This window comes from Pongo abelii, chromosome 12 (assembly GCF_028885655.2).
Source record: "Pongo abelii isolate AG06213 chromosome 12, NHGRI_mPonAbe1-v2.0_pri, whole genome shotgun sequence".
Lineage (NCBI taxonomy): Eukaryota > Metazoa > Chordata > Mammalia > Primates > Hominidae > Pongo > Pongo abelii.
Genome location: NC_071997.2, coordinates 24,408,149 through 24,696,506, shown reverse-complemented (window position 1 = coordinate 24,696,506; position 288,358 = coordinate 24,408,149). Strand labels below are relative to the sequence as shown.

Genomic DNA, 288,358 nt, shown 5'->3' with positions numbered 1-288,358 from the left:
AAAGGGGACCAGCCTTGGGGCTTTTGTGGAAACCTCTGAGAAAGGGAGGTCCACAATTCTGGTTTCCTAGCTGGAGACAATACACCTGGTCCTGCTGGCAACCATCTTTCCCACCCAAGGGAGTCAGCCTGGATATTCTAGTCACTTGAGTCAATAAATTCTGTTTGTAAAGAAAAAAAAATCACTTTGAGCCGGGCTTTCTGTGGTTTACAGTGGAAACTCATTAGTAATATAAATGCAGATATCCCTCTTAGGCCGAATTAATGTCTCCTTTCTTGCTCTCTCTATACCACACATACCCGCTTCATTGGCATTTACTGTTTCCCCACCTGCACGGGTGACCTCAGCCCCCCTGCACAAAGGCCTGGACATCGCTGCCTCTGCAGCCGCCCCAGATCCAGGTGCCATTAATTTTACCCTCAAGTTGAGCTAAACTACTCGGTGAATTATCGTTGGTCCAATAAAACCGCTTTTGTTTTATTTATTCTTTTGTCTCCACACTCACTCCCATTCCCTTCCCCTGCATGGGCAACATGCTCCCCATAGATTCCCCCACCTCCTGCGCTGCTTTAAAAATGCTCTTTCAAAAGAGATACTGTCTTTATGTGTTTTTTAATGTCTGCAAATGGTAATGTTTGGGTTCCCATGTTGCTTCTTCCTTTTTAAACTCAGCCCTGTGTTCAGGCCCATCCATGTGGCTATGTGTGCCTTTCATCTCTCCTTGTGGCTGCATAATTCTCCATGGTGTGGACCATTCCCATTTTGACTCTCCATTCTCCCCAGGATAGACCCCTAGGGTGCCTCCCACAGCCCCCATCCCCACACTACCACGAAGAACTCTGCAGTGAACATCTTGGTGTGCATGTTCGATGAATCTGTGTCAATTTCTTTTGCACCTCTACCTGGAAATGGAATAGCAGGGGTGTAAGGGATGCATACTATTGACCAAAATCCCTTCACAATGGTGGCTCTGGTCTACACTCCACAAGCAGTGCCCTCAGCAACTTCCTCACTTCCCCACCCAACACAAAGACTTCTTTTTTTTTTTTTTTTGAGGCAGGGTCTCACTTGTTGCCCTGGCTACTCACTGCAGCCCCAAACTCCTGGGCTCATGGGATCATCTCACCTCAGACTCCTGAGTAGCTGGGATGACACGCATGTGCCACTGTGCCCAGCTCCAATACTTGTCTATTCCCAGATTAGTTTTGCCTAAAAGATTGCATTAGTTTTCTACAGCTGCAGAACAAGTTAACACAAATTGTGTGGCTTAAAACACCATCTATTTTTCATCGCCCATTTTCTGTGGGCCAGGATTCTGGGCTCGGCTTAACTGGGTCCTGTGCTCAGACTATAATCAGGTGTTGGCCAGGCTGCATTCTCATCAGAGGCTCCACTGGAGAAAGATCTGATTCCAGGCTGCCTCATGTCACTGGCAGTATTTATCTCCGAGTGGTTGTAGAACTCAAGGAGACTTGCTTCTTCAAGGTCAGCAGGAGAGATAGTCTCATACCTTTAAATCCTTTTTTAAAGGGCTCACATGATTAGATGCACCCTGGATGATGTCCTTTTTGATTAACATAAAGTCAACTGATCAGGGACTTTAATTGCATTGGCAAATTCTTTTCCCCTTTTCCATATGGCACATCATCACCTTTGTTAGAATCTATTAATTAGAAGCACATTTACCAGGAAAGGATTACAGAAGGGCTTGCCTATTGGGGTTCAGCTGAGAATTTTGCCTACCATGTACGTATAAGGTTGTATCTGGTTCAAATTGTAGTAAAGCACACACAACATAAAATTTCCCATCTTAACCATTGTTAATTGCACACTTTAGTGGTATCAAATACTTTCACATTGTTGTGCAACCATTACCACCATCCATCTCAAGAACTCTACTTTTGTGAAACTGAAACACTGTGTCCAATTAGATACTAACTTCCCATTCCGTTTTTGCCCCAGCCCTTGGCAATCATTCTATTTTCTGTTTCTATGAATTTGATTATTCTAGGTATCACATGTAAGTGGAATCCTGTCTTTTTGTGACTGGCTTATTCCACTTAGCATAATGGCCTCAAGGTTCATCCACGATGTAGCCTGTCACAGGATTCTCTCCCTTTCTAAGGCTGAATCATATTTTATTGCACGTATAGACCACATTTTGTTCATGCATTCGTCCATCAATGGACACTTGCTTCCACCTTTTGGTTCCTGTGAATGCTGCTGCTATGAACTTGGATATACAAGATCTCTTTCACATCCTGCTTTCAATCCTTTTGGGAATACGTCCAGAAGTGGAAATTCTTGGTCATATGGTAATTCTATTTGAATTTTTTTTTAGGAATGGCCATGTTGTTGTCCACAGTGGCGGCACCATTTTACATACCCACCGGCAGTTCACCAGGGTCTAATGTCTCACTCCTCACCAACACTCGGTATTTTCGGGTTTTCTTGACAGTAGCTATTCTAGTGGGTATGAAGTGCTATCTCACTGTAGTTTTCATCTGCATTTCCCTTATTCTGGGTGATGCTCAGCACCTTTTTCTGTGCTCATTGACCATCTGTATATCTTTTTTGGAGAACTATTTCCTCATATATCTTATTGTTATAATGTGTATTTCTGTACTAATGATCTTGGCCACTCCCTCATATGCTTCCTGGCTTTTGGGGTTTCCTCTCCCAAAAACTGCCTGCTTTTGTCCTTTGTCCATTTATTTTTCTTGTTAATTTTCAGGAGTTCCTTGCATATTGAGGCCACTAATCTCTTGTCAATTTTAGACTGCACATAACTTCTCTCATTTTGCCATGTGTCACTTGGAATAGATCTATTTGACTGTAACATCATGAAATCCCCTCCACTTTTTCTGCCTTATGGTTTCTGCTTTGAAATTTTGTCTAAGAAATCTTTTACTCCCTTTGGGAAGTTCCCCTGTGTGTTTTGTTTTCTAACATGTTATAATCTGGCCATTCATGGTGGTCAATGTGAAAAGCAATCCCATATAAGGTGGACGCTCAGATTATGGGTTAAATCAATTAGTCACTTTCAAGATGGCCAAGTAGGAACAGCTCCATTCTGCAGCTTCCAGTGAGATTGATACAGAAGATGGGTGATTTCTGCATTTCCAACTGAGGTTCCTGGTTCATCTCACTGGGACTGGTTGGACAGTGGGTGCAGCCCATGGAGGGTGAGCCGAAGCAGGGCAGGGCATTGCCTCACCCAGGAAGTGCAAGGGGTCAGGGGATTTCCCTTTCCTAGCCAAGGGAAGCTGTGACAGACTGTACCTGGAAAAACAGTACACTTCTGCCCAAATACTGCACTTTTCCCACGGTCTTAGCAACCAACAGACCAGAAAATTCCCTCCCGTGCCTGGCTCAGTGGGTCCCATGCCCATGGTGCTTTGCTTTCTGCTAGCGTGGCAGTCTGAGATCGACCTGCGAGGCGGCAGCCTGGTGGGAGGTGGTGGAGGGGCGTCTGCCATTGCTGAGGCTTGAGTAGGTAAACAAAGCTGCCGAGAAGCTTGAACTGTAGAGCCCACTGCAGCTCAGCAAGGCCTACTGCCTTTATAGACTCAACCTCTGTGGGAAGGGCATAGCTGAACAAAAGGCATCAGACAACTTCTGCAGACTTAAACGTCCCTGTCTGACAGCTCTGAAGAGACCAGTGGTTCTCCCAGCATGGCGTTCGAGCTCTGAGAACAGACAGACTACCTCCTCAAGTGGGTCCCTGACCCCTGTGTAGCCTGACTGGGAGACACCTCCCAGTAGGAGCCAATAGACACCTCACACAGGCAGGTGCCACTCTGGGATGATGCTTCCAGAGGAAGGATCAGGCAGCAATATTTGCCCTTCTGCAGCCTCCCCTTGTGATACCCAGGAAAACAGGGTCTGGAGTGGACCTCCAGCAAACTCCAAAAGACCTTCAGCTGAGGGTCCTGACTGTTAGAACGAAAACTAGCAAACAGAAAGGAATAGCATCAACATCAACAAAAAGGACATCCACACCAAAACCCCATCTGTAGGTCACCAACATCAAAGACCAAAGGTAGATAAAACAACAAACATGGGGAGAAACCAGAGCAGAAAAGCTGAAAATTCCAAAAATCAGAGCGCCTCTTCTCCAAAGGATCGCAGCTGCTCACCAGCTGCTCACTCAACAAAACTGGACAGAGAATGACTTTAACGAGTTGACAGAAGTAGGCTTCAGAAGGTCGGCAGTAACAAACTTCTCCGAACTAAAGAATATTCTAACCCATCACAAAGAAGCTAAAAATCTTGAAAAAAGATTAGACAAATGGCTAACTGGAATAAAAAGTGTAGAGAAGACCTTAAATGACCTGATGGAGCTGAAAACCAGGGCACGAGAACTTCATGATGCATGCACAAGCTTCAACAGCCGATTCGATCAAGTGAAAGAAAGGGTATCAGTGATTGAAGATCAACTGAATGAAATGAAGTGAGAAGAGTTTAGAGAAAAAAGAGTAAAAAGAAATGAACAAAGCCTCCAAGAAATATGGGACTATGTGAAAAGACCAAATCTACATTTGATTGGTGTACCTGAAAGTGATGGGGAGAATGGAACCAAGTTGGAAAACACTCTTCAGGATATTATCCAGGAGAACTTCCCCAATCTAGCAAGGCAGGCCAACATTCAAATTCAGGAAATACAAAGAACACCACAAAGACACTCCTTGGGAAGAACAACCCCAAGACACATAATTGTCAGATTTACCAAGGTTGAAATGAAGGAAAAAATATTAAGGGCAGCCAGAGAGAAAGGTCGGGTTACCCACAAAGGGAAGCCCATCAGACTAACAGTGGATCTCTCAGCAGAAACTCTACGAGCCAGAAGAGAATGGGGGTCAATATTCAACATTCTTAAAAGAATTTTCAAGCCAGAATTTCATATCCAGCCAAACTAAGCTTCATAAGTGAAGGAGAAATAAAATCCTTTACAGACAAGCAAATGCTGAGAGATTTTGTCACCACCAAGCCTGCCTTACAAGAGCTCCTGAAGGAAGCACTAAACATGGAAGGGAACAACCAGTACCAGCCACTGCAAAAACATGCCAAATTGTAAAGACCATTGATGCTATGAAGAAACTGCATCAATTAATGGGCAAAATAACCAGCTAACATCATAATGACAGGATCAAATTCACACATAACAATATTAACCTTAAATGTAAATGGGCTAAACGCTCCAATTAAAAGACACACAGACTGGCAAATTGGATAAAGAGTCAAGACCCATCAGTGTGCTGTATTTAGGAGACCCATCGCACATGCAGAGACACACATAGGCTCAAAATAAAGGGATGGAGGAAGATCTACCAAGCAAATGGAAAGGGAAAAAAAGCAGGGGTTGCAATCTCTGATAAAACAGACTTTAAACCAACAAAAATCAAGGGAGACAAAGAAGGCCATCACATAATGGTAAAGGGATCAATTCAACAAGAAGAGCTAACTATCCTAAATATATAGGCACCCAATACAGGAGCACCCAAATTCATAAAGCAAGTCCTTAGAGACCTACAAAGAGACTTAGACTCCCATACAATAACACCCCACTGTCAACATTAGGCAGATCAACAAGACAGAAGGTTAACAAGGATATCCAGGACTTGAACTCATCTCTGCACCAAGCGGAACTAATAGCCATCTACAGAACTCTCCACCCCAAATCAACAGAATATACATTCTTCTCAGCACCACATCCACTTATTCTAAAATTGACCACATAATTGGAAGTAAAACACACCTCAGCAAATGTAAAAGAACAGAAAGCACAACAAACTGTCTCTCAGACCACAGTGCAATCAAATTAGAACTCAGGATTAAGAAACTCACTCAAAGCCACACAACTACATGGAAACTGAACAACCTGCTCCTGCATGACTACTGGGTAAATAATAAAATGAAGGCAGAAATAAAGATGTTCTTTGAAACCAATGAGAACAAAGACATGATGTAGCAGAATCTCTGGGACACATTTAAAGCACTGTGTAGAGGGAAATTTATAGCACTAAATGCCCACAAAAGAAAGCAGGAAAGATCTAAAATTGACACCCTAACATCACAATTAAAATAACTAGAGAAGCAAGAGCAAACATATTCAAAAGCTAGCGGAAGACAATAAATAACTAAGATCAAAGCAGAACTGAAGGAGATAGAGACACAAAAACCCCTTCAAAAAATCAATGAATCCAGGAGCTGGTTTTTTGAGAAGATCAACAAAATAGACCACTAGCAAGACTAATAAAGAAAAAAAGAGAGAAGAATCAAATAGACACAATAAAAAATGATAAAGGGGATATCACCACCAATCCCACAGAAATACAAACTACCATCAGAGAATACTATAAACACCTCTATGCAAATAAACTAGAAAATCTAGAAGAAATGGATAAATTCCTGGACACATACACCCTCCCAAGACTAAACCAGGAAGAAGTTGAATCTCTGAATAGACCAATAACAGGTTGTGAAATTGAGGCAATAATTAATAGCCTACAAACCAAAAAAAGTCTAGGAGCAGACGGATTCACAGCCGAATTCTACCAGAGGTACAAAGAGGAGCTGGTACCATTCCCTCTGAAACTATTCCAAGCAATAGAAAAAGAGGGAATCCTCCCTAACTCATTTTATGAGGCCAGCATCATCCTGATACCAAAGCCTGGCAGAGACACGACAAAAAAAAAGAGAATTTTAGACCAATATCCCTGATGAACATCGATGCAAAAATCCTCAATAAAATACTGGCAAACTGAATCCAGGCAAACTGAATCAAAAAGCTTATCTTGCACGATCAAGTTGGCTTCATCCCTGGGATGCCAGGCTGGTTCAACATACACAAATCAATAAATGTAATCCATCACATAAACAGAACCAACAACAAAAACCACATGATTATCTCAATAGATGCAGAAGAGGCCTTTTGACAAAATTCAGCAGCCCTTCATCCTAAAAACTCTCAATAAACTAGGTATTTATGGAATGTATCTCAAAATAATAAGAGCTATTTATGACAAACCCACAGCCAATATCATACTAAATGGGCAAAAACTGGAAGCATTCCCTTTGAAAACCGGCACAAGAGAAGGATGCCCTCTCTCACCGCTCCTATTTAACATAGTGTTGGAAGTTCTGGCCAAGGCAATCAGGCAACAGAAAGAAATAAAGAGTATTCAATAAGGAAAAGAGGAAGTCAAATTGTCCCTGTTTGCAGATGACATGATTGTATATCTAGAAAACCCCATGGTCTCAGCCCAAAATCTCCTTAAGCTGATAAGCAACTTCAGCAAAATCTCAGGATACAAAATCAATGTGAAAAAATCACAAGCATTCCTATACACCAATAACAGACAAACAGAGTGCCAAATCATGAGTGAACTCCCATTCACAATTGCTACAAACAGAATAAAATACCTAGGAATCCAACTTACAAGGGATGTGAAGGACCTCTTCAAGGAGAACTACAAACCTCTGCTCAACGAAATAAAAGAGGACACAAACACATGGAAGAACATTCCATGCTCACGGATAGGAAGAAACAATATCGTGAAAATGGCCATAATGCCCAAGGTAATTTATAGATTCAATGCCATCCCCATCAAGCTATCAATGACTTTCTTCACAGGATTGGAAAAAACTACTTTAAAGTTCATATGGAACCAAAAAAGAGCCTGCACAGCCAAGACAATCCTAAGCAAAAAGAACAAAGCTGGAGGCATCACGATACCTGACTTCAAACTACACTACAAGGATACAGTAACCAAAACAGCACGGTACTGGTACCAAAACAGAGATATAGACCAATGGAACAGAACAGAGGCCTCAGAAATAATACCACACATCTACAACCATCTGATCTTTGACAAACCTGACAAAAACAAGAAATGGGGAAAGGATTCTCTATTTAATAAATGGTGCTGGGAAAACTGGGTAGCCATTTGTAGAAAGCTGAAACTGGATCCCTTCCTTACACCGTATACAAAAATTAACTCAAGATGGAGTAAAGACTTAAATGTAAGACCTAAAACCATAAAAACCCTAGAAGAATACCTAGGCAATATCATTCAGGACATAGGCATGGGCAAGGACTTCATGACTAAAACACCAAAAGCAACAGCAACAAAAGCCAAAATTGACAAATGGGATCTAATTAAACTAAAGAGCTTCTGCACAGCAAAATAAACTATCATCAGAGTGAACAGGCAACCTACAAAATGAGAAAAAATTTTTACAATCTACCCATCTGACAAAGTGCTGATATCCAGAATCTACAAAGAACTTAAACAAATTTACAAGAAAGAAACAAACAACCCCACCAAAAAGTGGGCAAAAGATATGAACAGACACTTCTCAAAAGAAGACATTTATGCAGCCAACAGACACATGAAAAAATGCTTATCATCACTGGTCATCAGAGAAATGCAAATCAAATCCACAATGAGATACCATCTCTTGCCAGTTAGAATGGCGATCATTCAAAAGTCAGGAAACAACAGATGCTGGAGAGGATGTGGAGAAATAGAAACGCTTTTACACTGTTGGTAGGAGTGTAAATTAGTTCACCCATTGTGGAAGACAGTGTGGTGATTTCTCAGGATCTAGAACTAGAAATACCATTTGACGCAGCCATCCCATTACTGGGTATATAACTAAAGGATTATAAATCATGCTACTATAAAGACACGTGCACACGTATGTTTACTGCGGCACTGTTCACAATAGCAAAGACTTGGAACCAACCCGAATGTCCATCAATGACAGACTAGATTAAGAAAATGTGGCACATATACACCATGGAATACTATGCAGCCATTAAAAAGAATGAGTTCATGTCCTTTTCAGGGACGTGGATGAAGCTGGAAACCATAATTCTCAGCAAACTATCACAAAGACAGAAAACCAAACACCCCATGTTCTCACCCATAGGTAGGAATTGAACAATGAGAACACATGGACCCAGGGCAGGGAACACCACACACCAGGGCCTGTCGCGGGGTGGAGGGCTGGGGAAGGGATGGCATTAGGAGAAATATCTAATGTAAATGACGAGTTGATGGGTGCATCAAACCAACATGGCACATGTATACGTATGTTAACAAGCCTGCACGTTGTGCACATGTACCCTAGAACTTAAAGTATAACGATAAAAAAAGAATCAATGTATGATTCTTTAATCCATCATCTGAGCATCCATCTTATAAGGGATGACATTGTTTTTCTCCATATAGTAAGAGTTTTTCCAACAAGAACAGCAACTCTTTCCCACTGACTTGTGATGCACCTTTTATCATAGATGAAATTATCCTCTAACCAGGGATCTCCCCTCTCCACGCTGAGTTGTCTGTTGGTTCACTGTCACCATACTGCTTAAGACAACAACAGCACCTTTAGAGTGTACCTGAGTATCTGGAAGAGCTTCCTGCCTACCCTCCTTTGGCTTAGACATCTGTGGACCTTTATCCCTCCTCGCATGATTCAGAGTGAGTTTCTAAAACTGGAATCTTTATTAGGACTACAGTGAAGTGATGGATGAATTGAGGGAGAACTGACTTCTCCATATATCAGGCCACCCCTCCCAGGAGCAGCAGATGACTTTACTTGGGGAGTATCTACACCCCTGTTCTACTCCCACTCACCAATTAGTCGGCAATGGATGGAGTTGCTCAATAAATGCTAAGGAGCAGATCTCCAGGGAGGAAGACAGAGTGGGCCTGGAATATTCTTCAGCAGCACTGCTTCCATTCCCAGCCACGCCTGGCAAGACGGAGGAAACATCCTGTCACAGAACTTATGTTTTCTGGGTGGACGAAACCAGGTGTCCTGGAGGAAGCAGGTATTGTGGGAAGTTGGGGCAAGGGGACACAGAGCAACAGAACTTCTGGCTTTCCCTAGCATGGGCCAACCCTCCTGGCCAGCATCACGAGGCGGCACTGACTGCTTCCCCCTTGTCCCGGGGGTTGGGGGGATTGATGTGTTTCATTCAGCCTGTCTACCTCATGACTTGACTGAGCTATACCTCAACATTGTGAAGTAAGTAGACAGATTATCATCCCCATTCAAGAGAAGAGGAGAAGTCATCTCCCGCTAAGGTCCAAGGAGAAGGAAGTTCACTCATCACCTGAAAAACATTTATCCAGAGCTCACAGTGCAGCAGCTTCTTGGCCCTGGGATGTGGCAGAGACCAGACAAGTGGTCAAATGGATCCAGTCAGCATAAGACACCATGGTAGACATGTTGTTCTTGTCAGCCAGCACCATTACCTGAGAAAACCAACCCTGTGCACTCCATTTCTCCTAGGCTGGTCAATCATGGTGCCCCCTCACCAAAAGGGGCAATGGTGTGGGTCCAGCCACTACATCAGGACATGCCACACCCTCTAGACACAGGGATTGGTCGAGAGGGTAGGAAGACGATCCTTGCAGGACCAGAGTCTTCCCTGGGGTTTCATGTGTATGTTGGGGGACAGAAGTTTCTTTCTACTAAGGTTGATGAGGAGGGTGGATATAAATCTAGGGTGGTTGGCAATCATGTTTTTATAGAAAAGAGCCTTCAGGAAGAACAAAACCAAGCAGAGACAAGCAGTATGGACACATGAGAGAGAACCGGAGGCCTGACAATGTTGCTTTAGCACTTAGGTTCAGCCATGCCTAGAGTGAACACATTCATACTTTCTCATTATGTGAGCCAACCCATGATCTTTTGGCTTACGCACACTTGAGTTGGAATAAGTGGAAACAAAGAGTCCCACTGGACAGAGCCCCTACCAACAAATCCAACTCTCTGCCCACTCTACTGAACTTTCCCCTCAGGTTCCACCAGACTCTTTCAGGTTGGGGCTTATTTTGATCATAATTCCCCTGTTCTCAAATTGTCTTTGAATCCAGATTCTGTCAGTAAGTACCCTTTATTCCTTATTGGTTTATGACATCTGCTAGAGGGCCAAGCCTGCCTTCTGTGTCACTCCCCAAATTGATGATGAAGATACCGATGTGGAGGACAGAACACTGTAGCATGCAGCACCCTCCTCCCTCAGGTTGTCAGCCCTTGAATCTCTCACGCTGTCCCTGGTCTTCACAGAATCCCAGATCCCCAGTATTAGAAAGGATCTCGGGTTCCCCACTCACTCTATCCCAGCCTCTTGGCTCAAGTTTTCATCTATAGAGGTGGTGCCAGCCTTGGCCAGAGGAAAGTGGCATGTGTGGTGAGTGTCAGTTGGCAGCTTCCCAGCATCAATGTTCCTATTCTCCTGCCACTAGCACCCATATTTGACCTCTCCATTCTAGGCTGTCGTTTGCTGCTATGCTTAGCAAGATGTTATGGAAGGTTCTGGTATAACGGAAGGGATCTACAACATAGAGTACCACCAATGGTTACCTCTGGAGGTGGCTGTGCTCAGAGCACCTGGGCCTGGGAGGGAAAGGGGTGTCTCAGAAAGAGGCATGTCTCCTCCATTAATTAGGGTTCCTCAGAGATTGGCATTTGAAATCTCCAGACTGAGTAAGGAATATTCACCTTCACCCCACGGGGGCAGACACCATCCAATCAGTCGAGGGCCTTGATAGAATAAAAGGCAATGGAAAAGTGAATTTCCTCATAACCCCAACTAATGGAGGAGACATGCCGCCCTCTGAGACACCTCTTTTCCTCCCAGGCCCAGGTGTTCTGAGCACAGCCACCTTCAGAGGTAACCATTGGTGGTGTCTATGTTGTAGATCCCTATTATTCCAGAATCTTCCATAAAGTCTTGTTCAACATTGCAGCAAACCACAGCATAGAATGGAGAAACAGAACCAAGAATATAGGTAGGGGGATGGACAGATGAGCTTTATTATGGGAATTGGCTCCCATGATTATGGAAGTTGAAAAGCCCCACCATATGCCTTCTGCAAGCTAGAGAACCAGGGAAGCTGGTGGCGTAGCTCAGTCCAAGTTTGAAGGCCTGAGAACCTGTGGGTGGGGGGGTGCTGCTGGTCCAAGTTATAGAACCCAAAGCCTGCATCTAATGTCCAAGGGTAGGAGAAGATGGCTGTCCCAGCTGCAGGAGAGAGAGAGACAGAGATAGAGAGAGAGAAGGAAAGAAAGAGAGAGCCTGCATGCAAATTCTCTTTTCTTCTGCCTTTTTTCTATCAAGGCCCTCAACCGATTGGATGGTGTCTGCCCCCATTGGGTGAAGGTGAATATTCCTTACTCTGTCCAGTGATTCAAATGCCAATCTCTTCCAGAAACACCCTCACAGATATACCCAGAAATAATGCCTTACCAGCTCTCTGGGTATCTGGGTATCCCAGTCAAGCTGACACCTAAAATTAAACATCACATCTCCTTTTGTCTGCCCCGCTGGTGGTCCCCAGACAGACGGGCAAGAGCCCCTCTGCCCATTCTAATGCCAGCTCAAGTCCTTTTCTCCAGGTGATATTCAGGAGAAAGGCCTGTCAGTGCCTTCAGGGAACACCTGCCCCCAGCCACAGGGAGGGCCTTTGTCCCTCTGGGCGCAGGCAGTCAGTTATGTGCGTCAGGATATTCTGGGTAATGCGTTCTGGCATGAGTCCAGGATGGGGCTCACCAAGTCCAGTCCAGGTTGGGCAGGGCCCAGCTCAAATCAGTTTATGTTTCTCTCAGGGTCGGGTCAGTCACAATCAGTGTGTATGGCAGCTGGCCTACAGGTCTTGCTGCACTGCAGCTCTGCCTCTCCTGCAAACTGCTTGAGGGAGAAAGAGCACACTGAGTCCTCGGTCCCAGACCCAATCTGGGGTCTGAGAGGGATGCTTCTTTTCAAATGTCCAAATTGCAGCAAACCACCACCACCATCACAACAAAATACGTTTCTTCCAAAGAAGAAGCACATCTGACAGCTGAACTCTGAGAGGCCGCGCCTCGTCTCTACAGTCAATCCATGCAAACTTCTAGTCTAAAGTCTCTGCCTTGGGGCTACTTCTCAGCATGAGAACTCCTTAAGAAGTGGGGACGTGTTCACAACGGCAAAACCCAGCTGCCTGTACAGATGGTGTTCCCAGAACTAAGGGGCGTCAGCCCTCGGTAAATTCAAGTCTGCACTCTTAGGAGAAAACTTACAACTTCGAAGTGAAAGTCTATATTTTTCGTTTTTCAGCGTCAGAGTCTCAGGATCTCAATGTGGACAGGCACCCTGATACAAAAGAAGGGTAAGATGGGATACAAAATGGATTCTGCAGGTACCAGGAAGACGTTGCAAATCCCAGGGAAGGTGAGTGGATGCACACACAGCCTGGATAGACATGAAATGGCACAAAGGGAGAGAAAGGCTACATCCTGGAGGGGCAGGGTGTGGGAGTCACATCAGAGCTGGTGTGTCAGAGACGAGGGAGGATGTGAACACGTTCCGTGCTCTCTTGGGCCCCGCCAGGCTCATGTGTGGCTTTGCTCCGGCACACGTGTGTCACATGCTCTGGAACTGTGGAATCCTCTGGCATGTCAGGCGGGCTCATTCCATGCGGGCAGGAACAGAGAGCACAGTCATTCGCACGTTCATCTGTTCTATACTGCTTGCCTCCCACTGGCTGGTCTCCTGCTGGGTGCTGGGAACACAGTCACAACATGAATGAACCCATAAGGTCTTTGTTCACGCGGAGCTTAGGGCCGAGACAGGAGTCAGGTCTTAATCAAATAACCACACGAATGAACACACTGGCCACAGGCCCAGCTGAAACCTCAGCACGTCGCGGCTGCGGGAGGTCCCCGACTGTGGTCTAGGCTTCACATTAACAAAGGAAATGACACTGGGAGGCCTGACTTGTTTTTCATGACTGCAACTGTCTCTTGATGATCTTCTCTCCTTTCTAATCGTCCCCAGCTCAGAATTTTGCTAGAGCCGAACCCCAGCTCGGAGGAGCGTGAGCCCTGGGATAACCTCTTTAATCAGAATCTGGCCTGAGTCCCTGCTGGAAGCTCAGGCACCCGGGGTCTCGCGGCTGCCTGCACTACTCACCTCGCACCGCGGGCCAGGGCCGACTGGATGGAAAACGTAGCGGGCCATCCCCAGAGCACGGGTCACGTGGCCACGTTGCGTGCCGCAGAGCACGGGGCGCAGGGCGGGGCTTCTGGACCAGCGCGCATCCCAATTGGCTCTCGGGGCTGCCTTTTAGCCGGACGCGCCGAGGTGGGCAATCGGCTCCTTCCCTTGGGAAGTCCACGCCTTGTGGCGGCTTACGGAGCTGCTGCTTTGGCGGGAGTTGGCGGCTGGTGTGAGGTGAGAGGCGCGGTGGTCGCTCCCCGGCGAGGCCAGGTCAGAAGCGGACCGGGATCATCCAGGGGCTTTCCTGCTTCAAGAGCCTGGTCTGAGCGGCCTGTTCGCTACCTGGCAGGAGTTGAAGGGGAGGGAGCGCCGGCCATGCGGGGCCTGTGGCGGGAGTGAGTCCTTGTGGGGCGTGGTGGTGTGGAGGGCCCCGCTTTGCCCCTTCCTCGGCATCCCGTTCCCCTACATCCAGAGGGGGCATCCAGGACCTGATGTGGGGCAGGTGCCCTTCGCACATCTTGGGGTGGCTCGGGGAGCGCCTGCCACGGGTCTGACGAGGGAGCTGAGGCCTGAGGGGCCCTGGGCGGGGGCTGGGGGGCGCCGAGGCCATGTTTGAGCAGAGCCGGGAAGGTGAAGTTCTCTTGCGGCTCTCTGTAGGGCACAAGCATTCCAAACGGGGGCAGGTTTAGAGTTTTGCCCTTGATCAAGGGCTGAACGCTCAGATGTGCACAGGCTCAGGCGTCAGCGATAATCAAGGTGGAGGCAAACGGGAGGGCTCCTGCTGTCGGGCTAAAGGGACAGTGGCGGCCAGCCGGGCCCTGTGGGGTGTGTGCTCAGAGATGCCAGAGCTCAGCTTTTTCCATTACAACCGCGACTGGAAACCTTGATTTTCAAAAAATGTATATATAACAAGCCCTCTGCTGTTAAACGTTGGTTTTACATCATAAGGTTTTAGCACGTTGTGTAGTCAAAGACGTGTGTGTGTGTGTGTGTGTGTGTATGTATATATGTATTATATATGTATATATGTGTGTATATATGTAAATATGTATTATATATGTATATATGTGTATGTATGTATATATGTATTATATATGTATGTGTGTATATGTATATGTGTGTGTATATGTATATATGTGTGTATATATGTATATATGTGTGTATATATGTATATATGTGTGTATATATGTATATATGTATTATATATGTATATATGTATTATATATGTATATACGTGTGTGTGTGTATATATGTGTCTGAGTTGAATTTGCCCTCGGGGTGCCAGTTTGCATCCTCTGCTGTAGGAGTCCTGAGCTGTGGTGTTAATTGGCAGATGGGAATAACCCCTTGCCCTGGCTTTGACTCTGCTTCCGTAGAGCTAGCACAGACCTAATGGGGTTGGATTTGGGGGTTGGGGGTGGTCTGCAGCTAGGGGACAGATACCCTCCTTGCAAAGCGGGCCTGGGTTTGTAGCCTTCCTGTACCATGTGTCTGTGAACAGGGCTATGCAAACATTTTCAAGATAACAGAGTGCCTTTGGGATGAGCCTCCCGTGGCCCCCCAGACCCTGGGCACTGCAGGGATCCTGATCCCATTACTGCTTGGCTTCATGGCTGGAAACCGAGCTGACTGAGGAAAGGAGGAACGCGCCTGGAGAATTCTTGGGAGGAAGTTATCGTGGGTCAGCTGGCTCTTCCTGGTTCCCTCTTGCACACCGGGCAGACTGCTGGACATACAGAGATGAGCCCCTGCCCTCAGGACACTCTGACCACGTAGGGAGATGAAACCATAGCCCTGGAGGAGGGCTTTGTATGGCTTCTTGCCCCGCAGGCTTGGCCTGGGGATCCCACGGAGGAGAGGGAGGGCTTAGAGGGTGTTCCAGAAGCATCGTGGACTTAGAACCCTGGGCAGAATTGGGTGGGTGGCTGGGAAGGGAGAGGCTCCTAGATGGGCCTGATCAAAGTGTGGTGGGGATGGGGAAACATGATTAGACCAGCCCACTCATCAGGGTCGTGCTGAGAAATAGGGAAGAGGGGCTTTTAGGCCCCAATTTTTGAGCCAGGAGTCGTTCAGTGCTGTTTGAAGGAACATAGATATTTATTAGTTCAGGGAAATATTGTGGTGGGCAGGAGGGGCTGAGGAGATACAAGTGGCGTCTTCTGTGGAGAACGTTAATGTGAGAGGGGAGTGATTGTGGAAAAGTCTATCTTGTCCCCAACTAGATGCTCATTCCTGGTGAGTAGGCCTCTGTGTTCTGACCCTGAGTTGTCCCTCTTCTATTAGCCAGTCCACATTCCCGTAATGTTTGGGTCCCGTAATGTTTGGGTGGTTACAGGGTTGTCTCCTGGTGGGGAGGGGAAGGGCAGCTGAGTAGGACCTGGTGGCCTCATGGCGATAGTCTTCTTCCTCCTTGGCAGTCTCGTGCCTCCTTCCTTCCAATCCAGCCCTTATTCTTTCCCTCTGCATAGAAAGGATCAGCATCTCCGGTACAGCCCCCATCTGTGCTAGGAGATGGCCGGGTGGGTGTGGATGCTAAGACAACCGATCCCCCTCATGTTGGCCTGAGAAGGGCCCTCATCTGGATACTGTGAGACCTTTTGAGGACAGCTGGCTCCTTTGTGGGACCAGTTGGGTGTGGGGTAGGGCCTTGATCTGAGCCAGCCCCTAGTTTCCAGCCTAGGTTCTCCTCACCACTGATGGCCTAAGTGATGTCTGTCTGTCCTGTGATGGGGGGTTGCAGTTACCGCAGGAGGCCCTGGATTATGGCTCAGATTCTTATGGCTCCATCTTTGCACCTTTCCCTGGCTCAGGTTTCTGTGGGGGAAGGAGAGTGCCAGAGGTGACTGGTTCTTCTAGGCTCTCATGGCCACCATGTTGGAAGGCAGATGCCAAACTCAGCCAAGGAGCAGCCCCAGTGGCCGAGAGGTAGTGTGGCTCCTCCCATTCCTCAAATCCCCTGTGCCCTGCCTCCCCTTCTGCTGTGCCCCTCACTCCTAGAGCCTCCATTGCTCCATCCTTCCCTCTCTCCTGCCAAGGACTTGAGTCCTCTCATCTCTCCTCATCGCCCTTTCCAGACTAGCCTGTGGTCCTCAGGCTTTGGGATGAAGCTGGAGGCTGTCACTCCATTCCTGGGGAAGTATCGCCCCTTTGTGGGTCGCTGTTGCCAGACCTGCACCCCCAAGAGCTGGGTGAGTGATGGTAGGGCTAGGCCCCAAGCAGGAAGCTTGGTTCTGGGAGCCGAAGCTCTGGGAAGCTGCTTCCTTTATGTCCCTGCAAGCTTGGCTCTTCCCTGCCCCATGCCTCTGCTTCTGTCTTTCAGGGGAATGGATGCACTGGTATTGGTTATATGGTTGGGCGGTGGCTTGTTCCCAGGCCTGGGAGAGTTGGGTGGGAGAAGTACGGAGGGGCCTAAGTGGTGGTAGGGTGTGCCCAGAGGGCTGGGTTCTCATCATGCCTGTGTCAGTTTTGTTGTTCAGTTTTGTGGAAATCACCCACTCAGACTTCCCCAGCACTCAGCGCATGCTTGAAGACCTCTTTTTTGGTTTGTGTCATGTGATGGTGGTGAGGGGGCCCAGATTTCTCATGGAGACCCGGGCTGCGTCTTCGCTGCTGTTGAGAAGATAACTTCCTGGAGACTTTCATATGCCAGTCTGAAAGAGGGTGATTCTGTACAGGATACAGCACTTCAGTTTTGAGCATGGGCCCCTTTTTCCTGAGCCAGCCTAGGATCTGGGGTCAAACACCTTTTGCGAAATACTGTGCTGTAATCTTTTCTCCTGGAAGACTTAGCAGGCCACCAGGCAGAGCCAGAGGGGCAGTACAGGGGCGTCTCTTTCCCAGGTTGCAAAGGCCCCCCAGGACATGCTGTCTCTCCCCATCTCTTGCAGGAGTCCCTCTTCCACAGAAGCATAACGGATCTAGGCTTCTGCAATGTGATCCTGGTGAAGGAGGAGAATACGAGGTAGTCAGAGCTATGGACTGGAGCAGGCTTGGGGACAGGGACCCTTGGGTGCAGGGCTCCTGGGGCCCTGCTTTTTGGTGCCATTTTCTTCCTCTGATAGAGAAAGAAGGGCCCCGTCCTCTGTTCCATACACAAGCCTGCAGGGAGGGGCAGACTTGGAGCTCTCTTGCAGTTCCTTCTGTGAGCATGTATGGATTGCCCACCGTGTTTCAGGCTGTGAACCTGTACCTGACTCAACAGGGTGAGGGGTGGGAATGGGGCACAGATGGACAGGTAGTGCTTCCTGCTCAGGTGTTCCTAGTACATGGGTCTGGGGTGTGGTCCCTTTCTGATTGAATAGCCTTCTGTGAGTCCTAGTGGAGGTGGGCCCTCTCTGAAGGATCTTCCCTCCTGCTCTGGGAGCTGTGCCCAGGTTTCGGGGCTGGCTGGTTCGGAGGCTCTGCTATTTCCTGTGGTCCTTGGAGCAGCACATCCCCCCCTGCCAGGATGCCCCACAGAAGATCATGGAAAGCACCAGGTGAGGAGGCAGGGAGTGAGATCTGGCTGGCATTTCTGGGATCCTGAATGGGATGACAATGACACTAGGTAGGGGTGTTTGAGAGGGGTGGCTGGGGCAAGGCTTCTAGAGTATGAGCTTTGCCTGGGACGCTTCCTTAAGGAGGAGGGTGAAGACTGGAGGCCATGCCCTGCTGCAGCCTCATACCACTCCTTCCAACCCCCTCACAGGGTACAGAACCTCCTCTCAGGGAGGGTCCCAGGAGGCACTGGGGAAGGCCAGGTGCCCGACCTTGTGAAGAAGGAGGTACAGCGCATCCTGGGTCACACCCAGGCCCCACCCCGTCCCTTCCTGGTCAGGTAACTGTGCTGAGGGGCACTCACCTCTGGGCTGGGGACTCTGTCCTTCTGGAGAGTGAGTTTTGGCCGGGCTTGGGGAAGTGCTGGACTCTCCTCCTGAGTTGCTGGATAGTGTTTACCAGAGTGAGCCGTAGCCTGCCTTCACCACTGCCTCCCATCCCTACATTTTCCCAGCACAGGTCTGAGCTTCTGTTAGATGCAGCACACTGTTCCAGGGAAATGGAGGGGTAAACAGAGATATGTGTGGCTGCAAGGAGGAAGGAACAGGGCTGAGACAGAATACCAGGAAGGGGACAAAGAGACTGTAAGCCAGAGCCAAGAGGAAGAAAAGGAGCCAGCCTTGAGGGTACAAGAATGAGGGGAACAGTCTTGCTAGAGGGAATAGCCTGAGCTTTGGCCCTGGGCAGGAAAGGACTAGGTTTGCCCAAGAAGCTGACGTGATTGGAAGCCAGCAAGTGAGGGGTCGAGAGCTATGGGAGGTGAAATTGAGAGGCAGAAGGGATCAAGTCATGTAAGGCTGTGCAAGTTTGGACTGGATCTGCAAGTGCAGTGAAAACCAGTTGCAAGGTTTTAAGTGGGAAGTGACGACATCACGAATTGGGGTCAAGAGTGGAGACCAGAAGGGCATCTGGAAGGCTGTTTTGTTAATCCAGGTGAGAGATGATGGTGGACAGTAGAGGTTGAAAAGTGGATTGAGAGGTCGCGGTGATATTAACAGGACTCACTGAGGGATTGGACGGTGGGAACAGGGGCAGTGAGGGAAGTAGGAGAAGTTACAGGACAGCCCCATTTCTAGCTTACTTTCTGATGGTATGGACAGAGAACAGGCTTTGGGAGAAATGAGTTGGCCCAAAAAGGTAGTTTGGACAGAGAGAGTTTTGGTACCTGATGTGCTTGTGGAGACACTGAGGAGGCAGCTGCATGTAGGAGCCTGGAGCTCAGAAGAGAGGTTGGGGCCAGAGACACTGCGAAGCTTTAGCATACAGATGGTGTTTAAAGCCAAGGAGATGAATGAGTCCCTGAGTGCAGGTGGGCTTGGGGCAGCATGTGTCAAGCTCAGCTGTCTTGAATGTGCTGAGTGGTCAACTGAGCAAGGACAGAAAGTAGAGGTTGTTGGTGACCTTGACCAGCCCTCTGCTGTGACAATCCCTTGACTTTGTCAAGATTTGTAGTCCCTTGATCTGCCTACCTTGACATCAGCCATCAGCCTCCCTTTCTGTGTTTCCCTCCCTCCAAGCCTAGCAGAGATTGCAGGCTCAGGGTGCTAATAATGCTCTTTTGAGGGAGTCATGGGCATGACCCCCCGCTGTCTACCTTCTCTTTGCACCTGAGCAGCCCAGCCTTGCCAGAGAAACACACACCAGTGGACTGGTTTCCTTGCTAAGTGCAAATGTCACAGGGACACATGGCACTCTCCAGGGCTCCCACCCAGCCTGCTCCTTCTTAGACTTTTCCACTGTCAACTGATTCCCCATCTCATGCTTCACAGAAAGAGAAAAGCCATCACATGCGGACTTGCTGCTTATCCGCCACGTTTCCCTGCTACTACAGCTGTGTGTCTGTCCTCAGTTAAAGCTGGTCCCACGCTGGTGCGGTGGCTCACATCTGTAATCCCAGCACTTCGGGAGGCTGAGCGGGTGGATCTGTAATCCCAGCACTTTGGGAGGCTGAGCGGGTGGATCTGTAATCCCAGCACTTTGGGAGGCTGAGTGGGGTGGATCACCCAAGAGCCGAAGACCAGCCTGGGCGACATAGACCAGCCTGGGCAAACTTGTCTCTGCAAAAAATTAGCCGGGTACAGTGTTGTGTGCCTGTGGTCCTAGGTACTTGAGAGGCCGAGGTGGGAGGATCGCTTGAGCCCAGGAGGCAGAGGTTGTAGTGAGTCAAGTTTGTGCCATTGCACTTCAGCCTGGGCAACAGACCAAGACCCTGTCCTAAAAAATAAATAGAGCTGGTCCTCCCGTTGGGCTGGAGGGACAACCCCACCCACCTGCCCACCAGGGATTTTTGCCCCTGCAGTTATCCCCTTTCCTTCTTCTATCACTAATCCTTCCTTTTTATTTCACCTTTTCTGGTAGATTGTGAAGACCAGGCTGGGTTCTGCCTGGAGAGAGGCTTGGTCCTCCAGTCTCCTTTAGGGTAAATTGAGGCAGATGCTCTGATTCTGATGTGAGGCAGCTGCACCATGAGGTCGTGGGAGAGTAGCAGCGTCTGGTGGGCATGAACTCTGGTGTCAGAACTTCCAGTCCCAGCACCGCTACTTCTTAGCGTTCACTACCAGGAAGCAGTTCTGTAGCTTCCCTGAGTCTCACTTTCCTCTTCTGTAAAATGAGGATAGTGGTGGGGCCTGCCCTGAGGAGCACTGGGCGGCCCTCCAAGTGCCACGGGCCGAGCGTCACTCCTTGCCGCACCTCAGGCCTGGTGTCCCTCCCCAGGCTGTTCAGCTGGGCGCTGCTGCGGTTCCTGAACTGCCTCTTCCTGAATGTGCAGCTCCACAAGGGTCAGATGAAGATGGTCCAGAAGGCCGCCCAGGCAGTAAGGCCCGCCCTCCATTGGGATGGGGATGGTGGGAGCAGAAGAGCAGAGGCTGGGCCAAGCCCTTAAGTCGGGAGCAGTCCCCATCTGGTCCTGCTTCCTGGCCTCTCTGCTCCCAGCCATACAGCAGTCCAGTCCCCATCAGCTGGTGGGAAAAATCCCCTGCTCTTTGCCGACCTTCCCTTTATGTCTCACGGCCCTGCTCCCGCGGGGCTTCCTCTAACGTCTTTCTATCATGGTCTCAACAAACCATTATGTCAGTGTGTCAGTGCAATTAGCTTAAAAGTTGTCTAAAGGCTCCTTTGCTTTTGGGAAATGTGCTCAGAGGAAGAACTCTGCAGCTGAACCGTCCCTCCCTCTGGGGCTGCCCTGGGTCTTTGGCTGCCTGTGTCCTCAGGGTGGGGCAGGCTGGCACTTCCCTCTGGCTCTCCCCGGAGCAGGGCTCGCCGCTTGTCCTCCTCTCTACTCACAAAACCCTCCTGGACGGGATCCTGCTGCCCTTTTTGCTCCTCTCCCAGGGCCTGGGTGTGCTCCGTGTGGCCTGGGACTCCCGCGCCTGCTCCCCTGCCCTCAGGTAAAAACCTTTTGCCTCTAGACATACATGGGAGAAGTCGCAGGCTGGGGCGGGGTGTGTATTGGGGTGTGTTGGCAGCAGCTCCCTGCTAAAGGCCCTCTTAGGGGCCTCTCTGCTCCGAGCCATACAGCAGTCTAGCCTGTGGGGCTTAGATGGAGGTGTCAGCCACAGGGCCTAGGGCCATGGCTTCACCTCAGGGTATTCAAGTAGGACACAGGCTGGCCGTGGGGGAGCTGAGACTCTCACTAGCCCCTTACTCATTTGCATCTCCAGAGCCCCTTTCCTTATCAGGCTCTGCCTTATGTCCACAGAGCTCTGCTGAGGAAGCTTGGGGGGCTTTTCCTGCCCCCAGAGGCCAACCTCTCCCTGGACAGCTCTGAGGGGCTCCTTGCAAGGGCTGTGGTCCAGGCGGTGAGTGCCCCCAGTGGTTACGTATGGGCCAGGCTAAGGGGATGGGGTCTGTTTCTGCTCTGGCCTTAACAGCCCCTCTGACCCCTCCTATTCCAGGTCATAGAGCAGCTGCTGGTTAGTGGGCAGCCCCTGCTCATCTTCCTGGAGGAACCTCCTGGGGCTCTGGGGCCACGGCTGTCAGCCCTGGGCCAGGCTTGGGTGGGGTTTGTGGTGCAGGCAGTCCAGGTGGGCATCGTCCCAGATGCTCTGCTGGTACCAGTGGCCGTCACCTATGACCTGGTTCCGGATGCACCGTGTGACACAGACCATGTGAGAATGTGAGACCCTCCAGCCCCTTGGGCCCCTAGGTGGACACCAGCTCCAGACAGGAGGCACAGTATTGTGTCCTGTGGCTGAGCCCCACTTAGGGCTGTGGGGGCACAAAGGAATCGTCCTTACAATAATCTGGCAGCACCTGCCAAGGCCATTACCGTCATCTCATTTCATCCTCTGAAGACTTTGATAGGGAGGGATTTTCCTGTGTCATGGATAAGAAAAGAGGAGCTTGGGACAAGGTCACACACCAGTTTGGGCCTGAGATAAAACTGAGCAGGGTGGGACCAGAGGATACCTCTGGAGACCAGGATGGGTGGGCAGCCCTGATGTCCGCCTGAGAGCGAGTATACTTATCCTCTCCGCCTTGTAGGCCTCAGCCCCCCTGGGGCTGTGGACAGGAGCTCTGGCTGTCCTACGTAGTCTGTGGAGCCACTGGGGCTGCAGCCGCCGGATCTGCTCCCGGGTGCACCTAGCTCAGCCCTTTTCCCTGCAGGTATGGAGCCAGCTGGGGAAGGCTGGGAGTACCTGGGGTGTCTGTCCTAGGCTCCCTGGCAGCCTGGCCCTCAAAGCCACTGCAGGGATAGCTTTGCCTACTTCCAGTGGGCTGTGTGCAAGTTTCCTGGTGGGCCCGAGCAGGCCACCTAAGAGGCTTGTCCTGCGCAGGAATACATCGTCAGTGCCAGAAGCTGCTGGGGCGGCAGGCAGACCCTGGAGCAGCTACTGCAGCCCATCGTGCTGGGCCAATGGTAGGGGCATGGGAGCGTGGGGTCTCAGGGGCAAGGCAAGCAGCCCTTCAGCACCAGCTTATGTATCCCCCATATACACACACTAACAGCCCTCCCTCACCAAATATCCTGGGGTCATCTAGAATAGTTCCAGGCACTCGCCTTGCCAACAGTCTGAGTGTGGGATATGGCACAGAGGCCTGGATGCGACTGGGGGTTATAGAAGCCATCCTCTGTCCTGGTGCTGGGAGGGGGAAACACCCTCACCTTTTAGAAAGCTCTAGGCATTCCCACAGCTGTTTATGTGTTTGGACCCTTCATCCTGTCATCTGTGTCTCTATCTCAGTACTGCTGTCCCAGACACTGAGAAGGAGCAGGAGTGGACCCCCATAACTGGGCCTCTCCTGGCCCTCAAGGAAGAGGACCAGCTCCTGGTCAGGAGACTGAGCTGTCATGTCCTGAGTGGTGAGGGTGAACCAGATCCTTTGCGGGTGGGTCACTGAACCGTCCCCTCTCTCGGGGTCAGCCAGTCACCAGGGTTCTCCATTCCAAGTGAGTGTCTGCACTTGAGGCCCTCTGTGGTACCTCGGGGACATCTGAAGAAGAATGGAACCCTCCTCCTACAGGAGGAGCAGGCAGCCAGGGCCGTCATGAGGGAGCAGCTAAGTGCATGCACAAAGATGGTGGCCTGAGGCCAGGAGGCTGCAGCTGCTTCCCCAAGGCCACAGCCAGCCCTGCCTTCTGAGCGGAGTCTCCTTAGCTTTGTAGGGGGATGGTGTTAACTGAATGGAATGATACGTGTAAGGGGCTTGGCACAGCGCCTCCGCAGAGGGCCCTTATAGGGAGATCCATGTGTATCTTCTTCAGTGCCCCTCTCGTAGAGGCTGTGGGTTGATGTGTGGGCCCTACGATGAGATCCAGGGAAAGGTCCCCAGCTCCTGGCCTGGCTCTCAGCCTGTGTGTGATAAACACCACTGCTCCGGGTATACGTTCCTCATCCCTGGGGTGGAGTTGGGATGTGTGGCTAGGAAGACTTGCCAGATAATGGAGGGACCAGGCTGCTGGGCCTCAACCTGACCAGCATCTCCACCCCCCGCCCCACTCCAGCCAGTGTGGGGAGCTCTGCGGTGATGAGCACGGCCATCATGGCGACGCTGCTGCTAGTCAAGCACCAGAAGGTAGGGGGTGCAATGTGGTGGGGACCTGGGCGGTGGGGGGTGGGGATGTGTGGCCCTGCTGCTCAGCCCTGCTCTGCCCACCCAGGGTGTGTTCCTGTCGCAGCTCCTGGGGGAGTTCTCCTGGCTGACGGAGGAGATACTGTTGCGTGGCTTTGATGTAGGCTTCTCTGGGCAGCTGCGGAGCCTGCTGCAGCACTCACTGAGCCTGCTGCGGGCGCACGTGGCCCTGCTGCGCATCCGCCAGGGCGACTTGCTGGTGGTGCCGCGGCCGGGCCCAGGCCTCACGCACCTGGCACAGCTGAGTGCTGAGCTGCTGCCCGTCTTCCTGAGCGAGGCTATGGGCGGTGAGTCTTGAGGTGCACGGGGTAGGTGGGATGTGTGTGCAGTGGTGAAGGGAACCGCTCCTTCCTCATAATGGACCCTCCTTCCCCAGCCTGTGCAGTGCGGGGGCTGCTGGCAGGCAGAGTGCCGCCCCAGGGGCCCTGGGAGCTGCAGGGCATATTGCTGCTGAGCCAGAATGAGCTGTACCGCCAGATCCTGCTGCTGATGCACCTGCTGCCGCAAGACCTGCTGCTGCTAAAGGTCAGGCCTCCCCTACGGCCCACTTGGTCCTAGGCCTTCCCCTCTTGGTGGTAGGAATGGCCCATCCCTGCCCGTGCCCTAGCTCTGAAACCTCCTGAGTGCTAGGTCTGGCCTTGCCCGGCCTTTTGCTAGGCCCCTGCCCATGTGCCTGGCTCTCCTGAGGCCACATGGGTGCCTTTTTCTCCCAGCCCTGCCAGTCTTCCTACTGCTACTGTCAGGAGGTGCTGGACCGGCTCATCCAGTGCGGGCTCCTGGTTGCTGAGGAGGTAAGCAGGGCAGTTGGAGACAAGATCCTTGCCTGGAGCCTGGCCTTCTCCAGCCTCCCACCCTGAGTGCCAGCTGCCCCAGGCTCCTCCTCTGCCCTGTGTGTGCTGTGGGGGTGGGCAGCCCCTGGCCTTGCAGCAGGGAAGCCTAGCTCACACCTCTGCTCCCTGTGCCTTGGGATATGGCCACCTATGCCCCCATTCTGTGTGTGTCTCTCTGGATAGCACTGGACATGTGTGCCTCTGAGGTTCTCTGCACACCTCCTGCTCCCCACATTTCTCGGCCACAGGGCTACTGCCCTTGAGGGTGGGAATTCACTTTCTCTCACTCTGCAAGTTGGCCCAGCAGGTGCTGGGGCATGGCTCTGGCCATCCTCTTGGGTCTCTAGGTCTGCTTTTAGTAGTTTCACCTGCATGTACCTGGTCTGGGGGTGTAGGGTTGATCTCTGGCCAGCTTGTCAGAGAACAATGGCTCCACGGCCCCTAGACCCCAGGCTCCCGGCCAGCCTGTGACACAGGGCGACAGCGATTGAGCAGAAAGCTGCTGTGGAAACCGAGTGGGGACTTTACTGATAGTGACAGTGATGACTTCGAAGAGGCTGAGGGCCGGTACTTCAGGGTGTGTTTCAAAAAGCTGCCCCTGGAGGGAGGTGGGAGGGAGGCGGTGGGGAGCTGCACTCACCCCGGCCTGTCCCCTCCAGCTCAGCCAGCAGTCACACTGCCCAGATTTCTTTCTTTTCCTCTGCCGCCTGCTCAGCCCGCTGCTCAAGGCCTTTGCACAGGCTGCCGCCTTCCTCCGCCGGGGCCAGCTGCCCGATACTGGTGAGGCCCTTGTTCCCTTGCAGTCCTCAAGGCAGGCTCTGTCTGTGCTGGGCGCCAGGTCTAGGTCTTCTCTCTTCTGCAGAGTCGGGCTACACAGAGCAGCTGTTCCAGTTCCTGCAGGCCACCGCCCAGGAAGAAGGGATCTTCGGTGAGTCCCAACCAGTCAGCCCAGGCTCCTGGAGGCAGCGGTGTTTGCTGGTGGCTGCTGCCCCCTGCCGGACAGTGACAACCCAACTCTAGGAAGGAGGGCTGCAGAGTACAGAGGGTCTTCTGTCCCATCTGAGCTCTATCCCTCCCTGGGCTTCTTTAAACAAGAGGAGAGAAGCCTGTGCCCAGTGGCTCCCTGTCCTCCCTACCTAGAGCCTTCAATTCTCTCTTCTTTCCAGAGTGTGCAGACCCAAAGCTCGCCATCAGTGCTATCTGGACCTTCAGAGACCTAGGGGTGAGAGGAGCCAGTGTCACCATCTTCTGTCCCCCTGCTCCCACCCCAATAGAGTGGCCCAGGGAAACCCAGCTACTCCACAGGGCTGGCCTGATGGTGCCTCATTAAGACCCTGGGATTTACTTGGTGTCTTCTAGCAATAGATGTGGTGATGGGTTGGAGAAGGTGGGATGGTTTCCTGCCTCTTGGTCTCCCAAATCACTGGCTCATCCTTCTAGGTGGGGTATTGGGGCTGCTTTGACGCAGCATTTGCACTCAAACACTGGGTCTAAGGGGCCAAAGGTCTCAAGGCAGGTTTCTGGGGGACAGGCCTGGCCCCTGGGCCATGTGGACACAGTCCCTGTGGTGAGCGCACTTACGGCCCATCTTCCATGGCCCAGGTTCTGCAGCAGACACCGAGCCCTGCAGGCCCCAGGCTCCACCTGTCCCCTACTTTTGCCAGCCGGGACAATCAGGAAAAACTAGAACAGTTCATCCGGCAGTTCATTTGTAGCTAGAACTGTGAGGAGGAGCCTGTGCCGAGACTTCTCAGCCCCAGAACACAGCTGTGTCCTAGAGCCAGAAGATGGAGAGGAGGCTGCAAACCCTTAGCTGGTCTACAAATATAATCATTGAGGCTTGATTGTCCCTTGCCATCTCTTGCTTTTTCCTTCCTTTAATGTGATAAACAAGGGGACCAGACGAGTTGTCTTTTCCCCAGCCCAGCAGCATCTTTTTGGCGTATGTGTGTGTATTTGCTCTTTTCTTCCCCAGTCCCAAAAAATGCCCCAACTTGTCCCATGAAACAAAGCCCAAAAGAAGACAAACAGCAGAAGTCAAGCTGCTGCTTTGACCCGACGAATTTATTGAAGAGAGCTCTGTCCTCCCTTCTACCGAGAAGAGGCGGCTTGCAGGGCTGGCACCTGCCCACACCTGTCACTGGGCCTTTCCCTGGGCTAGGCTGAGTGGGAGCAGATGCCCCCGTCCTATGTGCAGGGCCTGTGCCGGAGCCATCACACCACCTTGTTGATGATGACACCTAGTTCTTCAATCTCACACTGGACTTCATCCCCCTTCTGCAACAGAGCAGGCCATGAGAGTGTCAGCCCTTCTGTCAGATACACGTACACAAGCCTGTACTTCTCAAGTCTGAGCCAAGCCTGCCAGGCCTTTGGGGCCCTTGCTCTCTTTGCTTTTCGCTAACCTACCTTGAGAAAGACAGGAGGTTTCCTGAATACACCGACACCTGGGGGAGTCCCAGTCAGGATGACATCCCCTGGGTAAAAGGTGACAAACCTGGAGCAAAGCAAAAGGACCCGGTGAGACCAGGGGCTGGCTGAGGTGGCCACAGCCAAAGGTGGAGGGCTCAGGTCAGCCTCCACATGTGTGGCAGGTGGAGCGGGGCTGGCAGGACAGCCCCTGTCACTCACTGGGAGACCCAGGCTATCAGGTCCTCTGTCTTGAATACCATCTGGTTGGTGTTGCTGCTCTGGACCACTTCCCCATTCACTCGGCAGCAGATCTTTAAGTTGTGTGGATCTGAAATGCAAAGATGGTACCTTGGAGTTATCCCTTTTCCCCCTCCAACCCCCTAATATTTTACAAACACAACTGTAGGGGGACTTTGTGACTTGGCAGGTGAAAGGGCTTTAAAGTGCCCACATTGACTCAGTGCTCTATGTTAGAACTTTCTGTATAGACATTGGCCTTCTCAGGCCTCCCCGCATCCCCACCAAGAGCACCAGGCAGTAGTTACAGGGATGGGTTGAGAGGATGTTCCAGACTCAGAAGGGGAAGAGAAAAATGGCTACGGTTTTTGCCTTGAAAGAAAAAGGGCATCTGTGTACAGCATAGGATGACACCTGTAGATAGAAAAATGACTCCTGGGCAGGGCCAAGCGTGGTGGCTCACACCTGTAATCATAGCACTTTGGGAGGGCAAAGCAGGTGAGAACTGATTAAGCTCAGGAGTTCAAAACCAGCCTGGGTAACGTAGTGAGTGCTTGTCTCTATGAAAAATAATAAAAACATTAGTCAGGCATGGTGGTGTGTGCCTGTAGTCCCAGCTATTCAGGAGGCTGAGGCGGGAGGACTGCTTGAACGCAGGAGGTTGAGGCTTCAGTGAGCTGGGATTGGGCCACTGCATTCTAGCCTGGGTGACACAGTAAGACCATGCCAAGAAAAAAAAAAAAAAAAAGACTCAGCATCTATAAAGCAGTGAGGCAATGGTTCTAGCCGGGACAGAGAAGCCTCGTGTACCGGATGCTGGCAGGGGATGGATTACTGTAAGAACATCCTGGCTAACCAGCACTTTTAACTTGGTGGTGGTCTTAGTGTTCTACCACCGTTAAGTAGAGCAGCTGAAACACAATTTAACTTTGCCGAGGACTCTGCATGGGGTGCTGTGAGGCACTGGGGTCTTTGGTATCCTGGCATGGCTGGCCCATATGAACACTGCCCACCTCCACCACAGTTGTGGGTGGCTGTGTGTTAAGAGGCTGTGCTCTGCCCTCTGGCGCACTGCCCCCATCCTGGTGCGGTATCCTGACTGTGTGTGGTCAATGCTGTTGTGTTTCCACAGTGGCTGGGTGAGTCACACTGGCTTTCATCTGTAGTGCGGAAAATGCCTGGGCCTTGCGATAGCTATGCTCCATGATGTTCAACTTAGATCGTTTCAGATGGTGCCAGCCACAGGAAGCCCGATCCACCCATCAGCTCAGTGCTCTTTGTAATTTATTTCATGCACGTAGTTGCATATCCTCTGCAGTTGTGTTCCCTCTAGGGGGCTTGGGAAAGAAGCCCATGGGAGAACTGGTGGCTGAGGATAAGAGACTTGCCCTGTATGGAGTCAGCAGTGAAAGGGCAGCCAGGGAGGGCAGGTGCCACATGTACCTGAACCCATGCTCCTCCCTGGAGGGCTGTTCATCTGTGCAATGGTAGGTACAAGGGGGCAGGGACCAGGGACCTACCTGCTACACTGTCCTTGGTCACCAAGGCAGGGCCCAGAGGGCAGAAGGTGTCGAAGGTTTTTCCCAGCAGCCATTGTTTCCCATTGCGTCTTGTTAGCCAGTCACGAGCACTCACGTCATGAGCCACAGTGAAGCCGGCCACGTGGGCCATGGCATCTGTGGCCTATGGGAGCAGGGGATTTGGCCATACAGGAGGTTAGATCACGAGTGACACCAACACCTATGGCAAGGGATCTCTAAGCTGTTATCCCATGTTAGTAGCCAGAGCCAGCTAAAGGTGGGTGAAGGGAAAGGCAGTGTCAGGGAGCAAGGAGGCTGACTGCTTCCTAGTGTCAGGGACAGCTGGCACCGTGTGTTGCTGAGCGAAGTCAGAACTAGGAGAGGCTGGAGCTGGGGCCTCTGCTGCACTGTGGCCTGGGAGCCCACCCTTTCCACCTCACCTTGATGTGCTTGCCTTTCTTTCCAATGACCACGACCAGCTCCACTTCCCAGTCTACCTCCTGTAGGGTGGGAGAGGAATAGTGAGCCACGGTGGCTTCGGGGCCCATTATCTATGCTCAGAGGCTGTATGCCGTGGATCTCTGTCAGTATGGCTTGGCTGCCATCCCATGTTTGCCATCACCACGAACCAGAGCCCAGTGAACAACAAGGGAGGTGTGACTTGTAGACCCATACATTTTGGGCAGTGGCAGACAGCATCATGGGATGCAGGCACAGGTCCCCACACCACTGTGACTGCAGAAGAGCAACACGTGTCCAGGGCACTGAGTTTAAAAGTCACTCTGGATACTTTTAACAAAGGATAAATATGAAGTAATATCCCCTAGCAATATGTAACCTTACTGTGTGTGAGGCACTATTCTAAGTGTTTTAATCTGTTAACTCACTTTAGTAAGAGAAAGATTGACATCCCACAAAGGACTTGAGTGAGCAATTCACAAAAAGGTAATGGACATGGCCACAAAACATGAAAAAATGCTCAGCCTCTCCCATAATCCATAAAATACACTATAAAATAGATATAATTTGGCCTTTAAAATTGGTGGCTCTTTCTAATAATAACCAGAGTTGGTGTAAGTACACCCGACATCCAGATGTTGGTCTGTAATACCACTCCCCACTAAAGAGCACCGGGTTCCTTGGTCCAAGACAGACAGTACATGATAAGCCTGGAACGTCTTGGCCAGAAAGCAAATATATGCTAAAAGCTTGGGGATGGAACAAACCTGAAGGTCCCTCATTGGCCAAATTGAGGTCACCCAAAGAATGTAAACGATGGATTACAACCAATTGAATAAAAACAAAGAATTCACAGTGATATTGGAGACACAGGAATAAAGAGGGAGGCAGCTTTTTTTCTTTTTTTTTTGAGACAGAGTCTCGCTCTGTTGCCCAGGCTGGAGTGCAGTGGCGCGATCTCGGCTCACTGCAAGCTCCGCCTCCTGGGTTCACGTCATTCTCTCGCCTCAGCCTCCTGAGTAGCTGGGACTATAGGCACCTGCCACCACGCCTGGCTAATTTTTTGTATTTTTAGTAGAGACGGGGTTTCACCGTGTTAGCCAGGATGGTCTCGATCTCCTGACCTCGTGATCTGCCCGCCTCGGCCTCCCAAAGTGCTGGGATTTCAGATGTGAGCCAACGTGCCCGGCCAGGCTTTTTTCATAGAAGAATGCCAGCTAATAAAAACTGCATGATTTAGAAAAATCATTGTTCTTGGCTGGGTGCGGTGGCTCATGCCCGTAATCCCAGCACTTTGGGAGGCTGAGGCAGGTGGATCACCTGAGGTGAGGAGTTCAAGACCAGCCTGGCCAACATGGTGAAACCCCGTCTCTACTAGAAATACAAAAAATTAGCCAGGTGTGGTGGTGCATCCCTGTAATCCCAGCTACTAGGGAGGCTGAGGCAGGAGAATTGCTTGAACCTGGGAGGCAGTGGTTGCAGTGAGCTAAGATGGTGCCACTACATTCCAGCCTGGGTGATAGAGTGAGACTCCATCACAAAAGAAAAGAAAAGAAAAATCATTGCTTTTCATCCCCCAGTGCAATAATGGATTCAGTAAGGATGACTACAGGATCCTTGGATAAGAATCTATGGGGCAATAAGATAGTTACGTGATCTCAAACTACCACACAGATTGCTTATTAATTATAAAAGTGGAAATGCATCTTCACAATGGAGGGACCTAGTGAACATCAGCTAAACCAAGTGATCAAATTCTGGGACCACTGACATAAGCCTCCCAGTCGGATGCAATGGGAAATGTATAACATCTTTGTAGATCTCTTGATAAAAATACTTACCCTGACACTAATCATGAATAAACAACCAGACAAACCCAGGATGTGAAACATGCTATGAGACAACTGGATTTTTCAAGGAAAGGGCAGGGGGGATTGTTTGAGATCAGGAGTTGGCAAACTATGGCCAGCTCACCATCTGCTATAATCAACTTTGACTGGAAACCCATCATTCATTTCTGTATCGTCCCTGGTGGTTTTCACACTATAACAGCAGAGTTGAATTGTTGCAAAACAGACCATATGACACTCAAAGCATAATATTTACTAATTGGCCCTTGATATGGTTTAGCTCTGTGTCCCCACCCAAATCTCAACTTGTAGCTCCCATAATTCTAACGTCCTATGGGAGGGACCCGGTGGGAGATGACTGAATCATGGGGGCAGGTCTTTCCCGTGCTGTTCTCATGATAGTGAATGGGTCTCACGAGATCTGATAGTTTTAAAAATGGGAGTTTCTCTGCACAAGCTCTTTTCTGCCTGCTGCTATCCACGTAAGATGTGACTTGCTCCTCCTTGCCTTCTGCCATGATTGTGAGGCTTCCCTAGCCACGTGGAACTGTAAGTCCAATTAAACCTCTTTTTTTTTGTAAATTGCCCAGTCTCGGATATGTCTTTATCAGCAGCATGAAAACAGACTAATACAGCCCTTTAAGAAAAAGTCTATGGAACCCTGTTTTAGGTTAAAACTACTAAAGAGATGTAACTGAATACAGTGTGTGGCCTTGGTTGATCACAGTGCAACAAAGTAACCAAATTAAAAGTCATCTTTGGGGCAATTGGATTTCATATTAAATATCATTCAAGTTGATTTTCTTGGTTGTGATAATGGTATGGTCACGCAAGCCGTTGTCCTTATAAAATGTCTATTAAGTTTTTATGAGAATATTTGCAATGTGTTTTAAAATGTCTCCTTCACTCCACCCCCTGCCAAAAAAAAAAATATGTGTTTGCCATGTGAAGGGCAGGGAGAGGAGAAGGGAGAGAAAGCAAATACGGCAAAATGTCTACAGGGAAACCAGGTGAAAAGTATATGAGCGTTCACTGTATTATTTCAGCTTTTCTATAATTCCCAAGACATTTCTAAAATAAAAATTTGAGAGGAAAAGTAACCAGTGTTAGGGTATATACACTAACGATGGATGTGTAAGTTGCTTTTACAATTTGTTTAAAGGACAATTGGGAGATTTTCTCAAGAGTTTTGAAACACTGCCTATAGTTTGATAATATTCAAATCCTAAGAGTTTATTCAAAGGAAATAATAAGGCCAGGTGTGGTGACTCAACACCTGTAATCCCAGCACTTTGGGAGGCTGAGGCAGGCAGATCACAAAGCCAAGAGATCGAGACCATCCTGGCCAACACGGTAAAACCCCATCTCTACTAAAAATACAAAAATTAGCTGGGTGTGGTGGCGGGCACCTGTGGTCCCAGCTACTCGGGAGGCCAAGGCAGGAGAATCACTTGAACCCAGGAGGCAGAGGTTGCAGTGAACCAAGACTGTACCACTGTACTCCAGCCTGGCAACAGAGAAAGACTCTGTCTCAAAAAAAAAAAAAAAAAGGAAATAATAATATATTAGTGGACATGCAGTCTTTTCTACATAAGGATGTTCATTGCGACATTTATTTATAGAAACCAAAAACTGGAAACAAGTATCCAGCAGTAAGGTACTCAGGAATATAAACTACCCTGTACATCACAAAACTCCATGGTAACGTAAATATGTCAGGGAGAATACTTAATGGCATGAAAAAATGCTCCTGATGGAGTCTTAAGTAAAAGGTAAGTATATGTACAGTATAAACATATACAGGAGTGGAGAAACACTGGGAAGGTAGACAGAAAAACATTAATATTCCCAGCCATGGGCAGTGGGATTATGGGTGACGTAATCTTTAAATGTTTATCTCTATTTTATCTACAGTGAAGGTGTATTGCTTTTGTAATCAGGAAAATGTACATTAACTTTTTTTTTCCAAGGCCAGTGTTATTACTGTCTGTATAGTCCCGTAGAGTTTCTGTTGGATGCACTATTGAGCGAGAGGTGGCTCCAGTAGGCTCAATACTGAGCTCAGAACGCCCTTGTGATGGGCCCAGTGACTAGGGAGGGCAGTGGGGAGACACTGACCTGGCTCTGTGGTGGGAGGACCACCTCATCATAGGGCCCCACGATGGAGCTGGCAAACTTGCTGAAGATGATGGGCTCCTTGGGCACGGGCACGTTCTGTTCTTTGCAGTGGTCCACATAATTCATGCCCACACACACCACCTTATCTGGCCGTGTGACTGGAGCCAGGAAGGTTACCTCCGACCGTGGTAGGACTGGCAACTGGACAGCCAAGGCTCTGTAGAGACCAGAGCAGGTCAGAGCAGGTCTGGCTGGGAACAGGTGGGCAATCCCGGGCAGGCTGGGCAGATCCTGCAGCAGCTACAGGTTTTGCTTTTTGAAATCTATTTTCTAGCTCTATCAACCATCAGAGTCAGTGTGAAAATCACTGACTACTGTCCTTTGCTATCAGAGCAGGGCTTTTATTTATCCAGTGTTGATTTCCTCTCCCCCTTAGGTAACTCATGTCCATGTAAAAGATACAAACTGGAATACATGGAAAGGTCTCCCTTTCCCCTTCTGGTTACCCCATTCCCCTGGCTCTTCGCAGCTACGCTGTGGATATTCTTCTCCCACCCTTTTGTATGCAAATGCTAGCACACTATTTACATCTTTTAAAAAAACAACTGATTTTGGAGATCTCTCCTTAACAATATGTAACAATACATAGAGAGTGTCCTCTTTATTTCTTGTGGCTGCATATTACTGCTCTATAGAGATATACCCAAGTCCCTAATGAGGGACATGGAGGTTTCCAATCTTTGCAGAATATGGCAATATGGGAACATACTGTTAATACTGTGGGCTGTGAAACATTTGTATTTTTTTTCCATTTTAATAGATGAAAATGACATCTTAAAGTATTTTTAATTTATTGTTCATCAGCCCTTAGACCAGATTCTATAGGGGTCCAGGCTTCAGGGCACTCTCACCTAATCTAGTCCAAACCCAGGAACCAACTGTCTTATAGAAAACCTCCTTGCAGTCCTCTCTCCTTGTAGGAGCTGGGAGTCTATATCACTCCCCCAGCTGCATAAGATGCCTTTTAGGACCCCTGGGCCCAGACCCATCAGTCAGGCCAGGATTTCATTCCCAGAGGAGGCAGTGTGATGAAATATAGAGTCCTGGTTCCAGCACCAAATGTATGGACTTGAAATTGTTAATCACCTCCCCGAGGTCTCAGTTTTCTCCTCTGAAAACTGAAGATGTTACTATATAAGATTTCTAAGGATCTTTTAAGAGAATGGGAGAAAAGGAAAGGTGGGGTTACTCTGCTCCCTTGCAAAAGAGCTACCTGCTGGTGCTGTTTCCCAGAGCGGGGAGGGTGCGGGGGGGACCAGGGCAGCTGCGTCAGGGCGATGCTGCCCACTTACTTACCTTCTTGCCACTGAGAGGGTGGCCTCTCCCTGCTCTAGGAACTGTGTCATCGTCTTCGGGAGTGTGGGGTCAAAGGCATTGAGGTTGATAACCCCTCCACCATTCCCTGTCTCCAGGCCCAAGTGAGGCCCCACCAGGTGGGGTGCCTGGAACTGCACTAGTCTCATGTCTCTGGAGGGTTGAAAGGGCCACTTCTGAGCCTGCAGCAGAGCTGTGAGTAACCTTCTTCTACCAGACACCAGCATCAGAGCCTGCAGAGAAAAATGCAGCATCCAGGAGATGGAGGATCCCAGAGCCATCATCAGCATCCCTGGAATTCCTAGGGCTATAGCCCAAGGCCCTTTGCCCCATCAACCGCTCCCTGCATACCACATGGGAAGTGGTCCAGGCTTGTATTTTACCTGCTATACTTCATAAGGTGAAACTTTTCTAGAGGAGCAACTACTACATGCTACGTAGTAAGTCCCAGGGATTCCAGGGTTCCTTCAACCAGTGCTTTCTGAAAGTTCCCACTGTGCTTGGCTCTGCTGTAGGTATTGGGGAAACAATGCAAGTCAAACTCAGCCCTGCCATTCTCCCTGCATAGGTCACAGATGTTAACAAGTGATTTAAGATTCAGCTATCAGGACTAGTGCTGTGAAGATGGTCAGGGGCTCTACTCTTGTCTAGTTTCTTGAGGAAGTGATATGAGCTGAGCTGGGCTAAATGAGCAGGACCAGGAATTAGCTGGGTGGCAGCCCAGCATGGGCAAGTGAAGCTGGTGAATTATGAATGCTAGCACAGCAGCCATAAGCAATTTTTTAAATGCTATTTTGGTCCTGTTAACCTCCTATTTAAAATGGTTTCCCCTGCTCACATGATCAAGCTAGAACCTCTACCAGGCTGTCCCAGTCTTCTAGGAGCAGCGCCCCCACCTGCCTCTCCAGATAATAATTATTTCGTTTCTCCTGATAGAGAACAAGTTGCCTGAGGGAAGAGGCTGCAGACAAACAGCAAGGTCTGGGCCTGACAGCCATCACTTGGTCATCTCCTCCCTGGATCCAGGGCACATGTCTGTCTCTTTCACTGCCCAGCACTGTGCCTGGTGCACAGAAGGCTCTCAGTGTCTTTCTGCTGAATGAACAAATAAGTGACAGAAGCAGGGGCTTGACATTTCACTACTTGGGAAAGCTTAGTGCTTGTTAACTTCAGGAGACATGGCTGTGCCTTTCGTCCTCAAATCACCTAGAAAATATCCACAAGGGCCAGGCGCAGTGGCTCACACCTGAAATCCCTAGCACTTTGGGAGGTCGAGGTTGGTGGATCACTTGAGGTCAGGAGTTCAAGACCAGCCCGGCCAGCATGGTGAAACCCTGTCTCCCCTAAAAATGCAAAAAAATTAGCCAGGACTGGTGGCGGGCACCTGTAATCCCAGCTACTAGGGAAGCTGAGACACGAGAATCACTTGAACACAGGAGGCAGAGGTTGTAGTGAGCCAAGAACATGCCACGGCACTCCACTCCAGCCCGGGCAACAGAGCGACTCCAAAAAAAAAAAAAAAAAAAAAAAAGAAATTATCCACAGAGCTCAGGTCCTGTTTTGAGTCCAAGGCTCTACTTAAGGACAAACACTATTCTCTTGTTTTGTTCTGAATCCAAGTCTGGCCACTATTCCTTACCACATGGTGCCTTCCCTGAATGGTTCCTTGCTCTTACAACAAAGGCTGTTTGTATTGTACAGCCTTCTATGCCCAAAAATGTGGAGGCAGCTGAGCCCCAGACTCTTGGTCCTCACCTGGAGATTCAATCTGCCTTGTTCAGTTAAAGACTCATTACACTTAGGTCACCACTGTTGTGGCTCGCCAGTTTGACTAGAAAAACGAGGGTTTTGACTTCTCTGCCCTGCTGTCTTACACAAGCACCAACTGTGCCACTGTCAAAAAGCTGTTTGAGCCAAAGTGCACACACTCAGACACTCCACATTCTAACATAACAGTAACTGCTGCTGCTGAATGCCAACTATTAAGTGCTCTACCTACAATGTCCAATTCTTTTTTTTTTTTTTTTTTTTGAGATGGAGTCTCGCTGTGTCGCCCAGGCTGGAGTGCAGTGGCACGATCTTGGCTCACTGCAAGCTCTTTTTCCCGGGTTCACGCCATTCTCCTGCCTCAGCCTCCCCAGCAGCTGGGACTACAGGCGCATGCCGCCATGCCTGGCTAATTTTTGTATTTTTAGTAGAGACGGTGTTTCACTGTGTTAGCCAGGATGGTCTCGATCTCCTGACCTTGTGATCTGCCCGCCTCGGCCTCCCAAATTGTTGGTATTACAGGCGTGAGCCACCGCGCCCGGCCTGATTTAATTCTTGATACTTGTGGAAGGTAGGTACTGTTAGTCCCATTTTACAGATGAAACAGTTAAGGCTTAAAGCGGTTAAGGGATTTGCCCAAGGTTACACAGTCCTAAAGCTAGGAGGGGAAGGAGCTGGGATGTGAATCCAAGTCCAAGTGACATTGAAGTCCTTGGTTCAGAAGCTTGTAATGCAAGCAAGAAAATCTAGCTTCAGCCCCCATTTTCCTACCAAGGACATTTTAACAGAATGTTGTGGTGAGAAGTGGGGACCTTCCATAGGAAATCCTCCAAAGGCCCTAAAGATTGTAGTGAGAAGTAGGGACCTCCCACAGGAGATCTTCCGGAGGCCGTAACTGCTAACAGCCATGCGTGGGGAAACTACAGGCGCCCTCTGGCTGTTGCCTCAGGGACGAGGCTGGTTACCAGCTCTCCAAGAGAACCCCAGGCCCCACTGACTGTTCCCTTCCCACCTGACACACACATGCAGGTTCATTCCAACCTTACAGCAATCCCCTCAGGTAGAGCGCCCTCACTTTACAGAAGAAGACACTGAGACTCAAAGGGATGACGTCAGGTGCCCAAGGTACTAGTCAGAAAGTGGCCCTGGGGCTTCTGCAACTACCACTATGTCACACAGCCCGAGCTCAATCCAACTCTGCAAGAGTCCATAAGCAAAGGGGCGGCGACGTGAGGTGGAAACAGTAGCCTGAAACGTGGGTGTTCACGTCGGATCTCATCCCACCGTCCACTCGCCTGGAAACCCCCAGTTTCCCCATATGCCCAGCTTCGTCCCCTGCAATTAGTGAGGGCTCACATGGGTCCGCCCCATCCGTGTGGTCGGAAATGGCCGGGGACCTGGTTCTAGTTCTGCCCTCTGCGGGAGACCTGCGCCAGGGACACCCTTCTGGCCTAACCCAGCCAGGCCTGGTCTACCTGGCGGCGGCGGCGGCGGCAGCCGGTCCTCCTGAGCTGAGTTAGGGCTCGCGGGGCGGGAGGTCAAGGGCAGCAGGCGCCTGAGCACTGGCACCAGTGACCGCAGCCAGCCGGGGAACTACAGCAGCGGCGAACCCACTGCCGCTTGGTGCGCACTCCAGCCAGAAGCGGGCGCGACCCTGTGACGTCACAGGCAATGGCCACTAGCAGGGCGCCAATCCCGGAGGGGCGGGCCCATCGTGGGGCGGGCGGCTCCGGGGGGTCTTCAGGCTCCGGGCACAGCCATGCGCCCGCCGCGTTCTCTGGAGACGCTCGCTCTCGGAGGGACCCTGCAATTGCCCGAGCCCGAGAGTGGGCGCTGCCTGAAAGTTTGTCCCTGGGCGCTTCGCTAGCCTCATCCGGTCTCGGCCCTGTTCTGGGCCTGGCGCCGTTCCCATTGTTGGGGAAAGTGGTCTAGGAGACCAAGGCAGCGTGCTGGGTGGCAGAGAATGATTTGTGGCTTCTGATTCTGACATATGTCGTTGAGGAGGGGAGGGATGACTGCCCCTGTTTTACTTATGGAGAACCTGGGGCCAGAGCTGTTTTCCCAGGATGACACAGGCGGTGAGTAGTGGAGCTGGCATTCCTGACCCCAAAGCGCAGTGTTTCCCAGCCACTCCCAGCAGCCAGGCCTTCACCTGCACTGCCGGGCGCAGGTGGGGAAGTGGGGAAATGGGGCTCCATCCCCTGCAGAGGGCAGGCGTGCAGGGAGCAGCGGCTGAACTCCACAGACAGCTACAGCTGAGCTCTTCAGCTGCCGGCTTTGAAGAGTGTGAGGGGCTCTGGGCAAGAGGCCCCCACATTACTCTAGGACCAGATCATCAGGAGCTTTACTTGTCCCACGAAGGAGTCTGGACCTTGTTTAAGTGCACAGGAGACCGCTGGAAGGTCCTCAGTGGCGTGCCATGGCCCGACTTCTATTTGAGAAGTTTTTCTCTGGCCACCCGTCTAAGGAAAGGTGTCTGGGTGGGTGGTGCGGGTGAGAACAATGGTGGTGTGGTGCTTGGCGGAGGTGAGTGTCCAGAGATGTTCAGGAGGAAGAACTGACAGCTCTGGATGACAGAAGGTGGAAGTGAGAAGGAAGGAGGTACAAGGCCGACTCCTGGGTCTCTAACCGGGTAGGTGCAGGGCCGTTGATGGAGACAGGGCTTCTGGAGGAGCAGCGGGTCTGGGGAGATGATAGTGAGTTCCAATTTGCATGGGACATCCAAAGGGCATTGAACGGTGGGCAGTTGGAGACATAGGTCTGGAGCTTGGGACTTCAGCCTAGCTTGCAGAAGGTCACCACAGATATAGAAATGGAACCTATGGCCGGGTGCGGTGGCTCACGCCTGTAATCCCAGCACTTTGGGAGGCCGAGGCGGGCGGATCACGAGGTCAGGAGAGCGAGACCATCCTGGCCAACATTATGAAACGCCGTCTCCACTAAAAATGCAAAAAATTAGCCGGGCATGTTGGCGGGCGCCTGTAGTTCCAGCTATTCCGGAGGCTGAGGCAGGAGAATGGCCTGAACCCGGGAGGCGGAGCTTGCAGTGAGCCCAGATCGCACCACTGGGGGACAGAGCGAGACTCCGTCTCAAAAAAAGAAAAAAGAAATGGAGCCTATGGGGGTGGCTGTGATCAGGGGGATATGCTGAGGAGAACCTGGCACAAGTGTTTCTTTAAGCCATAGCTCCCAAAGACTTTCTGAAAAGCTAAGTTACAGCCTGAAAGAAAAGATCTTCAGAGGCTATATTTGATAAAAGACTTGTATCCAGAATATAGAAAGAGCACTTAAAATCAATAGATAAAATCAAACAATTCAATTTTTTAAATGGACAAAATATTTGAACAGACACTTCACCAAAGAAGATATACAGATAGAAAATTAAGACATGAAAAGATGCTCAACATCATTAATCATTAAGGATATGCAAATTACAAGCACAATGGGACACCGTCTCACACCTACTAGAATGGACAAAGAAGACTGATTATACCAAGTATTCGCAAGAATGTGGAGGACCTGGGATTCTTGTACACTGCTTATGGGATTATAAAATAGTATCACTACAATTGAAAATCATTTGGCAGTGTATGAAGAGAGTTAAACATACTCCTACCATATGACCTAGCCATTTCAATCCTAACTATTGACAGTATCGAATTGTACCTTAGCCCTTTGCTCCTAGAAATAGTGAAGGTTAAGGAATCCCTCCACTCCTTTGTTCCAGAAAACACCCTACTGGAAAGAACCAGTGACTTTCCATATAGCTTGGATAAGAATCCTGAATGTCCCCTCATGACCAGACCATACACAGACCCTCTAAATTCCCATTCTTGGCATCATAAATGATTAGCTGGACTGCTTGTCCCCACAGATCAATAAGAACAAAATGCCTGTAACCAAACTTTGGTTCAGATTCTCTCCTTCTCCAAGCCCCTGAGCTTTGGCCCACCCGCAGCTTGTGCCAACCCACCACCCTCCTGAGGGTCCCTGCTGAGAACAGGCTGTCTGCAGGGTAAGACCTGCTCGATCGTGACACTCTTGCTCAGCCCACTTTCCCATAACAGTTCTTTCTAGCCACGTTTACGCCTCCCTATACAAGGTCAGCCCTTTGCCTAACCTCTGAGACACTTGAGGATCACATCCTCAGACTGTCTCCCTATTGTAATAGTCCCCCCCCACACCCCCACAACAATCCTTTTGAATAAATTCTCTTTTTATGGAATCCAGGTTTATATTTTTGTTTGATAGTAATTACATGAGAAATAATAAAAATATGCTCTTGCAAAGATGTATTCAGAAATGTTCACAGCAGGCTTTTTGTAAAATCCCCAAACTGGAAACCACCCAATTTTCCATTAACAGGTGAATGTGTAAACACTCTGTGTTTAGCCACACTAAGGAATACTACTTAGCAGTAAAAAGGGACAAATTGTTGATACAACATGGATATATATCAAGATAATGATTTGGAGTGAAAAAGGGTAGATTAAAAATGAGTGCATGTTGGATGATTTCATTTATATAGAGTATCCTTGGGGGATATCTTCAAAGACCCTTAGCGGATGCCTGAAACTGCAGATAGTACCAAACCCTACATCTGCCACGTCTTTTCCTATACGTAGATGCCAGTGAACAAATTTAATCTAGATGAAGTTAATCTGGTGCTACATGGTTGCTGTCAATCAGAATACGTTTCTGTTGACATCTTCCACTCACAAATCTAATGCTTTTTCTACCCTAAGTGCTTCTCACTTAGCCGTAAGTTTTGCATTTTGAGGTGTGACAGCAAAACTGGCACAAATTTCTTTTTCCTTCTTCACAATTTCATGGATAGAGGATTCATTCTTTCTGTAGATCTTAGCAACCTCATTATGTGATTTTTTTTCCTGGTAGCTTGAGAGGGGCACATGTTAGCAAGAAGGAGCACAGCATCCCTGCCAGGTTATCTGTCCTACGTGTACCCTGGGCTAGACACACCCTCCTCTGGCTTGCTGTGGTCTGGCCTCACCCTGCGATGCAGGGGCTCCATCCACAGCCCTCTGTCCAGGAGCACCCAGGCTCTGCTTACATTATTTCAGGGATAGGGAGCTCACTGCTGTGTGGGCGGCTGGGCCCAGTATTTTATGGGGAGGGGGAGAATGGAAGGCAACACTGTCTTCAGGTGTCATCACTGTCCTGGGCGCATGGAGCAGCCCAGGTAACAATGTGCTCTCGGTGTTCCCTAATGCTGGGTAGTCCTTCCTGTCAAAATGTGCTTCCTGTGACAACCTGAAGCCTGTGACTCCTATCTGGTAGAAATGTCTTCAGCTTGCCCCTGGAGCTGTGCAGAGCACATCTTGTCTTGCGTTTTCTAAAATGTTTGAATAAAACCAGCACGTCATTCCTCTGCCGCCTCTACCCTAGTTCCCTCAGCTTTCTTAGACCTCACATCATTCTGATAATCTCCTTGGGGTAGATTCAATCACTGTTGGTCATCATCAGCTGTGCCTCCTCCTGCTGGAGGATGGGGTGTTCACATCTAGCTGAACTAAGGCCTGGCCATCAGACTTGTTTTGGCCGATGCTATGTGGGTAGGAGCATCATAGACCACTTACAAGGCTTCTGTAAAAGCCGGCCTGTGTTTGCCATGTCTCTTTTTCCCTCTGCTACTAGATAGAATGCTCTAAATGAAAACCACCCTGTCAGCTTGTGTCCCAGAGTAAAAACGACATGGATCGAGCCACAGCCAATTCACATTGGATGTGGAATATGAGGGAGATGACACTGAGATTTGGGAGTCTTTTGTTATTGCAGCAAAACTCAGCCCATCCTGACTGATATGACTCATTTGCCAAAGTCTCTTAGAAAGCGGGATATCTCACCTTAAGAGGATGTGAATTGTCTGGAGTAGGATAGCATGCCCAATTCCTTGTCCAGAGATTATGGAAACATCTATGAATTCAGCATCTCTTACAGAAGCACATCATAATTACCTTGAGTGCAACCCATTCCTTATGTACATGAACAGCTGGCAGAAAATGACTTCCTCATTCTTCACCTAAGCAAAAGAGCATCTACACCTGAAGAGACCACTTGCCCTTCACTGACATTAAATTTCATCCTACTGACTCTGACCTGTCTCCCTAGGCTGTTGGGCTTATTTTTTGAACATTGTATTATGAAATTTTCAAACATACAAAAAAGTTGGAAATAAAGCACAATGAAAACCTGTATACTCACTACCTAGACCTTACAATTTACGTTTTCCTATAGTTGCTTTATCACGTGTCTATCTATCCTTCCACCTATCTATCAATCCATCTTGTCTTTTGATGACTTTCAAAGTAAGTGATAGACATCAGTACACTTTCCCTGCCCCCCTCAAACATTTCAACGTGCATACATTGGCTAAAGTTCAATATTTGTTTATGTTTTTTAGGTGTTAGAGCTCTAACACCTAAAGTTAGACAGTTAGAGCTCTAACTGTCCTGTTCCATCCAAAGGGGGAAAACCAAGAAGCACTTGTGAAGTTAACATTTCAGAGACAGAGGATCACTAAAAGGCTGAGACCTAATCATAGGACTGTGATCACTCTTCTGTCCTTTGCCACCTTACTACGACATTACTATAGGGCCTACTAACTGCAGTTCCTCTTACCCAGTACATCATGTCTGATGTCAAGAAAAAAAATTACAAGTCATACTAAAAGGCAAAACACAAAGTTTGAAGAAAAAGAGCCAGCATCAGACCCAGACTCAGATATGGCAGGAGTGTTAGACTTATCAGACTGGGAATTTAAAACAACTATAACTAATATGCTAAGGGCTCTAATGAATAAAGTAGACAGCATGCAAGAACCCGTTAAGCAGAGAGATGGAAATCCTAAGAAAGAATAAAAAGAAAGGCTAGAGATCAGAAACACTGTTATAGTGATGAAAAATGCCTTTGATAGGCCCATGAGTATAATGGACATGGCTGAAAAAAGAATCTCTAACCTTGAGGATATATCAATAGAAACTTCCAGGACAGAAAAGCAAAGAGCAAAGAGATTGAAAAAGTGAAACAGACTATTCAAGAACTGTGCGACAACTACAAAAAAAAAATAACATACACATAATGGGAATGCAAGAAAGAGAAGAGAAACAAAGAGAAGAGAAAGAAACAGAAAAAATATTTAAAATAATAATAGCTTGAGCAACATAGGGAGACCCCATCTCTACAAGAAAATTAAAAAATTAGGGGGGTGTGGTGCACACCTCTGGTCCCATCTACTCAGTGGGGTGAGGTGAAAGGATCATGTAAGCCCAAGAGGTCAAATCTGCAGTGAGCCATGATTGCACCACTGCACTCCAGCTTGGGTGACAGAGTGAGACCCTGTCTCAAAAAATAAATAGATGTGGTGGCACACACCTGTAGTCCCAGGTACTTGGGAGGCTGAGACAGGAGGATCGCTTGAGTCTGTACAGGAGTTCTGGGCTGCAGTGCACTATGCCGGTTGGGTGTCTGCACTAAGTTTGGCGTTAGTATGGTGACCTCCGGGGAATGGTGGACCACCAGGTTGCCTAAGGAGGGGAGAATTGGCCCAGGTCAGAAACGGAGCAGGTCAAAATTCCCTTGCTGACCACACCTGTGAAAGGCCACTGCACTCTAGCCTGAGCAACACAGTGAGACTCCACCTTTTAAATAAATAAACAAAAAAAGAATAATGACAGAGATTTTCGCCAAATTAATATCAGACACCAAACCATAGATCCAGGAAGCTCTGTGAACACCAACCAGAATAAATGCCAAAAAACTCCACCCAGGTATAGCATATTCAAACTAGAAATCAAAGATAAATAAAACACTACTGGAGGCCAAGGCAGGTTGACCAGAGGTCAAGGTGGGTGTATCACTTGAGGTCAGGAGTTGGAGCCAGCCTGGCCAACATGGCAAAACCTCATCACTACCAAAACCACAAAAATTAGCTGGTCGTAATTGTGGGCACCTGTAATCCCAGCTACTTGGGAGGCTGAGACAGGAGAATCACTTGAACCCAGGAGGTGAAGGTTGCAAGGTTGCAGTGAGCTGACATTGCACCACTGTACTGCAGCCTGGTGACAAAGCAAGACTCTGTTCCAAACAAACAAAGAAACAAACAAACAAAAACTATTGAAAGAAGACGGAGGAAAAAGCCACTTTACCTATAGGGATCAAAGATAAGGATAACATCTGCCTTCTCCTCAGAAACCATGCAAACAAGAAGAGTATGAAGTGAAATGTTTAACATCTTGAGAGAAAAAAATAAACAACCTGGAATTCTGTACCCTGTAAAATTATTCCTCAAAACTGAAGAAGAAATACAGACTTTCTCAGACAAACAAAACTTGAGGGAATTTATTGTTAGTACATGTGCCTTGTAAGAAATACTGAAAGAAGTTCTTCCAAGGGAAAGAAAAACATACAAGTCAGAAACTTGGATCTATATAAAGAAAGAGAGCACTGAAGAAGGAATGAGTGAAGATAAAATAGTAACTTATTTTTTTATTCCAAATTGATCTAACAGATAACAGTTTGTTCAAAATAATAATAGCAAGAATATATTCAATTATGTATTCATATATGTGTATATATATCCACAGAAACATATATACTTAAGTATGCTTATGTATAAGTGAAATGAATGACAGTAGTGATATAAGAGATAGGAGGCAGGAATTGGGATTATTTTGTTATTATAAGGTACTTGGTACAACCCATGAAGTAGTATATGGTATTTAAAAATGGATTTGCATTAGTTGTAGACGTATATTGCAAATCTAAGGAAAACACTAAAAGAAGTGAAAAAAATAAGAAGAAAAGTATTTTTTTAAAAAAGAAGTTGCCTTCTTCCACTTGGGAGGCTATAACAAAATAATTTAGACTGCATAATTTATAAATATGAGAAATTTATTTTTCATAGTTCTGGAGGCTGGGAAGTCCAAGATCAAGGCAAGAGCAGATTTGGTGTCTGATAAGGGCTCACTCTCTGCTTCCAAGATGGTACCTTCTTGCTGTGTCCTTGTGTGGTGGAAAAGGTGAATAGCCCCCCTCACCTATTTTATTACAGCACTAATCCATTAATGAGGGTTCCACCCTTATGACTTAATCACCTCCTAAGGGCCTCACTTCTTATATTGGTGATTAAATTTCAACATATGAATTTTGGGGGAACATATTGAGACCATAGCAGAAATATGTTGACAGTGTATTTATTTTTGGTCATATAAAATGTGGAATTAAAATCACAAAAGGCAAAAAAAGAGTGGAAGACAAAAATATAGGAAGAAATAACAAGGCAACAAATAGAAAAACAGTAACAGATATGGTAGATATTTCTCTATGTCAATAATCATTTTGAATGCCAGTGGTCTAAATACACCAACTAAGACAGAGATTTTGCAAAGCAAAAAAACTATCAACAGGGTAAACACACAACCTATAGAATGAAAGCAAATATTTACAACCTATGCATCTAACAAAAGTCTAATATCTAGAATCTATAAGGAACTTAAATCAACAAGGAAAAAACAAACAACCCCACTAAAAATGGGCAAGGGACATGAACAGACACTTCTCAAAAGACATCTGCACAGCCAACAAACATATGAAAAAGTACTCAATATCAAAACCACAATGAGATACCATCTCACACCAGTCAGAATGGCTATTATAAAAAGTCAAAAAATAACAGATGCTGGAGAGGTTGTGAAGAAAAGAGAATGCTTATACACCGCTGGTCAGAACATAAATTAGTTCACCCACTGTGAAAAGTAGTCTGGAGATTTATCAAATAACTTAGAACAAAACTACCATTCAACCCAGCAATTCCATTCCTGAGTGTATACCCAAAGGGATAGAAACCATTCTACCATAAAGACACATGCAGGCATATGTTCATTGCAGCACTATTCACAATAGCAAAGACATGGAATCAACCTAGATGCCCATCAATGATAGACTACATATACACTATGGAATACCACAGAGCCATAAAAAGGAATGCAATCAATGTCCTTTGCAGCAACATGGATAGAGCTGGAGGCCATCATCCTAAGTGAATTAACACAGGAACAGAAAACGAAATAATGAATGTTCTCACTTATAAGTGGGAGCCAAACACTGAGTATACATGGACACATAGAAGGGAACATCAGACATCCAGGGCCTACTTAAGGGTGGAGGTTGGGAGGAGGGTGAGGATTGAAAAACTACCTATTGAGTACTCTGCTTATTACTTGTGGAACAAAATGGCCAGTACACCAAACTCCCATGACATACAGTTTACTGATGTAATAATAAACGTTCACATGTGAAAACGTCCCTGTCTGACAGCTTTGAAGAGAGTAGTGCTTCTCCCAGCACGGAGTTTGAGATCTGAGAATGAACAGACTGCCTCCTCATGTGGGTCCCTGACCCCCAAGTAGCCTAACTGGGAGGCACCTCCCAGTAGGGGCCAACTGACACCTCATACGGCCGGGTGCCCCTCTGAGATAAAGCTTCCAGAGGAAGGACCAGGCAGCAACATTTGCCAATCTGCAATATTTGCTGTTCTGCAGCCTCCGCTGGTGATACCCAGGCAAACAGGGTCTGGAGTGGACCTCCAGCAAACTCCAACAGACCTGCAGCTGAGGGTCCTGACTGTTAGTAGGAAAACTAACAAACAGAAAGGACATCCACACCAAAACCCCATCTGTACATCACCATCATCAAAGACCAAAGGTAGATAAAACCACAAAGATGGGGAGAAACCAGAGCAGAAAGCTGAAAATTCTAAAAATCGGAGTGCCTCTTCTCCTCCAAAGGAACGCAGCTCCCTGCCAGCAATGGAACAAAGCTGGATGGAGAATGAATTTGAGGAGTTGAAAGAAGAAGGCTTCAGATGATCGATAATAACAAACTTCTCCACTGGGTGTGGTGGCTCATGCCAGTAATACCAGCACTTTGGGAGGCCAAGGCGGGTGGATCACAAGGTCAGGAGATTGAGACAATCCTGGCTAAGATGGTGAAACCCTGTCTCTACTAAAAATACAAAAAATTAGCTGAGCGTGGTGGTGGGTGCCTGTAGTCCCAGCTACTCAGGAGGCTGAGGCAGGAGAATGGCCAGAACCCAGGAGGTGGAGCTTGTGGTGAGCTGAGATCATGCCACTGCACTCCAGCCTGGGAGACAGAGTGAGACTCCTTCTCAAAAAACAAACAAACAAACAAACAAACAAAACTTCTCTGAGCTAAAGGAGGATGTTCGAACCCATCACAAAGAAGCTAAAAACCTTGAAAAAAGATTAGACAAATGGCTAACTAGAATAAGCAGTGTAGAGAAGATCTTAAATGACCTTATGAAGCTGAAAACCATGGCATGAGAACTACGTGATGCATGCACAAGCTTCAGTAGCCGATTTGATCAAGTGGAAGAAAGGGTATCAGTGATTGAAGATCAAATGAATGAAATGAAGCAAGAAGTTTAGAGAAAAAGAGTAAAAAGAAATGAACAAAGCCTCCAAGAAATATGGAGCTATGTGAAAAGACCAAATCTACATGTGATTGGTGTACCTGAAAGTGACGGGGAGAATGGAACCAAGTTGGAAAACACTCTTCAGGATATTATCCAGGAGAACCTCCCCAGCCTAGCAAGGCAGGCCAAAATTCAAATTCAGGAATACAGAGAACACCGCAAAGATACTTTTGAGAAGAGCAACTCCAAGACACATAATTGTCTTGGAGATTCATCAAAAGTTGAAATGAAGGAAAAAATGTTAAGGGCAGCCAGAGAGAAAGGTCAGGTTACCCACAAAGGGAAGCCCATCAGACTAACAGCAGATCTCTCTGCAGAAACTCTACAAGCCAGAAGACAGTGGAGGCCAATATTCAACATTCTTAAAGAAAAGAATTTTCAACCCAGAATTTCATATCCAGCCAAACTAACCTTCATAAGTGAGGGAGAAATAAAATCTCTTACAGACAAGAAAATGCTGAGAGATTTTGTCATCACCCGACCTGCCTTATGAGAGCTCCTGAAGGAAGCACTAAACATGGAAAGGAAAATCCGGTACCAGCCACTGCAAAACCATGCCAAATTGTGAAGACCATCGATGCTAGGAAGAAACTGCATCAATTAACGAGCAAAATAACCACCTAACATTATAACAATGACAGGATCAAATTCACACATAACAATATTAACCTTAAATATCATATTTAAGGTTAAACAATATTTAACCTTAAATAGCCAAATAGATGGCTATTAGGTCAGCTTGGTTTATAGAAATTAACCTGTTTGCAGATGACATGATTTTATATTTAGAAAACCCCATCATCTCAGCCCAAAATCTCCTTAAGCTGATAAGCAACTTCAGCAAAGTCTCAGGATACAAAATCAATGTGCAAAAATCACAAGCATTCCTATACACCAATAACAGACAAACAGAGAGCCAAATCATGAGTGAGCTCCCATTCACAGTTGCTTCAAAGAGAATAAAATACCTAGGAATCCAGCTTACAAGGGATGTGAAGGACCTGTTCAAGGAGAACTACAAACCACTGCTAATGAAATTAAAAAGGACACAAACACATGGAAGAACATTCCATGCTCAAGGATAGGAAGAATCAATATCATGAAAATGGCCATACTACCCAAGGTAATTTATTGATTCAATGCCATCCCCATCAAGCTACCAATGACTTTCTTCACAGGATTGGAAAAAAACTACTTTAAAGTTCATTTGGAACCAAAAAAGAGCCCGCATTGCCAAGACAATCCTAGGCCAAAAGAACAAAGCTGGAGGTGTCACGATACCTGACTTCAAACTATACTACAAGGCTACAGTAAACAAAACACCATAGTACTGGTACCAAAACAGAGATATAGACCAATGGAACAGAACAGAGGCCTCAGAAATAATATCACACATCTACAACCATCTGATCTTTGACAAACCTGACAAAAACAAGCAATGGGGAAAGGATTCCCTATTTAATAAATGGTGCTGGGAAAACTGGCTAGCCATATGTAGAAAGCTGAAACTGGATCCCTTCCTTACACCTTATACAAAAATTAATTCAAGATGGATTAAAGATTTAAATGTCAGACCTAAAACCATAAAAACCCTAGAAGAAAACCCAGGCAATACCATTCAGGACATAGGCATGGACAAGGACTTCATGACTAAAACATCAAAAGCAATGGTAACAAAAGTCAAAGTTGACAAATGGGATCTAATTAAACTAAAGAGCTTCTGCACAGCAAAAGAAACTACCATCAGAGTGAACAGGCAACCTACAGAATGGGAGAAAATTTTTACAATCTACCCATCTGACAAAGGGCTAATATCCAGAATCTACAAAGAATTTAAACAATTTCACAAGAAAAAAATCAAACAACCTCACCAAAAAGTCGGCAAAAGATATGAACAGACACATCTCAAAAGAAGACATTTATGCAGCCAACAAACACATGAAAAAATGCTCATCATCACTGGCCATCAGAGAAATGCAAATCAAAACCACAATGAGATATCATCTCACACCAGTTAGAATGGCGATCATTAAAAAAGTCAGGAAACAACAGGTGCTGGAGAGGATGTGGAGAAATAGGAACACTTTTACACTGTTGGTGGGAATGTAAACTAGTTCAACCATTGTGGAAGACAGTGTGGCAATTCCTCAAGGATCTAGAACTAGAAATACCATTTGACCCAGTGATCCCATTACTGGGTATATACCCAAAGGATTATAAATCATGCTGCTATAAAGACACATGAACCCGTATGCTTATTGTGGCACTATTCACAATAGCAAAGACTTGGAACCAACCTAAATGTCCATTAATGATAGACTGGATTAAGAAAATGTGGCAAATATACACCATGGAATACTATGCAGCCATAAAAAAGTATGAGTTCATGTCCTTTGTAGGGACATGGATGAAGCTGGAAACCATCATTCTGAGTAAACTATCGCAAGGACAGAAAACCAAACACCACATGTTCTCACTCATAGGTGGGAATTGAACAATGAGAACACTTGGACACAGGATGGGGAACATTACACACCAGGGCCTGTCAATGGGGTGAGGGGAGGGGGGAGGGATAGCATTAGGAGATATACCTAATGTAAATGACAAGTTAATGGGTGCAGCACATCCACATGGCACATGTATACATATGTAACAATCCTGCACGTCGTGCACAGGTACCCTAGAACTTAAAGTATAATAAAAAATCATATGAGAAAGAAAAAACCTTCGCATGTACTCCTTGAACCTAAAATAAAAGGTGGGAAGAAAGAAATAAAATAAAAGAGATTGTCAGTGTAGATTAAAAAGTCCGACTCAACTATATGTAGTCTACAAGAAACACATTCTAAATATAAAGATGCACCTACACAAATTGAAGGGATGCAGAAAGATATACCATACTAACACTTATCAAAAACACCCCCAACATATCTCCATTAATTTCATGCAGAGCAGACTTAAAGAGCAATAAAAGTTACCATAGATAAAGAAGGACATTACATAAGAAAAAGGAGTCAGTTCTCCAAAGACATGACAATCCTGAATGTGTGTATGCACCTAACAACAGAGCATAGAAATATGTTTAATTTACACTTGTCTTCTTATGAGCCATGTTGTGTAACTTTTCACATGTTTAAGATCAACTTCCAATTATTTTCCTATGAAATCTCTATGCATATCTTTTTAATTTTTTCAATATATTGTTGGTCTATTTCCCCTAAATTTGTAAGTACTATTTGTATATTAGAGATAGTACCCCTTTGTCTATGATATAAGTTGCAAACCTATTTTCCCACTCTTTCATTTGTTTTTTGACTGTGGTGGTAGTCTTTTCTTGCCATGCAAAAAATTTTGTTTTGTTTGTCTTTGATGTAGTTGAATTGACCAGTCTTTTAAAATTGTGTCATTATTAGATGAGCGACTTTCTTTCCAGCTCACCTGAGAATGTGTTTTCCTGTTGAGCTATGGAATGAGCATTGGGTATTTTGTGTTCCTCTGAGAAAGAGAAGAGGTATGTCTGGCAGCCAGGAGTTGACCTGGTCCTATCTGCTGGGCGTTGGCGATGCTGTGAGCTGCCTGCCACCCACAGATGGATGTTGATGTTCTCTTGTGAGCATAAACAATTCCATAGAATGTCTGCTTCAGACCATATCATTTTGTGCCAATACTTAACACAAAAACAAGACCTCCTCATAATCATGTCAGAACATGAGCAAAGCATGAGCATTGTTCATATCACATAAATGACCAATGTCTCTGTATTCTAGCTAAGATGAGTAACTCCTGTTTCTTCACCAACTACAGCTTTAACGTTCGTTACCAATTATAGCCTTAACCCATTAAGGCTTTAATACAGGTTTACATCTTTCTACATAAGATTTATTAAGATACCCTACTACGCTAGAATTACCCCCACTTCCTGACAACACCCAATTCAGAACAAAGCCCCATTTCCTTAAACCCTTCTCCCAGATTATTGCCTAATACAACCCCAAATCCTCTAAGTCCTTTCTGACGTCCTCTTAGTGAGACACCACACCGTTCCCTGTAGTTTGTATTCTCCCTCACTTAACCAGTAATAACTCACTTCTTCAACTACAGGTGTGTTCCTGGTGGCCTTTGATTGGAGCCCATTAACATCTCCACTTTTCCTGGTAGCCCAAGGGAATGGGGAGGCAGTAGAGGGAAAGGGCAGCTGAGGGCTCTGAGCATTGGTTAGAATGCTTGGGCAACAGATCGCTCTTCCGGTTTCAGTACCATGAGGACTCCCCTGGGCATTGGTTTGCTTTCCTCATTCCATGTGTAGCCTTGACTTCTCTTAGAGGAAGTGCACCCTGATGTCCCTCCACCTTGTTTCTCCTGTTTCTCCCCAGCATCTGTTTCCACCAGTCACCAGCAAGCGGAGGATCGTATAAGGACACCCTTCAGTGTCAGTGTGCTTCACTATGCTTTTGGGTGTGTTAGTAAAAATTCTCTGGATTTGGAGGTGGATGTGGAGGGTGGGGCTGGAGGATGGAACAGGAACTTAGGAGCAAAATGCTGTCCCTCTCTATTTTGCTCCAGAATGTTCATTTCCTTTCTCTCTTTGAGTCACCAGTTTCTTTACTGTATTAGGCTATGCCCCTTTCCTTGTTTTATTGCTATCAGTCATTTCTTATTGGCCTTTATAATTTTGTTAGTACCAGGATGGAAAACTCTACAATATTGTTTTTTTTCCAATACCAAAGGCATCTCCTCTCCTCATCCCTGCTCTTTCCCTCCAGTTAAAAAAGATAAATAAACACTCTCTGTTGACAAATGTCTTTTCTCTTTTCTGTAGACTCTGTGAGTTCTCCTTTCAGTTTATTCTTTTGGAAACAAAAGTCCTTGTCTCTCCTTCAGGTGTGAGTCGGAGCCAGATTCCTGACTAAATGGAGGGAAGGTTAAGAAAAAATACAATGAGAAATTCATTATAAGAAATTATTTTGTTGTCATCTAGTCATGTAAGTTTTGTCTTTAGTGGTAGTAACATGTGCTCATTTGTCGTAGTTCATTGCTCATGCCACTTGGTCATTGTCTCATGCTTATGGGCACCTCTCTTTAGTGACACCCACCTATTGCGGGGGAGTCCCATTTGTAAATAATTTTGTTGATGTGCTGAATACAAGTTGATTTCCTAGAGTCTTGTCTGTTTTGGGCTGCTATAAGAGAATACCATAGACTGAGTAATTTATAAAGAACAGAAATTTGTTTTTTTCACAGTTCTGGAGGCTGGGAAGTCCAAAATCCAGGGGCCATTAGATTCATTGTCAGGTGAGTGTCTGGTCTCTGTTTCCAAGATATTGCCTTGAAGGCTGTGTCTTCCAGAGAGAAGGAGTGCTGTGTCCTCACATGGCAGGCTTCCTCCATCATGCCTTTTTCTAAGCATATCTAATCCCATTCATGAAGGCAGAGCCCTCATAGCCTAATCACCTCCAAAAGGCCCCACCTCTTAATACCATCACATTTGTAATATTTGATTTCTGGAGGGGATACATTCAAACCATAGCAGATGCTCATGAAACTAGAAACAGTGGCTAATGCCAGAGAAAGAAGCTGAGCATCTGGGAAGTCTTACTTGTAGATTTTACATTATATGTTCCATTCCTACATGTAATACATGAGTTAATTGAAATGGAAGAAAATGAACAAAGATGCCGAATTGTGTCATGAAACAATGGACAGCAGTCATAACATAATGGGTGAAAACAAAGCTCAAGTACATGAGGATGATTATATCTTTAACGGTACCTCGAAGCTGTAAGAGATCATCAAGTCTTGACTTCTATGTTAAAAAAGAAAGAAAACTGATGACCCATATTTAAACTGAGGCACATGACATTTCTGCTCTACTCAGCACTCTTCACTCATCTAACAAAAATTCATTATGGCTTCTTATGTTCCAGGCACTGGGCTAGGTGTTTAAGGAAGACAAAGGGAGGAAATAAAAATTTTTATAAAACGGTCTTTGTCCTCAAGCAGCTCACAGGGCAGAGAGACCCTGACAGAATAGAGACTTCATGAAGAGTGGGGATGGGAAGGGCATTCTCTCCACACGCATCCCCGTCCCGCCTCGGAGATTTCCTCCTCAGAACGCTACCTCTTACTGCTTTCCTGTCTCACTCTTTCCAGCTCTCAGTTTAGAAGGTATTTCCTCAGAGCACCCTTGCTGACCTCTCAAGTCTGGTGAAAGGCCCTTCTCACTGGTGCCTGGATGCCCTGTGTACTCCTGTCATGCACACAACACAGCATAGTAAAATGCCTGGTGTATGTGTTTGTCTTTTCAATACTCTGAGCTCTGCTCATTGGCAAATCTCAGGACATAGCACAAGATGTGGCCCCTAAATGTTAACTGAATGAATGAATGGAATCACTGGTATCTCTTTAGCTTGAAGTATAGAAAGCCCTTGTAGGACAAAGAAGACTGGGAGAAATGTGAAGTCTGGCGTGGACTCTGTCAGAAGGCAGAACTGAACCAATGCATGAACTTAGAAGAGAGAGACTTCGGTTTCACATCAGGAATGATGTCATAGTCAGAACTCACCACACACATAATAGGTTAGATGAGGGAGGAGGGAGTCTTTCATTGCAGGAGTTTTAAAGGTGAATACAAGAAATGGGAGGCACTTGGCCTGGTGTGGTGGCTCAGGCCTGTTAATCCCAGCACTTTGGGAGGCCGAGGTGGGTGGATCACAAGTTCAGGAGTCGAGACCAGCCTGGTCAAGATGGTGAAACCCCGTCTCTACTAAAACACAAAAATTAGCCGAGTGCGGTGGCAGGCACCTGTAATCCCAGCTACTTGGGAGGCTGAGGCAGAAGAATCAGTTGAACCGGGGAGGCAGAGGTTGCAGCGAGCCAAGTTTGAGCCACTGCACTCTAGCCTGGGCGACAGAGCAAGACTCCGTCTAAAAAAAAAAAAAAAATAAGAAATGGGAGGCACTGAGTTTCTGGCTCAGTTTGCTGATGCCAGAAATACAGAGATGACTGATCAGTAAAATCCACTAGAAAGTGCGTGACAGGTTTCTTTTTCCTTATATTTTTCTTTTTTAAATACAAAAGTAATACCAGCCCACTGAAAATTTGAAAAGTATATGGCATTAAAAAGAGAAAAATAACATCTGATAATCCAACAAGATGAACTCTCTAAAATTTCTTTTCTCTTTTTAAATGAATATAGTTAAGCTTGAAATTTAATTTTAAATTTATCTTGATGTTTTACTCAACAACGTAGAAGCATCTTTTATGTCATTATTTTAAGTCACAACCACTTTTAGTGATGAAGATTAAAAGAACCATTTGCTTTTTCCTTACTGTTCCCTGTTTTTAGATTTTTGGCTAGTGTCTAATTTTTCCCTGTTATAAATAATGCTGAGATGAACAGAATATGTAGATTTCTAATAATTTGCAAATGAAGAGCATATGAAAAACATGAGCAAAAATTTTGCAGTTATAATTACTCAACACAAGTTTTAAATAAATTACTTTTATTTTGAGCGTTCATTCTTAAATACGTTATAGGAAGTAAGTAAGAAGCATTCCTTACTCCTTAGAATTTTGTTTATAAATTAGTGATGAATTGGAAAGGGTAGCTTGCCCCTGGAATTCTCTGATAAGCACAGGTGATGAGGAAAATGGAGAAATCCGAGAATTCCTTTCTTTCCTTAAAAGTAGTCAGCTTTAAGCGCAGTGCAGGCGTGCCCTCTAGCAGCCAAATAAAAAATAAAGAAATACAGGAAACCTTCAGCCATGTAACAATCGCACGTCCCCTCTAGTGGCTAACGTGTGTAAATGCAGCTTTTCTAATCACAATAGCGAATGTTACTTGATTTATATTTGTCTCAGGAGGTGAAGAACTGGGAGGAATCTTAGAGATCACGTATTTCAACTTCCTCACGGAGTGGCATGCAGGCAGCAGCCTTGGGAACCCCGATTGCCCCTTCTCACACGTGCCCATCACACGACTTGGGCGACTGGGTGGTGAAGTCAGGCTGTGGCCCCAGCGGCGCCACGAGGCCGAGAACCGGCGCTCAGCCTCATCCCCGTTGCTGCAGAGTGCCAAGCGCCAGGTCCTGCGCTCTGGGCGCGGGTCAGGAGCAGCTGGCAAGGGCAGCGCAGCCTGTGGGGCCCTTGGGCGCGGCCGGCCGCAGCTCAGGGAAGCCACTTCAGCCCACGGGCGCTGCAGCTGCAGCCGCCACCAGCACATGGAGCAGGGATCGCCAAGGATTGGGAATCCCCGACCAGGGCTGCGCCTCCAGCCGCGCGGACCCCGGGGCCAGCCCGGCCGCGGCAAGTCAGGCAGTCTGCGGCAGGAGCGCCGGGCATGGGTTTCCGCCTGGGGTGCAGGAGACGCGCACACTCCGGCCGGATGGGCGGCGCACTCAGGGTCCAGGAGGCCGTCACAGGGGAGCCCCGCCAGCCCCCGCCGGAGCCCGAGCTGCAGCTGCCACCTGCAAGTGGTGCGCTGGCTGCAGCTGTGGCAACCCCGGATCCCGTCCTCCCGCCTCGCGCCCATCAGCGCGGACCCCGGGGGCGACGCAGTGGCGAAGCCGGGCTGTGGGCCCAGCGGCGGCACCAGGCGGAGAAGCACCACTGAACCCCATCCCTGGGCTGCAGAGGGCCCAGCGCGGGGGGCTACGAGCGTCGGGAGCCGGTGGAAGAGAAGAGCGCGCGGGCGACAGTCAAACAGGTCCTGGGGCAGGGCGCGCCTCGCGATCCACGGGGCCCCGCCAGCCCGCGGCACCTCCGCAGCAACCGCCGCCTGCACTGGGCGCCGCGAGAGAGCCGCTAGGGCGGTTTCTCCACCTCGGGCCTGTTGGGCGGGGCCGGCTAAGGTGCGCGTGCTCGCTGGTCCTAACGGTTCTGTTGGGCGTTTCTGCTGAGAGGCGGGAGGCGCTGAGAGTCTGTGCGAAGGTCCGTGGACAGACTGCTTTGCTTGTTGTTGCGCTTCGGAGGCGGCGATCCCCGAAGGCGAGCTGAAATACGGCTGGAGCGTTCCCAGGCTACAATTTGCAGCTGACGATTATGGAAGACGACAAGCCGAAGAGGTGGCCCACTCTCAGGGAGCGCTTGTGCTCGGATGGCTTCTCATTTCCCCAATACCACATTAAATTGTCTCATCTGAAGAGGATCCACAGAGCTGTCTTCTATGGTAATCTGGAGAAACTGGAGTACCTTCTGCTCACGTATCATGACGCCAATAAGAGAGACAAGAAGGAAAGGTAATGGGGGCCGGGAGCCGGGGCTGCGGGAAGAGGCCTGTGGATGTGGAGAAGTACCCCTTTCCAGGCTGAGGGCTGCGGGGCGGATGGTCCGGGGCTCGGGGTATGGACGGGGGCTAGGGGGTGCCTGGCTGGGGTGGGAGTGAGTGGAGCGGGGCCTGGGGAGTGGGGGTATATGGGGTGGCGGGGTGTGGAGTGAGTTGGGGGATGGGAGTGGGGAGTAGGGGGTGCATGGGGTGGGGGTGTGAATGGGCTGAGGTGGATGGAATGAAGGCTTGGGGGGTAGGGGCGTGGACGGTGTGGGGTGGGGAGATGGGGTGAGGGTTCAATGGGATAGAGGACTGGAGGTGGGGATGAGGTGTGGGGGTGAATGGGATGGGGGAAAGGGGTGCAGAGGTGAGGGGGGCGAGTCCTGTCACCAAAGGGGCTGGACTTTCTTTCCTGGCAGGCTCAGCCGCACCTGGGATGTGGAAACCTTGGCGGGGGCGAGCACCCAGGCCATTTTCACAAGCAGCAAAACAAAAACAAAACTTCAGCTGGTTTCCACTCACTCACCATGCTGCTTCTTTATAAATCATTTTAAAGTGATTTCAATAATAAAATTCAGCATGTACAGCGTTTTATTTTTAATGTACACATTTTAAAGCATAATGTTACATACATTATGGAAAGGTGCATAATGAGAGAAATCATTTCCACAGTATATCAACTTCCTGACTAAAAATTCTTTGGATAAAAATACAATATTTATTTGATATCAATGGACACCTATGTCAATGTGGTTTTCACTGAGGGGCCTTAGAGGGAAACTTTCAAGTGGGAAGATGGTCTGTGTTCTTGAATAGAAAGACACATTTTTCTAAAGTTCTGAGCTCTTTCTGTGTTTATAAATTTTACGTAATCCAAATGAAGTTATCAAAGTGTTAACATTTTTGAATTACTCATGCTGTCTTTTACTATTGTGATGACATTAAGAAAACTTTTGAAATGGAGTCAAAAAAGACTTGCCTTTCTAGATATGAAAATGTGCTGTTAATTTCCACAAGTTATTTACTAACAGCTGAAACAACAAATCAGTGAATGGAACAGGTTAGAAAATCCAGGAACACACCAATATGTGTAAGAATTTATTAGGTTGCTGCAAAAGCAATTGCGGTTTTTGCCGCAATTACAAGTAATGGCGAAAACCGCAATTGCTTTTGCACCAATCTAATAGAATTAGATAATGGTGACATTCCAGATTTGTAGGAAAAGATGAATTACTCATAAATGAAGTGCCTGCTAACTATTTGGAGAAATCTGGCTAGATTTTTATGTCACAGAAATAAGTTCGTTATGGAATGTAGATTAAAAATTTTAAATGCACAAAATAAGAAAGATAACAGAAAAAAACACAAATGCCTAGTTATATTGATACATGTTTATATTCCTACAAATATCACAAGCACACATTCTGAAGGTCGATTTAGCAAAATAAAAAAAATCCAGTTTATAAGAAAAAATTAACAAAAGACAATGTGTATATACATATTAGATAAAAAAGTGATTTTCATTTTACAGAGAATTCTTCAAATAAACAAGAACTCTCATTTAAAATAGAGCAAAGCATTTTTTTTTCAGATATTCAAGCAACCTATGCACATGGGAAAAAATATTTACTGTTCCTGGGAGGAGAAGGTATTTAAGTTAAAAAAGGAATGAAATACTGTTTTCTGTCCACAAGTTTGTGAGGGTAAAGGGTAGCAGTACATATACTACTGTTTAAAGTTTATATTTCTGATGACTTTTCAAATAGACAATTTTTTGGTAAGTATCACACTTTAAAAATGTATGTGCCCTTCACCCATCAATTCCATTATACTAAAATATCTCTAGGAAATAGAGATACATGCAATTTGTTTTTTTCAGCACTGCTTAAAATAGCAATGTATTTGGAAAACCCCTTATAATGGATTTTATAAATTTTATAAATTTATCAATAAATTTCAGTGCATCCATAGGATGGGACAATATGGGACCTTTGCAGATGTCAGTAGATACAGATGTATGTTGAGGTGTGAAGATGTACTCTGAAAAAAAGTTGGTTTGATTATACATACACACAAACAGTCTATGGTGTTTGTAAGCCAAATATGTGTACAAAATATAAAATTTCTTCTTTTCTGCCAGATGTATTGTGATATTTTTTCTTATCTGTGATGTATAAATGATCAGTATGTTTAAAACTTCTAGTAAATATTTTTTATTAATGAAATTATCCTTGGGAAAAGAAGAAATGTAAATCTTGCAAAGAAAAAAATAATTCTCAGTTTCTATTTTATTTTATTATTTATTTCTTTGTTTGTTTGTTTATTTTTGAGATGGAGTCTTGCCCTGTCGCCCAGCCTGGAGTGCAGTGGCATGATCTCGGGTCACTGCAATCTGCCTCTCAGGTTCAAGTGATTCTCCCACCTCAGCCTCCTGAGTAGCTGGGATTACAGGTGTGCACCACCATGCCCAGCTAATTTTTGTATATTTTAGTAAAGACAGGGTTTCACCATGTTGGCCAGGCTGGTCTCAAACTCCTGACCTCAGGTGATCCCCCCGCCTCGGCCTCCCAAAGTTCTGGGATTACAGGTGTGAGCCACTGTGCCTGGCCTTATTTTTATTTTTTTGTTTATTGGTATCTTCTGTGAACTTTTAGCCTCTTCAGAGGCAGAGGGAATATTTTTATTTGTGCTTGATTATTTTATTATGCATAGATTTTAGTATATAAAGAGGTTTTTATTATAGTTTTATTACATATAAGCAAACAATTTTATATTAATTATTTTAGTTTATCAGTGTCCTCATGAAAATGAAAACGAGCAAATATAAGTGATTATCACTATTCCAAAAGCACTGCTTTAATTTATAGTTTTTTCATAATAAACTCCCCAACTGTATGTATGCATTCTTTCAATCCAGTTATTCATCAAGCATAACCTGAATACCTATTATGTAGCAGACACATTCCACCATCTCTCAGGACTCTTCCACCCTTAACAACTTCAGGTTTACCTGCCCAGCCTGAGCAAGCTGAGATTTAAAATGGAAGCATTAGGATTGAATCCCAATTGGATCCTTTATTCCTTTTTTTTTTTTTTTAAACAAAAGCAATTCTGAAGTTAGAAAATAGTGAAAGATAACCTTTAACTGCCATTTCAAAAACTTATGACAGTCTCAAATACTACTATTAATTATTGCAAATACCTAATTTACATAACATTCTGTAAGTATTGAAAAAAATGAGCCATACCTATTCATTTGAATCCTGAGTTTTCTTTGGATTATTTTTTTTTTGAAAATTGAAGTAAGAATTACTTTGTTTTAAAAATTTGTTTTTTTTATTTTTGCCTTCTTTTTCCACAGTACTTTATTTAGGTGCCAATTATATGAGTAGAACTGCCTGTTCTATGTACCGTATCCCACTTAATGTAAGGCATCATGGATTGGGTGATGCCACATTACTTTATATATCAGTAAGATAATGTTTAAAATGTTGCCAGTTATAATTGTAATAAATAATGAATTGTAAACAGTATTCCAATGTCAGGAGATGTTAATATATAAGAGAACAGTAGCTTATATAAGAGAATAGTGAGAAAATGAGCATCTGAGAATGACTGAAATACAATGATACATCTAATCTTTAATAGATACCTCAATGTAGATATGATTGTATCATTTTACTTAATTAAAATGTCTTTGTAAGTAGTAATATCTAAAAATTATTGAGCTGTTATTTGTGTTAGAAAGTGTTCTAAATGCTGTGCATAGATTCTTATGTAACCATCACAGCAGTGTTCTGTGGGATAGCTGCTATTCTCTTATATATTTTATTGATAAGGAAATTGAAGCAAAGAAAGGCTAAATAACAGCTAAGTGACAGAGCTTACAGTAAATTCTAAGCCCCAATTAAACTGAATCCAAAAGCCAAGCCTTTTCTATTAAATAGCCTGCTCTTTCATTAATGTGGTGAGTAATAAGCGCTAACAAATGTTGTACTTTCTTCACAAGAAAATTACATATTTGTTTTGAAGACAGAGAAATAACATGCTAATTAATGCTTACAGTTACATGTTTTAAAAGTCCTGTCACTCTCACAGGACTGCCCTACATTTGGCCTGTGCCACTGGCCAACCGGAAATGGTATTTCTCCTGGTGTCCAGAGGATGTGAGCTTAACCTCTACGACCGTGAAGGCAGGACACCTCTGATCAAGGTATATAGTAGCTGACTCTTTGAGCATGAGATGGATTTGGTTTAAGTACATAGGATAAAATGAATTTATCTCATTGGAATGCTACTGTATAACTAGTAGTAAATCCTACAGAATGTTTATTTTGATTTTTCAGTATTTGCATGTTTCTCGGTCTAATACTGACAGGCTGTACAACTGAGGCAGGAGGCTTGTGCAACTATTCTGCTGCAAAATGGCGCCGATCCAAATATTATGGATTTGTTTGGAAGGACTGCTCTACACTATGCTGTGTATAATGAAGATACATCCATGATAGAAAAACTTCTTTTACATGGTACAAATATTGAAGAATGCGGCAAGGTATAGGTCAACCAATGTTATTTTCAAACTATCTGAAATGCATTTATTTTAACATTGACACATGTAAGGGTCAATTTTTCATATTTGGAAGCTCAAACATTCCTTGAATGAAAATATTTTAAATGCCTTAACTGTCTAAGATTTTACTTTAAATATTGGAACTTTTAAAGAAGCATTATACGGAACAGCTTTTTTTCATGCACTTACGGTAAATAATTATAAAAACAAATGAATTACAATAAATTTATAATTCATGACAACTGAATTTGGGAAAGGTAATAGTTAAGTGTTTTTCCACTAAATTACTTTTTTTCTAATCAGTGTGAAGTGACACAGGAAAGTAAAATTGGCCCTTATAAATAGGCTTTATTTTAAATTTCAAAGAAAATTAAAGAATTTCACGATAAATGTACATCTTATTGCTGTTGACAAGTATTGTATGTGAAGGTGATTTCATTTGAGAGTGATTCCTCTGTGGAAAGGCTTAAGAGGGAAAAATGAAGAAAAGGAGAGCAATTAGAAGTGCACAAGCTAATTTGGAAATTAGGTAATGAGGGAAAATACTGTGGAGAGGGTTTTTGTGTGTTTTGTTATTTTCAATTTATATGTTTAGACAAGGATCGCTTCAGTTTTGGGGATGATTATTCTTACTTTGGGAAAGAGTTTGTGAGTTGTAAAATTGCCTAGGGATCAATTTTGGGAGGACTCTGAGGAAACCAGGTTGGCAGTGAATAGTGGTGGTGAAGCAGCACACAGTTCAGCAGAGAGAAGAACACATAATTAATGGACATTATTGAATTCTGGCAGAAACAGCCACTTAGACAAGCATCTAAACTCTACTCTCAAGTCCAGAATGTCTTGATGGGCAGGTGGGAGATAAGGAGCTTACAAATAGTAAAATCAAGTTGGATTTTGAGTTTACTAGTCTCTTCTCTACCCCTACCCAGGAAAAGTAAATGAAGTTTTCAGTGAATGGCTCTATCTTTTGCTCTTTCCTCTTTTTGGCCAAATCCCAAATGATAAAGGGAATTTGCCATGTGGGTGAGAGATGAGACTGAAGTGATTATCAACAGTGCTGGTTCACAGTTAGAATTGTGCATGACAGTAACCTGGGGAAATTAAAAGCAAATCTCTAAGTCTAGGCTATCACCTGAAGATTTTAATATAGTAAATCTAATGTTTACTGTTACATATTACTGGACACGTATGTTTTAAAATATTTCCTTGAAGCTGGGCATGGTGGTGCCTCTAGCCAGAGGAACAGATTAAGACACTGCCTCTAACAGCAACAACAACAACGATAAAAAATTTCTTGAGACACTGATACGCTGCTGGTTAAGAATGACTGAATAGATAAGTGTAATATAAATTCCCATATCTCAAACACATAAAAAATCTCTAGAAGAGTTGGATGATAGGCGCTGCTTCCTTTAAATTTCTCCTTTCCAATAATATTAGCCTGACTTTTATCTGTCTCTACCTCTGTGGGTGGGAAGTGAAAAGGACTATTATTTGTGGTATCTATCAGCATAAGAATAACACCTTTTCTTTACCACCATCACTTATTCGCTGCCATTCATAGGGTCATTAGAAATTTGCTATTGTGGACTCTTTTAATAAGTAGAGACTGATTCTTTCAGGACTCGGAGTCTCTTTGTTATCATTCTGGTGATTAGTTCAATACATCATTATTAAAAGCAGGGTTCTCTCAATTACAATAGTAAAAAATTCTAAACCTTTTTTTAAAGCTGAAGCTCTATTAGGGACTGCCTCAGTATGTCAGTTAAGTACATAGAACTCTGGCATAATCAGGATAGCAGTTTTCAACACTGAACACCGTGAAGTCAGTAAGAATACAGAGAATACATATAGGTCATTATTAGAGCTTTAATTGATAAGCCATTGTATTTTTATTTCTGATTTATATTTTACCCAAAATAAAAAAATTAGGTTACAATATAGAAACTAGAATAATTTAATATTATTTTAATAATTTAGTTGCAGCAGTCCTATGAACTAATTATCCATTTGGTGAGCAATCTGGGAAAATTAAACATAAATTATGAATGAATGAATGTTGTAAAAGTGCTCAAAGTGGGTATTATGACTCTTAGTAACAATTTTTATTGCATTCTTGGGCCTATTTTGGAAAAAAAATCTGAAACTAAAGATAGGAAGTATTTTACATGAAAATACTTGCTTTATATACAATCGCTTGGAGACATATCCATAGCAAATATAAAAATACAAGGTCTATAGTCCAAATGTGTCCCATAGATGTGTTTAGTTTGCCTCTACAAATTGTCTCAACATGGAAGGTTTAGGAGACTCATGCACAGATCTGGATTCCAGGCTTCTCTTCAAGAATCCAATCTGGTGTCCCTTGAGCCTATCTCACATTTAGGATGCTGTGCAGAGTTTGCCCCTTTCTATGAGGCATGTGGTCTCCATTTTGCTACTGTTCCTACCTAGGTACTTCACTTCCTCGGGTCATCTCCCTTGCCTCTGTAGGGATGACTTTACAAGCCCTGTTTTATAATATATTTTAGTAAATATTTCAAGGTTTTCAAGACATTTTATATTTATTTAAATATAGAGTCTATATTTTATATAAATCCTTTGGTAATCGGGTTGAACTTTTGAATTTGGATGGTGGTGTTTTATAAACTATTTTTCTTTATACATACCATAAATAATCATCTTCCCATTAGAATGCATGTAAGCTTTTTAAGGTGAATCATGGTATAGTTGCATAGGTTATGCATATTGCAGACAACATTATATTTTTCTCTTCACCATTGCCTCCTAAAAATGCAAGTAATTGGCCGGACGCAGTGGCTCACGCCTGTAATCCTAGCACTTTGGGAAGCAGAGGCAGGTGGATCACGAGGTCAGAAGATTGAGACCATCCTGGCTAACACGGTGAAACCCCCTCTCTACAACAAATACAAAAAATTAGCTGGGTGTGGTATCACATGCCTGTAGTCCCAGCTACTCGGGAGGCTGAGACAGGAGAATTGATTGTGCTTGAATCCGGGAGGCAGAGGTTGCAGTGAGCTGAGATGGCACCACTGCACTCCAGCCTGGGCGACAGAGCGAGACTCCATCTCAAATAAATAAATAAATAAATAAATAAATAAATAAATGATGCAAATAATTTAGTGGCTTTCATTATGCTATAAATAATTCGTATAGGTCATTATTAGAGCTTTAATTGATAAGCCATTGTATTTTTATTTCTGATTTATATTTTACCTAAAATAAAAAAAGTTAAGTAAGAATTAATATGGAAACTAGAATACAAATAAATTTTTAAAGGAGTTATGTACCAGGGTCCTAAGATTATAATTACATAAATATTTGCATCAGGGTCCTAAGATTGTAATTGAGAATAACATTTCATACAGAGCTTTCTGACAGCTAAGATAAAAATATTACTGAGAAAACCCATGGACTATTTAATAGTAAGCAGTGAAAGTTCACTTGAAGCCTATCTCTATTAATTCAGAGCCCGGCTCTCCGAATTAAAAAGAGATAGGCTTCAAATGAACTGTCAATCGTGTCAGAATCTCAGATGACACGATTTCCTCAGGAGTTCCTGAGCACCTGACATTGTCATCTGAGATTCTGGCAGCATCGATAGAAGAGAATGAGGCAAGTGTGTCTCACCCAGAGGAAACCTCCACCTTTACTGGTAAGCTCTCACAACTGTATCCCTGAAACTCTCATTTCTCAAATGTTAACATTCTCCAAAATAAGTATTTACAAATAGGAATTAGGTGAAGTTCAAAAGATTTTTCAAATACTAGACCCATAATGCACAGTTTTGTAACATTTTTCAAACACGGGTGATCATGGAGTCTTTCTTTTGGGGTATAATGTTCAACTTCTGGTAAAGTAAATATCCTCTGGAATATATTAATAGTTTAAGAAACACTGCTCTGTAGATAATAATTTAGATCATTAATAAAAATACCTGAAACATTTATTACTGTGTCTTAGAGTTTGAGGACATAGAGAAAAAAATACAGCTGCTGCCCTCAAGAAGCTCTTGGTTCAGGTGGGAAACAATTAAATCCTTGAAACATGCCATGCTAAATGCTGTGACAGAAGCAACGATTCTTGGAACTGGGAAATGTTTGAGTTTTGGAGATGACCAGAGTTCCTGTGGTGAGGCAGAGGAGGTTGTTTCCAGGGGAAGGAGCAGAACATAGAAAAGTACCGAGGAGTGAAAAGAAAGGGACTACCTCTTATGTCCTTTCAATTGTATATATTGAAGCTCACAGGATCTTACATAAGGTTTTCATTTCAGTTGATAAATATGTAATTTTGTGATTATAAATTGTTGCTGTTATTTTACAGTGTGAATATCAGCCACTGTTATTTGCTGTGAGTCGAAGAAAAGTGAAAATGGTGGAATTTTTGTTAAAGAATAAAGCAAATATAAATGCAATTGATTATCTTAGCAGGTACAGACCTTAGTTCTTATTGTGTTGTTTTTAAACCTGAGTGTCATTTTAGAGTGATAGCGGTCTCTCAAGTCACAAATATTACATTAATAAGAAGACTAACTTTTAATTATTGGGATATAGTGAGAAATATCAACACAGATCATCACTTAGGTAGAAAAACAATTATTTGGACTGAGTAACATAAAGAACAGTGTATAGCAGGATTCGTCTCTCTATATAGACATTATACACATAAAAGGCTTCTATATATAGAAAGCTCTGTATATTGATAGATGTTTGTTATTTGTCATATGATGTGGTGTTATTTATAATGTAATAATGTGATGCTTTTGAATGTATGATCTTACGTTAGCTAAAGGGGTTTCATGTTAGTTTTTCATTTCTACTGTGTTTTGATGATGTTTTTAATTGATATGGGGAGGGGGAGAAAAGACAGCTTTAAATGGATAAAACTTTACTTTGATGAAGACAAGCTTTAGGTTCACACAGGACTGGGTTTAATCCCTAGCTTTTCCACTTGCTAGATGTGTGACCTTGGTAACATTACTTATCACCAAGTGTTTTCTTCTGTGAAAAGGAGGGTAATAATATATCCTTCAAGGGTGGTTGTGTGTAAGTAACATTATATATATATAATGTTAGAATGTCCAGCTAACAGAGCAAGGTGCTCATGTTTTGGAAACAATGGCTGAGCATATACGTATGTGCATATATTATATATACACACATATGTATGTAAGAATATAATGTAAGTAATATAATATATATTATATATAATATATATTTTATAGATAATATATACTATATTATATATAATATATATATTATAGATAATATATACTATATTATATATAATATATATTTTATAGATAATATATACTATATTATATATAATATATATTTTATAGATAATATATACTATATTATATATAATATATATTTTATAGATAATATATACTATATAATATATATTTATAGATAATATATACCATATAATATATATTTTATAGATAATATATAATATACAATGTATATTATACATTTTATAGATTATATATAATATACAATATATATATTTTATATATGTATGATGTTACTTATACACAACCACCCTTGAAGGATATATTATTATCCTCCATATATATATAGTGTTTAATTAAATGCCTAGCACATGCTTATCAGCATCATTAACTGAAGCTGTGACTACTACTGTTAGCATTCCTATTAATATTATTGTTTTAAGCCTGCAGATAGCTCTTATCTGACCCTTTAGCTGATTTTGCATTATAATGTATAGTATCAGACTAGGGAAGAAATGAATAATTTTTCACTTAAATTTGCCTACTGTAGATAGGTGGCCTGAGCATAGTTTCTTGCCCATCAAAGGACTTTAAGTTAGCAACTTTATGTCATACCGCAGTGGGACAAGAGGCTTCCTTTTTGTTCCTTGCTTTTAATCTTTGTGGTAACTTGCAAAGATAAACCCTTGAGCACCCAAGATGCTAGTTTCTTAGTACATGTAATTGGGTTAATTCTACATGGACAGGCAACATATTAAGTTGATAAAGTATATAAACTTAGCTTTTAAAATGTCATTAAAGTTTTTAATTACCTCTCTGTTATTTTAGATCAGCCCTCATACTTGCTGTTACTCTTGGAGAAAAAGATATAGTCATTCTTCTTCTGCAGCACAATATTGATGTGTTTTCTCGAGATGCGTATGGAAAGCTTGCAGAAGATTATGCCCTTGAGGCTAAGAATAAAGTGTAAGTCTTTACATAAAAAGGCTAGTGAACACTAAATTGAAGTTTAAAATAATTGTAACAATTGCATCTTATATATCAGGTGAGATTTCATAGTTTGGTTCAAGTAGTTTTCAAGTGACAAATTTTCAAGTTTTTAAGTTTTCTAGAGTTGTGCAACTTCATCAGCCAGAAATCAAGCAAAAGGCTAGACAAGTAGCAGTAGATGCAGGATTCTTGATACTGAAACTTTTAGGACTTTTCTCCTTAGGGATTCCAATGTTGTACATTTTATTTCAAGTATAACCCCTATGCATAGGATAAAGTAGTTTCACATCTTTGATTTTTCTAATTAGTTATTTGGGTCTCAAAATGTCCAGTTCATCAAAAAATCTTGTGCTGTGTACTGGGGACCATCTACTATAGCCTGATCATGGAATTTTTCAAGAACCTAAGGGGTTCCCTAAGTCCAAGGAAGACAATCAGTATCTACAAGTCAGAAGGAGAAGGGGAAAGGACATTCTAATCATTGCTTTGTTTTCATTGATTCTGTTGCTGCTTTCTTGCCATAGAAAGTACTCTTGCAGTCTGGTAATGATTAACCTTTGCCACCAGGATGCCCTTTCTGTTTGAGATCCCTCAATCTTCATGTTGATCCATAAAAAGGCTTCAAAGTTACAACTATTTTTTTAGTTCACTTGCACATACTTACATGCTCAGCCATTGTTTCCAAAACAGCAGAACCTTGCTCTGTTAGCTGGATATTCTAACTTTATCAACATACATACAGAGCAAATTGACACTTTCACCCACACTCAAAACCTGATGTAAAGCCCACATTTTAACCTGGGCTTCTAGACCTTCGTGGTGAGTTATTTTTTGAGTCCCTTTTTTTTCCTCTTTAAAGCAAATATTAGTTGGGATAGTTCTAAACTGTCAGAGATATTCAAATAATGTTGTAGAAAGAGATCACAGTTTTTTTCTTTATTGCTACCAGATCTGTACCCTGAGACTTTTTAAATAAACAGTGTAAGAGCTTTTCTCAGGTAGTGGAAGCTTCTATGCCACCCTTCCTTAGAGTAGTAGGCATCAACTTGTGGTTGGCCCCTCAAGTGATCTGTTTTCTATAATAATGAAGATCTCTCAAGCTGCTTGCATCACTATCTCAAGTTTATAAAATATTTTTGGATTCTACTTCACAGGAAGCCATTCATCGGAATTATCTAAGTCTCAAGTTGGTCAGTTAGATTGAACAGAGCTAACCCTCATCCATGACTTATCAGCAGTTATATGTAAAAGTAAGGCTTTGTGCTTGCTTTGGCAGCACAAATACTAAAATTGGAACAATACAGAGAAAATTAGCATGGTGAAGCATTTCATATTTTGCAGTCACGGGAAGGTCATTTGGCTGTTTGCTGGCTAGCTAAGTCATAGTTTGAATCAAAATAAAATGGGTGGCCCCTTATATTAGAATTGTGATTTTTCACTATAAAAACATTTGTGTAAGGTGATCTATAAACTGAGAATGGAGATAAGTAACACATGGGGTGTTGTGTAAATATTTTGTTAGTATGTATCTTGGAAATGAGAAAATGTCAACTTGCATCTACTTCATGGAACTTAAAAAAAATGAAAGTAGGGTTTTGTCTTCCATGTCAGTTGGAGATAACATCACTGATGGAGATTAACCATCATTCTAGCAAACATCTGCCAGTTCAGTTAGAGTCTGTAGAGAAGTAATAGTGGTAGCCCAAGCCAGATCATGACATCTGTTATTTTTCTGCCCTTGGAATTGATGAGCTCAATAATAGTGAACAATCATGTTACCTATTTTAATGAAATAATGTATTCATAAATTAATTTATTTACAAATTATGAAATAGTTGAGATGCCCTGAATTATAAGCCACAAATAATAGAACAATAAGCAAAATTAGGACTTAACATTTTTCTTAAACTGAAGCATTTGAATATTAGAACCTATGAAAAAATACACATTGGGTTTGATTTGGGATTTCAAAATAGTTTCAGCAATAAAGTTCAAGAACAAACTCCACTGCTTTACTATTTCTCTGTGAATGTTAAAAATGCTACTTCATTAAACCTATATAACAACCTAGTGAAAGAAGATAGTAAAATCTAGAGGAAGACATTGTGCCTAAGAGAAGCAACTTGTTTAAGAGCAAATACCTGTTGGCTATAGAGCCAGGACCTTCCAGTAAGAGCCAGGAAGGTGACTTTCCATTATGTCAAGCTGATGTGAGATAGTTTGCTGAGCTATACTGCCTTCACTTCATGAGTACTTCACGTGTTTTTATTATTTAATTAGAAAGGTACTAAGAAGTTTGTAGAGCTTACAGAAGAGAAGAGTATAGGATAATTAACATCCTGATATTGTTCAAGATACTCTAATAATTTAGTATATTTGGTAAATGTTTTTGATAATAGTATTAAAATATTAATTTCATTTTTTATGCATAGCATTTTTGAACTAATTTATGAATACAAAAGAAAGAAATATGAAGAGCTTTCTAGAAATAGCAATCCAGGTAAGATTTCTGATAGTGAATTACTCTTGATGGTACTACCATAGATAAAAAAGAATAAAGATGTTTTGATTACGAAAAAGCAGTTTAAAAAAATCACTGTTTAAATTGCACACATTTAAAGAATACTTAGTAGTCTAGATTTTATAATTATTTAAAAAGTTAATTGTAGGTAATTTATAATCTCAGTATTGTTTAAAAAAATTATTATTTAATTATGGTTCCTAATATTCTAGATGATCTTTTTGTGTAAATAAGAAAACAAATTTTTAAGTTATTATGTTGTAGGTTTTTTTATAGTTACATAATAATGAATTAGACTTTTTATATAATTAGAACTTCTATTTAATTTGTAAAATAAATTCTTTGCAATTACTAAATGAATCAATAATTACAGTTGGCCCTTGAACAACATGGGATTTAGTGCTGCCAATCCCCATGCTGTTGAAAATACATATTTGGTATGTTATATATATTATATATTATATTCTGAGTACAAGAAAGTAAGCTAGAGAAAGGAAGCTTTTGCAGTAGTTAAAGCTGTAGTTTTCTTGTAGTTCGATGCTTGAACTACTATCAATCTAGTGTAAGGTGTTCACCCATCCATGGTAAAATAAAATAAATTTACTCCATTTACTCATTTTAAAATGTTGGTCTTTTTCTTGCCCCTATGCCTTCTTCATTTGTTTTACTTAATTTTTTATTTATTAAAAAATGATAATAGTTGATAGGGACTTTTTTTCCTTTGATAACCATCAGTGAAGAGGCCATGTTGATCTAGGAAATATAAACATATTTATTTGGTGGCAGTAGAAATATAAAGCAGAAGCAGAAAAGAGGTACAGTTAATATGATTTAGTGAACATTGAATGTAAAACATTAGTGGGGAGAGAGAAATCATGGATCATTCATAGGTTTCCAGGTTGTGTACTGGCCTTTATACTGCACACAAGAAACGAGTAGGACGTGTTCACTGAATGGAGAAGTACAGCTGGTCAACAGGGAAGAATAACTTTCCTTCCCTCCAAATCTGAGGTTGGAGATGCAGATGTAGAATGATGTTATTATAATTATTAGGCAAAGTCATCGATCTCAATGAGCTGTCCATGATGCAGATGTAGAATGAGAAGCTATCCTGTGACAAAACCCTGGGAATGTCAACATTCCCTCCCCACCCCTAGGAAAAAAAGAGTTGGTAAAGGAGAATGAGCAGTGGCTAGAGAAAAGTAGGAGAGGAGTCAGAGGAAGTGATGTTGCAAAAATAAAAAAAGTGAGAATTTTAAGGAGGGAGTATCAATTCTAACAAGTAAGATTACTCAAAAGCCAATTCGATTTAACTTTTAAAAGCTCTTTGGTGGTACCCTTTTCAAAAGAACCATTTTTGAGGTGTAATGTGGGCTATTGATGTGATTGGTACGTCTGTTGTCCAAATATGGAGGAACAAATCTACCAAGATCCTGCGTAACTCTTTTGTAACTGCAGAAGCTATGTTCACAGGGTCAGGGAAAATGGTCTTGACTTCTGAGTACATGTGCCCACACTTTTACAGAATTGTCAAAACCTAAGGGTAATGTGTGAGAAAAACGGTGGTCTTCTTATCTGCTCCTTATGGAAATACTTAGTTTGTACTGAAATCCCTGATAAATTCTTCTGGATGCATTCTGAAACAAAAGTCTGGCAGTAGTAACTGGAACCAGCTTGTCCAAAGCACATACATCCCAACTCCCTCCAACAGGGAATCATAACACAGCCGCATTTCGAGAGTTTCAAGTTTCAATCAGAAGTAGTCTACAGACATGTGCATGTGTCTTTATAGCAGCATGATTTATAATCCTTTGGGTATATACCCAGTAATGGGATGGCTGGGTCAAATGGTATTTCTAGTTCTAGATCCCTGAGGAATCGCCACACTGACTTCCACAATGGTTGAACTAGTTTATAGTCTCACCAACAGTGTAAAAGTGTTGCTATTTCTCCACATCCTCTCCAGCACCTGTTGTCTCCTGACTTTTTAATGATCGCCATTCTAACTGGTGTGAGATGGTATCTCATTGTGGTTTTGATTTGCATTTCTCTGATGGCCAGTGATGATGAGCATTTTTTCATGTGTTTTTTGGCTGCATAAATGTCTTCTTTTGAGAAGTGTCTGTTCATATCCTTCGCCCACTTTTTGATGGGGTTGTTCATTTTTTTCTTGTAAATTTGTTTGAGTTCATTGTAGATTCTGGATATTAGCCCTTTGTCAGATGAGTAGGTTGCAAAAATTTTCTCCCATTCTGTAGGTTGCCTAGTCACTCTGATGGTAGTTTCTTTTTGCTGTGCAGAAGCTCTTTAGTTTAATTAGATCCCATTTGTGAATTTTGGCTTTTGTTGCCATTGCTTTTGGTGTTTTAGACATGAAGTCCTTGTCCATGCCTATGTCCTGAATGGTATTGCCTAGGTTTTCTTCTAGAGTTTTTATGGTTTTAGGTCTAACATGTAACTCTTTAATCCATCTTGAATTAATTTTTGTATAAGGTGTAAGGAAGGGATCCAGTTTCAGCTTTCTACATATGGCTAGCCAGTTTTCCCAGCACCATTTATTAAACAGGGAATCTTTCCCCATTTCTTGTTTTTGTCAGGTTTGTCAAAGATTGATAGTTGTAGACATGAAGCATTATTTCTGATGGCTCTGTTCTGTTCCATTGGTCTATATCTCTGTTTTGGTACCAGTACCATGCTGTTTTGGTTACCGTAGCCTTGTAGTATAGTTTGAAGTCAGGTAGCGTGATGCCTCCAGCTTTATTCTTTTGGCTTAGGATTGACTTGGCAATGCGGGCTCTTTTTTGGTTCAATATGAACTTCAAAGTAGTTTTTTCCAATTCTGTGAAGAAAGTCATTGGTAGCTTGATGGGGATGGCATTGAATCTATAAATTACCTTGGGCAGTATGGCCATTTTCACGATATTGATTCTTCCTGCCCATGAACATGGAATGTTCTTCCATTTGTTTGTATCCTCTTTTATTTCATTGAGCAGTGGTTTGTAGCTATTCACAATAGCAAAGACATGGAACCAACCCAAATGTCCAACAATGATAGACTGGATTAAGAAAATGTGGCACATATACACCATGGAATACTATGCAGCCATAAAAAATGATGAGTTCATGTCCTTTGCAGGGACATGGATGAAGCTGGAAACCATCATTCTCAGCAAACTATGACAAGGACAAAAAACCAAACACCGCATGTTCTCACTCATAGGTGGGAACTGAACAATGAGAACACATGGACACAGGAAGGGGAATATCACACACCGGGGACTGTTTTGGGGTGGGGGAGGGGGGAGGGATAACATTAGGAGATCTACCTAATGCTAAATGACGAGTTAATGGGTGCAGCACACCAACATGTCACATGTATACATATGTAGCAAACCTGCACATTGTGCACATGTACCCTAAAACTTAAAGTATATATATACAAAAAAAGAAGTAGCCTATAGATGAGCAGTTTGGAGAAGCTGACATCTTTTATATAATGTCATGGAGAAAAATATAAGGTGATATGCTAAGTACACCAAGTCTCTGTGTTCTGGGACACTTTGTTTTAGTGCAGTTCCCTTTTCATGACCTCTTGTAATATCTCTGCTTTTACTGTTTTCTTTTGAATTTCATCCCTAAAGAAAATATTATTAGATCACATTTCTAACATAGATATTTTTGACAACTATATATGATTTTCTTTTAAGAGAATTAGCTACCTATTCTAAAGTATATCTGGTATTCTATTAATCTTTAATGTTAAACTTCTTTGTATCTTTAGCACAATGACAGTGTAAGTGATGCTGGACCTTTAAGATTTTAAGTTTCTTTTAAATTTTCAAACTTTAAATGTCTTTTAAATTTTCAGATTAATTTAAGACACTTAAGGTGTCTTTTAAATTTTCAAACTTGACATAGTTTTAATGTAAAACACTTTTCTGGTGTTATATTTCTTCAAATATTGGTAATCTGTTACTTAGCTGGAATATTTGGTCAGTTGGATTACCACACTTTTAACCATCTATATATAACTTTCTTGATTTTTTTTTTTTTTGAGATTGAGTCTTTTGCTGTTTCCCAGGCTGGAGTGCAATAGTGTGATCATAGCTCACTGCAGCCTCAAACTTCTGGGTTCAAGTGGTCCTCCTACCTCAGCCTCCTAAATCGCTGAGACTGCTACAAGCATATGGCACCACAACAAACTAACTTTTTTATTTTTTATTTTTTTAGAGACAAGGGTCTCTCTCTGTTGCCCAGGCTAGTCTCAAACTTTTGGCTTCAAGTGATCCTCCTGCCTCAGCCTCCCAAAGTGCTGGAATTATAGTCATGAGCCATCGTGCTGGTCCATAACTTCCTTTATTCCCCAAAATGAGTTTAAAGTCCTATTGGCCCTTAATAATAAAAACCCACTGTTTGGGAGGAGAAGTGGATAACTCATCCTACATTTTAAATGCAGTTTTTGACTTTTTGACCTGTTCTGTGAAGAACTGCCTTTAACAGACGATTTTTAGTTTTAATAGATATTTTTAGTTTTATAAGAACTTAAGAAAAAAGATTAGAAACAAATTAAATGAGCTCTATGATCGATAGTACAGTATTGTATCCAATGGCTACGTATATTTCTATAATTATCACAATGACCTGAATGATGCAAATTATTTTACGTATGTTTTTATTAATAGATTTTTTTTTTTTGAGACTGAGTCTCGCTCTGTTGCCCAGGGTGGAGTGCAGTGGCGTGATCTCGGCTCACTGCAACCTCTGCCTCCTGGGTTCAAGCGCTTCTCCTGCCTCAGCCTCCCAAGTAGCTGGGACTACAGGCATGCACCACCATGCCCAGCTAATTTTTATATTTTTAGTAGAGACGGGGTTTCACCATGTTAGCCAGGATGGTCTCCATCTCCTGACCTTGTGATCTGCCCGCCTCAGCTTCCCAAAGTGTTTGGATTACAGGCGTGAGCCACCGCCCCCAGCCTACTAATACATTTTAGAGACAGGGTCTCACTCTGTTTCCCAGGTTGGAGTGCAATGGTTGTTCACAGGCACAATCTCCACTGCAGCCTCAAACTTTTGATCTCAAGCAATCTTCCTGCCTCAGCCGTTGGAGTAGTTGGGACTACAGGTGCGTGTCATTGCACCTGGCCTGATCCCCAGTTATTGTAAAAGAAACCTTGGTGAGTTGAAGACAATTGGCTGTGATCTTTTTGTTTCTTTTCTAGAAGCTTTCATACTATGGGATATATTTTTAATCATCCATATTCTCAATTTTTTATTCTGGTTAAAATAGGATTGCTGCTTGTTTTTCATTATTTTTTGGCATAATTATTTGTATTCCTTTATGGATTTATTCATGCGGAAATACAGGAATCTCAAAGGCAACTGTTAAGGAAAACAGATTAGGGAAAGGTATTCTATAAACAGCCTTCTGATTGTTGTCACAGGTCACGTCACCATAAAGAAAACTAATTCATATAATGCCATTATGTCAGAGTTTCCCAAGACCACCTCTGTGTTTGGTGATTCACTTGGAAGGACTCAGCAAACAGTCCTACTCTGGGCTTTGATTTGTTACAGTGAAAGAATACAAAGTAAAATTGGCTCAGGGCAAAGGGGCATGTGGCAAGTCTTGGGGAAGCCGGGCACAAGCTTCCGGGAGCCGTCTCCTGTGGCATCACCAGGATGTGCTGAATTCCTGCAGCTTCGAGTTTTGACAGCACGTGGGCACTATTGTCTACCAGTTTGAGTCTGACTAGAGACTTACACAGTATCCAAGGTTTTTACGGAAGCTGGTTACATAGGCATTCTCTCTCACACATACGCACAAATTCCACACTTCCAGAAGAAAAGCAGCTGTTCAGAGTCAACCACATTGTTTATGCAAACAATTTAGGTACAGTGAGCTACTTTTCTCAGGAAATGGTGACAAACCTTTAAAATGCAAATTTCCAAACACCAGCGAAGGGCCAGTTTTGCATGTAAGCCTTTCTAAGAATGACTGTCTTATGACTGTTATATGGACTATTTTCTTCACAGCAGTTACAGCCCCAACTGAACTTTAGATGTCTTAAAAATTCTATTTGATAGTGAATAACATGGTAATATAACATAGCATGGTGCTTATTTCATTTGCGTCAGTTGCAACTTAATATGAAATATTAAGTTTCTGTGCTGTTAGATTTTGGAATTTTGGTGAATATTTAACAGGTTTCTATACAGAAGTTACTATGGCAATATTAGGCAATTATAATCTGTTCTTATTCGATTAACCTTTCAGTAAAATGGTTAGATAAATTAAGTAACGATTTCTCATTTAAAATTAAAATAAAAAATTTGTTTCATTTTAATTATATAGATGGTTCAGTTTTGTTTTATATTTTATTAAATTTCTCTTTATAATTATGAAATTTAAAAAATCAATCATTTATCAGTTATTTTCTTGCCTGTTAATACAGCTAAATTATTTGCTTTATGTACTTTTATATACTATAATTCTGGAGAGAATATTCATATTGTGTTTCAAATTGAGTACATCTTGCTATAATATATGGTAATATATTATAGCAATATGTTAGTAATAGAAGATTCAGTGAAAATCTTTTAAAAAAATTAATAACTTTATTTTAAGAGCAGTTTTATATTCTCAGCAATATTGAAAAGAACCTAAAGAGATTTTTCATATATGCCATCACCCCTCACGTGCATAGCTCCCCCCATTATCAATATCTCCCACCTGAGTGGTACATTTGTTACAACTGAGAAGCTTACATTGATGCATCATAATAATCACCCAAAGTCCATAGTTTATATTTAAATTCCCTCTTGGTATTGTACCTTCTATAAAGTTGGACAAATGTATAATAAATGTACCCGCCATTAGAATACTTTCGCTGCCCTGAAATTTGTCTCTCTTTTTTTATTCCTCCCTCCCAACTAACCCCTGTCAACTACTAATATTTTTGCTGTCTCCACAGTTTTGATATGTCCAGCATAGTCATATATTAAGGATAATATAGTGGATATCTTTTTCAATATTACAAAACATAAATTTCCAAGATAATTGAATGTATTCAATTAAGCTATCCATTGTGCTTTTTTGCTTTTAGTTTATTAATGTAGGATTTAATGGCATATGTTTACATGTTGAAAAAGCATAATTTATATAGACATTTGCCACATAATGGGGAGGGTTGAGGAAAATGACTTCATGCTGTGTACTACACAGCACTAACTGGATCATCCTTCTCTGTGAGATGGGTCCAGACAGATTAGCAGTGGAAAGGGACAATCTCAAGAGGTTGTACTTTATAAAACTGGAGTCAGAAAGTCTTCCCTATTTACCTTGCAGTTGGAAATAAGACCAGCTAGTGAATACTATAGTCATACAATATGTTTCTTATTCACCTTCTTTCTTTGAGGGATCAGTTTGAAAACAGTCTATATTATTATAACATGACTCATAACTAGGTTCTCCATCATGAAAAATGCCAAGAGAGTCATACTATTTTTGTTTACATAAAGTGACAAAGATTTGTTGTTGTTGTTGTTTTTCCCACTAGGTAGTGAGACAACTGTTGGCACATCTTGGTAGCTCCAGTGAGTTTATGGTTCCTTTATATATATTTTATATATTAGAAAGTGCTCCCTGGCAACTTGCCATACCATTCCCAGTGTTTCTTTATAAGCTTCTCTCTGACAAGGAAACAAGACTCAGATTGGATAAGCTTTTAAGGGAATGATATTTTCTCTGTGTGTGTTTTTTTGAAGGAGCTAAAAATGAAAGCTGAATTTAAGCATTGTTTGTGCCTTACATAGGGTGAATGAATAGCTAGAACTAAGCAAACTTACCAGAATCTTCCCTAGGAGAGGATTAGTGAGAGTAAGGACACTGATCTCTCTTAGGCTCTTCTGCACTGGCAGCTGAAAAGTCTTTGCAGGGATCCTTGACCCTGGTCTGTATCCTGTGTTTTGCCATAGAATAGAGTACAGTTTTCATAGACCTAGATTTTTTGAATTAGAGTGCTTTATCCTAAATAGTTTAAACTGAAGAGGTGGAGAAACTGTTGTGTTTCAACAAAATAAGTACAGTAATTTCCTCTTATACATGGGGGATACATTTCAAGACCCTTAGTGAATGCCTGAAAACATGAATGGTGCTGAACTCTATGTGTACAATAATTTTTAAAAATACATATATATCTATAATAAAACAATGCATAAATTAGGCACAATAAGAGATTAATAATATCTAATGGTAAAGTAGATCAATTGTAACAATATACTGTAATAAAAGTTACGTGAATGTGAGCTCACAAAATATCATGTACTATAGTCACCCTACTTTCTGCACTGATGTGAGATGATAAAATGGCTATGTGATAAGTGAGGCAAATGCAATAGGCATTGCCATGTAGTCTTAGGCTACTATTGACCTTCTATTTGACTATATGTCAGAAAGAATATCATCTGCCTCACGTGATCTTGGATCCGTGAGCCATGATGATATTGTTGGTTGGATGTTAGGTACAGATTATGTCAATGACTAATAAGCAGCTATCACATATAATGTGTATGCACTTGACAAAGGGACGATTCACATCTTGGGCAGACTGGGATGTAATGGCTCAAATTTTGTCATACTACTCAGAATCTTATGCAATTTAAACCTTATGATGTATATACATCTGGAATTTTATTTATGGACCATGGTTGACCATGGGTAACTGAATCTGCAGTCAATAAAACCGCCAATGTCATATTATGAAATATATATTTGGTCTTCAACCCCATTTTCTGTCATACAATTCCTAAAATCCTCAGAATTTCCAACATGATATCATTTGTATGCTAATGATTGACTTATGGCAGGCAGCCTCCAGATGGCTTCAGGGTGGGGCTCATCATCAGAGTGATCAGGGTGTGATTAGAGGGTTGGGACTTCCAGCCCCACCCCTCACCTCCTGGGATGTGAGAGGGGCTGAATGTTCAATTAATCAGTCATGCCTGTGTAATGAAGCTTTCATAAAATCCCAAAAGGATTGGATTTGGAGAGCATCCAGGTAGCCGTATTCAGCTACCTGGATGCTCTCCAATACATGGAGGCATACGGAGAATAAATGGATGTTCCCAGAGGGTGAGTGCCCTGGGAGGACATGGAAGCATGTTACTTTCCCCCCATATCTTGCACTATGCATCTCTTTATCTGTATCCTTTAATATTCTTTATAAGAAACTGGTAAATGTGTTTCCACGAGTTCTCTGAGCCACTCTAGTAAATTAATCAAACCAAAGGGGGGGTCCTGGGAAACCCAATTTGAAGTCCAACTGGAAGTTGATTAGAAGTTCTGGAGGCCCAGACTTGTAACTGCTGTGGGGGACTAGCCTTGTGGTACTGAGCCCTCAACCTGTGGGATCTGACACAATCCCCAAGTAGATAGTGTCAGAATTAGAGGGCACCCATCAGAATTGATTGTTTCATTGTTGCTGGGGAAAAATACATCTTTGGTCACAGAAACCTTCTGTGTTGATTATTGTTGTTGCGGTGTGAGAGAAGAAGAACATCATGTTGAATATGTGTTTTCTACACATACAGCAGATAAGGGGGACTGCTGTTCTAGCTGCTCCTGGTTCATTTGTCCAGAAATCATGTTCTTTGACAATGCCTGCTCATTATATTGATTCTACTGATGATGCCATTTTCTGTCAGTCTGATATGATTCTGTTAGAATTATGACTATTTTATACTGCAATTCACTTGTAAGGTAACAAATTTTGATAATATATTCTTCTTTGCATTTGATAAGTATATGCTAAGCACATAAGAAAGGAAATAAGAGTTCTTAATTCATTAGTTGCCTACAAATAGTATAAATAATAATTTTAGTATAGCCTCCAAGTGTGTTTTTAAAGAACTGCTTTGTAACAAATCATGAGAGTCTCTGTAATAAAGCATCAAAGTCTTTTTTTTTTTACATTTTCTTTTTCTTTTTTTTATTATTATTATACTTTAGGTTTTATGGTACATGTGCGCAATGTGCAGGTAAGTTACATATGTAATCATTTTTGATAAAGCGTCAAAGTCTTATACTTTTTTTCCTGCAAGGTCTAAGGCATGTACCAAAGTTCATGATTTTTTTTTTCTGTTGAGATGAAGTCTCACTCTGTCACCCAGGCTGGAGTGGAATGGCACAATCTCGGCTCACTGCAACCTCTGCCTCCTGGGTTCAAGCGATTCTCCTGTCTCAGCCTCCCGAGTAGCTGGGATTACATACGTGTGCCACCACACTTGGCTCATTTTTTTTTTCTACTTTTGTTGAGATGGGGTTTCACCATGTTTGGCCAGGCTGGTCTCAAACTTTTGACCTTATGTGATCCACCTGCCTTGGCCTCCCAAAATGCTGAGATCACAGGTATGAGCCACTGTGCCCAGCCTGCATTATTTTTTTTAATAAAGAGTCTTGCTATGTTGCCCAGGCTGTTCTCAAACTCCTGGGCTTCTCAAGTGATACTTCTGCCTCAGCCTTCTGAGTAGCTGAGATTATAGGAACAAGCCACTGTACATATATATAGATATACACACACCAAGTATATGCCCAGTAATGGGATAACTGGCTGAAATGGTATTTCTGGTTCTAGATCCTTGAGGAACCACCACACTGTCTTCCACAATGGTTGAACTAATTAACACTCTCACCAACAGTGTAAAAGCATTCCTATTTCTCCACATCTGCTCCAGCATCTGTTGTTTCCTGACCTTTAACGATTGCCATTCTAAATGGCATGAGATGATATCTCATTGTGGTTTTGATTTGCATTTCTCTAATGATCAGTGATGATGACCTTTTTTTCAGATGTTTGTTGGCTGCATAAATGTATTCTTTTGAGAAGTGTCTGTTCATATCCTTTGCCCACTTTTTGATGAGATTATTTGTTCTTTTCTTGTAAATTTGTTTAAGTTCCTTGTAGATTCTAGATATTAGGCCTTTGTCAGATGGACAGATTGCAAACATTTCCTCCCATTCTGTAGGTTGCCTTTTCACTCTGATCATAGTATTGGAAGTTCTGGCCAGGGTAATCAGGCAAGAGAAAGAAATAAATGGTATTCAAATAGGAAGAAGGGAAGTCAAATTGTCTCTGTTTGCAGATGACATGATTGTATATTTAGAAAACCAAATTGTCTCAGCCCCAAATCTCCTTCAGCTGATAAGCAGCTTCCTCATAGTCTCAGGATACAAAGTCAATGTGCAAAATTCACAAGTATTCCTATACACCAGTAATAGAGCGCTAAATCATGAGTGAACTCCCATACACAACTACTACAAAGAGAATAAAATAGCAAGGAATACAACTCACAAGGGATTTGAAGGACCTCTTTAAGGAGAACTATAAACCACCACTCAAGGAAATAAGAGGACACAAACAAATGGAAAAACATTCCATGCTCATGGTTAGGAAGAATCAATATCTTGAAAATGGCCATACTGCCCAAAGTAATTTGTAGGTTCAATGCTATACCCATCAAGCAACCATTGACTTTCTTCACAGAATTAGAAAAAACTACTTTGAATTTCATATGGAACCAAAAAAGCCCATATAGCCAAGACAATCCTAAGCAAAAAGAACAAAACTGGAGGCATCATGCTACCTGACTTCAAACTATACTACAAGGCTACAGTAATGAAAACAGCATGGTACTGGTACCAAAAGAGATATATAGACCAATGGAACAGAACAGAGCCCACAGAAATAATGCCATACATCTACACCATCTGATCTTTGACAAACCTGACAAAAGCAATGGGGAAAGGATTCCCTATTTAATAAATGGTGTTGGGAAAACTGGCTAGCCTTATGCAGGAAACTGAAACTGGACCCCTTCCTTACACTTTATACAAAAATTAACTCAAGATGCATTAAAGACTTAAAAGTAAGTTCTAAATGTATAAAAACCCTGGATGAAAACCTAGGCAGTACCATTCAGGACATAGGCATGGGCAAATACTTCATGACTAAAACACCAAAAGCAATGGCAACAAAAGCCAAAATTGACAAATGGGATCTAATTAAACTAAAGAACATGTGTGCAGTTTTATTTGGGAGTGTGTGGGGTACCTCTGAGTTTTAAAAATGCTTTCCTGACTCTTTGGTAGACATAGCCTTTTAAGACAGTCATTCTGAGCTGTTACGGTCTTAGGGTTTTCTATACTACTAAAACTTATTGATGACATGTAACCAAGAACTTGAATTAAATTTTTTTTTTAAAAAAGAAAAAGAAATCACCCAAATGCACATTAAAAACCTCTTACAACATATGTGCACGTTCATAGATAACATGTAGAACTTGATTGTGTGTATTAAAACCTTGTAGAAAAGTTCAGACAGTGCACACAATGACTGCAACTTGGTCTTTGTAAAATCAGTGATATATATTTCAGATCTATCCACGTTGACCCAGTGAGGTATTTGATATATTGTATGATCTAATGATATGCCATGTGATGACTGCGGCATATTTAATTATGCTCTCTTCATGCTGATACCATATGCGCATAAATATGATGACATACCAGCATGGATATGCTTATGTGGTTGCTTTTATTGATTTGTACTATATTAGAAATGAAACAGAAGTATTGGAAATCCTAGCAAGCATAGCTGTATCTCTCCCATGGCTGTGTTGATTGCAACTGTTTCCCCCTTAAAGCATGTCTTTTTGACATGTCATGACCCTGAGAAAATCCAGTGTGTGCTTTTCAGAGAATGACAGTAAGGAGAGGAAATGGCCAATGGTCAAAGAGTTACTTGTCCCCTCGGCTCCCCCTCATGAATGTTAAACTCTAAACTACTCAGGTCACAATTTAGAACCCCTTTGTTGATCCCTATAGAGTGTTCCCGGATGTCAAATGACAAATAGGCCCTTGAAGAAAAAACACCCTGTAAAGCCATATTGCTCTGGTTTTTGTGTGTGAATGTGTGTGTTTGTGTGTGTGTGTGTATTTTTTTCTCTTCTGAAAACTGTAAATAGAACAATTTTCATTACAAATGAAAATATTTCTGTTCCATATTTATTTCCTGTCTCATGGCACTCTGCTCTTCTTGGATCTAGTAAGAATCTCAGCGTGTCTTATTTATACCTGCAAAAAATTACATCATTCTTCATTTTTCATGTCAATTACTGACATGTTTTCAAGTCTTCACAAGTTATTTCTGAAGATGTTGGTGCATTGAGGAGAGGCAGTGTCATTGTAGTTAAAGAAGTTTTTAAATAGGTTATGTTCAATAACATTTCAGAGCCTGTTTCTCTGGAAGGCATAGACATAGTGGTTTTATGCATAGTTAAACATAAAATAGCTCCACAACGTCTTGTGTACATGAAAGTGTTCATATCCTGGAAGATTCTAATTTACTACTCAGTACTGTCTCCTGGAGAGGAAAATAGGTAAGATAGGCTTCTGAGCCTATGATAATAACTCATAATATGAGGTGAAAGCATAGAGACAAAATGAGAGATGATAGATACTCAAACCGATGTGAGTGAAGAACAGCTGTGAAACAGAGTGTCTATGGGAGAGAGAAGGCCATGGGGCTGCTTTTGTGAAGAAGGAATTTGTACACATTAGTCAAGTGTCTGATACATTTAACATTTTAATAAAGCAAAACCTTATCTTCACATGTGTCAGAATGGGATTGTACAGATGTCACAATACAGTAGTGGTGAGAATAATGAAGAAATGAATGTGGAGGGCAAAGAATGAAGTCCACCAATGTGGATATTAGATTTATGAACGAAAAAGAGTGTATGTCAAATTGGGCAGAACAAAGAAGGCAGCTAGCTAGGTAATTTGGAGGTTTCTGATGAGGAGACTTGTGGGAAGTCACTTAATGGAAAGCAGAAGTTAGAAGGATGAGGGTGACCCACAGGGTTTCATTTCTCCTCCCTAGAAGTTTTGCACATCAATGATATGTGCTTCGTTCACATCAGTTAGCATATTGAGATGCAGCTTAATCTAGAAAAAGTGTTTTTTTTTTTCTTTAGGAAAGCTGTTTGCTGAGGTAGTTATTTCATAAAAGGACCTGAGAGACCCCTATGGTATATTATATCAAACTAGCTTTAGAAACAAAGTAATAAAAGAATGTATATCTTGAGTACTAAAAAAAAACTACCAATATTCTTGGCAATCATGACATATATATATACACATATATGTACATATTTGGTTGGTTATTAATAAGAAAAGAAGTCTCTTGTGATTTAGAGATTTTGTTTACCTTATTTACACGGGAATCTGATTATGCATGATTTCTTTGACATGTATGTTCTTGCAAACTGGAAAAAGAGATGGCAAAAGAGCTGAACTGCTGAATCCGGGAAATGTAGGAATATTAGGAGCCTTCATGAGTACAAAGAAAATGATTTTTAAAATTATGACTCTAAGTATAACTGAACTCACTTCAGATGCATTTAGAATATTTGCATAAAAGATGATTTGATTTTTGCTGCTCCAGAAACTACTGGAAGAAGGAAAGAGTACTAGAATTCAGATAAACCACAGTGACTCCTTACTTCTCTTTGTTACTATTGAGAATCAGAGACATAGATTTTGTTGATATTAGTTATTCAAATGAAATAAACATGAATGTGCATACACTGGCTTTGTTTTTCAAGGAGCTAACTTTTGGATACAATAGCAATTTAATGAAAATACTTTAGAGAATAACATGATCCTTCAAACCAGATTATTTTAGAAACAAAAATAATGTTGAATTCATTAACTGATTCATAAAATGGTTATTTTCAATGAATATTGGAGTCATTTCCAAATGTGAAAGCTTATTAATATCTAATGCTTGTAGCAGTTTTATTTTGTAGAAGTATGTCAATATTGATAAATGATGATACTTTTTATTGAGGTTTATATATTATACCTTATGGCAGTGAGTGGATGAAAAAACTTTCAGAAGGCTAAACTAGAGAACACAAGAAACTTGGGCAGTTATTACACCACTTGGGTCCGAGAAATAATGAATACTGTCTACTAGGATTCACCAAACATATATCCAAGCTGATCAATTTAGGACACTTCCACTGAGGAGATGTGAAGTGCGCATTCAGCTGAAGTGTCATTGTAATTGTGTACCTTCTCAGTTATCAGGCAAGTTAAAGAGCATGATGAATGGTTGTAGTATAATGGTGTATTTCCTTCTCATCTCTTGCACTAAAGACATGTGAGAGCATGTGTCACCTGCTTTGACATTGATTCCCAGGTGCATGAGTTGCTCCTCTGTTTTTAGACCACATTTGTTTTTAGCCCTCCGCATAGCCACATTGGTACTGACACTGTTTCATTTTAGTTTTAGACATATGACAAATCATATCACTTTTGAAATTGTAAGTGTATATTTCATGAAGCCTGTATTGGTGTTCTCTTCAGTGTATTTCTGTCATGTTCCAGTCCCAAGACACAAAGTATAAAACATAAAAACCTAAACTAATATGGGCAGGAGGATACAGCTTGAAGGTAACAGTGCATGAATGTATGGATAATTTTATCATATTTACATATGATTGATTATGTATCCCTTTTGCTTTTCAGTGTCTTCTCAGGAACAACCAGCCTTGAAGGTAATTACACATTCATTTCTGTTTTGAACTATTAACTATATAGTCTGTGAAATATACTTTATGTATTGATTATTTTGTTTGAAATCCCATTCAGGCTACAAGTGGCGAGGAAGATTCTGTTTCAAATATAGCCACAGAAATAAAGGATGGAGAAAAATCTGGGACAGGTAATTTTGCAATACACATTTAATGTCATGCTCACTCAGGATAGAAGATAACTTCTCTTCCCTGAATAAATCGCAGGGGGCTCATTGAATCTGCACATTCTGATTCAGCAGCCCTGAGATTCTGCATTTGTAATAAGTTCTCGGGTGACGCTGACGCTACCGGTCCTTGGCCATGATCTGAGTAGTAAGATTATATTCTTCCCCACAGTGAAATTGGCAAGAACGATTGGACAGCAGTGCAAGATATAACAGGCTAAGGGACAGCATATTCTTGCTTTAATTCTACAGCATGTTTCCATCATAAAGGGAAGGAGAAAGAGATTAAGTAATAAAAATTATAGGCATCAGATCATATTGTTAAAACCACATGGAAGAAGTGATTGGAATAACACATAAACAATGTAGAAAGAGAACTAAGGAGACATCTGATGTGGTAATTATTTTACTCAAGGAAGAGGGATTGAGGCAAGAAGGAGGGAAAAGAAGATGTTATTTATGTAATTTTGGGGTTTCTGCTGCAGAAACCTGATGGGACTCACTTCAGATGCATTTGGAATATTTACATAAAAGATTAGATTTTGGCTGCTCCAGGAACTACTGGAAGCAGGATAGAGTGCTAGAATCGTGAGGACCCACAGTGACTCATTACCCCTCTTTGTTACTATTGGGCATCAGAGATATATGTTTTGTTGGTATTAGCTATTCAAATAGGATAATCATGAATATGCATACATTGGCTTTGTTTTCCAAGGAACTAACTTTGGGATAAAATAGCAATTTAATGAAAATACTTTAGAGAATAACATGATCCTTCAAACCAGACTATTTTAGAAACAAAAATAATGTTGAATTCATTAATTGTCTCCTAAAGTGGTTATTTTCAGTGAATATCAGAGCAATTTCCAAATGGAAAAGCTTATTCATATCTAATGTTTTTAGTAACTTTATTTTGTACAAGTATGCAAAATTTGATGGTTTATTATACTTTTTGTTGAGGTTTATATATTATACCTTCTTGCCATTAGTGGATGAAGAAACTTTCTGAAGGCTAAACTAGAGGATATAAGAAATGTAGGCACATTATGACACCACAGAGGTGTGAGAAATAACGAATATTATATACTAGGATTCACCAAACATATATTTAAGCTGATCAATTTGGGACACTTCCGCAGGGTACTTGGGAAGTGTACATTCAACTAAAGTGCCATTGTCATTGTGTACCTGCTCAATTGTCAGGCAAGTTTAAGAGCATGATAAATATTTGTAGTATAAAGGTATAAATCCCTCTGATGCCTTAATGAAAAACATGCAGGAGCATTAATCACCTGCTTCGACATTGATTCCCAAGTGTGTGAGTTGCTGCTCTGATTTTAGATCACATTTGTCCTCATCACTTGGCATATCCACATTGATATAGGCACAGTTTTATTGTAGTAATAGACATATGAAGAATAATATCACGTATGAAATTGGACGTGTTTGTTTCGTGAAGACTATACTTCTGTTTTCTACAGTGTAATTCTGTCATGTTCCGGTCCCAATACACAAAGTAGAAAACAGCAAAGCCTACGCTAATTCAGGCAGGAGGATACAGCTTGATGCTAACACTGCATGAATGTATGGATAACTTTATCATATTTACATATGAGTGATTATGTATCCCTTTTGGTTTTCAGTGTCTTCTCAGAAACAACTGGCCTTGAAGGTATTACAGTCTCATTCATATTTTGAATTATTAACTGTATAGTCTATGAAATATACTGTATGTATTGATTATTTTGTTTGAAATCCCATTCAGGATACAAGTGACAAGAAAGATTCTGTTTCAAACATAGCCACAGAAATAAAAGATGAACAAAAATCTGGGACAGGTAATTTTGCAATACACATTTAATATCATGTACATTCAAGATAGAGGAGAACTTCCCTTCCCCGAATAAATCAGCAGGGGGCTCATTGAAGCTGTGCATTCTGATTCAGCGGGCCTGCAATTCTGCATTTTTAATAAGTTCTGGAGTGATGGTGATTCTGCTGATTTTTGGCCATGATCCGAGTAGTAAGATTATAGACTTCCCTACATTGAAATTGGGAAGAAGAACCATTGGAGAGCAGTTCAAGACATAACAGGCTGAGGGGACAGCATAATTTTGCTTTAATTCTACAGCACGTTTCCATCAAGAGGGGAAGGAGAACAAGATGAAGTACTAGAAATTGTAGGCACCAGATCACATTGCTAAAACCAGAGGGAAGAAGTGATCGTAATAAGCCATAAACACTATAGAACGAGAAGTAACGAGACCACTGATGTAGTAATTATTTTCCTCAGGGAAGAGGGATTGTGAGGCAGGAAGAAGGGAAAAGAAGTTATTTATTGAATTTCAGGGTTTCTGCTGAGGAAACCTGAGGGAACTCACTTCAGATGTGTTTAGAATGTTTGCATAAAGGAAGATTTGATTTTGGCTGCTCCAGGAACTACTGGAAGCAGGATACAGTGCTAGAATTGTGATAAACCACAGTCACCTGTTACCCCTCTTTGTTATTATTGGGCATCAGAGATATATGTTTTGCTGTTATCAGTTAGTCAGATGAGATAAATGTAAATATGCATACATTGGCTTTGTCGTTCAGAGAGCTAACTTTTGGATAAAATAGCAATTTAATGAAAATACTTTGGAGAATAACATGATCCTTCAAACAGACTATTTTAGAAACAAAAATAATGTTGAATTCATTAATTGATTCATAAAATGGTTATTTTCAATGAATATTGGAGTCATTTCCAAATGTGAAAGCTTATTAATGTCTAATGCTCGTAGCAGTTTTATTTTGTAGAAGTCCGTCAATATTGATAAATGATGATACTTTTTATTGAGGTTTATATATTATACCTTATGGCCGTGAGTGGATGAAAAAACTTTCAGAAGGCTAAACTAGAGAACACAAGAAACTTGGGCAGTTATTACACCACTTGGGTCCGAGAAATAATGAATACTGTCTACTAGGATTCACCAAACATATATCCAAGCTGATCAATTTAGGACACTTCCACTGAGGAGATGTGAAGTGCACATTCAGCTGAAGTGTCATTGTAATTGTGTACCTTCTCAGTTATCAGGCAAGTTAAAGAGCATGATGAATGGTTGTAGCATAATGGTGTATTTCCTTCTCATCTCTTGCACTAAAGACATGTGAGAGCATGTGTCACCTGCTTTGACATTGATTCCCAGGTGCATGAGTTGCTCCTCTGTTTTTAGACCACATTTGTTTTTAGCCCTCCGCATAGCCACATTGGTACTGACACTGTTTCATTTTAGTTTTAGACATATGACAAATCATATCACTTTTGAAATTGTAAGTGTATATTTCATGAAGCCTGTATTGGTGTTCTCTTCAGTGTATTTCTGTCATGTTCCAGTCCCAAGACACAAAGTATAAAACATAAAAACCTAAACTAATATGGGCAGGAGGATACAGCTTGATGGTAACAGTGCATGAATGTATGGATAATTTTATCATATTTACATATGATTGATTATGTATCCCTTTTGCTTTTCAGTGTCTTCTCAGGAACAACCAGCCTTGAAGGTAATTACACATTCATTTCTGTTTTGAACTATTAACTATATAGTCTGTGAAATATACTTTATATATTGATTATTTTGTTTGAAATCCCATTCAGGCTACAAGTGACGAGGAAGATTCTGTTTCAAATATAGCCACAGAAATAAAGGATGGAGAAAAATCTGGGACAGGTAATTTTGCAAAACACATTTAATGTCATGCTCACTCAGGATAGAAGATAACTTCTCTTCCCTGAATAAATCGCAGGGGGCTCATTGAATCTGCACATTCTGATTCAGCAGCCCTGAGATTCTGCATTTGTAATAAGTTCTCAGGTGACGCTGACGCTACCGGTCCTTGGCCATGATCTGAGTAGTAAGATTATATTCTTCCTCACAGTGAAATTGGCAAGAACGATTGGAGAGCAGTGCAAGATATAACAGGCTAAGGGACAGCATATTCTTGCTTTAATTCTACAGCATGTTTCCATCATAAAGGGAAGGAGAAAAAGATTAAGTAATAAAAATTATAGGCATCAGAACATATTGTAAAAACCACATGGAAGAAGTGATTGGAATAACCCATAAACAATGTAGAAAGAGAACTAAGGAGACCTCTGATGTGGTAATTATTTTACTCAAGGAAGAGGGATTGAGGCAAGAAGGAGGGAAAAGAAGATGTTATTTATGTAATTTTGGGGTTTCTGCTGCAGAAACCTGATGGGACTCACTTCAGATGCATTTGGAATATTTGCATAAAAGATTAGATTTTGGCTGCTCCAGGAACTACTGGAAGCAGGATAGAGTGCTAGAATCGTGAGGACCCACAGTGACTCATTACCCCTCTTTGTTACTATTGGGCATCAGAGATATATGTTTTGCTGGTATTAGCTATTCGAATAGGATAATCATGAATATGCATACATTGGTTTTGTTTTTCAAGGAACTAACTTTTGGATAAAATAGCATTTTAATGAAAATACTTTAGAGAATAACATGATCCTTCAAACCAGACTATTTTAGAAACAAAAATAATGTGGAATTAATTAATTGTCTCCTAAAGTGGTTATTTTCAATGAATATCAGAGCAATTTCCAAATGGAAAAGCTTATTCATATCTAATGTTTTTAGTAACTTTATTTTGTATAAGTGTGTGAAATTTGGTGGTTTATTATACTTTTTTGATGAGGTTTATATATTATAACTTCTTGCCATGAGTGGATGAAGAAACTTTCTGAAGGCTAAACTAGAGGATACAAGAAATGTAGGCACATTATGACACCACAGAGGTGTGAGAAATAACGAATATTATATACTAGGATTCACCAAACATATATTTAAGCTGAGCAATTCGGGACACTTCCACAGAGCACTTGGGAAGTGTGCATTCAACTAAAGTGCCATTGTCATTTTGTAAATCAGCAGGCGGCTCATTGAAGCTGCACATTCTGATTCAGCGGGCCTGAGAGTCTGCATTTGTAGCAAGTTCTCAAAAGATGATGATTCTGCTGATTTTTGGCCATGATCTGAGTAGTAAGATTATAGACTTCCCTACATTGAAATTGGGAAGAAGAACCATTGGAGAGCAGTTCAAGACATAACAGGCTGAGGGGACAGCATAATTTTGCTTTAATTCTACAGCACGTTTCCATCAAGAGGGGAAGGAGAACAAGATGAAGTACTAGAAATTGTAGGCACCAGATCACGTTGCTAAAACCAGAGGGAAGAAGTGATCGTAATAATCCATAAACACTATAGAACGAGAAGTAACGAGACCACTGATGTAGTAATTATTTTCCTCAGGGAAGAGGGATTGTGAGGCAGGAAGAAGGGAAAAGAAGTTATTTATTGAATTTTAGGGTTTCTGCTGAGGAAACCTGAGGGAACTCACTTCAGATGCGTTTAGAATGTTTGCATAAAGGAAGATTTGATTTTGGCTGCTCCAGGAACTACTGGAAGCAGGATAGAGTGCTAGAATTGTGATAAACCAGTCACCTGTTACCCCTCTTTGTTATTATTGGGCATCAGAGATATATGTTTTGCCATTATCAGTTAGTCAAATGAGATAAATGTAAATATGCATACATTGGCTTTGTCGTTCAGAGAGCTAACTTTTGGATAAAATAGCAATTTAGTGAAAATACTTTAGAGAATAACATGATCTTTCAAACAGACTATTTTGGAAACAAAAATAGTGTTAAATTCTTTAATTGACTCCTAAAATATTTATTTTTAATGAATATTGGAGTGATTTCCAAATGCACAACCTTATTCATATCTAATGCTTTTAGTGACTTTATTTTGTGTAAGTATATCAAATTTGTTAATTTTTTACACATTTTGATTAGGTTTGTATATTATACCTTGTTCCCATGTGTGAGTGACAAAACTTTCTGAAGGTTAATCCAGAATATACAAAAGTATAGGCTCATTATTATACCACATGGGTATGAAGAATAATGAATACCATAGAATAGGATTCACCAAACATATATGCAAGGTGACCAGTTTGGCACACTTCCACTGAGGAGCTTTGAAGTGTACGTTCATCTAAAGTGTAATGGTCATTGTGTACCTGCTCAATTGTCAGGCAAGTCAAAGAGCATGATGAATATTTGTGGTATAATGGTTTAAATCCTTCTGATGTCTTGTATGAAAGACAAGGGTGATCCTGGCTCACTTCAACTTTCACTTTCTGAGTTCAAGTGATTCTCCCGTCTCAGTCTCCTGAGTAGCTGAGTTTACAGGTGTGCACCACCAACCTCGTAATTTTTGTATTTTTACTAGAGACCAGCTTTCACCATGTTGGCCAGGTTGGTCTCGAACTCCTGACCTCAAGTGATCCACCCACCTCAGCCTCACAAAGTGCTGGGATTACAGGCGTGACCCACCGGGCCCTGCCTACATGATCTTCTTGTAATTTTTTTAATTTTTTAAAAATAAAGATAGAGTGTTTCTGTGTTGCCCAAGCTGGTCTGAAATGCCTGGGCTTCTCAAGTGATACTTCTGCCTCAGCCTTTTGAGTAGCTGAGATTATAGGAACAAGTCACTGTGCTCTTTTGTTTTTAATATTTTATAGGTTCCTATTGTTGATTTAAAATGCGTTTTACTTTTTGTTTAATAGTGCTCCCTGCTGCTGAACAGTGTTTAAACAGGTATGATTTCACAGATTTTTTAAAGTGATAGTTAACTTAGTGAATAGAAAGAATAGAAACTAATATCTGTTTAGTGTTCTACTCTGTGCTAGACACCATATTACATGCTTAATATTGATCATGTCATGTCATCTCCACACAGCTTTACAAACTATTTGTGCTATTATTGCATTTTTACTAATTAAGCAACTCTGCTTTAAAGAGGTTGAAATATTGGCTCATGGTTCCACAGTTAACAGGTAGCCAACCCATGATTTGACCATCATCCTGCCTGGCTCTCAAATCACTTCATTTACCCCTCAGCATAAATGGATACAGACCTATGCAGCAATGTGATCACGGTACTGGTTTAACTCAGATCAATTCAGAAAGTCACATTTTGTTATGCGTTGACTCTCTTTAGAGTGTTCCTTAGAAGTCTGGCTACTCCAAAAGTTTGCCCAAATATTTTGGAAATGGCAGTGGTAACCATATTACATTTTTTTAACCATCAAAATTTTAAAGGCAGATATCAGTTACCTGTGGCCACAGGACCCTAAGTTTTTCATATGCAAGACGAGGCCAGTCCTAGAAAAATATTATCTTACTGTGCTTGGCGAATATCTAAATATAGTCCGTGTTATGTTAACTATATTTAGCATATATTAAAAGGATATTTCTAATTCATTTGTCTACTTACTGCCTACCCAGTTAGGTTTTCTCTTTTAGTGAGTACCCTGCCTAGTTTGCTGAAGCTTTTTCTTATTTTCTGGATTCTTTTATTTTCCTTCTATGACATTTTAATAATATTTTCTTGATTTCTTTTTACTTCTCTTCTGCTTTCCTTATGATCTTCTACTATAGTTTTCAAGAATGGCAGCTAAATAGTTCCCATTTTCCTATAGACAAAATCAGAGGTGCATAGAATTTCAGAATGTTAAGAAATCCTAGAGACTAAACAAAATATCCTCTAGTACTTGAATCCTTGCTTAACATCCTGATCAAGTGGTTGTTCAGGTGGAGAACCTGAAACTCAAAGAGAGAAAATTATTCGGATACAATAAATCAGAGAAATGAGAATTGTGCTCAGGTTTCTTAGTACAAAACCCAGTCTTCTTTTACATCATTCTGTCATTGAGTGATTTTAGTTTTAGAAAGAGGGAGTGGCTCTAGTGAACACAGTGGAAGAGGATGAGAATGGAATGAGCTGTTGAACCCAATGAAAGTGGATAAGAATGGAATTTGCAGGGGACAGCCAAATTTGAAGAGATGCAAACTCTTAGTTGGACAGAAATGAGGGTTTTAGGAAAAAATCTGGATTTTTGGTTTAATGCAAGTTTGATAAAGATAAGGGAATTGAAAACACAGGTTGTTGGGAGCTATCAAGAAAGGCATATTAGAATACCACGTTCAAGGAGTGTTGAGGAGGTTGCTGCCTTTTTGTTCGTTTAACTGGAGGAACTGACAAATTTCAAGGTTTTATTGAAAAATGTTAAAAGAATTTGAGCCACTGGAAAGAGTCTCCGGAGAAGATAGGAATGTGGTATCATCTTCTTCCATCCCACCTTACAGAGGGCTTAGAATCTCTCAAGAACTAGGGAGCTGCAGATTGCTTAAGTACGTAGATCTGTGACCCAGGGTGGATGTCTCTTTTTTTCTGACTCTTTTCTCAATTCTCTCATGTACATGTAGGGTAGGGGAAATGTAGGATTGGCTGACAAACCAGCAATGAAGCTTCATTTGGGTAGTTGGTAACATGCGTATGCTTGGGGTGGATGACTGAGACTAACTTACTTTCCAGAAGCAGAGGAATAGAGAGCTCCTACTCTCAATTATGTTAGCCCATTTTTGAGGACTCTGGGCTTTCCTAGGCTGAAGATGTAGACTGGAGATTGCCACGGATCCCTGCAGAAGAGGGATGCAGAAGTGGGAGCCCATAGGAAGGAAGATATTTAGATAGTGATGAATGAAATGGAGCTATAAGTACTTAGGAGGGAGACTTTTCCAGCAGTCTCTCTCTTGGGTATCTGAGTGTCTATGAAGGTTCTTAAGCTTGCTGGTTTTTGTGGATCTGAATGAGGCAGGATGTATATAATGACAATAATTGGATTTTAAAATTTTTAATGTTTTAATCTTCTGTGAAGAGTATTCCCAATAACAACATAACAACATATACATTTGTACTTTGACTTTTGTACACTCAGCTTTCAAACATTTGCAGTGTTTCAGGGGGCTCCCTTTAGTGTTCTAGGGTGAAGAGAATCAGTGGGCCCTCTTTAAGTAGCTTACATGCTGAAGATCCAAGACTCCCATTTTCCAGTGACAGAGATTAGTCTTTGAATCAGGAATAGATAATGGAGAAGAGACAGTGCCTTTTCTACCTTGTTTTAGGTTATCAGTTTTACTGCAGTTCAGTAACAAAAGTTGTGTCAGATATCAACTGGATTTTCAGTTTAGCCTTAAGGGCAGATAATTTATAAGGACAATTTATTGTCTGGCTATGCCGTTATAATGCCTGTCACTATTTGTTATGGGTTTAAGGGTGAGTCTGCATTGGATATTTCATAGGTTGGGAGAGGTGGAGGCAGAAATAGGTAACTGAAATGTTTTCTAAAACGGAAGCCATATCTAAATTATACCAATAAATATTATTTAATATGCAGAGAACTGAGTTTCCTCAGACTTTGTTTTACCATTTTTTTTTGGAGGGGGCATGCATGTATAGACTGACGATTTTTATTTTCTTTTAAGAAATGAACGTGTTCATTTTTGTTGTATCTTTTTGCTCTGTAGGAGTCTCTACAGACCGGATACTGTTGCACAGCCTGTGACAGAGGATGATGAGTTTGATTTGGAATCTGAGGTAGAGTACTCTCTTGTGAAATTAATTTTCTCACTGTGAATCTCATTTTTTATATTATTTTCTTCTAAAACTTAGCAGTTGTCTACCTATGATTGTTTTATGTTAGTATTAAAACTTTTATTAGAGATAACCATTTTAAAGAGATGGGAGGGGTTAATTTTAATTTTTTTTACTTTGGCAAATAAGAAATAGTTGATAAATACTTTGAGAGGTGTGACGTGAAAAAAAATTGATGGAAAATGCACAGTGACAGAAAAATGTTGTGTGGGAATACTTTCCCACAATAGAGGAGATGCAAGTTTTGGTCTAGGCTTATTTGAGTAAGTGTTTTTACTTTGAGTTATATATCATATGAGTATGACTAATAATACCTGTGTTTAAATGAATCTTTGTTACATCAGATGACTTATTATGGGAATCATGGAATCACCCTGTTACACATAGCATATAGTTTCTTTTTATTTCTTGTACACCTATTTTAACATCATACAGTATTTTTGCAGAGAGCTACTTCTTTATTTTTATTCTTGGTTCTATAATTAGACTAAAATAGTATTACAAATTGCGGAAATTTAACTAGCCTTGGTATCATGTGCCTGTAGTCCCACCTATTCAAGAGGTCAAGCCAGGAGAATTTCTTGAGCCCAGGAGTTTAAGACCAAGCTTGGCAATATAGCAAGAACTTATCTCTAATTTTAAAAAGTTGTTGAAGATTAGAAATTTAAACTCTGTTGTCAAATCTGTATTAGAGAGGGTTTACACTGTGTTTTCCAGGTCCTTTTTATTAAGAGTATACTTTAAACTCTTTATCTAATTGAAGAATATGCATTTTGTTTAAAATAACAACCTGTTTGATAAGCAGAGAGTCTTCATTTTCCTAAGGTCAGACTTTAATTTCACAAGGTTTGTGCACTGTAATTAAAAAAAATGTCTACTCAGGGTCTTTGTATCACATTCTAAATTTTAAATATCAGAGGCTTTTGTGTTAAGTTATTGAAAAATAATTGTAAAACTCCTGCATTACTATGAGCCACTGCAAGCTAGAAAACCTATTTGTATGTATCCTGGAGTACCCAGAATAATGTGTTGCATGTAAGAAACATTTTATTAGTGTTTAATGTGAATCAACAGACAGGCAAATAGGCTTTTTTTTACAATGGAAAGTTACAGGTAACATAATATGCCTAAGATATCTAATAATTAAGTCTATTAAACATCTTGAATGTTTTGAATTTATCTTTTCTTCTAATGTTGAGAATGTATAAGTTGAGGTGAGTTATGTTGAGAAAATATGTCATATAGAAGAAAATAAAGTTTAGAAAAGATGGAAAGGAAATAGGAAAGGTAGATACAGCATGTTTTCTAATATCTTCCAACTGGAAGCTTGGATTAGGATTTTAGATTAAATTTTCTTAAATTTTTAAAGGCCCAACCATGTTCTACTAAATACATATTTTTCAGGACATACATTACTCTTTCGAATTCTGAATAAAAATTCTTTCTCCCGGTTGTAAGTTGCTGGAATTTTATTTATTTTTTTTTCTCTCTCTCTCTGTGTCTCTGTCTCTCTCTCTCTGTCTGTAGTAAGAATGTTTCAGCTTTCAGGTGAATGATCATGGTTAACTCTTGGGATGTGTTATTTTATAATAAATAAATTAAAGTCTTTATTACATAAGTATTTACACAAAACAAATTGTCGAGTAAATGCTAACCAGTGTTATTAGGCATATATTATGAATGCAAGCTTTTGTTTTCAGCTCATTTTTGATTGACTGGTCATGTCTCTCTTTTTGTTTGTTTCTCCCTCCTTCCCCTTTGTTTAAAAATGATTTACCTCAGTCTAAACTTTTTCCTTGCAGACCGCATGTCTTTAGTGTCTATTCTCTCATTTCACCTCTGTTTCTGTTGTCAGGATACTTAGTTACAGCTTTCTATTTAGTAGCTATGTGTGGCCTTCATTCATGAATCATTGCTCCATAAGGTGGATGGTTGCTTTGTTCTGTCTTCTTTGGAAGGAGCTGAAGTTATACAATAATTTGTTTTTAGCTTTTGACACACAGAATAGAAGCAACTTATACTGTTTCCGATGCTAGCCCATTTAAATATAGTACTACTAAAAGCTACATTCTCACATTTTTTCCCACAGAAAGTAATTCACACAAATATACATATATATCATGCATAAATATTTTGAAAAATAAAGTGATTAATTGACTTTTTATTATTAGTTTTGTTCAGTAATACTCTAAATTACATATGAGTAAATTTTTGTCCCAGTTCGTTGTGGTTAATAAAAGAAACTAATGGATATCATAGTATTTGTATAATAATCAACTGGGGTTGAAAGGAGTAACATTTTGAGAATATATGTGTATCAGCAATCATAATCATCATCCCATGTGAATACGTAGATAAGTAAATGGCAGACTTGTGGTTTGAATCTAGATGAGAGTGTCTTCAACGTCTATATTTTTTTTCTGTTAGATCATGTAGTAATGGTGGCTATTATCATTATTTAAATTGCTCCATGTTATTCTTAAACCTATTGTGTTTTTCTTCTAGATTATTTCAAAACCATACATCCGAAAGAGAAGGATTATTTCTGTAGAATCTACAGCAGATGGTAAGCTATTTGAAGCCTGCCTATTGTATTATTTACTTATTCTTCATTTATTTGTCTTTTTTTTTTTTTTTGTGAGATCCAGTCTTACTAGTCTGCAGCCCAGGGTGTGGTGCAGTGGCACAATCTTGGCTCACTGCAACTTCCACCTCCTGGGTTCAAGTGATTCTCCTGCCTCAGCCTCCCAAGTAGCTGGGATTACAGGTGTGCAGCACCACATCTGGCTAATTTTTGTATTTTTAGTAGATATGGAGTTTCACGATGTTGTCCAGGCTGATCTCAAACTCTTGATTTCAAGCGATCAACCCACTTAGGCCTCCCAACTGATTGATTACAGGTGTGAGCCACCGTGCCAGGCCTTCTGGATAAGGATAGAATCTTGCCGTGTTGTCCAGGCTGGTCTCAAACTCCTGGACTTCTCAAGTAATACTTCTGCCTCATCCTCCTGAGTAGCTAAGATTGTAGGAACAAGCCACTGTGCTCTTTTATGTTTTTAATATCCTATAGTTTTCTATCATTGATTTAAAATGCATTTTACTTTTTGTTTAACAGTGCGTCCTCCTATTAAAGAGTGTTTTGTCAGGTATGATTTTACAGATTTTTTAAATTGATATGTTTAATGAAGTGAATAGAGAGAAGAGAAACTAGTATCTGTTTAGTGTTCTACTCTGTGCTAGACACCATATTACAAGCTTAACATTTATCATGTCATGTCATCTTCACACAGCTGAGAAACTATTTGTCCTATTGTTGCGTTTTTACTAATTAGGCAACTCTGCTTTAAAGAGGTTGAAATATTGGCTCATGATTCCACAGTGAACAGGTAGCCAACCCAAGATTGGACCATCATCCTGCCTGGCTCTCAAATCACTTCTTTTGCCCCTAAGCATAAATGGATAGAGATCTATGCAGCAATGGGATCATGGTACTGATTTAAACCAGATTAATTCAGAAAGTCACATTTTGTTATGCATTGCCTCTCTTTAGAGTGTTCCTTAGAAGTCTGGCTACTCCAAAAGTTTGTCCAAATATTTTGGAAATGGCAGTGGTAACCATATTACTTTTTGTTTTAACCATCAAAGTTTTAAAGGCAGTTATCAGTTATCTGTGGCCACAGGACCCTAAGTTTTTCATAAGCAAGACCAAGCCAATGCCAGAAAAATATTATCTTACTGTGCTTGGCGAATGTCTAAATATAGTCCATGTTATGTTAAGTATATTTAGCATATATTAAAAGGATATTTCTAATTCATTTGTCTACTTACTGCCTACCCAGTTAGGTTTTCTCTTTAAGTGAGTACCCTGCCTAGTTTGCTGAAGCTTTTTCTTATTTTCTGGATTCTTTTATTTTCCTTCTACGACATTTTAATAATATTTTCTTGATTTCTTTTTACTTCTCTTCTGCTTTTCTTATGATCTTCTACTATAGTTTTCAAGAACAGCAGCTAAATATTTCCCATTTTCCTATAGACAAAATCAGAGGTGCATAGAATTTCAGAATGTTAAGAAATCCTAGAGACTAAACAAAATATCCTCTAGTACTTGAATCCTTGCTTAACATCCTGATCAAGTGGTTGTTCAGGTGGAGAACCTGAAACTCAAAGAGAGAAAATTATTTGGATACAGTAAATCCGAGAAATGACAATTGCACTCACGTTTGTTAATTCAAAACCCAGTCTTCTTTTACATCATTCTGTCATTGAGTGATTTTAGTTTTAGAAAGAGGGAGTGGCTCTAGTGAACACAGTGGAAGAGGATGAGAATGGAATGAGCTGTTGAACCCAATGAAAGTGGATAGGAATGGAATTTGCAGGGGACAGCCAAATTTGAAGAGAAACTCTTAGTTGGATAGAAATGAGTGTTTTAGGAAAAAATCTGAATTTTTGGCTTCATTACAAGTTTGATAAAGATAAGGAAATTGAAAACACAGGATGTTGGGAGCTATCAAGAAAGGCATATTAGAATATGGCATTCAAGAGGTTCTGAAGAGGTTGCTGCCTTTTTGTTCGTTTAACTGGAGGAACTGACAAACTTCAAGGTTTTATTGAAAAATGTTAAAAGAATTTGAGCCACTGGAAAGAGTCTCCGGAGCAGATAGGAATGTGGTATCATCTTCTTCCATCCCAGCTTACAGAGGGCTTAGAATCCCTCAAGAACTAGGGAGCTGGAGATTGCTTAAGTACATAGATCTGTGACCCAGGGTGGATGTCTCTTTTTTTCTGACTCTTTTCTCAATTCTCTCATGTACATGTAGGGTAGGGCAAATGTAAGACTTGCCGGCAAACCAGCAATGAAGCTTCATTTGGGTAGTTGGTAACATGCGTATGCTTGGGGTGGATGACTGAGACTAACTTACTTTCCAGAAGCAGAGGTATAGAGAGCTCCTACTCTCAATTATGTTAGCCCATCTTTTGAGGACTCTGGGCTTTCCTAGGCTGAAGATGTAGACTGGAGATTGCCACGGATCCCTGCAGAAGAGGGATGCAGAAGTGGGAGCCCATAGGAAGGAAGATATTTAGATAGTGATGAATGAAATGGAGCTATAAGTACTTAGGAGGGAGACTTTTCCAGCAGTCTCTCTCTTGGGTATCTGAGTGTCTATGAAGGTTCTTAAGCTTGCTGGTTTTTGTGGATCTGAATGAGGCAGGATGTATATAATGACAATAATTGGATTTTAAAATTTTTAATGTTTTAATCTTCTGTGAAGAATATTCCCAATAACAACATAACAACATATACATTTGTACTTTGACTTGTACACTCAGCTTTCAAACATTTGCAGTGTTTCAGGGGGCTCCCTGTAGTGTTCTAGGGTGAAGAGAATCAGTGGGCCCTCTTTAAGTAGCTTACATGCTGAAGATCCAAGACTCCCATTTTCCAGTGACAGAGATTAGTCTTTGAATCAGGAATAGATAATGGGGAAGAGACAGTGCCTTTTCTACCTTGTTTTAGGTTATCAGGTTTACTGCAGTTCAGTAACAAAAGTTGTGTCAGATATCAACTGGATTTTCAGTTTAGCCTTAAGGGCAGATAATTTATAAGGACAAATTATTGTCTGGCCCTGCCATTATAATGCCTGTCCCTATTTGTTACGGGTTTAAGGGTGAGCCTGCATTGGATATTTCATAGGTTGGGAGAGGTGGAGGCAGAAATAGGTAACTGAAAGGTTTTCTAAAACGGAAGCCATATCTTAATTATACCAAGAAATATTATTTAATATGCAGAGAACTGAGTTTCCTCAGACTTTGTTTTACCATTTTTTTTGGAGGGGGCATGCATGTATAGACTGACGATTTTTATTTTCTTTTAAGAAATGAACGTGTTCATTTTTGTTGTATCTTTTTGCTCTGTAGGAGGCTCTACAGACCGGATACTGTTGCACAGCCTGTGACAGAGGATGATGAGTTTGATTTGGAATCTGAGGTGGAGTACTCTCTTGTGAAATTAATTTTCTCACTGTGAATCTCATTTTTTATATTATTTTCTTCTAAAACTTAGCAGTTGTCTACCTATGATTGTTTTATGTTAGTATTAAAACTTTTATTAGAGATAACCATTTTAAAGAGATGGGAGGGGTTAATTTTAATTTTTTTTACTTTGGCAAATAAGAAATAGTTGATAAATACTTTGAGAGGTGTGACCTGAAAAAAAAATTGCTGGAAAATGCACAGTGACAGAAAAGTGTTGTTTGGGAATGCTTTCCCACAATAGAGGAGATGCAAGTTTTGGTCTAGGCTTATTTGAGTAAGTGTTTTTACTTTGAGTTATATATCATATGAGTATGACTAATAATACCTGTGTTTAAATGAATCTTTGTTATATCAGATGACTTATTATGGGAATCATGGAATCACCCTGTTACACATAGCATATAGTTTCTTTTTATTTCTTGTACACCTATTTTAACATCATACAGTATTTTTGCAGAGTGCTATTTCTTTATTTTTATTCTTGGTTCTATAATTAGGCTAAAATTGTGTTAGAAATTGTGGAAATTTAACTAGCCTTGGTATCATGTGCCTGTAGTCCCACCTATTCAAGAGATCAAGCCAGGAGAATTTCTTGAGCCCAGGAGTTTAAGACCAAGCTTGGCAATATAGCAAGAGCTTATCTCTAATTTTAAAAAGTTGTTGAAGATTAGAAATTTAAATTCTGTTGTCAAATCTGTATTAGAGAGGGTTTACACTGTGTTTTCCAGGTCCTTTTTATTAAGAGTACACTTTAAACTCTTTATCCAATTGAAGAATATGCGTTTTGTTTAAAATAACAACCTGTTTGATAAGCAGAGACTCTTCATTTTCCTAAGGTCAGATGTTAATTTCACAAGGTGTGTGCAGTGTAATTAAAAAAAATGCCTACTCAGGGTCTTTGTATCACATTCTAAATTTTAAATATCAGAGGCTTTTGTGTTAAGTTATTGAAAAATAATTGTAAAACTCCTGCATTACTATGAGCCACTGCAAGCTAGAAAACCTATTTGTATGTATCCTGGAGTACCCAGAATAATGTGTTGCATGTAAGAAACATTTTATTAGTGTTTAATGTGAATCAACAGACAGGCAAATAGGCTTTTTTTACAATGGAAAGTTACAGGTAACATAATATGCCTAAGATATCTAATAATTAAATCTATTAAATGTCTTGAATGTTTTGAATTTATCTTTCTTCTAATGTTGAGAATGTATAAGTTGAGGTGAGTTATGTTGAGAAAATATGTCATATAGAAGAAAATAAAGTTTAGAAAAGATGGAAAGGAAATAGGAAAGGTAGATACAGCGTGTTTTCTAATATCTTCCAACTGGAAGCTTGGATTAGGATTTTAGATTAAATTTTCTTAAATTTTTTTTCTTTTTATTATTATTATTATTATTATTATTATACTGTAGGCTCTATGGTACATGTGCGCAATGCGCTGCACCCACCAACTGTGCATCTAGCATTAGGTATATCTCCCAATGCTATCCCTCCCCCCTCCCCCCACCCCACAACAGTCCCCGAAGTGTGATGTTCCCCTTCCTGTGTGCATGTGTTCTCATTGTTCAATTCCCACCCATGAGTGAGAATATGCGGTGTTTGGTTTTTTGTTCTTGTGATAGTTTACTGAGAATGAGAATTTCCAATTTCATCCATGTCCCTACAAAGGACATGAACTCATCATTTTTTATGGCTGCATAGTATTCCATGGTGTATATGTGCCACATTTTCTTAATCCAGTCTATCACTGTTGGACATTTGGGTTGGTTCCAAGTCTTTGTCATTGTGAATAATGCTGCAATAAACATACGTGTGCATGTGTCTTTATAGCAGCATGATTTATAGTCCTTTGGGTATATACCCAGTAATGGGATGGCTGGGTGAAATGGAATTTCTAGTTCTAGATCCCTGAGGAATCGCCACACTGACTTCCACAAGGGTTGAACTAGTTTACAGTCCCACCAACAGTGTAAAAGTGTTCCTATTTCTCCACATCCTCTCCAGCACCTGTTGTTTCCTGACTTTTTAATGATTGCCATTCTAACTGGTGTGAGATGGTATCTCATTGTGGTTTTGATTTGCATTTCTCTGATGGCCAGTGATGGTGAGCATTTTTTCATGTGTTTTTTGGCTGCATAAATGTCTTCTTTTGAGAAGTGTCTGTTCATGTCTTTCGCCCACTTTTTGATGGGGTTGTTTTTTTCTTGTAAATTTGTTGGAGTTCATTGTAGATTCTGGATATTAGCCCTTTGTCAGATGAGTAGGTTGCAAAAATTTTCTCCCATTTTGTAGGTTGCCTGTTCACTCTGATGGTAGTTTCCTTTGCTGTGCAGAAGCTCTTTAGTTTAATTAGATCCCATTTGTCAATTCTGGCTTTTGTTGCCATTGCTTTTGGTGTTTTAGACATGAAGTCCTTGCCCATGCCTATGTGCTGAATGGTAATGCCTAAGTTTTCTTCTAGGGTTTTTATGGTTTTAGGTCTAACATTTAAGTCTTTAATCCATCTTGAATTGATTTTTGTATAAGGTGTAAGGAAGGGATCCAGTTTCAGCTTTCTGCATATGGCTAGCCAGTTTTCCCAGCACCGTTTATTAAATAGGGAATCCTTTCCCCATTTCTTGTTTTTGTCAGGTTTGTCAAAGATCAGATAGTTGTAGATATGTGGCATTATTTCTGACGGCTCTGTTCTGTTCCATTGATCTATATCTCTGTTTTGGTACCACTACCATGCTGTCTTGGTTACTGTAGCCTTGTAGTATAGTTTGAAGTCAGGTAGTTTGATGCCTCCAGCTTTGTTCTTTTGGCTTAGGATTGACTTGGCGATGCGGGCTCTTTTTTGGTTCCATATGAACTTTAAAGTAGTTTTTTCCAATTCTGTGAAAAAAGTCATTGGTAACTTGATGGGGATGGCATTGAATCTGTAAATTACCTTGGGAAGGATGGCCATTTTCATGATATTGATTCTTCTTACCCATGAGCATGGAATGTTCTTCCATTTGTTTGTGTCCTCTTTTATTTCCTTGAGCAGTGGTTGGTAGTTCTCTTTGAAGAGGTCCTTCACATCCCTTGTAAGTTGGATTCCTAGGTATTTTATTCTCTTTGAAGCAATTGTGAATGGGAGTTCACTCATGATTTGGCTCTCTGTTTGTCTGTTATTGATGTATAAGAATGCTTGTAATTTTTGTACATTGATTTTGTATCCTGAGACTTTGCTGAAGTTGCTTATCAGCTTAAGGAGATTTTGGGCTGAGACAATGGGGTTTTCTAGATATACTATCATGTCATCTGCAAACAGGGACAATTTGACTTCCTCTTTTCCTAATTGAATACCCTTGATTTCCTTCTCTTGCCTAATTGCCCTGGCCAGAACTTCCAACACTACGTTGAATAGGAGTGGTGAGAGAGGACATCCCTGTCTTGTGCCAGTTTTCAAAGGGAATGCTTCCAGTTTTTGCCCATTCAGTATGATATTGGCTGTGGGTTTGTCATAAATAGCTCTTATTATTTTGAGATACGTCCCATCAATACCTAATTTATTGAGAGTTTTTAGCATGAAGGGTTGTTGAATTTTGTCAAAGGCCTTTTCTGCATCTATTGAGATAATCATGTGGTTTTTATCTTTGGTTCTGTTTATATGCTGGATTAAATTTATTGATTTGCATATATTGAACCAGCCTTGCATCCCAGGGATGAAGCCCACTTGATCATGGTGGATAAGCTTTTTGATGTGCTGCTGGATTCTGTTTGCCAGTATTTTATTGAGGATTTTTGCATCAATGTTCATCAAGGTTATTGGTCTAAAATTCTCTTTTTTTGTTGTGTCTCTGCCTGGCTTTGGTATCAGGATGATGCTGGCCTCATAAAATGAGTTAGGGAGGATTCCCTCTTTTTCTATTGATTGGAATAGTTTCAGAAGGAATGGTACCAGCTCCTCCTTGTACCTCTGGTAGAATTCGGCTGTGAACCCATCTGGTCCTGGACTTTTTTTGGTTGGTAAGCTATTGATTATTGCCACAATTTCAGCTCCTGTTATTGGTCTAGTCAGAGATTCAACTTCTTCCTGGTTTAGTCTTGGGAGGGTGTATGTGTCCAGGAATTTATCCATTTCTTCTAGATTTTCTAGTTTATTTGCATAGAGGTGTTTGTAATATTCTCTGATGGTAGTTTGTATTTCTGTGGGATCGGTGGTGATATCCCCTTTATCATTTTTTATTGCATCTATTTGATTCTTCTCTCTTTTTTTCTTTATTAATCTTGCTAGTGGTCTATCAATTTTGTTGATCCTTTCAAAAAACCAGCTCCTGGATTCATTTATTTTTTGAAGGGTTTTTTGTGTCTCTATTTCCTTCAGTTCTGCTCTGATTTTAGTTATTTCTTGCCTTCTGCTAGCTTTTGAATGTGTTTGCTCTTGCTTTTCTAGTTCTTTTAATTGTGATGTTAGGGTGTCAATTTTGGATCTTTCCTGCTTTCTCTTGTGGGCATTTAGTGCTATAAATTTCCCTCTACACACTGCTTTGAATGCATCACAGAGATTCTGATATGTTGTGTCTTTGTTCTCATTGGTTTCAAAGAACATCTTTATTTCTGCCTTCATTTCGTTATGTACCCAGTAGTCATTCAGGAGCAGGTTGTTCAGTTTCCACGTAGTTGAGCGGTTTTGAGTGAGATTCTTAATCCTGAGTTCTAGCTTGATTGCACTGTGATGTGAGAGATAGTTTGTTATAATTTCTGTTCTTTTACATTTATTGAGGAGAGCTTTACTTCCAAGTATATGGTCAATTTTGGAATAGGTGTGGCGTGGTGCTGAAAAAAATGTATATTCTGTTGATTTGGGGTAGAGAGTTCTGTAGATGTCTATTAGGTCCGCTTGGTGCAGAGCTGAGTTCAATTCCTGGGTATCCTTGTTGACTTTCTGTCTCGTTGATCTGTCTAATGTTGACAGTGGGGTGTTAAAGTCTCCCATTATTAATGTGTGGGAGTCTAAGTCTCTTTGTAGGTCACTCAGGACTTGCTTTATGAATCTGGGTGCTCCTGTATTGGGTGCATATGTATTTAGGATAGTTAGCTCTTCTTGTTGAATTAATCCCTTTACTATTATGTAATGGCCTTCTTTGTCTCTTTTGATCTTTGTTGGTTTAAAGTCTGTTTTATCAGAGACTAGGATTGCAACCCCTGCCTTTTTTTGTTTTCCATTTGCTTGGTAGATCTTCCTCCATCCTTTTATTCTGAGCCTATGTGTGTCTCTGCATGTGAGATGGGTTTCCTGAATACAGCACACTGATGGGTCTTGAGTCTTTATCCAATTTGCCAGTCTGTGTCTTTTAATTGGAGCATTTAGTCCATTTACATTTAAAGTTAATATTGTTATGTGTGAATCTGATCCTGTCATTATGATGTTAGCTGGTTATTTTGCTTGTTAGTTGATGCAGTCTCTTCCTAGTCTCGATGGTCTTTACATTTCGGTATGATTTTGCAGTGGCTGGTACCGGTTGTGCCTTTCCATGTTTAGCGCTTCCTTCAGGAGCTCTTTTAGGGCAGTCCTGGTGGTGACAAAATCCCCCAGCATTTGCTTGTCTGTAAAGTATTTTATTTCTCCTTCACTTATGAAGCTTAGTTTGGCAGGATATGAAATTCTGGGTTGAAAATTCTTTTCTTTAAGAATGTTGAATATTGGCCCCCACTCTCTTCTGGCTTGTAAGGTTTCTGCCGAGAGATCCGCTGTTAGTCTGATGGGCTTCCCTTTGATGGTAACCCAACCTTTCTCTCTGGCTGCCCTTAACATTTTTTCCTTCATTTCAACTTTGGTGAATCTGACAATTATGTGTCTTGGAGTTGCTCTTCTCGAGGAGTGTCTTTGTGGCCTTCTCTGTATTTCCTGAATCTGAATGTTGGCCTGCCTTGCTAGATTGGGGAAGTTCTCCTGGATAATATCCTGCAGAGTGTTTTCCAACTTGTTTCCATTCTCCCCTTCACTTTCAGGTAGACCAATCAGACGTAGATTTGGTCTTTTCACATAGTCCCACATTTCTTGGAGGCTTTGCTCGTTTCTTTTTATTCTTTTTTCTCTAAACTTCCCTTCTCACTTCATTTCATTCATTTCATCTTCCAGGGCTGAAACCCTTTCTTCCATTTGATCGCATCGGCTCCTGAGGCTTCTGCATTCTTCACGTAGTTCTCGAGCCTTGGTTTTCAGCTCCATCAGCTCCTTTAAGCACTTCTCTGTATTGGTTATTCTAGTTATACATTCTTCTAATTTTTTTCAAAGTTTTCAACTTCTTTGCCTTTGGTTTGAATATCCTCCCGTAGCTCAGAGTAATTTGGTCGTCTGAAGCCTTCTTCTCTCAGCTCGTCAAAGTCATTCTCCGTCCAGCTTTGTTCCGTTGCTGGTGAGGAACTGCGTTCCTTTGGAGGAGGAGAGGTACTCTGCTTTTTAGAGTTTCTAGTTTTTCTGCTCTGTTTTTTCCCCATTTTGTGGTTTTATCTACTTTTGGTCTTTGATGATGGTGATGTACAGATGGGTTTTTGGTGTGGATGTCCTTTCTGTTAGTTTTCCTTCTAACAGACAGGACCCTCAGCTGCAGGTCTGTTGGAGTACCTGGCCGGCTGTGTGAGGTGTCAGTCTGCCCCTGCTGGGGGGTGCCTCCCAGTTAGGCTGCTCGGGGGTCAGGGGTCAGGGACCCACTTGAGGAGGCAGTCAGCCCGTTCTCAGTTCTCCAGCTGCGTGCTGGGAGAACCACTGCTCTCCTCAAAGCTGTCAGACAGGGACATTTACGTCTGCAGAGGTTACTGCTGTCTTTTTGTTTGTCTGTGCCCTGCCCCCAGAGGTGGAGCCTACAGAGGCAGGCAGGCCTCCTTGAGCTGTGGTGGGCTCCACCCAGTTCAAGCTTCCAGGCTGCTTTGTTTACCTAAGCAAGCCTGGGCAATGGCGGGCGCCCCTCCCCCAGCCTCGCTACCGACTTGCGGTTTGATCTCAGACTGCTGTGCTAGCAATCAGCGAGACTCCGTGGGCGTAGGACCTTCTGAGCCAGGTGCGGGCTATATTCTCCTGGGGCACCGTTTCCTAAGCCCGTCGGAAAAGCACAGTATTCGGGTGGGAGTGGCCCGATTTTCCAGGTGCCGTCTGTCACCCCTGGAAAGGGAACTCCCTGACCCCTTGCGCTTCCCGAGTGAGGCAATGCCTCGCCCCTGCTTCGGCTGGCACACGGTGCACTCTCCCACTGACCTGCGCCCACTGTCTGGCACTCCCTAGTGAGATGAACACGGTACCTCAGATGGAAATGCAGAAATCACCCGTCTTCTGCGTCGCTCGCGCTGGGAGCTGTAGACCGGAGCTGTTCCTATTCGGCCATCTTGGCTCCTCCCCTCCAAATTTTCTTAAATTTTTAAAGCCCCAACCATGTTCTACTAAATACATATTTTTCAGGACATACATTACTCTTTCGAATTCTGAATAAAAATTCTTTCTCCCGGTGTTAAGTTGCTGGAATTTTATTGTTTTTTTCTCTCTCTCTCTCTCTCTCTGTCTCTGTCTCTCTCTCTGTCTGTAGTAAGAATGTTTCAGCTTTCAGGTGAATGATCATGGTTAACTCTTGGGATGTGTTATTTTATAGTAAATAAATTAAAATCTTTATTACATAAGTATTTACACAAAACAAATTGTCGAGTAAATGCTAACCAGTATTATTAGGCATATATTATGAACGCAAGCTTTTCTTTTCAGCTCATTTTTGATTGACTGGTCATGTCTCTCTTTTTGTTTATTTCTCCCTCCTTCCCCTTTGTTTAAAAATGATTTACCTCAGTCTAACTTTTTCCTTGCAGACCGCATGTCTTTAGTGTCTATTCTCTCATTTCACCTCTGTTTCTGTTGTCAGGATACTTAGTTACAGCTTTCTATTTAGTAGCTATGTGTGGCCTTCATTCATGAATCATTGCTCCATAAGGTGGATGGTTGCTTTGTTCTGTCTTCTTTGGAAGGAGCTGAAGTTATACAATAATTTGTTTTTAGCTTTTGACACACAGAATAGAAGCAACTTATACTGTTTCCGATGCTAGCCCATTTAAATATAGTACTACTAAAAACTACATTCTCACATTTTTTCCCACAGAAAGTAATTCACACAAATATATATATACATCATGCATAAATATTTTGAAAAATAAAGTGATTAATTGACTTTTTATTATTAGTTTTGTTCAGTAATACTCTAAATTACATATGAGTAAATTTTTGTCCCAGTTCATTGTGGTTAATAAAAGAAACTAATGGATATCATAGTATTTGTATAATAATCAACTGGGGTTGAAAGGAGTAACATTTTGAGAATAAATGTGTATCAGCAATCATAATCATCATCCCATGTGAATACGTAGATAAGTAAATGGCAGACTTGAGGTTTGAATCTAGATGTGAGTGACTTCAACGTCTATATTTTTTTTCTGTTAGATCATGTAGTAATGGTGGCTGTTATCATTATTTAAATTGCTCCATGTTATTCTTAAACCTATTGTGTTTTTCTTCTAGATTATTTCAAAACCATACATCCGAAAGAGAAGGATTATTTCTGTACAATCTACAGCAGATGGTAAGCTATTTGAAGTCTGCCTATTGTATTATTTACTTACCCTTCATTTATTTGTCTTTTTTTTTTTTTTTTGTGAGATCCAGTCTTACTAGTCTGCAGCCCAGGGTGTGGTGCAGTGGCACAATCTTGGCTCACTGCAACTTCCACCTCCTGGGTTCAAGTGATTCTCCTGCCTCAGCCTCCCAAGTAGCTGGGATTACAGGTGCGCAGCACCACATCTGGCTAATTTTTGTATTTTTAGTAGATATGGAGTTTCACGATGTTGTCCAGGCTGATCTCAAACTCTTGACTTCAAGTGATCAACCCACCTAGGCCTCCCAACTGATTGATTACAGGTGTGAGCCACCGTGCCAGGCCTTCTGGATAAGGATAGAGTCTTGCCGTGTTGTCCAGGCTGGTCTCAAACTCCTGGACTTCTCAAGTAATACTTCTGCCTCAGCCTTCTGAGTAGCTAAGATTGTAGGAACAAGCCACTGTGCTCTTTTATGTTTTTAATATCCTATAGTTTTCTATCATTGATTTAAAATGCATTTTACTTTTTGTTTGACAGTGCGTCCTCCTATTAAAGAGTGTTTTGTCAGGTATGATTTTACAGATTTTTTAAATTGATATGTTTAATGAAGTGAATAGAGAGAAGAGAAACTAGTATCTGTGTAGTGTTCTACTCTGTGCTAGACACCATATTACAAGCTTAACATTTATCATGTCATGTCATCTTCACACAGCTGAGAAACTATTTGTCCTATTATTGCGTTTTTACTAATTAGGCAACTCTGCTTTAAAGAGGTTGAAATATTGGCTCATGATTCCACAGTGAACAGGTAGCCAACCCAAGATTGGACCATCATCATGCCTGGCTCTCAAATCACTTCTTTTGCCCCTAAGCATAAATGGATAGAGATCTATGCAGCAATGGGATCATGGTACTGATTTAAACCAGATTAATTCAGAAAGTCACATTTTGTTATGCATTGCCTCTCTTTAGAGTGTTCCTTAGAAGTCTGGCTACTCCAAAAGTTTGTCCAAATATTTTGGAAATGGCAGTGGTAACCATATTACTTTTTGTTTTAACCATCAAAGTTTTAAAGGCAGTTATCAGTTATCTGTGGCCACAGGACCCTATGTTTTTCATAAGCAAGACCAAGCCAATGCCAGAAAAATATTATCTTACTGTGCTTGGCGAATGTCTAAATATAGTCCATGTTATGTTAAGTATATTTAGCATATATTAAAAGGATATTTCTAATTCATTTGTCTACTTACTGCCTACCCAGTTAGGTTTTCTCTTTAAGTGAGTACCCTGCCTAGTTTGCTGAAGCTTTTTCTTATTTTCTGGATTCTTTTATTTTCCTTCTATGACATTTTAATAATATTTTCTTGATTTCTTTTTACTTCTCTTCTGCTTTTCTTATGATCTTCTACTATAGTTTTCAAGAACGGCAGCTAAATATTTCCCATTTTCCTATAGACAAAATCAGAGGTGCATAGAATTTCAGAATGTTAAGAAATCCTAGAGACTAAACAAAATATCCTCTAGCACTTGAATCCTTGCTTAACATCCTGATCAAGTGGTTGTTCAGGTGGAGAACCTGAAACTCAAAGAGAGAAAATTATTTGGATACAGTAAATCCGAGAAATGACAATTGCACTCACGTTTGTTAATTCAAAACCGAGTCTTCTTTTACATCATTCTGTCATTGAGTGATTTTAGTTTTAGAAAGAGGGAGTGGCTCTAGTGAACACAGTGGAAGAGGATGAGAATGGAATGAGCTGTTGAACCCAGTGAAAGTGGATAGGAATGGAATTTGCAGGGGACAGCCAAATTTGAAGAGAAACTCTTAGTTGGATAGAAATGAGTGTTTTAGGAAAAAATCTGAATTTTTGGCTTCATTACAAGTTTGATAAAGATAAGGAAATTGAAAACACAGGATGTTGGGAGCTATCAAGAAAGGCATATTAGAATATGGCATTCAAGAGGTTCTGAAGAGGTTGCTGCCTTTTTGTTCGTTTAACTGGAGGAACTGACAAACTTCAAGGTTTTATTGAAAAATGTTAAAAGAATTTGAGCCACTGGAAAGAGTCTCCGGAGCAGATAGGAATGTGGTATCATCTTCTTCCATCCCAGCTTACAGAGGGCTTAGAATCCCTCAAGAACTAGGGAGCTGGAGATTGCTTAAGTACATAGATCTGTGACCCAGGGTGGATGTCTCTTTTTTTCTGACTCTTTTCTCAATTCTCTCATGTACATGTAGGGTAGGGGAAATGTAGGATTGGCTGACAAACCAGCAATGAAGCTTCATTTGGGTAGTTGGTAACATGCGTATGCTTGGGGTGGATGACTGAGACTAACTTACTTTCCAGAAGCAGAGGTATAGAGAGCTCCTACTCTCAATTATGTTAGCCCATCTTTTGAGGACTCTGGGCTTTCCTAGGCTGAAGATGTAGATTGGAGATTGCCACAGATCCCTGCAGAAGAGGGATGCAGAAGTGGGAGCCCATAGGAAGGAAGATAATTAGATAGTGATGAATGAAATGGAGCTATAAGTACTTAGGAGGGAGACTTTTCCAGCAGTCTCTCTCTTGAGTATCTCAGTGTCTATGAAGGTTCTTAAGCTTGCTGGTTTTTGTGGATCTGAATGAGGCAGGATGTATATAATGACAATAATTGGATTTTAAAATTTTTAATGTTTTAATCTTCTGTGAAGAATATTCCCAATAACAACATAACAACATATACATTTGTACTTTGACTTGTACACTCAGCTTTCAAACATTTGCAGTGTTTCAGGGGGCTCCCTGTAGTGTTCTAGGGTGAAGAGAATCAGTGGGCCCTCTTTAAGTAGCTTACATGCTGAAGATCCAAGACTCCCATTTTCCAGTGACAGAGATTAGTCTTTGAATCAGGAATAGATAATGGAGAAGAGACAGTGCCTTTTCTACCTTGTTTTAGGTTATCAGGTTTACTCCAGTTCAGTAACAAAAGTTGTGTCAGATATCAACTGGATTTTCAGTTTAGCCTTTAAGGTAGATAATTTATAAGGATAAATTATTGTCTGGCCCTGCTGTTATAAAGGCTGTCACTATTTGTTACGGGTTTAAGGGTGAGTCTGCATTGGATATTTCATAGGTTGGGAGAGGTGGAGGCAGAAATAGGTAACTGAAATGTTTTCTAAAACAGAAGCCATATCTAAATTATACCAAGAAATATTATTTAATATGCAGAGAACTGAGTTTCCTCAGACTTTGTTTTACCATTTTTTTTGGAGGGGGCATGCATGTATAGACTGACGGTTTTTAGTTTCTTTTAAGAAATGAACGTGCTCATTTTTGTTGTATCTTTTTGCTCTGTAGGAGTCTCTACAGACCGGGTACTGTTGCACAGCCTGTGACAGAGGATCATGCATTTGATTTGGAATCTGAGGTAGAGTACTCTCTTGTGAAATTAATTTTCTCACTGTGAATCTCATTTTTGATATTATTTTCTTCTAAAACTTAGCAGTTGTCTACCTATCATTGTTTTATGTTAGTATTAAAACTTTTATTAGAGATAACCATTTTAAAGAGATGGGAGGGGTTAATTTCAATTTTTTTTATTTGTATAATAATCAGCTGGGGTTGAAAGGAGTAACATTTTGAGAATATGTGTATCGCCAATCATAATCATCATGCCATGTGAATATGTAGACAAGTAAATGGCAGACTTCAGATGTGAATCTACATATGAGTGACTTCAAAGTCTATCCTTTTTGTGTTAGAGCATATAGTAATGGTGGCAATTATCATTATTTTAACTTGCATGTTATTCTTAAACCTATTGTGTCTTTCTTCTAGAATCCTTCAGAACCATACTTTATGAACAGAAGAACGATTTCTCAACAATCTGCAGAAAATTGTAAGCTATTTGAAACCTGACTATTTTATTATCTACTGACTCTTTTTTTTTTTCTTTTTCTTTCTTATTTTTTGTAGATAGAGTATTACTCACTGTTGCGCAGGCTGGAGTGCAGTGACATGATCTTTGCTCACTGCAACTTCCACCCCCTTGGTTCAAGTGATTCTCCTGCCTCAGCCTCCCGTGTAGCTGGGATTACAGGTGTGCACCACCACACCTGGCTATTTTTGTATTTTTGGTAGAGATGGAGTTTCACCATGTTGGCCAGGCTGGTCTTGAACACCTGACCTCATATGATCTGCCTGCATCAGCCCCCCAAAGTGCTGGGATTAAAGTTGTGAGCCCCCACACCCGGTTCTTATTTATGGATTCTTAATTACATGCATTTCATCTACTCTTGACTTTGTTTTTACTGTAGTAGATGCTGCATGTGGCATTGAAAAAACAGAAAATGGAACCTTGTTTGAAGACCAAAATGTTGATAAGGTAAATGAAGATGTGGTTAAAAGCCAACATAGAATAATCAGAGTCCAGTCCTGTTCACCAACTCACTCTTATCTGTTAATGATCTCTAGTTTTACAATGGTAAATTGTTTTATTTGGAAAGTATTTTTCCCATGCTTTATTCACTTGCCATCTCCCTGTCTTTATAATGATGACAAGGATCCTATAAAGGAATGGAAGTTCTCAAGGTAATAATAGAAAAGAAGTGTAACCGCAGGAGAAATATATGCATGAGACTAGGATTCCTAAAAGGTCGTGGGAGTAAATGATTCTTAGGTTTGCCATTAGGGAAGGAAAGAAGTAGAAAGCAACCTGGAAGAACAGCTCCACAAATACAAAGGTGAGGAGGGGAAAGTAGTAAGAATACAGAGTTGAATAAGAGTGTCAAGGTGACAAAGATTAGTATAAAACACCTCAGAAATGGTGTATTTAAATGACAGTAGAATGTCTCCATATCATATTATAGAATTATTTTAAATATAGATTAAGAAAAGAAAGCCAAGTAATTAAAAAAAATGCTCAGATTCTTCTGAGTGACTTATGGGTGATTTTAATAAAGGATTGGAAGAAAATTTATGGGTGACTATATTTAACATTCTGTTTTACATTTAAAAATAGCAAGGAGAGAATAACTTGAATATTTCTAGTTTAAATAAAACATACATATTTAAGGTAATATGTATCTCTGTTACCCTCATTAGATTATATAGATGGATCAAATCATCACACAAACACTGAAAATATATGCATCTATTTATTAATTAAAAAATTCTAAATGGAAAGAAAATTTAATCCTCACTTTTTAAAATTTCAGTAAAGTGATGTCTTATATTTTATCTAGTGAATGCTATGTTCATAGATAATGCAAAGTAAAATCTGTTTTAGGCTATATCAGATTTTGAATGAATCATTAATTTTTGACTCTTGTTAAAAGTTTTTTAAAGTAATATTTGGTATACTCCTAAGTTGCTTAACTAATTTATTTCACTTTTACATAGTCTTGGCAGCTGTTTTAGCCTTTATTTGATAATGAGAGAAAATAAATAAATAATAAAAAATAAAAATTAATAAAATTAATTAATACATAAATGAATAAAAATTAAAATTTCTGGGTAATTTTTTTTTGAGACAGAGTCTTGCTCTGTCACCCAGGCTGGAGGGCAGTGGGTGATCTCAGCTCACTACAAGCTCCACCTCCCGGGTTCACGCCATTCTCCTGCCTCAGTCTCGCGAGTAGCTGGGACTATAGGCGCCCGCCATCACGCCCGGCTAATTTTTTATGTATTTTTAGTAGAGACGGGGTTTCACTGTGTTAGCCAGGATGGTCTCGATCTCCTGACCTTGTGATCTGCCCGCCTCGGCCTCCCAAAGTGCTGGGATTACAGGTGTGAGCCCCCACGCCTAGCCATTTCTGGTTAATTTTAAAGGAGGTTTCTAATTGATATTCATTGAATGAGAAAAAATATATTTTTAACCTGGAACCCTCTTAAAGAAATAAATTATTACTTATTTCTGGAGCTAGTCTGACTTACCTTGTGCTGATAACATCTGTACTTAAGAACATACGTGTGATGAATGTAATCAACACTCATGATTGTTTTCTAAACAAAGTACCTATTTTTATAGAATCGTAAGGAAAGAAATATTGCCAACAGAGTACACAGAATTATCTCTGGAATATTACTTTTTACTTTTAAAACTATCTCCTACAGTTGGGACATTTTGTATTATTCTCTGGAAGCATTATTAACTTTAGTATTTATAGTTGTTATACCTTGCACATAAATTTATTCAGCTCTAAAACTCAGGAATCCTTTTGACTTGAGTTTTAAAATAAATTTCTTCTCTCTTCATGTGAGTATTGGGTCCTGATTGACAGGCATAGTGTATTTGAAGACATGTAAATCTTCAGCTTGCATAGTCATATGATTATTTTACTTGATCCTTTCTCTGATTTTTAACTATTATCTTTATGGCATAAGTAGACAATTAGAGCTATTAGTATATCATCTATAGGAGAATCAGAAAACCATATGAACTTTAAAATAGGTTTTATATTTCTCTCTTATATTTTAGTAATACTTAAAATGCCTTATAATTCTATAATAGAATAAATATTTCTACAAGTTAAAAACTTTTAAGATGATTTTTTAAAAATGAGCTTTCTTAGGATACCTTGAATTACTGGTTTAGATAACTGTTTTCATTAAGTTCAAAAATGCAGATGACCATAATATTCCAGAAGTAAATATCTGCATACATTAAGAAAATATATTTTATATCTTTTGATCCAGTATAGAAATATATGATTGAAATTTTGAATCCCATGTTTTGTTTTCTTTTTATTTTCAAAACTCCAGGGTTCTTCATAGGTTTAAATTATTGAATCTTACCAGTTTAGCATATTTTACAAATGTTGACCTTCTCAACAACATGTGGTTTTTTTGAGTAAGGTCATCTGTTTCTACTCCAAATGTATTTACCCAGATCAGTCTTCTAAGTCCCCTTTGTGCCTCAAATTTGATAGGTCTCAAACTGCCTTCCAGATTCTTTCCTGATTCTTTGTAATCTACTCTGTCATCTGGCTTCCCAATTTTAGTAAATAACACCAAGAAAGTAGCAATGAAACATTGAAGCAGAAAAACTGCACTCCAGGTTTCCCTCACATTGCCAATCCAGTGACTCACCAAATTTTGTATTTTCTACCTTTAACCATTTCTCATGTCTTATTACTGTAATACACTGTCTGCCCTATACTTTTGGAATGTTCGTTTTTGTTTCTCTCTTCTCCCCATGTTTATCTATATATGTCTTTCAGGGTGACCTTTCTTAAACATGTTTACTTTGATCTAACTCATCTTCTTATGGCTGGAGCCTCATTACGTGAAAGAAACATTTACATTCTAGCATAACACTTATTTTGCGGTTTGGCCTGTCTCTCCCATTTTATCTCTCCACTCCACTTTCTCTGTCTGTGTCCAAGTTTTACCACGTTATTGTGGTATTTCTTATTGGCTATGCTGTTTCATGCTTTATTTTTTTGCACATGCTGCCCTCACTAGAAACACTTCACACTCTTACTCTTCACTTGTCTATTTTAAAAATAGAACCCTAAATTTGCAGTGTCTCAGAAGCTTCCCAAGTAGAAATAAGTGTTATTGCCTTTGTGCTGTCACTGTATTTTATTGACTTGAATTGTAGGAATAATGAATTGTGTCTTTCTGCTTTTGTTTTTATAAATTTCTTTTTTCACTTGATAAATAAATAAAATTAGTATTTTATTCATATTATCAGATTTTCCAATATAGACCTTATGAATTTATAGACACAGAAAATGTTTCTTGAATTACTGACTGATTGAGTAGTAAATATAACATTAACATTTTCTGAAGATTTCTTTTTTTTTTTTAAATAGGAAGGAAAAGCACTACCAGCAACTGGACAAAAAGCAAATGGTATTGGTATTATAAAAAGTGCTCCATGAGAGCAATAAAATAATGATAACGTTATTTTTTGTGTACAAAAAAACAAAGGTGGTGAGGTAGTGAATACAGCTGAATAATTTTCTATGCTTTAATAATATAATTTTTGAAAGTAAATATAACTAATTTAAATATAATTTAAAATAATTTGAAATTAAATTAATTGTTAAATTACATTACATTATAAGCCTAATTTTAATTAAATTATAAATATAATTTATTAATTTTTAATAGTAAATATAATTTAATTTAAACATACTTTTTCTTAAAACTTTGGTGAACGCTTAAACTTGTAGATCAAAATATAATATTGATTGTTGAGAAATGGACATTAGTAGATTTACAAAAAAAAATGTGAGGTGGGATGGTGTAAATTAAGAAAGCAGCTGGCTAGGTAATTTGGAGGTTTCTGATGAGGAAACTTGAGGGAACTCACTTTATGTAGACTCAGTGTATTCCCACTCAAAGAGAAGATTAAATTATTGCTGCTTTGGAGCTTAGTGGAAACAGAGGGTAGAAGAACGACAGGAAACCACAGGAACTCATTTCTTCTCTCTATAGGGGTTACACATCAATGATATGCACTTCATTCATGTTTGTTAGTGAACTGGGATGCACTTGGATATCAAAACATTGGCGGTTTTCTTTAAAAACAATGCTGTTTTTGATGAAATAGCCATTGTATAAAAGTACCTCAGAGGCTGGTATGCTATAGCATATCAAACCGACTTTAGAAAAAAACAAAGGAGAAATTTATTTCTTGAGTACTAAAAGTGTAACTGTCAATAATCATGGCAAATATTTCGATATGTAAAAGTTGATTAAGCCGGCCGCGGTGGCTCACGGCTGTAATCCCAGCACTTTGGGAGGCGGAGGCGGAGGCGGGAGGATTGGGAGGTCAGGAGATGGAGACCATCCTGGCTAACATGGTGAAACCCCATCTTTACTAAAAATACAAAAAATTAGCCAGGCGTGGTGGCATGTGCCTGTAGTCCCAGCTACTAGGGAGCCTGAGGCAGGAGAATCACCTGAACCCGGGCGGCGGAGGTTGCTGTGAGCTGAGATTGTGCCACTGCACTCCAGCCTAGGCAGCAGAGCAAGACTCCATGTCAAAAAAAAAAAAAAAAAAAAAAAGAAAGTTGATTATTATGAAAAAAAAGTCAATGGTGATTCAGAGATTTTTGGTTACATTTTGTAAATGAAAATCTGAGTACTCATTAGTTATTTGATGTGTAATGCATACATTTTTTGCATAAGTGAATGAAAAGATGGCAAGAGAAATAAGTTGAGAATCCAGAAGTTGAAAATGTCAGAAGTCTTCATGACTGTGGATAACATGAGTATTTTTAGAAATGATTTTTCTCCAAGTAGATATCTAAACTAATGATTGAGAGCACTTCCTGCCAGCAGAAGCGAATGATACATTTTCTTTTCTTTTCTTTTCTTTTTTTTTTGAGACGGAGTCTCGCTCTGTCACCCAGGCTTGAGTGCAGTGGCGGGATCTCGGCTCACTGCGAACTCCGCCTCCCGCGTTCACGCCATTCTCCTGCCTCAGCCTCCCGAGTAGCTGGGACTACAGGCGCCCGCCACCACACCCGGCTAATTTTTTGCATTTTTAGTAGAGACAGGGTTTTACCGTGTTAGCCAGGATGGTCTCGATCTCCTGACTTCATGATCTGCTCGCCTCGGCCTCCCAAAGTGCTGGGATTACAGGCATGAGCCGCTGCGCCCCGCCGCTAATGATACATTTTCATGCACTCTCATTGCAACTTCATAGTTTCTAACATTTATTCTTCTGGGATCCGCTTTGGTTCTCTCATTTGATGTCACTGTTTTTGGCTTCATCCAGCAGATTCACATTGGTAGAAATACTTTTCTGTGTTACTTGTAGTCATGTGAAACCTAATCTCACCCTTGCAATCTGGACTGCATGTTTTATAGAATCTATATTGTGATTTTTCATGTGTATATTCCTGTCATGTTTGTGTGTTAACCAAAACAAGAGCAAAGCAACCCAAAGCCTAATGGGTAACAATTTCAAGGGCAAGGATGAAGATTTCAGCTGGATACAAACACTGCATGATTGATGGTAGGCTGTGTCATATTTACCTGTAGTCAATTATGTGCTCCTTTTGCTTTGTAGTGTCTCCTGAGCAACCGCCTTTATTCAAGGTAAACATATTTTCTTTAATTATCAACAAAATGCTCTGTGATATATACATGATATGTTAATCATTATGTTGTCAAACCCATTCAGCATACGGTGAAAGACAGAGATCACATTTCAACTAGATTCTTAGGAAGTATGGATTCACTAACTCCCAGCAAAGGTAAATTTGCCACTACAAATTTCATTCTAGAAAATGTAGATGAAAATATTGACAATGCTCATAGTTTTTTGATTCCCACTTTTTATCCAAATGAGATGGAAGGATTTGATGTAAATATGCTGATGTTCTTGTTAATATCTTTGTTTATAAAATGATATTTAAGACATAACGCGGACATTTTACACCATGAGCTCTAGCCCAAATGCTTTTCCCTTAAATTGTCATCATCTAAAGATCCCAGTTTTGAATTCCTGTGCATGTTAGGGATTTGAGGAGGTGTATTTTGACACTAAATATTTTCAGTGCTTCAAAATTGATTGCAATACTCCTCTCTTCTTCATCTAGAGGAAAGCTAGACCTGCTGACATTACAATTGTTTTAGAACTTCAACTCCTTGATGTCAGTGTTGTTGCATTGAGAATCTTAATCACATCTTCTGATTACCAGATTGAGTTTTGGCATGTGTATGTGTGTGTGTGTATCTCTGATTAAAAATGAATAAAATGATTAATCATTCTTTTGTAACTCTTTGGTAGATACAGTGTTTTAAAACAATGATTCTGAGCTATTTTGGTCTTAGAATATTTTTTTCTACTACAATTTATTGCCTACAGGTAACCAACAGCCTGAATTAACGTTTTTTACTTTTAAGTCACTGCAATGCACATTAAAAACACTTTACAAGACACTTGCACTTTCATAGGTAATATGTAGAATCTGTTTCCAAGTATCAAGTCTTCTATACGATTTCACACAGTGTACATAATAGCTGCAACTCGGCTTTTCTAATCAGTGATATATATTTCAGATCTATCCAGGTTGACACAATTTGGTCATCTCTGATTTGTTGTATGGTCTTGTGGTATGCCATTTTATGACTGCACCACGATTAATTAAAGTCTCTTCATGCTGATACAAAATGAAGATAAATATGATGACATACTAACATAGATTTGCTTATGTGGTTGCCTTTATTGATTTGTACTATATAAGAAATTAAATAGAAGTATTTCAGATACCCCAAGTATAGCTGTATACACTGCGATAGCTGTATTGACTACATTCATTACCCCTTAGAGCCATGTTTTTCCATCATGTTATGACTCTGAAAAACTCCAGTGTATGCTTTCCAGAGAATGACATTGGAAAGAAGAAATGGCCAAAGTATCATTTGGTATCTTGGCTTCCTTACATAGATGTTGAACTCCAGGAATGATCAAATCACAGTTTAGAACCCCTTTGTTGGGCCCTATAATGGGTTTCCAGATGTCAAATGATAAATAGTCTCCAGATGAAGAAATGCTCTATAACACCTCACCGCTGTGTTTTCCTGTATTTTGTCCTTTTCTGAAAACTTTAAATACATGAATTTTTGGTAGAAATGAAAATCTTTCTGTTTTATATATTTGTTTCTGTCTCATGGCACTCTGATCTGTTTGAATCTGGTAAGGATCTAGCCTTGTCTTATTTATACCAGCAAGCAGTGTTGTCACTTAATGCTCTTCATTTTTCACTCAAATGACTGATGTTTTCCCAAGACTTCACAAGAGATTTCTGAAGCTGTTGCTGCATTGAGCAGAGACTATGTGATTGTAATTGCAGAAGTTTTTAAGTTAAATATGTTTAATAAAATTTTAGATCCTGTTTCTCTGGAACACATAACACATAATGGTATAATGTGTATTTAACCATAAATTAGCTTCACAAAAATTTGTGTATATAAAAGTGTTTATATCCAAAGAAATTCTTATTTACTGCTCAGTAATCTCTTGTGTAGAAGAAAATATGTAACATAGTTTGCTGAGTCTTTGATAATAACCCCCAGTGTAAAATAAAGCCGTAAAGATAAAATGAGAGTTGATACTCAATGAAACTGATGTGAGTGAATAGAAACTGTGGAACAGTTTGTCTGTGGGAGAGAGGAGGACGTGGGGCTGCTATTGTGAAGAACGAATTTGTACAAGTTAGTCCATTTTCTGTAGCTTTTATATTCTAATAAAGGAAAACCATATCTTCATATTTATAAAATGAGATTTTACTGGTTTGATCACAGGGGTGGTGAGAATAATGAAGAACAAAATGTGGAAGGCAAAGAATGAAGACCAGATAGTGAGATTAGATTTATCAACAAAAAAGAGTGCAAGTGGGGTGGGATGGTGCAAATAAAGATAGCAGCTGGCTAGGTGTTTGGGGGTTTCTGATGAGGAAACCTGAGAACACTCACTTTATGTGGACCTGGTATATTCACACTCGAACAGAATATTGGATTATTGTTGCTTCAGAGCTTAATGGAAGCAGAGGTGGAAGAATGAGAGTAAACCACAGGGACTCAATTCTTCTCTCTGTAGGGGTCACACATCGACAATAGGATAGGTGCTTCATGTTAGCAAAATGCGATGCACTGTACGTCAAACTGACTGTGGAAGCAAAACAATCAAGAAATATATTTCTTAAGTATTATTTATTTATTTATTTTTTAATTTTATTATTATCATACTTTAAGTTTTATGGTACATGTGCGCAATGTGCAGCTTTGTTAAAATGTAGCTGTCAATAATCATGGCAAATATTTTTATATATAAAAGGTGATTAACACAAAAAAAGCCTCTGATGTTTCAAATATTTTGGTTAGATTTGTTTTATGGGACTCTACACATTAGGTATTTGGAGTGTAATGTATACATTTTTTGCATAAGTGAATGAAGAGATGGAAGGCGGGCTAAAGTTGAGAATCCAGGAGATGGAAAAACACCAGAAGCCTGCATGACTGTGGACAACTTGAGTATTTTTGTTAACTATGCTTCTGTGTGTAGATATCTGAACTAATGAACTGAGAATACATCCTGCAAGCAGAAGTGAATGATACATTTTAATGAAATTGATAGTTTTTAAGTTAGAGGACAAAATGAAGAACAGGAGAACTATTGTAGTATTATAGTATAAATGGTTCTTGGGTGATTTCTTCAGGGTACGCCATAGCGTTCTACCATGGGCTTTGACATTTATCCTTCTGGGGTCCTATTTGGTCCTTTCATTTGACATCACATTTTTTGGCTTCAGTTAAGAGGATCACGTTGGTAGAAGTACTTTTCTGTGTTCATTGCAGTCATGTGAAACCTAATCTCTCTCTTGAAATCTGGACTACATGTTTTATGAAACCTGTATTGTGATTTCCATGTGTATATTCCTGTCATGTCTGTATGCTAACCAAAACAAGAGCAAAAGCAACCCAGAGCCTAATAGGTAACAGTTTCAGGACCAAGCATGAAGATTTCAGCTGGATACAAACACTACATAGTGGATGGTGGGCTGTGTCATATTTACATGTACTTAATTATGTGTCCCTTTTGCTTTGTAGAATCTTCTGAGCGACCTCCTTTATCCACGGTAAACAAATATATTTTCATTTTTAATTAACAAAATGCTTTGTGATATATACATGATATGTTAATCATTATGTTGTAAAACCCATTCAGCTTACTGTGAAAGAGGCAGATCCCAGTTCAAAAGTAGCTGTGAGAAGGAAGGATTCACCACCTCCAGAAAAAGGTAAATTTGCCAATACAAATTTCATCTGGAAAGAAGGACATGAATATGTTGGAAATGTTCATAGTCTTCTGATTTGTATTTCTTTTACCCCAATAAGATAGAAGGATTTGATCTAAATGATGCTGATGCTGTTAGTGTCTATGCTTATAAAATGATATTTAGAAGAACAAGGAAAAGAAATTTAAAAAATATGAGCTCTAGCTCAGATGCTTTTCCTTTTATGTTGTGATAAAGATCCCAAGGTGGAATTTGTATGCATGTTAGGGGTTCAAGGAGGTGAATTTTGAAACTATAAATATTTTTCAGTGCTTCAATTTCTGGTTGCAATACTGTCCTTTACCTAGAGAAAAGCAATACCAGCTGACATTACAATTGTGTTAGAACTTCAACTTCTTTATGTCGGTGTTGTCACATTGAGAACCTTCGAATCTTCACCCAATCATATGCTCTGATTACCAGCTTGAATTTCTGCATATGTATGTGCGTGTGTGCTTTTGTTTGTGAATTTGGGTGTGTGTGATACCTCTGATTCTGGAAAATGAATAAAGTCATTAATCATTTTTTGGTGACTCTTTGGTAGATACAGGGTTTTAAAGCAATGATTCTGAGCTGTTTTAGCCTTAGAATCTTTTATGCTACTACAATTCATTGCCTACAGGTAACCAACAACCTGAATTAATGTTGGTTTGTTTGTTTTGTATTATGCCTTAAGTTCTGGGATACATGTGAAGAACATGCAGGTTTTTTACATAGGCATACATGTGCCATGGTGGTTTACTGTACCCATCAACCCATCAGCTACATTAGGTATTTCTACTAATACTATCCCTCCCCTAGGACCCCACTACCCTGACAGGCCCTGGTGTGTGATGTTCCCCTCCCTGTGTCCACGTGTTCTCATTGTTCAACTCCCACTTATGAGTGAGAACATGTAGCATTTGGTTTTCTTTTCCTGTGTTAGTTTGCTGAGAATGATGGTTTCAGGCTTCATCCATGTCTTTGCAAAGGACATGAACTCATCCTTTTTTATGGCTGCATAGTATTCCATGATGTGTATATGCCACATTTTCTTTATTCAGTCTATCACTGATGGGCATTTGGGTTGGTTCCAAGTCTTTGCTATTGTGAATAGTGCTGCAATAGACATACATGTGCATGTGTCTTTATAGTAGAATGATTTTTAATCTTTGGGGTATGTACTCAGTAATGGGATTGCTGGGTCAAATGGTATTTCTGTTTCTAGATCCTTGAAGAATCACCGCACTGTCTTCCACAGTGGTTGAAATAATTGACACTCCCACCAACAATATAAAAGCATTCCTGTTTCTCCACATCCTCTCCAGCATCTGTTGTTTCCTGACTTTTTAATGTTGACCATTCTAACTGGTGTGAGATGGTATCTCATTGTGGTTTTGATTTGCATTTCTCTAATGATCAGTGATGATGAGCCTTTTTTTCATATGTTTACTGGCTGAATAAATGCCTTCTTTTGAGCATATCCTTCACCCACTTCTTGATGAGGTTGTTTGTTCTTTTCTTGTAAATTTGTTTAAGTTCCTTTTAGATTCTGGATATTAGCCTTCTGTCAGATGGAGAGATTGCAAACATTTTCTCCTGTTCTGTAGGTTGACTGTTCACTCTGATCATAGTATTGGAAGTTCTGGCCGGGGCAATCAGACAAGAGGAAAAAATAAAGGGTATTGAAATAGGAAGAAAGGAAGTCAAATTGTCTCTGCAGATGACATTATTGTATATTTAGGAAACCATATCGTCTCAGCCCCAAATCTCCTTCAGCTGATGAGCAACATCAGCAAAGTCTCAGGATACAAAATCAGTGTGCAAAAATCACAAGCATTCCTATACACTGATAAAAGACAAACAGCCAAATCATGAGTGAACGCCCATTCACAATCGCTACAAAGAGAATAAAATACCTAGGAATACAACTCACAAGGGAAGGGAAAGACCTCTTCAAGGAGAACTACAAACCACTGCTCAAGGATATAAGAGAGGACACAAACAAATGGAAAAACATTCTATGCTCATGGATAGGAAGAATCAATATGATGAAAATGGCCATACTGCCCAAAGTAATTTATAGGTTCAATGCTATAGACTACCATTGACTTTCTTCACAGAATTAGAAAAAACTACTTTAAATTTCATATGGAACCAAAAAAGAGCCCATATGGCTGAGACAATTGTAAGCAAAAAGAACAGAGCTGGAGGCATCATGCTACCTGACTTCAAACTATACTACAAGGCTATAGTAATGAAAACAGCATGGTACAGGTACCAAAACAGGGATATAGACCAATGGAACAGAACAGAGGCCTCACAAGTAACACCATACATGTACAACCATATGATCTTTGAAAAATCTGACAAAAAACAATCAGTGGGGGTAAGATTACCTATTTAATAAATGGTGTTGGGAAAACTGGCTAGCCTTATGCAGAAAACTGAAACTGGACCCCTTCCTTACACCTTATACAAAAATTAACTCAAGATAAATTAAAGACTTAAACATTTAAGTAAGACCTAAAACCATAATAACCCTAGAATAAAACCTAGGCAATACCATTCAGGACATTGGCATGGGCAAAGACTTCATGACTAAAACACCAAAAGCAATGGCAACAAAAGCCAAAATTGACAAATGGGATCTAATTCAACTAAGGAACTTGTGCAGTTTTATTTGGGAGTGTGCATGAGGTACCTCTGAGTTTCAAAAATGAAGAAAGTAAGTAGTCATGCTTTCCTGACTCTTTGGTAGACACAGCTCTTTAAGACAGTCATTCTGAGCTGTTACGGTTTTGGGTTTTCTATAATACTAAAGCTTACTGCCGACATGTAACCAAGAGCTTGAATTAATTAAAAAAAAAAAAAGAAATCACCCAAATGCACATTAAAAACCTCTTACAACATATGTGCACATTCATAGACAACATGTAGAACTTGATTTTGTGTATTAAAAACTTGTAGAAAAGTTCAGGCAGTGCACTTAATGAATGCAACTTGGTCTTTATAAAATCAGTGATATATATTTCAGATCTATCCACATTGACCCAGTGAGGTATTTCTTGATTTATTGTATGATCTCATGATATGCCATGTGATGACTACAGCATATTATGCTCTCTTCATGCTGATACCATATGGACTTAAATATGATGACATACCAACACGGATATGCTTATGTGGTTGCTTTTATTGATTTGTACTATATTAGAAATGAAACAGAAGTATTGGAAATCCTAGCAAGCATAGCTGTATCTCTCCCATGGCTGTGTTGATTGCAACTGTTTCCCTCTTAAAGCATGTCTTTTTGACATGTCCTGACTCTGAGAAAATCCAGTGTGTGCTTTTCAGAGAATAACAGTAAGGAGTGGAAATGGCCGATGGTCAAAGTGTTACTTGTCCTCTTCGCTGCCCTTCATGAATGTTAAACTCTAAAATACTCAGATCACAATTTAGAACCTCTTTGTTGATCCCTATAGAGTGTTCCCAGATGTCAAATAACAAATAGGCCTTTGATGAAGAAACACCCTGTAAAGCCATATTGCTCTGGTTTTCGTGTGTGAATGTGTGTGTGTGTGTGTGTGTGTGCGTATGTGTGTGTATTTTTTTCTCTTCTGAAAACTGTAAATAGAGGAATTTTCATTACAAATGAAAATGTTTCTGTTCCATATTTATTTCCTGTCTAATGTACTTTGCTCTTCTTGGATCTAGTAAGGATCTCAGCTTGTCTTTTTTATACCTGCAAAAAATTATGTCAGTGCTTCATTTTTCATGTCAATTACTGACATATTTTCAAGTCTTCACAAGTTATTTCTGAAGATTTTGGTGCATCAAGGAGAGACTTTCATTGTAGTTAAAGAAGTTTTTAAATAGGTTATGTTCAATAACATTTCAGAGCTTGTTTCTCTGGAAAGCATAGACATAGTGGTGTTATGGGTAGTTAAACATAAAATAGCTCCACAAAGCGTTGTGTACATAAAAGTGTTCATATCCTGGAAAATTCTAGTTTATTGCTCAGTACTGTCTGCTGGAGAGGAAAATAGGTAAGATAGGCTGCTGAGCCTATGATAATAACTCCTAATACGAGGTGAAAGCATAGAGACAAAATGAGAGATGATAGATACTCAAACCAATGTGACAGAAGAACAGCTGTGAAAGAGTGTCTATGGGAGAGAGGAGGCCATGGGGCTGCTTTTGTGAAGAAGGAATTTGTACACATTAGTCAAGTGTCTGACACATTTAATATTTTAATAAAGCAAAGCCTTATCTTCACATGTGTCGAAATGGGATTGTACAGATGTCACAATACAGTGGTGGTGAAAATAATGAAGAAATGAATGTGGAGGTCAAAGAATCAAGTCCACCAATATGGATATTAGATTTATGAATGAAAAAGAGTGTATGTCAAATTGGGCAGATGTGAAAAAAGAAAGCAGCTAGCTAGGTAATTTAGAGGTTTCTGATGAGAAGACTTGTGGGAAGTCACTTAATGGAAAGCAGAAGCAGAAGTTAGAAGGATGAGGGTGACCCACAGGGTCTCATTTCTTCTCCCTAGAAGTTTTGCACATCAATGATAAATGCTTCGTTCACATCAGTTTTTTTTTTTTTGGAAAGCTGTGTTTGCTGAGGTAGTTATTTCATAAAAGAACCTGAGAGACCCCCATAGTATATCATGTGAAACTAGATTTAGGAAAAAGGAATCAAAGAATGCATTTTTAGAGTACTAAACAGATAACTGCCAATAATCATGACAATCATGACATATGTATATATATGCATTATGTCATATTGGTTGGTTATTTATACGAAAAGAAGTCTCTAGTGATTTAGAAACTTTTTTTAGTTTATTTTCATAGGAATCTGATTACACATTATTTCATTGATGGGTATGTTTTTGCAAAAGTGGACGAAGAGACAGTGAAAAGGCCGAACTGCTGAATCCAGGAAATATAAAAACATCAGGAGTCTTCATGAGTATAAACAAAATGATTTTTTAAATTATAACTCTTAGATTAAGTGAACTCACTTCAGATGCATTTAGAATATTTGCATAAAGGATGATTTGATTTTTGGCTGCTCCAGGAACTACTGGAAGCAGGAAAGAGTGACAGAATTGGGATAAACCACAGTGACTCATTACCCGACTTTGTTACTATTGGGCACCAGAGGTATATGTTTTGTTGATATTAGTTATTCAAATGAGATAAACATGAATATGCATACATTGGCTTTGTTTTTCAAGGAGCTATTGGATAAAATAGCAACTTAATAAAAATTCTCTAGAGAATAACATGATACTTTAACCAGACTATTTTAGAAGTGAAAATAATGTTGAAATCATTACTTGACTCCCAAATGGTTATTTTCAAGGAATATTGGAGTGATTTCCAGATGCAAAAGCTTATTCATATCTAATGCTTGTAGCAACTTTATTTTGTATGTCAAATTTCATAATTTATTATACTTTTGGATGAAGTTTATATATTATACCTTGTTGCCATGAGTGGATGAAGAAAGTTTTGGAAGGCTAAACTAGAAGATACAAGAGATGTAGGCACATTATTACATCATATGGGTGTGAGAAATAATGAATATTACATACTAGAATTCACCAAACATACATCCAAGCTGATTAAGTTAAGACACTTCCACTGAAGAGATGTGAAGTGTACATTCACCTAAAGTGTCATTATAATTGTGTACCTTCTCAATGATCGATCAAGTTAAAGAGCATGATGAATGTTTGCAGTAAAATGTTGCACATCATTCTGATATCTTGCATGAAGGACATGTGAGTGCATATATCACCTGGTTTGACGTCGATTCCAAGGTGTATGAGTTAGACTCTGATTTTAGATCACATTTGTCCTCATCACTCAGCATATCCAGATTGATATTGACATGGTTTTATTTTAGTTTTAGACATACGGAGAAAGTCATATCACATTTGAAATTGTCAGTGTATATTCCTTGAAGACTGTATTCCTGTTTTCTTCAGTGTATTTCCTTCATGTTTAGTGCCAAGAAACAAAGTGTAAAATATCAAAGCCTACAGTAATACAGGCAGGAGTATAAAACTTGATACTAACATGCTATCCATGCATTAATGTATGGATAACATTATCGTATTTACATATGATTGATTATGTATCCCTTTTGCTTTTCAGTGTCTTCTCAGAAACAACCAGCTGAGAAGGTAATTAAAGTCTCATTTATGTGTTGAACTATTAACTGTATAGTCTATGAAACCTACTTTACATATTGATTATTTTGTTTCAAATCCCATTCAGGCTACAAGTGACGAGAAAGATTCTGTTTCAAATATAGCCACAGAAATAAAGGAGGGACCAATATCTGGGACAGGTAATTTTGCAAAACACATCTAACGTCATGTTCAATCAAGATAGAAGAGAACTTGCCTTCCCCAAATAAATCAGTGTGGAGTTCGTCTAAGCTGCACGTTCTGATTCAGTACACCTGAGATTCTTCATTTGTAGTGAGTTCTCAGGTGACCCTGATGCTGCTGGTCCTTGGCCATGATCTGATTAGTAAGATTATAGACTTCCCTACATTGAAATTGGGAAGAAGAACAATTGGAGAGCAGTTCAACACATACCAGGCTAAGGGAGCAGCATAATTTTGCTTTAATTTACAGCACGTTTCCATCAAGAGAGGAAAGAGAACGAGATGAAGTAATAGATATTATAGGCATCATATCGTATTGTTATAAACAGAGGGAAAAGTGATCCTAATAACTCCATAAACGATGTAGAATGAGAACTAAGAAGACCACTGGTGTAGCAATTATTTTCCTCAAGGAAGAGGGATTGTGAGGCAGGAAGGAGGAAAAAGAAGAAGATATTTATGTAATTTTGGGGTTTCTGCTGAGGAAAGCTGAGCAAACTCATTTCAGATGCGTTTGGAATATTTGCATAAAAGAAGATTTGATTTTGGCTGCTCCAAGAACTACTGGAAGCAGGAAACAATGCTAGAATCAGGATAAACCACAGTGACTCATTACTCCTCTTTGTTACTATTAGTCATCAGAGATATATATTTTGTTGACTTTAGTTATAAAAATGAGATAAACTTGCATATGAATACATTGGCTTCCTTGTTCAAGGAGCTAACTCTTGGATAAAATAGCTATTTAATGAAACTTCTTTAGAGACTAGCATGATACTCCCAACAAGGCTGTTTAATTAGCTCCTAAAGTGGTCATTTTCCATGAATATTGGAGTGATTTCTGAATGTAAAACTTATTAATATCTAATGCTTGTAGCAGTTTTACTTTGTAGAAGTATGTTAACATTGGTAATTGATAATATTTTTATTGAGGCTAATATATTATCGTTTGTTGCCATGAGTGGATGAAGAAACTTTCAGAAGGCTAAACTAGTGGATACAAGAAACTTAGGCAAATTCTTACACCACATGGGTGTGAGAAATCATGAATATTATGTACTAGATTTCAGGAAACATGTATCCAAGGTGATCAATTTAGGACACTTCCACTGAAGAGACGTGAAGTGTACATTTACCTGAAGTGTCATTGTAATTGTGTACCTTCTAGTTATTGGGCAAGTTAAGGGGCATGATGAACGTTTGTAGTGTAATGGTGTAAATCCTTCTGATTTCTTGCAAGAAAGAGATGTGGGATCATGAACCACCTGCTTTGACATTGATCCTCAGGTGTGTGGGTTACTCCTCTGATTTGTCCTCATCACTCGGCATATCCACATTGATGTGGACACGGTTTTATTTTAGTTTTAGATGTATCACGAATCATACCATATTTGAAATTGTAAGGGTATATTTTGTGAAGCCTGTATTCCTTTTTTTTTCAGTGTATTTCTGTCGTGTTCCAGTCTCCAGACAAAAAGTAGAAAACATTAAAGCCTATGCTAGTACAGGCAGGAAGATACAGCTTAATGCTAACACTGCATGAATGTATGGATAAATTTATCATATGTACATATGAGTGATTATGTATCCCTTTTGCTTTTCAGTGTCTTCTCAGAAACAACCAGCTGAGAAGGTAATTAAAGTCTCATTTATATGTTGAACTATTAACTGTATAGTCTATGAAACTTACTTTACGTATTGATTATTTTGTTTCAAATCCCATTCAGGCTACAAGTGACGAGAAAGATTCTGTTTCAAATATAGCCACAGAAATAAAGGAGGGACCAATATCTGGGACAGGTAATTTTGCAAAACACATCTAACATCATGTTCAATCAAGATAGAAGAGAACTTGCCTTCCCCAAATAAATCAGTGTGGAGTTCATCTAAGCTGCACGTTCTGATTCAGTACACCTGAGATTCTTCATTCGTAGTGAGTTCTCAGGTGACCCTGATGCTGCTGGTCCTTGGCCATGATCTGATTAGTAAGATTATAGACTTCCCTACATTGAAATTGGGAAGAAGAACAATTGGAGAGCAGTTCAACACATACCAGGCTAAGGGAGCAGCATAATTTTGCTTTAATTTACAGCACGTTTCCATCAAGAGGGGAAAGAGAACGAGATGAAGTAATAGATATTATAGGCATCATATCGTATTGTTATAAACAGAGGGAAAAGTGATCCTAATAACTCCATAAACGATGTAGAATGAGAACTAAGAAGACCACTGATGTAGCAATTATTTTCCTCAAGGAAGAGGGATTGTAAGACACGAAGGAGGAAAAAGAAGAAGATATTTATGTAATTTTGGGGTTTCTGCTGAGGAAACCTGAGCGAACTCATTTCAGATGCGTTTGGAATATTTGCGTAAAAGAAGATTTGATTTTGGCTGCTCGAAGAACTACTGGAAGCAGGAAACAATGCTAGAATCAGGATAAACCACAGTGACTCATTACTCCTCTATGTTACTATTAGGCATCAGAGATAGATGTTTTGTTGACTTTAGTTATAAAAATGAGATAAACTTGCATATGAATACATTGGCTTTCTTGTTCAAGGAGCTAACTCTTGGATAAAATAGCTATTTAATGAAACTTCTTTAGAGACTAACATGATATTCCCAACAAGGCTATTTTAGAAACAAAAATGATGTTGAATTCTAATTAACTCCTAAAGTGGTCATTTTCCATGAATATTGGAGTGATTTCTGAATGTAAAACTTATTAATATCTAATGCTTGTAGCAGTTTTACTTTGTAGAAGTATGTTAACATTGGTAATTGATAATATTTTTATTGAGGCTAATATATTATCATTTGTTGCCATGAGTGGATGAAGAAACTTTCAGAAGGCTAAACTAGTGGATACAAGAAACTTAGGCAAATTCTTACACCACATGGGTGTGAGAAATCATGAATATTATATACTAGATTTCAGGAAACATGTATCCAAGGTGATCAATTTAGGACACTTCCACTGAAGAGACGTGAAGTGTACATTTAACTGAAGTGTCGTTGTAATTGTGTACCTTCTAGTTATTGGGCAAGTTAAGGGGCATGATGAACGTTTGTAGTGTAATGGTGTAAATCCTTCCGATTTCTTGCAAGAAAGAGATGTGGGATCATGTACCACCTGCTTTGACAGTGATCCTCAGGTGTGTGACTTACTCCTCTGATTTGTCCTCATCACCTGGCATATCCACATTGATATTGACACGGTTTTATTTTAGTTTTAGACGTATCATGAATCATACCATGTTTGAAATTGTAAGGGTATATTTGTGAAGACTGTATTCCTTTTTTCAGTGTATTTCTGTTATGTTCCAGTCTCCAGACAAAAAGTAGAAAACATCAAAGCCTACACTAGTGCAGGCAGGAAGATATAGTGTGATGGTAATGCTGCATAAATGTATAGATAAATTTATCATATGTACATATGAGTGATTATGTATCCTTTTGCTTTTCAGTGTCTTCTCAGAAACAACCAGCTGAGAAGGTAATTAAAGTCTCATTTTTATGTTGAACTATTAACTGTATAGTCTGTGAAACGTACTTTACGTATTGATTATTTTGTTTCAAATCCCATTCAGGCTACAAGTGACGAGAAAGATTCTGTTTCAAATATAGCCACAGAAATAAAGGAGGGACAGATATCTGGGACAGGTAATTTTGCAAAACACATCTAACGTCATGTTCAATCAAGATAGAAGAGAACTTGCCTTCCCCAAATAAGTCAGTGTGGAGTTCATCTAAGCTGCACGTTCTGATTCAGTACACCTGAGATTCTTCATTTGTAGTGAGTTCTCAGGTGACCCTGATGCTGCTGGTCCTTGGCCATGATCTGATTAGTAAGATTATAGACTTCCCTACATTGAAATTGGGAAGAAGAACAATTGGAGAGCAGTTCAACACATACCAGGCTAAGGGAGCAGCATAATTTTGCTTTAATTTTACAGCACATTTCCATCAAGAGGGGAAAGAGAACGAGATGAAGTAATAGATATTATAGGCATCATATCGTATTGTTATAAACAGAGGGAAAAGTGATCCTAATAACTCCATAAACGATGTAGAATGAGAACTAAGAAGACCACTGATGTAGCAATTATTTTCCTCAAGGAAGAGGGATTGTGAGGCAGGAAGGAGGAAAAAGAAGAAGACATTTATGTAATTTTGGGGTTTCTGCTGAGGAAACCTGAGCAAACTCATTTCAGATGCGTTTGGAATATTTGCATAAAAGGAGATTTGATTTTGGCTGCTCCAAGAACTACTGGAAGCAGGAAACAATGCTAGAATCAGGATAAACCACAGTGACTCATTACTCCTCTATGTTACTATTAGGCATCAGAGATATATGTTTTGTTGACTTTAGTTATAAAAATGAGATAAACTTGCATATGAATACATTGGCTTCCTTGTTCAAGGAGCTAACTCTTGGATAAAATAGCTATTTAATGAAACTTCTTTAGAGACTAACATGATACTCCCAACAAGGCTTTTTTAGAAACAAAAATGATGTTGAATTCTAATTAACTCCTAAAGTGGTCATTTTCCATGAATATTGGAGTGATTTCTGAATGTAAAACTTATTAATATCTAATGCTTGTAGCAGTCTTACTTTGTAGAAGTATGTTAACATTGGTAATTGATGATTTTTTTTTGAGGCTAATATATTATCGTTTGTTGCCATGAGTGGATGAAGAAACTTTCAGAAGGCTAAACTAGTGGATACAAGAAACTTAGGCAAATTCTTACACCACATGGGTGTGAGAAATCATGAATATTATGTACTAGATTTCAGGAAAGATGTATCCAAGGTGATCAATTTAGGACACTTCCACTGAAGAGACGTGAAGTGTACATTTACCTGAAGTGTCATTGTAATTGTGTACCTTCTAGTTATTGGGCAAGTTAAGGGGCATGATGAACGTTTGTAGTGTAATGGTGTAAATCCTTCTGATTTCTTGCAAGAAAGAGATGTGGGATCATGAACCACTTGCTTTGAGATTGATTCTCAGGTGTGTGGGTTACTGCTGTGATTTGTCCTCATCAGTTGGCATATCCACATTGATGTGGACACGGTTTTATTTTAGTTTTAGACGTATCATGAATCATACCATGTTTGAAATTGTAAGGGTATATTTGTGAAGACTGTATTCCTTTTTTCAGTGTATTTCTGTTATGTTCCAGTCTCCAGACAAAAAGTAGAAAACATCAAAGCCTACACTAGTGCAGGCAGGAAGATATAGTGTGATGGTAATGCTGCATAAATGTATAGATAAATTTATCATATGTACATATGAGTGATTATGTATCCTTTTGCTTTTCAGTGTCTTCTCAGAAACAACCAGCTGAGAAGGTAATTAAAGTCTCATTTTTATGTTGAACTATTAACTGTATAGTCTGTGAAACGTACTTTACGTATTGATTATTTTGTTTCAAATCCCATTCAGGCTACAAGTGACGAGAAAGATTCTGTTTCAAATATAGCCACAGAAATAAAGGAGGGACAGATATCTGGGACAGGTAATTTTGCAAAACACATCTAACGTCATGTTCAATCAAGATAGGAGAGAACTTGCCTTCCCCAAATAAATCAGTGTGGAGTTCGTCTAAGCTGCACGTTCTGATTCAGTACACCTGAGATTCTTCATTTGTAGTGAGTTCTCAGGTGACCCTGATGCTGCTGGTCCTTGGCCATGATCTGAGTAGTAAGATTATAGACTTCCCTACATTGAAATTGGGAAGAAGAACAATTGGAGAGCAGTTCAACACATACCAGGCTAAGGGAGCAGCATAATTTTGCTTTAATTTTACAGCACATTTCCATCAAGAGGGGAAAGAGAACGAGATGAAGTAATAGATATTATAGGCATCATATCGTATTGTTATAAACAGAGGGAAAAGTGATCCTAATAACTCCATAAACGATGTAGAATGAGAACTAAGAAGACCACTGATGTAGCAATTATTTTCCTCAAGGAAGAGGGATTGTGAGGCAGGAAGGAGGAAAAAGAAGAAGACATTTATGTAATTTTGGGGTTTCTGCTGAGGAAACCTGAGCGAACTCATTTCAGATGCATTTGGAATATTTGCATAAAAGAAGATTTGATTTTGGCTGCTCCAAGAACTACTGGAAGCAGGAAACAATGCTAGAATCAGGATAAACTACAGTGACTCATTACTCCTCTTTGTTACTATTAGGCATCAGAGATATATGTTTTGTTGACTTTAGTTATAAAAATGAGATAAACCTGCATATGAATACATTGGCTTCCTTGTTCAAGGAGCCAACTCTTGGATAAAATAGCTATTTAATGAAACTTCTTTAGAGACTAACATGATACTCCCAACAAGGCTATTTTAGAAACAAAAATGATGTTGAATTCTAATTAACTCCTAAAGTGGTCATTTTCCATGAATATTGGAGTGATTTCTGAATGTAAAACTTATTAATATCTAATGCTTGTAGCAGTCTTACTTCGTAGAAATATGTTAACATTGGTAATTGATGATTTTTTTTTGAGGCTAATATATTATCGTTTGTTGCCATGAGTGGATGAAGAAACTTTCAGAAGGCTAAACTAGTGGATACAAGAAACTTAGGCAAATTCTTACACCACATGGGTGTGAGAAATCATGAATATTATGTACTAGATTTCAGGAAAGATGTATCCAAGGTGATCAATTTAGGACACTTCCACTGAAGAGACGTGAAGTGTACATTTACCTGAAGTGTCATTGTAATTGTGTACCTTCTAGTTATTGGGCAAGTTAAGGGGCATGATGAACGTTTGTAGTGTAATGGTGTAAATCCTTCTGATTTCTTGCAAGAAAGAGATGTGGGATCATGTACCACCTGCTTTGACAGTGATCCTCAGGTGTGTGACTTACTCCTCTGATTTGTCCTCATCACCTGGCATATCCACATTGATATTGACACGGTTTTATTTTAGTTTTAGACGTATCATGAATCATACCATGTTTGAAATTGTAAGGGTATATTCGTGAAGACTGTATTCCTTTTTTCAGTGTATTTCTGTTATGTTCCAGTCTCCAGACAAAAAGTAGAAAGCATCAAAGCCTACACTAGTGCAGGCAGGAAGATACAGTGTGATGGTAATGCTGCATAAATGTATAGATAAATTTATGATATGTACATATGAGTGATTATGTATCCTTTTGCTTTTCAGTGTCTTCTCAGAAACAACCAGCTGAGAAGGTAATTAAAGTCTCATTTATATGTTGAACTATTAACTGTATAGTCTATGAAACCTGCTTTATGTATTGATTATTTTGTTTCAAATCCCATTCAGGCTACAAGTGATGAGAAAGATTCTGTTTCAAATATAGCCACAGAAATAAAGGAGGGACAACAATCTGGGACAGGTAATTTTGCAAAACACATTTAATGTCATGTTCGGTGAAGATAGAAAAGAACTTCTCTTCCCCGAATAAATCAGTGGGGGGCTCATTGAAGCTGTGCATTCTGATTCAGCAGGCCTGAGATTCTTCATTTTTAATAAGTTCTTGGGTGACACTGATGCTGCTGGCCTTCGACATGATCTTTGCAGTAAGGTTATAGACTTATGCACATTGAAATTGGGAAGAAGAAACGTTGGGGGCCATTAAAGACATAAGGAGCCAGGAGACAGCATAATTTTGCTTTAATTCTACAGCATGTTTTCACCAAGGGTGGAAGGAGAAAGAGAAGAAGTAAAGATTTTACAGAGGTCACATTGTATTGCTAAAAACAGATGGAGAAATTATGGTAATAACCCATAAGCACTGTAGGATGAGATCTAAGGGGACCACTGATGTAGCAATGACTTCCTCAAGGAAGAGGATTGTCAGGCAGGAAGGAGGGAAAATAAGAAGTTATTTATGTAATTTTTGGGTTTCTTCTGAGGAAACCTGAATTCAGTTGCATACTCATACATTTTTGTAAAAGAAGCTTTGATTTTGGCTGCTTTAAGAAGCAGTGGAAGCAGGAAGGGGTACTGGAACTGATATAAACCATAGTGACCCATTACTCCTCCTTGTTACTGTTGGGCATAAGAGATATATGTTTTGTTGATATTAGTTATTCAAATGAGAGAAACATGAATATGCATATATTGGCTTTGCTTTTCAATTAGCTAACTTTTGGATAAAATTAGCAATTTAATGAAAATGCTTTAGAGAATAACATGATATTTTATATGAGACTATTTTAGAAAGAAAAATAATGATGAATTCATTTATTGACTTTTAAAATTCTTATTTTCAATGAATATTGGAGTGATTTCCAAATGTAAAAGGTTATTCATAGCTAATGCTTGTAGCAACTTTATTTTGTATAAGTATGTCAAATTTGATCATTTATTATAGTTTTTGATAAGGTTTATGTATTATACTTTGTTGCCATGAGTGGATGAAGACCCTTTCTGTAGCCTAAACTAGAGGACACAACAAATGTAGGCACATTATTACACCACATGGGTTTGAGAAATAAAGAATATTATATACAGGATTATCCCAACCCATATCCAAGCTGATGAAGCTGGGACACTTCCACTGCGGACTTGTGAAGTGTACATTGTACTAAAGTGTCATTGTCATTGTGTACCTGCTCAATTACCAGGCAAGTTAAAGAGCATGATGAATACTTGCAGTATAATGGCATAAATCCTTCTGATGTCTTGCATGAAAAACATGCAGTAGCATTTAGTACCTTCTTTGACATTGATTCCTAGGTGTATGAGTTGCTCCTCTGATTTTAGATCACATTTCTTTTCATCATTCGGCATATCCAGATTGATATTGACACTTTTTATTTCAGTAATACACACATGATGCATAATACCTCTTTGTTATTTCTGATTGTATATTTTCTGGAAGCCTGTATTCCTGTTTTCTTCAGTGTATTTCCTCATGTTCCTGTCCCAAAGACACAAACTGTAAAACATCAAATCCTATACTAGTGCAGGCAGGAGGATACAGCTTGATGCTAACACTGCATGAATGTATGGATAACTTTATCATATTTACATATGATGGATTATATATTTCTTTTACTTTTCAGTGTCTCATCAGAAACAATCAGCCTGGAAGGTAGTTACTCCTTCATTTATATTTTGATTTATTTATTGCATAGCCTATGAAATATATTTTAAGTATTGACTATTTTGTTTCTCTTTTCATTCAGGTTATATTTAAAAAGAAAGTTTCTCTTTTGAATATTGCCACAAGAATAATGGGTGGTTGGAAATCTGGAACAGGTAATTTAGCAATACACATTTCACGTCATTTGCACTCAAGACAGAAGAGAACATCCAACCCCTGTATAGATCAGTGGGGTGACATTGAAAATGCACTTTCTGATTCAGCAGGCCTGAGATTGTACATTTCTAGTAAGTTCTCAGGTGGTGCTGATGCTGCTGGTCCTTGGCCATGATCTTAGTAACAAGCTTATAGACTTCTCTACATTGAATTTGGATAGAAGAACCATTGGAAAACAGTTCAAGACATGAGAGGATCGGGGGAGAGCATAATTTTGCTCTTATTTCAGAGCATGTTTCTATGGAGAGGGGAAGGAGAAAGAGAAGTAGCAGAAATTATAGATGTCAGATGGTACTGCTAAAACCAGAGGGAGGAAGTTGTCATAATAACCCATAAACACTGGAGAATGAGAAACAAAGTGACCACTGATGTAGTAATTATTTTCATCAAGAAATAGGGATTGCAAGGCAAGAAAGAGGGGAAGGAAGAAGTTATTTAGGTAATTTTGGGGTTTCTGCTGAGGAAACCTGAGTGAACTCACTTCAGATGCATTTAGGATGTTTGCATAGCAGAAGATTTGATTTCTGACTGCTCCGATGACTACTGGAAACAGGAAGGAGTGCTAGAATTGGAATAAACCACAGTGCCTCATTATTCCTGTTTATTAGTATCAGACATCAGACATATATTTTTTATTAGTTATTCAAATGAGTTAAAATTTAATATGAATTTATGAGCTTTTTTCCAAAGTGCTGTCTTTTTCATTAAAATAGCTATTTATTGAAAATTCTTTATAATAAAATGATATTCCAGAGCAGACTAATTTTGCAGACAAAAATAATGTTAAATGCATTAATTGAATCCTAAAATGGTTATTTTCAATGAATATTGGACTGATATCCAAATGTAAAAGCTTATTAATATCTAATGCCAGGAGCCATTGCATTTTGTATAAATATGTATAATTGATTGTACTTTTTGATGGGGTTTATATATTATACCTTCTTGCCATTAGTGGATGAAGAAATTTTCTGAAGGCTAAACTAGAGGATATAAGAAATGTAGGCAGATTATTACACCACATGGGTATGATAAATAATGAATACTATCTGCTAGGATTCACCAAACATATATCCAAGCTGATCAATTTAGGACACTTCCACTGAAGACAGGTGAAGTGTACATTCAACTGAAGTGTCATTGTAATTGTGTACCTTCTCAGTTATCAGGCAAGTTAAAGAGCATGATGAATGTTTGTAGTATACTAGTGTAAATCCTTTTGATACCTTGCATGAAAGACATGCAGGATCATGTAGCACCTGCTTTGACATTGATTCTCAGGTGTATGAGTTGCTCCTCTGATTTTAGATCACGTTTGTCCTCATCGTGCAGCATATTCACATTGATACTAACACTGTTTCATTTTAGTTTTAGATATATGAAAAATCATACCATGACTGAAATTGTAAGGGTTTATTGTGTGAAACCTGTATTTCTTTTTTTCAGTGTATTTCTGTCATGTTCCGGTCCCCAGACACAAACATCAAGGCCTATACTAACACAGGCAGGAGGATACAGCTTGATGCTAACACTTCATGAATGTATTGATAGCTTTATCATATTTATAAATGAGTGATTATGTATCCCTTTTGCTTTTCAGTGTCTTCTCAGAAACAACCAGCCTCAAAGGTAATTAAACTCTCATTTATATTTTGTATTAGTAACTGTATAGTCCATGAAACATACTTTATTTATTGATAATTTGCTTCAAATTACTTTCAGGCTACAAGTGACAAGACAGATTCTGTTTTGAATATAGCTACAGAAATAAAGGATGGACTACAATGTGGGACAGGTAATTTTGCAAAACACATTTAATGTCATGTTCAGTCAAGATAGAAAAGAAATTCTCTTCCCCAAATAAATCAGCGGGGGGCTTGTCAAAGCTGCACATTCTGATTCAGCAGGCCTGAGAGTCTCCATTTGTAATAAGTTCTCGGGTGACGCTGATGCTGCTGGTCTTGGACATAATCTTCGCGGTAAGATTACAGACTTCCCCACATTGAAATTGGGAAGAAGAAACATTGGAGAGCAGATCAAGACATAAGGAGCTCAAGGGACAGCATAATTTTGCTTTAATTCTACAGCATGTTTTCACCAAGGGTGGAAGGAGAATGAGTTGAAGTATAGATTTTACAGACATCACATCGTATTGCTAAAAACAGACAGAAAAGTGATTGTAATAACCAGTAAAAATTGTAGAATGAGAACTAACGAGACCACTGATGTAGCAATTATTTTCCTCAAGGAACAGGGATTGTGAGGCAGGAAGGAGGGAAAGGATGTTATTTATTTAATTTTGGGGTTTCTGCTGAGGAAACCTGAGTGAACTCACTTCAGATGCATTTAGCATATTTACACAAAAAAGATTTGATTTTGGCAGCTCCAGGAACTACTGGATGAAGCAAAGAAAGCTAGAATTGGGAAGAACCACATTGACTAATTACTTCTCTTTGTTACTATTAGGTGTAAGACAAATATCTTTTGTTGATTTTTGTTATAAAAATTAGATAAACTGGAATATCATCAATACATTGGCTTCATTCATCAAAGAGCTATCTCATGGATAAAATAGCTATTTAATGAATACTATTTAGAGAATAGCATGATCCTCCTAACAAGACAATTTTAAAAACAAATATAATGTTGAGTTCATCAACTGACTCTTAAAATGGTCATTTTCAATGAATATTGGAGTGATTTCCAAGTATAAAAGCTTATTAAAATCCAATGCTTTTAGCAGCTTTATTTAGTACAAGTATGTCAAAATTGATAATTGATGATTCTTTTTATTGAGGTTTATATATTACACTTTGTTTCCATGAGTGGATGAAGAAATTTCCGGGAACGCTAAACTAGAGAATACAGGAAAGTTAGGCAAATTGTTGCACCATATGGATATGAGAAATGATGAATATTATTTACTCAGATTCAGGAAACATACATCCAAGCTGCTCAATTAAGGACACTTCACTTAAGAGACGTGAAGTGTACATTCAACTGAAGTGTCACTGTAATTGTGTACCTTCTCAGTTACTGGGCAAGTTAATGAGCACAATGAATGTTTGCAGCATAATGGTGTAAATCATTCAGATATCTTGCATAAAAGACATGTGGGTTCATGTGCCACCCGCTTTGACATCTTCCCAGGTGATTGAGTTTCTCCTCTGATTTTTGATCACATTTGTTGTGATCACCTGGCATACCCTTTTTGATATGGACACTGTTTTATTTTACTTTTAGATATATGAAAAATCATATTATGTTTGAAATAGTCAGTGAATATATCATGACACATCTATTTCTGTTTTCTTTAGTATACTTCTGTCATGCTGCTGGCTTAAGACATAAAGTAGAAAACATCAAAGCCTACACTAATACAGGCAGGCGTATACAGCTTGATTCTAACACTGCATGAATGTATGGAAAACTTTATCATATTTACATATGAGTGATTATCCATTTTGCTTTTCAGTGTCTTCTCAGAAACAACCAGCTTTGAAGGTAATTAAACTGTGATTTATATTGTGAAGTAGTAAATGTAAAGTCTATGAAACATACTTCATTGATTGATTTATTTATTATTTTGTTTCAAATTCCATTCAGGCTACAACTGATGAGAAAGATTCTGTTTCAAACATAGCCACAGAAATACAGGATGGAGAAAAATCTGGGACAGGTAATTTTGCAAAACACATTTAATGTCATGTTCAATCCATTTAGAAAAGAACTTCCCTTCTCCAAATAAATCAGCGAGGTGGGGGAGGGGGGGCTCACCGAAGCTGTACATTCTGATTCAGCAGGCCTGAGATTCTTCATTTGTAATAAATTCGTGGGTGACGCAAATGCTGCTGGTCTGGAACATGATCTTCGGAGTAAGATTATACACTTCCCCACATTGAAATTGGGAAGAAGAAGTATGGAGAGCAGTTCAAGACATAAGGGGCTCTGGGGAACAGCATAGTTTTGCTTTAATTCTACAGCATGGTTTCACTAAGGGCGGAAGGAGAAAGAGAGGAAGTATAGATTTTACAGACGTCACATCGTGCTGCTAAGAAAAGACAGAAAACTGATATTAATAACCCGTAGACACTGTAGAACAAGAACTAAGGAGACCCATGATGCAGCAATTATTTTCTCAAGGAAGATGGATTGTGAGGCAGGAAGGAGGGAAAAGAAGTTATTTGTATAATTTTGGGGTTTCTGCTGAGGAAACCTGAGTGAACTCACTTCAGATGCATTTGAAATATTTGCCTAAAAAATATTTGATTTTGGCATCTCCAGGAACTACTGGAAGCAAGAAACAATGCTAGAATCGGGATAAAGCACACTGACTCATTACTCCTTTTTGTTACTATTAGGCATCAGAGATACATATTTTGTTGATTTAATTATAAAAATGAGATCAACATGACTATGAATACATTGGCTTCCTTGTTCAATGAGCCACCTCTTGGATAAAAAAGCTATTTCATGAAAGTTCTTTAGAGAATAACATGATACTCCCAAGAAGCCTATTTTAGAAACAAACATTATGTAGAATTCTTATTAACTCCTAAAATGGTCATTTTCCATGAATATTGGAGTGATATCTGAATGAAAAACTTATTAATATCTAATGCTTGTAGCAGTTTTACTTTGTAGAAGTGTGTCCAAATTGATAATTGATGATATATTGAGGCTAATATATTATCCTTTGGTGCCATGACTGGATGAAGAAACTTTCAGAAGGCTAAACTAGTGGATACAAGACACTTAAGCAAATTATTACACCATATGGGTATGAGAGATAATGAATACTATCTCCTAGGTATCAGCAAACAGATATCCAAGGTGATCAAATTAGGACACTTCCACTGAAGAGATGTGAAGTGTACATTCAACTGAAGTGTCATTGTAATTGTGTATCTTCTCAGTTATTGGGCAAATTAAAGAGCATGATGAATGTTTGTAGTATAATGGTGTAAATCCTTCTGATTTCTTTCATGAAAGACATGTGGGATCATGCAGCACCTGCTTTGACATGATTCTCATGTGTATGAGTTGCTCCTGTGATTTTAGATCAATTTGTCCTCATCACTCGCCATATCCACATTGATATTGACACGGTTTTATTTCAGTTGTTGACATATGACAAATCATACCATGTTTGAAATTGGAAGAATATATTTCATGCAGCCTGTATTCCCTTTGGTCAGTGTATTTCTGTCATGTTCCAGTCCCAAGACACAAAGTAGAAGACACCAGAGCCTACACTAGTACAGGCAGAAGGATACAGCTTGATGCAAACACTGCGTGAATGTATAGATAACTTTATCATATTTATATATGAGTGATTATGTATCGCTTTTGCTTTTCAGTGTCTTCTCAGAAACAACCAGCCTTGAAGGTAATTAAACTGTCATTTATATTGTGAACTAGTGAATGTATAGTCTATGAAACATACTTCATTGATTGATTTATTTATTATTTTGTTTCAAATTCCATTCAGGCTACAACTGATGAGAAAGATTCTGTTTCAAACATAGCCACAGAAATACAGGATGGAGAAAAATCTGGGACAGGTAATTTTGCAAAACACATTTAATGTCATGTTCAATCCATTTAGAAAAGAACTTCCCTTCTCCGAATAAATCAGCGAGTTGGGGGAGGGGGCGCTCACCGTAGCTGTACATTCTGATTCAGCAGGCCTGAGATTCTTCATTTGTAATAAATTCATGGGTGACGCTAATGCTGCTGGTCTGGAACATGATCTTGGCAGTAAGATTATACACTTCCCCACATTGAAATTGGGAAGAAGTATGGAGAGCAGTTCAAGACATAAGGGGCTCTGGGGAACAGTATAGTTTTGCTTTAATTCTACAGCATGGTTTCACTAAGGGCGGAAGGAGAAAGAGAGGAAGTATAGATTTTACAGACGTCACATCGTGCTGCTAAGAAAAGACAGAAAACTGATAGTAATAACCCGTAGACACTATAGAACAAGAACTAAGGAGACCCATGATGCAGCAATTATTTTCTCAAGGAAGATGGATTGTGAGGCAGGAAGGAGGGAAAAGAAGTTATTTGTATAATTTTGGGGTTTCTGCTGAGGAAACCTGAGTGAACTCACTTCAGATGCATTTGAAATATTTGCCTAAAAAATATTTGATTTTGGCATCTCCAGGAACTACTGGAAGCAAGAAACAATGCTAGAATCGGGATAAAGCACACTGACTCATTACTCCTTTTTGTTACTATTAGGCATCAGAGATACATATTTTGTTGATTTAATTATAAAAATGAGATCAACATGACTATGAATACATTGGCTTCCTTGTTCAATGAGCCACCTCTTGGATAAAAAAGCTATTTCATGCAAGTTCTTTAGAGAATAACATGATACTCCCAAGAAGCCTATTTTAGAAACAAAAATTATGTAGAATTCTTATTAACTCCTAAAATCGTCATTTTCCATGAATATTGGAGTGATATCTGAATGAAAATCTTATTAATATCTAATGCTTGTAGCAGTTTTACTTTGTAGAAGTATGTCCAAATTGATAATTGATGATATTTTTATTGAGGCTAATATATTATCCTTTGGTGCCATGACTGGATGAAGAAACTTTCAGAAGGCTAAACTAGTGGATACAAGACACTTAAGCAAATTATTACACCATATGGGTGTGAGAGATAATGAATACTATCTCCTAGGTATCAGCAAACAGATATCCAAGGTGATCAAATTAGGACACTTCCACTGAAGAGATGTGAAGTGTACATTCAACTGAAGTGTCATTGTAATTGTGTATCTTCTCAGTTATTGGGCAAATTAAAGAGCATGATGAATGTTTGTAGTATAATGGTGTAAATCCTTCTGATTTCTTTCATGAAAGACATGTGGGATCATGCAGCACCTGCTTTGACATTGATTCTCACGTGTATGAGTTGCTCCTGTGATTTTAGATCAATTTGTCCTCATCACTCGCCATATCCACATTGATATTGACACGGTTTTATTTCAGTTGTTGACATATGACAAATCATACCATGTTTGAAATTGGAAGAATATATTTCATGCAGCCTGTATTCCCTTTGGTCAGCGTATTTCTGTCATGTTCCAGTCCCAAGACACAAAGTAGAAGACACCAGAGCCTACACTAGTACAGGCAGAAGGATACAGCTTGATGCTAACACTGCGTGAATGTACAGATAACTTTATCATATTTATATATGAGTGATTATGTATCGCTTTTGCTTTTCAGTGTCTTCTCAGAAACAACCAGCCTTGAAGGTAATTAAACTGTCGTTTATATTGTGAACTAGTGAATGTATAGTCTATGAAACATACTTCATTGATTTATTTATTTATTATTTTGTTTCAAATTCCATTCAGGCTACAACTGATGAGAAAGACTCTGTTTCAAACATAGCCACAGAAATACAGGATGGAGAAAAATCTGGGACAGGTAATTTTGCAAAACACATTTAATGTCATGTTCAATCCATTTAGAAAAGAACTTCCCTTCTCCGAATAAATCAGCGAGTTGGGGGAGGGGGCGCTCACCGTAGCTGTACATTCTGATTCAGCAGGCCTGAGATTCTTCATTTGTAATAAATTCGTGGGTGACACTAATGCTGCTTGTCTGGAACATGATCTTGGCAGTAAGATTATACACTTCCCCACATTGAAATTGGGAAGAAGAAGTATGGAGAGCAGTTCAAGACATAAGGGGCTCTGGGGAACAGCATAGTTTTGCTTTAATTCTACAGCATGGTTTCACTAAGGGCAGAAGGAGAAAGAGAGGAAGTATAGATTTTACAGACGTCACATCGTGCTGCTAAGAAAAGACAGAAAACTGATAGTAATAACTCATAGACACTATAGAACAAGAACTAAGGAGACCTTGATGTGGCAATTATGTTCCCAAGAAAGACGGATTGTGAGGCAGGAAGGAGTGAAAAGAAGTTATTTATATAATTTTGGGCTTTCTGCTGAGGAAACCTGAGTGAACTCACTTCAGATGCATTTGGAATATTTGCCTAAAAAATATTTGATTTTAGCATCTCCAGGAACTACAGGAAGCAGGAAACAATGCAAGAATTGGGACAACGCACACTGACTCATTACTCCTTTTTGTTACTATTAGGCATCAGAGATACAAGTTTTGTTGATTTTAGTTATAGAAATGAGATCAACTTGAATATGAATACATTGGCTTCCTTGATCAAATAGCTACCTCTTCGATAAAAAAGCTATTTCATGAAAGTTCTTTAGAGAATAACATGATACTCCCAAGAAGCCTATTTTAGAAACAAAAATTATGTAGAATTCTTATTAAATCCTGAAATGGTCATTTTCCATGAATATTGGAGTGATATCTGATGAAAAACTTATTAATATCTAATACTTGTAGCAGTTTTACTTTGTAGAAGTATGTCCAAATTGATAATTGATGATATTTTTATTGAGGCTAATATATTATCCTTTGGTGCCATGACTGGATGAAGAAACTTTCAGAAGTCTAAACTAGTGGATATAAGACACTTAAGCAAATTATTACACCATATGGGTGTGAGAGATAATGAATACTATCTCCTAGGTATCAGCAAACAGATATCCAAGGTGATCAAATTAGGACACTTCCACTGAAGAGATGTGAAGTGTACATTCAACTGAAGTGTCATTGTAATTGTGTATCTTCTCAGTTATTGGGCAAATTAAAGAGCATGATGAATGTTTGTAGTATAATGGTGTAAATCCTTCTGATTTCTTTCATGAAAGACATGTGGGATCATGCAGCACCTGCTTTGACATTGATTCTCACGTGTATGAGTTGCTCCTGTGATTTTAGATCAATTTGTCCTCATCACTCGCCATATCCACATTGATATTGACACGGTTTTATTTCAGTTGTTGACATATGACAAATCATACCATGTTTGAAATTGTAAGGATATATTTCATGCAGCCTGTATTCCCTTTGGTCAGCGTATTTCTGTCATGTTCCAGTCCCAAGACACAAAGTAGAAGACACCAGAGCCTACACTAGTACAGGCAGAAGGATACAGCTTGATGCAAACACTGCGTGAATGTATAGATAACTTTATCATATTTATATATGAGTGATTATGTATCGCTTTTGCTTTTCAGTGTCTTCTCAGAAACAACCAGCCTTGAAGGTAATTAAACTGTCATTTATATTGTGAACTAGTGAATGTATAGTCTATGAAACATACTTCATTGATTTATTTATTTATTATTTTGTTTCAAATTCCATTCAGGCTACAACTGATGAGAAAGATTCTGTTTCAAACATAGCCACAGAAATACAGGATGGAGAAAAATGTGGGACAGGTAATTTTGCAAAACACATTTAATGTCATGTTCAATCCATTTAGAAAAGAACTTCCCTTCTCCGAATAAATCAGCGAGGTGGGGGAGGGGGCGCTCGCCGTAGCTGTACATTCTGATTCAGCAGGCCTGAGATTCTTCATTTGTAATAAATTCGTGGGTGACGCTAATGCTGCTGGTCTGGAACATGATCTTGGCAGTAAGATTATACACTTCCCCACATTGAAATTGGGAAGAAGAAGTATGGAGAGCAGTTCAAGACATGAGGGGCTCTGGGGAACAGCATAGTTTTGCTTTAATTCTACAGCATGATTTCACTAAGGGTGGAAGGAGAAAGAGAGGAAGTATAGATTTTACAGACGTCACATCGTGCTGCTAAGAAAAGACAGAAAACTGATAGTAATAACTCATAGACACTATAGAACAAGAACTAAGGAGACCTTGATGTGGCAATTATGTTCCCAAGGAAGACGGATTGTGAGGCAGGAAGGAGTGGAAAAAGTTATTTATATAATTTTGGGCTTTCTGCTGAGGAAACCTGAGTGAACTCACTTCAGATGCATTTGGAATATTTGCCTAAAAAATATTTGATTTTGGCATCTCCAGGAACTACAGGAAGCAGGAAACAATGCAAGAATTAGGACAAAGCACACTGACTCATTACTCCTTTTTGTTACTATTAGGCATCAGAGATACAAGTTTTGTTGATTTTAGTTATAGAAATGAGATCAACTTGAATATGAATACATTGGCTTCCTTGATCAAATAGCTACCTCTTGGATAAAAAAGCTATTTCATGAAAGTTCTTTAGAGAATAACATGATACTCCCAAGAAGCCTATTTTAGAAAGAAAAATTATGTAGAATTCTTATTAACTCCTAAAATGGTCATTTTCCATGAATATTGGAGTGATATCTGAATGAAAAAGTTATTAATATCTAATGCTTGTAGCAGTTTTACTTTGTAGAAGTATGTCCAAATTGATAATTGATGATATTTTTATTGAGGCTAATATATTATCCTTTGGTGCCATGACTGGATGAAGAAACTTTCAGAAGTCTAAACTAGTGGATACAGGACACTTAAGCAAATTATTACACCATATGGGTGTGAGAGATAATGAATACTATCTCCTTGGTATCAGCAAACAGATATCCAAGGTGATCAAATTAGGACACTTCCACTGAAGAGATGTGAAGTGTACATTCAACTGAAGTGTCATTGTAATTGTGTATCTTCTCAGTTATTGGGCATATTAAAGAGCATCATGAATGTTTGTATTGTAGTGGTGTAAATCTTTTTGATTTCTTTCATGAAAGACCTGTGGGATCATGCAGCACCTGCTTTGACATTGATTTTCACATGTACGAGTTGCTCCTGTGATTTTAGATCACTTTGTCCTCATCACTCACCATATCCACATTGATATTGACACGGTTTCATTTTAGTTTTCGACATATGACAAATCATACCATGTTTGAAATTGTAAGGATATATTTCATGCAGCCTGTATTCCCTTTGGTCAGCATATTCCTGTCCTGTTCCAGTCCCAAGACACAAAGTAGAAGACACCAGAGCCTACACTAGTACAGGCAGAAGGATACAGCTTGATGCTAACACTGCGTGAATGTACAGAAAACTTTATCACATTTATATATGAGTGATTATGTATCGCTTTTGCTTTTCAGTGTCTTCTCAGAAACAACCAGCCTTGAAGGTAATTAAACTGTCATTTATATTGTGAACTAGTGAATGTATAGTCTATGAAACATACTTCATTGATTTATTTATTTATTATTTTGTTTCAAATTCCGTTCAGGCTACAACTGATGAGAAAGATTCTGTTTCAAACATAGCCACAGAAATACATGATGGAGAAAAATGTGGGACAGGTAATTTTGCAAAACACATTTAATGTCATGTTCAATCCATTTAGAAAAGAACTTCTCTTCTCTGAATAAATCAGTTGGGTGGGGGGTGGGGGGTGCTCGCCGAAGCTGCACATTCTGATTCAGCAGGCCTGGGATTCTTCATTTGTAATAAATTCGTGGGTGACGCTAATGCTGCTGGTCTGGAACATGATCTTCGCAGTAAGATTATACACTTCCCCACATTGAAATTGGGAAGAAGAAGTATGGAGAGCAGTTCAAGACATAAGGGGCTCTGGGGAACAGCATAGCTTTGCTTTAATTCTACAGCATGGTTTCACTAAGGGCGGAAAGAGAAAGAGAGGAAGTATGGATTTTACAGACGTCACATCGTGCTGCTAAGAAAAGACAGAAAACTGATAGTAATAACTCATAGACACTATAGAACGAGAACTAAGGAGACCTTGATGTGGCAATTATTTTCCCAAGGAAGATGGATTGTGAGGCAGGAAGGAGGGGAAAGAAGTTATTTATATAATTTTGGGCTTTCTGCTGAGGAAACCTGAGTGAACTCACTTCAGATGCCTAAATTTTGGAATTTAGAAATTTTAAATATTGGAATATTTGCCTAAAAAATATTTGATTTTGGCAGCTCCAGGAACTACAGGAAGCAGGAAACAATGCAAGAATTGGGACAAAGCACACTGACTCATTACTCCTTTTTGTTACTATTAGGCATCAGAGATACAAGTTTTGTTGATTTTAGTTATAGAAATGAGATCAACTTGGACACGAATACATTGGTTTCCTTCTTCAAGTAGCTACCTCTTGGATAAAAAAGCTATTTCATGAAAGTTCTTTAGAGAATAACATGATACTCCCAAGAAGCCTATTTTAGAAACAAAAATTATGTAGAATTCTTATTAACTCCTAAAATCGTCATTTTCCATGAATATTGGAGTGATATCTGAATGAAAAACTTATTAATATCTAATACTTGTAGCAGTTTTACTATGTAGAAATATGTCCAAATTGATAATTGATGATATTTTTATTGAGGCTAATATATTTTCCTTTGGTGCCATGACTGGATGAAGAAACTTTCAGAAGGCTAATCTATAGGATACTAGAAACTGATGCAAATTATTACACCCCAGGGGTGTGAGAGATAATGAATATTATCTCCTATGTATCAGCAAACAGGTATCCAAGGTGATGAATTTAGGACTCTCCCACTGAAGAGATGTGAAGTGTACGTTCAAATGAAGTGTCATCGTAATTGTGTGCCTTCTCAGTTATTGGGCAAGTTAAAGAGCATGATGGATGTTTGTAGTGTAATGGTGTAAATCCTTTTGATTTCTTGAATGAAAGACACGTGGGATCATATAGCACCTGTTTGACAGTGATTCACACGTGTATGAGTTGCTCCTCTGATTTTAGATCACTTTGTCCTCATCACTCGCCATATCCACATTGATATTGACACGGTTTTATTTTAGTTTTTGACATATGACAAATCATACCATGTTTGAAATTGTAAGGATATATTTCATGGAGCCAGTATTCCCTTTTGTCAGTGTATTTCTATCATGTTCCAGTCCCAAGACACAAAGTAGAAGACATCAGAGCCTACACTAGTACAGACAGAAGGATACAGCTTGATGCTAACACTGCATGAATGTATGGATAATTTTCATATTTTTATATGAGTGACTATGTATCGCTTTTGCTTTTCAGTGTCTTCTCAGAATCAACAAGCCTTGAAGGTAATTAAACTGTCATTTATATTGTGAACTAGTGAATGTATAGTCTGTGAAATATACTTCATTGATTTATTTATTTATTATTTTGTTTCAAATTCCATTCAGGCTACAACTGATGAGAAAGATTCTGTTTCAAACATAGCCACAGAAATGAAGGATGGAGAAAAATGTGGGACAGGTAATTTTGCAAAACACATTTAATGTCATGCTAAATCCATTTAGAAAAGAACTTATCTTCTCCAAATAAATCAGTTGGGTGGGGGGGGGGGGCGCTCACTGAAGCGGCACATGATGATTCCGCAGGCCTGAGATTCTTCATTTGTAATAAATTCGTGGGTGACACTAATGCTGCTGGTCTGGAACATGATCTTCGCGGTAAGATTATACACTTCCCCCCATTGAAATTGAGAAGAAGAAGTATGGAGAGCAGTTCAAGACATAAGGGGCTCTGGGGAACAGCATAGTTTTGCTTTAATTCTACACCATGGTTTCACTAAGGGCGGAAGGAGAAACAGAGGAAGTATAGATTTTACAGACGTCACATTGTACTGCTGGAAACAGACAGAAAACTTATTGTAATAACCCATAGACATAGTGGGGGAACTAAGGAGACCCCTGGTGTAACAATTATATTCCCAAGGAAGACGGATTCTGAGGCAGGAAGGCGGGAAAATAGGAAGTCATTTACATAATTTTGGGGTTTCTCCTGAGGATACCTGAGTGAACTCACTTCAGATGCATTTGGAATATTTTCATAAAAAAATTTGATTTTGGCTGCTCCAGGAACTACTGGAAGCAGGAAACAATAGTATAATTGGAATACACCACACTGACTCATTACTTCTCTTTGTTGTGAGGAGGCATCAGAGATACATGTTTTGTTGATTTTAGTTATAAAAATAAGATAATCTTGAATAGTAATATATTTGCTTCCTTGTTCAAGGAGCTACCTCTTGGATAAAATAGCTATTTAATGAAACTTTTTTAGAGAATAACATGATACTCCCAACAAGGTTATTTTAGACACAAAAATTATGTTGAATTCTAATTAACTTCTAAACTGGTCATTTTCAAGGAATATTGCAGTGATTTCTGAATGAAAAACTGATTAATATCTAATGTTTGTAGCAGTTTTACTTTGTAGAAGTATGTCAAAGTTGATAGTTGATGATATTTTTATTGAGGCTAATATAGTATCCTTTCGTGCCATGACTGGATGAAGAAACATTTGGAAGGCTAAACTGGTGGATACAAGAAACTTAGGCAAATTATTACACCACATGGGTGTGAGAGATAATGAATATTGTCTACTAGGTATCAGCAGATATCCAAGGTGATCAATTTAGGACACTCCCACTGAAGAGATGTGAAGTGTACGTTCAACTGAAGTGTCATCGTAATTGTGTGCCTTCTCAGTTATTGGGCAAGTTAAAGAGCATGATGAATGTTTGTAGTATAATGGTGTAAATCCTTTTGATTTCTTGAATGAAAGACACGTGGTATCATATAGCACCTGCTTTGACATTGATTCTCACGTGTATGAGTTGCTTCTTTGATTTCAGATCACATTTGTCCTCATCACTTGGCATATCCATATCGATATTCACATGTTTTTATTTTAGTTTTTGACATATGACAAATCATACCATCTTTGAATTTGCAAGGGTATATTTCATGGAGCCTGTATTGCCTTTTCTCAGTGTATTTCTGTCACGTTCTAGTCCCCAGACACAAAGTAGAAGCTATCAAAGCCTACACTAATACAGGCAGGAGGACAGAAGTTGATGCTAACACTGCATGAATGTATGGATAAATTTATCATATTTACATATGAGTGATTATATATCGCTTTTGCTTTTCAGTGCCTTCTCAGAAACCACCAGCCTTGAAGGTAATGAAACTCTCATTTATATTGTGAACTAGTAAATGTATAGTCTATGAAAAATGCTTTCTTTACTTATTACTTCATTTCAAATTCCATTCAGGCTACGAGTGACGAGAAAGATTCTGCTTTGAATACAGCCAGAGACAAAAAGGATAAAAAAAAATCTAGGACAGGTAATTTTGAAAAGAGATTTAATATCATGTTCAGTCCAGATAGATAAGAAATTCTCTTCCCTGAATAAATCATCAGGGGGCTTGTCGAAGCTGTGCATTGTGATTCAGCAAGGCTAAGATTCTTCATTTTGAATAATTTCTTGGGTGATGCTGATGCTGCTGGTAGGGAACATGATCTTCACTGTAAGATTATACACTTCCCCAAATTGAAATTGAGGAGAAGCAATCTGGAGGCAGTTCAAGACATAAGGGGCTCTGGGGAACAACATCATTTTGCCTTAATTCTACAGCTTGTTTTCAGTAAGGGTGGAAGGAGAAAGAGAGGCAGTATAGATTTTGCATACATCACATCGTACTGCTAAAAACAGACAGAAAACTTGTAATAACCTGTAGACACTGTAGGAGAAGTAAGGAGACCGCTGGTGTAGCAATTATTTTCCCAAGGAAGACGGATTGTGAGGCAGGAAGGCGGGAAATGAGGAAGTCATTTATATAATTTTGGGGTTTCTGCTGAGGAAACCTGAGTGAACTCACTTCAGATGCATTTGGAATATTTTCATAAAAAATACTTCATTTTCACAGCTCCAGGAACTGCTGGAAGCAGGAAACAGTGCTAGAATTGGCATAAAAACACACTGACTCCTTACTCCTCTTTGTGACTATTAGGCATTAGAGATACATGTTTTGTTGATTTTAGTTAAAGAAATGAGGCAAACTTGAATATGAATACATTTGCTTCCTTGTTCAAGGAGCTACCTCTTGGATACGATAGCTATTTCATGCAACTTCTTTGGAGAATAACATGATACTCCCAACAAGGCTATTTTAGAAACAAAAGTTAGGTTGAAGTTTAATTAACACCTAAAATGGTCATTTTCAATGAATATTGGAGTGATTTCTGAATGAAAATCTTATTAATATCTAATGCTTGGGGTAGTTTTACTTTGTAGAAGTATGTCCAAATTGATAATTGATGATATTTTTATTGAGGCTAATATAGTATCCTTTCGTGCCATGACTGGATGAAGAAACTTTTGGAAGGGTAAACTAGTGGATACAAGAAACTTAGGCAAATTATTACACCACATGGGTGTGAGAGATAATGAATATTGTCTACTAGGTATCAGCAAACAGATATCCAAGGTGATCAATTTAGGACACTCCCACTGAAGAGATGTGAATTGTACGTTCAACTGAAGTGTCATCGTAATTGTGTGCCTTCTCAGTTATTGGGCAAGTTAAAGAGCATGATGAATGTTTGTAGTATAATGGTGTAAATCCTTTTGATTTCTTGAATGAAAGACACGTGGTATCATATAGCACCTGCTTTGACATTGATTCTCACGTGTATGAGTTGCTTCTCTGATTTTAGATCACATTTGTCCTCATCACTCGGCATATCCACATCGATATTCACATGTTTTTATTTTAGTTTTTGACATATGACAAATCATACCATCTTTGAATTTGCAAGGGTATATTTCATGGAGCCTGTATTCCCTTTTCTCAGTGTATTTCTGTCACGTTCTAGTCCCCAGACACAAAGTAGCAGCTATCAAAGCCTACACTAGTACAGGCAGGAGGACAGAAGTTGATGCTAACACTGCATGAATGTATGGATAAATTTATCGTATTTACATATGAGTGATTATGTATCCCTTTTGCTTTTCAGTGCCTTCTCAGAAACCACCAGCCTTGAAGGTAATGAAACTCTCAGTTATATTGTGAACTAGTAAATGTATAGTCTATGAAAAATGCTTTCTTTACTTATTACTTCATTTCAAATTCCATTCAGGCTACGAGTGATGAGAAAGATTCTGCTTTGAATACAGCCAGAGACAAAAAGGATGGAAAAAAATCTAGGAAAGGTAATTTTGAAAAGAGATTTAATGTCATGTTCAGTCCAGATAGATAAGAAATTCTCTTCCCTGAATAAATCATCAGGGGGCTTGTCGAAGCTGCGCATTGTGATTCAGCAGGGCTAAGATTCTTCATTTTGAATAATTTCTTGGGTGATGCTGATGCTGCTGGTACGGAACATGATCTTCACTGTAAGATTATACACTTCCCCACATTGAAATTGAGGAGAAGCAATCTGGAGGCAGTTCAAGACATAAGGGGCTCTGGGGAACAACATCATTTTGCCTTAATTCTACAGCTTGTTTTCAGTAAGGGTGGAAGGAGAAAGAGAGGCAGTATAGATTTTGCATACGTCACATCGTACTGCTAAAAACAGACAGAAAACTTGTAATAACCTGTAGACACTGTAGGAGAAGTAAGGAGACCCCTGGTGTAGCAATTATTTTCCCAAGGAAGACGGATTGTGAGGCAGGAAGGCGGGAAATGAGGAAGTCATTTATATAATTTTGGGGTTTCTGCTGAGGAAACCTGAGTGAACTCACTTCAGATGCATTTGGAATATTTTCATAAAAAATACTTCATTTTCACAGCTCCAGGAACTGCTGGAAGCAGGAAACAGTGCTAGAATTGGCATAAAAACACACTGACTCATTACTCCTCTTTGTGACTATTAGGCATTAGAGATACATGTTTTGTTGATTTTAGTTAAAGAAATGAGGCAAACTTGAATATGAATACATTTGCTTCCTTGTTCAAGGAGCTACCTCTTGGATACGATAGCTATTTCATGCAACTTCTTTGGAGAATAACATGATACTCCCAACAAGGCTATTTTAGAAACAAAAGTTAGGTTGAAGTTTAATTAACACCTAAAATGGTCATTTTCAATGAATATTGGAGTGATTTCTGAATGAAAATCTTATTAATACTAATGCTTGGGGCAGTTTTACTTTGTAGAAGTATGTCCAAATTGATAATTGATGATATTTTTATTGAGGCTAATATAGTATCCTTTCGTGCCATGACTGGATGAAGAAACTTTTGGAAGGGTAAACTAGTGGATACAAGAAACTTAGGCAAATTATTACACCACATGGGTGTGAGAGATAATGAATATTGTCTACTAGGTATCAGCAAACAGATATCCAAGGTGATCAATTTAGGACACTCCCACTGAAGAGATGTGAATTGTACGTTCAACTGAAGTGTCATTGTAATTGTGTATCTTCTCAGTTTTTGGGCAAGTTAAAGAGCATGATGAATGTTTGTAGTATAATGGTGTAAATCCTTTTGATTTCTTGAATGAAAGACACGTGGTATCATATAGCACCTGCTTTGACATTGATTCTCACGTGTATGAGTTGCTTCTCTGATTTTAGATCACATTTGTCCTCATCACTCGGCATATCCACATCGATATTCACATGTTTTTATTTTAGTTTTTGACATATGACAAATCATACCATCTTTGAATTTGCAAGGGTATATTTCATGGAGCCTGTATTCCCTTTTCTCAGTGTATTTCTGTCACGTTCTAGTCCCCAGACACAAAGTAGCAGCTATCAAAGCCTACACTAGTACAGGCAGGAGGACAGAAGTTGATGCTAACACTGCATGAATGTATGGATAAATTTATCGTATTTACATATGAGTGATTATGTATCCCTTTTGCTTTTCAGTGCCTTCTCAGAAACCACCAGCCTTGAAGGTAATGAAACTCTCATTTATATTGTGAACTAGTAAATGTATAGTCTATGAAAAATGCTTTCTTTACTTATTACTTCATTTCAAATTCCATTCAGGCTACGAGTGATGAGAAAGATTCTGCTTTGAATACAGCCAGAGACAAAAAGGATGGAAAAAAATCTAGGAAAGGTAATTTTGAAAAGAGATTTAATGTCATGTTCAGTCCAGATAGATAAGAAATTCTCTTCCCTGAATAAATCATCAGGGGGCTTGTCGAAGCTGCGCATTGTGATTCAGCAGGGCTAAGATTCTTCATTTTGAATAATTTCTTGGGTGATGCTGATGCTGCTGGTACGGAACATGATCTTCACTGTAAGATTATACACTTCCCCACATTGAAATTGAGGAGAAGCAATCTGGAGGCAGTTCAAGACATAAGGGGCTCTGGGGAACAACATCATTTTGCCTTAATTCTACAGCTTGTTTTCAATAAGGGTGGAAGGAGAAAGAGAGGCAGTATAGATTTTGCATACGTCACATCGTACTGCTAAAAACAGACAGAAAACTTGTAATAACCTGTAGACACTGTAGGAGAAGTAAGGAGACCCCTGGTGTAGCAATTATTTTCCCAAGGAAGACGGATTGTGAGGCAGGAAGGCGGGAAATGAGGAAGTCATTTATATAATTTTGGGGTTTCTGCTGAGGAAACCTGAGTGAACTCACTTCAGATGCATTTGGAATATTTTCATAAAAAATACTTCATTTTCACAGCTCCAGGAACTGCTGGAAGCAGGAAACAGTGCTAGAATTGGCATAAAAACACACTGACTCATTACTCCTCTTTGTGACTATTAGGCATTAGAGATACATGTTTTGTTGATTTTAGTTAAAGAAATGAGGCAAACTTGAATATGAATACATTTGCTTCCTTGTTCAAGGAGCTACCTCTTGGATACGATAGCTATTTCATGCAACTTCTTTGGAGAATAACATGATACTCCCAACAAGGCTATTTTAGAAACAAAAGTTAGGTTGAAGTTTAATTAACACCTAAAATGGTCATTTTCAATGAATATTGGAGTGATTTCTGAATGAAAATCTTATTAATACTAATGCTTGGGGCAGTTTTACTTTGTAGAAGTATGTCCAAATTGATAATTGATGATATTTTTATTGAGGCTAATATAGTATCCTTTCGTGCCATGACTGGATGAAGAAACTTTTGGAAGGGTAAACTAGTGGATACAAGAAACTTAGGCAAATTATTACACCACATGGGTGTGAGAGATAATGAATATTGTCTACTAGGTATCAGCAAACAGATATCCAAGGTGATCAATTTAGGACACTCCCACTGAAGAGATGTGAATTGTACGTTCAACTGAAGTGTCATTGTAATTGTGTATCTTCTCAGTTTTTGGGCAAGTTAAAGAGCATGATGAATGTTTGTAGTATAATGGTGTAAATCCTTTTGATTTCTTGAATGAAAGACACGTGGTATCATATAGCACCTGCTTTGACATTGATTCTCACGTGTATGAGTTGCTTCTCTGATTTTAGATCACATTTGTCCTCATCACTCGGCATATCCACATCGATATTCACATGTTTTTATTTTAGTTTTTGACATATGACAAATCATACCATCTTTGAATTTGCAAGGGTATATTTCATGGAGCCTGTATTCCCTTTTCTCAGTGTATTTCTGTCACGTTCTAGTCCCCAGACACAAAGTAGCAGCTATCAAAGCCTACACTAGTACAGGCAGGAGGACAGAAGTTGATGCTAACACTGCATGAATGTATGGATAAATTTATCGTATTTACATATGAGTGATTATGTATCCCTTTTGCTTTTCAGTGCCTTCTCAGAAACCACCAGCCTTGAAGGTAATGAAACTCTCATTTATATTGTGAACTAGTAAATGTATAGTCTATGAAAAATGCTTTCTTTACTTATTACTTCATTTCAAATTCCATTCAGGCTACGAGTGATGAGAAAGATTCTGCTTTGAATACAGCCAGAGACAAAAAGGATGGAAAAAAATCTAGGAAAGGTAATTTTGAAAAGAGATTTAATGTCATGTTCAGTCCAGATAGATAAGAAATTCTCTTCCCTGAATAAATCATCAGGGGGCTTGTCGAAGCTGCGCATTGTGATTCAGCAGGGCTAAGATTCTTCATTTTGAATAATTTCTTGGGTGATGCTGATGCTGCTGGTACGGAACATGATCTTCACTGTAAGATTATACACTTCCCCACATTGAAATTGAGGAGAAGCAATCTGGAGGCAGTTCAAGACATAAGGGGCTCTGGGGAACAACATCATTTTGCCTTAATTCTACAGCTTGTTTTCAATAAGGGTGGAAGGAGAAAGAGAGGCAGTATAGATTTTGCATACGTCACATCGTACTGCTAAAAACAGACAGAAAACTTGTAATAACCTGTAGACACTGTAGGAGAAGTAAGGAGACCCCTGGTGTAGCAATTATTTTCCCAAGGAAGACGGATTGTGAGGCAGGAAGGCGGGAAATGAGGAAGTCATTTATATAATTTTGGGGTTTCTGCTGAGGAAACCTGAGTGAACTCACTTCAGATGCATTTGGAATATTTTCATAAAAAATACTTCATTTTCACAGCTCCAGGAACTGCTGGAAGCAGGAAACAGTGCTAGAATTGGCATAAAAACACACTGACTCATTACTCCTCTTTGTGACTATTAGGCATTAGAGATACATGTTTTGTTGATTTTAGTTAAAGAAATGAGGCAAACTTGAATATGAATACATTTGCTTCCTTGTTCAAGGAGCTACCTCTTGGATACGATAGCTATTTCATGCAACTTCTTTGGAGAATAACATGATACTCCCAACAAGGCTATTTTAGAAACAAAAGTTAGGTTGAAGTTTAATTAACACCTAAAATGGTCATTTTCAATGAATATTGGAGTGATTTCTGAATGAAAATCTTATTAATACTAATGCTTGGGGCAGTTTTACTTTGTAGAAGTATGTCCAAATTGATAATTGATGATATTTTTATTGAGGCTAATATAGTATCCTTTCGTGCCATGACTGGATGAAGAAACTTTTGGAAGGGTAAACTAGTGGATACAAGAAACTTAGGCAAATTATTACACCACATGGGTGTGAGAGATAATGAATATTGTCTACTAGGTATCAGCAAACAGATATCCAAGGTGATCAATTTAGGACACTCCCACTGAAGAGATGTGAATTGTACGTTCAACTGAAGTGTCATCGTAATTGTGTGCCTTCTCAGTTATTGGGCAAGATAAAGAGCATGATGAATGTTTGTAGTATAATGGTGTAAATCCTTTTGATTTCTTGAATGAAAGACACGTGGTATCATGTAGCACCTGCTTTGACATTGATTCTCACGTGTATGAGTTGCTTCTCTGATTTTAGATCACATTTGTCCTCATCACTCGGCATATCCACATCGATATTCACATGTTTTTATTTTAGTTTTTGACATATGACAAATCATACCATCTTTGAATTTGCAAGGGTATATTTCATGGAGCCTGTATTCCCTTTTCTCAGTGTATTTCTGTCACGTTCTAGTCCCCAGACACAAAGTAGCAGCTATCAAAGCCTACACTAGTACAGGCAGGAGGACAGAAGTTTATGTTAACACTGCATGAATGTATGGATAAATTTATCGTATTTACATATGAGTGATTATGTATCCCTTTTGCTTTTCAGTGCCTTCTCAGAAACCACCAGCCTTGAAGGTAATGAAACTCTCATTTATATTGTGAACTAGTAAATGTATAGTCTATGAAAAATGCTTTCTTTACTTATTACTTCATTTCAAATTCCATTCAGGCTACGAGTGATGAGAAAGATTCTGCTTTGAATACAGCCAGAGACAAAAAGGATGGAAAAAAATCTAGGACAGGTAATTTTGAAAAGAGATTTAATGTCATGTTCAGTCCAGATAGATAAGAAATTCTCTTCCCTGAATAAATCATCAGGGGGCTTGTCGAAGCTGCACATTGTGATTCAGCAGGGCTAAGATTCTTCATTTTGAATAATTTCTTGGGTGATACTGATGCTGCTGGTACGGAACATGATCTTCACTGTAAGATTATACACTTCCCCACATTGAAATTGAGGAGAAGCAATCTGGAGGCAGTTCAAGACATAAGGGGCTCTGGGGAACAACATCACTTTGCCTTAATTCTACAGCTTGTTTTCAGTAAGGGTGGAAGGAAAAAGAGAGGCAGTATAGATTTTGCATATGTCATATCATACTGCTAAAAACAGACAGAAAACTTGTAATAACCTGTAGACACTGTAGGAGAAGTAAGGAGACCCCTGGTGTAGCAATTATTTTCCCAAGGAAGACGGATTGTGAGGCAGGAAGGCGGGAAATGAGGAAGTCATTTATATAATTTTGGGGTTTCTGCTGAGGAAACCTGAGTGAACTCACTTCAGATGCATTTGGAATATTTTCATAAAAAATACTTCATTTTCACAGCTCCAGGAACTGCTGGAAGCAGGAAACCGTGCTAGAATTGGCATAAAAACACACTGACTCATTACTCCTCTTTGTGACTATTAGGCATTAGAGATACATGTTTTGTTGATTTTAGTTAAAGAAATGAGGCAAACTTGAATATGAATACATTTGCTTCCTTGTTCAAGGAGCTACCTCTTGGATACGATAGCTATTTCATGCAACTTCTTTGGAGAATAACATGATACTCCCAACAAGGCTATTTTAGAAACAAAAGTTAGGTTGAAGTTTAATTAACACCTAAAATGGTCATTTTCAATGAATATTGGAGTGATTTCTGAATGAAAATCTTATTAATACTAATGCTTGGGGCAGTTTTACTTTGTAGAAGTATGTCCAAATTGATAATTGATGATATTTTTATTGAGGCTAATATAGTACCCTTTCGTACCATGACTGGATGAAGAAACTTTCGGAAGGGTAAACTAGTGGATACAAGAAACTTAGGCAAATTATTACACCACATGGGTGTGAGAGATAATGAATATTGTCTACCTGGTATCAGCAAACAGATATCCAAGGTGATCAATTTAGGACACTCCCACTGAAGAGATGTGAATTGTACGTTCAACTGAAGTGTCATCATAATTGTGTGCCTTCTCAGTTATTGGGCAAGATAAAGAGCATGATGAATGTTTGTAGTATAATGGTGTAAATCCTTTTGATTTCTTGAATGAAAGACACGTGGTATCATATAGCACCTGCTTTGACATTGATTCTCACGTGTATGAGTTGCTTCTCTGATTTTAGATCACATTTGTCCTCATCACTCGGCATATCCACATCGATATTCACATGTTTTTATTTTAGTTTTTGACATATGACAAATCATACCATCTTTGAATTTGCAAGGGTATATTTCATGGAGCCTGTATTCCCTTTTCTCAGTGTATTTCTGTCACGTTCTAGTCCCCAGACACAAAGTAGCAGCTATCAAAGCCTACACTAGTACAGGCAGGAGGACAGAAGTTGATGCTAACACTGCATGAATGTATGGATAAATTTATCATATTTACATATGAGTGATTATGTATCCCTTTTGCTTTTCAGTGCCTTCTCAGAAACCACCAGCCTTGAAGGTAATGAAACTCTCATTTATACTGTGAACTAGTAAATGTATAGTCTATGAAAAATGCTTTCTTTACTTATTACTTCATTTCAAATTCCATTCAGGCTACGAGTGATGAGAAAGATTCTTCTTTGAATACAGCCAGAGACAAAAAGGATGGAAAAAAATCTAGGACAGGTAATTTTGAAAAGAGATTTAATGTCATGTTCAGTCCAGATAGATAAGAAATTCTCTTCCCTGAATAAATCATCAGGGGGCTTGTCGAAGCCGCGCATTGTGATTCAGCAGGGCTAAGATTCTTCATTTTGAATAATTTCTTGGGTGATGCTGATGCTGCTGGTACGGAACATGATCTTCACTGTAAGATTATACACTTCCCCACATTGAAATTGAGGAGAAGCAATCTGGAGGCAGTTCAAGACATAAGGGGCTCTGGGGAACAACATCATTTTGCCTTAATTCTACAGCTTGTTTTCAGTAAGGGTGGAAGGAGAAAGAGAGGCAGTATAGATTTTGCATACATCACATCGTACTGCTAAAAACAGACAGAAAACTTGTAATAACCTGTAGACACTGTAGGAGAAGTAAGGAGACCGCTGGTGTAGCAATTATTTTCCCAAGGAAGAGGGATTGTGAGGCAGGAAGGCGGGAAATGAGGAAGTCATTTATATAATTTTGGGGTTTCTGCTGAGGAAACCTGAGTGAACTCACTTCAGATGCATTTGGAATATTTTCATAAAAAATACTTCATTTTCACAGCTCCAGGAACTGCTGGAAGCAGGAAACCGTGCTAGAATTGGCATAAAAACACACTGACTCCTTACTCCTCTTTGTAACTATTAGGCATTAGAGATACATGTTTTGTTGATTTTAGTTAAAGAAATGAGGCAAACTTTAATATGAATACATTTGCTTCCTTGTTCAAGGAGCTACCTCTCGGATACGATAGCTATTTCATGCAACTTCTTTGGAGAATAACATGATACTCCCAACAAGGCTATTTTAGAAACAAAAGTTAGGTTGAAGTTTAATTAACACCTAAAATGGTCATTTTCAATGAATATTGGAGTGATTTCTGAATGAAAATCTTATTAATACTAATGCTTGGGGCAGTTTTACTTTGTAGAAGTATGTCCAAATTGATAATTGATGATATTTTTATTGAGGCTAATATAGTATCCTTTCGTGCCATGACTGGATGAAGAAACTTTTGGAAGGGTAAACTAGTGGATACAAGAAACTTAGGCAAATTATTACACCACATGGGTGTGAGAGATAATGAATATTGTCTACCTGGTATCAGCAAACAGATATCCAAGGTGATCAATTTAGGACACTCCCACTGAAGAGATGTGAATTGTACGTTCAACTGAAGTGTCATCGTAATTGTGTGCCTTCTCAGTTATTGGGCAAGATAAAGAGCATGATGAATGTTTGTAGTATAATGGTGTAAATCCTTTTGATTTCTTGAATGAAAGACACGTGGTATCATATAGCACCTGCTTTGACATTGATTCTCACGTGTATGAGTTGCTTCTCTGATTTTAGATCACATTTGTCCTCATCACTCGGCATATCCACATCGATATTCACATGTTTTTATTTTAGTTTTTGACATATGACAAATCATACCATCTTTGAATTTGCAAGGGTATATTTCATGGAGCCTGTATTCCCTTTTCTCAGTGTATTTCTGTCACGTTCTAGTCCCCAGACACAAAGTAGCAGCTATCAAAGCCTACACTAGTACAGGCAGGAGGACAGAGGTTGATGCTAACACTGCATGAATGTATGGATAAATTTATCATATTTACATATGAGTGATTATGTATCCCTTTTGCTTTTCAGTGCCTTCTCAGAAACCACCAGCCTTGAAGGTAATGAAACTCTCATTTATATTGTGAACTAGTAAATGTATAGTCTATGAAAAATGCTTTCTTTACTTATTACTTCATTTCAAATTCCATTCAGGCTACGAGTGACAAGAAAGATTCTGCTTTGAATACATCCAGAGACAAAAAGGATGGAAAAAAATCTAGGACAGGTAATTTTGAAAAGAGATTTAATGTCATGTTCAGTCCAGATAGATAAGAAATTCTCTTCCCTGAATAAATCATCAGGGGGCTTGTCGAAGCTGCGCATTGTGATTCAGCAGGGCTAAGATTCTTCATTTGGAATAATTTCTTGGGTGATGCTGATGCTGCTGGTACGGAACATGATCTTCACTGTAAGATTATACACTTCCCCACATTGAAATTGAGAAGAAGCAATCTGGAGGCAGTTCAAGACATAAGGGGCTCTGGGGAACAACATCATTTTGCCTTAATTCTACAGCTTGTTTTCAGTAAGGGTGGAAGGAGAAAGAGAGGCAGTATAGATTTTGCATACGTCACATCGTACTGCTAAAAACAGACAGAAAACTTGTAATAACCTGTAGACACTGTAGGAGAAGTAAGGAGACTCCTGGTGTAGCAATTATTTTCCCAAGGAAGACGGATTGTGAGGCAGGAAGGCAGGAAATGAGGAAGTCATTTATATAATTTTGGGGTTTCTGCTGAGGAAACCTGAGTGAACTCACTTCAGATGCATTTGGAATATTTTCATAAAAAATACTTCATTTTCACAGCTCCAGGAACTGCTGGAAGCAGGAAACAGTGCTAGAATTGGCATAAAAACACACTGACTCATTACTCCTCTTTGTGACTATTAGGCATTAGAGATACATGTTTTGTTGATTTTAGTTAAAGAAATGAGGCAAACTTGAATATGAATACATTTGCTTCCTTGTTCAAGGAGCTACCTCTTGGATACAATAGCTATTTCATGCAACTTCTTTGGAGAATAACATGATACTCCCAACAAGGCTATTTTAGAAACAAAGTTAGGTTGAAGTTTAATTAACACCTAAAATGGTCATTTTCAATGAATATCGGAGTGATTTCTGAATGAAAATCTTATTAGTATCTAATGCTTGGGGCAGTTTTACTGTGTAGAAGTATGTCCAAATTGATAATTGATGATATTTTTATTGAGGCTAATATAGTATCCTTTCGTGCCATGACTGGATGAAGAAACTTTCGGAAGGCTAAACTAGTGGATACAAGAAACTTAGGCAAATTATTACACCACATGGGTGTGAGAGATAATGAATATTGTCTACTAGGTATCAGCAAACAGATATCCAAGGTGATCAATTTAGGACACTCCCACTGAAGAGATGTGAAGTGTACGTTCAACTGAAGTGTCATCGTAATTGTGTGCCTTCTCAGTTATTGGGCAAGTTAAAGAGCATGATGAATGTTTGTAGTATAATGGTGTAAATCCTTTTGATTTCTTGAATGAAAGACACGTGGTATCATATAGCACCTGCTTTGACATTGATTCTCACGTGTATGAGTTGCTTCTCTGATTTTAGATCACATTTGTCCTCATCACTTGGCATATCCACATCGCTATTGAGGTGTTTTTATTTTAGTTTTTGACATATGACAAATCATACCATGTTTGAATTTACAAGGGTATATTTCATGGAGCCTGTATTCCCTTTTCTGAGTGTATTTCTGTCACGTTCTAGTCCCCAGACACAAAGTAGAAGCTATGAAAGGCTACAGTAATACAGGCAGGAGGACAGAAGTTGATGCTAACACTGCATGAATATATGGATAACATTATCATATTTACATATGAGTGACTATGTATCGCTTTTGCTTTTCAGTGTCTTCTCAGAAACAACCAGCCTTGAAGGTAACTAAACAGTCATTTATATTGTGAAGTAGAAAATTTATAGTCTATGAAACATACTTCATTGATTTATTTATTATTTTGTTTCAAATTCCATTCAGGCTACAACTGATGAGAAAGATTCTGTTTCAAATATAGCCACAGAAATAAAGGATGGAGAAAAATCTGGGACAGGTAATTTTGCAAAACACATTTAATGTCATGTTCAATCCATTTAGAAAAGAACTTCTCTTCTCCGAATAAATCAGCAGGGTGGGTGGGGGGGGGGTTGGGGTCTCACCGAAGCTCCACATTCTGATTCAGCAGGCCTGAGATTCTTCATTTGTAATAAATTCTTGGGTGACGCTAATGCTGCTGGTCTGGAACATGATCTTCGCAGTAAGATTATACACTTCCCCACATTGAAATTGAGAAGAAGAAATATGGAGAGCAGTTGAAGACATAAGGGGCTCTGGGGAACAGTATCATTTTTCCTTAATTCTACAGCTTGTTTTCACTAAAGGTGGAAGGAGAAAGAGACGAAGTGTAGATTTTACAGACATCACATCCTACTGCTAGAAACAGACAGAAAACTTGTCATAATAACCCGTAGACACAGTGGGGGAACTAAGGAGACCCCTGGTTTAGCAATTATTTCCCCAAGGAAGATGGATTATGAGGCAGGAAGGCAGGAAAAGAGGAAGTCATTTATACAATTTTGGGGTTTCTGCTGAGGAAACCTGAGTGAACTCAGTTCAGATGCATTTGGAATATTTTCATAAAAAAATTTGATATTGTTTCCCGCTCCAGGAACTACTGGAAGCAGGAAACAGTAGTCTAATTGGAATACACCACACTGACTCATTACTTCTCTTTGTTATGAGGATACATCGGAGATACATGTTTTGTTGATTTTAGTTATAAAAATAAGATAATCTTGAATAGGAATACATTTGCTTCCTTGTTCAAGGAGCTACCTCTTGGATAAAATAGCTATGTAATGAAACTTTTTTAGAGAATAACATGATACTCCCAACAAGACTATTTTAGACACAAAAATTATGTTGAATTCTAATTAAGTTCTAAAATGGTCATTTTCAAGGAATATTGCAGTGATTTCTGAATGAAAAACTGATTAATATCTAATGCTTGTAGCAGTTTTATTTTATAGAAGTATGTCAAAGTTGATAGTTGATGATATTTTTATTGAGGCTAGTATATTATCTTTTGGTGCCATGAGTGGATGAAGAAATATTCAGAAGGCTAAACTAGTGGGTACAAGAAACCTAGGCAAATTATTACACCATATGGGTGTGAGAGATAATGAATATTATCTCCTAGGTATCAGCAAACAGATATCCAAGGTGATCAATTTAGGACACTTCCACTGAAGAGATGTGAAGTGTACATTCAACTGAAGTTTCATCATATTTGTGTGCCTTCTCAGTTATTGGGCAAGTTAAAGAGCATGATGAATGTTTGTAGTATAATGGTTTAAATCCTTTTGATTTCTTGCATGAAAGACATGTGGCATCATTTAGCACCTGCTTTGACATTGATCCTCAGATGTATGAGTTGCTCCTCTGATTTTAGATCACATTTGTCCTCATCACTCAGCATATGCACACTGATATTGAAACGGTTTTATTTTAGTTTTTGACATATGACAAATCATACCATGTTTGAAATTGTAAGGGTATATTTCATGGAGCGTGTATTCCTTTTTCTCAGTGTATTTCTGTCATGTTCTAGTCCCCAGTCACAAAGTAGAAGCCATCAAAGCCTACACTAATATAGGCTGGAGGACAGAGGTTGATGCTAACACTGCATGAATGTATGGAAAACTTTGTCATATTTACATATGAGTGATTATGTATCCGTTTTGCTTTTCAGTGTCTTCTCAGAAACCACCAGCCTTGAAGGTAATGAAACTCTCATTTATATTGTGAGGTAGTAAATGTGTAGTCGATGAAACATACTTTGCTTATTTATTATTTCATTTCAAATTCCATTCAGGCTGCAAGTGACAAGAAAGGCTCTGTTTTGAATATAGCCAGAGAAAAAGAGGATGGAGAAAAAACTAGGACAGGTAACTGTGAAAACAGATTTAATGTCGTGTTTAGTTGAGGTAGATAAGAAGTCTCTTCCCCAAATAAATCAGCGGGGGGCTTGGTGAAGCTGCACATTCTGATTCAGCAGTCCTGAAATTCTTCCTTTCTAGTAAGTTCTTGGGTGTGCGGATGCTGCTGGTCTGGAACATGATCTTCGCTCTAAGATTATACACTTCCCCACATTGAAATTGAGAAGAAGAAATATGGAGAGCAGTTGAAGACATAAAGGGCTCTAGGGAACAGTATCATTTTGCTTTAATTCTACAGCTTGTTTTCAGTAAAGGTGGAAGGAGAAAGAGAGGAAGTATAGATTTCAGAGATGTCGTATGTTACTGCTAAAAACAGACAGAAAACTGATTGTAATAACCCATAGACACTGTAGAAGGAGAACCAAGGAGATCCCTGATGTAGCAATTATTTTCCCAAGGAAGACGGATTGTGAGGCAGGAAGGCGGGAAATGAGGAAATCATTTATATAATTTTGGGGTTACTCCTGAGGAAACCTGAGTGAACTCACTTCAGATGCATTTGGAATATTTTCATAAAAAATACTTCATTTTCACAGCTCCAGGAACTGCTGGAAGCAGGAAACAGTGCTAGAATTGGCATAAAAACACACTGACTTATTACTCCTCTTTGCGACTATTAGGCATCCGAGATACATATTTTGTTGATTTTAGTTAGAGAAATGAGGCAAACTTGAATATGAATACATTTGCTTCCTTGTTCAAGGAGCTACCTCTTGGATACAAAAGCTATTTCATGAAACTTCTGTAGAGAATAAAATGATACTCCCAACAAGGCTATTTTAGAAACAAAAATTATGTTGAATTTTAATTAACACCTAAAATGGTCATTTTCAACGAATATTGGCGTGATTTCTCAATGAAAAACTTATTAATATCTAATGCTTGGGGCAGTTTTACTTAGTAGAAGTATGTCCAAATTGATAATTGATGATATTTTTATTGAGGCTAATATAGTATCCTTTCGTGCCATGACTGGATGAAGAAACTTTCGGAAGGCTAAACTAGTGGATACAAGAAACTTAGGCAAATTATTACACCACATGGGTGTGAGAGATAATGAATATTGTCTACTAGGTATCAGCAAACAGATATCCAAGGTGATCAATTTAGGACACTCCCACTGAAGAGATGTGAATTGTACGTTCAACTGAAGTGTCATCGTAATTGTGTGCCTTCTCAGTTATTGGGCAAGTTAAAGAGCATGATGAATGTTTGTAGTATAATGGTGTAAATCCTTTTGATTTCTTGAATGAAAGACACGTGGTATCATATAGCACCTGCTTTGACATTGATTCTCACGTGTATGAGTTGCTTCTCTGATTTTAGATCATATTTGTCCTCATCACTCGGCATATCCACATCGCTATTGAGGTGTTTTTATTTTAGTTTTTGACATATGACAAATCATACCATATTTGAATTTACAAGGGTATATTTCATGGAGCCTGTATTCCCTTTTCTGAGTGTATTTCTGTCACGTTCTAGTCCCCAGACACAAAGTAGAAGCTATGAAAGGCTACAGTAATACAGGCAGGAGGACAGAAGTTGATGCTAACACTGCATGAATATATGGATAACATTATCATATTTACATATGAGTGACTATGTATCGCTTTTGCTTTTCAGTGTCTTCTCAGAAACAACCAGCCTTGAAGGTAACTAAACAGTCATTTATATTGTGAAGTAGAAAATTTATAGTCTATGAAACATACTTCATTGATTTATTTATTATTTTGTTTCAAATTCCATTCAGGCTACAACTGATGAGAAAGATTCTGTTTCAAATATAGCCACAGAAATAAAGGATGGAGAAAAATCTGGGACAGGTAATTTTGCAAAACACATTTAATGTCATGTTCAATCCATTTAGAAAAGAACTTCTCTTCTCCGAATAAATCAGCAGGGTGGGTGGGGGGGGGGGGGTTGGGGTCTCACCGAAGCTCCACATTCTGATTCAGCAGGCCTGAGATTCTTCATTTGTAATAAATTCTTGGGTGACGCTAATGCTGCTGGTCTGGAACATGATCTTCGCAGTAAGATTATACACTTCCCCACATTGAAATTGAGAAGAAGAAATATGGAGAGCAGTTGAAGACATAAGGGGCTCTGGGGAACAGTATCATTTTTCCTTAATTCTACAGCTTGTTTTCACTAAAGGTGGAAGGAGAAAGAGACGAAGTGTAGATTTTACAGACATCACATCATACTGCTAGAAACAGACAGAAAACTTGTCATAATAACCCGTAGACACAGTGGGGGAACTAAGGAGACCCCTGGTTTAGCAATTATTTCCCCAAGGAAGACGGATTATGAGGCAGGAAGGCAGGAAAAGAGGAAGTCATTTATACAATTTTGGGGTTTCTGCTGAGGAAACCTGAGTGAACTCACTTCAGATGCATTTGGAATATTTTCATAAAAAAATTTGATATTGTTTCCCGCTCCAGGAACTACTGGAAGCAGGAAACAGTAGTCTAATTGGAATACACCACACTGACTCATTACTTCTCTTTGTTATGAGGATACATCGGAGATACATGTTTTGTTGATTTTAGTTATAAAAATAAGATAATCTTGAATAGGAATACATTTGCTTCCTTGTTCAAGGAGCTACCTCTTGGATAAAATAGCTATGTAATGAAACTTTTTTAGAGAATAACATGATACTCCCAACAAGACTATTTTAGACACAAAAATTATGTTGAATTCTAATTAAGTTCTAAAATGGTCATTTTCAAGGAATATTGCAGTGATTTCTGAATGAAAAACTGATTAATATCTAATGCTTGTAGCAGTTTTATTTTATAGAAGTATGTCAAAGTTGATAGTTGATGATATTTTTATTGAGGCTAGTATATTATCTTTTGGTGCCATGAGTGGATGAAGAAATATTCAGAAGGCTAAACTAGTGGGTACAAGAAACCTAGGCAAATTATTACACCATATGGGTGTGAGAGATAATGAATATTATCTCCTAGGTATCAGCAAACAGATATCCAAGGTGATCAATTTAGGACACTTCCACTGAAGAGATGTGAAGTGTACATTCAACTGAAGTTTCATCATATTTGTGTGCCTTCTCAGTTATTGGGCAAGTTAAAGAGCATGATGAATGTTTGTAGTATAATGGTTTAAATCCTTTTGATTTCTTGCATGAAAGACATGTGGCATCATTTAGCACCTGCTTTGACATTGATCCTCAGATGTATGAGTTGCTCCTCTGATTTTAGATCACATTTGTCCTCATCACTCAGCATATGCACACTGATATTGAAACGGTTTTATTTTAGTTTTTGACATATGACAAATCATACCATGTTTGAAATTGTAAGGGTATATTTCATGGAGCGTGTATTCCTTTTTCTCAGTGTATTTCTGTCATGTTCTAGTCCCCAGTCACAAAGTAGAAGCCATCAAAGCCTACACTAATATAGGCTGGAGGACAGAGGTTGATGCTAACACTGCATGAATGTATGGAAAACTTTGTCATATTTACATATGAGTGATTATGTATCCGTTTTGCTTTTCAGTGTCTTCTCAGAAACCACCAGCCTTGAAGGTAATGAAACTCTCATTTATATTGTGAGGTAGTAAATGTGTAGTCGATGAAACATACTTTGCTTATTTATTATTTCATTTCAAATTCCATTCAGGCTGCAAGTGACAAGAAAGGCTCTGTTTTGAATATAGCCAGAGAAAAAGAGGATGGAGAAAAAACTAGGACAGGTAACTGTGAAAACAGATTTAATGTCGTGTTTAGTTGAGGTAGATAAGAAGTCTCTTCCCCAAATAAATCAGCGGGGGGCTTGGTGAAGCTGCACATTCTGATTCAGCAGTCCTGAAATTCTTCCTTTCTAGTAAGTTCTTGGGTGTGCGGATGCTGCTGGTCTGGAACATGATCTTCGCTCTAAGATTATACACTTCCCCACATTGAAATTGAGAAGAAGAAATATGGAGAGCAGTTGAAGACATAAAGGGCTCTAGGGAACAGTATCATTTTGCTTTAATTCTACAGCTTGTTTTCAGTAAAGGTGGAAGGAGAAAGAGAGGAAGTATAGATTTCAGAGATGTCGTATGTTACTGCTAAAAACAGACAGAAAACTGATTGTAATAACCCATAGACACTGTAGAAGGAGAACCAAGGAGATCCCTGATGTAGCAATTATTTTCCCAAGGAAGACGGATTGTGAGGCAGGAAGGCGGGAAATGAGGAAATCATTTATATAATTTTGGGGTTACTCCTGAGGAAACCTGAGTGAACTCACTTCAGATGCATTTGGAATATTTTCATAAAAAATACTTCATTTTCACAGCTCCAGGAACTGCTGGAAGCAGGAAACAGTGCTAGAATTGGCATAAAAACACACTGACTTATTACTCCTCTTTGCGACTATTAGGCATCCGAGATACATATTTTGTTGATTTTAGTTAGAGAAATGAGGCAAACTTGAATATGAATACATTTGCTTCCTTGTTCAAGGAGCTACCTCTTGGATACAAAAGCTATTTCATGAAACTTCTGTAGAGAATAAAATGATACTCCCAACAAGGCTATTTTAGAAACAAAAATTATGTTGAATTTTAATTAACACCTAAAATGGTCATTTTCAACGAATATTGGCGTGATTTCTCAATGAAAAACTTATTAATATCTAATGCTTGGGGCAGTTTTACTTAGTAGAAGCATGTCCAAATTGATAATTCATGATATTTTTATTGAGGCCAGTATATTATCCTTTTGTGCCATGACTGGATGAAGAAACTTTGGGAGGCTAAACTAGTGGATACAAGAAACTTAGGCAAATTATTACACCACATGGGTGTGAGAGATAATGAATATTATCTACTAGGTATCAGCAAACAGATATCCAAAGTGATCAATTTAGGACACTCCCACTGAAGAGATGTGAAGTGTACGTTCAACTGAAGTGTCATCATAATTGTGTGCCTTGTCAGTTATTGGGCAAGTTAAAGAGCATGATGAATGTTTGTAGTATAATAGTGTAAATCCTTTTGATTTCTTGCATGAAAGACATCTGGAATCATGTAGCACCTGCTTTGACATTGATTCTCACGTGTATGAGTTGCTTCTCTGAGTTTAGATCACATTTGTCCTCATCAATCGGCATATCCACATTGATGTTGAGATGATTTTATTGTAGTTTTTGACATATGACAAATCATGCCATGTTTGAAATTACAAGGGTATATTTCATGGAGCCTGTATTCCCTTTTCTGAGTGTATTTCTGTCACGTTCTAGTCCCCAGACACAAAGTAGAAGCTATCAAAGCCTACACTAATACAGGCAGGAGGACAGAAGTTGATGCTAACACTGCATGAATGTATGGATAACTTTATCATATTTACATATGAGTGATTATATATCCCTTTTGCTTTTCAGTGTCTTCTCAGAAACCACCTGCGTTGAAGGTAATGAAACTCTCATGTATAGTGTGAACTAGTAAATGTATAGTCTATGAAACACACTTTATTTACTTATTATTTCATTTCAAATTCCATTCAGGCTAGAAGTGATGAGAAGGATTCTGTTTTGAATGTAGCCAGAGAAAAAAATGATGGAGAAAAATCTAGGACAGGTAAGTGTGAAAAGAGATTTAATGTCATGTTCAGTCTAGATAGATAAGAAGTTTTCTTCCCTGAATAAATCATCAGGGGGCTTGTCGAAGCTGCGCATTCTGATTCAGCAGGCCTAAGATTCTTCATTTTGAATAAGTTCTTGGGTGATGCTGATGCTGCTGGTATGGAACATGATCTTCACTTTAAGATTATACACTTCCCTACATTGAAATTGAGAAGAAGCAATCTGGAGGCAGTTCAAGACATAAGGGGCTGTGGGGAACCACATAATTTTGCCTTAATTCTACAGCTCGATTTCAGTAAGGGTGGAAGGAGAAAGAGAGGAAGTATAGATTTGCATACATCACATCGTACTGCTAAAAACAGACAGAAAGCTTGTTCTGATAACCTGTAGACACTGTAGCAGAACTAAGGAGACCCCTGGTGTAGCAATTATTTTCCCAAGGAAGACGGATTGTGTGGCCGGAAGGCAGGAAATGAGGAAGTCATTTATATAATTTTTGGTTTCTGCTGAGGAAACCTGAGTGAACTCACTTCAGATGCATTTGGAATATTTTCATAAAATAATTTGATTTTGGCTGCTCCAGGAACTACTGGAAGCAGGAAAAAATCATGTAATTGGAATACACCGCACTAACTCATTACTCCTCTCTGTGACTAGGAGGCATCAGAGACACCTATTTTGTTGATTTTAGTTATAAAATTGAGATAATCTTGAATATGAATACATTTGCTTCCTTGTTGAAGTAGCTACCTCTTGGATAAAATAGCTATTTGATGAAACTTCTTTAGAGAATAACATGACACTCCCGACAAGACTGTTTTAGACAGAAAAATTATGTTGAATTCCAATTAACTCCCAAAATGGTCATTTTCAAGGAATATTGCAGTGATTTCTGAATGAAAAACTGATTAATATCTAATGCTTGTAGCAGTTTTAATTTGTACAAGTATGTCAAAATTGATAATTGATGACTTTTTTTGAGGCTAATGTATTATCCTTTCGTGCCATGACTGGATGAAGAAACTTTCGGAAGGCTAAACTAGTGGATACAAGTAACTTAGGCAAATTATTACACCCCATGGGTGTGAGAGATAATGAATATTCTCTACTAGATATCAGCAAACAGATATCCAAGGTGATCAATTTAGGACACTCCCACTGAAGTGATGTGAAGTGTACGTTCAACTGAAGTGTCATCGTAATTGTGTGCCTTCTCAGTTATTGGGCAAGTTAAAGAGCATGATGAATGTTTGTAGTATAATAGTGGAAATCCTTTTGATTTCTTGCATGAAAGACATGTGGGATCATATAGCACCTGCTTTGACATTGATTCTCACGTGTATGAGTTGCTCCTCTGATTTTAGATCACTTTGTCCTCATCACTCGGTATATCCACATTGATATTGACACGGTTTTATTTTAGTTTTTGACATATGACAAATCATACCATGTTTGAAAGTGTAAGGATATATTTCATGGAGCCAGTATTTCCTTTTGTCAGTGTATTTCTATCATGTTCCAGTCCCAAGACAAAAAGTAGAAGACATCAGAGCCTACACTAGTACAGACAGAAGGATACAGCTTGATGCTAACACTGCGTGAATGTATGGACAATTTTCATATTTATATATGAGTGACTATGTATCGCTTTTGCTTTTCAGTGTCTTCTCAGAAACAACCAGCCTTGAAGGTAATTAAACTGTCATTTATATTGTGAAGTAGAAAATTTATAGTCTATGAAACACACTTCATGGATTTATTTATTTATTATTTTGTTTCAAATTCCATTCAGGCTACAACTGATGAGAAAGATTCTGTTTCAAATATAGCCACAGAAATAAAGGATGGAGAAAAATGTGGGACAGGTAATTTTGCAAAACACATTTAATGTCATGTTCAATCCATTTAGAAAAGAACTTCTCTTCTCCGAATAAATCAGCAGGGTGGTTGGGGGGGGGGGGTGGGCTCTCCGAAGCTCACATTCTGATTCAGCAGGCCTGAGATTCTTCATTTGTAATGAATTCTTGGGTGATGCTAATGCTGCTGGTCTGGAACATGATCTTCACAGTAAGATTATACACTTCCCCACATTGAAATTGAGAAGAAGAAATATGGAGAGCTGTTGAAGACATAAGGGGCTCTGGGGAACAGTATCATTTTGCTTTAATTCTACAGCTTGTTTTCACTGAAGGTGGAAGGAGAAAGAGACGAAGTATATATTTTACAGACGTCACATCTTACTGCTAGAAACAGACAGAAAACTTGTCATAATAACCCGTAGACACAGTGGGGGAACTAAGGAGACCCCTTGGTGTAGCAATTATTTTCCCAAGGAAGACAGATTATGAGGCAGGAAGGCGGGAAAACAGGAAGTCATTTATACAATTTTGGGGTTTCTGCTGAGGAAACCTGAATGAACTCACTTCAGATGCATTTGGAATATTTTCATAAAAATATTTGATTTTGGCTGCTCCAGGAACTACTGGAAGGAGGAAACAATAGTATAATTGGAATACACCACACTGACTCATTACTTCTCTTTGTTATGAGGAGGCATCAGAAATACATGTTTTGTTGATTTTAGTTATAAAAATAAGATAATCTTGAATAGGAATACATTTGCTTCCTTGTTCAAGGAGCTACCTCTTGGATAAAATAGCTATGTAATGAAACTTTTTTAGAGAATAACATGATACTCCCAACAAGACTATTTTAGAAACAAAAATTATGTTGAATTCTAATTAAGTTCTAAAATGGTCATTTTCAAGGAATATTGCAGTGATTTCTGAATGAAAAACTGATTAATATCTAATGCTTGTAGCAGTTTTACTTTGTAGAAGTATGTCAAAGTTGATAAGTTGATGATATTTTTATTGAGGCTATTATATTATCCTTTGGTGCCCTGAGTAGATGAAGAAATTTTCAGAAGGCTAGACTAGTGGGTACAAGAAACTTAGGCAAATTCTTACATCACATGGGTGTGAGAGATAATGAATATTATCTCCTAGGTATCAGCAAACAGATATCCAAGGTAATCAAATTAGGACACTTCCACTGAAGAGATGTGAAGTGTACATTCAACTGAAGTGTCATCGTATTTGTGTGCCTTCTCAGTTATTGCACAAGTTAAAGAGCATGATGAATATTTGTAGTATAATGATTTAAATCCTTTTGATTTCTTGCAAGAAATACATGTGGCATCATTTAGCACCTGCTTTCACATTGATTCTCAGTTGTATGAGTTGCTCCTCTGATTTTAGATCACATTTGTCCTCATCACTCGGCAGATGCACACTGATATTGACACGATTTTATTTTAGTTTTAGCCATATGACAAATCACACCATGTTTGAAATTGTAAGGGTATATTTCATGGAGTGTGTATTCCCTTTTCTCAGTGTATTTCTGTCATGTTCTGTTCCCCAGTCACAAAGTAGAAGCCATCAAAGCCTACGCTAATATAGGCCGGAGGACAGAAGTTGATGCTAACACTGCATGAATGTATGGATAACTTTGTCATATGTACATATGAGTGATTATGTATCCCTTTTGCTTTTCAGTGTCTTCTCAGAAACCACCAGCCTTGAAGGTAATGAAACTCTCATTTATATTGTGAGCTAGTAAATATATAGTCGATGAAACATACTTTACTTATTTATTATTTCATTTCAAATTCCATTCAGGCTACAAGTGACAAGAAAGACTCTGTTTTGAATATAGCCAGAGAAAAAAAGGATGGAGAAAAAACTAGGACAGGTAACTGTGAAAACAGATTTAATGTCATGTTCAGTCGAGGTAGAAAAGAAGTCTCTTCCCCAAATAAATCAGTGGGGGCTTGGCAAAGCTGCACATTCTGATTCAGCAGGCCTGAAATTCTTCATTTCTAGTAAGTTCTTGGGTGTGCTGATACTGCTGGTCTGGAACATGATCTTTGCTCTAAGATTATATGCTTCCCCTCATTGAAATTGAGAAGAAGAAATATGGAGAGCAGTTGAAGACATAAGGGGCTCTGGGGAACAGTGTCATTTTGATTTAATTGTACAGCTTGTTTTCAGGAAAGGTGGAAGGAGAAAGAGAGGAAGTATAGATTTTACAGATGTCATATCTTACTGCTAAAAACAGACAGAAAACTGATTGTAATAACCCATAGACACTGTAGAAGGAGAACCAAGGAGACCCCTGATGTAGCAATTATTTTCCCAAGGAAGACGGATTGTGAGGCAGGAAGGTGGGAAATGAGGAAGTCATTTATATAATTTTGGGGTTACTCCTGAGGAAACCTGAGTGAACTCACTTCAGACGCATTTGGAATATTTTCATAAAAAATACTTCATTTTCACAGCTCCAGGAACTGCTGGAAGCAGGAAACAGTGCTAGAATTGGCATAAAAACACACTGACCCATTACTCCTCTTTGCGACTGTTAGGCATCAGAGATACATGTTTTGTTGATTTTAGTTATAGAAATGAGACAAACTTGAATATGAATACATTTGCTTCCTTGTTCAAGGAGCTACCTCTTGGATACAATAGCTATTTCATGAAACTTCCTTGGAGAATAACATGATACTCCCAACAAGGCTATTTTAGAAACAAAAATTTTGTTGAATTTTAATTAACACCTAAAATGGTCATTTTCAATGAATATTGGAGTGATTTCTGAATGAAAAACTTATTAATATCTAACGCTTGGGGCAGTTTTACTTTGTAGAAGCATGTCAAAATTGATAATTCATGATATTTTTATTGAGGCCAATATATTGTCCTTTCATGCCATGACTGGATGAAGAAACTTTCGGAAGGCTAAACTAGTGGATACAAGAAACTTAGGCAAATTATTACACCACATGGGTGTGAGAGATAATGAATATTATCTACTAGGTATCAGCAAACAGATATCCAAGGTGATCAATTTAGGACACTCCCACTGAAGAGATGTGAAGTGTACATTCAACTGAAGTGTCATCGTAATTGTGTGCCTTCTCAGTTATTGGGCAAGTTAAAGAGCATGATGAATGTTTGTAGTATAGTAGTGTAAATCCTTTTAATTTCTTGCATGAAAGACATGTGGAATCATGTTGCACCTGCTTTGACGTTGCTTCTCACATGTATGAGTTGCTTCTCTGATTTTAGATCACATTTGTCCTCATCACTCGGCATATCCACATTGATATTGAGATGTTTTTATTGTAGTTTTTGACATATGACAAATCATACCATGTTTGAAATTACAAAGGTATATTTCATGGAGCCTGTATTCCCTTTTCTCAGTGTATTTTGGTCATGTTCTAGTCCCCAGACACAAAGTAGAAGCTATGAAAGCCTACACTAGTACAGGCAGGAGGACAGAAGTTGATGCTAACACTGCATGAATATATGGATAACTTTTTCATATTTACATATGAGTGATTATATATCCCTTTTGCTTTTCAGTGTCTTCTCAGAAATCACCAGCCTTGAAGGTAATGAAATTCTCATTTATATTGTGAACTAGTAAATATATAGTCTATGAAACATACTTTATTTACTTATTATTTCATTTCAAATTCCATTCAGGCTACAAGTGACAAGAAGGATTCTGTTTTGAATGTAGCCAGAGAAAAAAATGATGGAGAAAAAACTAGGACAGGTAAGTGTGAAAACAGATTTAATGTCATGTTCAGTCGAGGTAGATAAGAAGTTCTCTTCCCCAAATAAGTCAGCGGGGGGCTCGGCGAAGCTGCACATTCTGATTCAGCAGGCCTGAAATTCTTCATTTCAATAAGTTCTTGGGTGTGCTGATGCTGCTGGTTTGGAACATGATCTTTGCTGTAAGATTATACACTTCCCCACATTGAAATTGAGAAGAAGAAATATGGAGAGCAGTTGAAGACATAAGGGGCTCTGGGGAACAGTATCATTTTGCTTTAATTCTACAGCTTGTTTTCAGTAAAGGTGGAAGGAGAAAGAGAGAAAGTATAGATTTTACCGATGTCGCATAGTACTGTTACAAACAGACAGAAAACTGATTGTGATAACCCATAGACACTGTAGAAGGAGAACTAAGGAGACCCCTGATGTAGCAATTATTTTCTGAATGAAGACCGATTGTGATGCAGGAAGGCGGGAAAAGAGGAAGTCATTTATATAATTTTGGGGTTTCTGCTGAGGAAACCTGAGTGAACTCACTTCAGATGCATTTGCAATATTTGAATAAGGAATATTTGATTTTGGCAGCTCCAGGAACTGCTGGTAGCAGGAAATAATGCTAAAATTGGCATAAAAGCACAAAGACTCATTACTCCTCTTTGTTACTATTAGGCATCAGAGATACATGTTTTGCTGATTTTAGTTATAGAAATGAGATCAACTTGACTATGAATACATTGGCTTCCTTGTTGAAGGAGCTACCTCTTGGATACAAAAGCTATTTCATGAAACTTCTGTAGAGAATAAAATGATACTCCCAACAAGGCTATTTTAGAAACAAAAATTATGTTGAATTTTAATTAACACCTAAAATGGTCATTTTCCACGAATATTGGAGTGATTTCTCAATGAAAAACTTATTAATATCTAATGTTTGGGGCAGTTTTACTTAGTAGAAGCATGTCAAAATTGATAATTCATGATATTTTTATTGAGGCCAATATATTATCCTTTCGTGCCGTGACTGGATGAAGAAACTTTCGGAAGGCTAAACTAGTGGATACAAGAAACTTAGGCAAATTATTACACCACATGGGTGTGAGAGATAATGAATATTATCTACTAGGTATCAGCAAACAGATATCCAAGGTGATCAATTTAGGACACTCCCACTGAGGTGATGTGAAGTGTATGTTCAACTGAAGTGTCATGGTAATTGTGTGCCTTCTCAGTTATTGGGCAAGTTAAAGAGCATGATGAATGTTTTTAGTATAATAGTGTAAATCCTTTTGATTTCTTGCATGAAAGACATGTGGAATCATGTAGCACCTGCTTTGACATTGATTCTCAGGTGTATGAGTTGCTCCTCTGATTTTACATCACTGTGTCCTCATCACTCGGCATATCCACATTGATATTGACACGGCTTTATTTTAGTTTTTGATATATTACAAATCATACCATGTTTGAAATTTTAAGGGTATATTTCATGGAGCCTGTATTCCCTTTTTTCAGTGTATTTCTGTCATGTTCTAGTCCCCAGACACAAAGTAGAAGTCACCAAGCCTACAGTTATACAGGCACGGGGACCGAGTTTGATGCTAACACTGTGTGAATGTATGGATAACTTTATCATATTTACATATGAGTGATTATGTATCCCTTTTGCTTTTCAGTGTCTTCTCAGAAACCACCAGCCTTGAAGGTAATGAAAGTCTCATTTATATTGTGAACTCGTAAATGAATAGTCTATGAAACATAGTTTATTTATTTATTATTTCATTTCAAATTCCATTCAGGCTGCAGGTGACGACAAAGATTGTGTTTCGAATATAGCCAGAGAAATAAAGGATAGAGAGAAATCTGGGACAGGTAATTTTGCAAGACACATTTAATGTCATGTTCAGTCCAGATAGATAGTAAGTTCTCTTCCCCAAATTAATCAGCTGGGAGTCGTCGAAGCTGCACATTCTGATTCAGCAGGCCTGAGATTCTTCATTTGTGACAAATAATTGGGTGACGCTGATGTTGCTCGTCTGGAACATGATCTTCACTGTAAGATTATACACTTCCCCAAATTGCAATTGGGAAGAAGAAATATGAAGAGCAGTTGAAGATGTAAGGGACTCAGAGGAATAGCATAATTTTGCTTTAATTCTATAGCATGTTTTCACTAAGGGTGGAAGGAGAAAGAGATGAAGTATAGATTTTGGAGATGTCACATCATACTGCTGAAAAAGACAGAAAACTGATCCTAATAACCCATAGACACCGTAGAGTGAGAACTAAGGAGACCCCAGATGTAGCAGTTATATTCCCAAGGAAGATAGACTGTGAGGCAGGAAGGAGGGAAAAGATGAAGTTATTTACATAATTTGGGGGTTTCCTCTGAGGAAACCTGAGTGAACTCCCTTCAGATGCATTTGCAATATTTGCATAAAAAAATTTGACTTTGGCAGCTCCAGGAACTACTGGAAGCAGGAAACAAGGCTAGAATTGGAATAAACCACATTGACTCATTACTCCTCTTTGTTACTATTAGGCATCTCAGATACATGTTTTGTTGATTTTATTTAGAAAAAAGAGATAAACTTGAATATGAATACATTGGCTTCCTTGTTGAAGGAGCTAACTCTTGGATAAAAAGCTCTTTATAGAAACTTCTTTAGAGAATAACATGATACTCCCAAGAAGACTATTTTAGAAGCAAAGATTATGTTGAATTCTAATTGACTCCTAAAGTGATCATTTTCAATGAATATGGGAATGATTTCTGAGTGTAAACCTTATTAATATCTAATGCTTGTAGCAGTCTTACTTTGTAGAAGTATGTCACAATTGATAATTTTTGATGTTTTTATGGAGGCTAATATGTTATCCTTTGGTGCCATGAGTGTATGAGGAAACTTTTGGAAGGCTAAACTAGTGGATAGAAGAAACTTAAGCAAATTATTACACCACAGAGGTGTGAGAAATAATGAATATTATCTGCTAGGTATCAGCAAACAGATATCCAAGCTGATAAATTTAGGTCTCTTCCACTGAAGAGACGTGCAGTGTACGTTCAACTGAAGTGTCATTTTAATCGTTTACCTTTTCAGTTATCGGGCAAGTTAAAGAGCATGATGAATGTTTGTAGTATAATGGTATCTATCCTTCTGATTTATTGCGTGAAAGACATGCGGGATCATCTACCACTTGCTTTGACATTGATTCTCCGGTGTATGAATTGATCATCTGATTTTAGGTCACATTTGTCCCCATCACTCGGCATATCCATATTGGTATTGACACTGTTTTATTTTAGTTCTAGACATATGACAAATCACACTATGTTTGAAATTGTAAGGGTATTTTCCATGAAGCCTGTATTCCTTTTCTTCAGTGTGTTTCTGTCTTGTTCCAGTCCCCAGACACAAAGTAGAAAACATCAAAGCCTGCACTAATACAGGCAGGAGGATACAGCTTGATGCGAACACTTCATGAATGTATGAATAACATTATCATATGTACACGAGTGATTAAGTATCCCTTTTGCTTTTCAGTGTCTTCTCAGAAACAAACAGCATTGAAGGTAATTAAACACTTATTTATATTTTGAACTATTAACTGTATAGTCTATGAAATATACTTTATTCATTGATTGTTTTGTTTCAAATTCCATTCAGGCTACAAGTGACAAGGAAGATTCTCTTTCGAATATAGCCACAGAAACAAAGGATGCACAAATATCTGGGACAGGTAATTTTGCAAAACACATTTAATATGATGTTCAATCAAGATGGAAGAGAACTTCTCTTCACCAAATAAATCAGCGGGGGGTTCATCAAAGCTTCATGTTCTGAATCAGTATTCCTGAGATTATTCATTTGTAATAAGTTCTCGGGTGTTCCTGATGCTGCTGGTCCTTGGCCATGATGTAAGTACTAAGATTATAGATGTCTGCACTTTGAAATTGGGAAAAAGAACCATCTGAGAGCAGTTCAACACATAACAGGCTCAGGGGACAGCATCACTTTGCTTTAATTCTACAGCATGTTTCCATCAAGAGGGGAAAGAGAAAGAGATGAAGTAATAGATATTAGAGACATCAGATCGTATTGTGATAAACAGAGGGAAAATGATCCTAATACCACAAAAACACTGTAGAATGAGAACTAACAAGACCACTGATGTAGCAATTATTTTCCTCAAGGAAGAGGGATTGTGAGTCAGGAAGGAAGGGAAAGAAGAAGTTATTTATGTAATTTGGGATTTCTGCTGAGGAAACCTCAGTGAACTCACTTCAATACATTTGGAACATTTGCATAAAAGAAGATTTGATTTTGGCTGCTCCAGGAACTACTGGAAGCAGGAAACTAGGCTAGAATTAGGATAAGTCACAGTGACTCATTATTCCTCTTTAGGAGTAATTTACTATTAGGCATCAGAGATACATGTTTTGTTGATTTTAGTTATAAAAATGAGATAAATGAATATGAATACATTGGCTTCATAGTTCAAGGAGCTAAGTCTTGGATAAAATAGCTATTGAATGAAACTTCTTTAGAGGATAGCATGATACTCCAAACAAGACTATTTTAGAAACAAAAATTATGTTGAATTCTAATTAACTCCTAAAGTGGTCCTTTCAATGAATATTTGATTGATTTCTGAATGTAAAACTTATTAATATCTAATGCTTGTAGCAGTTTTACTTTGTAGAAGTATGTCAACATTGGCAATTGATGATTTTTTTTTGAGGCTAATATATTATCCTTTGGTGCCGTGAGTGGATGAAGAAACTTTCAGAAGGCTAAACGAGTGGATAGAAGAAATGTAGGCAAATTATTACACCACATGGGTGTGAGAAATAATGAATATTATCTACTAGGTCAGCAAATAGTAATGAATATTATTGAGAATAATAATATATTTCTCATAATAATAATTTCCGATAATAATAATGAGAAATAATGAATATTATCTACTAGATCAGCAAACATAATCCAAGCTGATCAATTTAGGACATTTCCACTGAAGAGATGTGAAGTGCACATTCAACTGAGGTGTCATTGTAATTGTGTGCCTTCTCAGTTATTGGGCAAGTTAAAGAGCACGATGAATGTTTGTAGTATAATGGTGTAAATCCTTTTGATTTCTTGCATGAAATACATGTGGCATCATGTAGCACCTGCTTTGACATTGATTCTCAAGCATATGAGTTGCTCCTCTGATTTTAGATCACATTTGTCCTCATCACTCGGCATATCCCCATTGATATTGAGATGGTTTTATTTTAGTTTTAGACATATGACAAATCATGCCATGTTTGAAATTGTAAGTATATTTTGTGAAGCCTGTATTCACCTTTTTCAGTGTATTTCTGTCATATTCCAGTCCCCAGTCACAAAGTAGAAAACATCAAAGCCTATACTAATACAGGCAGGAAGATATACTTTGATGCCAACAGTGCATGAATGTATGGATAACTTTATCATATTTACATATGAGTGATTATGTATCCCTTTTGCTTTTCAGTGTCTTCTCAGAAACAACCAGCCTTGCAGGTAATTAAACTCTCATTTATATTGTGGACTATTAACTGTGTGGTCTATGAAACGTAGTTTATGTATTGATTATTTTATTTCAAATTCCATTCAGGCTACAAGTGATAAGAAAGATTCTGTTTCGAATATAGCCACAGAAATAAAGGATGGACAACAATCTGGAACAGGTAATTTCACAAAACACATTTAATGTCATGTTCAGTCCAGATAGAAAGGTACTTCTCTTCCCCGAATAAATCGGTGTGGGGCTCATCAAAACTGCACATTCTGATTCAGCAGGCCTGAGATTCTTCATTTTTAATAAGTTCTTGGGTGACGCTGATGCTGCTGGTCTTGGACATGATCTTCACAGTAAGATTATAGCCTTCCCCACATGGAAATTGGGAAGAAGAAATATGGAGAGCAGTTCAAGACATAAGGGGCTCAGCGGAACTGCATAATTTTGCTTTAATTCTACAGCATGTTTTCAATAAGGGTGGAAGGAGAAAGACATGAAGTATAGATTTTACAGACGTCACATCATACTGCTAGAAAAAGACGGAATAGTGATCCTAATAACTCGTAGACATTGTAGAATGAGAACTAAGGAGACCACTGATATAGCAATGATTTTTCCCAAGGAAGAGGGATTGTGAGGCAGGAAGGAGGGAAAAGAAGAAGTTATTTATGTAATTTTGGGGTTTCTGCTGAGGAAACCTGAGTGAACTCACTTCAGAGGCATTTAGCATATTTGCATAAAGAAGATTTGATTTTGGCAGCTGCTGGAACTACTGGGTGCAGGAGAGAATGCTAGAATTGGGATAAACTTCACTTACTAATTACTCTTCTTTGTTACTGTTAGGTATCAGACTGACACGTTTTGTTGATTGTAGTTATAGAAATTAGGTAAACTTGAATATGAATACATTGGCTTCATTGACCAAAGAGCTGAGTCTTGGATAAAATAGGTATTTAATGAATATTCTTTAGAGAATAGCATGATACTCCTAACAAAACTACTTTAGAAGCAAAAATAATGTTGAATTCATCAACTAACTCCTAAAATGGTAATTTTCAATGAATATTGGAGTGATTTCCAAATGTGAAAGCTTATTAATATCCAATACTTGTAGCAGTTTTATTTAGTAGAATTATGTCAAAATTGATCATTGATGATGCTTTTTATTGAGGTTATGTATTATACTTTGCTGCCATGAGTGGATGAAGAAATGTTCAAAAGGCTAAACTAGAGAACACAAGAAGCTTAGGCAAATTATTACAGCACATGGGTGTGAGAAATAATGAATTATTTACTTGGATTCAGGAAACATATATCCACATTGATCAATTTAGGTCCCTTCCACTTAAGAGACGTGAAGTGTACGTTCAACTGAAGTGTCATTGTAATTGTGTACCTTCTCAGTTACTGGGCAAGTTAAAGAGCATGTTGAATGTTTGCAGTATAATGGTCTAAATCATTCGGATATCTTGCATGAAAGTCATGCGTGTGCATGTACCACCTGCTTTGACATTGATTCCCGGGTGATTGGTTGCTTCTGTGATTTTAGACCACATTTGTCCTCATCACTCGGCATATCCTTATTGAAACTGACACTGTTTTATTTTAGTTTTAGTCATGTGACAAATCATATTACATTTGAAATGCTTAGTGTGTAGTTCTTGAAACCTGTATTCCTGTTTTCTTCAGTGTGTTTCTGTCATGTTTGCATCCCAAAACACAAAGTATAAAACATCAAAGCCTACACTAATAACTGCAGGCAGATGCAGCTTGATGCCAACACTGCATGAATGTTTGAATAACTTTATCGTATGTACATATGAGTGACTATGTATGTGTTTTGCTTTTCAGTGTCTTCTCAGAAAAAACCGGCCTGGAAGGTAATTAAACTCTCATATATATTTTGAACTATTAACTGTATAGTCTATGAATATATACTTTATGTATTGATTATTTTGTTTCAAATCCCTTTCAGGCTACAAGTGACAAGAAAGATTCTGTTTCGAATATAGCCACAGAAATAAAGGATGGACAAATATCTGGGACAGGTATTTTGGAATACACATTTAATGTAATGTTCAATCAAATAGAAGAGAAATTCACTTCCCCAAATAAATCAGCAGGGGGTTCATTGAAGCTTTACGTTTGGATTCAGCATTCCTGAGATTCTTCATCTGAAATAAGTTCCCGGGTGACCCTGATGCTGCTGGTCCTTGGCCATGATCTGAGTAGTAAGATTACAGACTTCTCTACATTGAAATTGGGAAGAAGAACCATTGGAGAGCAGTTCAACACATACCAGCCTCAGGGGACAGCATCATTTTGCTTTAATTCTACAGCATGTTTCCATCAAGAGGGGAAGGAGAAAGAGATGAAGTAATAGATATTATAGGCGTCAGATCATATTGTTATAAACAGAGGGAAAAGTGTTCCCAATGCCTCAAAAACAGCATAGAATGAGAATGAACAAGATCACTGAAGTAGCAATTATTTTCCTCAAGGAAGAGGGATTGTGAGGCAGGAAGGAGAGAAAAGAAGAAGTTATTTATGTAATTTTGGGGTTTTTGTTGAAGAAACCTGAGTGAACTCACTTCAGATAAATTTGGAATACTTGCATAAAAGAACACTTAATTTTGGCTTCTCCAAGAACTACTGGAAGCAGGAAACAATGCTAGAATTGGGATAAAGCACACTGACTCGTTACTCCTCTTTGCTACTATTAGGCATCAGAGATACGTGTTTTGTTGATTTTAGTTATAAAAATGAGATCAACTTGAATATGAATACATTGGCTTCGTTGTTCAAGGAGCTAACTCTTGGGTAAAATAGCTATTGAAGGAAACTTCTTTAGAGAATAGCATGATACTCCCAACAAGACTATTTTAGAAACAAAAAGTATGTGGAATTCTAATTAACTCCTAAAGTGGTCATTTTCAATGAATATTGGAGTGATTTCTGAATGTAAAACTTATTAATATCTAATGCTTGTAGCAGTTTTACTTTGTAGAAGTATGTCAAAATTGATAATTGATGATACTTTTATTGAGGCTAATATATTATCCTTTGGTGCCATGAGTGGATGAAGAAACTTTCAGAAGCCTAAACAAGTGGGTACAAGAAAATTAGGCAAATTATTACACCACATGGGTGTGAGGAATAATGAATATTATCTACTCGGTTTCAGCAAACAGATATCCAAGGTGATCAATTTAGGACACTTCCACTGAAGAGATGTGAAGTGTACATTCAACTGAAGTGTCATTGTAATTGTGTACCTTCTCTGTTATCGGGCAATTTAAAGAGCATGATGAACGTTTGTAGTATAATGGTGTAAATCCTTTTGATTTCTTGCATGAAAGACATGTGGGATCAAGTACCACCTGCTTTGACATTGATTCTCAGGTGTATGAGTTGATCCTCTGATTTTAGATCACACTTGTCCTCATCACTCAGCATATCCACATTGATATTGACAGGGTTTTATTTTAGTTTTTGACATATAACAAATTATACCATGTTTGAAATTGTAAGTATATTTTTCATGAAGCCTGTATTACTTTTTTTCAGTGTATTTCTGTCATGTTGCAATCCCCAGACACAAAGTAGGAAACATCAAATCCTACACTAGTACAGGCAGGAGTATACAGCTTGATGGTAACACTGCATGAATGTATGGATAACTTTATCATATTTACATATGATGGATTATATATTTCTTTTACTTTTCAGTGTCTCATCAGAAACAATCAGCCTGGAAGGTAGTTATTCTTTCATTTATATTTTGAATTAATTATTGCATAGCCTATGAAATATATATTATGTATTGACTATTTTGTTTCTCTTTCCATTCAGGTTATATTTAAAAAGAAAGTTTCTCTTTTGAATATTGCCACAAGAATAATGGGTGGTTGGAAATCTGGAACAGGTAATTTGGCAATACACGTTTAATGTCATGTGCACTCAAGACAGAAGAGAACATCCAACCCCTGAATAGATCAGTGGGGTGTCATTGAAAATGCACTTTCTGATTCAGCAGGCCTGAGATTCTGCATTTCTAGTAAGTTCTCAGGTGGTGCTGATGCTGCTGGTCCTTGGCCATGATCTTAGTAACAAGCTTATAGACTTCCCTACATTGAATTTGGATAGAAGAACCATTGGAAAACAGTTCAAGACATACGAGGATCGGGGGACAGCATAATTTTGCTCTTATTTCAGAGCATGTTTCTATGGAGAGGGGAAGGAGAAAGAGAAGAAGTAACAGAAATTATAGATGTCAGATAGTACTGCTAAAACCAGAGGGAGGAAGTTGTCATAATAACCCATAAACACTGGAGAATGAGGAGCAAGGTGACCACTGATGTAGTAATTATTTTTATCAAGAAATAGGGATTGCAAGGCAAGAAAGAGGGGAAGGAAGAAGTTATTTAAGTAATTTTGGGGTTTCTGCTGAGGAAACCTGAGTGAACTCACTTCAGGTGCATTTAGAATGTTTGCATACCAGAAGATCTGATTTCTGGCTGCTCCAATGACTACTGGAATCAGGAAGGAGTGCTAGAATTGGGATAAACCACAGTGCCTCATTATTCCTGTTTATTAGTATCAGACATCAGACATATATTTTTTATTAGTTATTCAAATGAGTTGAAATTTAATATGAATATATTAGTTTTTTTCCAAAATGCTGGCTGTTTTGTTAAAATAGCTATTTAATGAAAATTCTTTATAGTAAAGTGATATTCCAGAGCAGACTAATTTTACAGACAAAAATAATGTTGAATGCATTAATTGAATCCTAAAATGGTTATTTTCAATAAATATTGGACTGATTTCCAAATGTATAAGTTTATTAATATCTAATGCCTGGAGCCATTCCATTTTGTATAAATATGTATAATTTATTATACTTTTTGATGGGGTTTATATATTATACCTTCTTGCCATTAGTGGATGAAGAAACTTTCTGAAGGCTAAATTAGAGGATATAAGAAACGTAGGCAGATTATTACACCACATGGGCATGATAAATAATGAATATTAACTACTAGGATTCACCAAACATATATCCAAGCAGATCAATTCAGGACACTTACACTGAAGAGATGTGAAGTGTATGTTCAACTGTAGTGTCATTGTAATTGTGTACCTTCTCAGTTATCAGACAAGTTAAAGAGCATGATGAATATTTGCATTATAATGGTATAAATCCTTCTGATGTCTTGCATGAAAGTCATGCAGTTGCAGTTAGCACCAGCTTTTACACTTATTTCTAGGGTTATGACTTGCTTCTCTGATTTTAGATCACATTTCTCCTTGTTAATCAGCATATCCACATTGATATTAACACTTTTTTTAAGCAATAGATGTGGTGCATCATCTCACTTTTTAACTTGTAACTATATGTTTTTTGAAGCCTGTATTCCTATTTTCTTCATTGCATTTCTATCATGTTACTGTCCCAAAGAAACAAACTAGAAAAACATGAAACCCTACGCTAATACAGGCAAGAATATTCCGTTTGATGCTAACACTCCATGAATGTATGGTTGGCCTTACCATATTTACATATGATTGATTATATATTTCTCTTGCTTGTTAGAGTATCCTGAGAATCTGCCCACATTGAAGGTAATTACTCTTACACTTATATTTTTAATTATTAACTGCATATCCCATACCAATATACATCGTGTGCTAATCACTTTGCTTTAAAACCCATTCAGGCTACAATTGAAAATAAAGATTCTGTTCTGAATACAGCCACCAAAATGAAGGATGTACAAACATCCACACCAGGTAAACTTTGCATTGTAGATTTAACTCTGGAAAGAAGTACATTAATCTATTTGTAATGCTCATAGTCTTTCTATTCTCAATTATTTCACTTTTTATATTTTATTTCAGGATTTCATCTAAATAATGCAGCTGTTATCATTTTTATTTATGTTTTCAAAAATGAGATTTACATGCATAAGGAAAATATATTTTTAAAACATAAGGTTTTTTTTTGTTTTTATTTTATTTTTTTGAGACAGAGCTTTGCTCTTGTTGCCCAGGCTGGAGTGCAATGGCTCAATGGTAGCTCACCGCAACTTCCACCTTCCTGGTTCAAGCAATTCTCCTGCCTCAGCCTCCCGAGTAGCTGGGATTACAGTCATGCACCACCATGCCTGGCTAATTTTGTATTTTTAGTAGAGACAGTGTTTCTCCATGTTGGTCAGGCTGGTCTTGAGCTCTCGACCTCAGGTGATCCTCCCGCCTTGCCCTCCCAAAGTGCTGGGATTACAGGTGTGAACCACCATGCCTGGCCTAAAAATATAAGGTTTTATTCAGATGTTTCTGCTTTTACCTTTTGATACTCTGAAGTTTCCAATTTGGAATTTCAATAGTTTTTAGCGATTTAAAGAGATCAATTTTGATACTGTAAAATATTTGTTTTGCTTTAAAAGTCAATTCAAATTATGGCTTTTAGCTAATGAAATGTTTTATTTTGTAACATATTTGTTTTGTTTTAACTGTTATTGGTTCTGGTCAATTTTGTTGTACTTATTATATTAAGCCCATTGGATGTACTGATTAGCACACTGTGTGTCTGTGTGTGTGTTACTTTATTCTTTTGTTTTTAATTTTAATGAGTAAATTGTGGGTGTTTATGTTTATGGAGTAAATGAGATATTTTGATACAGGCATACAATGTGTAATAATGACATCATGGTTAATGGGTTATCCATCACCTCAAGCATTAACCATTTCTTTGTGCTGTCTTTTAATTTGTACTTCCTCAGTAATGCTAAAATGTACAACAAGTTATTGCTGACTGTAGTCATGTTTTTATGCTATAAAATGCTAAATTTTATTCATTGTTTCTAACTATAGTTTGTACTTATTAAGCATCCTCATTTCCTACCACCCCCACACCCTTCCTAGACTGTGGTAATTGTGATTTTTCTCTTCATCTCCATCAGCTCTATTTTTTAAATTTCTCATACCAACAAAGGACTGACAATATGTGAAGCCTTCCTTTCTTTGCCTGGATTATTTTACTTGACATAATGTCCTCTTGTTCCATCCATGTCATTGCGAATGAGAGGATCTTATTCTTTCATATGGCTGAGCAGTATATGTATCACATTTTTAGAACCCATTTGTGTTGATGTACATTTAGGTTGATTCCAAATTATGGCTATTGTGAAAAGTGCTGAAATAAACATGCCAGGGCAGATTTCTCTTTTATAATATTGATTTTCTTGCTTTTGAGTAGTTACCTAGCAATGGGATTGCTGGATCATGTGGGTAGTTGTATTTTTAATTTTTTGAGGACTCTATACTGTTCTCCATAGTGACTGTACTAATTCACAATGCCACCAATGGTGTACGAGGGTTCCGCTTTCTCCACATCCTCATCAGCATTTCTTAATGCCTGCCATTTGGATAAAAGCCATTTTAACTGAGGTGAGAAGATACCTCATTGTAGCTTTGATTTGCATTTCTGTGATGATCAGTGACGTCGAGCACCTTTCCGTATACCTGTTTGCCATCTGATAGCAGTTTGAAACATAACAGTGTCATTTTGCTACTATCTCTGAGCATGTTTCTAGCCAGAGGGAAAGGAACACAAATTTAGGAAATAGAAATTATACATGTAAGGTACTACTGCTAAATTAAGAGGCTTTCCTCTTTATTTGTGCTGGGAATAATTTATGAGAGGTATATAGAAGTGTTGATATTAGTTAATCAAATGAAATTTATTTGAACTAAGAAACTTTGACTGATTTTACTAAGAAACCTACTTTTTAAATAAGATCACAGTTCCATGAAAATGCCTTAGAGATTAGCATGGTATATCAAATCAAACTAATTTTAGAAACAAAATGTTATAGCATTCATTCTTTGAATAACAAAACCAAAATAATCAGTGAACATTGCACTGATTTTGAAGTATAAAATGTTATTAATAAGTCTGTGGAAATTTAATTTTTTCATTGACAATTATTTACACATTGAAAGCTTATTATACACTTTTTTTTTTTTTTTGAGATGGAGTCTTGCTGTGTCTCCCAGCCTGGAGTGCAATGGCACAATCTCGGCTCACTGCAACCTCCGCCTCCCGGGTTAAAGCGATTCTCTTGCCTCAGCCTCCTGAGTAGCTGGGATTACAGGCACATGACACCATGCCCGGCTAATTTTTGTATTTTGAGTAGAGATTGGGTTTCACCATGTTAATCAGGCTGGTCTCGACCTCCTGACCATGTGATCCACCCGCTTCAGCCTCCCAAAGTGCTGTGATTACAGGCATGAGCCACCACACCCAGCCTATATACTATTGTTGATGTGGTTTATATATCTTCTTGCATGAGTGGATTCAGAAACTTCTTGACAGGGCCAAACTGCAGGATACAAGCAATGTAGACATAGCAGTAGCCTACCTAGGAATGAAAAAAATGAATAGTTTTATTAATTTTTATTCTACAACTGTCTATCTAAGCTGATTAATTTTAAACAGTTTCTCTGATGAGAAATAAATTATATATTTATTGGAAGTGTCCTCACAACTTTGTACTTCCTAAATAACAGGAAAAATAGTTGTACATGATAAATGCTTGTAGTATAATGGCATAATTGAATCTGATGTATTGCATTAAAGATAGGCCATAGCATCCTCCTGTCAGCTTTGACACTTACTCTCTCAGGATCATGATTTGCTATTCTTTATAAGGATCATTTTTTCTCATTATCAGTCAACATGTTTACATTGGACTAGATACACTCTTGTATTTTAGTTATAGTTAGTTGAGACATAATCTCACTTTTGAAACCTTAACTACATATGTTACAAAACCTGTATTAAATAAAACCATTTATCTGAGGAAAGATAGCCAGAATCAAGAAAGACTTCACATAGCTGTCTGAGTCTTAAATTATGAAAGAAATTTGTCGCAATAGTTGAGGAAAATATTTTAGATATAAAGAAGAGACTGCACATCGATGAAAGTGTAAACAGTAGTGGTCATTTTGGAAATGATTAATAATGGACAGCAGGCTCAATGTGCTGTTATAAAGGTACTATTGTGAAGTAAAGAACAGTGTGCTGTTACTTTTTCTGTTTCTATTGGATTTTTACATTTTGTTTTATTTCTGATGGTTTTGTTCATTGATGTTGGGTGAATGAATTTGTGAGTGAATCTTTGACCATGTTCGCATGGCTTGAACCTGGTGACATCTAGTGCCTCCCCAAGTGGTTTGCTGAAGTTTTGGAGGATTAAAAGCATTTCTTAAAGAAGTAAATATTATACTAAAGATTAAGCTTCATTTAAACACTTTTATTTTCTGGTATTAGAAAGACTATGGCTTTTTTTTTTTTTTTTTTTGAGACAGAGTCTCGCTCTGCCTCCCAGGCTGGAGGTGCAGTGGTGCGATCTCGGCTCACTGCAACCTCCACCTCCCGGGTTCACGCCATTCTCCTGCCTCAGCCTCCTGACTAGCTGGGACTACAGGCACCCGCCACCACGCCCAGCTAATTTTTTGTATTTTTTAGTAGAGACGGGGTTTCACCTTGTTAGCAGGATGGTCTCGATCTCCTGACCTCGTGATCCACCCGCCTCAGCCTCCCAAAGCACTGGGATTACAGGCGTGAGCCACCGTGCCTGGCTGACCATGGCTTTTATCTAACTGTTCTGTGTAGCTCATTTTAACTAAATATATAATTTTTTTTAGCAGAACAAGACTTTGAAATGGCATCAGAGGGAGAGCAAAAGAGGCTTGAAGAATATGAAAATAACCAGCCACAGGTATGTAAAAATTTAAAATCAAATTTCTGGTTTAATCTTGTTTTCCTTGCTTTGGTAATACAGCATATTTGAAATGAATTTACCTTTGGATTAGCCTTTTAGTATCAGTTGATTATAATTTAATATTTCATTTTAAAAACATTTAACTAGTTATAAAACTTAAAATAGTGTTGGAATCTATAGCAACTTATATCTAATCTTTACTCTTGGAATTGAGTTAAAAAGTTCCTGATATTGTTTGCACTTCTATTTTTGTAACTTCCTATTATAATAAAGAAGGTAACATCAAATATTGAATTACAATTTTAAGCAATAGAAATTATGAACAATTTAACATTGATGACCACCTTATTGGATTCAGATTAAAGGAGTAATTATTGCTAGTGGTTCAAATTTTGCAGTTTTTTTATTGCCAGTCACTAATACCAAGGTTAAGAATTTATTTTCCCTTTTGTTCTCTGACTTCAGTTTCTATGTTCAGGGAGAGAATGGGTCATAAAATCAACCCAACTGGCCATCAAGAGAATTATACCTTCCAGAACTGCACCTTTGGTATTAGCATGCAAACAATAACTGCCTAATGTATTTCAATATAGAAAATCTATAAATATTGTTAAATTTATTAAATCCACTGTCATTAGTAGACCTTAGAACTTAAGCCTATAATCTATATAAATATATAACACTGTCAATCATACTACAATATGTAATTTGCATTAAAATATAAGAATTTGCTTTTCTTACTGACTGGTGTTGATTTTAGCTCCTAATAATTTAAAATTTGCCTTATCATTAGTTAGTAATATTTGGAAAAAGCACTCAAGTGTACACTGCACATATAGTGATAAAATCTTTTAAAGTGACAGTTCCTTTATAGTACCACAAGTCCTCCTAATTCATTTTTGGGAAATTTAACACATAATGAATTAGTCAAGTTTAGTCCAAACAAACAGTGACAAATTAAAGTTTCATGGTTTATGTTTTCACTGATATTAGGCTAATGCAAATTATTTTTCACTTCTTGGTTACAATCCAGTGATTTGAGCATAGGTAAATATAGATTAAGAAGTTTGATATTAAACTTTAATTATTTTTTAATTTTTATCATTTTACACTTGATTATTTAAAGATAAAGTTATTTTTAAAACATGTACTCTGACAGAAAAGACATCTGAGAAACAAAACTAGCAAATTTATCTTCCACTTTTGCATGTGCAAAAATTGTCTCAACAACTAGTAGTGAAAAAGTGTTGTGATAGAAAGGACCTCTTTATATATGCAGGACTTACTTGTGCACAAAAGTATGAGAGAATGTGGATCAAACAAGACAAATTAGGGTAAAAAAACTTTAAAATTCATCACAAATAAAGCAGAGTTTTGGTGAAATTTGTGAAAATTACAAAACTGCTTGCATTGAGGAACAGCAACTACATAATAACTCTACAGGAAGAACAAACTTAAGTAAATACCCTCTAATTTGACAAATGATTCACCTGATTAGGAAAGTGATGCATCTGGCATGTCTGTCTCTGCAGTAGTCTAGATATTTCCTGAACAAAAATAACCCAGTCTCAAAAATGCCTTTCTATCTCATTCATACTCTGGGTCCCCAGAATATGCTTGCCAGTCACCTTCGGAGCTTTATTTAAATAGAAATAAAGTAGACTGTGAAAATGACAACAAACCAGATACTGAACATGTTTTTAACTCAGACAAGGAAAATTTTTATAATGATACAGAAAGTACAAAAGCAAGAATCCCAGGAGTAGTTATGGTTGAAATAAAAGAAGACAAACAGGTTGTTAGGCAAATGACAAAAAACCAAAACACCACGAATTGGAAATTAAACATTGGACACATGCCTCAATTTAGTGATTCAAAAAGCCTTTTAGATATGTGGCTTACCTGCTCCAAAGAAATGAAGCATGTGATTTAAAAAAACAAAGATTATGGTGTTTCTGTTGTTACAAACACAACAGTACAAAACCAGTACAGAATGTGTTCCAGAAGCTGTTATATGACAACTGTAGTGCAAATAAGTATGAAAGCATAAAACTTGAATTAGAAAATGTGCATTATTCTCCACCACATGGTGACAGAACATCAGCAGTATGTCTAGAAGTGGAATTAAGTGATCTATGCTAAGATTTAAGAATGAGGTAAGCATATTACAAGTAAAGTAGAGTTCCTGGCTTTGGAGAAATTTCAACTTCAAAAAGACTGAGGGTCACTTGCTGCTACTCTGGTTTTTCTCTTCACCAGTTATTTGATCCATTTGAATTTTTTACTTATGAAAATCTCTTGTGTAAAATGGGGTTATCTAAATGCATAATTGTATGTATAAATAGACTGTTTTTGCAATTAAAATAATTCAAGCTCAGGAAGACATTCTCTTAATCTTTGTTCCTTAATTAACCCAAGTCTCTCTGTCAGTTTTCTAAATGGCATAGGAACTGGGAAACTAATTTATCCATAGACCATGTGGTCCTCTGAACTAGAGTCAACATAAAGGAAATTGCTTAAAAAAAAAGTACAGAGCAAGTACCTGTGTTTGTGCTCATATAAATAGATGGGCAATTCCCACTTCTGTACATTTAGTATATGCTATAAATATTTCGGGGACATTTTGAAACAGTGTTATTTATTTTGTAGGTGAAAAACCAAATACATTCTAGGGATGACCTTGATGACATAATTCAGTCATCTCAAATAGTCTCAGAGGATGATGACTCACTTTGCTGTAATTGTAAGAAAGTCATATTACTCATTGATCAACATGAAAAGAAGTGTAAAGGTAGGACCAATGCATAAATATAAGACTTTTTAAAAATCCTATAGCAATGTATGCACACATTGCTTAGCACTGTACCATAGAGTAGTGATATGTTACAAGAATGTTCATCTCAGAAATATGTCTTATGTTAAAATAGAATGAAAAAAACTGTATCTTGTACCTTCTCAGCCAAAGAGCTATGATCATTTCACTGTACTTTTCTCAGTTTGAATGGCACACCCGATGTGTTTGTTTACTCTGCTTCTCTTCTATGCCATTACCCATTTACCCATGGTCAGGTTACCATTTCCTCCCACCTGAAATACTGTGATAACCTTCTAACTGTCTTTCCTACTATTCCATCTTCCAAAACCACGGCCTGTTCTGCAATCATAATTATATAGTTGTAAAAAATCACACCTGATCATGTTGCTTGCTTGCTGAAAACCGAGCTGCCATTTATTGCTGTAAGGTATGGATCTCAGTTCTCGAGCTTTATACTGCATCATTGCATACCCTTCTCTGTGCTACAGCCAGTGCCTTAGGTGTTTGCTCCTACAATCAGTAGCTTTAGTGTGGTATAATTGATATGCGACAAAGTGCACACACATAAAATGTACCATTTGATAAGTTTTAACAGATGTATACACATGTGAAACTATTACCATCATCGAGATAGTCAACATACATCCATCACCCACTAATGTCTCCTCATGGCCCTTTATATTCCTGTTTTTAAAAGCTGCTAAATGGTTTTCCAAAATATTTGTACTATTTTCTATTCTCATCAGCAGTAAATGACCATTCCAGTTGCTATGTTGTCACACTATGGCTGTACTTATTTTTTTTTAATTTTAGTCATTCTGATGGGTGTATTATGTATATTATTATGGGTTTAATGTACACGATCCTAATGACTAAAATGTTGAGCATCTTTCCATGTGTTTATTTGCCATCTGTATATCTTCTTTGTTGAACTGTCTTTTCAAATCTTTTGCCATTTAAAAAAGTAGGTTGATGTTTTCTTACTTGTTGAGTTTTAATAATTCTGTATGTATTTGGATACTATTACTTTTTAGCTACTTTTTTACAAGGGTATTTTTGCCAGTTTTTGGTTGACTTTTACTTGCTTTGTGGTATCTTTTGAAGAGCAGAAGATTTTAATCATAATGAAGTCCAATTTAATTGTTGAATTACAGATCTTGCATTTTGTGTCATATGTAAAAAATGTTTGCCTAGCACAATGTCACAAAGATTTTTCCTATGTTTGTTCTAGAAATTTTATAGATTTGGAGCTTCCATTTAAATCTCTGCTCCATTTTGAGTTTCCTTTTGTTTATGGAGTGAGGTGAGGTATGGATTCAAGTTCACTTTTTGGATATGGATAGCCAATTGTTCCAACACCACATGTTGAAAAGGCTATCCTTTCTCCACTGCATTGCCATCCTGCCTTTGTCAGTCGTAAGCTGGTTGCATATGTGTTATCTATTTCTGGACTGTCTATTGAATTTTATTAATTTGCAGATGCTACTCAAATTGTGGGAAACCCAGTGTTTGAGTCAAAAGCAATTTAATACTTCAGTAAACGCACTGTAAAGTCAATAAGTCAAACCACCTTAAGTTGGGGATTGTCTGTATTTGACTTTCTTTACACAGGTTGAGCATTGTTAATTTAAATATCCCAAATCTGAAATGCTCTGAAACCCCAGACTTTTTGATCGCCAACATAGACACCACAGCGGAAAAATTCTACATCCGACCTCATGTATACAAACATTGTTTCATGCCCCAAATTATTAAAAGTATTGTTTAAAATTACCTTCAGTCTTTGTGTATAAGGTAAATATGAAAAATAAATGTATTTTGTGTTTAGACTTGGGTCCTATCCCCAAGATATCTCATCACGTAGATGCAAATATTCCAAAATCCAAAATCTGAAAAACTTCTAGTCTGAAGCATTTTGAATAAGGGATACTCAGCCCGTACCTATGGCACACTGTTTTGGTTACTATTGATTTATAGTAATTCTTGAAATGAATCCTCCAATTTTGTTCTTTGTTCTGTTTTGACTATGCTAGATCCTTTGCATTTTCACACGAACTTTAGAATCAGCTTATCAATAAAATAAAGACTGTTTGCTTGTTGGAAATTAAGTTGGGATTGTGTCATATTTATAGATTAATTTGGGGAGAATTGACATCTTACCGATAGTGAATCTACTCCTCAATAAAGTGTATGTCTGCTTTTATAGAGGTAATATTTAATTTTCTCAGTAGTATTTTGCAGTTTTTAGTTTATAGGTCTTTTCATATTTTATCAGATTTATCTGTATTTCATTTTTGATGAAGTTGTAAATGATAGTTTAATTAGTGTAGATGTATTTGACTTTCTTTATACAGGTCGAGAATTGCTAATCCAAATATACATTTTTATAAAACTATAGAAAATCATAGTTTTAAAATTTTCCTTTGATTGTTTATTGCTAGCATATAGAAATACAGTTAATTTTTCTATATTGAATTTGTATCATTCAATCTTGTTAAACTCACTTATTAGTTCTGGCACATTGTTGGTAGATTTCATCAGATTTTCTTCATAGACCAAAGGTTGTTAAACCTTTCTTTCTCGAACTACCCTCTTACTAAGGATAGTGAATATTTTAGACTTGTGGCAAAAGGGTCTCTTCTGCAGCTGATAAACTCTGCCATTTTAGTATGAGAGCAGCCATAGATCATCCATAAATTAATGAACACAGCTGTGTTCCAATAAAAGCTTATCAGACAAGAAGCTGGCCCACAGGTTGGGGTTTACCCATGCCTATTGTATGGTCATGGTTGTGTATAAAGACAATTTTATTTCTTTTTTTAAACTTGGATGCCTCTTATTTCTTTTTCTTGCCTGACTGCATTAACTAGAATCTTCAGAACAATGCTACAAACAAGTAGGGAAAGCAGACATTCCCATGTTCTTCCTCATCTTATGGGAAATGCATTCAGTTTTTCACTATGATGCACGTTAGCTGTAGATTCATCATAGACATTGTTTATCATGCTGAAGAACTTCCCTTGGATTCTTATGTTGCTGAGAGTGTTTCTTCTTTGAAACATCAGGAGTAAATTTTATCAGATGCCTGTATCTGTTGGGATGATCCTATGGGTCTTCTCTTTTAGTGTGTTTTATGGTAAATAATGATGATGTTTCAATGTTAAGCCAACCATCCATTTCTGGAATAAACCCCATTTGTTTATGATGTATTACCTTTCTATTACACTGTTGGATACAATTTACTAAAGTCTCATTTAGAATTTATTATAAAGACTTTTATTTTTTAGACCAGTTTTATGTTCCTGTCAAAATTGAGAGGGAGGTTCAGATATTTTTTTGTGTACCCCCAAACCAATACATGTTTAGCCTCCTTCATTACCAGTATCCTTCACCATAGTCGTAGTTGCTGTGGTAGATGAGCCTAAATTGACACATCACAATCACCCAAAGCCCATAATTTGCATTGGGGTTCACTCTTGGTACTGTACATGTATGGATTTGGACAAATGTACAATGATGTGTATCCATGTTATATAAATTATTTTGACTTCCCTAAAAATCCTCTGTGCTCTGCCTATGTATCTTTTCCTGCTGTCTCTTACCCTTTGGCACCCTTTTACTTTATCCATAGTTTTGCCTTTTCCTGATCATATAGTTGGAATCATACAGCAAGTAGCCTTTTCAGATTAGCTTATGTCACTTGGTAATATGCATTTAAGTTTCCTTCACATATTTTCATGAATTGATTGCTCATTTCTTTATGTGTAGAGTGATATTCCACTGTATGGCTGTGTAACCACAGTTTATTCACTCCACTGTGGGAGGATGTCTTCATTGCATCACAAATTGGTTGAATTTTTACATTCGTGCTCATGAGGGCATTTTCTTGTTGGTAATATTTTCTGGTTTTGGTTCAGGGTAAAGCTAACATTACAGACTGAGTTGAGATATACTCCTTGTTTCTGTTTCTTTTGGGAGAGTTTATGTATAATTGTATTATTTTCTTCCAGGAATGTTTTGTAGAATTCACCAGCATAGCCAGCTGGGTCTGGAGTTTTCTTTTAGGAAGGTTTTTAACTATAACTTAACTTTCTTTTATAGATATAGGGCAATTGACATTATCTATTGCTTCTTGATTGAGATTTGCTAATTTTCATTTTTAAAGGAATTTGTTAATTTTATCTAAGTTGTCATGTTTACTTACATAGAAATTATAATATCTTGTTATATTTTTAGTATCTGCAGAATCTATAATGATGTCACATTGTTTATTTCTGAAATTCATAATTTGTATTGTTTCTTTTATTCTGAGCAGCCTGGCTAAATGGAGCTTTATCACATTTATCGATCTCCTCAAGTTGTTTTGTGTTGTTGATTTTTTTCTATTGTTTCTTCTGGAACCAACAGTATAACAAAATACCATAGACTGGTTCAAACAACGGAAGTTGATTTCTCGCAGTTGTGGGTTCAGCAAAGTCCAAGATCCAGATGCTGTCGTGTTTGGTGTATGGTTAGGGAACACGTCCTAGTTCATGAATGAATTCTTTTTCTCTGCTCCCTCACTTGGCAGAAGGGGTGAAGGAGATCTGGGGTCTGTTGTGTAAGAGCACTAAGCACTAATCCCATTCATGAGGGCTTGGCTCTCATGACCAACTACCTGTAAAAATGCCGCCTCCTAATACAGTCACATCTGTGATTGGCTTTCAGCATATAAATTTTGGGGAAGACAAACATTCAGACCACAGCAGATGTTTATTATTTCCTTTCCTCTGCTTGCTCTGCGTTTAATTCACTCTTCTTTTTTCTAGTTGCTTAAGGTAGAAGTCAAAGGCAACGATCTAAGATTCTTCTAATGTAGACATTCAGCAGTGCTAAAAATTTGTATTCAAGTACAGCTGTAGCTGCATTCCACAAATTCTGGTTGACAAATTTTTATTCAGTTCAGAATATTTTCTATTTTCTATTTCTATTTTCATCACCTGTTTGACCCAGGGTTATTTAGATGTGTGTTAGTTAGTTTCCAAATATTTGAGTATTTCCCAGAGTTATTTTTGTTATTGGTCTCTAATCTGATTGATTTGTGGTCAGGGCACATACTTTGTATGACTTAAATCCTTCTGACTCAATCCTTTAATTGAGAGTTGTTGTATGGCCTAAAATATGGTCTGGTCTGTTTTGGTAAGTGGTCCGTGGGTATTTGAAAAGCATAGTGTTGCTCACGTCTATTCTCGCTGATTTTCTGCCTTCTTGTTCTATCACTTATTGAGTAAAGGGTATTGAAACCTCCGATTACTTGGAAATTGTCTGTTTCTTTTTGTAGTTCTATCCACTTTGGTCTCATATATTGTAAGGCTGGTTTGTTATTAGGGGCATAAAGACTTAGGATTGTTATGTTTTGTTGATTAACTGAACCTTTTACTATTGTGACATGACCTTTGTTATTTATTGCTGGAATTTTTTTTTTTTTGCTATGAAATCTACTTTGGTATTAATACAGCCACTCCTGCTCAGCTGCCTTTGGGAACTGTTAGCATGTATCTTTTTCCATCCTTAAAACCAATTTGTGACTTTACATTTAAAGTGCATTTCTTATAGGCAGCCTGTAGTTGGGTCTTGCTTTCTTGCTGAGCCTGACAGTCTGTATTATAGTTGAGGTTCTTAGACAAGTGTCATTTATAATGTGATTGTTGATATAGTTATGTTTGTCTGGTAGCTGTTTGATTGCTATGAGTCCCAACTGTTCTTTGTTCCCCTTCTTTTCCTGCTTTCTTTTAGATTAGTCAACTGTTTTTTATGATTCAATTTTATATATATTTTTGGGTTTATTAGTGATAACTCTTTTGCTATCTTACTGTTTAGGATTTTTAGTATATAACTTTAACTTATCACAGTTCACCTTCAGTAATATTATACATCATAGATGGTATAAAAAATGACAATGATACATTTTCATTTTTTTCTGTCCCAGACACTTCCTTCCTGAATCTGTGGGATTATGGTTTGTATTAAGGTTAGAATATTTTTGGCCATTTTTTCTTTATTTTTTTTTCTGTCTCTTCTTTTTTATTTGGGGAGTTATCTATTAGCTGCCTGAAAGTTTCTTGCAGTTTATCGTGTCAAATTTAGGAATTTTTCCCTTGTTATCTCTAATTTGTGTTTATTTCCATGCACTATAGTTTTTACTTCTGACAATGTAATTTGCGTCTCTACAAGTATGGTTTGTTTTTTTTTTTAGAAAAACCTTCCCTGCCTCCACTTATTGTCTTGAGTTTTATTTGGAGTACAGAGATTTACTTATAATCTTTCCATTCTTGCTTTTAGATTTGGGGTAATTCCTCACTCCTGAGGCAAGACCTTTCTGAATATTCATTGTCCTGTGAAGTATGTGGTATTTTGGCCTGGCTCATGGGAATGGACCCTCTTCCAGTCATTGTGTGAACCCCAGATATAGTTTCTGCTAATTTTCTTTAACTGTTTTTTTTTAAATTTTATTTTCCATTGTTCTTAGGAAGTTTCCTAGCACACAAGCACTTTTCATTACTCCACTAAATACCCAAGAGGGGATCTCTGCACATCTCCAGGATTTGTTTCCTGTGCTGCTTTTTTCTCTCCAGTTTTCTGTCCTGTGATCTCTATCTGCTTTGGTTTTAGTAGCCTCTCAGCTTCATCACCCCAGCTCTATGTCAGATTTTCTCCCTTTGTCGTGGCCTCAAACCTCTGTCAAAACTCTGTCAAAAGAGCTGGGACATCTGTAAGGTCTGCTATGTTTGTTTTCTGTCTTTCAGTGATCACCTACCGTCTTCATTGCCTGAAGTCCACTGTGTTGAAAATCATTGTTTAATGTATTTGTCTGTTTTGTTTTTTATTCATTCAGATAAGATGAAAAATCAGTATCTGTTACTCCATCAGAGCTAGTGACAGATTGCAGCAGAGCTTCAGCACAGCACATGCTGCAAACTGGCCAGAGTGCTTTGCTTTCCTCTTTGCTTAACTGCCTCTTTCTCATCCTTCATTTCTCAGTGTAGCATCTCTTCCTCAGGGAAATCTTCCCTGGGTGAAGTATAGATCAAATTATCTTATGCAATCACGTGACTATGGTTTTTTTTTTGTTTTTTTTTTTACAGGACCTATCTGAGTTTATAACTGTCACCTTTTTATCTTGGTTCTTCACTATACTTTAAGCTAAAACAATAGCAGAGGTGTTGTCTTATCTGCAGAGCTTACTATAATATCTTCAACCTTATAGGCACTCGATATGTACATATTTGTTCAATGTATGAATGAATACATGTTAAAAATGCACAGTCCTTTATAACCAAAAATCTACTCATGTATTTTCTCTCTACTTTGTTTTTTCCCGGTTACAGATTGTGTTCACCTATTGAAAATTAAAAATACATTTTGTTTATGTAAAAGATCAATAGAACTTAAAGATAATCACTGTGAGCAACTTAGAGTAAAAATTCAAAAAATGAAAAATAAGGCTAGTGTACTACGAAAGAGACTATCTGAAAAAGAAGAAATAAAATCACAGTTAGAGCATGAAACACTTGAATTGGAAAAAGAACTCTGCAGTTTGAGGTATGACCTAGTTTTAAATAAATGTTTGAACTATTTGTTTTATATTAAAGACGTATAAGGAGAAGTTTTGTAATTGCGAACTTTCCTTCTAGGATTTAACAGGGAAGAAAGCTTCTTAATCTTATGGAGTGTGAAATTATTGGATATAATATCACAAGTTCTTAATTGTGACTACTTCTCTAATAATTAAATGCATATTCTTTTAAATCATAGTTTTAATGGCTATATAGAATTTTACCCTTTGGAAATCTCATTATTTAATTGATGAATTGAATTTTAGGTTTTAAAAAGTTTTTGTAATAATGCTACAAGGAACATCTTTTATATACACATAGTTTTCTACATTTCTAATTATTTACTTTGGATAAATTCTTCTGGTTAAAGTAGAGAAACTGTTTTATATCTGTTTTAGATCTTTGATCAATATTTCTAAATTGTCCTGAAGAATGTTCATATTAATTTATAATTCAACCAACAGAGTACAAAACAGATATTTTTCTCTACCCAGAATAATTATTTTAAAAATTATCAGTCGGGTACAGTGGCTCACGCCTCTAATCCCAGCACTTTGGTAGGCCGAGGTGGGCAGATCATGAGGTCAGGAGTTCGAGACCAGTCTGCCCAATGTAGTGAAATGCTATCTCTACTAAAAATACAAAAAATTAGCCAGGTGTGGTGGTTGCACCTGTAATCCCAGCTACTCAGGAGGCCGAGGCAGGAGAACCACGTGAACCTGGGAGGCAGAGGTTGCAGTGAGCCGAGATTGCACCATTGCACTCCAGCCCAGCCACAGTACGAGACTCCCTCTCAAAAAAAAAAAAAAAAAAAAAATTATCCAGTTTTATTCTTAATATGCAGGGAATAAAAAGTAAAATGGAAAGTGATTACTGATTAGCTCATTCAACATCTCTCTCTCTGCTATGTAGATAAAATTAATTCAGTTTTATGCTGAAGACATGTATTATTCTTTATTGTTTAATTAAATATTAGATCTTGTGTTGTTCCAAAACCGATTTTAAAATTGGTTATAAAATACATACTAATCAACAGGATAGACTGAAAGTGTTACCCAAAAAACAGTCTTAAGAAGTGCAGGGTAACATATTACATTCTTAACGTAGTCTTGGATTACAGTAATCTGCTGATATATGTTTCATAAAGACATCCAAAATGCTATCTTACAATGTAAATTATGTTTAGGGATACTTGCAATTAATGTTTCATGAAGATGAAAATGTATTTCTGGTGAATGTATCAACTTGTTTATAAGAAGTAACTTTATGTTAATTAACTCTAAATGATTCATCCTAATTGAGGAGTAATTACTGTGTGAAGAAAAGATAATTTTTATCTTGTAACTTTACTGAATAATTTTCAACATCCTTTTTCATAATATTTGCTAGAATTACTAGTAACAGAAACTTATGCAGGATGTTCTTTTATCAATACATTTCAACTTATACTTGCCCTTTGGATGAGATTGAGGTGAGAAATTAAAAACATGAGAACTAGAAAGAAAAATAGTATTTAAGAACATAGAAACTTTATTAGGATAATAAACTAACGTATGAATGTTTTATTTTCTAATATCAACAAAGAGAGTCATACTCTATAAGATATTTGAAGAGATTTATTCTGAGCCAAATATGAGTGACTGTGACCCCCAACACAGCCATCAGGAGGTCCTGAGAACCTGTGCCCAAGGTGGTCGGGGCGCAGCTTGGTTTTATACATTTTAGAGAGGCATGAGACAGCAATCAAATACATTTAAGAAATACATTGGTTTGGTTCAGAAAGGCAGGCCAACTCAAAGTTGGGGCTTCCAGGCTATAGGTAAATTTAAACATTTTCTGCTTGACAATTGGTTGAGTTTATTTGAAGACCTGGGATTAATGGAAAGAAATGTTCAGGTTAAGATAAATGATTGTGGGGACCAAGTTTTATTGTGCAGAGGAATCTCTCAGCAGACTTCAGAGAGAGCAGGTTGTAAAATGTTTCTTATGGGACCCAAAAGGGTGCCTGGCTCTTAGCTGATTATCCCCTGGATCTGCATAGAAAGGAAGGAAAACAAAGGGGAAAGGGGGTTCTCTATAGTATGTGGATTTTTCCCACAAGAGACTTTGCAGGGCAATTTCAAGGCATGGCAAGGATATATATTTTGGATTAAATATTTTCTTCCTTGTCTCATAATGTTATGCCAGAGTCAGATTGAAAAGCAAGTCACAATATACAGGGTCAAATAAAACCCATCTGATGAGAATCCATGGTTTGTAGGGCATGACTCCCTGGACCCCTTAGGTAGGAATTTGGGCAAGATCAAAAATTAGAGCTTAGTCCTCACTGATAAGATAAATTCTAAGATAAGTATATTTACAGATTTGCCATACAGCAAGAAAAAAAGAAAAGAAGAAATGTTGAAGAGTTGCACCAAAAAGTTAGGGAAAAGTTAAGAATAACAGAAGAGCAATATAGGATAGAAGCTGATGTGACAAAACAAATTAAACTGGCTCTCAAATCAGCGGAGGTGGAATTGAAGGCAGGAGGAAATCATTCAAATCAGGTAAATTAATGTTTGGTAAAACTTCATATTTCTACTCTTATTAATATGACTTATAATATCTCTTTCATTTAACATATATTATTTAGGCCTGAACAATCCCCAAATTTTATTTCATCTTAAAAATGAATCATGGCATTTATAGCTATAATTATTTATAATAAATCTTGAAATATTTTATTTTAGTTCAAAGGCCTTTTGAAAACAATGCTATTCTATAATATATACTTAATGATATTGCAAGTATTTTGTTCCTAGTGACATAGTTCAGCATATTTTCCCCTATTTCATGTTAATTATGTTTCAAATGTTATGGAAAAGAAATGAAAGTTACCACAATAGCAAATAATCTCATGATTTTCTCAGAAGAGCTTTATAAATTTAATTTTCTTGACTTTTGGTGTCTTGAAATAAAAGATTATTTTTGTATGTATATATCTACCTCGCAGAAGTTACTGATTTGGTGGAAGAGCACTAGGAGTAGAGTCAGAAAAGCTGGGAAAAATCCTGCAGCTTGCTTATATTTTTAACCTTTTGCTATAGAATTAAAACTAAATGAGTTCATTGATTTGTGCGTGTAAAAGTGCTTAGTACAATGCCTAGACTTATCATTTATCAATAAATGTCATTCTTAAAACTGACCATAACAATATTAGAAAAATAGAATATCTATACAATATTTTAGAAAAGGGAAACTTAAAGAATTTGGAAAATGTCATTCATCTGTCCAAATATCTGCCAAGCTAAGGCTCTCGCTATAGGGGGAGGTGGAGTTTAGATGTTAGAGTGTAAACCCAATTTTTTTAATGTGGTCATAGTTATTAATTCTTTATGCCTTGCAATTTGTTGTAATTCAGTAAAAGCCGTTTTTAATTCTGAAATTTAAAAAAATTATCTAGTGGTTTCTTTTTTGCTCTCATGGATTCAGTGTCTTCAAATAAACTTGAACTTTGGGGAATTTATGCTGTATGAGGTTTGAGGTTTTGACTCAACTTCTTTTTTCCCAGTTAGATATCCAGTTATGGCAACCTCTCATTGTATAAATGTACAGGTTATTATTTAATTTCAGAAGCAATCACAATATGTTATCCTATTGGATACTAGTTATAAGTTTTCTTTGTTTTACTTAGATTTCTGAAACTGATGAAAAAGAAGAAGACCTGCTGCATGAAAACCGCTTGATGCAAGATGAAATTGCCAGGCTCAGGCTGGAAATAGACACAATAAAAAACCAAAACCTGGAAAAGAAACACTTAAAATACTTTGAAAATGTGAAAAGAAAGCATGAAGACCTTCAAAAGGCTCTAAAACGGAATGGGGAAACATTAGCAAAAACGATAACCTGTTATAGTGGACAGCTTGCTGCTCTGACGGATGAAAACACAACGCTCCGTTCCAAACTGGAGAAGCAAAGAGAGAGCAGGCAAAGACTGGAAACAGAAATGCAATCATACCGCTGTAGACTGAATGCTGCTCTATGTGATCATGAGCAAAGTCACTCATCAGAAAGAGACCAAGAGCTTGCATTCCAGGGCACAGTAGATAAATGGTGTCATTTACAGGAAAATTTGAATTCTCGTGTTCTGATTCTTTCTCAGCAACTTTCTAAAGCTGGGAGTAAGTCCAGAGTCCTAGAAACTGAGCTCCATTACACAAGAGAGGCTCTGAAAGAAAAGGCTTTGGTTTTTGAACACGTGCAAAGTGAGCTAAAGCAAAAACAGAGTCAAATGAAGGACATTGAAAAAATGTACAAAAGTGGATACAATACCATGGAAAACTGCATAGAAAAGCAGGAAAGATTTTGTCAACTAAAGAAACAAAATATGTTGCTTCAACAGCAACTGGATGATGCTCGCAACAAAGCTGACAATCAAGAAAAAGCAATACTGAATATTCAAGCCAGATGTGATGCTAGAGTACAAAACCTTCAAGCTGAGTGCAGAAAGCGCCGTCTTTTACTAGAAGAAGAGAATAAAAGGTTGGTCAATGAATTGAATCACTCGAAAGAAAAAGAACGCCAATATGAAAAAGAGAAAGCAGAAAGAGAAGTAAGTATCAAGAAAAATTAGTATTTTTCAAACTTCCTGAAGTAAGATTTAAAGTAATATTTGGTTACAGCTGAATGTCGGATCTAGTTGAAAATAAAAAAGGATACATATGATAAATATATCTGCTATATTAGCTTAGAAACATTCCTTGTTTCCAGCAAGTCAAAGTTAGAACTGAGAGATGCTTTCCTCTGATTAAAGTCAATGTGTCACTTATAAAATTTTGTTATGTTAATATAGACGAATATTAATAATGTAGTCTTATACTGCTGAAATAATAATTTGAATGTATTTATGTTGCAACATCTTAAGACCATGATAAATCAGATATATGGAAATGCTCATCACTAAAATGGTATTTTGAAATTGATTCAATTAAGTGGGGTACTTTGACAGTGAATTTCAGGTTTCCTAGATGAACTGAAGTGTATTCCCTATTTCATAATTATTCTTCTTCAGTAGCTTTAAATATGTCTTAGTTGGTAAAATTTTGTTTCTCTTCATGTCAATTTGACTTAAATCTGAAACTATTTCAATCTCAAATTATGTATAGATATGATCATTCTATTCTTTAAAGGCATCTAATTTTACTTATAATATGGGGAAAATGCAGTAAATTTTAGCCAAATCATGTGTGATTTAATCTTCCCACTGGCATTTATAATTTACTTTCAGTTTTTAAATAAAAAATTTGCCCATAATTTTTATTTCAAGTCTCAATTACTATCGTTTGGGTATAACTTTGTCCAGGACAAAGAGAGGCATAGCTATCTGTGATTTATTAGTTTGACACTGGATCCCCATTTTCAGACTAAGGAGGATTTCAGACTAACAAGGAGTGGCAGGATTCACGTAGAGTAGGAATGGAGTGAGTAGGGAGGAGAGATACAGCAGCTGAGTCAGGGCGGGAGGTGGAGGGCAGGTTACTTAGAGCATCTAAGGCCACTGGAATTTTACTTTTCTTCTGAGATAGACATCTATTGGAAGGATTTAAGCAGATGATTTAATGTGAGGAACTCTGAGGTTGATTTGAGTTTCTAATAAAAAAAAGAGGGAAATCATTCCACAATGTATAATTTACTACCATCAGTCTCACCCACATACTCATTTCTTTTTGAGACTTCAGAAGGTTTTTAAGCATTGCAGATTCATCAAGGGAGGCTGAATATGTTGTGTGAATAACAATACCAGTTTGGCAGGAAGATAACACCTTCTGTATCCTTAACGAGATTCAGTAATACACAGGAATGTGTACCCATGAGGAAAAGAAGGTGAATTGGTCTGTGTGGTGATATTTTTCAAAGTGTATGCTTTAGAGTTAAATATTATTAATGGTTTAATAATAAGGTGATTTGTAAAATCAGTAACAAAAATAACATCTTATCAGGTAGCTGTGAGACAGCTTCAACAAAAACGAGACGATGTCTTAAACAAACAATCAGCAACAAAAGCTTTGCTGGATGCTTCATCACGTCACTGCATCTATTTAGAAAATGAGATGCAGGATTCAAGGAAGAAATTAGACCAGATGAGAAATCAAGTATGTATGAAACTTTGCACACCAACAACTGTTAATGTGTAGCTACTTAACTAATAAAGTGTTTTTGGGTACTAATTTTAGTGGATGGCTTTCTTTTGTATTTTTATTATAATTAATTGTATTAAAATTTTATAGTAGATGGCTTTCTTTTGTATTTTCCTTATTATTAATTTTATTAAGATTTTGTTATAACACACCTATATCTTAATCTCTGGCTTTCATTCTGCCATTTTTTATACGTATATTTTTTTCTTAAATATTTAACCTTAGGAAAGTTGAGAATTATGCATCATTTCTCACAGAAGTTGAGAGAGTTTTTTTTCCTGTTAAACAGTCTATTTTTAATGATTTCGCTATTGGCATGGTGAGGCAAGCCAGATTAATTCAGAGGATAATGTCTAATGGAATGTTTCAGAAAATTATCTTATTTTTAGTCTCTACTTTTCTGAATGTATAAAGAACCTGTGTATACTTATTTCATAGATTTCAGGTTAACTTGTTCAGAAAGGCCATTTTACTGAATAAATTTTTATTTCAATGAAAATCCTTACTCTCTTTGTATTGGGCTCAGAGAGCACACTCTCTCTCTATATGAATATGGACAGTTAGCATTTGCCAACATGTATCTATTTTCTCTTATTTGTAGAAAAAGCTAAACTAAAAAGGGGGTTATAGAAGGTCAGCAAAGGATGGGTTTGAGATGTTTGGGTTGGTTAAGTGGGCATTTAGACAACAGGGCTTCTCCTTTGGCATGTTTAATGGACATCTTTGCAGTTTAAGATGACACTTTTCAATTACTTCTCTCCTAATGATGACCTGAGTCCTGCTATTCAATGGGAGAGTCAATAAGATCCTGTAGGATCTTATTTGGAACTGACTTTGTCGATTTTAATTTTGTTCCTGCTTGTTTTTAAATGTTCTTGTTGTTTCCCTAGAAAGGAAAGATGGCGCTTAGTTTTAAATATTTTAAAATGTGCAAGTTGCTTTGCTATAGTAAAACTAAATGCATACATACAAAAAATAAAATCATAGTTGATGTGGTAGTGTTTGGAATTCAAAATATAAATGCTTAGCATGAGGTAATCCTTTATCTTTCCACATTTTACCAGTTTGTAAGTTTGAGTATTTAACTGATAAAATGTAATTCAAAAGCAAGAAGAATGTTGTGTTTTAGTCCTAGAGCAGGGGTCTAGGACTTTTCTGTAAAGGGCCAGATAGTATTATTTAAGGCTTTGTGAGCCATAAGATCCTTGTTGCAATAACTCAGCCCTGCAGTTATAGCACAAAAGTAGTCATGAACAATATGCAGATTGAAGGGGTGTAGCAGCGTCCCACTAAAATTAATTACAAAAAACAGGTAATGGGATGATTTCTCCTAGATTATGACCTTTTTTAAATAAAAAAATTGTGATAGTCTAAAATATTTTATATATATTTTGTTGATTCATTCATCTACTGATGGACATTTAGGTCATTTCCAAGTGTAATTTTTTTTAATTCTTTGTTTTAGTTTCAAGAAATACAGGATCAACTTACAGCTACCATAAGATGTACTAAGGAGATGGAAGGCGACGCACAAAAGTAAAATTTGAAGCAGCACACAAAATAACTTGAGTATTTATAAAGCAAAAGAGCACTTTAGTATGAAAATTGTATCAGTTATGATAATAAGCATGTCTTTGTGAAGCCAAAAATTTTCATTTGTAAGCTATATTGAAATACAACATTTTTCTACATTATTCCTAAATTTTGCATATTATCAGCAAAACACAGGTAGAAAAATGACACAGTAGCCCAATCATCTACTTTTGTGATTGCTAAGAATTTGTGTAATTATACCTTCAGAAGTTTGTTTAGAATTTACATGATTTAAAAAAATTACGTGTGAGAGTAATTATTTTAAAATGCACATTTTAGGCTTGAAGTAGAAAATGCCATGATGAGAAAAATGATTAAAACACAGGATGACCAAATTGAGCAGCTTGCAAAAATCCTGCAGCGTTCAAGTTTGGTAAGCTGATCTCTTAATTTCTGTCATACTGAAAAGGAATTTTATTTTTCCAGTAGGACGGGTTAAATATCCCTTGTCCAAAATGCTTGGGACCAAAAGTAGATTTTTTTCAGATTTTGGAATATTTGTATATACCTAATGAAATGTCTTGGGGATGGTACCTGAGTCAAAACATGAAATTCATTTATGTTTCATATACAGCTTATGCACATAGCCTGAACGTAATTCTCTACAATGTTTTACAGTAATTATTTGCAGGTAACAAAGTTTTTACTGTTTTCACCAGAGCCTGTCACATGAGGTCAGGTGTGGAACATTGCAGTTGTGGTGTCATGTCCGTGCTCAAAAAGTTTCAGATTGTAGAGCATTTTGGATTTCAGATTTTTAGATTAGGGATGATCAATCTACAGTACAGATGCTCCTTGACTTACAGTGGGTTTACATGATAATGTCTCTTGTTTGACTGAAACATTATAAGTAATATTTGATTTATTTCAGATGCTGCAGGTGTTCAAGAGCTAGATGAAGGTATGTTGCCAAAATTTATGAATTAAATTCAAATCGTTGATTTCTGAAATAAACTCTAAGTAGTGAACGGTATTCCTCTCAATTGCTTGGTTAATAAATGCTACATTAAATATTTTTTCTTACACACATCTAGTGAAAGACGTGGAAACATAAACATTCGTCGTGAAGGGTATACTTATGCTTTGTTAATTCATCATGTTCCATAGCTTTAAAAAAATCGCAAGAAGTCTGTGTATCCCTTTTTTTCTGGCCCTACACTTTTCTTCTGCCACCCCTATAAAAGTGTCAGCCTGCACACTGAAACTGTTCTCAGAAAACAAAGGCATCATCAGCTTGTCAAGGTTAAGGCAGTGATTTAAGGCTAACAGCCCCCACACTCATGTGACAAGAATTAGTTAAGCAATTACACGTCACAAGCAGTCACTTGACCAGTGACATTTTAAATCTCTAGTCATTGACTTTGTCATTGGTTTACCTTTGCCCCGGGGAAAAGTTGAAAATTCCTTAGCATGGAATCAAAACTCTCACATCAGTGTGGTTCTTGTCAAGTTATTCAGTCTTATCTTTTGCCACTTACCATACTCAGCACCTTTGTTCTAGCATCCAGCCAAACTAGACTACATGGAGCTCCACAGTGATCATCTTCACCTCCAGCTCTTTGCATTTACTTCTTCCCTCTATCCTACATATGTTTTCCTTCCCCTTCAGATATCAACCTATGAATTGCCTCTACCAAAAAGCCTACAATATTGACACAAACCTGGGCTAGTATCCCTTCTATGTCTTCCAATAAGTGCTGTCTTATGCCTGTCATTGTATGTATGACTCTGTATGGGAATTGCCTGTTTGTTTTTTCAGATCATAGCATACAGTTCTTGAGGGGTGGACCGTATCATCTTTATCTTGTAATTCCAGTGCTTGTCCTAGTACCTTAGCACATGGCTGCTGAATACGTGAATGAAGAGTGAGAAACCAGAAGCTCTGATACTTAACTGCCATGACAATGAATTCAGTGTGCAACTATGGCAAATTATATTTAATAGTAATTGCATATTGTACATATTTTTCATTCATATTAACACTGATAAAGTTTTCAACATATACTGACTTTCTCTTAGTTAACTGTGAAATCATTTAGATAAAGAATATAATTCTTTTTCATTCTAACTTCTGAATTTAAATCTGAATCCTCTATAGCAGGGGTCCCCAATCCCCAGGCCACAGACAGGTCCATGACCTGTTAGGAACCAGGCTGCACAGCAGGAGGTGAGTGGCAGGCAAGCGAGTGAAGCTTCATCTGTATTTCCAGCCACTCCCCGTTGCTCACATTATCACCTGAGCTCTGCCTCCTGTCAGATCAGCAAAGGCATTAGATTCTCACAGGAGTGAAAATCCTATTGTGAATTGCACGTTCAAGGGATCTAGGTTGCATGCTCCTTATGAGACTCTAATGACTGATGATATGTCGTTGTCTCCTATCTCTTCACGACGGGACCATCTAGTTACAGAAAAACAAGCTCAGGACTGCCATTGATTCTACATTATGATGAGTTGTGTAATTATTTCATTATGTATTACAGTGTAGTAATAATAGGAATAAAGTGCACAATAGATGTAATGCGCTTGAATCATCATCCTGAAACCATCCCCCAAACCACCATCTGTGGAAAAGTTATCTTTCACAAAACTGGTGCCTGGTGCCAAAAAGGCTGGGGACTGCTGCTCTATAGCTTCTGCACTAGAAGCTACTAATGAGTAAAATCTAAATCAATAACTAGCTTTAAAAGCATAACAAGAATATGTGCTGGCTGGCTGCAGTGGCTCATGCCTGTATTCTCAGCACTTTGGGAGGCCAGTGCGGGTGGATCACTTGAGGTCAGGAGTTCAAGACCAGCCTGGCCAGTATGGGGAAATCCTGTCTCTACTAAAAATACAAAAATTAGCTGGGTGTGGTGGTGCATGCCTGTAGTCTCAGCTACCCAGGAGGCTGAGGTGGGAGAATCACTTGAACCCGGGAGGCAGAGGTTTCAGTGAGCCAAGATCGTGCCACTGCACTCCAGCCTGAGTGACAGAGTGACTCCATCTCAAATGCAAAACAAAACAGAAAGAATATGTGCTGACAAAAAAAATCTAAAAAATAATAAAATTGTATTACTAGGCTGTTAACATGATATTTTGTTTCCCATTAAATGTGTGACATGCAAAAATATTTATTCAATGAAAATATTTTTGTATCTTTTATGTCTGATGAAAATTTATATCATGTTTTAAATGATGTTTCTTGGCCTCTTTAACTTTTTATTTTTTTATTATTATTTTTTTTGAGACGCAGTCTGGCTCTGTCGCCCAGGCTGGAGTGCAGTGGTGAGATATTGGCTCACTGCAAGCTCTGCCTTCTGGGTTCATGCAGTTCTCCTGCCTCAGCCCCTCAAGTAGCTGGGACTACAGGCGCCTGGCTAGTTTTTTTTTTTTTTTTTTTTTTTGTATTTTTAGTAGAGATGGGGTTTCTCCCTGTTAGCCAGGATGGTCTCCATCTCCTGACCTTGTGATCTGCCCGCCTCGGCCACCCAAAGTGCTGGGATTACAGGCGTGAGCCACTGTGCCGAGCCTGAAAATCTTATTACCTAAATAACTTCCCACTCCACTCACACCCACGATCTTTCTATAATCCACATTCTCTCCTGAGACAAGAGCTTGGGAAGTTCCGTGTTGCTGAGGGAACTTTATATTGTTCAGGAATTCTTTAATAAGGCTTTACACAGTTGGGGAAACCAGGGAAAAGCAGGTTTGTCACTGCTTTGCTGAGGGGCACTGACTCACATGCCTTGGAAGAATTTAGTAAACCTCCAATAGATGGCCTAAGATACTAACAGGGGCCGTCTCTTTGAGCTACACAGTTATTTATAAATGAAAGTATAATCTAGAACTTACATGTCAAAGTCTTCCACTACAAAGATGGCAAATATTTGGCTAAAACTGCAATGTTTGTCCCAGTTGACAAAACTCTAATCAAGTCCCTGCCCTTCTCATTCTGTTTTTCCCTTTTAAACTTTTTTTTATATTTTAATATTTCATTTGACAAATGCATATTTCCTCTTTATACCATGCTTCCACTTGTCACTCTGATACATACCTTCAATGACCAGACACAGGATTGTGGAGTTTGTTGTGGACACTCATCCCGTGAATAGGGAGACTCAGATAACCTGAACAGAAGGTTCTAGAAAAGAAAGGAAACTTTCTTTTCCTTCCATACAGAGCTTCCCCCCATTATTTCAGTGTACACAAACCAACATCAGTTCTTTAACACAAAAATAAAAATACTCAAGATCAAGCAATTGTGAGGGGAATCATCTTTCCAGAAGTCAATTCTTCTAGCGGCTACCTTCAGCATATACTACATGAATGAAAAGAAGTTGGTCAAATGAGTAAAACTTTCCCACCTCATTCCATTTCTATCTACCCATTGACAACACCTTCAGTCTTCTCACAAATATTGAGTAGAAACACTACCAACTCTTCACCTTTATCTGGCTCATTCCCAGAGCCAGGGGAAGATGTGACTTATTTGGTGGATGGGAAATCTTATCCATTGGTCCCATCAAATCCGTTGGTCCACGTTTGCCTATTAGTAAGGCAAACTTACTCAGTGATCAATGAGTACATCTAGTCTCTCTTTCTCCTCTGGATTCTGAACAGGAGGAGTGGAAGGCAGGTGCAGACCCTCCCTACACTGGGTGGGTAACTGACTGTTCTTCAGATGAACTTTTTTTTGTTCAGGTTCTAAAGTCAAGGCTGGGGGATATATTAGAAGTCTTTTTTGGTCAACATTAAGCCATAGTTTCTAAATCAGCTTTGTGAGGAATAATGAGGAATAATGTATTTGGATATTGATCTGACCTCTTGTTTTTATTTCTAAGTTGGTTTGGCACTGGAAAGGGAGAGGTTTGTTATCAGTCCACACCCCTAATGCCCTGACATCCATGAATCTGTTTTAGTGGAATCCAGATCTCTAAAAAGAGATATAAAATATTTGTTCCTATCCAACTGTGATTACTATATTTCCAACTATGTTGCTGTCTGTAAGTAGAGTCTGCATACATGTTTCTGGTTCATATATGCCTAGGGTTCCAGAGCATTACATTTCCATCAAAATGTAAATCCCAAGAATGCCAGAGAGGGTCAGGCAGAGGATAGAACAGACAGCAATTTTCAGATACTGCAGTAGGAAGGTGGATCCACCTCTTGGCTGGTACTTGTAACCATGAAGTGTGGGAAAGTAATGACCAGATTGAGTAAATGACCAGAAATTCAAAACTAAGCCATAAAAAATTTGTCTATTTCTGCTTTTGCTGACTGCTATCAGGGTTACATCAAAAACAGTATTGCTGAGACCAGTGTTGTGGAGCTTTAACTCTATGTTTTCTTCTAGTAATTTTACAGTTCAGGCCTTCTATTTAAATCTTCATTTGGAATTGATATTAGTATGTGGTGTAAGTCAAGGGACTAACTTTGTTTTTCCTGTGGATATTCAGTTTTCTCAACACCATTTGTAGAACAGACTATCCTTTAGCCATCGTATGTCCTTGGCACCTTTGTCAAAAATAAGTTGACTGTGTGTGGGTTTATTTCTGGGTTTTCCATTTTGTTTAGCCAATTTGTCCATTTGTATGCCACTACCATGCTATTTGGATTGCAATTGTTTTACAATATGTAATAAAATTAGGTAGCATGCTGTCTCTAGCTTTGTTCGTTTTGCTCAAGATTATTTTGTCTATTTTAGGTCTGTTCAATACAAATGTCAAGATTTTTTTTCCATTTCTGTAAAAGAATGGCATTGGAATTTTGATAGTGATTGCATCAAATATGTTGCTTTTGGTATGTTGTTCATTTTCACAATATTAATTCATCCCATCCACAAGCATGAATTTTTGTTTTCATTTACTTGTGTTTTAAGATTTTTGTTCATTGGTGTTTTATAGTTTTTCATATACAGGACTTTTAATTTTTTGCTTACATTTACACCTAAGTATTTAATTTGTGTTGCTATCATACTTGGGATTTTTTTTTTAAATTTCTTCAGGTAGTCTGTTATTTGTATACAGAAACACTTCTGATCTTTGTTAGATTATTTTGTATCCTGAAACCTTATTGAATTCATGCATCAGTTCTAACAGTTTTTGGTGGAATATTTAGGGTTTTCTGTATACAGGATCATGTTGTCTGCAATTAGAGATAATTTCACTTATTTTTTTTCTGAGTAGGATGCTTTTCTTTTCTTTTTTTATCTAATTATTCTGCCCAGGAATTCCACTGTTATGAAGAAAAGAAGTGGTGAGAGTGGTCATCATTGTCTTGTCCCTGAATATGGAGGAAAAGCTTTCAACTTTTTACTGTTGAGAATAATGTTAGCTAAGAGCTTGTCATACATGGTTCTTTTTTTGTGTTGAGATACATTTTCTCTACACTTAATTTGTTGAGAGCTTCCATTATGAAAGAGTTTTAAATTTTGTCATGTGCTTTTTCTGCATTTATTGAGAGAATCATATGATTTTTGTCTTTGACTTTGTTCATGCATTTTATCACATGTATTCATATGCATATGTTGAAACCAACTTGCATCCAAAGGATAAATCCCACTTGATCATGGTGAATGATTCCATTCATATATTCTTAAATTTGGTTGCTAATATTTTGTTGAAGATTTTTGCATCAGGGCTCGTTACTGACATTGGCCTAGTATTTTCATCTCTTGTAGTGTCCTTGTCTGTCTTTGGTATCAGAATGATGGTAGCCTCATAAAATGAGTTTGGAAGTATTTCCTCTTTCACTTTTTTGAAAGAGTTTAAGAGTAATTAGTATTAGTTTTTAAAGGTTTGTCAGAATTTAGCAGTGAAGCCTTCCGGTCCTATGCTTTTCTTTCATGGGAGGCTTTTAATTTCTGCTTCAGGCTGGGCTTGGTAATCCTAGCAGTTTGGGAGGCTGAGGCGGGTGGATTGCCTGAGGTCTGGAGTTCGAGACCAGCCTGGCCAACATAGTGAAACCCCGTCTCTACTAAAAATACAAAAATACTAAATCTACAAAAAATACAAAAAATCAGATGGGTGTGGTGGTGGGCACCTGTAATCCCAGCCACTTGGGAGGCTGAGGTAGGAGAATTGCTTGAACCTGGGAGGCGGAGGCTGCAGTTAGCCGAGATTGTGCCATTGCACTCCACCCTGGGCAACAAAAGCGAAACTCTGCTTCAAAAAAAAAAAATTCTGCTTCAATTTCCTTATTATTTATTAGTCCATTCAGATTTTCTGTTTCTTCTTGATTCAGTCTTAGTAAGTTGTATATTTGTGGAAATGTTTCTATTTCTTTTATGTTATCCAAGTTGTTGGCATACAAATATTCATTATATGAACAATTGTAATCCTTTGTATTTTAGAGTTAAAAGTTGTAATTTCTCCTATTTCATTTCTAATCTTATTTGTTGGAATAGTCCTTTTTCTAGTTAGTCTAGATACGGATTGGTTGATTTTGTTTATCGCCTTAAAAAAAGTTCAGTATTAATTCTTTCCATTGGGTTTCTCATATCTATTTTATTTATTTCCACTTTAATCTTTGCTATTTTCTTATTTCTGCTAATTCTTGGCTTTGTTTGTCATCTAGTTCATTGAGGTATAATGATTGATTTAGGTACATTCTGCAAGTTTTGGTGTGTTGTGTTTTCATTTTTGTGTGTCTTAAAATATGTTTTTTAATTTTTTTCTGTAACTCATGAGCCTTTTATGAATATGTTAAATTTTGCCATTTTATGTATTTTTCAAGATTTCTTCTGTGACTGATTTCTAGCTTTATGCCCTTGGGATGCAAAAATTTTCTTTCTATAATTCAATTCTCTAATATTTGTTAAGATCTGTTTTGTGGCCTAACATATGATATATACTGGAGAATGTTCCACCCACATTTCAGAAGAACATGTACACTTCTGCTGTTGGATAGGATGTTCTGGGTATATCTGTGAGATCCAGTTGCTCCAAAGTGTAATTCAAATCTAATGTTTCTTAGTTTATTATCTTTCTAAATGATCTTTCTATGGTTGAAATTGGGGTATTGAGGTCTCCTACTATTATAGTATTGCAGTATATTTTTCTCATCAGATTATTTAATAATTGCTTTATGAATTTAGGCCTTGTGACCTTGAGTGCATATATATTTACAAGTATTATGTCTTCATGATGAATTAACTCCTTTATCAGTGTTATGCAGTGAACCCTATCTCTTTTATAGGTTTTGACTTAGTTTATTTCTTTTAATAATAAGTATAGCTCCCCGTGCTCTATTTTAGTTTCCATTTGCATGGAATATCTTTTTTCATCTTTTCAATTTCAGCCTGTATATGTCTTGACTAGTAAAGTGAGTCTCTTGTAGGCAGCACATGATTGAATCTTGTTTTTTATTCTATCCATTGAGGTGCTCTATGTCCTTTTATTTGACAATGTAATGCACTTACTATCAAGGTAATTATTTATAGGGAAGAACTTGCTACTGCTACTTTGTAATTTTTTTTCTGATTGTTTTATAAGTTCTTTGTTCCCATTTTCTCTCTTGCTGAACTCTTTTATAGCTTGATGGCTTTCTGTGGTGGCATGCTTTAAAATTTTGGATAAATTGCAAAATAAACTTTTTTATTTTGTGCAGTTATGATAGGTTTTGTTTTGTGGTTATCATGAAACTTACATAAAATATCATATTCTTATAACAAACTACTCTAACAACTTCTGATAACAACTTCTCTTTAATTGCATCCAAAAGTCTACATTTTCATTCTCTCTCCCATATAATTGTACAATTGTATGTCAAAATTTACACTTTTATTTCATATTTATATACCTTAACAATTTATTGTATCTACAGTTATTTTCAACAGCTTTGTCTGCTAATCCTACTAGTAGGGATAAAATTGCTTTACAAACCACCCTTAGAATATTAAAGCATTTTGAGCATAACTGTGTATTACAGATAGCATTGAAGCTTTTTACTTTTATATGTTTTTTTCTTACTATTTAGGCTTTTATTTCAATGTAAGGCTCTTCCTTTAGTAATTCTCATCAATCAAGGATATTGATTATAAACTTTTTAAGGTTTTTTCTTTGTATAGAAAGGTTTTTATATGTCCCTCTCCCTCATTTCTACAGGACAGCTTTGCTAGGCACAGCATTTTTTTTTTTCAAGATGGAGTCTTGCTCTGCCACCCAGGTTGGAGTGCAGTGGTGTGATCTCACCTCCCAGGTTCAAGCTTGCTCACTGCAATCTCCGCCTGCCAGGTTCAAGCAATTCGCCTGCCTCAGCCTCCCAAGTAGTTGGGATTACAGGCCCATGCCACCATGCCCATCTAATTTTTGTATTTTTAGTAGAGATGGGGTTTCATCATGTTGGCCAGGCTGGTCTTGAACTCCTGACCTCCTGATCCACCTGCCTCAGCCTCCCAAAGTGCTGGGATTACAGGTATGAGCCACTTCACCTGGCCAGGCACAGTATTGTTGATTGGCATTTTTGTTTGTTTGCTTGCTTGTTTGCTTTAGCATTTTGAATACATCATCCCTCTCTCTTGTGGACTGTAGGGTTTTCTGCAGAGAAATCCACTGAAAGCCATATTGAAGCTCCCTTGAATGTGATGTATTTCTTGTTTTTTTTGCTGTTTTCAGTACTCTTTGTTTTTCATTTTTAATAACTTCATTGTGATGTGTGTTGATAAACTCCTCTTGGATTGAAATGGATTCATGACCTCTGCAGTTTTCATGCCTCAATGTTGTCATCATTCTTCATGTTTGGGAAATTTTTAGTCATTATTTCATTAAATATGCTTTCTAGGCCTTTTTCTTTTTCTTCTCCTTCAGAAACTGATATTATATGAAAGTTGGGTTGTTTGATTGAGTCCCATAATTGCCATATGCATTTATTATTCTTTTTTTTTGTTGTTGTTTTTCCCCTGATGGAATCATTTCAAATGTTTTTTCTTTAAGCTCACTGATTTTTTTTTCTGCTAATAAAATCAGCTGCTGAAGCATTGTATTAAATTTTTAGTTTGTTGTATTCTCTATATCTAGAATTTCTATTTGTTTTTTGTTATCATATCTATTTCTACTTCAGAACTATCATTCTGTTAATGAATTGTTTCCCAAATTTATTTTAGTATGTTATCCATATTTTCTTGTACAGGCGTACTTCAGGGATATTGCAGGTGTGGTTCCAGGCAACCACAATGTAACAAGAACTTGAATTTTTGGTTTTACACTGCATATAAAAGTTGTTTATACTATACCATAGTCTATGAAGTGTGCAATAGCCTTGTGTCTACAATTACATACTTTAAAAACTACTTTATTGCTAAAAATGTAAATGATCATCTGAGCCTTCAGTTAATTTTAATTTTTGCTGATAAAGAGTCTTTCCTCTGTGTTGATGGCTGCTGAATGATTAAGGTGGTGGTTGCTGCAGATCGAGGTGGCTGTGGCAATTTCTTAAAATAAGACAACAGTAAAGTTTGCTGCATCAATTGATTCCTTGGATGAAAGATTTATATGTAGTGTGCCATGCTGTTTGATAGCATTTTACCTCACAGTAAAACACCTTTCAAAATGAGAGTCGATCCTATCTAATGCTGCCACTGCTTTATCAACTCAGTTTGTATAATAAGATAGTTTTTTTTGTTTGTTTGTCATTTCAACAGTGTTTACGGTATCTTCAAAAGGAATAGATTCCATCTCAGATGGATGGCTATAAGAAACAACTTTTAGTACATTCGAGTTTGATCATGAAACTGCAGAAATTCAGTCACAGGCTCAGGCTCCCATTTTACTTTTAGTTCTCTCACTAGTTCCACCACACTCACAGTTACTTTCTCCACTGAAGTCTTGAAACCCTCTAAGCTATCTATGAGGGCTGAAATCAACTTCTTCCAAACTTCATATTTTGACCTCCTCCAAGGAATCACAAATATCTTTAATTTCATCTAGAATAGTGATTTATTTCTTAAAAAATCCAGATGATTTTTAATTTGCCTTGTGCAGATACACAGAAGAATCGTTGTCTATGGCAGCTATAGGCTTACAAAATGTATTCTTAAATAACAAAATGTCCTTGATCCATGGGCTTCAGAATGAATGTTGTGTTAGCAGGCATGAAAACAACATTAATCTATTTGTACAACTCCATCAGAGCTCTTGGGTTATGAGTGCATTGTCAATGAGCAGTAATATTTTAAAAGATATATATATATATATATATATATATATACACACACATATATATACACATACACACACACACACATACATGTATACACACGCACACACAAACACACACGTGTTTTCTGGACAATAGGTCTCAACAGTGTGCTTAAGATATTTGGTAAACCATACTGTAAACAGATGTGTTTTCATCCAGGCTTTGTTGTTTCATTTATAGAGAATAGGTAGCATAGGTTTAGAAGAACTTAAAAATGTAGCAGAATGGTAAATGAGTATTGCCTTTAATGTTTTAATGTAACCAGCTGCATTAGCCAGTACATAGAGAGTCAGCCTGTCCTCTGAAGATTAGAAGCCAGGCATTGACTTCTCCTCTATAGCTGTGAAAGTTTTAGGTATCCTCTTCTTCCAATGTAATGCTGTTTTGTCTACATTGAAAATCTGTTATTTAGCATAACCGCCCTCATCAATGATCTTAGCTAGATCTTCTGGATAATTTGCTGCAGCTTCTCTATCAGCACTGGCTGCTTCACCTTGAACTTTTATGTTATGAAGATTCTTTTCTTAAACCTCATGAATCAACCTCTGCTAGCTTTAAACTTGTCTCCTGCAGCCTCCTCACCTGTCTCAGACTTCATAGAATTAAAGAATGTCAGGGCTTAGCTCTGGATTCCACTTTGGCTTAATGAAATGTTGCGGCTCATTTGATTTTCTATCCAGACCACTAAAACTTTCTTCACATCAGCAATAATACCATTGTACTTATCATTTGTGCATTCACTGGAGTAGCCTGTTTAATTTCCTTTAAGAACTTTTTTTTTTTTTTGCCTTCACAGCTTAGTTTACTGTTTAATGTAAGTTGCCTAGCTTTCAGCCTATCTGAGCTTTCAACATGCTTTCTCACTCTATTAATCATTTCTAGCTTTGTATTTAAATACTGGCATCATGGGGGCTAATGTGGCATACAAAGTATAATTCATCTGGCAGATGGAACCATAGTTTGACACTACCAGTCTTATGTCGGGTTCAACCCAGTAATAAATCCAAGCCTACCCATTCTTCCCAGAAGGAGCTTGATTATGCATCAAATTCCATAACCTCTATAGTTAGTGCCCAAGGAACTGTTTTCTTAACAACTTTGCTCTGTGAGTCGACAGGATTTTGTATTTTTGAATGTATTTAGACCATAGAAGACAAAGAAGGAAGCATACAATGGGCCCACATTCAGAAGCTATCTCCTCAGGATCAGAGGCTGCATCCAGAGTGTGCACATGTGTGTTTGTCACAGATCCTCTACCAAGCTTAATGGAGAGAGAGTGGGAGATGAATGTCCATACTAATCTTCATCATGTAGCTAGAAAGAACTGAAACACTCATCCAGCCTTCTAGCTTTTTAGCTACATCTGGATTGTCTGGCTCCTACCTTAACCAGTTTCTGGTTACTGACAAGGCGTGGCACATCCTAAGTTCCAGGGAGCCACCAAAAAGAGTCAACACTATAGCACACAAGGATTTGAGAGGTACCTGAAGATCTCTGGCTGGAAAGTTTGGTGAGATCCTTTTCCTACATGAGGCCAGTCTTATCAAATGCACAGGAGCCAACAGAGAGAGTCGAGGAAAAATGAAGAAACAGGGAAATATATTCAAAGTAAGAAAACAAGATAAATCTCCAGCACCCGAGTGAAGTGAAGATATGTAATTTATCTGACAGAGATTTCCAAATAATGGTCACAACAATAATCACTGAGGTCAAGATAGCTTTGCAAGAACAAGCTGAGAACTTCAAGAAAAGGAAAAATGTTATACAATAATGTCAAACAAATCATAGATCTAAAGTGTACTGTAACTGAACTGAAAAAATTTAATAGAGGTGTCCATTAATAGAATCTATCAGTGAACTTTAAGACTGGTCACTGGAAATTATCTAATCTGAGGATCAGAAAAAAAGATAATGCAAATGGAGTGAAGACAACTTTAGAGAGTTATGGGACACCATCAAGCAGGAGCACTTACGCATTATTGGCACGCCTGAAGAAGAAGTAAGGAAGAAAGGAACAGAAAAATGTTTAAAGGAATAATGACAGAGAATTTATCAAGCATGGGGAAGAAAACAGAAAGCCTGATCCAGAAAGCCCAAAGGAAACCAAATAAGGTGAATCCAGGGACTCACAACAAGATACACTATAATCAAATCGTCCAAAGTTAAAGACAAAAAGAGAGTGATATTGTTTGCAAATTTGTACCCTCCAAATATTGTGTCGAGATTTGATCCCCAACGTTGGAGGTGGGACCTAGTGGGAGGTGTTTGGGTCATGGTGGTTGATCTCTTCTGAATAGCTTTTTGCCCTCTTTTCACTAATGAGTGAGTTCTCACTGCATTACATGAAAGATGGTTGTTTAAAACAGTGTGGCACCTCTCCCCTCTCTTCCTACCTCTCTAGCCATGTGTGACATACCTGTTGTCTCTTCACCTTTAGCCACAAGTAAAAGCCTTCTCGGTCCCTGACCAGATGCTGCACAGGTGCCACTGCCATGCTTCTTCTACAGCCTGCAAAACTGTGAGCCAAACAAACCTCTGTTCCTTATAAATTACCTAGTCTCAGCTATGTTTTTATAGCAACACAAAAATTTGTGTTTTTCCGTGTTGCTCTTTTCTGTGTTATTCTGTGTTTCTAACACAGAAATTGGTACCAAGGAGTGGGGTTTTGTTATAAAAATACCTGATAATGCAGAATTTGCTTTGGAACTGGGTGATAGGCAAAGAAGACAGGAAGATGAGGAAACTTGTGGAACTTATTAGACCTTGGTTAAGTGGTCGACCAAAATGATAATAGAAATATGAACAGTGAAGGCCATGCTGTTGAGGTACATAGAATACAACTTTCAAGAAGTGGCTGCACCATTTTGCATTCCCACAAGCAATGAATGAAGTTTCCTCTTGCTCCACATCCTTGCCAGCATTCGATGTTGTCAGTGGTTCTAGATTTTGGTTATTCTAATCCGTGTGCAGTGGCATCTCATGGTTGCATTTCTCTGAGGAAATATTATGTGTAGCCTCATTACATATGCTTATTTTCCATTTGTATAATTTACTTGGTGAGGTACTTGTTAAGGTCTTTAGCTCATGTCTTTTACTGCTCAGCTTTAAGAATACTAATATGTTTTGAATAATAGTTCTTAATCGGATATGTTTTGGCAAATTGTTTTTTCCATCTGTGGTTTCTCTTTTCTTTCAGTGTCTTTAATGGTGTAAAAATGTTACATTTTCATCAAGTCCAGCTTACCAGTTCTTTCTTCTATTGACTTCAACTTTGGCATTTTTTCTAAAGGTCATCATTAAACTCAAGATAATCTATATTTCCTTCTATATTATCTTCTATACATTTTATAGTTTTTTGTATATTTATGTTGCTGAGCCATTTTGAGTTAATTTCGGTGGGGGTGTAAGGTCTGTGATTTATTTTTTTTGCATGTGGATATCCAGGTATTCCAGCAGCCCTTCCTGAGAAAACTGTTTCATCATCATAATGCCTTTACCATTTTGTCAAAAATTAATCGAATGTATTAATGTGTTTCTATTTGTGAACTCTCTATCTGATTTTATCCATTTGTTCTTTCACTAATACTACACTGTCTCCATTACTGTAGCTTTACAGTAAGTCTTGAAATTGAGTAGCGTCTGTCCTCCAAGTTTGTTCTTCTCCTTCAATATGGTATTAGCTATTCAAGGTCTTTTGCCTCTCCATATAAACATTTTCATTTAGATTGGAATTGCATTGAATCTATACATTGGAAAGAACTGACATCTTAATAGCATTGAATCTACTTATGAATATGGTACATATCTCTTGTTGTGTCATTCTTCTTTTCTTTCTTTCATCAGATATGGACATTTCTGGAATTACAGGGCCCCCTCTACATTGAGCACAAGACAGTGACGAATCCACATTCTTCAGCCAGAAAGTCACCTCTGAGAGCCAAATGTCTGACTATAGACAGGAGAGTCAAAGAATGATAACAACATCTCAGGAAAATTGAGAAAATAATCAGCAACTGTATGTGGATAACCCTTTCAAATTTCTCCAGGGCACCTGTCATTTCAGCCAATACTTGCCAGCTTGTGCCAAGGACGCTGGAGCTCCCTGGGATGAGTTTCCCAGGGGAGGAGCTGTTGGCCGTCTTTACTGCTTGGGCGACACAGCCATTCCAGCCTGTGGGCTTTGGACAGTGCAAACTGATGGGGTAGAAGGGATCCCTAGCATAGCACAGCTGCTCTACTCTACCAACATGTGCTCAGATTCTCTCTCTCTTTTTTTTTTTTTTGAGAAGGAGTCTTGCTCTGTCACCCAGGCTGGAGTGCAATGGCGTGATCTTGGCTTACTGCACCCTTCACATTCCAGGTTCAAGCAATTCTTCTGCCTCAGCCACCCAAGTAGCTGGGACTACAGGTGCCCATCAGCACTCACAGTGAATTTTTTTATTTTTAGTAGAGATGGGGTTTCACCATGTTGGCCAGGCTGGTCTGGAACCCCTGACCTCAAGTGATCCTCCCTGCTGGGCCTCCCGAAGTATTGGGATTACAGGCATGAGCCACCGTGACCGGCCCCAGACAGATTCTTTAAGGGGATTCCCAATCTGTTCATCCCAACCAGGGCCTCCAGCTACCCCACCGGTGTCTGGGGCTGACAGAAATTTGAATTCTCCCTGGGAGGGAGTTCCAGAGTTCCCACCCAGTGGGAGTCCTTCCAACTGGGGCCTGGGGGAGAGGGTGGGGCCAGCTTTGGAGAGTCCAAAACGACTGGGGGTGGAAGGGATTCCCCAGCACATCACAACTGCTCTACCAAATAGTGGCCAGGCAGGTTCTTTCAGCAGATCCCTGATTCTTTCCTCCTCACTGGGTGGGACCTCCCACCTGCGGCCTCCACCACCCCACCGGTGTTCTCAAGCTGACAGAGATTTACATTCACCCTGGGAAGGAGTTGTCGAGGTCCTGCCCAGTAAGGAGGAATGGATCAGGAACCTGGTAAAAGAATCTGCCTTCTAAGATTTTGTAGAGTAGCTGTGCTGTGCTGATAGATCCCTTCTGCCCCTGGTAGGTATGGATTCTCCAAAGCCCACGGGCTGTAACGACTAAGTTGCACAAACAGCAAAGATGGCTCCTTGCTCCTGCGCATGGGAACTCATTCCAGGAATTCAAATCTCTGTCAGCCTGAGAACACCGGTGTGGGTGGCTGGAGGCCCCAGCTGAAAGGACCCTCATTGGGCTGGACCTCCAGGCCTCCATGCCAGGGAGAACTCAAATCTCTGTCAGCCCCAGAACACTGGCGGGGGTGGCTGGAGGCCCCAGTTGGGAGGCCCCTCACTGGGCCAGACCCCCAGACCTCCATGCCAGGGAGAATTCAAATCTCTGTCAGCCCCAGAACACTAGCGGGGGTGGCTGGAAGCCCTGATTGGGAGGTCCCTCACTGGGTCAGACCCTGACACCTCCATGCCAGAGAGAATTCAAGTCTCTGTCAGCCCCAGAACACTGGCGGGGGTGGCTGGAGGCCCCGGTTGGGAGGTCCCTCACTGGAAGGGACCCCAAGAACTGCATCCCAAAGATAATTCAAATATCTGTCAGCCCCAGAACACGGGCGAGGGTGGCTGGAAGCCTTGGTAGGGAGGTCCTTCACTGAGCAGGACCTCGAGACCTCCATATCAGGGGGAATTCAAATCTCTGTCAGCCCCAGAACACTGGCGGGGGTGGCTGGAGGCCCCGGTTGGGAGGTCCCTCACTGAATGGAACCTCAAGACCTCCCTCCCAAAGAGAATTCAAATCTCTGTCAGCCTGAGAACACCAGCGGGGGTGGCTGGAGGTCCCTGTTGGGAGGTCCCTCACTGGGCGGGACCTCGAGGCCTCCATACCAGGGAGAATTCTAATCTCTGTCAGCCCCAGAACACTGGTGGGGGTGGCTGGAGGCCCCGGTTGGGAGGTCCCTCACTGGGCGGGACCTCCAGACCTCCATGCCAGGGAGAATTCAAATCTCTGCCAGCCCGAGAATACTGGTGGGGGTGGCTGGAGGCCCTGGTTGGGAGGTCCCGCCCAGTGAGAAGGAATGGATCACAGACCTTCTTAAAGACCCAGTGCGGCCACATTTTGGTAGAACACCTTGCTATGCCAACCCCGCCAGTGTTCTCAGGATGACAGATTTGGATTCTCCCTGGCATGGAGGTCTTGAGGTCCTGCCAAGAGAAGGACCTCCCAACCGAGGCCTCCATCCACCCCTGCCAGTGTTCTGGAGCTGACAGAGATTTGAGTTCTCCCTGGCATGGAGGCCTCATGGTCTGGCCCAGTGAGGGACCTCCCAACCGTGGCCTCCAGCCACCCCCACTGGTGTTCTGAGGCTGACAGAGATCTGAATTCTCCCTGGCACGTAGTTCTCAAGGTCCTGCCCAATGAGGGTCCTTTTAGCTGGGGTCTCCAGCCAATCCCACCGGTGTTCTCAGGCTGACAGAGATTTGAGTTCTCCCTGGCATGGAGGTCTCAGGATGTTGCCCAGTGAGGGACCTCCCAACTGGGGCCTCCAGTCACCCCCGCCAGTGTTCTGGGGCTGACAGAGATCTGAATTCTCCCTGGCATGTAGCTCTCAAGGCCCTGCCCAATGAGGGTCCTTTTAGCTGGGGTCTCCAGCAAACCCCACCGGTGTTCTCAGGCTGGCAGAGATTTGAGTTCTCCCTGGCATGGAGGTCTCAGGATCTTGCCCAGTGAGAGACCTCCCAACTGGGTCCTCCAGCCACCCCCGCCAGTGTTCTGGGGCTGACAGAGATCTGAATTCTCCCTGGCACGTAGTTCTCAAGGTCCTGCCCAATGAGGGTCCTTTTAGCTGGGGTCTCCAACCAACCCTACCGGTCTTCTCAGGCTGGCAGAGATTTGAGTTCTCCCTGGCATGGAGGTCTCAGGATCTTGCCCAGTGAGGGACCTCCCAACTGGGGCCTCCAGCCATCCCCGCCAGTGTTCTGGGGCTGACAGAGATTTGAATTCTCTCTGGCATGGAGGTCTCGGGGTCTGGCCCAGTGAGGGGCCTCCCAACTGGGGCCTCCAGCCATCCCCACCAGTGTTCTGGGGCTGACAGAGATTTGAATTCTCTCTGGCATGGAGGTCTCCAGGTCCCACCCAGTGAGGGACCTCCCAACTGGGGCCTGCAACCACCCCTGCTAGTGTTCTTTGGCTGACAGAGATTTGAATTCTCACTGGCATGGAGGTCTTTAGGTCCTACCAAGTGAGTGACTTCCCAGTTGGGCCTCCAGCCACGCCCACTGGTGTTCTCGGGCTGACAGAGATTTGAATTCTCCCTGGTTTGGAGGTCTCAGGGTCTGGCCCAGTGAAGGACCTTGGCCTCCAGCCTCCCCTGCCAGTGTTTTGGGGCTGACAGCGATTTGAATTCTCCCTGGCATGGAGGTCTTGAGGTCCTGCCCAGTGAGGGACCTCTCAACCGTTGCCTCTAGCCACGAACCCCTGGTGTTCTCAGGCTGACAGAGATTTGAGTTCTCCCTTGCATGGAGGTCTTTAGGTCCTGCCCAGTGAGGGATCTCCCAACTGGGGCCTCCAACCACCCCCGCCAGTGTTCTGGGGCTGAGAGAGATTTGAATTCTCCCAGGCATGGAGTTCTTGAGGTCTCACCCAGTTAGAGTTCTCCTAACTGGGACCTCTGGCCACCCCCACCTGTGTTCTCATGCCGACAGAGGTTTGAATTCTTCGTGGCATGGAGGTCTCGGGGTCTGGCCCAGTGAGGGACCTCCCAACTGGGGCCTGCAACCACCCCTGCCAGTGTTCTGGGGCTGACAGAGATTTGAGTTCTCCCTGGCATGGAGGTCTTTAGGTCCTGCCCAGTGAGGGATCTCCTAACTAGGGCCTTCAGCCACCCCCGCCAGTGTTCTGGGGCTGACAGAGATTTGAATTCTCCCAGGTATGCAGTTCTTGGTTCTTGAAGCCCCGCCCAGTAAGGGTTCTCCTAACTGGGGCCCCCAGCCACCCCCACCTGTGTTCTCAGGCTGACAGAGATTTGAATTCTCCCTGGCACATAGTTCTTGAGGTCCTGCCAAATGAGGGTCCTTTTAGCTGGGGTCTCCAGCCAATCCCACTGGTGTTCTAGGGCTGACTGAGGTTTGAGTTCTCCCTGGCATGGCAGTCTTGGGGTCTGCCCAGTGAGGGACCTCCCAACCAGGGCCTCCAGCCACCCCTGTCAGTGTTCTGGGGCTGACAGAGATTTGAATTCTCCCTGGCATGGAGGTCTCGGGGTCTGACCCAGTGAAGGACCTCCCAACTGGGGCTTCTAGCTACCCCTGCCAGTGTTCTGGGGCTGACAGAGATTTGAATTCTCCCTGGCATGGAGGTCTTGATGTGCTGCCAAAGGAGTGACCTCCCAATTGGGCCTCCAGCCATGCCCACTGGTGTTCTCGGGCTGACAGAGATTTGAATTCTCCCTGGTGTGGAGGTCTCAGGGTCTGGCCCACTTAAGGACCTCGGCCTCCAGCCACCCCTGCCAGTGTTTTGGGGCTGACAGAGATTTGAATTCTCCCTGGCATGGAGGTCTTGAGGTCCTGCCCAGTGAGGGACCTCTCAACCGTGGCCTCCAGCCGCCGCCACCAGTGTTCTCGGGCTGACAGAGATCTGAATTCTCCCTGGCACATAGTTCTCAAGGTCCTGCACAATGAGGGTCCTTTTAGCTGGGCTCTCCAGCCAATCCCACCTGTATTCTTAGGCTGACAGAGATTTGAGTTCTCCCTGGCATGGAGGTCTCGGGGTCTTGCCCAGTGAGGAACCTCCCAACCGGGGCCTCCAGCCACCCTCGCTGGTGTTCTCGGGCTGACAGAGATTTGAATTCTCCCAGGCATGGAGTTTTTGAGGTCCCACCCAGTTAGGGTTCTCCTAACTGAGACCTCTGACCACCCCCACCTATGTTCTCATGCTGACATAGGTTTGAATTCTTCTAGGCATGGAGGTCTCCAGTTCCTGCCCAGTGAGGGTCCTTTCAACTCAGGCCTCCAGCCAACTCCCCCCACCCCCGCCAATGTTCTGGGGCTGACAGAGATTTCAATTCTCCCTGGCATGGAAGTATCAGGGTCCCGCCCAGTGAGGGACCTCCCAACGGGGACCTGCAGCCACTCCCGCCAGTGTTCTGGGACTGACAGAGATTTGAATTCTCCCTAGCGTGGAGGTCTTGAGGTCCTGCCAGTGAGGGACCTCCCAACTGGCCCTCCAGCCAACCCCACTGGTGTTCCCAGGCTGAGAGAGATTTGAATTCTCCCTGGCATGTAATTCACAAGGCAGCCTGACAGAGATTTGAATTCTTCCTGGCATGTAATTCACAAGGTCTCACACAATGAGGGTCCTTTTAGCTGCAGTGTCCAGCCACCCCCACTGGTGTTTTCAGGCTGACAGAGATTTGAGTTCTCCCTGGCATGGAGGTCTTGGGGTATCGCCCAGTGAGGGACCTCCCAACCGGGGCCTCCGGCCACCACCGCCTTTGTTCTGGGACTGACAGAGATTTGAATTCTCCCTAGCATGGAGGTCTCGGGGTCTGGCCCAGTGAGCGACCTCCCAACTGGGGTCTCTGGCCACCCCCGCCAGCGTTCTGGGGCTGACAGAGATTTGAATTCTCCCTGGCATGGAGGTCTTGGGGTCCCGCCCAGTGAGGGACCTCCCAACTAGGGCCTGCAACCACCCCGCTAGTGTTCTGGGGCTGACAGAGATTTGAATTCTCTCTGGCATGGAGGACTTGGGGTCTGGCCCAGTGAGGGACCTCCCATCTGGGGCCTCCAGCCACCCCCACCAGTGTCCTGGGGCTTTCAGAGATTTGAATTCTCCCTGGCATGGAGTTCTTGAGGTCCCACCCAGTGAGGTTATCCTAACTGGGCCCTCTGGCCACCCCTACCTGTGTACTCATGCTGACAGAGATTTGAATTATCCCTGGCATGGAGGTCTCCAGTTCCTGCCCAGTGAAGGTCTTTTCAACTCGGGCCCCCAGCCACAACCCCGCCCCCTCCCCCAGTGTCCTCAGGCTGCCAGAGATTTCAATTATCCCTGGCATGGAGGTCTCAAGGTCCTGCCCGGTGAGGGATCACCCCCCTGGGACCTCCAGTCACTCCTGCTGGTGTTCTTGGGCCCAAAGATATCTGAATTCTTGGGATGAGATGGCCAAAGATGAGCTGCCATCTTTGCTGCTTGTGCAACGTAGCCACTCCAGCCTGAGGGCTTTGTAGAATCCATACCTACCAGTGGCAGAAGGGTCTCCCAGCACAACACAGCTACTCTACAAAATCTTGGTCAGGCAGATTCTTTTAACAGGTTCCTGACCCATTCCTTCTTAATTGGCAGGACCTTGACAACTCTATCCAAGGTAGAATGTAAATCTCTGTCAGCTCTAGAACTAAGGGGTGGAAGCCCCACTTGGGAGGTCTCACCCAATGAGGAACGGATTAGGGATCTACTTAAAGAATCTTGCCATGATTTGGTAGAGCAGTTGTGCTGTTCTGGGGATCCCCTCCACCCTAGTCACTTTGGACTCTCCAAAGCCCACAGACTGGAATAGCTGAGTCACCCGAACAGCAAAGATGGCGGCCCCCTTCTCCCCCAGGGAACTCATCCCAGGGAGAATTCAAATCTCCGTCAGCCTGAGAGCACCTGCAGGAGCAGCTGCAGGCCCCAGATGGGAGGTCCCACCCAGTGAGGAGGAATGGATTGGGGACCCACTTAAAGAGGCAGTCTGGCCACATTTTGGTAGAGCAGCTGTGCTGTGTGGGGGATCCCTTCTGCCCTCAGTTGGTTTGGGTTCTCAAAAGCCCAACAGGCTGGAATGGCTAAGTTACCCAAACAACAAAGATGGTGGCCTGCCCTGTCCCCTAGGAACTCAGTCTCCGGTAGGTAAAACCCTGTTGCTGGTGGCTGGCTGGAGTTGTTTCCTTGATTATGTGAGTAATGCGAGTACCTGCTTGTTTCAGTTGAAGGTGCTGTATCGACTTGCCCCTTTCATTCCTCTCCATGAGAGCCATGCCCCCCAAGCTGCTTCTAGTCAGTCATCTTGGCCACACACCCCCATAATCATATTTTTTAAGTAAATCATTCTTTAAAACTCTAACAATAATATTTAAACATTTAAAGAGTGTGGAGTTTTAGAAATGCCTAATTATGTCTTAAGTTTGAGACACGTAGCAGTTATGCACATTGTCAATTCCAGATTTTGCATCTTAAAAGGAAAGGACTTAGATCTTATTCAGTCTTTGTGTGTCTAAACTATCTTCGCCTGTAAAATGAGCATAATGAAGTACTTTATAGAGTTGTAAATGTTATATGTAAAAATATAGCAGTGATGGGGCAGTGGGCTGGCCAAGGTGGCCGAGTTGAAGCAGCTAGTGTGTTTGGCTCTCACAGAGAGGAACACAAGGGGAGAGTCAATACTGCACCTTCAACTGAAACATCCAGGTACTCACATTGGGACTCACCAAGGAAACAACTTGACCCAGGGAGAATGAAGAAAAGAAAGGCAAAATGACAGCCCACCTGAGAGTACCACAGAGCCAGGGGAACCTCCCTCACCCAGGGAAGCAGTGAGTGAATGTGTGACCCTGGAAACCCATGCTTTTTCCATGGACCTTTGCAATCCTTGGGTCGGGAGATCTCATGAACCCACTTTACCAGGGCTTTCAGTCTGATGGAGCTACATGGAATCTTGGCACAGCAGCCACTCAGGCACACATGGAGACCTGGGAGCCTTAGGTACCTGGGCTTTCCTGCAAAAGTAGCTGCAACTCTGGCAAAGTGGGAGGTTAGACCCTCATACATATCCCTAGGGAAGAGGCTGAATTCAGGGAGCTGAGCAGCAACAGCCTGCAGGCCCCACTTCCACAGCACCTCACAGGATAAGAGCCACTGGCTTGGAATTCCAGCCAGCCACCAGCAACAGTGTGGAGCCTCCCTGAGACGGAGCTCCTGAGAGAAGGGGCAGGCCACCATCTTTGCTGTTTGGGCAACTTAGTTGCTCCAGCCTTTGGGATTTGGAGAGTCTCAGCGGACCAGGGGCAGAGGGATCCACCAGCACAGCACAGTGCTACTCTACCAAAATATGGCCAGACTACTGCTTTAAGAAGGTCCCCAATCCCATTCCTCCTCATTGGGCAGGACCTCCCAGCCAGGACCTCTAGCTACCCACTCTGGTATTCTCAGGCTGACAGAGATTTGGATTCTCCCTGAGATGGAGTGCCCCGAGGGAGGGGTGGGCCGCCATATTTGATGTTTTGGCAACTTAGCCATTCCAGCCTTTGGGCTTTAAGGAGTCCCAGCTGACTTAGCGCGGCTATAGCCCCCCAGCACAGCACAGCTGCTGTACAAAAGCATAGCCAGACTCCTTCTTTAAGCAGGTCCCTGATTCATTCCTCCTCACTGTTTGCGAATTTCCAACTGGGACCTCCAACCACCCCCACTGGTGTTCTCCTGCTGACAGTGATTTCAATTTTTTCTGGGCTGCAGCTCCCTGATGGAGAGGCAGGCCACCATCTTTGCTGTTTTTGCAACTTAGCCACTTCAACCTTCAGTCTTTGGAGTGTCCAAGGAGACCAGGGGCTGATGTGGACCCTCAGCATAGCACAGCTGCTCTATAAAAATGTGGCCAGACTGCTTTTTAAGTACTTTCCCAATGTCATTCCTCCTCACTGTGCAAAACCTCCTAACTGGGGTCTCCAGCCACCTCCTACAGGTGTGTTTGGGCCAGCAACAAGTTCATTGATACCTCCCTAGGGCAAAACTTCCAAAGGGAGTGGTAGGCTGCCATCTTTGCTGTTTCACAGCCTTCACTGATGACAACTCCAGGTACTGGAAAATCTGAGGCTACTAGAGACGGGAGTGGGCCCTGGGCATACTGCAGCAGCCCTATGGAAAAGTGGCCAGACTGTTACCTGGGTTCCCATTCCTATATCTTCTCACTAGGCAAGTCTTGCAGGCCTGGACCTCTACCTAACCCCCCTACCAGAGCTGTTGAGCCAGTAGCAACTCAGCCACTCTCCCTGGACTGAGCCTTCAGGGGCAACTGAAAGCCTCTCTGCCACTGCTTCTGCAGTGGAACTGTCCTTGCTACCCTCAGACTGACGAAGGAGCTAACACCCTTATCTACACCTTCAACAAGATTTAATTGACCCAAGCCCATCTCCCATGGGTTCTACACACTCCCCACTGCTCATAACAGACAGGGAACCCCTGGATTGGCCCCCACAGCACGAATTTGCCATCCTGATTGCTGATTGCAATAAACAGTTGCTGACCTGTATTCTCCGGGAGTGGAACCCTGAGGAGACAACAAAAGACCCTTGGCTACAACTGCTACTAATGTCCCTTCCTCTTCTGCCTCAAAGTTAGGGAAGAAATATAAACACTGAGATTGCCCCAGAGCTGCAGTGGGCAGCCTAGGAGTGCCAAGCCATGATCTACAGCCAGCACTCAAGGAGGAGAGAAGCACATTTTCAGATCATTGAGAGGGAACATGGCTGCAACTGTGAGGAAATATAGGGGAGCCACATGACCAAGCAAGAGTCTACCAACTGACCAGTAAGCCCAAGTGCCACCTACTGGATCACATCCCAAAGCTTCAGCACCAAAAATACCTTACTAATACACTCCCCTCTGAAACCAGAAATGAGAAGTCAGCTTCAAATAAAGACCCTGCACAAAGCCTCAGCCTGGTGAAAACATCTGAAAATAAGTCTACTGACTGTACTCAATCTATGCAGCAATTAAAGGAAAACCCATAGGTGGAAATGAGAAGAAACCAATGCAAGACCACCAGTAACTCAAATGGCCTCTGTGTCATATGTCCTTCAAACAACCACACCAGTTCTCCAACAAGAGTTCTTAACCTGGATGAACTGTCTGGAATTACATAAATATAATTCAGAATATGGATAGGAAAAAAATCATCATGACTCAGGAGAATGGCTAAACCCAATCCAAGGAAAATAAGAATAACAATAAAGTGTTACAGGAGCTGAAGGACAAAGTAGCTGGTATAATAAAAAAGAACCTAACCGATCTGAAAGCGCCGAATAACACAATACAAGAATTTCACAATGCAATCACAAGTATTAACAGCAGAAAAAACCAATCTGAGGAATGAATCTCAGAACTTGAAGACTGGTTCTCTAAAATAAGATGGACAAGAATAAAAAAGAATGAACAAAACCTTCAAGGAGTATGGGATTATATAAAGAGGCCAATTCTACAAATCACTGGCATCTCTGAAGAGGAGGTGGAGAAATCAAACAACTTGGAAAACATCTTTCAGGATATCATCTATGAAAGCTTCCCTAACCTTGCTAGAAAGGCCAACAGTCAAATTCAGGAAATACAAAGAACTCCTACAAGATTCTACACAAAACCATCCTCAAGACACATAAACATCAGGTTTTCCAAGGTTAAAATGAGGGAAAGAATGTTAAAGGCAGCCAGAGAGAAAGGGCAGTCCATATACAAAGGGAACCCCATTAGGCTAACAGCAGATCTCTCAGCTGAAATCCTACAAGCCAGAAGGGATTTGGGGACTATATTTAACATTATGAAAGAAAATCTCCAACCAAGTATTTCATATCCAGCTAAACTAAGCTTCCTAAGTGAAGGAGAAATGAGATCATTTACAGACAAGCAAATTCTGAGGTAATTCATTACCACCACATCTGCCTTACAAGAGATTTTAGAAAGGAGGATTAAATATAGAAAGGAAAGACCACTACTCACTAATACAAAAATGCACTTAAACACACAGACCAGTGACACTATAAAACAACCACACAAACAAGCCAACATAATAACCAGCCAACAGCACAATGACAAGGTCAAATCTACACAAATCAATACTAACCTTGAATGTAAATGGGCAAATGCCCCACTTAAAAGGCAAAGAGTGGCAAGCTAGATTAAAAAAAAAAGTGAGACCCAATGGTATGTCATCTTCAAGAGACCCATCTCACACATAATGACACTCATCGTCTCAAAATAAAAGGATAGAGGAAAATCTACCAGACAAATAGAAAACAGAAAAAAAGCAGAGGTTGCAATCCTAATTCCAGACAAAACATTTCAAATGAACAAGAATTTTTCAAAAAGACAAGGGGGCAGGGGCAAGATAGCCAACTAGAAGCAGCTGCAGTTCGAGGTGCCCACTGAGAAGAACTAAAACAGTGTGCAAATCCTGCACCAGCAACTGACATATCCAGGTTCTATTATCAAGACTGACTAGGTGGTTGGCATGACCCATAGAGAACAAGGAAAGATGGGCTGGTGGATTGGCCCACGTGGGAGCCACACGGGGCAAGGGGAGCCCTCACCCTCTGCCAGCCAAGGGAGGCAGTGAGTGAGCATGCTACCCAGCCTGGGAAACTGCTTTTTCCATGGATCTTTGCAATCCACAGAGCAGAAGATCCCACTCATGAGACCACACCACCAGGGCCTTGGGTGCCAAGCAGAGAGCCATGCAGATTCTCAACAGCCACTCAGCTGGAGTCTGCCTAAAACTACCGAGTTCCGAAGTTGGGGAGGGGTGGTCATCATCACTGTGGCTGCCTGCTGCCTAAACCCTCCGAGTTCCTTGGGGGAGGCGGAGAAGTCATCACTGTGGTTGCTGGCTGCCTAAGACAACTGAGCTTCCCAAGAGAGGGGCAGTCATCATCACTGCAGCTGCCTGCTGCCTGAGGAACCTGAGCTCCCCAAGAAGGGACAGCAGCCATCACTGTGGCTGCTAGCTGCCTAAGACACTGAACTCCTGGGGAGGGAGGGCGGCAGCCATTTCTACAGATCCAGGCTGCTGTTTTTCCTTTGCTGATGCCAGGGAGACTGGACGGCTTGGTCCCAAGAGGTATTCCCCACAGCGCAGCATACTGGCTGTGGCAGATCATGGCCAGACTGCCTCTTTAGGCTGACCCTGACCCATCCCTCCTCACTGGGTGGGGCCTCCCTGCAGGAACTCCAGCAACTCAAGCCAGGGAATGAGGGAGAGAACTCTGATCTCTCTAGGTCTGAGTCCCTAGCAGGAGGGGTGACTGGCTGTTGTCTCCACAAACTGGAAGACTTATTCTTTCCCCCTGCTCACTCTGAGGAATCCAGGCAGCCCAGGTGAGTGGGATTTCCCCCAGCACAGCATACCCCCTTCACAAAGGGACAACCAAAGTGCTTCATTAAGCAAGTCCTGGATCCTGTGCCCCCCAAATGGGTGAGACACCCCAGTGGGTCACCAGACACCTTATACAAGAGCATTTCTACTGGCATCAGGTGGGTGACCCTCAAGGACAGAAATCCCAGAGGAAGGAGTGGGATCCCATCTTTGCTGTTCTCCAGCACTCTCTGGTGACATCTTCAGCTGTGGGACGGACCCAGATAAATAGGTCTTGAAGTGAATCCCAGCAAACTGCAGCAGCCCTACAGAAGAGGTACCTGACTGTCGAAAGAAAAACAGAAAGTGACAACAACATCAACCAAAAAGTCCCCACGAAAACCTCATCTAAAGGTCAGCAGCCTCAAAGATCAAAACGAGACAAACTCGTGAAGATGAGAAAGGAATGAAAAACCCCTCACAACTCAAAAGGCCAGAGTGGCTTGTTTACTCCAAATGATCACAACACCTCTACAGCAAGGGCACAGTGCTGGGTGGAGGTTGAGATGGATGAATTGACAGAAGTAGGCTTCAGAAGGTGGGTAATAGCAAACTTCACTGAGCTAAAGGAGCACGTTCTAACCCAACACATTGGAACGAATCCCAGAACTTAAAGATTGGTTCTCTAAAATAAGACAGAGAAAAATAAGAAAGAATAAAATGGAAAGAATAAAACGTCCAATAAGTATGGGGTTATATACAGAGGCCAATCCTACAAATCACTGGCATCCCTGAAAGGGAGGTGGAGAAATCAATGCATTGGGTTAGAACATGCTCCTTTAGCTCTGTGAAATTTGTCTGAACCCGACTTCTGTCAGCAAAGAAGCTAAGAACCATGTTCAAAGGTTACAGAAGATGCTAACTAGAATAACCAGTTTAGAGAGGAACATAAATGACCGGAGCCAGCTGTAAAGCACATAAGGGGAACTTTGTGATGCAAACACAAGTATCTACAGCTGAATTGATCAAGCAGAAAAAAGAATATCAGAGTTTGAAGACTATCTTGCCAAAATAAGGCAGGCAGACAAGATTAAAGAAAAAAGAATGAAAAGGAATGAATAAAACCTCAAAGAACTGTGGAACTATGTAAAAGACCAAACCTATGACTGATTGGACTACCTGAAAGAGACAAGGAGAATGGAGTCACGTTGGGAAAACACACTTCAAGATATCATCCAGGAGGACTTCCCCAACCTAGCAAGACAGGCCAACATTTAAATTCAGGAAATCCAGAGAACCCCAGTAAGATACTCCACAAGAAGATCAACCCTCAAGACACATAGTCATCAGATTCTCCAAGATCAAAATGAAGGAAAAAATGTTAAAGACAGCCAGAGACAAAGGGCAGGTCTTCTACAAGGGGCAGCCCGTGAGAGTAACAGTGGGCCTCTCAGCAGAAACTCTACAAACCAGAAGACAGTTGGGTCCAATAGTCAACATTCTTAGAGAAAAGGATTTCTAGCCTAGAATTTCATATCTGGGCAAACTAACCTTCATAAGTGAAGGAGAAATCCTTTTCAGACAAGCAAATGCTGAGGGAATTTATCACCACCAGGCCTGCCTTGCAAGACCTCCTGAAGGAAGCCCTAAAGATAGAAAGGAAAAACTGGTACCAGCCACTGCAAAAATGTACTGAAGTACAAAGACCAATGAAACTATGAAGAAACTGCATCAGCTAGTGAGCAAAATAACCAGCTGGCATCATGGTGACAGGATCAAATTCACACATAACAATATTAACCTTAAGTGTCAATGGGCTAAATGTACCAATTAAAAGACACAGACCAGCAAATTGGATAATAAAGAGTCAAGATTCAGGTGTGCTGTATTCAGAGTTCCTATCTCATGTGCAAAGACACACATAGGCTCAAAGGGATGGAGGAAAATTTACCAAGCAAAGGGAAAGCAGAAAAAAGCAGGGGTTGCAATCCTAGTTTCTGACAAAACAGACTTTGAATCAACAAAGATAAAAAAAGACAAAGAAGAGTATCACACAATGATAAAGGAATCAATTCAACAAGAAGAGCTAACTATCTTAAATATGTATGCACCCAATACAGGAGCACCCAGATTCATAAAACAAGTTCTTGGAGACCTACAAAGAGACTCAGGCTTCCACAGAACAATAGTGGGAGACATTAACACCCATTGTCAATATTGGATCATCTAGACAGAAAATTAACAAGAAAGGACTTGAACACAGCTCTGGGTCAAGTGAATCTCATAGATAGCTACAGAACTCTCCAACACAAAACAACAGACTATATGTTATTCTCGGTGACATATGACACTCTAAAATTGATCACAAAATTAGAATTAAAGCACTCCTCAGCAAATGCAAAATAACTGAAATCATAACAATCTTTCAGACCACAGTGCAATCAAATTAGAACTCAAGATTAAGAAACTCACTGAAAACCACACAACTACATGGAAATTGAACAACCTGCTCCTGAGTGACTTCTGGGTAAATAATAAAATTAAGGCAGAAATCAAGAAGTTCTTTGAAACCAATGAGAACAAAGAGACAATGTACCAGAATCTCTGGGAGGCAACTAAAGCAGTGTTAAGAGGTAAATTTATAGCACTAAATGCCCGCATCATAAAGCTAGAAATATCTCAAGTTGACACCCTAACATCACAACTAAAAGAACTAGAGAAGCAAGAGCAAGCAAATCCAAAAGCTAGCAGAAGAGAAAAAAAATGACTAAAATCAAAGTGGAACTGAAGGAGACAGAGACATGAAAAACCCTTCAAAAAAAAAAAAAAAAAAAACAAAGAAATAAAACGTATTCAAATAGCAAGAGATAAAATCAAATTGTCTCTGTTTGCAGAAAATGTGATTCTATATCTAGAAAACCACATCATCACAGCCCAAAAACTCCTTAAGCTGATAAGCAAGTTCAGCAAAGTCTGAGGATACAAAATCAATGTGCAAAAATCACAAGCATTCTTATACACCAGCAATAGACAATATTCTTCAATTCCTATACACCAACAACAGACAAGAGAGCCAAATCATGAATGAACTCCCATTCACAATTGTTACAAAGAGAATAAAATACCTAGGAATACAGCTAACGATGGATGTGAAGAACCTCTTCAAGGAGAACTACAAGCTACTGCTCAAGGAAATAAGAGAGGACACAAACAAATGGAAAAATATTCCATGCTCATGTGTGGGAAGAATCGATCTCATGAAAATGGCCATACTGCCCAAAGTAATTTATAGATTCAGTGCTACTCACATCAAACTACCATTGACATTACTCACAGAATTTAAAAAAACTACTTTAAATTTCATATGCAACCAAAAAAGAGACTGAATAATCAAGACAATCCTAAGCAAAAAGAACAAAGCTGGAGGCATCATGCTATACGACTTCAAACTATACTACAAGGCCACACTAATCAAAACAGCATGGTACTGATACCAAAGCAGACACACAGACCAATGGAACAGAATCGAGATCTCAGAAACAAGACTACACAGCTACAACCATCTGATCTTTGACAAACCTGGCAAAAACAAGCAATGGGGGAAGGAATACCTATTTATTTATTTATTTATTTATCTATTTATTTATTTTGAGACAAAGTCCCACTCTGTCACCAGGCTGGAGTGCAGTGACATGATCTCAGCTCACTGCAACCTCTGCCTCCTGGACTCAAGCGATTCTCCTGCCTCAGCCTCCCGAGTAGCTGGGACTACAGGTTCGAGCCACCACGCCCAGCTAATTTTTGTATTTTTAGTAGAGACGGGGTTTCACCATGTTGGCCAGGATGATCTTGGTCTCTTGACCTCAAGATCCACCCACATCAGCCTCCCAAAGTGCTGAGATTATAGACGTGAGCCACTGCACTTGGCCAGGATTCCCTATTTAAATGGTGCTGGGAAAACTGACTAGCCATATGCAGAAAACTGAAACTGGACATCATCCTTACACCTTATGCAAAAATTAACTCAAGATGGATTAAAAACTTAAATGTAAAACCCCGAACCATAAAAAACTCTAGAAGAAAATCTAGGAAGTTCCATTCAGGACATAGGCATGGGCAAAGATTTTATGATGAAATCATCAATAGCAATTGCAACAAAAGCAAAACTTGACAAATGGGATCTAATTAAACTTAAGCACTTCTGCACAGGGAAAGAAACTATCATCAGAGTGAACAAGCAACCTACAGAATGGGAGAATATTTTTGCAATCTACCAATCTGACAAGGTCTAATATCCAGAATCTACAAGGAACTTAAACAAATTTACAAGAAAATAACAACCCCATCAAAATGTGGGCAAAGGCCACGAACAGAGATTCTGAAAAGAAGACATTTATGCATCCAACAAACATATGAAAACAAAACAAAGCTCAACATCAGTGTTTATTAGAGAAATGCAAATCAAAACCACAATGAGATACCATCTCATGCCAGTCAGAATGGCAATTATTAAAAAGTCAAGAAACAACAGATGCTAGAGAGGCTGTGGAGAAACAGGAACACTTTTATACTGTTGGTGGGAACGTAAACTAGTTCAACCATTGCAGAAGACAGTGTGGCAATTCCTGAAGGATCTAGAAGCAGAAATACCATTTGACCCAGCAATCCCATTACTAGGTTTATATCCAAAGAAATATAAATCATTCTGTTTTAAAGATACATGCACACTTATGTTTATTGCAGCACTCCTCACAATAGCAAAGACATGGAATCAACCCAAATTTCCATCAATGATAGATTGGATAAAGAAAATGTGATACATATACACCATGGAATACTATGCAGCCATAAAAAGGAATGAGATCATGTCTTTTGCAGGGACATGGATGAAGCTGGAAGCCATAAACTTCAGCTAATTAACACAGGAACAGGAAACCAAACACCACATGTTCTCATAAGTGGGAACCGAACAATGAGAACACATGGACACAGGGAGGGGAAGAACACACACTGGAGCCTGTTGGGAAGGTGGGGGGAAGGAGAGCATCGAGATAAACAGCTAATGCATGTGGGCCTTAATACCTAGGTGATAGGTTGATGGGTGCAGCAAACCACCATGGCACACGTTTAACTATGTAACAAACCTGCACATCCTGTACATGTATCCTGGCACTTAAAATAGAATAGAAAAGACAAAGAAGGATATTACATAATGGCAAAGGCTTCAATTTAGCAAGAAGACCTAACTATCCTACATATATATTCGTCCAACACAGGAGCACCCAGATTCATAAGTAAAGTTCTTAGAGACCTACAAAGTATGTTTCACAGTAATAGTGGGAGACTTCCACACTCCAGTGACAGTATTAGACAGATCATTGAGGCAAAAAAATGAACAAAGATATTCAGGACCTGAACTCAACATTGGATCAAATGGATCTGATAGACCTTTACAGAACTCTGCACTCAAAAACAACAGAATATGCATTCCTCACATCATCATATGCCACACACTCTAAAATCAACCACATAATTGGACATAAAGCAATCCTCAGCAAATGCAAAACAACTGAAATCATACCAAACACACACTGAGATCACAGTGCAATAAAAATAGAAGACTAAGAAAATTGCTGAAAATCGCAATTACATGGAAATCAATCAACATGCTCCTGAATGGCTTTTTAATAAATAATGAAATTAAGGCAGAAATCAAGAAGTTCTTTGAAAATAATGAGAACAAAGTTACAACATACTAGAGCCTCTGGACATAGCTAAGGCAATGTTAGGAGGGAAATTTATAGCACTAAATCCCACATCAAAAAGTTAGGAAGAACTCAAATTAATAACCTAACATCACAACTGAAAGAACTAGAGAAGCAAGACAAAACCCCAAAGCTAGAGGAAGACAAGAAATAACTGAAAATCCAAGCTGAACTGAAAGAAACCGAGACATGAAAAAAAAATTCAACAGATCTATGAATTCAGGGTAGGTGTCTTGAAAATATTAATAAGAAAGTCTGCCAGCAGACTAATACAGAGGATGATTGAAATAAACACAATTAGAAATGTTACCAGTGACCCCACAGAAATAGAAACAACCATCAGAGACTACTGCAAACACTTCTATGCATACAAACTAGAAAACTTCAAAGAGATGGAGAAATTCCTGGACAAATACACCCTCCCACAACTGAGCCAGGAAGAAATTGATTTGCTGAACAGACCAATAACAAGCTCCGAAGTTGAATCAGTAATAAATAACCTACCAATCAAAAAAAGCCCAGAACATGATGGATTCCCAGCCATATTCTACTAGAAGTACAAAGAAGAGCTGGTACCATTTTTACAGGAACCATTTGAAAATATTGAGGAGGAGGAACTCCTCCCCAACTCATTCTATGAGGCCAACATCATCTTGATACCAAAATCTGGCAGACACACACACACACACACACACACACACACACACACATACACACACACCCCCACAAACTTCAGGCCAATACCCTCGATGAACATCAATGCAAAAATCCTCAACAAAATACTGGCAAACCAAATCCAGCAGCACATCAAAACGTTAATCCATCATGATGAAGTAGGCTTCATCCCCAGGATGCGAGGTTGCCTCCACATACACATATCAATTAATCTGATTCATTACATAAACAAAACTAAAGATAAAAACCATGTGATTATCTCAATATATGCAGAAAAGACTTTCAATAAAATTCAATGCCTCTCCATATTAAAAACTCTAAAAAATCTGGGTATTGAAGAAACATAGCTCAAAGCGATGAGCTGTTTTTGTACCAGTATCATGCTGTTTTGGTTACTGTAGCCCTGTAGTATAGTTTGAAGTTGGGTAACATGATGCCTCCAGCTTCAATCTTTTTGCTGAGGATTGCTTGGCTATTAGGGCTCTTTTTTTCGTTCCATATGAATTTTGAAATAGTTTGCTCTAGTTCTGTGAGGAACACCATTGGTAATTTCATAGGGATAACTTGCATCTGTAAATTACTTTGGGCAGTATAGCCATTTTAATGATGTTAATTCTTCCTATCCATGAGCATGAAATATTTTTCCATTTGTTTGTGCCTTCTCTGATTTCTTTGAGCAGTGTTTTGTAATTCTTCTAGAGATCTCCTAGAGATCTTTCACCTCCCTGATTAGCTGCATTCCTAGGTATTTTATTTTTTCTGTGTGTAGCAATTATGAATGGGATTGTGTTCTTCATTTGGCTCTCTGCTTGACTTGACGTATAGGACTGCTAGTAATTTTTGCACATTGATTTTGTATGCTAAGACTTTGCTAAAGTTTATCAGCAGAAGAGCTTTGGGGCCAAGACTGTGGGGTATTCTAGATATAGAATCATGTCATCTGTAAACAGAGACAGTTTGACTTCCCGTCTATTCCACTCTTTCTTCCTGTATTTCAATGCCCTTCCAGTTTTGCACATTGAGTGTAATGCTGGCTGTGGGTTTGTCATGGCTAGCTCTCAGCATTTTGGCACTTCCAACTAGAAGGGCAAGAGGGGCCAGTGTTGTTGTTACCTGAAAGGTAAGTGCAGCCCACAAAAATGCAGTGATGAAGAAGATATATGCATATGTTTAAGTTAATACGATTGAGATATATTTAACAGACAGAATCAATAGAGTTGATGAGGGACTGACTGGATGTGTGGGGAGTTTATATCACTCCCATATTTTTGGCTTGGGCAACTGGGCACTCATGAAGGAAAAAGAGGATCCAGGGAGAGGAGGAACTTTTCTGAGGACTGGGGTAGGGCTGAACAGCTGCATTCGAGACTGGTGAAGGGTGGGCTGGGCATGGGATGCACAAATGGAAATTCCATTGGGTCTGCAGCTCACACATAGGCATGACCAGCATAGAGATAGAGAGGCCCCAGTGCTGCTGAGTAACTGTGATTCCCCAGGTGATGGCATCAGCTGAGAAGGGAAGGAAGCCCATGTGAGGACACTGAAGAAGGAGTGAGCAGACAATAAGAAGCCCACAGAAGACAGAGAAGGAAAAACTAGAGGGAGAAGCCAAGGCAGGCGTGTGTGGTAACATATAGGAACTGAGGGAGAGGACATTTCAAGATGTAGGGGATGCCATACAACAGGACTATGTGATGGTTTTTGGCTGTGTCCATAGGAAGTCACAACAGGCAAGGGAAAGAAACCAGAACCCAGTCATGGAGTTAAGAAGTGAGTCAGAGAGGAGACGGGTAGGGACAGTGAGGTAAGGCCTCTTTTGAAGGAAGTTTGGCTGAAGGATAGACTAGCTGGACACGCGCTGGCTGTGTGGGGTAGAGGGAGGAATGATGGAGGGTAGGAGAGCCTTGAGCCTGTGAGAAGAGTCCCCTAGAATAGAGAAGCTGAGGTTAAAGTTGTGGAAGAGAGTGGGGATAGCTGAGTGACAGATAATCACGAGAAGAAAAGGAGATCCAGAATCATGACAGAGAGATGACCTTTGCCAAGAGCACAGCCGTCTTTCCCTGTCACAGAGAAGTAGGAGAAAACGATTGGTTTTCAAGAATTGGTTTGTAGCACAATATTTTAACTATGTCCTTTAAAAAGTTTCTCCACAGACACTACCCAAAGCAGTCCTTCACTACAGTGGCAGACAGACCTGAAAATTTTCATCTGAAGCAGCAGAGTGAACTGCAGAGTCAGGTAATTTCTAGAAGGCTTGCTTTGTGACATTGATACTGAAGATTATTCATGAGGCCAGTCTTCTGAGATTTCTGTCATTTCTGCCATGCCAGGTCACCAACCAGTGTGGAGGCTAACAGCAGGCCTCTTTGGGGATTCCAGGTGGAAGTGTTGGACATCTGTAGTATTCCTGGTCTCGAATCATCCTGATATTCTTCATTTTGTTATTCACATTGGACTAGGGCAAGGAAATGAGTTCTGGTCAGAGTCAATGTTTCCCAACAATGTTGATTTATTTGGTCCTAAATATTTAAACACATTTTATAAATAGCTTTTCCACACCACATATATAGGGAAAAACAGGGAGTTAACTTGGCCCAGCAGCACTGTTTGTGGGGCTAACGCCCTGTCTGTGTATCTCACACCAACCCTAAGCTTTGTTTCCCTCCTGTCACTTTGCTCCTATTTCTTTCATATGAAAGAATGTTCATTTTCTTTGAAAATGAGCTCATCTCCTCATTTTCTTTCCATATTTCAGCAGGAACAAAGATCACCACAACTGGCTCCCCTTCAACTGTGTTAGATGGCAGCTTGCCTTCAGTACGGTGAAACACATCAGTTAAGACTGGGATTGTGCATGGCAGGACTTTCTACAAGGACACCCAGTCTCCTTAATAAACAAGAGATGCTCTCTTTCCAGAAGTTCTCTTGCCTGACACAGCATAGGAAGATGCTGAACGGCCACACAGTGATCCATTGGTCACTGGTGACGTAAGGAGGTCGGAGGGGAGGAGTGAGGAGAAGTAGGGAAGACTGGGTGGTTGTAGGCCTCCTTCATCTGTTCATTGGCTGTGTCATTAGGCCAGCTAGTCTTTGCACTTCTGTAAAGTGAGACGATCGATCTTGTCTGCCTCTCTAGAGGATGGCTGCAGGTGTCAAATGGGTAGTTAGGTGGAAGGGCATTTCAAAAAGTTAAAAAATATGACTTTGGAGGCTTGTTATATTGGTGAGGATTATAATCCCTGAGAATTCCTGGTATGAAAAAGGGAAAAGAAGATAATTTGTGAAAGAAATAAGTGTCCAGTTACTAGTCTTTGAAAAGGGTCAGTCTGTAGCTCTTCTTAATGAGAATAGGCAGCTTTCAGTTGCTCAGGGTCAGATTTCCTTAGTGGTGTATCTAATCACAGGAAAGATTGTGGTTCCCTCCAGTCTCTTTCTGGGGGACTTGAGCCCACTTCTCATTTCATTTAATTAGAGGAAATAGAACTCAAAGTACAATTTACTGTTGTTTAACAATGCCACAAAGACATGGTTGGGAGCTATTTTTTGATTTGTGTAAAATGCTGTTTTTGTGTGCTCATAATGGTGCCAAAAATTGGGTGCTGGCCAAAGAGAGATACTGTTATACAGAAGCCAGCAAGAAGACTTCTGTTCATTCACACCCCCGGGGGTATCAGGAATTGACTCCAGTGTGTGCAAATCCAGTTTGCCTATCTTCTCAAGTTAGGGTTAATTGGATAATTCTGGAGAAGTACACATTGAAAACTAGAACTAAGCCAAGCAATTAAATACGTTTCCTGCCTATTACATGCCTTGGTACTGTGCAAAAGAGCTCACAGGGCATCTGAGGAAAGATCACTAACACACACCTCAAATGACTGTGTCTGATTTCCTAGAAGGACTCAGAAAGGGAGTGATCACTGTGGATTGGACTGGATAGTGCCTCATGCCGGAGGTGGGCTTTGAATGGAGCCTTGAAGGTTGAGAAAAAGTGATATAAACACTGGCTCCTTCCTTTTGAAGGGACACCACACTCTTTGGGCTTAGTGGTTATAGATGCCTTTAGCGTAGCCCCGGAGCAAGCATTTATTGTCTACCTATCATGTGCTTGGCTTTGGAAATGCAAATAAAAAAGGAGGTCACTATTTTATGAAAGGATGATTTTATTCTACCTGATGTAGCCAGCTGCAAGCTTCAGAAGGCAGCACATACAATAATTATGGGCTGGTGAGATGAGACCTAATGGAGAGATGTACAAAGGGCCATGGGATCACCAAGCAGTGGTCAGGTGAAGGCATCTGATTTTCTTTAAGATCTTGCTCAAATGTCATCTCCTCCAGAAGAAAATGTAGGGCTTCATCAGTCAGACAATATGGGGAAATTGATCTCAGTTCAAGAAACATGTATTGATTATCTAATACATTCAAGCAGTTGTGCACTGGGGATAGAAAAATATTATCATCATCATCATCATCATCATCAACAACAACAACAACCACAATCTTGCTGTATTCCAGGCACATAATTTTACATGTATTATCTCATTTAATCTCAAACAACTCTATGAGATAGGTGTTTATTATTATCCCTATTTAGATGAAACATTTAACCTTCTGAGAATTTAAATAAATTGCACTGGCAAGCTTAGCAGGTGAGGAATCAAATTTGGAATAGGACCTAGATCAGTGATTCCCTAGATCTACAATCTTAACCAGTACCCTGTTCTCTCTGCTTAGAGAGCACCTAGAGAAAATCTGTAAGCAAATAATCACAAAACAAGGGATGACACAATATATGTAAATGTAGGATTTTACATTAAGTGGAAGAAGGAAGAAGGTCATTATTTACTTTTTCTGGGTGAGAGATGAAAACACTTCCACAAGAGTATTTCCAATCTCACCAAAGTATGGAAAAATGTTTATCCTAATAACAATACTCAGTAATGGTATTTGGTTTAATTTCAGCCTAGTACATGATTTGATTCTAAAACAGAACATTTCCTTAGAATTTCAATATCTGGAATTCTATAGCTCAATGGTTTTGGTGGAAAATGGACTATTAATATTTTATATACTTTTGATAGTTTTGGGGATAAATGAATCAAATCTATTCATAACTCTAAGTTTTCAAATTCTGAAATCTTTTAGAGTTTAGTTAAAACTAGTTCTTTTCTTCCAGTTCATTAGCTTACAAAATGAGCCAAAACAAAGAAAAAAGAAAAATTTATTTTCAGTCCAATATAGGAAGTTATTTATAGCTACATGGTGCTATCTCTTCCTTTAAAAACATTTCTTCTTTCTTTTTTTCTCCCTCTCTCTTTTTGAGGGGATTATAAACACTGCCAGTATTTTTTGCCTAAAGGGTAAATCCTCTTAAACTCTTTTGGGATCTATATCAGGTGCCAGATGGTCATAAGAAAATTATGTGAGATGCTGGTGAATAAACAAGCAAATGAGAAGCTAGGTTTTCAGAATAGATGCTAGCCAGTAGTTCACAGGCATTATCCAGCAACTGGTGGGGATCTGCTTGGCCAGCCCGTGACCACTGTAGATGTGAACTTCCCTGGACCTTGGCAGTCAAGAGGGAGAGAGGCAGAGAAAGCTCCATTATCATCACTAATTCCCTTTGGCCACACATGACAGCATGACCTGCTTCAAAGAAATAAGACAAATGGTGGTGAGGTGCCCCCACAGGCCCACAGTAGCCCATTCAACAAAGAGCAAAAGTAAAACTACTCCTGATGGATTTAGCAACATCATAGTTCACTTGTGAGGCAACAGGCTTTTATTGCTTGCTTTGGGACTGGCTTCTTCTCATTTTCTGTAGGAAAGTGAGCCTACCTGACTTAGAAACAAAATTCTGGAACACAAACCCTTTGTAAGTTGGGAGATCTCTAAACTTAAATTTCTTGTTATTATTATTATTATACTTTAAGTTTTAGGGTACATGTGCACAATGTGCAGGTTAGTTATATATGTATACCTGAGCCATGCTGGTGTGCTGCACCCACTAACTCATCATTTAGCATTTGCTATATCTCCTAATGCTATCCCTCACCCCTCCCCCTACCCACAACAGTCCCCAGAGTGTGATGTTCCCCTTCCTGTGTCCGTGTGTTCTCATTGTTCAATTCCCACCTATGAGTGAGAACATGCGGTGTTTGGTTTTTTGTCCTTGCAATAGTTTACTGAGAATGATGACTTCCAATTTCATCCATGTCTCTACAAAGGACATGAACTCATCATTTTTTATGGCTGCATAGTATTCCATGGTGTATATGTGCCACATTTTCTTTTTTTTTTTCTTTTCGTTATTATTATTAGTAGTAGAAGTAGTAGTAGTAGTAGTATACTTTAGGCTCTATGGTACATGTGCACAACATGCAGGTTAGTTACTGCCACATTTTCTTAATCCAGTCTGTCATTGTTGGACATTTGGATTGGTTCCAAGTCTTTGCTATTGTGAATAGTGCCACAATAAACATATGTGTGCATGTGTCTTTATAGCAGCATAATTTATAGTCCTTTGGGTATATACCCAGTAATGGGATGGCTGGGTCAAATGGTATTTCCAGTTCTAGATCCCTGAGGAATCGCCACACTGACTTCCACAGTGGTTGAACTAGTTTACAGTCCCACCAACAGTGTAAAAGTGTTCCTATTTCTCCACATCCTCTCCAGCACCTGTTGTTTCCTGACTTTTGAATGATTGCCATTCTAACAGGTGTCAGATGGTATCTCATTGTGGTTTTGATTTGCATTTCTCTGATGGCCAGTGATGATGAGCATTTTTTCATGTGTTTTTTGGCTGCATAAATATCTTCTTTTGATAAGTGTCTGTTCATGTCCTTCTCCCACTTCTTGATGGGGTTGTTTGTTTTTTTTCTTGTAAATTTGTTTGAGTTCTTTGTAGATTCTGGATATTAGCCCTTTGTCAGATGAGTAGGTTGTGAAAATTTTCTCCCATTTTGTAGGTTGCTGGTACAATCTGATGGTAGTTTCTTTTGCTGTGCAGAAGCTCTTTAGTTTAATTAGATCCCATTTGTCAATTTTGGCTTTTGTTGCCATTGCTTTTTGTGTTTTAGACATGAAGTCCTTGCCCATGCCTATGTCCTGAATGGTAATGCCTAGGTTTTCTTCTAGGGTTTTTATGGTTTTAGGTCTAACGTTTAAGTCTTTAATCCATCTTGAATTAATTTTTGTATAAGGTGCAAGGAAGGGACCCAGTTTCAGCTTTCTACATATGGCTAGCCAGTTGTCCCAGCACCATTTATTAAATAGGGAATCCTTTCCCCATTGCTTGTTTTTCTCAGGCTTGTCAAAGATCAGATAGTTGTAGATATGCGGCATTATTTCTGAGGGCTCTGTTCTGTTCCATTAATCTATATCTCTGTTTTGGTACCAGTACCATGCTGTTTTGGTTACTGTAGCCTTGTAGCATAGTTTGAAGTCAGGTAGTGTGATGCCTCCAGCTTTGTTTTTTTGTCTTAGGATTGACTCGGTGATGCGGGCTGTTTTTTGGTTCCATATGAACTTTAAAGTAGTTTTTTCCAATTCTGTGAAGAAAGTCATTGGTAGCTTGATGGGGATGGCATTGAATCTATAAATTACCTTGGGCAGTATGGCCATTTTCACGATATTGACTCCTCCTACCCATGAGCATGGAATGTTCCCCCATTTGTTTGTATCCTCTTTTATTTCATTGAGCAGTGATTTGTAGTTCTCCTTGAAGAGGTCCTTCACGTCCCTTGTAAGTTGGATTCCTAGGTATTTTATTCTCTTTGAAGTAATTTTGAATGGGAGTTCTCTCATGATTTGGCTCTCTGTTTGACAGGATCAAATTCACATATAACAATATTAATTTTAAATGTAAATGGACTAAATGCTCCAATTTAAAGACACAGACTGGCAAATTGGATAAAGAGTCAAGACCCATCAGTTTGCTGTATTCAGGAAACCCATCTCACATGCAGAGACACATATAGGCTCAAAATAAAAGGATGGAGGAAGATCTACCAAGCAAATGCAAAACAAAAAAAGGCAGGGGTTGCAATCCTAGTCTCTGATAAAACAGACTTTAAACCGACAATGATCAAAAGAGACAAAGAAGGCCATTACATAATGGTAAAGGCATCAATTCAACACGAAGATCTAACTATCCTAAATATTTATGCACCCAATACAGGAGCACCCAGATTCATAAAGCAAGTCCTGAGTGACCTACAAAGAGACTTAGACTCCCACACAATAATAATGGGAGACTTTAACACCCCACTGTCAACATTAGACAGATCAACGAGACAGAAAGTTAACAAGGATACCCAGGAATTGAACTCAGCTCTGCACCAAGCGGACCTAATAGACATCTACAGAACTCTCCACCCCAAATCAACAGAATATACATGTTTTTCAGCACCGCATCACACCTATTCCAAAATTGACCACATAGTTGGAAGTAAAGCTCTCCTCAGCAAGTGTAAAAGAACAGAAATTAATACAAACTGTCTCTCAGACCACAGTGCAATCAAACTAGAACTCAGGATTAAGAAACTCACTCAAAACCACTCTACTACATGGAAACTAAACAACCTACTCCTGAATGACTACTGGGTACATAAAGAAATGAAGGCAGAAATAAAGATGTTCTTTGAAACCAACGAGAACAAAGACACAACATACCAGACTCTCTGGGACACATTCAAAGCAGTGTGTAGAGGGAAACTTATAGCACTAAATGCCCACAAGAGAAAGCAGGAAAGATCCAAAATTGACACCCTAACATCACAATTAAAAGAACTAGAAAAGCAAGAGCAAACACATTCAAAAGCTAGCAGAAGGCAAGAAATAACTAAAATCAGAGCAGAACTGAAGGAAATAGAGACACAAAAAACCCTTCAAAAAATTAATGATTCCAGGAGCTGGCTTATTGAAAGGATCAACAAAACTGATAGACCGCTAGCAAGACTAATAAAGAAAAAAAAGAGAGAAGAATCAAATAGATGCAATAAAAAATGAAAAAGGGGATATCACCACCGATCCCACAGAAATACAAACTACCATCAGAGAATAGTATAAACACCTCTACACAAATAAACTAGAAAATCTAGAAGAAATGGATAAATTCCTCGACACATACACATACACTCTCCCAAGACTAAACCAGGAAGAAGTTGAATCTCTGAATAGACCAATAACAGGATCTGAAATTGTGGCAATAATCAATAGCTTAGCAACCAAAAAGAGTCCAGGACCAGATGGATTCACAGCCGAATTCTACCAGAGGTACAAGGAGGAACTGGTACCATTCCTTCTGAAACTATTCCAATCAATAGAAAAAGAGGGAATCTTCCCTAACTCATTATATGAGGCCAGCATCATCCTGATACCAAAGCCGGGCAGAGACACAACCAAAAAAGAGAATTTTAGACCAATATCCTTGATGAACATTGATGCAAAAATCCTCAATAAAATACTGGCAAACTGAATCCAGCAGCACATCAAAAAGTTTATCCACCGTGATCAAGTGGGCTTCATCCCTGGGATGCAAGGCCGGTTCAATATACGCAAATCAAAAAATGTAATCCAGCATATAAACAGAACCAAAGACAAAAACCACATGATTATCTCAATAGATGCAGAAAAGGACTTTGACAAAATCCAACAGCCCTTTATGCTAAAAACTCTCAATAAATTAGGTATCGATGGGACGTATCTCAAAATAGTAAGAGCTGTCTATGACAAACGCACAGCCAATATCATACTGAATGGGCAAAAACTGGAAGCATTCCCTTTGAAAACTGGCACAAGAGAGGGATGCCCTCTCTCACCACTCCTATTCAACATAGTGTTGGAAGTTCTGGCCAGGGCAATTAGGCAGAAGGAAATAATGGGTATTCAATTAGGAAAAGAGGAAGTCAAATTGTCCCTGTTTGCAGATGACATGATTGTATATCTAGAAAACCCCATTGTGTCAGCCCAAAGTCTCCTTGAGCTGATAAGCAACTTCAGCAGTCTCAGGATACAAAATCAATGTACAAAAATCACAAGCATTCTTATACACCAATAACAGACAAACAGAGAGCCTAAACTAAACTTTCAAGTGAGATGAAAAGCCCCTTAAGAAAGAAATTTCTGGCTGGGCATGGTGGCTGATACCTCTAATTCCAGCACGTTGAAAGGTTGAGGCAGGAAGATCACTTGAGGCCAGGAGTTTGAGACCAGCCTAAGCAACATAGGGAAACCCCTGTGATGTAGTTTGGATCTGTGTCCCCACCCAAATCTCATGTTGAACTGTAATCCCCAGTGTTGTAGGTGGGGTCTGGAGGGAGGTGACTGGATTAGGAGGGTGGATTTCTCGTGAATGGTGTAGTACTGTCTCCTTGGTTCTCCTCATGATAGCAGGTGAGCTCTCGCAAGATCTGGTTGTTTAAAAGTGTGTGGTATCTTCCCCCCTCACTCTCTTGTTCCTGCTTTCACTATGTGACATGCCTGCTCCCGCTTCACAATCTGCCAGTAAATTGTGGCAGGTTATGAGTCTGTGTAATTTATGAGTGCTGATAGGATGAAAGATAGAAAATGATTTTAGATAGAAAGAAGATCATTCTGGAAGCTTTGAGTCTTCCTTTTGTAATCTATGTTGGTTCTTTTTTAATATCCCCTGTTTCAGCACTTACTGACTTGGAGTCTCTCTCACAATGACTAAATGTAATATGAGATTCTAGGATGTATACTAGAACAGAAAATGGAAACTAAATAAAAACTGAGGAATCCTGAACAAGTATGGTCTTTAGATAATAATAATATAACAATATTGATGCCTTAATTGTAATGAATGCAGCACACTAATATAAAATTTTAGTAATAGAGAAAGCAGAGTTTGGGTACTTACCAGGAATATTATACTTTTTCACAATGTTCCTGTAAACATTAAAGTGTTCAAAAATTAAAATTTTATTTAAATCAATTGCAATATATAAGATTAACTGACCCCAAATTGTGGAAAATATAACTTCTGTTATAATGTTCCTTGGAAGCTTCTAAAGACAAGGCCTTTCTTTTCTATTTTTAGTAGAAATTACACATATTTTCAAGTCAAACTGTTAATATGTGACAAAATTTGCAGTACTGAAAGCTCAATAACTTATAGATTCATGGTAATGAAAAGCAAAGCATACGTTGTTTTTGGTTTTGGAATACTGTATGAAATATGTAATCTTTTTTTTTAAGATGGATTCTCACTCATGTGCCCAGGCTGGAGTGAAGTGGGATGGTCTCAGCTCACTGCAACTTCTGCCTTCTGAGTTCAAGCAATTCTGCCTCAGCCTCCCCAGTAGCTGGGACTACAGGCATGTGCCACCATACCTGGCTATTTTTTTTTTTTTTTTTTTTTTGTATTTTGAGTAGAAATGGGGTTTCACCATCTTGGCCAGGCTGGTCTCGAATTCCTGACCTCAGGTGATCTGCCCACCTTGGCCTCCAAAAGTGCTGGGATTACAGGCATGAGCCGCCGTGCCTAGCCAAAACATGTAATCTCTTATTCAAGATTTATCATAACAGTTATGTGATACTCAGTAAGGGACGGTGATCTACATAAAATAAAAGGCCAGGCGCAGTGGCTTATGCCTGTGATCTCAGCATTTTGGGAGGCCAAGACACGAGGACTGCTTGAGTTCAAAAGCAGCTTTGTCAGCATAGTGAGACCTCATCTCTACAAAGTATCAAAAACATTAGCTGAGGGTGGTGTCACACACTGGTAGTCCCAGATATTTGGGAGGATGAGGTAGGAGGATCCTACCTGAGCCTGGAAGACAAAGGCCACTGTGCTTCAGCCTGGGTGACAAAGTAGGATCCTATCTCAAAATAGATAGATAGATAAATAGATAGATCAATGTTATTTATCTCAATATTTGAAAGAAAAGTTGAAAAACCTCCGAGCTCAACTAAGAATCAGTTTCTAGAATAAACAGAAGTATAAATCATTATACCTCTTTACTTTAAAAATATTACAGACATTATAAGTATTTTAATAACAAAAAAACAAATACTTTATATATACTTTGTAATCTGTCCCTTACAAAATTATTTAACCTTCATGACAGGAGCTACTATGGTGCTCATTCCACAGATGAGGTGCTGAGGTTTAGTGAACTGAATAACTTGATCACAGACGGAGACAGAGACTCAGTTTGCCCATACAAAGATAATTTTAACCAATACCATTTTACAATAGAATATCATAATACCTATGATTTCTAAAAATATTTTATTCAAATATCTCTTTTAATATTAGCACCTCTTCAACCTCTTCTTGACTCTACCACCAAATTTATCTTCCTAATCTCTCTTACCCTGTAAATTTCTGTGTGTGTGTGTGAGAGAGATAGAGACAGGGAAAGAATGAATTTGCCAAAAAATAAGATAGGAAAGTTGTTGTAACATCTTCCCTTTTATTTCTCAATTCTCAAGTCCCCATTTTCATCCCTGGGAGAGTTGTTCTAGGATAAGGTAGCTAAAGGAACAGAGAAAATCAGAGTAATGGAATTAGCTAAAAGGGAAAGTGGCGACCTGAAGACCAAACACTAAAGAAGGGGCCAGTGAATGGCAAAGAAAGTGGAGAGCAAAACATGCAGATAGATAGGCTCCTAGTTAGTGAAGGCCCACAGGCTGGAGGGTAAACCCATGCAAGGGTCAAGTTTAATACAGTGAAAGTATAAGTAAGATGGGAGACCTACCACAGTGAACCAACACTTGGCATGTTTCTGATGACAGTGTTTAGATTGCAGTGGTTCTAAAAGTTAAGTGATTTTAGAATTGGCACTCCATGTCATTTTAAAAGATAAATGTTAAAGTAAATGTTTTATTCAGATCTCTCTCTCCCTCCCCGCCCACATTTTTCCCTCCATTCTTCTGTTTTTAATGGGGACGTTTAAAATCCAATCTCACATTAATTTTTTCTTAAGTGTAAATAATGGGAAAACGGCACTTTGAGAGGGGACTCCTCAGTAGACCTCCATAATTTCCTGGCTTTTACTGCCAGTTAGTCATCAGGAATAGCCATGGCTAAGAGAGTAACAACTGGGCAAGCCAGTGAGTTATACCAGATTTATTGATTTGTTTAACTTTTGTTTTCTGTTCTTTTTTTTTTCAGAGATAGACTCTCACTATGTTGACCAGGCTGGTCTTGAACTCTTGGCACCCGAGCGATCCTTTTGCCTGGAATCCCAAAGTGTCAGATTTACTGAAGAATATTTCATTGTAATTACTTTTTATACTTTATAGGTCAAGAGCTCTGTTTTAAAGACAAAATTTATTGAATATGCTTTTTCAAACAAATTTCACGTTCTAATCATTGTATGATTTCAGCATTAAATGAAACACAGTAAAGAAAGTTGGGCTGATGTTGTTGTTGGTGGTTGTTTTTGTATTCTGATTACAGAACTGTATTTTGAGTGGGCTGAACATAGAGTAAGTGCATCCTCAGCTGCTGGTATAGAAACTTTTTTCGCATGAGTGAAACTGCACATTGGGGATGGTGGGTAGGGGCTGTGAGTCCAGAGAGTTAAGCAGTAACCCCAAAGATTTTAACTGGGATCCAGAACAGCTTTTATCATCGCTCTTCTTTATGTCTGTATTTATCTTTAGTAATTGTACCATATGCTGCATTTTCCACTGGTTACATAGGTAAACCTAGTCCTCCCCACAACATTCTTATACCAATGATGGTGACAATATGCTGTATTTCTTTTGTATCAACTCCTTACTTACTGTAGCTACTCAAATTGTACTAAGACCACTGGTACTCATCTGCAAACTAATTTTGAAGTACCTGGAAGTACAGATTTGAAAACTTTTTATAACAATCTGACATTGCCACAATATTTTACATTTTACAAAAAAATAAAAGTCTTTCACTCTGGGTAGTTTGAAAAGCACCATTGCAGAGAAAATAGTTGACACTTCACAAATGCTTATTTGATTTTCCTGAAGGTGATAAGTAAATTAGATATTTTATAATGTGTTATCTTTAACACAAAAATTAAAGTAACTATTTAAACAATTAAGTAACAGAAATTCAGATCCATGGTAAAATCAAAGAATATAAACTAAAAATTCCCTAGCTATATTTTCTGAGAGCTTGCGTAACTCTTTAACAAAATGTTGACATAGGTAAGCACTTCAGCATTCATGGATAAGCATACTTTCATAAAATCTGAAGAAAAATATATTTGATAATTCCAATGCCTATCTCAGAGCTACTTTTTCTGCTGGTACCTCTGACTGGAATGCGTTTTCTCTCAACTCATACTATTAAATTCTAGCCCCCCTTCAGGATCCAAATGCTCCATTTTGTAGAACACGTTTATTAAAATAGTTTATACTCTCTTATTGTATTATTATATGATGCCTTAATTCATGGCAACTTGTTAATATGTTATATTTCCTCTTAAGCTTCTTAAGACAGAGACCATTTATCATCACTTTGTATATTTTTAATCTTTCCCAGAATAGGTGCTCTATAAATGCTTACTCAGTTAACATCATTAAATAAGGCAACACAATGTAATTTTCACTATTAATAATGACTGCATGAGCAGGGCAAGGACTCTGAGGTATTTGTCTGACAAGCATTCAAAATTGCTAGCCAATGTTAGAACTAGAAATTTTGGAAAAGGTAGTGAGGTGAAGTCACTGACTGACCTTGGCTTTACTCATACATACTCTAACCAGATGGATACACATCAGAGTCTCAGAGTCTCAGAGTCTCAGGGTTTAAATGGGCCATAGGCACCACCTAAACTAATAGTCAAACCAGAAAAAGTATACGAGGACACTTGGAAGATGTACTGAGTTGTTAACCTAAAAGTTAAGAGAACTAAGAATCTAAACGGTGGTTGGTTAAGAAAAATGGCATCTCACAAAAGAATACTCCTAACCAGTACTGCAAAAGCATACTTGTGGGGAAAATAGACCCATATGATTTGTACACATTCTCAAATATCTAAAAGTGACTTGGGTTTGATATGTAGTTCTAAATGCTTCTGTTAGATTTCCAATTTATCTCTGTTTTGGTACCAGTACCATACTGTTTTGGTTACTGTAGCCTTGTAGTATAGTTTGAAGTCAGGTAGCATGATGCCTCCAGCTTTGTTCTTTTGGCTTAGGATTGACTTGGCAATGTGGGCTCTTTTTTGGTTCCATGTGAACTTTAAAGTAGTTTTTCCCAATTCTGTGAAGAAAGTCATTGGTAGCTTGATGGGGATGGCATTGAATCTATAAATTACCTTGGGCAGTGTGGCCATTTTCACAATATTGATTCTTCCCATCCATGAGCATGGAATGTTCTTCCATTTGTTTGTGCTCTCTTTTATTTTGTTGAGCAGTGGTTTGTAGTTCTCCTCGAAGAGGTCCTTTACGTCCCTTGTGAGTTGGATTCCTAGGTATTTTATTCTCTTTGAAGCAATTGTGAATGGGAGTTCACTCATGATTTGGCTCTCTGTTTGTCTGTTATTGGTGTATAAGAATGCTTGCGATTTTTGCACATTCATTTTGTATCCTGAGACTTTGCTGAAGTTGCTGATCAGCTTAAGGAGATTTTGGGCTGAGACGATGGGGTTTTCTAGATATACAATCATGTCGTCTGCAAACAGGGACAATTTGACTTCCTCTTTTCCTAATTGAATACCCTTTATTTCTTTCTCCTGCCTGATTGCCCTGGACAGAACTTCCAACACTACGTTGAATAGCAGTGGTGAGAGAGGGCATCCCTGTCTTGTGCCAGTTTTCCAAGGGAATGCTTCTAGTTTTTGCCCATTCAGTATGATATTGGCTGTGGGTTTGTCATAAATAGCTCTTATTATTTTGAGATATGTCCCATCAGAGATATAGACCAATGGAACAGAACAGAGCCCTCAGAAATAATACCACACAGCTACAACCATCTGATCTTTGACAAACCTGACAAAAACAAGCAATGGGGAAAAGATTCCCTATTAAATAAATGGTGCTGGGAAAACAGGCTAGCCATATGTAGAAAGCTGAAACTGGATCCCTTCCTGACACCTTATACAAAAGTTAATTCAAGATGGATTAAAGACTTAAATGTCAGACCTAAAACCATAAAAACCCTAGAAGAAAACTTAGGCAATACCATTCAGTACATAGTCAAGGGCAAGGAATTCGTGTCTAAAACACCAAAAGCAATGGCAACAAAAGCCAAAATTGACAAATGGGATCTAATTAAACTAAAGAGCTTCTGCACAGCAAAAAAAACTACCATCAGAGTGAACAGGCTGCCTACAGAATGGGAGAAAATTTTTGCAATCTACTCATCTGACAAAGGGCTAATATCCAGAATCTACAAAGAAGTCAATCAAATTTACAAGAAAAAAACAAAAAACCCCATCAAAAAGTGGGCAAAGGATATGAATACACACTTCTCAAAAGAAGACATTTATGCAGCCAACAGACACATGAAAAAATTCTCACCATCACTGGCCACCAGAGAAATGCAAATCAAAACCACAATGAGATACCATCTCACACCAGTTAGAATGATGATCATTAAAAAGTCAGGAAAGAACAGGTGCTGGAGAGGATGTGGAGAAATAGGAACACTTTTATACTGTTGGTGGGACTGTAAACTAGTTCAATCATTGTGGAAGTCAGTGTGGCGATTCCTCAGGGATCTAGAACTAGAAATACTATTTGACCCAGCCATCCCATTACTGGGTATATACCCAAAGGATTATAAATCATGCTGCTGTAAAGACACATGCACATGTATGTTTATTGTGGCACTATTCACAATAGCAAAGACTTGGAACCAACCCAAATGTCCATCAGTGATAGATCGGATTAAGAAAATGTGGCACATATACACGATGGAATACTATGCAGCCATAAACAATGATGAGTTCATGTCCTTTTTAGGGACATGGATGAAGCTGGAAACCATCATTCTCAGCAAACTATCACAAGGGAAAAAAACCAAACACCGCATGTTCTCACTCATAGGTGGGAATTGAAGAATGGGAACACTTGGACACAGGGTGGGGAACATCACACACTGGGTCCTATTGTGGGGTGGAGGTACGGGGGAGGGATAGCATTAGGAGATATACCTAATGTAAATGACAAGTTAATAGGTGCAGCACACCAACATGGCACATGTATACATAGGTAACAAACCTGCACATTGTGCACATGTACCCTAGAACTTAAAGTATAATAAAAAATATATATATTAAAAAAACAAAAAAAAGTGCTAATTGTAAAAAACAACAAAAAAAATGATTTCAAATTTAGTTTGAACCTTCAATGTATACCTTAAGCAAGTGACTTGAAGGAAATTTGAATGCTGCGTGCCTTCTCCCAGCTCTGCCTCACTGAGGATGGGAACCCAGCGGCACCTGAGACTCCCGGATGTAGTGCCTGGGTGACAATCCTGTGGAGAAAAGCACTTTAGGACCAGTCTCTAGATGTCTTCTTATGAGTCTTCTGCTTTCACATGAAGCTTTTTAGAAGACAGAAGGAAAAAAATGTGAGAGGAAATACCTTGCCCTTCCAGAAGATAGACCTGTTGTGCAGAGGTGCATACAACTGAGGACAGAGTTCAACATTTTAAATTAAATTTCCATGTAGTTTCTGTGACTTCATTTAAGAGACCATTTTTTGAATTCCATGATTCCAATTTGTGTCTATTTTCCTGTTCACATAAATTTATAGGAATATACATGCCAACTGTGAGAGATGACTTTATTTCACTGTTGCTCTTATATCCCCCTACAGTTGTCACAAGGACACCGATATCACACAGTGACATGAACCTAGACGTATAGTACACTTGGCAGAAGAATTTTCCAGGTCTAGCCCGGCAGTCCATTCAATGACCTAAAATTGTGATACAGAGAAAAATAGAAACACATATGAAACACTATAGTCAAGATACCCTGAAGTAAAAAACAGAATAATCGTGACTGATGCATGACACATGCAAAGCCCTATTGCACGTGTCATGTATGGTCCTTCTCTATAATCTGTGTTTATAGGGCATATCTATGTACAACCTCTATTACATAGAATTAGGCTCAGCCAGAAGGGGGCCAAGATGGCCAACTAGAAGCAGCTATGGTGCATGGCTCTCACAGAGAAGAATGAAAGGGATGAGTAAATACAGCACCTTCAACGGAAATATCCAAGTACTCACATTGGAACTGATCAGGAAAACAGCTCCACCCATGGAGAATGGAAAAAAGCAGGGCAGGGTGACAGCCCACCCAGAAGCGACAAAGAGTCAAGGGCAACCCCTTCGCCTGCCCAGGGAAGTGATGAGTGAATGTGTGAAAATAAACTCCAAACCAGAATCTCATATCCAGCCAAACTAAGCTTCATAAGCAAAGGAGAAATAAGCTCCTTTTCAGACAAGCAGATGCTGAGAAAATTTGTTACCACCAGACCTGCTTTACAAGAGCTCACGAAGCTCAGAAGTGTCCCACAACTACATGGAAATTGAACAGCCTGCTCCTGAATGACTCCTGGCTAAATAATGAAATGAAGGCAGAAATCAAGAAGTTCTTTGAAACCAATGAGAACAAAGAGACAACGTACCAGAATCTCTGGGACACAGTTGAGGCAATGTTAAGAGCAAAATTATACCTCTAAATGACCTTATTCAAAAGCTAGAAAAATCTCAAGTTAACAACCTAACATCACAACTAAAAGAACTAGAGAACCAAGAGCAAACAAACCCCAAATCTAGAAGACAAGAATCAAACAAAATAGGAGTTGAACTGAAGAAGATATACACACACACACACAAACACACACAAATTCAACAAAGATCAACGAATCGAGGAGCTGGTTTCTTGAAAAAAAGTAATAAAATAGATTGACCACTAGCTAGACTAATAAGGAAGAAGAGAAGATTCAAATAAACACAATCAGAAATAATAAGGGTGACATTACCACTGACCCCACAGAAATACAACCATCTGAGAATAGTATAAACATCTCTATGCACATAAACTAGAAAATTTAGAAGAAATGGATAAATTCCTGGACACATACACCCTCCCAAGATTGAATCATTGAATCCCTGAATAGACCAATAATGAGTTCTGAAATTGAGGCAGTAATAAATAGCCTACCAACCAAAAAAAAAAAAAAAAAAGCCCAGTACCAGATGGACTCACAGCTCAGTTCCACCAAATGTACAAAGAAGAGCTGGTACCATTCCTGCTGAAAGTATTCCAAAACAATTGAAAAGGAGGGGCTCCTTCCTAACATTGTATGAGGCCAACATCATCCTGATACCAAAGCCAGGCACAGATACAACAAAAAAAGAAAACTTCAGGCCAATATGCTTGATGAACATTGATGCAAAAATCCTCAATAAAATATTGGCAAACCGAATCCAGCGGCACATCAAAAAGCTTATCCACCGTGATCAAGTAGGCTTCATCCCTGGGATGCAAGTTTGGTTCAACATACACAAATCAATAAATGTGATTCATCACATAAACAGAACTAAAGACAAAAGCCACATGATTATGTCAATAGATGCAGAAAAGGCTTTGATAAAATTTAACAACCTTCATGTTAAAAACTCTCAATAAACTATGCATCGAAGGAACGTACCTCAAAATAATCAGAGCCATATATGACAAACCCACAGTCAATATCATACTGAATGGGCAAAAGCTGGAAGCATTCCCCATGAAAACTGACACAAGACAAGGATGCCCTCTGTCACCACTCCTATTCAACATAGTATTGGAAGTTCTGGCCAGGGCAATTAGGCAAGAGAAAGAAAGAAAGTGTATTCGAGTAGGAAGAGAGGAAGTCAAACTATCCCTGTTTGACCCCATCATCTCAGCCCAAAAGCTATTTATTTATTTATTTATTTATTTATTTTGGGATGGAGTCTTGCTGTGTCGCTCAGGCTGGAGTGCAGTGGCACGATCTTGGCTCACTGCAACCTCCGCCTCCTGGGTTCAAGCGATTCTCCTGCCTCAGCCTCCTGAGTAGCTGCTACTACAGGTGTGTGCCACGATGTCTGGCTAATTTTTTCTATTTTTAGTAGAGACGGGGTTTCACTATGTTAGCTAGGATGGTCTTGGTCTCCTGACCTCATGATCCACCCACCTCGGCCTCCCAAAGTGCTGGGATTACGGGCATGAGCCACCGCGCCCAGCCCCCAAATCTTCTTAAGCTGATAAGCAACTTCAGCAAAGTCTCAAGTTACAAAATTAATGTGCAAAAGTTGTTATAGCATTTCTATACACCAACAACAATCAAGCTGAGAGCCAAATCATGAGTGAGCTTCCACTCACAATTGCTACAAGAAGAATAAAGTACCTGGTAATTCAGGTAACGAGGGAAGTGAAGGACCTTTACAAAGAGAACAACAAACCACTGCTCAAAGAAATCAGAGAGGATACAAATGGAAAAACATTCCATGCTCATATATAGGGAGAATCAATATTATGAAAATGGCCATACTGCCCAAAGTAATTTATTGATCCAATGCTATTCCCATTAAACGACCATGGAAGTTCTTCACAGAAATAGAAAAAAAATATATTTTTAAATTCATGTGGAACCCAAAGAGAGCCTGAAGAGCCAAGGCAATTCTCAGCAAAAAGAAAAATCTGGAGGCATCTTGCTCTTCAACTTCAAACTATACTACAGGTCTACAGTAACCAAAGCAGCATGGCACTGGTGCAAGAAAAGACACCTAGACCAATGGAACAGAATAGAGAACCCAGAAACAAGACTACACCCCTACAACAATCTGATATTTGACAAACCCGACAAAAACAAGCAATGGAGAAAGGATTCTCTAATAAATGGTGCTGGGAAAGCTGGCTAGCCATATGTGCAAATTGAAACCGGACTCCAGCCTCACACCTTATATAAAAATCAGCTCAAGATGAATTAAAGACTTAAATGTAAAACCCCAAACTCTAAAAATCCTAGAAGAAAGCCTAGGCAATACCATTCAGAACATAGACATGGGCAAAGATTTCATGACAAAGATGCCAAAAGCAATTGCAATGAAAGCCAAAATTGACAAATGGGATCTAATTAAACTAAAGAGCTTCTGCACAGCAAAAGAAACTATCAACAGAGTAAACAGACAACCTAAAGAATGGGAGAAAAGTTTTGCAAACTATGCATCTAACAAAGGTCTAATATCTAGCATCTGTAAGAAACTTGGCTGGGCATGGTGGCTCACACCTGTAATCCCAGCACTGTGGGAGGCCAAGGCAGGAGGATCACCTGAGGTCAGGAGTTCAAGACCAGCCTGGCCAACATGATGAAACCACATCTCTAGTCAAAATATAAACATTAGCTGGGCGTGGTGGCGTGTGCCTGTAATCCCAGCTACTCGGGAGGCTGAGGCAGAAGAATTGCTTGAACCCAGGAGGCGGAGGTTGCAGTGAGCCGAGATTGCACCACAGCACTCCAGCCTGGGCAAAAGAGTGAGACTCCATCTCAAAAAAGAAAAAAGAAAAGAAAAAATAAAATAAAATAAAATAAAAAAGAAACTTAAACAAATTCAAAACAACCCCACTAAAAAGTGGGCAAAGGACATGAAAAGACACTTTTCAAAAGAAGACATACATGCAGCCAACAATCATATGAAAAAAAGCTCAATATCACTGATCAGTAGAGAAATGCAAATTAAAAACCACAGTGAGATACTATCTCACACCAGTCAGAATGGCGGTTATTAAAAAGTCCAAAAATAACAGGTGCTGGCAAGGTTATGGAGAAAAAGGAGCACTTTTATACCGTTGATGGGAATATAAATTAGTTCAACCATTGTGGAAAACAGTGTGATGATTCCTCAAAGACCTAGAGAAATAAATAACATTCACCCCAGCAATCTTATTACTGGGTATATAACCAAAGGAATGTAAATCATTCTATTATAAAGACACACGCATGCATATGTCCATTGCAGCACTAGTCACAATAGCACAGACATGGAATCAATCTAAATGCCCATCGGTGATAGACTGGATAAAGAAAATGTGGTATATATACACCACCAAATACTATGCAGTTATAAAAAGTAAGAATAAGATCACGACCTTTGCAGAGACATGGATGGAGCTGGAGGCCATTATCCTTAGCAAACTAATGCGGGAACAGAAATCCAAATATTATACCACATGTTCTTACTTATAAGTGGGAGCTGAATGATGAGAACATATGGACGCATAGAAGAGAACAATGCACACTGGGGCCTACCAGAGGCTGGAGGGTGGGAGGAGGGAGAGCATCAGGAAAAATAACTAATGGATACTAGGTTTAATACCTGGGTGATGAAATAATATGTACAACAAACTCCTATGACACATGTTTACCTATGTAACAAACCTGCACATCCTGCACATGTGCCCCTGAATTTAAAATAAAAGTTTTTTAAAAAAACAAAGTATTTCAAGATAAATGTATTCTTATTGAATAAACAATAATTTTGTGAAAAAAAGAGGCTCAATTGGAGGTGGCAGAAGAGCTCCCAAATAACAGTCACCTAAACAAGTTAGTATACTTCTTGCTCACACAAAATTAGACAGAGGCTTGGCCATCCGGGTTTGGTGTGGCAGCTCTGCTTCATGAGCCACTGGGACTCCGCACTCCCCCAGCTTTACTTAGGGCATGTCTTCATTTACTAATAGTCACATAGAGCTGCTGGAGCTCCAGCAAATATAAGTGCATCCAAGCTGTGGTAATGAAAGAGGAGTAGAAAGGACAAAAGATACCCTCCTGTAAGGAACGACCCTGGAAGTCACAGGCAAATAATCGTGCCTTCATCTCACTTTCCCAAATTTAGTTCCATGGTCACAATGACCTGCAAGGGAGGCTAAGAAACGTAGTGTTTACGTAAATGATAACATTCTCAGCTGACTGTGTGGAGTTCTAAGGGAAAATGGGATTTAATAAATATTAAATATTTATTATTTAATGTTCAATAAATATTAAAAAGAAACTAGGATCCTTTGACACACATAATACTCATTCTACAACAGTAATAATTCCTTTTTAAGGTACTCTTATATTACCTAGAAAAAACTTGGGAAATGCAGACTCTGAACACAATATGAAGAGGTAATTCAAGGTAGAGAAAACTTTAATGGGTTAGAAATCTGTGAGGAGTAACTCAGAAATATTAGTGACCTCATAAGTGACACAAAATAACCCTTTATATTTGTTTATTAACTTTAGAAATTTGGGTTATGCCAAACATTAGTGACAATGTGAGGATATGGGCATGTTCATGTTTTACTTCAAGGATGCAGACTCCTTTGGAGATTTTCTTAGTACTTAGAGAAAATTATTACGTGTACACTTTATGTCCTGACCATCACATCCTGGGTATATTCCCCTGATAAGCAGCCACAGAAGTCTATCAGAGGACATTTTCAAAGATCTTATTTGCAACATTTTATTCTACTTCTAATTGTACTGAATTTAGATGCCCTTTACTTGGAGATTTCATGCATAAGACATGGAACAGCTATTATAAACACATTCATGATGTAATATGCATATATGAACTATATATTCCACATGAAATATATATTTGTGTACATATGTGCACAATACATACTCACAAAGCACTATTGGTAGGCTTAAAATGATGTGCAAATACATTAAGCATATTCTAAGAAGCAGTTGGCTATCTAGAAATAAATAACTTACGTATATTTAAAAGATACGCACACGGCCGGGTGCAGCGGCTCACACTTGTAATCTCAGCACTTCGGGAGGCCGAGGAGGGTGTACCACTTGAGTCCAGGAGTATAACATGAGCCTCGGCAGCATGGTGAAACCCCATCTCTACTAAAAATAGAAAAATTAGCCAGGCATGGTGGCGCCTGCCCGTAGTCCCAGCTACTTTTTGGGGGCTGAGGTGAAAGGACCACTTGAGCCTGTGAAGTTGAGGCTGCAGTGAACTGAGATTGTGCCACTGCATTCCAGCCTGGGTGACAAAGTGAGATGACCCTGTCTCAAAAATAAAAATAAAAGATACACACAGAAAGCACAGCATTATGTAATTTTCAAAGACATCTCCAAGGACATATATCAAGCACATAAGAGTAAAAACCTATGTGGAAAAATTAGAAAATTCAAGTGACGTAAAAAACGGTGGAAAATAGAGAAAAATGAGAGGCGATTTCCAATGACGAACCGAGATGATGAACTCAATTCAGTGCACTATTTCTTCCACTCTTACACTTAACAGGATAAAAAGCCATTCTTAGCATTTCACTGGTATAAACTCTTCAAAATGGAATTCTTGTCCTTTGATTATTTTAGGTTGACAAATTTTACCAAAATAGTGGGCTTTGTAAATCGGTGTCTTTATGATAGGTTTCCTTAAATAGTATGTCTTTAAAATATTAAATTGTATGCCTTGTTTGTCTTGTCTTTTCCACAAACAGATGAAACTTCCTCCCCAACAAGCCGATGGAAGAACTTATGCAGTGTTACTTCAGGGAAGAGACATGGCAGGGTGGAAGTAAAACGGACCTGCCCTTGCTTTTGGTGTTTTAGACATGAAGTCCTTGCCCGTGCCTGTGTCCTGAATGGTAATGCCTAGGTTTTCTTCTAGGGTTTTTATGGTTTTAGGTCTAACGTTTAAGTCTTTAACCCACTTGAATTAATTTTTATATAAGGTGTAAGGAAGGGATCCAGTTTCAGCTTTCTACATATGGCTAGCCAGTCTTCCCAGCACCATTTATTAAATAGGGAATCCTTTCCCCATTGCTTGTTTTTCTCAGGTTTGTCAAAGATCAGATAGTTGTAGATATGCGGCATTATTTCTGAGGGCTCTGTTCTGTTCCATTGATCTATATCTCTGTTTTGGTACCAGTACCATGCTGTTTGGGTTACTGTAGCCTTGTAGTATTGTTTGAAGTCAGGTAGTGTGATGCCTCCAGCTTTGTTCTTTTGGCTTAGGATTGACTTGGCAATGCGGGCTGTTTTTTGGTTCCATATGAACTTTAAAGTAGTTTTTTCCAATTCTGTGAAGAAAGTCATTGGTAGCTTGATGGGGATGGCATTGAATCTATAAATTACCTTGGGCACTATGGCCATTTTCACGATATTGATTCTTCCTACCCATGAGCATGGAATGTTCTTCCATTTGTGTGTATCCTCTTTATTTCCTTGAGCAGTGATTTGTAGTTCTCCTTGAAGAGGTCCTTCACATCCCTTGTAAGTTGGATTCCTAAGTATTTTATTCTCTTTGAAGCAATTTTGAATGGGAGTTCACTCATGATTTGGCTCTCTGTTTGTCTGTTATTGGTGTATAAGAAAGCTTGTGATTTTTGTACATTGATTTTGTATCCTGAGACTTTGGTGAAGTTGCTTATCAGCTTAAGGAGATTTTGGGCTGAGACAATGGGGTTTTCTAGATATACAATCATGTCGTCTGCAAACAGGGACAATTTGATTTCCTCTTTTCCTAATTGAATACCCTCTATTTCCTTCTCCTGCCTAATCGCCCTGGCCAGAACTTCCAACACTATGTTGAATAGGAGTGGTGAGAGAGCCAAAATTGACAAATGGGATCTAATTAAACTAAAGAGCTTCTGCACAGCAAAAGAAACTACATCAGAGTGAACAGGCCACCTACAAAATGGGAGAACATTTTCGCAACCTACTCATCTGACAAAGGGCTAATATCCAGAATCTACAAAGAACTCAAACAAATTTACAAGAAAAAAACAAACAACCCCATCAAAAAGTGGGCGAAGGACATGAACAGACACTTCTCAAAAGAAGACATTTATGCAGCCAAAAGACACATGAAAAAATGCTCATCATCCCTGGCCATCAGAGAAATGCAAATCAAAACCACAATGAGATACCATCTCACACCAGTTAGAATGGCAATCATTCAAAAGTCAGGAAACAACAGGTCCTGGAGAGGATGTGAAGAAATAGGAACACTTTTACACTGTTGGTGGGACTGTAAACTAGTTCAACCATTGTGGAAGTCAGTGGTGGTGATTCCTCAGGGATCTAGAACTAGAAACACCATTTGACCCAGCCATCCCATTACTGGGTATATACCCAAAGGACTATAAATCATGCTGCTATAAAGACACATGCACACATATGTTTATTGCAGCACTATTCACAATAGCAAAGACTTGGAACCAACCCAAATGTCCATCAATGATAGACTGGATTAAGAAAATGTAGCACATATACACCATGGAATACTATGCAGCCATAAAAAATGATGAGTTCATGTCCTTTGTAGGGACATGGATGAAATTGGAAATCATCATTCTCAGTAAACTACCACAAGGACAAAAAACCAAACACCGCATGTTCTCACTCATAGATGGGAATTGAACAATGAGAGCACATGGACACAGGAAGGGGAACATCACACTCTGGGGACTGTTGTGGGGTGGGGGGAGGGGGGAGGGATAGCATTAGGAGATACACCTAATGCTAAATGGCGAGTTAATGGGTGCAGCACACCAGCATGGCACATGTATACATATGTAACTAACCTGCACATTGTGCACATGTACCCTAAAACTTAAAGTATAATAATAATAAAAAACAAACAAAAAACAGTCTTTTTCCTACTTGCTATATCATTCATAGAAATGAGATGAGTAAAATTCAAGTAGATACGTGATGAGAGTTGTTCATCATCATTCACCTTGAAGAAGAGCATCACGGAGAATTCTGGTGGCCCCATTTATAGACAAACCTGTCAGTCACTAGTTCTAAAGTTGGATCATATCAATATTTGCAAATCTTATCTCAGAACAATGGCTCCCAGGCACACCCAATAAATAGATCTTTTGCATACAGTCTTCATCTTGCCCAACTTCTCTTTGCTCTTAGAATCTTATGGTGAAAATGACCATCTTTCTGGTGATATAATTGATACACCATATATTTCCTCAATTTAAATTGAACAATTTAATTGTTTTAGTATATTCACAGAGTTATGCAATAATCACATTGTGAAAGGAAAATAAGCATGGGGCCCAAAAATCACTAAGCTAAAGGGATTAGTCAAGCTGGGAAATTCTTAGGGCCAATCTGCCTCCCATTCTATTCAAATCATCCCTCTGCTCACTGAGATTAATTCATACCTTACTGCCTCTTTGGAAAGGCTAATCAGAAATTCAAAAGAATGCAACTGTTTGTCTTACCTACCTCTGACCTGGAAGCCCCTTCCCTGCTTGAGTAATCCCGCCTTTCTGGACGGAACCAATATACATCTTACATATACTGATTAATGTCTCAAGTCTCCCTACAATGTATAAAACCAAGCTGTGCCTCAACTACCTCGGGCACATGTCATTAGGACCAGAGGTTGTGTCACAGGCTCATTTCCTTAACCTTGGGAAAAAAAAGCTTTCTAAATTAACTGAGACTTGTCTCAGATATTTGGGGTTTATAACATGAATCAGTTATAGAACGTTTCCATCAGCCTTAAGAAATCCTGTGCACTATTCCAAGTGCCCGAAGCCACTTGGATTTTGCCCAACTCCTCAGGCAAACAAGAGTCTACTTTCTACATTTTTTAAATTTGCCTATTGTGGACATTTCTCATAAATACATTCAGACTATATGTAGTCTTTTGTGACTGGCTTAGTTCACCTACCAAAAGGTATGCCGAGTATTTCTATGTTGTAATGTCTGTGAGTACTTAATTTCTTTTTATGACCTAATAATATTCTATTGCATATACATACCATATTTTGTTTTTCCATGTATCAGTTAATGGATATTTGGGTTTTTTCTAGTTTTTGTCTCTTTGAGGATCACTGCTACGGGCATTCATACACTTTTTTGTGTAGACAAACGTTTTCATTTGGGAGTGTATAATCCTATAAGTGGAATTGCATATATGGCAACTGCATGTTTTACCATTTGAGAAAGTGCCAGACAGTTTCCCAAAGTGGCTGTAACATTAGCCTGTGTAATAAGAAGAAAGAATCTCTTAGTGAATGAGTATTGAGAATAGCTGAAATATTTGAGGGTGTAAAAAATAAATCTGAGGTGGCTCAGAGACGCTCATTCATTACTCTTAATTTTTCCCACTCTTCATAAATGAGGGTCTCCAATTTCTGCCTTGTAGATGCCAACTCACTCCCAAAGTTATTGAGAGGAAGGTACAGGCTGAGATCCACACGGGGAAGTTGGGTCGCAGAAGGAGGAATTTGCTCAAGACACAAGCTAGGAAAAACAAATCAAAATTAAAATGGGGAGCTGAATAAGGAAAAATAAGAACTTCCTGTGGGAGGAATAAGAAATTGAGAAGGAATGCCTTGTCTTTATGCTGTTTGCCTATCTTTAGGTTTCTGGGCTCCTAAACTTCTGGACAAGAACCCCTAATTTGAAGTTACTGGGACACTAATGTCTACTCCTTTTACTAGTTAACTGTTTCATTGGCTGTCGAAACTCCTCACGTAAAGTAGAAGAACCTCAACAAGGCAGATTTTTTTTTATGACTGGTTGAATAAATCCTATGAATCTCATATAACAGGAAAAAATATTTTATTAATAACCACTGTGAGTGAGTTCTAACCAAAACAAAGGGAAAATATATGAAGGATCAAAATGCAAAGAAAATACGTTTTGCACGCACATCTACAGTCTTAAAGAAAACACAGGAAGTTGCTTTCAGGCCTGTGTCTCTGTTTCAGGAAACTCATCCTCCTGCTGAGAGGAAGACGTTGCAGCCTCCTCAGCCTCCATGGTGTTGATGATGACAGTGAAATGAGTTCCAGATCCAGGGAGATGGAACCAGGTTGGGACCCCAAGACCAGGGTGGAAGCCCTTAACACCCTTACCATGTCTTGTGAGATATTTATTTACTGCCCTTCACAAATTGAGTTTAAAATATTTGCATTTTATTTTCCATCAACTGTTCTGCTGTCAGACAGCATTTTTTTATCATGGGGGATAGAGAGCAATTAGTCCCTCCTGAACATCTGGTCAGTGGTTAGTCTGATGAGAGGAGCTTTTGTTAGGAGAATATTAGTGCTTCAGTTGTCCTGATCTAACATGGATTCTCTTCCCTTGGAGAGTGAATACAGGTTTTACTCAGGCCTTCACAACAGTGTGGAATCCAAAAGTGTTGGTCTTAATGCCACTGTGATGTTTCTTATGATTTTGTTTCCACACTTTGTTTTTTTGTTTTACTCATATTTTAATATAGTTTATTTTATTTGTCTTAAATTTTCCTTTAAAGATAATCACGAAGAAAATGATATATGCATACTTCAATTTTATTAAGCCTACATGAATCTACAATTTTGTATTTCTAAAGTCAAGAAAAAATTGGTCATTAATTTTCATCATATACTTAATTAGCATAAGAGCAAAACTGCTCCTTTTATTGCCTTCACCCTTACTGTGCTTTATGTTTTTGCATAAGGAATATTATCATTCTTATTTAGATTCTTTAGATTATAATTACATGGTATCATATTACATACCTTATATTTCAAGAATTATTCCTATACAGTGACTTGCATTTGTAAGTGAATTTTCAACTGATTTAGATTCTTGGTTTAATCATTTCTACCAATTAAGCAAGATTCCTTCCAGCAAGATTGTTTTGTTTTGTTTTGTTTTGTTTGTTACATTTCCTGGTTTGTTATAAAGCATACAACTCAGGAAGTGCCTAACTGAAGAGATGCATATGGCAAGATGATGGGGTATGTTGAGACAGGGTGAGATGGTTCAAAGCTTCCATGTCCCCTCTAGGCAGCCACCTGCCAGCACTTCAATGTGTTTAGCAAACCCTAAAGTTTTACTAACAGCCTTTTATTTTTATTTTTTTATTTATTATTTTTATTTTTATTTTTGAGATGGAGTCTTGCTCTGTCACCCAGGCTGGAGCACAGTGGCACCATCTTGGCTCACTGCAGCCTTGACCTCCTGGGTTCAAACGATTCTCCTGCCTCAGCCTCCTAAATAGCTGGGACTACAGACACCCACCACCAAGACCGGCTAATTTTTGTATTTTTAGTAGAGACGGGATTTCACCATGTTGGCCAGGCTGGTCTCAAACTCCTGGCCTCAAGTGATGCACCCGCCTCAGCCTCCCAAAGTACTGGCATTACAGGCATGAGCCACTGCTCCCAGCCACCAACAGCCTTTTAAAATTGCAAGGCACAGCTTCCTTTACTGGAGCATGCTGCTTAAACTCTTGATGAATCAAAATAAATCTTTCTTTTTTTTTTTTTTTTTTTCATTTTTATACAAGTCTTTTATTTCACATATACTTACAGATTTCTCTTGCTTATATATCTTGGGAAAAAACTGCTGGCTCTTAGGTTATGCATTTATCCAAATTAGGAGATATTTCCAAATGCTTTTCAAAACATATGCACCAGTTTTCACTTTGATCAGCATTGTATAACATTTGAAGTTATGCCACATCCTGGCCAACACAGAATATAGCTATAATATTTAATTTTAGCCATCCTAGTAAAAGTCTGGTGGCATTGCACTGTTGCTTTACTTTGTATTTCCCTAGTGACTTATTAGATGAAGCCCCTTTACATGGCTTATTGACCATCCAGATGTCTTTTTTTTTTTTTTTATTATTACTATTATCATTATTATACTTTAGGCTCTATGGTACATGTGCGCAACGTGCAGGTAAGTTACATATGCTGGTGCTCTGCACCCACCAACTCGTCATCTAGCATTAGGTATATCTCCCAATGCTATCCCTCCCCCCTCCCCCCAACCCACAACAGTCCCTGAAGTCTGATGTTCCCCTTCCTGTGTCCATGTGTTTTCATTGTTCAGTTCCCACCTATGAGTGAGAATATGCGGTGTTTGGTTTTTTGTTCTTGCGATAGTTTACTGAGAATGATGATTTCCAATTTCATCCATGTCCCTACAAAGGACATGAACTCATCATTTTTTATGGCTGCATAGTATTCCATGGTGTATATGTGCCACATTTTCTTAATCCAGTCTATCATTGTTGGACATTTGGGTTGGTTCCAAGTCTTTGCTATTGTGAATAATGCTGCAATAAACATACGTGTGCATGTGTCTTTATAGCAGCATGATTTATCGTCCTTTGGGTATATACCCAGTAATGGGATGGCTGGGTCAAATGGAATTTCTAGTTCTAGATCCCTGAGGAATCGCCACACTGACTTCCACAAGGGTTGAACTAGTTTACAGTCCCACCAACAGTGTAAAAGTGTTCCTATTTCTCCACATCCTCTCCAGCACCTGTTGTTTCCTGACTTCTTAATGATTGCCATTCTAACTGGTGTGAGATGGTATCTCATTGTGGTTTTGATTTGCATTTCTCTGATGGCCAGTGATGTTGAGCATTTTTTCATGTGTTTTTTGGCTGCATAAATGTCTTCTTTTGAGAAGTGTCTGTCAAAATAAATCTTTCAAGATTTTCTATTTTTTTCCATGTTCATGAAATTTATGTTGGTGTGTATTTTCAAAATTGCATGTTTCCTTCATATTTGATCATTTCCTTAGTTCACAAGCATGGGCATAATCACTTTTTGTGGTTGTGTAGCTATCACTACATTGTTCTCTGGGAACAGAGTTTGTAAACTACATTGCTGAAGCAAGCGTGATTTTTATCTCTGAAAAAAAAAACTCCCTTAGATTTTGGTTTTTTATTGGATCCTGATTTTTTAACATGTAAAAATCACCTGTGTGTTTGCTACCTAATTTTGCCTAGATTTCTGAGTCTGTTAAATTTGCACTCATGAATATATAACAGAGGCATAAATATTTTAAATTATGTTTCTCTTTATCATCCCTGTTCTAATGACTAGTATATAGGGAAATATTTCATTATTAGGTTCGACTTTCAATCCTGTTTTTCTGCCTGTTTCACTCTTTCTTTTCTTTATTTAATCTCATATACCTCTACTTTGTGAACTGAGACTGTTCTTCCAACTTTTATATTACTTATTTGCTCATTTGCAAGGCCAGTTCTGGTTGCTATGGTCCCGCCCCTTAGTTGCTTTTTTAAACAAGTACATTGAGATTTTTATTTTCTCATGTATCAGCAGTGTTGATAGATTACCTTTTCACTTGTTACATCTGAGTGAAATGAGTGTGAATAAATATGTTCGTTCCATTTTCATCTGGGTCCTGATATTTTTTCTTCATTCTATTGATTATGTAAAATATTTTGTAGAAATTTTCTTTGAAAATTGGCAGGATATTTTATTTTGTTTTTTTCTCTCTAGTCTTTTAAAAATCAAGCAATTACATTTGTTTATTTCAATTAATCATACTCAACAATGATAATCTGTTAATTATAATGTCTTGATCATGATGCAGTTTCATCTATGGCTATTTGTTGTTTATTTATTCAAAACTTAGTTATTCATTTGGTGATTAGTAGTAATGTAATAAGCTCCTGTGACTCTAACTCACAAAATGCAAGTTGGGGCAATAACTTATCTCAGTTGAGTTTATCCACAATTGCACATTCGTATCTCCTAATGTAGTTTATTTCTTTTATAGGTATGTATCAAATAACATTTTGTAATTTATTTCTTTAAAGCTACAAAAATATATTAATGCAAACTAATTTATTAGTCTTTTCTTTCATGCTTAGTGCTTTGCATATTCTCTTTAAGAAATCTTTCCTACATGCATATTCATGAAATATCTTTTTATACTATTTTCTAAAAGCTTTATTCTTTTGCCTTTCACATTTCAGTTTCTAATTTAGAGTCGGTATTTGTATCAGTGTAGAAGTAAAATGAAGAGGTTAAGATTCATTTTGATGTAATATGGATATCTAATTGATCCAATATAATTCAGTTATTAGAATTTTTTTCTACTATATCACTGCTATGGCCTGAATGCCTGGGTCACCTCCAAAGTTCCTGTTAAAACTGATTCTCAAGGCAACAGTATTAGAAAGTAGACCCTTTGGGAGGTGATTAGGTCATGAGGGCTCAGCACTCGTGAATGAGATTCCTGCCTAATAAGGTGGCTTTACACAGACTTGCCACTTTTGCCTTTCCGCCTCCAACATGAGACAACACAGCCAAAGGGTGCAATCTTGGAAGCAGGAGCAATCCTCACCAGACACCAAGATTGCCAGCATCTTGACCTTGGAATTCACAGCCTTTATAACCATGAAAAAAATGAATTTATGTTGTTTGTTAATTATCCAATCTAAAGTTTTTTTTTTGTACAAATGGTTTGAGACAATTGCTGTAGCACTTTTATTGTAAATTGAGTGACTATATATATATGCAGATCTGGTTTTAGATTCTCTGACTCATTGCACAGGGTTATCTGTCTCAACCTTCACCAATACCATACTGTTTTCATTCCTGTTGCTTAATATAAGCTTCAGTATTGGGAAGTGTTAATCTTCCAATCTTGTTCTTATTATGTAAGATTACCATGGGTTTTGTTTTTTTTTTTTGCCTCTTTGAATGTCCATCTAAGTTAGAAACAGCTTTTAAATTTCAACAAAATTCACAGGGATTTTTATTGTCACAGTATTCAATTAATTTGGAGAGAGTTATTATATTCACAATATTAAGTTTCCTAATACAGGAACATGGTAAAACCTTTCACTTATTGAGTCTCCTTGATTCTCTCTCAGTAACCTTTTGTACATTTGCACATACTCTTTATAACTTTTTATTTTACCATAATATCAAACAGTGACAAGTTAGAAAAACACTGTAAGAAATATACATTTGACCCAGATTCATCTACTATCAATAGTTGACTTTCTACTTCCATATTCCTTCTGTAAGTTGGTATTCTGGGTACTATTAATGCACACAAAACAAACTACCCCCAAACTTAATAACACATGAAAACTGAAATCAACTGCCTATCATCTCTATGGTTCTGGATGTTGCCTGGGCTCCACAAGGTTCCTTCCAGGCTTTCCTAAGGATGCAGTCAGTGAGTGGCTACGGTAGGCATCATCTCAAAGGTGGATGACATTAGACATAAGGTTCTCAGCTGGAGTTGTTTGCCAATTCATGTGGCTGCTTGGTTTACTTGAAACTTCCAGAGGAGGAGCAGGTAGAAGTTATGCAGCCTCGATGACCTCTTATAGCCTCAGAAGACAAACAGCATTGCTTCTACACAGTTGCATGCCTACCAAAATTCAACAGAAGGAAGCATAAGGCAGTAGGTTCAATGGGAGGAGAGTCAAGATCACACTGTTAGAAAAAAATATAGGATAGGAGATCTTGTCACAGCCTTGTTGGAGAATACAACAGGCATCAGTCCACCCTGTGACCAAAGCAATTCACATTCCTCCCACATGCTAAACACTCTAATTCTTACCTCAACATGCCCAAGTATTATTCCATGATAGTGTTACCGCATCATCAAAATGATGTCCTAGGGGAGTGATATCAGCAAGATGACTGACTAGGAGACATCAGCCTTCGCCTGCCTACCCCAAAAAATACAAACACAAAAACAAAAGGAAGACCAACAATTGGACAGCTATCCAAGATAGAAAATAGCCCTTGGAGTGTTTAAGAGCCCAGTTAAGAATGTGCAGGAACACAATTAGAAAAAACGCCCAAAATAACCATACAGAAAGCATCGCCGGAAGACGGCATGCCTGAGAGTCCTGAGACCTCTAAAATGAAAGAAGCAGGAGGCAATTGTTATCAGCCAGGAGGCAGGGTCACTGCACTCCCCATGGCCTGCTCTGTGGAGGACCCTGCAGCCTTTGCAGCTAATGACTTAAGTAAACCCCCAGGCAGCCCCGACCCTACAATATTCCCAGTGGATGCCCATTAGGATTCATTGTTGAGGATTACAGCATCCTACGCCAGAGGACACTGGTGCTTTCGGCATTAAGGTAACCTACAGCTATAATCATATCACCCCAGAGAGGAAGATGCTGTGAAACCCTCCTCCCACACTCTCTCAAGAAGCAGCCCCTGCTGTGCTGCCTAGGATGGGGCTTCATTGCCCTAAACCCAGGCTCCAGGGCCTCATCCACGGCTGGCAACTCAGACACTGAGCCACCTCCATGTGGACCAGCCCAGGCCCACGCCCAGATTTGCTGACACTCCAACTGCACTGTCACTCCAAGTGCACCAGCAGCCTGGCCCTGTGGCTGCTGTGGAAATTGCCTAAGACATAAAACAATATACAGCCACACAGTGGAGTGAAATGCAGAGAAAAACCACACAGAAATGATCACTGGGAGATGGCATACTTGAGAGTGCTGAGAAATAATGGCAAATACATCAAGAGTAATAAAAGTCATTGGTCTATAAGATCAAGACAAAAATCACTGAAAAAATAATGGAACTTATTCAGGATAAACGCCATGCATTATCCTAAATGGTAGTGTAACCATTCAGGATAAACTACAACTATACATATTATATAACAATACATATTATATAATTATTATATTATATAACAGATAGTGTAACCATTCAGGATAAACTACAACTATGCATATTATAGTTAAAATGCTGAACCAGACAAAGAGAAAATCTCAATTGTATCAAGAAAAAACGGGCTCATTATACCAGAAAAACAATAATAGAATAATTGGCTAACTGTTCACAAGACTGATAGAGGTTAGAAGACAGTGGGATTACATATTTAAATTCTGGGTTGGGGGGACTCAGCAAAGGGTTCAATATCCAGTTAAAACACGTTTCAAAAATAAAGATAAAGTAAAAACATTTCTTTATTAAAAAATGAAGAGAAATGATTACTTGCAGAGATATACTCTATAAAACATTCAAGAGGAAATTCTTCAAAATCACATAAAATCACAGCAGATCGTAGCTTGAATGCACAGAGAGAAAAGAAGACTTCAAAAATAATAAAGAAACAAGAAAGAAGCAAGAAACAGCCAAACAAAAGTGTTTACTTCTATTTATATGAGATTGTAGCACAGGGAAAACCAAATTATTATAATGAATATCTGAATACCAGTTACCTTGATTGGGGTGGGGGAGCAGTTGTTGCCTGGGAAGGTGCACAAGGGATGAATCTGGAGAATTTGAAATATTCTAGAGATTCATCTGGATGGCGAACATACGTAAAACTTAGTTGCATATTTAACATTTCCATCCTTTGTGAGTGTTTTATATCAATTAAAAAATGTAAGAAGCCAATCCTGCACCCTTAATCCAATATGAATTAAAAAATAAGAATCATCATATGTTTACGGAACCTTAACCTTGCTAAGGAGAAGTGAGAAATGCACCTGGGAAATTCTAAGAAACAAGAAATCTAAGAGAGAAGACAAAGAGAAAAGGGAATTTATCGTTCTCATGCAGCACAGATTTTATCTCTATTGGTTTCTCTCTAAACAGAGACAATATTTAAGTCATTTTGCCCTCAAGAGAGGCTCCCACCATCCCCTTGGCTCTTTCCACCCCACTGCACCCACCAGGGGATTTGCATATTGTCCCCTAGGGTGGACCTTCCCTTGTGAGTCTGAGATAAAAGCTCAGCTCTAACCTTGCCTTGACTGATCAGGACTCCTCAGGGCACCTTCTCACAATGAGGCTCCCTGCTCAGCTCCTGGGGCTGCTAATGCTCTGGGTCCCTGGTAAGGACAGCAGGGAGATGAGGGAGGAGAATGGGGTGGGAGGGTGAGCTCTGGGGGCCCCAATGCCTCCCACGTGTGTTCAGTCCACGTGTTAGATGTGCAGGTCTTGTTCTGCAGCATGAGGCATATGATGTACTGATCTCTGAGAGGGAGGAAGATTTTAGAAGGAAGGATATGTGCCCTGAAGAAACTCAAGTCTTAGAAAGAGGGTGATGGTGTAGGAGACCGCTTTGTGCCTTGCATCTGTTGAGTTCTTTTTGAAACTGGATATTCTTGAAATTGCAAAGAAATTATACAGGTTGAAATAATAAATGGAAAATTATGAACATGATACATAATATTTGTACATAACTTTGCCCTTTTCTGTCATCATTCCAGGATCTAGTGGGGACATTCTGTTGACCCAGACTCCACTGACCCTGTCCATCACCCCTGGAGAGCCGGCCTCCATCTCCTGCAGGTCTAGTCGGAGCCTCCTGCATAGTGATGGAAACACCTATTTACATTGGTAGCTGCAGAAGCCAGGCCAGCCTCCACAGTGTCTAATCTATAAGGTTTCCAACCGGTTTTCTGGGGTCCCAGACAGGTTCAGTGGCAGTGGGTCAGGCATTGATTTCACACTGAAAATCAGCCCGGTGGAGGCTGAGGATGATGGGGTTTATTACTGCATGCAAGCTACAAACTGGCCCCCCCACAGTGCTACATCCTGGAACAGAAACCTCTCTGCTGGGATTGCCCAGCTGCCCACATGTGTTGCTTGTCTGGGGAGCAGCTCAGCAGGGTCTCTGAGTCTGCAAAAGGGGAGGCTGTTGGAGAACTCAGGGGCAGGTTTGCTGTTGAGGACTCTGGGCCATGAATCCTCAGCTGTACCTCAAGTACTACCTGTTTATTTACTTCTTTATGTTTTCAAGACAGGGTCTCACTCTGTTACCCAGCATGAAGTGCAGCGGTGTGATTATGGCTCATTGCAACCTTGAAATCCCAAGCTCAAGTGATTTTCCTACCTCAGCCTACGGAGTAGCTGGAATCACAGGGGGCATGCCACCAAGCCTGATTAATTTTTGTATATATTTTTGGTAGTCACAGAGTTTTACCATGTTGCCCAGGCTGCTCTTGAAATCCTAGGCTTAAGTCATCCACCCAATTCGGCCTCCCAAAGTGCTGAGATTAGAGGCGTGAGCCATCAGGCCCAATTCCCGCTCTTGTTGATGTACCTGTCACCTGACACAGCCTTGACAGTCATAAGTAACAGGGGTATGAGGAGGTTCTAGGGCCCTGTGAGTTAAAAATCAGGACGAAAGGGAAAGGAGAATGGAAGCTCATCTTCCCTCCTTGCCTACAGTTGTTTATTAAATTTATTCAGCAAAACAGCCAGACAATTGATCATTTCTGGCAAGACACACTGAATACATCTTAGGGTTTAACAGTTTGGGATAGATAGATAGATAGATAGATAGATAGATAGATAATAGATAATAGATAATAGATATAGATATAGATATAGATGTAGATGTAGATATAGATATAGATATAGATATAGACATAGATCTGGATAGATATAGATTTTTTTTTTGAGACAGAGTCTCCCTCTGTTGCCCAGGCTGGAGTGCAGTGGAGCAATGATCACAGCTCACTGTAACCTCTGCCTCCCAGTTTCAAGCGGTTCTCCTGTCTCATCTCTCAAGTAGCTGAGATTACAGGCTCTCGCCAACATGCCCAGCTAATTTTTGTATTATTAGTAGAGACGGGGTTTCACCATGTTGGCCAGGCTGGTCTCCAACTCCTGACCTCAAGTGATCCACTGGGCTTAGCCTACCAAAGTGCTGGCATTACGGCATGAGCCAGCGCACCCGGCCATATTTTTAAGAAAATATTTGGTTATATTTAAAATTGGCATTTTCCTAGTTTTTTTTTTTTAACTTCCACTTATTCTATTTAGCACTCATTGCCCACTCCGTAAGACAGTAGAGACAGCATTCTCCACTAGTTCTCCTCAGAGGGAGCTGGCTGAGGATAGTCAGTGAAATCTTGGTAGTGAGTGTCAAATAGATTTTGTAATTTCATAGCAGATACAAGATACTAATACTGAAACTTTTTTTAATTACAGTTATCTCTCGCTGATAGAAAAAGGGAGTTCTTGAAACTCCAAAAGCTGGTTTTAGAAATAAAAAGCAAATCCTGGAAGATGTAGTATACTAAAGATGTAGTATTTTCCATGGATCACTGGGAAAATAAAGGATGATGGAAACTTTTTTATTTCCCAAAGTTCAGAATTCAAGATTGGACAGACTGCAGGAATAGGGGCCTGAGGGGATACAGGAGAGGTCGGCTATTGTTCAATTAGACTGCCCTTGGTTTATGGTGGGTGGGATGTGGATGGTGGTGGTGACGGCAGTTGATGTGGACCCACAAAGGAGCCAAATATGTTTCTTGCGAAGAATCACAGAGTTGAAGGCACTGCTGCCTGGCTTCCTGGGTGGAGCCTGTGCCA

General features: G+C 39.4%; 3 protein-coding genes and 1 long non-coding RNA gene across 15 annotated transcripts; 3 read left to right on the top strand and 1 right to left on the bottom strand.

The window, feature by feature from the left end:
• The first annotated feature begins 14,133 nt into the window (after positions 1-14,133).
• Positions 14,134-27,375, top strand: GPAT2 (glycerol-3-phosphate acyltransferase 2, mitochondrial). Of its 7 annotated transcripts, none has more exons than XM_024242673.2 (22): positions 14,134-14,236; positions 16,813-16,927; positions 17,077-17,190; positions 17,890-17,963; positions 18,376-18,480; positions 18,690-18,818; positions 21,254-21,353; positions 21,794-21,927; positions 22,239-22,338; positions 22,435-22,647; positions 23,024-23,146; positions 23,317-23,399; positions 23,725-23,843; positions 24,486-24,556; positions 24,642-24,900; positions 24,990-25,138; positions 25,327-25,404; positions 25,889-26,020; positions 26,103-26,223; positions 26,306-26,371; positions 26,610-26,665; positions 27,046-27,375. In XM_024242673.2, exons 2-22 carry the CDS (start codon positions 16,865-16,867, stop codon positions 27,160-27,162), a joined length of 2,406 nt encoding a protein of 801 aa, XP_024098441.1. In that variant the 5' UTR covers positions 14,134-14,236; positions 16,813-16,864; the 3' UTR covers positions 27,163-27,375. The 7 variants fall into 7 exon arrangements, with proteins under 7 accessions (XP_024098441.1, XP_024098442.1, XP_024098440.1 ...); XM_024242674.2 differs by having other exon boundaries at positions 14,134-14,272; positions 24,660-24,900; XM_024242672.2 differs by having other exon boundaries at positions 14,134-14,272.
• Positions 25,947-38,903, bottom strand: LOC112132057 (fumarylacetoacetate hydrolase domain-containing protein 2B). Of its 5 annotated transcripts, XM_054547134.2 has the most exons (10): positions 38,656-38,833; positions 35,797-35,922; positions 35,396-35,646; positions 34,040-34,256; positions 30,053-30,112; positions 29,613-29,775; positions 28,075-28,183; positions 27,853-27,940; positions 26,580-26,659; positions 25,947-26,435 (listed from the first exon to the last, which is right to left on the bottom strand). In XM_054547134.2, the coding sequence occupies exons 3-10, from the start codon at positions 35,638-35,640 to the stop codon at positions 26,387-26,389; spliced, it is 1,011 nt and encodes a 336-aa protein (XP_054403109.1). In that variant the 5' UTR covers positions 35,641-35,646; positions 35,797-35,922; positions 38,656-38,833; the 3' UTR covers positions 25,947-26,386. The 5 variants fall into 5 exon arrangements, with proteins under 5 accessions (XP_054403109.1, XP_054403111.1, XP_054403108.1 ...); XM_054547136.1 differs by lacking the exon at positions 35,797-35,922 and having other exon boundaries at positions 25,947-26,472; positions 38,656-38,835; XM_054547133.2 differs by lacking the exon at positions 35,797-35,922 and having other exon boundaries at positions 38,656-38,835.
• On the top strand, positions 38,897-41,084 carry LOC129057482 (uncharacterized). The gene is made up of 2 exons (XR_008522047.1): positions 38,897-39,812; positions 40,529-41,084. It is a non-coding gene; the product is annotated as an uncharacterized LOC129057482 (long non-coding RNA).
• A 15,527-nt stretch (positions 41,085-56,611) lies between these two features.
• Positions 56,612-262,684, top strand: LOC100938099 (ankyrin repeat domain-containing protein 36A-like). Of its 2 annotated transcripts, XM_054547127.1 has the most exons (105): positions 56,612-57,928; positions 62,056-62,170; positions 62,336-62,509; positions 66,872-66,978; positions 68,610-68,747; positions 71,204-71,271; positions 86,882-86,910; positions 87,005-87,077; positions 88,757-88,785; positions 88,879-88,951; positions 90,637-90,665; positions 90,760-90,832; positions 93,765-93,795; positions 96,568-96,637; positions 99,200-99,260; positions 99,810-99,840; positions 102,611-102,680; positions 111,256-111,316; positions 111,867-111,897; positions 114,668-114,737; positions 115,148-115,208; positions 115,627-115,694; positions 119,128-119,167; positions 121,338-121,366; positions 121,452-121,524; positions 124,883-124,911; positions 125,001-125,073; positions 131,262-131,290; positions 131,385-131,457; positions 133,104-133,132; positions 133,227-133,299; positions 134,967-134,995; positions 135,090-135,162; positions 136,830-136,858; positions 136,953-137,025; positions 138,693-138,721; positions 138,816-138,888; positions 140,564-140,592; positions 140,687-140,759; positions 142,421-142,449; positions 142,543-142,615; positions 144,296-144,324; positions 144,427-144,499; positions 146,181-146,209; positions 146,312-146,384; positions 148,068-148,096; positions 148,199-148,271; positions 149,957-149,985; positions 150,088-150,160; positions 151,846-151,874; positions 151,977-152,049; positions 153,763-153,791; positions 153,894-153,966; positions 155,651-155,679; positions 155,774-155,846; positions 157,519-157,547; positions 157,642-157,714; positions 159,386-159,414; positions 159,509-159,581; positions 161,253-161,281; positions 161,376-161,448; positions 163,120-163,148; positions 163,243-163,315; positions 164,987-165,015; positions 165,110-165,182; positions 166,854-166,882; positions 166,977-167,049; positions 168,721-168,749; positions 168,848-168,920; positions 170,619-170,647; positions 170,742-170,814; positions 172,492-172,520; positions 172,619-172,691; positions 174,393-174,421; positions 174,516-174,588; positions 176,265-176,293; positions 176,388-176,460; positions 178,127-178,155; positions 178,258-178,330; positions 180,026-180,054; positions 180,149-180,221; positions 181,898-181,926; positions 182,021-182,093; positions 183,769-183,797; positions 183,892-183,964; positions 185,638-185,666; positions 185,761-185,833; positions 187,613-187,641; positions 187,736-187,808; positions 189,491-189,519; positions 189,615-189,687; positions 191,369-191,397; positions 191,492-191,564; positions 193,236-193,264; positions 193,360-193,432; positions 197,351-197,424; positions 200,077-200,218; positions 207,610-207,823; positions 210,200-210,383; positions 211,511-212,428; positions 213,816-213,968; positions 215,479-215,549; positions 215,886-215,979; positions 216,478-216,507; positions 230,626-231,455. In XM_054547127.1, exons 1-104 carry the CDS (start codon positions 57,732-57,734, stop codon positions 216,499-216,501), a joined length of 7,245 nt encoding a protein of 2,414 aa, XP_054403102.1. In that variant the 5' UTR covers positions 56,612-57,731; the 3' UTR covers positions 216,502-216,507; positions 230,626-231,455. The 2 variants fall into 2 exon arrangements, 1 of the variants encoding a protein (XP_054403102.1); XR_008522045.1 differs by lacking the exons at positions 56,612-57,928; positions 62,056-62,170; positions 66,872-66,978; ... (1 more) ...; positions 71,204-71,271; positions 230,626-231,455 and adding exons at positions 251,434-251,529; positions 262,435-262,684.
• The last annotated feature ends 25,674 nt before the right edge of the window (positions 262,685-288,358 follow it).

What these genes read in the sequence shown, in the direction of transcription:
- LOC112132057 (XM_054547133.2), bottom strand. Translation starts at nt 35,640, where the DNA reads ATGCTGGTGTCTGGTAGAAGAAGGTTACTCACAGCTCTGCTGCAGGCT. An exon ending in ACCCTCTCAGTGGCAAGAAG is followed by an intron (nt 34,257 to 35,395) that starts GTAAGTAAGTGG and finishes TGGTCTCTACAG; the next exon opens with AGCCTTGGCTGTCCAGTTGC. An exon ending in GACCAAGGACAGTGTAGCAG is followed by an intron (nt 28,184 to 29,612) that starts GTAGGTCCCTGG and finishes TTTGCATTTCAG; the next exon opens with ATCCACACAACTTAAAGATC.
- GPAT2 (XM_024242673.2), top strand. Translation starts at nt 16,865, where the DNA reads ATGGCCACCATGTTGGAAGGCAGATGCCAAACTCAGCCAAGGAGCAGC. An exon ending in GGCTCCTGGTTGCTGAGGAG is followed by an intron (nt 25,405 to 25,888) that starts GTAAGCAGGGCA and finishes CACGGCCCCTAG; the next exon opens with ACCCCAGGCTCCCGGCCAGC. An exon ending in GGACCTTCAGAGACCTAGGG is followed by an intron (nt 26,666 to 27,045) that starts GTGAGAGGAGCC and finishes TCCATGGCCCAG; the next exon opens with GTTCTGCAGCAGACACCGAG.
- LOC100938099 (XM_054547127.1), top strand. Translation starts at nt 57,732, where the DNA reads ATGGAAGACGACAAGCCGAAGAGGTGGCCCACTCTCAGGGAGCGCTTG. An exon ending in AGAAACAACCAGCCTTGAAG is followed by an intron (nt 168,750 to 168,847) that starts GTAACTAAACAG and finishes AATTCCATTCAG; the next exon opens with GCTACAACTGATGAGAAAGA. An exon ending in TGGAGAAAAAACTAGGACAG is followed by an intron (nt 180,222 to 181,897) that starts GTAACTGTGAAA and finishes TTTGCTTTTCAG; the next exon opens with TGTCTTCTCAGAAATCACCA.